The 282,921-nt window shown below is 49.7% G+C and overlaps 7 protein-coding genes across 20 annotated transcripts; 5 read left to right on the forward strand and 2 right to left on the reverse strand.

Annotated features, from left to right (window-relative positions):
• Positions 1 to 2,773: 2,773 nt before the first annotated feature.
• FHAD1 (forkhead associated phosphopeptide binding domain 1) lies at positions 2,774 to 136,393 on the forward strand. Of its 11 annotated transcripts, XM_047791956.1 has the most exons (34): positions 2,774 to 2,908; positions 6,392 to 6,498; positions 25,164 to 25,370; positions 37,435 to 37,705; positions 47,373 to 47,482; positions 50,926 to 51,162; positions 55,785 to 55,908; positions 58,631 to 58,761; positions 60,956 to 61,045; positions 62,594 to 62,698; positions 66,171 to 66,278; positions 69,790 to 69,873; positions 70,609 to 70,761; positions 71,627 to 71,822; positions 84,017 to 84,087; positions 87,673 to 87,825; positions 92,049 to 92,156; positions 92,380 to 92,487; positions 95,842 to 95,949; positions 99,597 to 99,704; positions 104,910 to 105,083; positions 106,838 to 107,063; positions 108,613 to 108,700; positions 110,920 to 111,026; positions 112,928 to 113,087; positions 114,218 to 114,350; positions 118,330 to 118,459; positions 119,381 to 119,505; positions 122,843 to 122,938; positions 123,374 to 123,594; positions 124,115 to 124,280; positions 129,728 to 129,808; positions 132,448 to 132,501; positions 135,834 to 136,393. In XM_047791956.1, exons 2-34 carry the CDS (start codon positions 6,406 to 6,408, stop codon positions 135,948 to 135,950), a joined length of 4,443 nt encoding a protein of 1,480 aa, XP_047647912.1. In that variant the 5' UTR covers positions 2,774 to 2,908; positions 6,392 to 6,405; the 3' UTR covers positions 135,951 to 136,393. The 11 variants fall into 11 exon arrangements, 10 of the variants coding, with proteins under 10 accessions (XP_047647912.1, XP_047647913.1, XP_047647914.1 ...); XR_007136481.1 differs by lacking the exons at positions 129,728 to 129,808; positions 132,448 to 132,501 and adding an exon at positions 124,747 to 124,960 and having other exon boundaries at positions 135,834 to 135,947; XM_047791957.1 differs by lacking the exon at positions 132,448 to 132,501.
• Positions 136,394 to 146,810: 10,417 nt separating this feature from the next.
• Positions 146,811 to 163,323, forward strand: EFHD2 (EF-hand domain family member D2). The gene is made up of 4 exons (XM_047791976.1): positions 146,811 to 147,179; positions 159,133 to 159,280; positions 160,433 to 160,567; positions 161,695 to 163,323. The coding sequence occupies exons 1-4, from the start codon at positions 146,875 to 146,877 to the stop codon at positions 161,824 to 161,826; spliced, it is 720 nt and encodes a 239-aa protein (XP_047647932.1). The 5' UTR covers positions 146,811 to 146,874; the 3' UTR covers positions 161,827 to 163,323.
• A 6,490-nt stretch (positions 163,324 to 169,813) lies between these two features.
• On the forward strand, positions 169,814 to 176,545 carry CTRC (chymotrypsin C). Its single transcript, XM_047791124.1, has 8 exons — positions 169,814 to 169,870; positions 171,054 to 171,145; positions 171,251 to 171,348; positions 172,208 to 172,333; positions 173,154 to 173,290; positions 174,601 to 174,746; positions 175,600 to 175,752; positions 176,469 to 176,545. The coding sequence occupies exons 1-8, from the start codon at positions 169,831 to 169,833 to the stop codon at positions 176,481 to 176,483; spliced, it is 807 nt and encodes a 268-aa protein (XP_047647080.1). The 5' UTR covers positions 169,814 to 169,830; the 3' UTR covers positions 176,484 to 176,545.
• Positions 176,546 to 186,971: 10,426 nt separating this feature from the next.
• On the forward strand, positions 186,972 to 202,594 carry LOC125133328 (chymotrypsin-like elastase family member 2A). Its single transcript, XM_047791437.1, has 8 exons — positions 186,972 to 187,011; positions 187,538 to 187,626; positions 190,300 to 190,397; positions 191,803 to 191,931; positions 195,337 to 195,473; positions 197,890 to 198,035; positions 199,091 to 199,243; positions 202,491 to 202,594. Exons 1-8 carry the CDS (start codon positions 186,972 to 186,974, stop codon positions 202,506 to 202,508), a joined length of 810 nt encoding a protein of 269 aa, XP_047647393.1. The 3' UTR covers positions 202,509 to 202,594.
• Positions 202,595 to 202,598: 4 nt separating this feature from the next.
• On the reverse strand, positions 202,599 to 225,662 carry CASP9 (caspase 9). Of its 3 annotated transcripts, XM_047791981.1 has the most exons (9): positions 225,463 to 225,662; positions 223,209 to 223,563; positions 216,206 to 216,240; positions 215,122 to 215,298; positions 214,620 to 214,709; positions 213,296 to 213,443; positions 206,629 to 206,808; positions 205,909 to 206,018; positions 202,599 to 203,760 (listed from the first exon to the last, which is right to left on the reverse strand). In XM_047791981.1, the coding sequence occupies exons 1-9, from the start codon at positions 225,592 to 225,594 to the stop codon at positions 203,671 to 203,673; spliced, it is 1,317 nt and encodes a 438-aa protein (XP_047647937.1). In that variant the 5' UTR covers positions 225,595 to 225,662; the 3' UTR covers positions 202,599 to 203,670. The 3 variants fall into 3 exon arrangements, with proteins under 3 accessions (XP_047647937.1, XP_047647938.1, XP_047647939.1); XM_047791982.1 differs by lacking the exon at positions 214,620 to 214,709; XM_047791983.1 differs by lacking the exon at positions 205,909 to 206,018.
• Positions 225,663 to 227,843: 2,181 nt separating this feature from the next.
• Positions 227,844 to 263,233, forward strand: DNAJC16 (DnaJ heat shock protein family (Hsp40) member C16). 2 transcript variants are annotated; one of them, XM_047792061.1, is made up of 15 exons: positions 227,844 to 228,123; positions 230,161 to 230,345; positions 234,712 to 234,778; positions 236,572 to 236,911; positions 246,746 to 246,930; positions 249,486 to 249,590; positions 250,169 to 250,327; positions 256,198 to 256,328; positions 258,231 to 258,414; positions 259,595 to 259,777; positions 259,929 to 260,005; positions 261,120 to 261,200; positions 261,297 to 261,395; positions 261,942 to 262,112; positions 262,604 to 263,233. In XM_047792061.1, exons 2-15 carry the CDS (start codon positions 230,179 to 230,181, stop codon positions 263,001 to 263,003), a joined length of 2,349 nt encoding a protein of 782 aa, XP_047648017.1. In that variant the 5' UTR covers positions 227,844 to 228,123; positions 230,161 to 230,178; the 3' UTR covers positions 263,004 to 263,233. The 2 variants fall into 2 exon arrangements, with proteins under 2 accessions (XP_047648017.1, XP_047648018.1); XM_047792062.1 differs by lacking the exons at positions 227,844 to 228,123; positions 230,161 to 230,345; positions 234,712 to 234,778; positions 246,746 to 246,930 and having other exon boundaries at positions 236,815 to 236,911.
• A 5,962-nt stretch (positions 263,234 to 269,195) lies between these two features.
• Positions 269,196 to 278,944, reverse strand: AGMAT (agmatinase). The gene is made up of 7 exons (XM_047793423.1): positions 278,481 to 278,944; positions 275,838 to 276,040; positions 274,179 to 274,227; positions 272,932 to 273,127; positions 271,313 to 271,492; positions 270,124 to 270,208; positions 269,196 to 269,387 (listed from the first exon to the last, which is right to left on the reverse strand). The coding sequence occupies exons 1-7, from the start codon at positions 278,777 to 278,779 to the stop codon at positions 269,314 to 269,316; spliced, it is 1,086 nt and encodes a 361-aa protein (XP_047649379.1). The 5' UTR covers positions 278,780 to 278,944; the 3' UTR covers positions 269,196 to 269,313.
• Between the last annotated feature and the right edge of the window lie 3,977 nt (positions 278,945 to 282,921).

Raw genomic sequence — 282,921 nt, forward strand, 5'->3', positions numbered from 1 at the left:
GAACCCCGGCCCTTCGGATACCAGTAATCTGATGTTGATGGAGATACAGTGCGGCCTTGGTAGCCGCCCAGAGCTCAACATGATTGACTGATTACAGGCGTCCACCCTGGAGCCCAAATAATCTAGAAATCTCTATTTTTTTTTCTTCAGGGGCAGTAATTTTACTGCAAAATACAGCTCTCACTCAGCCCAGGAAAATGCTATCAGAAAGCTGTAAGTTATTGGGGTGTTTTACTTTCTCTTTTTGAAATTTTAAATGAAATGGAATCGGGTTTTAAGACTTTCACACACCCTTAGCCATGACTGTGGCATCCTATGTGGGAGGGCAATTGAGATTTGGCGATTTCTGCTCCAGTGAGTCTAAATGTCGGCTTTGTGTTTCCTCATGGAGAGGCAGGCTAATGGGAACAGGAGCTCTCTGAAGCCCGTCGGGGGCCATGGGCTGCTCCAGCTTGGCTGGCAGTGAGCAAGTTTGTGTTACACTAAAGCCAAGCAGAGAGATGGGGATGGGGGAGGGGTCCTGGCTTGAGATGCCAAGGTCCGGGGGTAAGTTCAGTTCAGCTCAAACCCTCAAGAGGTAGGACACAAGGCTGGGAGTGGTGGCAAGTCCTGCCCTGGCTCATCCATTCCTTCATTCAACCAAGCCCTGTTCTAGGTATTAGTAACACAGCAGTGACCCAAAGAGAAACAAATCCCTGCCCTCAGGGAGCTTGTGTTCTGGAGGGTGGGGGGATGAGGAGACAGACAATAAATAAGATAAATAAACTAAATAAATGGTATGTGAGATAATAAGTGGTTATATAAAGTGACGAGTGATAGAGGTTTTTATTTTGTTTTGTTGGTCATGTGGACCTCTAAAACATTGCTCTTGTTTACTGGATTGGTTTGTTTTTTAAAACAATTTTAGGAGTTCCCTTTGTGGTGCAGCGGAAACAAAGCCCACTAGGAGCCATGAGGGTGCGGGTTTGATCCCTGGCCTCACACCTTGGGTTAAGGATCTGGTGTTGCCGTGAGCTGTGGTATAGGTCGCAGACATGACTTGGATCCTGTGTTGCTGTGGCTGGGGTGTAGGCTGGCAGCTGTAGCTCCGATTGGACCCCTAGCCTGGGAACCTCCATATGCCATGGGCGAGGGCCTAAAAAGCAAAACAAAACAAAATAAAAAAACCCAATTTTAAATAGGGTGATATTTGAGTAAAAATCTAAAGTTGCTTAAGGAGATCCCTGGGGGAAGTGCCTGGTAGGGAGAGGAAACAGTAAATGCAAAGGTCCTGAGGCAGAAATGTGCCTGGGGGAGTTCCCGCTATGGCACAGTAGGTTAAGAATCCAATTGCAACAGTGTCGCTATGGAGGAATGGGTTTCATCCTGGTGGGCACAGTGGATTAAAGGACCCAGTGTTGCTGCACCTGCGGCTCGGATTCAATTCCTGACCTGGGAACGTCCATATGTCTTGGGTACCACCGAAAAAAAAAATGGGTGCCTGGGGAGTTGACCGACTCTCCCTATTCCTCTGAAGTTATGACTCAGGCCCCCCAGCTTTTGTGGTCACTCACTCCTCATCCTTTCCTAGGATCTTTCTGGTCAAAGGGAACTGACTCAGGCAGAACCTTCCAGAAATTTCTAGGGACAGGTTCTGGGGGAGGTTTCAGCAATCCAACTGAAGGGGTGAATAAATTCTGAGGTTTTGCCATATTTGTAACAAATGCACAAAGAATTCGCATGCTGTGACAAATACATTCCTGGACCATGCTCCAGACCTGCCGAACAGGAGTTTCTGAGGTCTTCGGAGGATCTGCATTTCTAAGAGTCTCTGGGCCTGTCTGAGCCTCTTTACTATACAATCCACCCTGTATTGATTTCCATGATTTTTCTATCTTCCTAACTGACTAGCGTGGACTCTGCCATCTTTCATCTTTCTTAGATAAATGTTCTGAGTTTTTCTTGGGGCACCTTGTCAGTCATTTCCCAGCATGGAAATGCATCCTGCAGGTAGTCAGCAGGGCTGTTCTGCTCCCAGGCAGAAGGGGTTGATGTCAAAAAGGTGACACGGGGCTAAGGGGAGATAGTGGGGATTTACAGGTCTTCTCAACACACTCCATCCCCCCTGTCCTGTGCCCGTGGATGGGGAATTCTTTAGTGACTGATCCAGGTCAGCGCTGGGGCCACCGTCTGACCCTTGTGGGGACTCAGGTGACGTTTGTAGGAGAAAAGAGCAAATCAAAGGATAAACGTCAGTTTTAACGACGGGAAGGACAGGAACAGCAGGGCTGTGGATGTGTAAATTTCCTTTCCCCTGCATGAGGCAGAATCCCTCATTCTTTCAAAATTGTTTCTTTCCCCCTCCCCCACCCCTCGTCTTCCACCCAGAAGTGGCGGTCCCTCTAGCTTACTCTATTTTCTCCTCTGCAGCAACGAGAGCTAGAGATTTGGGTGGGGTACTAGCCTCCAAGCTTCTGGTTCAGCGCCATTACCCTCACCCACCTGCCCACCCCGCTTCAACGCACCCACTCCAGAGCGAAGGTACAACAAGGAAGAATTCTTGAGTCTGCTCCTTCCTCGCTGTAAAACTCTGGGCTACTTCTGTGACCACTGAGCTCGGTTTCCCCGTCCGTGAAATGGGGCTTGGGCCCCCTAGGCTGCAGGTCGGCTGTTCTTCGCCAGGGGATCAACACATCACCGCTCTCGGCCGCCAGCCGCTCAGGCCACGCCCCTCACCAGCTGCGCGGGCCGGGCGGCGTTGCCATAGCGACGTGCGTACACACGCCGGGCGGGCGCGCGGGTCGAGGGCAGCCAGCTGGAGACTCCGCGGGAGCGCGGCCGGGAGGCCTCGCCCGGAGCGGGCTCAGCGCCTCCCGAGCTGCCCCGGCTCTCGGCGGAGGACGAAGCGTGGGCTTCTTCCTCCGGCCAGGTGAGTGCGGCACGGAAGGAGGGCGGATACGTGGGCCTGACGGGGCCCAGCCCCTACAAAGTCAAGGACTTGAGGGGATAGGCGGGGGACCAGGCCCCATCCCAGGCTTGAGCTCTTCTCTGATCCAGGCCCGGGTCGCCAGGAACAGCCCAGAAAAGGCCTCCAACACTATCCCTTCCCTCCTAAGTACAGCTCCCCCCCCCCCCACGTAGCCTGCGCAGGAATTCAGGCCCTTCCTTGGCACCAGCTCCGGGGCGGAGAGGTGGAGGTGGGCGTAGGGGGTACAACTGGGATTAAGAGAGGAATCTCCGTTTCCCGTGATTTATGGACAGCAACCCACGCAGTGGTCAGAGACACGCCCCCCTTGCCTGACCTCTCCTTCTTTAAGGAACTTTGAGGACACTGCAGACTGTGTAGCCCTCAAAAGGAAGTTTGCTCCTGTAGCTCAGTTCTGAACCATCCCAAGTGTCGGGGAATGCAAATGATTGCAGTTTTTTTACTCTTTACTGTGGCTGGTGCACCAAGACACTGAGTAAAAATGAAATCATAGGTAAACATGTTCAGATTACCTCCTTCCGTGTTTTCAGGCAGGGAGGTGAGAGGCACGGGGCAAGATTAGGGTGGAAAAATATTGTCCAACCCCAAAGCTGAAGAGATAGAATTTAAGTTTTCCAAGAAGTCATCTAGGATAGATACCAAAAGGAAAAATGGAAGGTAGTTGCCCTCAGAGGCTCCTGGCCAGCTGGCTGCACTAACTTGCTTTGAGGTGTCATTTGTCATTCACTCAGCACGTGTTTACCAAGCACCTACTATGTGTCAGGCACTGCCCCCAGCGCTGGAAATGGGGTGATGCACAGAACTGTCAGAAACCACAGTGGTTTTACCTTGTTTGAAAGTTAGTTAGCCTGCCCAGCTTGTAGGCACTGGCAGAAGTCAAGGCCAGAAACAAAGAATGTTTTTATTCACAGCATAGCAGACAGAACAGGCAGCCAGAGCTTCATATGCACATTGGTTCCCGTTGCCCTGAAAGTCCCCCCTTGCAGAACAGCCAAGGTGGGTGCTGCGAACACACTGGGTTTATGTCTCAGGTAGAGAAGTCTAAACTTGGGAAACCACAGTCTTTGAAAGGAGCTGTTAGCAAACCTGCCCACCTTTTGCCCCAGAAGGAGCCGGGATCTTTATTATAACATTATCTATATCCTCCCAGGCTGTTTGCCATACAAACATCCTTGAAAAGATAGTGCAGGACAAAATCTGTCAATGCCTTTGCTCTGAACATGGGCACAAATGCAAGATATTCATGCAGAATTGCTTCTTAACAAAGTCAACACCGTTCTGGTTTTCTGGGAATATTTATCTCAGTGCAAGAGAAACAAACAGCAAACACAACCAAATAAAGGAACAAGGACATGTCCGAGAATGTAAGTACAAGGAAGGAAACACAGCAGGGGAAAGTGCTAGCAGGGGAGTAAGGTGCATGAGGGCACCGTTAGCCAGGGCGGTCGGGTGTTTATAGGCGGGGGACAGCTGAGCAGAGAGAAGACACCAGCCTTGGGGACATCTCAGGTGAGAGCTAAAAACCAAATATGCACATGATCCAAGTTATATATTTTAGTCTAGTGACATATCCCAGGTTCCATTCCTGCAGAAGAGACATTTCTCAAAAGTGTACATATTAGATTAATTAGGCTTGACTGTGTTGCTGGATAACGTGGTCCTTGGCCATTGAAGATTACTGATGGCAGCAGAGCACGGTTCTTTGGGAAGAGGAAGTGTCTTTCCCCCTATATTCATGACAGTGAACTTGATAAAATTTATTTCACATTCTATGAAAGCATCAGTATCTATGGGGCATCCACAAGCCTCAGAGTTGACAAGTATAAACTATCTGGCTTGTTTGTATTTCCCTTACTCCCAGGTAGGATCAGTTCTTCTTTCAGAGGATAGAATAATGGTTTGAAGGACTTTCTGTTATTGCATATCCCAAGGGTCAGCTCCCCCACCCCACTTTGCCCCACCAGCAACAGTGGAGGTTTGTGCAGTGGTTACGTGCAAAGGCCCCAGAGTGGGGTCCCTGACACTTTCTCCTGTGTCACCTTAACCTCTCGGAGTCTGTTTCCTCATCTGTAGGATGGGGCCATTCTGACACCACCTCGCAGGGTTGTTCTAAGGATGAGAAGAGGCAGCATGGGTCAGAGGGTAGCACAGAGCCAGGCCCTTGGTAGGGAGTCAGTACGTGATGATGGAGATGTTAGGGACGGCAGAGCCAGACCTGAGACCGTCTACAGCCGCGCCTGATGACTTTTGTTTTTATCCACAAGTTTGACAGCTTCACATTTCAGTGACGTTTCAGTTGAAAGGAGACTTGCTTCGACACGGCGTTGAAGTGGAAGACGTCACGCTGTGTGGTCGGACATCTCTCAAATCAGAATTCAGAGAGCACATGAAATATCAACATTTTGGAACCTATGAAAGGTCCTTGAAATTTTTATGTTGAAAAACCTGTATAGGACTTACTTCAAAATGCATTAAAATAGCAAATGGATGGATGGCTAGATAGATGGATAGAGGTATGATAAAGCAAATACAGCAACATTATCAACTGTAGAATCTGGGTGGTGAGTTATATAGGATTTCTCCATCCACCTCTTTCCACGTTTCTGTGTGTTTGACATTTTCATAATAAAATGCCAGGAAAAAAAAGATGTGCAGAGTCCTGACCCTACAGCCAAGCTGTAATCTTGATACTCTGTCTTTGGAAATCATTTTTTTCTACCTAAATATATGAAGAAATGCAGTCACTCAAGAAGAGAATATCTTCTAATGCCTGTTTCCTTGATGACTGACTCTCTCTCGGCACTTGAAGAAGCTCTAGAGAGCGGTAGGATTCCTTGAATCAAAGTTTGAGAAGCCTGAGGTTAATGACAGTGATAATCACAGCAGGACAAATGTGTATAGTGTAGCCGGCAGCATTCTAGATGCTTCACATTTACTCCTCACAAAACTCTTTGGGATACAGAGCAGTATTAACCCCATTTTACAGAAGAGGAAACAGAGGCCTAGAGAATACCTAAGTCATCCAGGGTCACCAAGCTAATAAGGGGTGGGTCCGTCATACTCAGTACTTGATTATGTCCAATAACTAAGCCCAAACTAAGCTTAATGGAGATGGAGAGCAGTTATCCGTGGAATTCCGATTTGTTGCTGGGTTGTTTTCATGACTCTGTGTGTTCTGAGTTACATAAAACATGTCTTCTGATGATCTGATCCAGGCTCCTCTATGCCAGATACCACTGTTTAAAAGACAGTCTTTAAAATGTGCAGAATTACAGCTGTGATCATTGTTGAATCCATCTATCCTACCTCTGCTGATTTCTCCTTTGGATGTTGCAATCTGTTTCATTCATTCCAAGTGTGATGTTGAATAATTAGAAGATTGTATTTTTTGCCAACAATTTTTTTTTTTCTGAAAACCTTTTATAGGGAAAGCAGAGAGTATGAAAGCCTATCTAAAGAGCGCAGAAGGCTTTTTTGTCCTGAATAAAAGTACTACGATTGGAAGGCATCAAGACTCAGACCTTGTTTTAGAGGTAAGACCTCCTTGTGCCCATTCCGACCCTCAGCCCCTCCAGACGTCCCTGCTGTTCTGTGGACTCCAGTCTCTTCTAAAGTACAATCTCTGATATCAACCACATCCTTCCTCGAGGTGCCGTCAACAACCAGCTGCTGAATGTGCTGGATTTTCCTGGTACATGCTATGAGAATGAGCGATGGGCCCTCAGCCCTTTGCTGACCATGGCTGCGAGCTCCCACCCAGCATCCCCTCCCCAGCAGCCTGATGAGGCGGTTTGGAAGGTGGGCAGAGAGCTAGTTCCTGACCTTTACCTGCTCCAGGTCTGGGAGCCAGGGCCACCTGAAGTGCCCAGCTTGGGTAATGGCCTCTCATCCTTTCCAGAGCTTCTGGAGATTGTGGTGGGCGCCTTGGAGCCCCTAACCTCCAAGTACTAAGTCAGGGTGAGCCCCAGGCATAGTCTCAGCATTCTCTCATTTCATTTCACCCCCTGAATTAGCTGTGGTTTGGGCCACAGGCCCAGCTCATTGACAGCCAAGGAAGTTGGAAGGAAGTAAGGAATGATAAAAACGATGGCTTGGAGCCTTTTAAAATATTGAGGAGGGTTAAAATATTTTTTCTTTTTTTTAATTGAAGTCTAGTTGATTTATAAGGTTGTTTTAGTTTCAGGTGAATACCAAAGTGATATATATATATCTTTTTCAGATTCTTTTCCCTTAGAGGTTATTATAAAATATGGAATATAACTGCCTGTGCTATACAGTTGGTCTTTGATGGTTATCTGTTTTATGTGTAGTAGTGTTTATATGTTAATCCAAAATTCCTAATTGATCCCTCTCCCCCCTTTCCCCTTTGGTAACCATAGGTTTGTTTTTTGTGTCTATGGCTCTATTTCTGTTTCATATGTAAGTTCATTTGTATCTTTTTTAAGATTCCGCATGTAACTGATATCATATGATATTTGTCTTTCTCTCTGTGTCTTCATTTAGTATGATAATCCCTAGGTCCACCCTTGTTGCTGCAAATAGCATCATTTTGTTCTTTTTTATGGCTGAGTAGTAGTCTATCGCATATATATACCACATCTTTTTTATCCATTTGTCTGTCAGTGGACATTTAGGTTGCTTCCATGCCTCGGCTATTGTGAATTGTGTTGCAGTGAACATTGAGGTGCCGTGTATTTTTTTGAATTATGTTTTTATCTGGATACATGCCTAGAAGTGGGATTATAGGATCATATGGTAGCTCTATTTTTCAGTTTTTTAAGGAACCTTCATACTCTTCTCCATAGTGGTTGCACCAATTTACATTCCCACCAATAGTGGAAGAGGGCTCCCTTTTCTCCTAAGAGGAGTTAAAATACTGAAGCAGGAAGAGAAATGTGATGAAATCTCTGTGAAAAGCAGGACTTTCTCAGACCTCATTCAACAAGTTTTTTTAACTTTTTATTTTGAAATAATTATGGATTCACAAACAGTGGCGTGAGAAGGGCCTGTGCCCTTTTATCACCTGTGTGGATCTGTGTGTAGCCATCAAGATACAAAACTATTCCATCACCGAAGATCTTCCTTGCAATTCCTTCTGTGGTGCAGTGGGTTAAGGGTCTGGTAGGTCACAGCTATGGCTCAGATTTGCTCCCTAGCCTGGGAACTTCTATATGTTGCAGGTGCAGCCAAAAAAAAATCCTCCTTGTCATATTCCTTTATGGTCACGATACCTCTTCCACCACCATCCCCAACCCCAACAGCCACTAACCTGTTTTCCATCTCTGTAATTCCCATCATTTTGAGGAGGTTACATAAATGGAATCATATAATCTGTGACCTTTGAGATTGATTTCTTTCTTTCTTTCTTTCTTTTTTTTTTTGTTTTACTCAGTGTAATGTCCTTGAGATCCATGTAGGTTGTTAGCTTGTTCTCTTATTGTTGAATTAGATAACAGCCTATGGTATGGATGTACCACCACATGAATAACCCCTCACTTACCAAAGGGCATTCTTATCCCAATTTGGGGCTATTACAACCTTATTACAACCTTAACTGAACTTTCATTGCAAGGGTTTTTGTAGATTTTTTGGGATTTTGTACATACACAATCATGTTGTCTACAAATAAGAACAGTGTTATTTCTCCTTTCAGAAAAGGAGATCTGAATGCCTTTAATTTCCTTTTCCTTGCTTTATTGCACTGGCTGGGATTTCCAGCACTCTGTGGAAGAGAGCCGTATACCTCTTTATGTTTGCTTATTCCTCATCTGGAGAGAAAGCATTCAGTCTTCCACCATTAAGTATAAGGTTAGCTGTAGGGGTTTTGTAGATGTTCTTACGAAGTGAGAAAATCCCCCCTTGATACCTGGTTTTCTGAGAATGTTTATTGTAAACTCAACAGGTGGAAAAATAACTCCACGGGAGTTCCCTGGTGGCATAGTGGTTAAGGATCCGGTGTTGTCACTGCTGTGGTGCAGGTTTGATCCCTGGTCTGGGAACCTCCACATGCTGCGGGTGCAGCCACAAAAATTAAAAAGGAAAAAACTCCATGAGCCCTCCCTACCCTCCGCCCAAGCTTCTCCTCTGTGATGTGGACTCCCTTCAAGGCTGCAGAAAATCTGTGCCGTGTGCACAGTGGGGACGGGGTGGGGGAGAAAAAGAATTGCAGTTTCTTCTTTATCATAACAAGAGGTAGATTTGCAGTCGTTTTATTTCCCGTCTGGCCAAAGTCCAGACAGAGATCTCTGCTTTGAACCTGCCTATGATATTGGAAAACCATAATTCTTTTTAGAAGCACAGGCTTTAGCAGTTCCCGTCGTGACTCAATGGTTAAGGAACCTGACTAGGAACCATGAGGACACAGGTTCCATCCCTGGCCTCGTTCAGCTGGTTAAGGATCCAGCGTTGCTGTGAGCTGTGGTGTAGGTCAAGACGTGGCTTGGATCTGGTGTGGCTGTGGCTGTGGTGTAGGCTGGCAGCTGTAGTTCCGATTGGACCCCTAGCCTGGGAACCTCCACGTGCCGCGAGTACGGTCCTAAAAAGCAAAAGTAATAAAATAAATAATAAATAAAAGCACAGGCTTTGGAGATGGACAGACTTGGGTTTGACTCTCCTCAGGCTACTTTGTGGCTGTGTGACTTCCTGCCAATTACTTAATCACCCTGGGCTCCTGGTCGCCGTCTTTAAGCCTCTGACCTCACGGGGTTGTTGTGAGGATTACGTCGGAAATGCACAAGAAGAGCCTGGCACAGGGTACTAAGTAAATGACACCGGGGTGATTGTCGTGGCCTCATAAAATAGAGGCTGGGAGGGATCCTCAGAGGTGCACTGGGTTGAGCTGAGGATCCACCGGTATTAACACGCCACTGGGAAAAGGGAACCAAGGAAGACAGTTATTAAATGGACAGAAATTGGGCTGCATTCATTGCATGAAAATAATTGACTGCTTGCCGCTCCTCGGACTTAGTTTAAGGAGTCAGTCACCACCCCCAGCAGTGGTCACATTGATTTATGAAGGAGTCAGTTGCATTTCCAGAAGCGAGAGTTTGTTTTGGCTCCGGGAGAACAGAAGATCCGTGAGTTGCCAAGTGTTTCGTGAACAGACTGTTAATGGGCACTTCTGTCTTACACGCATCATCTTTCCAGTGCTTACACGGCTTCGGGAAAGGAGATTTGCTCTAAAAAGGGGTGTGGGGACACAGGTCCATTCTGAAGAATTGAAACACGCAGACATATCAACACTTTAGAGTTTTATGAAACAGGACAAGGTAAAAATTGCCCCTCCGCTGACTCCACTGGGCTTTTCTGATCAGAAGAATCGCCCTTGTTCAGCTGTGAGCCGTCCTGAGGAATAATTTCTTTCTTTCTTTTTTTTTTTTTTTTTTTGGTCTTTTAAAGGGCCACACCCGAGGCATATGGAGGTTCCCAGGCTAGGGGTCACATCGGAGCTGTAGCTCCCGGCCTATACCATGGCCACAGCAATGCATGATCTGAGCCACATCTGTGACCTATACCACAGCTCACGGCAACTCTGGATCCTTAACCCACTATGCGAGGCCAGGGATCAAACCCGCATCCTCATGGACACTAGTCGGGTTCATTAACCACTGAGGCATGACGGGAACTCCTGAGGAATAATTTCAACAGTAGATTTAGAGTTTATGTTATTTCTGCCACTACAAGTCACGCCACTAAGTAAAATTCAGAAATACATATTACTAAAAAGGCATCCTTGAAATTACCCAAAGGTTACATCTAGCAAATAAAAAAGATATTTATTTACCTGGATCAATGCTAAAGAATAGGCCGTTGTGCTTCTAAAGATTTATACTCATTGGCAAGGCCAACATAGTGTATTCATCGCTGGTATCGTAATATTTTGACATCATTTACTTTTTCCGATAATGGAAGGTGGTTACATGCTTCCTGCTTTTAAAAATTAGGAGAAAGCAAAGTATAAGGAAGAAAAATAAAAGTCACTTGTAATCATTTGGCTCAGGGGAAATCAATATTGGTATTTGCAGGTTTTTGTTTTTGTTTTTTTTTTAAATGAAAATACATCCTGTAAGGAGTTTGGCTTCCTAATGGCAGTGAAGCCTGTTTAGGGCCAGCCTAGGTTTTACTGATGTCATCACTCATTCATTCCATAATATTTACCCAGAGCCTCAGCACCGAGGCAAGCCTAGGGATACAATAATGCCCAAACTGGGCATGGTCCCTGCAGTCAGGAGGCCGCCAGGAGAGAGACATAAGTCAAAGGATCCCGCAAAGGTGTGTATTGTTCCATTGCAACATTGGAGCTCTAAGGGAATGAATATGGAAGACAAGGGGGACTTTACTAGACAGAGGGGGAAGGGAACAGCATGTGCAAAGGCCCTGGGGTGGAAGAACATACTGTGAGAGCAGGGGACTGGGAAAAAAAAAAAGACAAAAAAAACTGTGCATCCTTCTAGAAGTCAGAGTGGGAAGAAGGAGGGCCAAAGGACAAGTCGGCCTTCAGTCACCATAAGGATTTTGATCTTTATCTGAGGAGTAATGGGAAGAAGGCCCCAAAGGACGGTGAGCAAGGGGAAGACCTGCCCTGGCTGCTGGGTACCCACAGTCAGGAGCTCAGAGATTCACACTCAGAAGCCTCAGCCTTGCTCATTTTGCAGCTGAACCTTGCAAATTATCATTTCCATGATGTGGCCTGTGTGCTGTAATTTTTAGAGCTCTCTGTGGCTGTTACTTAAACTCTGTTGAGAAAAGGGTGTGGTTCTTCCAGAATGAAGAACTACTGCAAGCCAATGGTTGGTGGAATTTCCATATGCATAAGAGTGCCTATTAAATACGAATGCCAGACTTTCCAGTGGGGTTGGGGCAGGGCTCAGCAATCTTCACACTTAAAATGCTCCCCAGGTTCAGGTGCAGGGAGTGGGGTTCCCTGGAGTCGGTTCCAGGACCAACCCCACCATCGTGCTCCCTCCTGCTCCCTTCTGGTCAGTGGGGCTTCTTCCCCTGTGATATTCTGGGAGCTCCCGTTGAAAGAGAGAGGGAGAGAGAGAGTTATTGCAGTAAGCTTTGTTTTGAGGAAAAGAGAAGTCTCAACAGTAGGGGGCTGACTGACCCTACCCCCTCCCCACGAACTCATCCAGACCCCCCCCCCCACACACACCCCGGGAGGTTTCAGGATCCCCTAGAGAAAAAATAAGGACCGAAATGAGTGGGAGATGAAATGCTTGTGCCCCCACCTTCGCCCTGGGCAAACAGCGTTCTGCCAGCGGCTGCCTTCTCACTGGTAGAGCAGCCTCTCCAGCATGTGTCAGCCCTTCTCACGTGGGGTCTGAGAGTCCTAGAGCCAGGCTGATCTCGCACACACCCCAGAACCCGTACAGCCAGCTGACCGTCATCCCTTTGCCTGGCACCTGCCAGTTCTGGGCTGCCTCTTAGAAAACATCAGGAGCCTACATCGTAATCTTATTATTATTAGACAAGGCTGCTGCGGAGTTACCATTGTGGCACAGCAGAAACGAATCCGACTGGGAACCATGAGGTTGGGGGTTCGATCCCTGGCCTCGCTCAGTTAAGGATCTGGCGTTGCTGAGAGCTATGGTGTAGGTCACAGATGCGGCTCGGACCTGCTGTGGCTGTGGCTGTGGCCCGTAGCTGTAGCTCTGATTAGACCCCTAGCCTGGGAACCTCCATATGCTGCGGGTGCGGCCCTAAAAAGCAAAACAACAACGACAACAACAACAACAAAACCCAGACAGAAAAAAACAAACAAGGCTGCTGTGATCATCCTGTTATCTGCATCACTTCGCAGACAAGTGGGTATGTCTGCTGTACCAAAGGACAGGTACATCTGTGACTCTGATTGTCATGGCCCAGTTGCCCACCAGAAGTCTCCAGATGTGATGGCCACCAGCAGTGGATGCGTTTGCCTCTCTCTCCCCAGCAAGGGTGCTGTCCACTCATTGGGTCCTCCCTGATCTACGCGGTGAAATACGATACCTATGTCATTTTAATTCACGTGTTTCTTAATCTGAGCGAACACCTATGTTTGGAGATGTGAGGTGAAGTCCCTATGGGGAGATCCACAGAATGAAACAGGCCTGGAGGTGCACCTGCCGGCTCCCCTATCTTCACCACACCCCCACCTGTCGTTCTTCCTGGGTCGTGCTCCCCACCACCACCCAAGCCCTCCTCACTCTGGGGGTTCACCTATCTCATCTCCCCAGTCCTCAGGGAACTTTGTCCCCTGCTCAGGCAGCTGAAACTCAGGGCTGATTTCATTGGTCATTTCCCACCATGGCAATTTCTCTCCAGCATGTGGAGGGGCTTCTAAGAGGAAAGGGTTCAGGGGAAAGGGCTAGATCGTAATGCCATTTGTAAAAAATAGTGATAAAATACACATAACATAAAATTTACCATGGAGTTCTTATTGTGGCTCAGCAGGTTAAGGACCTGACCAGTATTTATGAGGACTTGGGTTCGATCCCTGGCCTTGCTCAGTGAGTTAAGGATCCAGCATTGTCAAAAGCTGTGATATAGATCACAGATGTGGCTCAGATCTGGCTTACTCTGGCTATGGTGTAGGCCAGCAGCTACATCTCTGATTTGACCCCCCAGCCCATAAACTTCCATATGCCACAGGTGTGGCCATAAAAAAGAAAAAAAATTACCATCTTAAACCCCCCCCCCCCTTTTTCTGCTGCACCCATGGCACCTGCTCAGCAACCCGAGCCACTGCAGTCGGACCCTCACCTGCTGCGCCACATCAGGAACTTCCCGTTTTAACCACTTTTAAGCGTACAGTTCAGTGGCGTTAAATATATTCACATTGTTGTGCAACCATCACCCCCATCCATCCCCAGAACTGTTTTCATCTTGCAAAACTGAAACCCTGTATCCATGAAACAACTCCCCATCCCCCCTCCTCCCAGCCCCTGGCAGCCACCATTCTCCTTTCTGTTTCCATGAACTTGACCACTCTGGGTACTTCATGTAAGTAGAATCATACAGTATTGTCTTTTCGTGCCTAGTTATTTTACAGAGCATCATGCCCTCAGGGTTCACCCACATTATAGCATGTTTCCGAATTTCCTCCGGTTTCAAGGCTGAATAGGATTCCGTTGTACGGCTCTGCCACACTCTGTTTATCCATATTCACAGGCCGATGGACACTTGGGTTGTTTCCACCTTTTTGGCTGTTGCAGATACTGCTGTGAATATGAGCGTATAAATATCTCTTCAAGCCCCTGCTGTCAGTTCTTTGGGATATGTACCCAAAAGGGGACTTGCTGGGTCAGGTGATAATTTTATTTTTAATTGCTTGAGGCACTGCCTTGCTGTTTTCCATAGCAGGTGCACCAATTTACATTCTTGCCCACAGTGCACAGGGGATGCATCTTCCCCCCATCCTCACCAACACTTGCTATTGGTTGTTTCTTTTTATAGTAGCCATTCTGATGGACGCAAAGTGAAAGAAAGATGATAATCTTTTGAAGAGCGTAAATAATACAGATAGCAACTGACTGCGCTTATAGATGACTTACTGCAGTCGTGGGAGAGGTGTGTGTGTGTGTGTGTATATATATATATATATACATATATATATATATATATATATGTAGTCTGTGTTTGTTCTGTATGTATATTTATGAAATTATAGCCTCAAAACAAATCCCATGGGGCAGGGGCTACGATTATCATCATTATCCTCATTGGAAGCTGTGGAAATGGGACTCAGAGAGGTTAAGGAACTCGCCCAAACCACACAGGTAGTCCGGGGAGGTAGGGCTGAGTTTCAGACTCTGGGCGACCTGACTCAAAGCTTCTAAAGAAAGAAGCTTCATTTTTTGAGTGTAACTTTAGCTGTGGGAACATCTACTGTCTAAATATTGGAAGTTCCTTGTAAGTCAACGGAGATAACAAGGTGATTGACTAAGCTAGGGAAATTCCACTGTGTGGAATCCTGAGGGGGGTTGACAGCGAAGCGTGCAATGGTCTTGTGATCCTCCTCCTTGCCGCAGGCTGATGTGGCGCCAACCTAGGAGGGTGGTTTGGGTAAAGAGGAAATTTTGACCCCATCCTTCCCCAGGAAGAGGAGCCTTGGGGCTGTGACGCGAAGACCCAGCAAGAACCCCATCTCACCCCTCTCGTCCAGCCAGAGTAAGCTCTCTGCGTATACGGGCAGGTGGGATTCGATTAGTCTCACCTGGATGACCCAGGCTAGTCTCCCTCTCTTAAGATCGCTGGTCAGTAACCTTTCCATCTGCAGCGTCCCTTTTGCCACGTAATGGCGCACATTCCGGGGTTCCAGGGATGGGGTCACGGGCATCTTTGGGAGGCCATTCTGCCCACCACAGTGAGTACCATCTCCTGCCTGGACTCTTGCCATGGGGAGGGGGTGGTGCTGTGGGACTGGTTTGAGAGCTTTTTGGAAGAATCCGTAGGGTCCATACCAGGGGCCATGGAGAGAGATGGCTGGATGAGCCAGGGAAATAATGCCATCACCGAGAGGGGAGAGGCAGGATTGCTTAGCGAGCACCTCAGGAAGCAGCGGGGCAGTTTGAGGCCTGGAGATGAACCAGGGGTCGGAAATGCACATCTGAGAATGGAGGGGGTGGTACAGCGGAAGTGGACACAACCTGGAGCGCATCCACAGGGCAGGTGAGGGGAGAGGTGCCCAGCAGGGAGACCTGCAAATAGTCAGAAAGGTAGGGGAGCCAAAGGGCTGCTGCCAGGCAGGGGAGTTAATAGCAGAAACAGCTGACAGCTGCTGAATTCGCCTTGTGCCAGGCACCGTGCTTTGCAGTGTCCTGTGTGTTAACTCAATTTCATCCTTACGAGGTCAGCTGTCACCAGTGCCAGTTTCCAGATGAGGCTGTTGGGGCACAGACAGGCTGAGCACCCTGCCTGAGGTCACACAGGGAGGCTGGAACCACACTTGGGCGCTCCGACCTCACGGCCAGCCTTCCTGAACCCTGGCCCAGCTGCAGGAGGAAGGATGCAGCTGACGGGGAATCGGAGAGGCTTCCTCTTTCCTTCCAGCCCAGACTCTCGTCTCACCAGCGCTTGGCCATTTCCTCATATTCTTTTGAAAACCCCATTTTTTGCTATTTCTGCCCTATATCTCTTTCCTGAGGCAGTAGGGGGCTGGGGCTGCGGGATGGAGTAGCCAAGTACCGAAAGGTTAAAAGAAATCGATCAAATCCACACACACACCAGTTAATTTCAAAAATGTTATCCTACTACTTTAAACACTTCACCAAACAGTACCTTCTGTCAGTGCTACGAAGCACAGCTCATCAGACTTATTTTTGCAGCTCAGGTAGCAACCTGCAGAGAAGCAAAGAAACAGGCCCCAGGCTGCAGAGCTGGAAAGTGGCAGAGGGGGCACTTGAACCCAAGACTTCCTAACTCCAGAACCCATCCTCTTGCTCCTCACGGAGCACGTGTTGCTTTTCTAGTCACCAGTCACTGGCCACTTTCTTCCACCTTTTTTGGCTGTTGTTAATCATGCTGCGATAAACATGAGTGTGCAAATATTTTGTCAAGTTCCTGCTTTTAGTACGTTTAGGTACATACCCAGAAGTGGGCTTGCTGGATCATATGATAAATCTATTTTAAATCTTTTGAGGACCCACCGTGCAGTTTTTCTCATCAGCTGCACCAGTTTACATTCCCAGGAGTGCTAAGTGTTCCACTTTCTCCACGTCCACACCAATCCTTGTAATTTTCTGTTGTTATTTGCTTTTGATAGTAGCCATCCTTATGGGTATGAGGCAATATCTCATTGCAGCTTTGATTTGCAGTTTCCTAATGATTAGTGATATTGAGCACCTTTTGGGGGGGGAGGCACACCCACAGCATGTGGAAGTTCCCAGGGCAGGGATTGAATCTGTGCCACAGTTGCAACCTGCACCGCGAAGGATTGTCCTTGAGCATCTTTTTATATTCTTCTTGGCAATTTTTGTGCATCTTCTTTGGGGAAATGTCTCTTACAGTTCTTTGCCCACATTTAGCCAGACTAGTTGGTGGGGAGGATAGTTGTTGAGTTATAGGAGCTCTTTATACGTTCCTGATATTAACCCTTTTTCAGCTACATGATTTGCTGCTATTTTCTCCCATTCTTTCGATGGCCTTTCACCCTGTTCATTGTGTCCTTTGATTCACCGGAAGTTTTAGATTTTGATATAGTTGACGTTCTCTGTTTTTACTTTTGTAACCTATGCTTTTGGTATCATATCCAAAAAAGTATTGCCAAATCCAATGTTGTAAAGCTTTTCCCCGTTTTCCTCTAAAAGCTGTATGGTTTCAGACTACATTTAAGTCTTTGATCCATTGTGCGTTAATTTTTGTATATGATTTAAGGTAAGAGTCCAACTTAACTCTTTTGTAGTTTTTTCCCAGCATCATTTGTTGAAAATATTGTTCTTTCACCCATTAAATGGTCGTGGCACCTTTGTTGAAAACCATTTGACCATACAGGTGAGGGTTTATATCTATGCTCTCTGTTCTATTGCATTGGTCTGCATGCCTGACCTCATGCCGACATCACACTGTTTTGATCACTGTGGCTTTGTATGTAGTAAGTTTTGAGATCTGGAAGTGTGAGCCCTCCAACTTTGGTTTTCTTTTTCAAGAGTCCCGTGAGATTCCATATGAGTTTCAGGATGAATTTTTCTACTTCTGCAAAAAATGTGAGTGGGTTTTTGACAGGCATTGCATTGGCTCTGTAGATCCTGCTGAATAGTGATGACACCTTAACAATATTAAGTCTTACGATCCAAAAACAGCGGGTGTCTTTCCATTTATTTGTGTCTTCCTTATTTATTTATTTATCTTGCTTTTTTAGGGCCACACCTGTGGCATATGGGAGTTCCCAGGCTAGGGGTCGAATCAGAACTGCAGCTGCCGGCCTGCCCCACAGCCACAGCCATGCCAGGTCCTAGCCACGTCTGCAACCTGCACTGCAGCTCATGGCAGTGCTGGATCCTTAACCCACTGACTAAGGCCAGGGATCGAACAGTCATCCTCATGGATACTAGTCAGGTTCATCACCACTGAGCCATGACGGGAACTCCTACTTGTGTCTTCTTTCATTTCTTTCAGCAACACTTTGTAGTTTTCAATGTACACATATTTTACCACCTTGGTTAAGTTTATGCCTGAATATGTCATTCTTTTTCATGCTATCGTAAATGAAATTATTTTCTTAACTTTTCAGATTGTTCATTGTGCGTATATAGATACACAACTGGTATTTGCGTGTTGGTTTTGTATCCTACAACTTTGCTACTGAACTTTGTTTACTAGTTCTCACGGGGTTATGTTTTTTTGTGGACTCTTGAGGATTTGTACACATAAGATCATGTTGTCTATGAAGAGAGATAATTTTACTTCTTCCTTTCCAATTTGGATACCTTTATTTCTTTTTCTTGCCTAACTGCTCTGGCTAGGACTTCTAGTACTTTGTTTAATAGAAGCAGCAGAAGTGGGTATCCTTATCTTTTTGGGGGCCATGCCCACACCGCGCGGAATTCCCAGAGTCAGGCATCAAATTCTCATCACAGCTGTAATGAGAGCCATAGCAGTGATGCCAGGTCCTTAACCCACTGAGCCAGCAGGGAACTATTCCTTATCTTGTTCTTGATCTTAGAGGAAAAGCTTTCAGTCTTTCACCATTGAATACAGTGCAGCCCACGGGTTGCATTGTTCATATTTGGCCTTTGTTAGGTTGAGGTAATTTCCTTTTTATTTCCTGTTTGTTGAGAGCTTTCATCATGAGTGTTGCATTTTGTCAAATGCTTTTTCTACATCAATTGAAACAATCCTTTTTTCCTTCTTTCTGTTAATGTGATATGCTACTTGGATTGATTTTCGTATGTTGAACCATCAACTCTGCATTCCAGGAATAAATCCCACTTGGTCATAGCATGTAATCCTTTTAATGTGCTGTTGAACTCAATTTGCTCATATTTTGTTGAGGATTTTTGTATCAGTGTTCATAAGACATATCGATCTGTAGTTTTCTTGTAGTGCCTTTGTCTGGTTTTGGTATCAAGGAAATGCTGTCCTCTCACTTCACCTTTTGAGTCAGTGTCTTCATCTAGAAGATGAAGATAATAATAGAATCACTGTATAGAGCTGTCATGCAGATTAAATGAGAGAATGCACACAAAATGCTCCAGCAGGGCCTAGTTCACAGGAGGCCCTCAACATTTGTTATGCAGTAATAATAATAACAGTTTATCTCATAGTGGGACAGCTCAGCAAGATGGAGCTGGTACAGTCAAACCGTATCATCAGCAGGGCTCCTGTCCAACAATCGTATTTAGCAATTTCCAAGTAAAGGGAGGGAATAGAATTAAAGGGCAGAACTAGGAAGCTCTCTCCTGGGCTGACATATGGTAGAGACTTGCCCAATTTTGTGGACTCATTTAAAACTTCCTGCTTTGCTTTAATTTCTTAATAATGGTTTGGCAGCTTTTGAGGAACTGAAAGTAATGAAGCCTGGGAAGAGAAAAACAAAATGCAACACACAGAATTTGTCTCATTCATGGGTTATCAAGGGTTCACAGAACACGGAGTTCAGCGGGGACGGTGATGAAGATGACGGGGGTGGCATTTTTCAAAGAACTCCTGTGTTTTAATCGTTTTTAAAATACCTTATCGTGGGGGAACCGTTTTAAGTTTACGGGAAATTGAGCAGATGAGTTTCCATATATCCACCCCTGCAACACACGCAGTCTCCCATTTATTAACATCTTGCATTAGTGTCGTACTTGTTATAATTGATGAACCAGTGTTGATATGTTATTATGAACTAAGTCCCTGGTTTATATTAGGGTTTGCTCTTTGTGTTGTACATTCTTGGGTTTTGACGAAAGCATAGTGACAAATATCCACCATGATGGCATCATAAAGAACAGTTTCACTGCCCTAAATTTCCCTGTTCTCCACTTATTCATCCAGAGCCCCTGAGCACTGGCACGCACTGATCTTTTTGCTGTCCCTATAGCTTTAAGCTTTCCAGAATTTCTTACAGTTGAAATCATACAGTAGGTAACCTTTTCAGACGAGGTTCTTTCACTGAGCAATATGTATTTAAGATTCCTCCACGTCTTTTTTGTGATTTGATAATTCATTATTTTTATTATTAATATTTCATTATATAGATTACCACAATTTGTTTATCCAGTTACCTTTTAAAGGACACCTTGGTTGCTCCTAGTTTTTGGCAATTTTGAGTAAAGATGCTAACGTAAACAATTATGAATAAAGATACCATAAGCATGTATCCAAAATAAATGAGTCTTAAAGGTCAACAATAATAAACAACCCAAGTAAAAATAGGCAAAAGATCTGAACATAGATACCTCCCCAAAGAAGATACATAGATCACAAATAAGTGCATGAAAAGACATTAAACAAAACATATCATTAAGGAAGTTCAAATAAACATGGAATATCTCTTCATTTATTTAGACTACGTTGATTTCTTTCATCAACATTTTATAGCTTTCTTCATATAGCTTCACGTAGCTGCATATTTTGTTAGATTTATTCCTCCTACTTCATTTCTATGGTGCTAATATAAATGGTGGTGTATTCAATTTCAAATTTCAGTTGTTCATTTCTGGTACATAGGAAAGCAATTGACTTTTGTGTATTAATCTTACTTCCTGTAACCTTACTGTAACTCTTTATTAGTTCCTGGAGGGTTTTTTGTTTTTTGGGCTTTTTTGGGTCAGTTCTTTGGGATTTTCTGCATAGATAAGCATGCCATCTGCAAAGAGAGACACTTTTTTTACTTCCCAATCTCTGTATCTCTTATTCTCTTTTCATAACTATTGCATTAGCTCAGTGTTGAACATGAGTGGTAAAAGGGGACATCTTTGCCTTATTCCTGTTTTTGTTTGTTTGTTTGTTTTGTCCTTTTAGGGCCACATTCACAGCATATGGAGTTCCCAGGCTAGGGGTCGAATTGGAGCTGTAGCCACTGGCCTAGGCCAGAGCCACAGCAATGCGGGATCCGAGCTGCGTCTGCGGCCTACACCACAGCTCACGGCAACGCCAGATCCTTAACCCACTGAGGAAGGCCAGGGATCAAACCTGCAACCTGCAATCATGGTTCCTAGTCAGATTCGTTAACCACTGAGCCACGACGGGAACTCTTATTCCTGGTCTTAATTGGAAGGTTTCTAGTTTCTCACCATTAAATGTGATGATAGGTTTGGGGTTCTGTCACTTTGTAGGTGATCTGTATCACGCTGAGGAAATGCTCTTCCATTTCTAAGTTGCCAAGAGTTGTTGTGGTTTGTTGGTTTATCATGAGTGGATACTAAGCTTCGTCAAATGCTCTTTTTCCATCTACTGATGTGATCATGTGCTTTCTCGTCTTTATACGGTTGGTGTGATGAATAACATTGATTGACTTCCAGATGCTGAACCAGCTTTGCGTACTTGGAATAAATCCCACTCGATGGTGGTATATAATTCTTTTTATACATCGTTGGATTCAATTTGCTAATATTTTGTTGAGCATTTTGCCTCTATGTTCATGAGAGATACTGGTCTGCAGTTTTCCTGTCTTGTAATATCTTTATTTGGTTTTCATATTAGAGTAAGGTTGGCCTCATAGAATGAGTTAGGAAGTGTTCCTACTTCTGTTTTCTGCAAGAAATTCTCGAGAACTGGTATCATTCTTTCCTTAATTGTTTGATAGCATTCAATAGTGTCTTTCATTCTGGAAGGTTATTCATTATTGATTTACATTATTTAATCGATATGAGTCTATTCAGAGTATTTATTTCGCCTTCTGTGAGTTTGGCAGATTTTGTCTTTCAAGGAATTGATCCACTTCATTAAGTTATAGAATCTGTGGACATAGAATTATTCATAATATTCCTCTATTATCCTTTCAGTGTCCATGGGATCAGTGGCGATGGCTTCTCTTTCATTTCTGATTTTAGTAATACGCATCTCTTCTTTTTTTCTTGTTTATCCTTCTAGAGGTTTAAATTTTATTGATCTTTTTTAAAAAAACAGCTTTTTGTCGACTTTTCTCTGTTGCTTTCCTGTTTTTTACTTCATTGTTTCTTCTGCATGTGATAGACTTATATTGTTCTTTATCTAGTTTTATAAGGTGGAGGCTTAAATTATTGATTTTAGATCTTTCCTCTTTTTTTTTTCTTTTTTTGGCCACACCCTCAGCATATGGAAGTTCCTGGGCTCAGGACTGAATCCAAACCACAGCTGCAACCTATGCCACACCTGTGGCAATGCTAGATACATAACCCATCGCACCACGGCAGGAGCTCCGACCCTTTCTCTTTTTTAATGTTTGCCTTCAATGCCATTAATTTCCCTCCAAGCCTCACTTTTACTGCACCCCACCAACTTTCATAAGTTGTATCTTCAGTTTCATTTAGTTCAAGGTAATTTTTTATTTCTCATGAGACTTCTTTCTTGACCCACCTGTTATTTAGAAGCGTGTTGTTTAATCTCCAGATATTTGAGGACTTTCCAGCTATCTTTCTGGTATTTTTAGTTTAATTTAATTTAGCTTATTTTTAGTTTAGTTTAGCCTAAGCCTGAAGGTGTAACTTGCACAATTTATATTCTTTTAAACCTGTTGAGGTATATTTTGCAGCCTGGAATGTGGTCTGTTTGGTGAATGTTCCATGTGAGCTCGAGAAGGATGAGTGTTTTGTTTTTGTTGGAGGAAGTTTTATGGTTACCAGTTAGGATCCAGATGATCGATGGCACCATTGAGTTCAGCTTTATTCTTACTCGTTTTCTGCCTGCCGGATCTGCCCTTTCCTTGGTGGACGGATGTTGAAGTCCCCCACCATCGCAATGGATTCATCCATTTCTCCTCGAAGCTCTGTCAGTTTGTGCCTCCTGTGTTGCGTTGCTCTATTGTGATGCATGTACAATTAAGGATTGTTATGTCTTCTTGGAGAAAGGACCCCTTTATTGTTACCTCCCACCTCTCTTTATCCCTGGTAACTTTCCTTGCTCTGAAGTCAGCTCTATCTGAAGTTGATAGAGCTACTCCCACTTTCTTCTTATGTTTCAATATTTTAAGTGCTAAAGTGTTTGGTAAGATTCGCAAAGTGAGTAACAGCATAGACATTCGAATCAGGCGAACTTGGGTACAAGCCAGGCAAGTCAAGCTGAGTGCCTATGGGCATGATTAATCATTCTAAAAACCAAGGACCTATCAGGCCTCCTGTATAGTACAAGGACCTATATTCAATATTTTATAACTTACAATGGAAAAGAAATATCTATCTGAAAAATGATAGATATTATGTATAGTATAATGGAATCTTCCTGCTGTTTACCTGAAACCAACAAAACACAGTAAATCAACTATATTTCGATAAAAAATAAAAAATTAGAAAACTTTAAAATGAGGCAGTATCCCTTTGGATTATTGTGACAATGAAGTGGGATAATGCAATAAAATGCTTAGCAAATTTCCTGACACGTAACGTGAGATTAATATATTTTACTGTTATAAGCAATTATATCATATAATCATATAATATAGGCTATATAACATAAGCTATTATATTATTAATACAAGCTGTTGGTTATAATTATATTATGGGACTTTAGTATAGATTTCTAAGTTCAAATACTTTTTTGGGGGGAGCCATGCCTACAGCATGTGGAAGTTCCCAGGCCAGGAATCAAACCTGTGCTACAGCAGCAACCTGAGCTGCTGCAGTGACAATGCTGGATCCGTAACCCACCACAGATGACTTCCAAATAGTCTCTTTTTTTTTCTTTGCTTTTTAGGGCTGCATATATGGCATATGGAAGTTCCCAGGCTAGGGGTTAAATCAGAGCTACAGCTGCCAGGCAACGCTACAGCCATAGCAACACAGGATCCAAGCTGCGTCTTCGGCCTACACCACAGCTGACGACAATGCCAGATCCTTAACCCACTGAGCGCGGCCAGGGATGGAACCCGCATCTTCATGGATATTAGTCGGATTTGTTTCCACTGTGCCGCAATGAGAACTCCCTCCAAATATTCTTTATGAAGGTTGGATGTAGCACTCTGAGAATAACTTAGAAAGTAATTGCAAAATCTCGGTCTGGAGCCGATGTCTCATAGGCAGTGTCCTGAAAAGACAGACGACATCACACATGCCCTGCAGCCCACAGAGCAGGGTGCCAGGGCCGGGGGGTGGTGGTGGGGGGAACGTGGTATTTCCTCCTTAGTGCTGAGGTTTGCTCACCCTTCTTATTAAGTGAAATCACACGGGCGCCTTCTGCCACCCACTGCCAATTCGCTCACTGTCTGGGTTCTCTTTCTTTTGGGAGAAATGTGGTCACACGAGGGCCCCTATTGAAAAATAGATCATCTTTGGTGAGATAACTTCTGACTAGCTTTTAAGAAGCAGCAGAAGAAAGTAATTGCATGGGAAAAGCTTCATTGTACACCAAGGCTTTTAAAAGGTAGTTATAAAACTGCTTTGTGTGGTATGAGCTCAAGTTTGTTTAAACTTTTTAAAAAAGATTGAAAGCCTAGAAAAAAGGCTGGAAGGATGTGAATCTCCGTGTTCAGTGTCTGCCTCTGGGGGCCGGGAGTCTGAGTGATTTAAATGTCTTCTTTGTGCTTCTCTCTAGTTCTCATTTTCTCAGTATTAAGAAAAACATGTGCTTTTTGAAACAAAAACAAAAATGAATAGAACCAACAAATGAGAACAACAATCCTTACAAAACCTCCCCTTAACTATAACTCTTGGAGTCAATGGACAGTTGTCACTTGCCAACCAACTGACCTTTCTGGTTTGTGTTTGGGGCCATTTCTACTCTCCGTCTTGCCATTCAGAGCAACCAAAAGGGTGGGGTCAGAGAAATATAAAGTGGCCAGTTCCTGGCAGGTTTCTCATGAGTTCCCTCTTGTCTCTGTGTTGCCTGATTCCCTACCCATCAACTCGGGCACCTATTCTGGGTCTGGTATCAGAGCCCATAGCCCAGCCCTGCTGCTCACTAGCTTTGTGGCCTTAGGCAAGTCACTGAACCTCTCTGATCCTCAGCATCCTTCTTTAAAATGAGGATTGCAGTGACCGTCCAGCCGGGTGAAGCAGGGAGCCCCTTGGGGCACCAGTGTCAGCGGCACTAGTAAATGTAAGGGGCCCCCTACTAGTCCTGCTTTCCTGGCTCTGACCGTTCGGCTCCTGCATTGCAGTCTGCAGACATCGACAACCACCACGCGCTCATCGAATTCAATGAGGCCGAGGGCAGCTTTGTTCTCCAGGACTTCAATTCCCGCAGCGGCACCTTCGTCAACGGGTGCCACATTCAGAACGTGGCCGTCAAGCTCTTACCCGGAGACATCCTGAGGTTTGGGTCTGCAGGGCTGACCTACGAGCTGGTCATCGAAAACCCATCCTCGGTGAGTCCGGGGCCCCTGCGGGGGTGGGAGTGGGGGATGGGGTGCAGAGGTACCTTGTTTGTCACCTTCCGGGCAGCCCCGGGGTTCGGATACGGTCACAGGTGGAGCTCGTCCCAAGTGCATCACTCTAATTTGACGCTGCTCGCCCAGGGTCAGCCACACCTGGTTCTCTGCTTCTGCGATTCTGCGAAGTTCAATCTTATCCGTTGGAGGAGCGAGTCCTTGTGCCCTCTTCTGGGCATTTCTTGGAATTACACGGAGAGTTGCCTAGAGGCCGCTCCAAACTAGAGCATTTTCCTGAAACGTGAAGCTTGGGGAAGGGAGGTGGAAAGCAGGTGTGTGCTTTTGAAGACTCGGAGTTGGATGCTTCCTTTTTAGGCAGATCAGTGCTCTGCAACCCCTTAGCTTTGTGACCTCAGCCAGGGGTCTTTGCATCCCTGGGTCTGGATCCTTTCAACAGGTGCCAGGCACTGAGAGAGTATCTATGTGTAAAAAAAGTCAAGGTCAGTTTCCAGAGGGAGTAGATGCCCAGCACCTGGCGGCTGTTATGACACCCTGGATCAGAATATTCCCAGGATCAGGGCCTAAGTATGGCCCCAGGTTAAGCAGAAGGTAACCCTAAACTTAGCCATCAAAGCTCAGTCACAAGAATCAGCCAGTTCAGTAGGGAAGCAGGATAGGAGGTAGGTCACAAGCCTGGGTCAGAACCCCAGCTCTGCCACTGACCCCTTACAGGTGCTCTTGCACAAGCCTTTGGACCCCATGGAACATCAGTTTCCTCATCTGCAAAGTGGGGCCAATGGCAGCGGTGACCTCGCGGGCTTATCTCAAGGGCAGAATGAGATGGTTGTAATTGTAGAGCTTCTGGCACAGTGCCCGCTCGTGGTGAGCACACAGTTGATACCTGCCGTGTGTGTCCCAGAGAGACAGTGTGTTCATCTCACCCCACCACCAAGATTGCTGCAGGGACCGAGACCTCTGCACCTTAATATCCTTTCTGGGACGAGGCTGGATATAAATAAATAAGGTTTAGAGAATCTGGACAGAATCCTGGGGTGTGGGAGCCCTAGGCAGCCCTAAATACACACTCCAGGAAAATCAGCAGTATCCCTCAGGCTGCGGGGGCTGTGACGCTCCACCCGTCACGTTTGGTCTTGAAAATCTAGGGCAGTTTTCTCCTGCTGCTGCTCAGCCTCCATATCTCCCGTGGACCAACGTTAAAGTGTGTTCGTTCCCGGGATGCACAGGGGTCTGCTGGCTTCTGACCCAGAAGATCCTGACCTGGTCAGGGCTCCTCAGCACAGGTTCTGAGGGTCCACTTGTCAGAACCACGTGGGGAGCAGACCCATGACACGGCTCCCGGCCTCACCCCAGGGCTGAGGACTCATATTTAGGGCTGCCAGATAAGATACAGGACACCCAGTTAAATCTGAATTTCAGGTAATCACCAAATACATTTTTTGTGTAAGTGTGTCCCAAATATTGCAAGGGACCGCTTGTGCTAAAAGAAATTATTTAGCGTTTATCTGATTCAGACTTAACTGACACCCTATGTTTTATTTGTATATTTATTTGTCTGTTTATTGATTTGTGTGCCATCTGGCAACCGTCCACATCCTTCCTGGAAGCGGGGCTTGGGAGTCTGCATTCTCACAAGCTCCCTGGTGATTCTCTTGCACCCCCAACAGGAGGGAAACTCAAAGTTAGAGTCATTTGTATGGAACACTCACAGAATTTTTCAGGAATCAAAGAAAAAGGGATTTCAAACCCCTAAGTCTAAAAATCCAAGTTTGTGAAGTTTGAGTCAATGTTTCCCTAACATGCCTGACTATAAGAATTTTTCGAAAATGTTCAGTAAAATTACAGGTTCCCGGGCCACCTCCCTGGGAAGTTCTGACTTTATGGCTTTGCCCATGAAGGGGGGGGGAAACAACAAACATTATCTGCATGTTTCATATGAAGATAGTTTCTGAAATTTTATAGATGATAAATTACTTATTATTAAATAATTATGATTTTCTGCAGATATTTTATTATTTTTTTATAACTCAATGAATTTTATTAGCTTTGTAGTTGTACAGCCATCATCACAACCTAATTTTAGAACATTTCCATCCCAACCCTCCCCTCCCCCTGTCCACCTCTCTCTCCCCACCTCCTGTCCCCCTTGGTAACCATAAAACTAGTCTGTGAGTCTGTTTCTGTTCTGCAAATAAGTTCATTTGTATCCTTGTTTTAGATTCCACCTAAGTGATGTGATATGATGTTCGTCTCTCACTATCTGACTTCACTTAGTATCATAATTTCTTGGTCCATCCATGTTGCTACAGATGCCATTATTTCATTCTTTTTTATGGCTAAGTAATATTCCATTGTGTATATGCACTACATCTTCTCTATCCATTCCTCTGTTGATGGACATTTAGGTTGCTTCCCTGTCTTGGCTGTTGTGAATAGCGCTGCAGTGAACATTGGGGTGCATGGATCTCTCCGAGTCATGGTTTTCTCCAGATAGGATGCCCAGGAGTGGGCATAAACCTTGAAACCTAAATTTCCATCAAAAGGGGGCATCGTTTAATAAATTATGAGATGTCTGTTCATATGTAGAATGCAGCACTGCCTTTTAAAACCCAGTGCTTTGTTAGGATATCACTGACATAGAATAAACTGCACATGTTTAAAGTCGATAACTGGATGGGTTTGGACATGCGTCTACACCCGTGACACCATCGCCACCATCAAGGCATGAACAGGACCCTTCGCCTCCCAGAGTTCCCTTAGGATCACAGCTCGTGTTTGCTCACTTGCTCTTAACAGCTTCACGGAAGCGCGGGTCACGTCCCGTGAACGTCGCCCATTGTTTAAGTGTGCAGCGCCGTCGCTTTTCATGCATTGACCGGGTTCTGCAGCCGGCCGACGCGCTGCTTCCAGAACATTTCCATCCGTGTCTGTCACCCAAACCTCGGAAAAACCCCGGAGGTACTGGTTTGTTTTTCGTTTTTCATCTTCACCTTTCCCATCTTAACCATTTTTAAGTGAACAGCTCAGCAGCATTAAACGCAGTCACATGATTGTGCAACCATCACCCCCTGTCTGTCTCCAGAACTTTTTTCATTTTCCCAAACTGAAACTCTGCACCCATTAACCCCCCCCCCCATTCTTTCCATCTCTGTGAATTTGACTCTTCTAGGTGCCTCCTCTGTGTGAAATTTTGATTTTTGTCCTTGTGTGACCATCTTGTTTCACTTGGTATGATGTTCTCAAGGTCCATCCTGGCCGAGTAACGTGTCACTGTGTGGCTTCGGCACAGTGTGTGGGTCCATTCCTCCATCAGCGACCCCTCAGGTTGCCTCCACCTTTTGGCCATTTTGAGCAAGTTGTTACGAACGTGGGTGTGCCAAGTGGAAGGGGGACTTTATTTTATGAGGTGCTGCTTAGATAAGCGTGGGAAACAGCGATCATGCTCTCTAACCTTGACCAGACAAGAAGGAAGAGGCTGCTTTGTAAGAAGAGAAACCAGCGGAGGAGGAACCACCGACGCCGACAGCCCTGTGCTAAGCAATCCACCTGCTTTCCCTTATTTCAGGCCTATGGCAGCCTGTGAGCTGGGCTGTCCCATGATCCCCGTTTTACAGACAGGGAATCCGAAACTCAGAGAGGTTAAGTGATTTCCCCGGGGCCACACAGCCAGTCCCCACACATTAAACACCATCCCCACTTGCGGATAAAGGAGGGGAGAAAACCACGGAGTCTGGTGCCGGCACCGTGTCCTTGACCGGCTTTCACCGAGAGCAGCACATGCTTTCGTGGTCACTCGGACACACATGGGTTTTTTCAGTGCTGATTTCTACATGCACTTGTGCCCTGCTTCATTCCGCAGGGGACTGCGGGCAGCAGCACGTGTCCCCCGGCTTGTGTGCAGGGCACTTTGCAGGCCTCCCTCCCACCCCATCTCCTCAAAGGTGCTGTCAGCTGGGGGCCTCCCCAGGTTGAGAGAAGCTCTTATTCACAGAGGGGTCCTTTGTAGGACCTGAGCCAGGGCGGCCTGTGGACCAAGTAACCCCTTCCCATGAATTCCACCTCCTGATGACCCAGATCTGCGGCCTGTTTGAAAGAAGAGAAGGAAAGATGAGGGAGAAAAGGGAGAAGGATTAAAGAGCATCGCTCATCAAATATTTTGAGACCCAGTTTTTCTAAGAAATTTGTGGCTCTCTTGCTTCCTGCATGTTATCGTTTCTGATTGATTTGGGGTGCCAGGTGAGGGCGCTGTGCTCCCCCCCACCCCGCATAGAGTTTCCCAGGAGGACGGTGCTCATGTCACACAGGTTGGATGAGATCTGAGCTGTTCTTTCTGGAAACATTTATCTCAGGCTCTGTGATGACCGTCACCAACAGAGAGGAATGTGACAGCATTTTATTGGGGGCTCCTGGGGGGGTTGTTAGGAAGCCAGATGTGTTAGCAGATGTCACAGTGGTTAGCAGTGTCCAGAGTGGTCCCAGCCCCGCTGTTGTACTGGACGTGCACTGGTCATTTACCTCTCAAAGCCTCTGTTCCCGTTCCTGTAACAACAGCTCCTACCACATGGAGGGACTGTAGTGGGAGGTGAGCAATGTCTGTGAATTGCTTAGTCCAGTGTCTGGCATATGATATCCCTCAGCTTTAGGATCAAGCAAACCTGGAGTTCCCTGGTGGCTCAGTGGGTTAAGGATCCCGAGTTGTCACTACTGTGGCTCTGCTTACTGCTGTGGCATGGGTTTGATCTCTGGCCCAGGAGCTTCCGTATGCCAAGAGCACAGCCAAAAAAAGAGTCAAATAAACCAGCATGTAGCAGCCAGGATGCTTCCTTTGTGAGTGTGCCTTTGGAGGGGAGAGCTCCCAAGACCTACCCCCACTGGCAGATAGATACGTTTGCAGATAAATCACCTGTAGAATAAGATGAAAAAAATATAAAGGAAAAGCTCTTATTTGACAAGGTGCATTGGCAGCCAGGATGTGCCCACGAGTAAATCATAGCTCTTTGGCCAAAGTATTACCTCGGGCTGCCCTGTTGCACAGCTCCAGGGTCACCATTCACATCGCTGTCCAGGTGGCGACCCCTGGCATTGTGCAGGACATAACCTGCAGGGCCTCATGCAGTGCCCTGAGGCCATGGTTCAGTAATACCATAGAGTCTCTGCCCTGGCACCAAGCGAGGGATATTGAAGTCACAAGTCGGCTCTGCCTGCCACACTGTGGGGTTTATTGTCGCTTTTATTTGTGCTTTCGGAATTCTCAGAAAGGAGGTGTAGACACAAGTCATCCTAGTCACAGTGGTGGTGATTTTATAAAGCAGCCCCAAGTGGATAAATGGTGTTGTGGCTCAGCAAGTTAAGAACCCGACGTAGTGTCCGTGAGGATGTGGGTTTGATCCCAGCCCCACTCAGTGGGTTAAGGATCCAACATTGTCACAAGCTGTGGTGCAGGTCGCAGTTGTGGCTTGGATCTGGTGTTGCTGTGGCTGTGGTGTAGGCCAGCAGCTGCAGCTCTGGTTCAACTTCTAGCCCAGGAACTTCCATATGCTGCAGGTATGGCCATAAAAAGGCAAAAAACAAAACAAAAGAAAAGAAACTTCTCTTTCTCTCTGAAATATGCAAAACTTGTGGAGATGGCCAGAAAGAAGAAAGGAAGCCAGACACCACAACTGAAGCGTCAATTTGTTTCGTGAAGGGGTTGACAGCTCCTTGGCAGCGGCCCCCACCCCCATAATTGCTTGTGTCTGGCCTTCCCTTTAGCCTGCTCTGCCCTGTTCCCAGTCCACCTTCTGGATACTATCCTTGGTCCTTCTCGAAAGGTCACAAGGTCCTGCCCAGGGAGGAGAGCGCCCTCTGTCGGCCCGCGTTCCTTGCTGCTCACTGCTTCGATGGGGAGGCTCTGCAGAACACAGTGGAGACAGCAAGGGTTTTGGAGTTTGATGGACCCCCATTCAAATGCCAACTGCAACCGACTTTACCTCTCTGAGCTTCAGTTTCCAGCCTCTGCACAGGTCCCCTTTCCCGCTTCAGCTTTTTTTAGAGAGGTCCCTCCCTGGGACCACGCCTGTCATTTTAAACTGATGCCCAAGAGTTTCAGCGATTTCTGCAGGGTGATATACATCAGTCACATAGAGCCAGAGCCAGGATTAAAAAACAGCTCTCCCAAGTCCCTGAGAGGCTTTTCCTAGCAGTGCAAAGCATGTTCTATGCTACGCATGATGTAATGGCTGAGACGTGAGATGCTTTTTTTTTGTATAATATGCCTCACTAACAGTTTCTCCATCACCTTCTTCAGTGTCAGCAATCAACCACAAAATCAAGCTCCATATGAACACCTCTTATTAAGCTTATTTATAAGAGGTTCTAAAAATCAGGCTCTGACTGATGGCATTTCCTGATTTCTCCATGGTCAGTTTCAAGCTCCCAGTGCACACCACCGAATACAGAGATGGCAAAAGATGCCTGGTGGCATTTCCAATAGACACACACACACACAGTACAGTGAAACAACCTCAAGAACATAGGTAATCATAAAATGCAATAAAATAATTAGGAAGAGGTGAGTTTTGAGTTATAACCCTTTGTTTCTGGTATATAAGTTAACTGTAAGTTTCTGTAAGGTAATTTTTATTAATGGCTGTGTTGACCAACCAGTGAGCAGAATTCCCAGACATTTAACAATCGGCTCTCACAGGCAGGGGCCCACTGGCCCAGCGCTCCTCTGGGACCGCAGTGAACATCCCACAGGCCTTCTTGGATGGAGGCTGGGGACCTCTGAGCTGCTTCCAGAACATGGCATGTGCCGTGTGAATAACGGTTCCACAAGACAGTCATCGGTGTTCCTAGAAAATCCCGTTTCTAAGGAGCCCATGCGACACCTTACCGGTTTTCACACCACCTAACGCTCCTTTTCCTTATTTAACTCGGAAAATCTCCTACTGTTCATTCACCAGTCATCTAAGATCCTTTCGTGAGTATGGAAAGCAGGTATAAACCATGACATCAGATAACCTAGCAGCCCTAAGAGTACAGGTATTGGAGTCAAACAGCGTCACCGCTTCCTGGCTTTGAGACCTTGGGCAAGTCACCTAAACCTCTCTGAGCTTTGGGCTCTTAATCCACAAAGCAAGGGGTAAAAATGCCTCCCTGAGGTCATCCTGGCGATTAGATGAACCCACATACATTGAGTGCCCGGCACAGTCTCTGGCACATCTGTGCTTTCTCTACGTGGTGGCTCATAACTGTGGTATTGTCAGTAATTATGTACAAATGGCAGAGCAGGTGACAAGTTCTCCAAGGGCAAGGTCTGCTTCGCCACTTCGTCCACAGGCTCCACGGCTTCCTGGCAGAATCCATGTGTCCTACAGACACTCTATGCACAAGCTACCTAATTTTTTTTTTTTTTTTTGGTCTTTTTAGGGCCGTACCTGTAGCATATGGAGGTTCCCAGGCTAGGGGTCCAATCAGAGCTGTAGCCACCGGCTACACCAGAGACACATCAACACGGGATCTGAGCCACATCTGCAACCTACACCACAGCTCATGGCAACGCCAGATCCTTAACCCACTGAGCGAGGCCAGGGATCAAACCCGCAACCTCATGGATGCTACTTGGGTTCGTTAACCTCTCAGCCATGACGGGAACTCCACTACCTTGATTTTTTTAACATGTAGCCACACCCATGGCATATGAAAGTTCCAGGGCTAGGGATCGAACCAGAGTTGGTGGAGAGACAAGGCCAGGTAGTTATGCTATAGGCCACGAGGGAAGTCCTTGATTTTGTTTGTTTGTTTGTTTGTTTAGGGCCTCCCATTTAACCTGTACTCTTTACAGGGATAGAAGCAGATATTCAAGAGAACACAAAGAACAAGTAGGTAATCCAAAAAAAAAAAGGGTAGTGATTTCTTGAGTAAATCATTGACTGGTGTTTGTTCAAGCTGATACAGATTCCGCAGCGGGTGTGGTTGTGGTTAATCCAGGTGGTTGACAACCTGATATTTTAAAGGCGGTGCGGAAGAAATCAGGAATATAACATATGGTCCCTCAAAAGCAACCATGCAACATACCATATGGTCAGCAAACAGAAAGAAAGAAAAAGGCATTCGCATGTATTTTTAAACTGAAGTTTCTAGAAACAGATTTGTTGATAACCGACCTTGACCCCACACTCCCTGTACAGCCCAGAGCTGGCTTTTAATGGCTTTTCTTTTTCTTAGTTTGCTTTTCCCCCCCTGCCTGTTTCCTTATAGTTACCAGCAGCAATTTCTGAGAAAACTTTGACCTTGCCTGTAATAGAGCAAGCCTGCAAACTAGAGAAAAGCAGCATTAACCCTCCAACTAAAGCCACCCTCTAATCAACAACTTTAGATTTAAAAACCCCTAAAACATTATTTTTAAATGTTTAAACCCAAAGAGCAGATTGGAATCTCTGCTGAGGTTACAAATCTTTGGCACCTTGCCCCAGAGGTGCCATCGTCAGGGCTTTGTGTGCTGCGAGCAACAGAAACCAGCTCTAGCTGGCCTCTAGGACAGAGCACTTCAGGGGCCACCGGAGCCAGGGCTCAATACCATCTTCTCTATTTCCATGTCCATGTTCATGGCAGTGTAGTCCCTGTAGCCAAGAAGCAGAAACAACCTAAGTGTCCATGATGCAGAATGGATAAAATGCAGTCTGTACATACAATGGAATATTATTTAGCCTTAAAAAAGAAGGGTATTCTTTGGGATTGGCATGTGTACACTGTGGTATATGGTATGATTGACCAACAGGGCCTTGCTGTATAGCACAGGGAACTCTACCCAATATCCTACCAAAAAGAATGGATGTATGTATACGTACAACTGAGTCACTCTGTTGTGCAGCAGAAATGATCACAACCTTGTAAATCAGCTGTACATCAGTAAGACTTTAATTTTTTTTAAAAAAAGAAGGGAATTCTGACATGTTACAGAATGGATATGAGGACATTATACTAAGTGAAATACACTAGCCATAGAAAGACAAGTACTTGTGTGATGATTCTCTTATTTGAGGTACTTGGTACTTAGAGTGGTCAAAGTCATAGACATAGGACATTGGTCACCAGGGCTGGGGGAGAGGGGATGTGGGGAGTTGTGGTTTAATGGGACTAGAGTTTCAGTTTTGCAAGACAAAGAAGCTCTGGAGATCATCACCGAGCTATGTGAATATACTTAACACTATATACCTAAAAACGGCTAAGATATGTTGTGTTTATGTTGCATGTTATTTACCACAACTTTAGAAATAAATAAACAGCTTCCCTCTTTCCAGGTCTGGGCTCCACTCCTTCATGCTGGCTGCATTCTCAAGTCCCACCAGGTCCCTCCAGATCTGGGTGTCCAGCCAAGGCTTCTTGGGTCTCCTTGGCTCTGATTGGATCATACGCCCCAGGCTGAACCAATCGTTATGACCAGAGAATGTGATTGGCTGATTGTTCAGCCCCATCCACCACAATGGGCTGGCCGACTAGGAAGGAGATTCCTAGAATTTCTAAAGTGCTGAGTGGGTTTTGGCCTGTCCACTACAGCAGTGGAGCACTCGAGGCAGGAGATATGACCACTCCCTTTAGTGGGGGGAAGTTAGTGGGCAATGAGGCATGTTTACCTGAGGGTCCCAGCACTAAAAGGAATCCCTCCACCACTCTTCATGGTCTCTAGATTTGTTTTCTACCAGGCTGGGGTAAAACACATTCTAATTTTACCCCTTCCCACCTTCAGCCCATTCATTCAATAAATCTTTATTAAATTGATGGGGAAAGGTTATAGGAACGATCGAGGCAAGACAGCCCCAGAGGAGGGGAAGGGAAGGGATGGGATGGTTGGAAAAGTTAGCATAAGGCAGGAGCAGGAAGGAAAGAAAGGAGGAGAGATTAGGTGGAGACTGAGACATCAACAGTGGTGAGAAACCTACACAGAAGAGGACAGATTTCTGGAACTCTGCCAAGTCTGTTCTTGGAACAGATTTATTTATTTATTTATTTATTTATTGATTTATTTATTGATTGATTGATTGTCTTTTGTCTTTTTTGTTGTTGTTGTTGTTGCTATTTCTTGGGCCGCTCCCGCGGCATATGGAGGTTCCCAGGCTAGGGGTCCAATCGGAGCTGTAGCCACCAGCCTATGCCAGAGCCACAGCAACACGGGATCCAAGCCGTGTCTGCAACCTACACCACAGCTCACGGCAACGCCGGATCGTTAACCCACTGAGCAAGGGCAGGGACCGAACCCGCAACCTCATGGTTCCTAGTCGGATTCGTTAACCACTGCGCCACGACGGGAACTCCTGTTCTTGGAACAGATTTAAACTGAGCCAGTGTCATGATAAATGCTGGGCTGGGTGTCCCCAGGCAATTGGAGTTTGAGTTTCCTAAACCATTCTCACCGACTCCAAAAAAAGAGTCTTTGGGGGAATGCACCAGATTCTTGACTTGGCTGGGAAAGACTGTAGCTAAAAGACTGGTTCGGGAGCCTAAGTGAGTGGAGAGCTTTCCTCTTGAATAAAAAAATCCAACTGGGGAGTTCCCGTCATGGCGCAGCAGAAACAAATCCGACTAGGAACCCTGAGGTTGCGGGTTTGATCCCTGGCCTTGCTCAGTGGGTTCAGGATCCGGCGTTGCTGTGAGCTGTGGTGTAGGTTGCAGACTCGGCTCGGATCTGGCGTTGCTGTGGCTGTAAGTGCAGGCCGGCAGCTACAGCTCCAATTCGACCCCTAACCTGGGAATCTCCATGTGCCGTGGGTGCAGCCCTGAAAGGACAAAAGACAAAAAAAAAAAAAAAAAATCCTGCTGGAGTTATAGGAAGTTCTTTCTGCCAGTGCTCCTGTTTTGGAAGTGTTCTGCCCTGTTCCTCATTCTGCGTCTCCAATCTGCAGAAAGAGTTACGTGACCTCACACAGGTTGCACATCTTTGAACTTAGCCTCTTTCTTGAGAAGTATGTCTTTTCTACCAAGACACTGAGGGAAGAGGGGAGAGAGAGGCCGAGAGAGGAGAGAGGAGGGAGGCTGAGACAGAGGGAGGGAAGGCGCGCATCATGCCCCATCCCACCACCCTCTCCACCACCACCTGAGGTTGCTGAATTCCTTAACCTCTCCAAGTCTCCTTTGGAAACCAGCCATAAGGAGGGCTCTCCCCTGCAGGGCTGTTGGGAATAGATGAGTAAAATACACGAAACAGTAGCACGTAGGACGTCATGGTTTAACCGCAAGCCGCGGGGAGAAACCACCACCACGGCAGCGTTAAGCCAAGACAGAGCCAGGCGTCAGCACCTCCCGGTTTAGGTGGATTCCCATGTCCTCCATTGAAAGTAGCTACAAGCATCTTCCACGGGGTCAGATGGTGACGGGTTCCCTCCAGAGATATTGATGGAAGATCTGCCAGGAATCAGGTGTGGCGGATGTTGAGGGTCACAGGTCAGTGGGCCACTCGGGGCTGCCTGCTATCCCAGAGCTCTTGGCTCCGGGGGACAGTGGAGTAACGGTGCCGGAGACACTCAGCGTGGATGGAAAGAAAGCAGGCCTCAGGGTCCTGGAGAGCTGGGCTCAGATCTGAGATTTGTTCATTCATTCGTTCAACCAGTATTTGGGGGCCTCCTCTCTGTGTGCCAGGGGTTTATTCTAGATGCTGAGGATACAGTGGTGAGCCAGATAGACAAAAAGCTCTTATTTTCCTAGAGATCACATTCTACCAGCTCAGCAGCTCACTTCCAAATCTGCAATCTGGGTGAAGTCACTGGGTCTTGCTAGCCTCAGCCTCTTCTTGGAGTGTCAGGTGTCTTAAATGAAGTAATACCGGCAAATCTCCTGGCAAGGTGCCTGGCATGAAGGCTGCAGCTGACAGATAGTGGTCTGATGGTGTGCAATGCAACCCATAGTGGGGACCGCCATCCCATCCTTGGGGGTAGTCTAGGAGCGCTTCCTGGAGGAAGTGACTTCTCCACTTAACCTAGGGCAGCAATTGTGTCACAGAGACAGAAGGGTAGAGACCACCCCAGCACCCTGTAACCTCCCCTGACCCTCTTGTCTGTCCCTGCAGGTTTCCTTCCCATGGGTGAGGGGCCCAGCACCCTGGTCAAGGCCACAGCCACCTCGGGCCACACAGCAGCCGAACCAGTCACCCCTGCCATCACAGATTCCTTTCCACCCGGGCATCCGGCCAGCGCCAGTGCAGAGGAGCTGGTCCCAGGGGTTCCCCAGGCCCACCATGGTCCCACCTGCCTCCCACAAGCGGCCCGTGAGCGCCGGCGGGAAGATGTTCTCCTTCGTGATGGATGGCCCCGCCCACGGGGTTCCCATCATCAACCAAGGTATTTGTGGGCGCATCCCCAGTGGCTGGGGGATGGGCTTTAACCCTGAGGATGGATCTCGGGTCTTGCTTGTTTTCTCCATTCTGAAGTAGAACGTGGAGTTCCCGTTGTGGCTTGGTGGTTAATGAACCCTGCTAGCATCCATGAGGATGCGAGTTTGATCCCTGGCCTTGCTCAGTGGGTTGAGGATCTGGCGTTGCTGTAGCTGTGGTGTAGGCCGGCGGCTACAGCTTGGATTCAACCCTTAGCCTGGGAACCTCCATATGCCGAGGGTGCAGCCCTAGAAAAAGGCAAAAAAAAAAAGTAGAACATGATCAGTTGTGAAAACTTGGGGCTTAGCAGGAAGTAAGAAAACAGTAAAAGACCAACTGTCACCCTCGTCACCCTCCAGACTTTGTGCTCTGCCCGTCTGCACACGTCAGGGCCGCTGGGGTGGGTGAGTGTGTGTGTGTCTGTGTGTGTGTGTACGTACATGCATATGAATGTGTATCAGAAGCTAAATTTATATACTTTGACTCAGATGTACAGAAATGTTGGTAACTAAAATCTCTCTTGCCTTAGGAGGTTTTTAAATATTTTATTACCACTCGATAGGTTGGGGGAGGCAGAGGCTTATGGAGAAAATTACTTCTCCAGAGGTGAGATGTTCCATCTAATCTAATCTAATCTAGTGCTTTGCTGTCAAATTTAAGGCTGGTTATCTTGGTGACTGGTCACCTTGGGGTCACACAGCTGTGAGGGTTCCCCCCCACTCCTCCCCTGGAAGCCCTCCTGGCACTTGGGGAGCAGACTTCCTGCCTGTCACCATGCCCTCAGCCTCACCGGCAGAATGGCTGCATCGACTTAGTCCCCGGCACGATTCCAAGGTTCCATCTGTGGCCTCTGGTGTGAAGATCCCATGCTCTGTCCTCTGAGTCCCAGCCACAGACCCGTGTGCGTCCCCAGGTCTCTCAGTGGCTCCATACCCTCCCCTGGTCTCGCTCAAGGCCATTCACCTAGCCACCCACCTCCCTCGGCCTTTCCAGTAAGTCATTATTCTGAAATATACAAACTAAGGAGCAAACAAGTCGGGTTTCTACAGTTTACATCCTCCTCCTCCTCCTCTCGGGAACGCTCATGTTCCTGCCACCCACGGTAAGAAATGACCCAGCCATTTTCCCCCAATACTTTAATATGAAAACTTTCAAACATACAGCAACGTAAAAAGAATTTTACAGAAAACAGCCCCCCAGCCAGTTCTACCATTATCATTCTGTTGGAGTTCCCGTTGTAGCTCAGTGGAAATGAATCTAACCAGTATCCATGAGGATGCAGGTTGGATCCCTGGCCTTGCTCAGTGGGTTAAGGATCTGGCGTTGCCATGAGCTGTGGTGTAGGTCACAGATGCAGCTCGCATCCCCCGTTGCTATGGCTGTGGCGTAGGCCAGCAGCTGCAGCTCTGATTTGACCCCTAGCCTAGGGGCCTCCATATGCCATGGGTGCAGCCCCAAAAAGACAAAAGAAAAAAATTGCTACACTCTTTTATTACATATCTATCTGTCCACCCGTCCACCTGGTCCTTCATCAATCCACCTTATTTTTTGACACATTTCAAAATAAATTGCGTATGTCTGTAGTCTTCCCCTAAATGTTTTAGCATATACCCTTAACTAGAATTCAGCAGTTTTTGTCTCATGTAACATTAAGGTGCAATGTGTATTAGTTATTGTCGTCGCATAATGGATTTTGCCCAAACTTAGCCTAAAGCAAAAACCAAACAAGTGTTATCATATACAGTTTCTGTGGGTCAGGAACTTGGGATCAGCTTAGCAGGATGGCTGTGGCTCTGGAAGATGGTGGTTACCTGAAGGCTTGACTGGGGCTTGAGGATCTGCTTCCAAGGTGACGCACTCACATAGCTGTCCGCAGGAGACCACAGGGACCTCTCCAAAGAGATGCTCGAGTGTTCTCGTGACACGGCAGCTGGCTTCTCCTGAGCCAGTCGTCCAGGAAAGCAAGATGGAAACTGCAACCTCTCTTATGACCAAGCCTCTCTTAATGACTAACTCTGTTGTTGCTGCAGTACCCTGTTGTTACACAGAGCAGCCCTCTCCACTGTGGGAGAAGACTACACCCTGGCCTAAAGACTAGGAGGCAAGAATTATTGGTAGTCATCTTGGAGGCTGGCTACCACAGTCTGGCTTCTGGTCCTCCATGAGTCACCCCCTCCCACTCTCTCCAAAGGTCTCCCCAAAGTCTCACCCCACTACCGCACCACCTCAAATTCCAGAATCTCATTCTAAATCAAGCCCTGGTACAGATGGGGCTCCTGGGTGTCATTCCTTAAATTCAGCTCATCAAATCCTTTTTTCCAGAAATGAGAAGACCTATGAACTAAGAGACAAGTTGTCCATCCCTCACACACCCAGCATACAGTGGTGAGACAGACATGGCATGGCTGCTGCATCACTCCTCTTATTCAAGCAGGAGAAAAAGAGGAAACATGCAGGAGTCATTGGCCCAAAGCAGTTCTGAAATTCAGCTGGCGAAATCTTGGCAGTTCCTTGATTAGGCTTCATCCCAGCTCTTGCCCAGAAATGACTTTCCATGGCTTCTGGCTCTGCCCTCTGGAACCTAAATTCCACCCTCCGAGTCATTCTGCCTTTCTAATGAAAGGTATCACATGTTTGCAGCTGCATTATTTTATAGTCTGCTTCCTACCTGTAGAAGCTTGGGGGTCCAGAAGCTGCTTTTACTTTTGTGGGTCTCTGTCAGTCTGAGTTGGCAGTGCTGGTCATCCTATTAGGCAAAACCCATGCCCACAGATTTTATTAACACAGCCTTTCTACCTTGGGCTTCTGCTGAGACTGCCAAGGAACAGACTCAGAAGCTTCTTAGAAGCCCAGTTGACCTAATGGTTCTCTGGGACACTGCCCTGGACCTGTGTTCTTAACAAAGGATTTTACAGTCACACACTCAGCTGCTGCTTTAGACCGTGTTTTCCTGAACTCGCCCTTGATCTTTGCCCAGAACTGGTGTCTTGCATTTCATTTGCTACCTGAAGAGGCAGGGAATTTTCAAGCTCAGGCATCATCTCCTGGTTTAACAGGCCTTCCATTAACTGCCTCTCACCCTTACATTTCACTGCAAAGGGGAAGAAGGAACCAGGCAGCACCTTCCAGCACTTTGCCTGGGTGACTCTTTAGCCTGGTCCCTCTGTTCATTAGGGACATTTTCAACTTTTCCTTGTGACCACAGGCAACATGTTAGGAAACCTTCTGCCACCACTTAACAAGGATCCCGTAACCCCAGCAACATTGTCCTCACTTTCCTAGAAACCTTCCCTCGCCACGTCCTCAAGGCCACTGGGCTTCTACTAACAGCCTCTCCAGGCTTTCTCCAAGGCTCTTGGCAAAAGTCCTCCAGCTTCTGGCCGCTGTTCCATCCCAAACCAGTTCACATTTTAGAATTTTTTAAATTTGGCACCATTCTTGGAGTAACAGATTACTCCTGGATGGGAGGGTCTAAAACAACCATAAACACTTATTATTTCAGGGTTTTTCTGGGTCAGGAATTTGGGAGTGGCCTAGCTGGGTGGTTCTGGCTCGGGGTTTTGCGTGAGGGGATGATCCTAGTGTTGACTGGGGTTGTTGTGGTCCTCTGGATGCTTGCCTGGGGCCGGAGAACCCATCTCCAGTGTGGCTCATCCACACAGCTTTGAATGGGAAGCCTCAGTTTTTCACCAGATGCACCTCTGCAAAGGCTGCTTGAGTGTCCTCATGACGTGGCTGCTGGCTCTTCCAGCCAAGATCAGTCCTAGAGAGCAAGGACCGCTGTGTCCTTTTCGATCTAACCTCAGGCATCACTCTGTCATGCCTGCAGTATCCTTGGTTACATAGGTAAGCTTTATTATGGCCTGAATTGTGTTCCCCCCCAGATTCATATGTTGAAGCCCAAACCTTAGTGCCACAGAATGTGATGATATTTGGAGATGGTGTATTTAAATAGATAATTAAGTTAAAATTATCTACCATTTGGGTGGGTGCTAATCCAGTCTGACTGGTGTCCTTGTAAGAAGAGAGAAGAGAGACCAGGGTTTCACATGCACAGAGAAAAGGCCACGTGCGGACAAGCAAGGAGGCAGCCGTCTGCCCACCAAGGACAGAGGCCTCAGGAGAAACTAACCCTGCTGGCACCTCCATCGTGGACTTCCATGCTCCAGAGCTGTGAGAAAATACTTTTTGCTGTTGTCATTAAAACCTCCTCTGGCATTTTGAGATGGCAGCCCAAGCTGACTCATGTCAAGTCCGTCCAGTGTTGGAGGGACTGTGAGAACCACGGGGCCACCGTGGAGACTGGCTGCCACACGGCGAGAGGTGTGGATCTTGAGCGGGTTTGTTGAATTTGGACAGTGGCACCCACCTGTGAAACCCAAGTTCCTCTCAAGACACAGGACATCCCCATCGCCCCGGAAGGTTCCCTCACGTCCCTTCCCAGTCAGCTCCCAGCCCTGGCCCCCGCCTCCCAGAGACAACCTCTCTTCTGAGTTCTTTCCCCGCCGCGGTTTAGATACTCCCGCCCTAGAATCTCAAGTCAGCAGAATCACACAGTATATGCTCTTTGGGGGAGGCTCTTTTCACTCAGCATAATATTTCTCAGATTCATCCGTTTCGGTGCGTGGATCATGAGTCTGTTCTGTCTTATGAGTATATACAGAGTTATTTAAACATCCATTCTTTGGTACACGGGCTCTCTCTTTTTGACGCCACCATTTTAATTTTTCCACTGAAATCGGTGGGGTTCCCCACTCGTCTCTCTGGCGCCCTGTGGAACCTGGGGCTTCTCTCAGGGAGAAGTGAAGGAGGGTCTGGCCCAGGGGGACTCACGTCTACCTGGGCTTTGTCAGGTAGACGTGGAAACAGCCAGGCCACAGCTGTTTCCACGCTTCCACCTGCTTCCCCTGACTCTGTCCCCAGAGAAGGGCCTTCATCTTCCCAGGTGGTGGGGCGTCCCTTCCTGGCCGACTCTGGGCCTCTCTACCTCTTGCTTTGGAGCAAACTCTGTGCCCCAGTCGTCCAGGCTGGCTCCTGATAGAAAACACCTCTCTCTCTGAGGGTTCTGAGAAAACCCTTCCCTCTCTTATTAGCAAAGCTGGGCTCTTCAAACACAATTAGTTTACTGTTAGACTGTCGCCTTACTTGAGACTTGAAAAAGTCTTGGCTGTCTGGAAACCCAAAGCCAAGGACCTATTTATTTCAGGTCGGTGTTTTTCATTCTTGGCAGGAGGACATTAGGGGCCAGATAGGTCTTCGGTGTGGTACCTGTCCTGCCCACTATAGAATGTTTAGCAGCATCCCTGCCGCCTCCCCACCAGAGGCCAGTAGCAAAGCACCACCACCCGTTAACTGTGACACTCAAAAATGTCTCCAGACGTCGCCCAAACTCAAAAATATCATTTTGCCTGGGGGTAAAATCAGCCTGAGCCAGCGAATACTCACCCTTCCTTTTCCACAGGCAATAAAACCTCAGCTCCAAGAATCTTAATGGCAAGAGCTCATGGGAGGTGGGGGAAAAAGAATTACTGAGAACAGAAAATAGGTGGGGTGACTATTTACTTATTTAGATAGTTTTTTGAATGATTTTTATTTTTTCCACTACGGTTGAGTTACAGTGTTCTGTCAGTTTCTACAGCAGAGTGACCCAGTCCTACATAGATGTACACATTCTTTTTCTCACATTTTTCTCCATCATGTTCCATCACAAGTGACTAGATCTAGTTCCCTGTGCTACACAGCAGGATCCCTGGCCCAAGAACTTCCATATGGGTGCAGCCATTAAAAAAAAAAGAAAGAAAGAAAGGCAGAAAAAGAAAAAGACTTCATACCCAGAAGAAAAGGCATGTGGGGAATTCCCTGGTTAGACTCGGCACTTTCCCACGACCTGGGTTCAATTCCTGGTGTGGGAACTGAAATCCCACAGCAAGCTGCTGCATGCTGTGACCCCCCAATTTTTTTTTAATTTTTAGATTTGAAAAAAGAAAAGGAAGGTAAAATATCTTAATGTTGTCGTGATTACATGTCGAAATGATAATTTTTTAATACAGTGGATTAAATAAAAGATATCACTGGAGTTCCCGTCGTGGTGCAGTGGTTAACAAATCCAACCAGGAACCATGAGATTGCGGGTTTGATCCCTGGCCTTGCTCAGTGGGTTAAGGATCCGGCGTTACCATGAGCTGTGGTGTAGGTCGCAGACATGGCTTGGATCCTGCATTGCTGTGGCTCTGGCGTAGGCCGGTGGCTACAGCTCCGATTAGACCCCTAGCCTGGGAACCTCCATATGCCGCGGGAGTGGCCCAAGAAATGGCAAAAAGACCAAAAAAAAAAAAAAAGATATCACTGAAATTAATTTCATGTCTCTTTTTCACCTTTTTAATGTGACAACTGGAAAACTGAAAATCGCGTTCTGTAGCCTCATTACTTTTCTGTCAGGCGCTGCTGCTCTAGTCAGCTAGGGCTCAGCTGCTCAGAATCCAAGAGGGTCTGATGGCAGAAGTGAGTTTCAGATTAAAGTTTTCTAATCACAGACTAGTTGGGGAGGTGGAGGGGGATGGTGGGCAGCTGCTGAAACAGCTCCCGGAATCCCCGGGGAAGCCCTCCGGTTGCCCCTCCTTCTGTTCAGCACTTTCCTCTCCTTCACCCCTGGTGGCAGCTGCCTTCCAGAAGTCAAGGGGGGAGGATGGATGGGAAGGACAGTGAAAGGGAGTCGGTCTTGGTGCTCGGCCAGGGCCCCAGGCCTGCCCTCACGTGGCCCAGAACTCGGAGGGAATATGCAAGCATCTCCCAGCGCTGCTGCGAGCGCTCCTGCTGAGGCCAGAGCACCCACTGCACTCGGCAGGGCCGACTCGACTCCCTGGGTCCTGCTGGCCTGGCGGAGCTGCAGGCCTGTCCCGTGGTGGTAGGAAACCCAGGCGGATGGGCAGGGAGCTGGAGGGTCTCAGCTCTCCCAGGGTGACCAACTTGTCCGCATTTGCCTGGGTCCTCCCATCCTGGGAACCTCTCAGCGGTTGGTCACCTTAACCCTTTCATCAGGTGGCCCCTAAAATTCCATCAAGCACATCCAGCCCTGGACCCACAGGAGAGAGAGAGCCCCTCCCCGCACACAGCCCCCACACACCCTCTTCCTGCTGCTGAGCTTGTCGGGGTGAACCCGGGTCCTGAATCCCTGACTCACAGGTCCACACTGGTGAAAGACTTACTGCCAGGTGGTTGTGTGTCCTGTTCTGGAACCGGATCATCTGGCTCAGACCCTGACTTTGCCTCATACCAGATGTGTGGCCTCAGCCGGTCTGACCTTGGTTCCCAGGGTCTGAACAGGTCTAGAAATAGTGCCAGCCTGGCAGGGCTGGCGTGAGCACTGTGGCTGGCCAGCTGTTCCTGGACACCCTCTGTGAGTAGGGGGCCAGGTGTTGCGCTTCTGTTCTCAGACCCTACCCTGAGCGCCTTTCCCTCTCAGCACAGCGCATAATGAATCGAGATGGGTCGGGGTTCCCCCTGGGCCTTGACCTCCTTTCACGGGTGAGTTTGGGCACAGGTTTTTCTCCCTCTGTGCCTCAGTCTGCACATCTGTACAATGGGATTATTAAACTCATTTTGAGGGACAAAAACTGAGACCTGGTTCCCAATCTCATAGAGCTTACTGACCAGTCAGGGAGACCAACGGGCATAAAACCATCAGAGGAAAACACCCATAAGCTGGTAACCATGACAACACCAGGCAGGGGAGGTACCTGTGCCCCACGAGTGCATAATGGTATGGACTTAGTTGGGGGATTGGGGAGGTATCCACAAGGGAGTGACACTCAAGCTGAGCCCCTGAAAGGCGAGTGACAATTGGTAAGTGCCAAGAGGAGGGAACAGCATTGGGGTAGAAGGGTCAGGAGTGCAGAGGCTGCGTGGTAGGTGGGGGGGTGGGAGTGGGCAGGAGGTGAGTGGGGCTGAAGGCTGTGCTCCAGAGGAAGGTGCCTCGAAGTCATGTAAAAAGAGCACAGGAGGTGATGGCAGGTGTTAGGCAGGGAGGGGGTCCCACTCCAGCAGGAGGTGTCTGCCTTTGGAAACGCCCGCCACCGAAGGGAAAGAGACAGGCGCATCTGCGAAGAGAGTCTTGTTGGAGCGGTTTGTTAAACTGCCTCTAAAGGACAGATAAGAGGGAGCTCCCTGGAGGTCTAGTGGTTAGAATTTGGTGCTTTCCCCACTGCAGCGCAGGGTCAATCCCACGTCCGTGATGAGATCCCACCTCCAGCTGCTGCTGGGCCAAAAAGAAAAAAAGGAGATAAGAAACCCAACCCATTACAAGGCAGAGGCGGGATTTGCCTGTGACCCCAGCATGTCCAGGTGCACAGACAGGGAGGTTGGGAGTCCAGGCCCCTCTGTTCCTAGTGGCCCAGGAAGCACCTCGGCCAGGGCGGCTCATCCACCACGCAAGGCCGTGCGTTCCCCGGGCTCCATGGGCCATTGGCTGTGTCCACTAGAGGATCTGGGGTCCACAAACACGTTTGAGACCTGGGGAGAAAATCATTGGCTCTGAAGTGCACAAATGAATAAATGATGGAATGAATTTCCACAAATGTGACAGCGTGCGCTTCATTCCCTGTTAATACTAACATTAAAGCTTCACCACCTTCGAAAACAGCTGGTTCAGCGGACCACAAGGCTACCATGAAAAAGAACGCAGTAGAGCTGTCAGTGCTGATGCAGGAAACGGTGTTGATATTGTCGGGTGGAAAAGTAAAAGCTGGAGAACCATCTCTGTCCTGTGAATCCACTCGTGCTTTCTCAAAAGCTACGACTGCAGTAAAAATAGCTAACATTTAGTGCTAAATGCTCTGTATCCGGGGCCAGCAAACTTTTCCTGTAAAGAGCCAGACAGTAACTAATTTAGGCTTTGCGGGCCCATATGGTCTCCGTTTCAAAGACTCAACTCTGCCTTCGTAGCTGGGAAGCAGCCATGCATGACGGTGGCTGTGTTGCAATAAAGCTTTATTTACATCAAGAGGCAGGGGGCCAGATGTGGCCAACCCCTGCTCTCCGTCAGTGCACTGTTTAATCCCCCAAAGCTCTTTAGAGCAGAGACCATTCGTGTGTCGCGCCCCCCCCCCCAATTATATATGTGGAAACTAAGGCTGAGAGTAAACAACCTGGCCAAGGTCACCGGTTCTTACTCGGCACAGACCACCGTCTGGCAAGGGACCCCTGGAAGTGAATCAGCCCAGTGAACACTGGGGGAGAGGAACGAGGCGGCTGTTTGCCTCTCTAACACACCTGGAATGCTTTCATTGCAAAGGTTGTGTGAATGAGAAGGTTAATTTGAAAATACTCTTTCAAGAGTCCTGTGACGCAGTGGGTTAAGGATCCAGCATTGCCGCTGCAACAGCTTGAGTCGCTGCTGTGGCGCAAGTTTGATCCCTGGCCCAGGGGACTTCCATGTGCCACAGGTGAGGCCAAAAATATGCCTAGTTGTGCATGTGTGTATATATATATTATTTTATATATTTTTTGTGCATGTATATATATGTGCTTTATTTTGCATATATATATTTTTGCACACACACCAATGTATATAACTACACTTTAAGACTCTGGGGAAACTCACAGTCTCCTCTGTGTTCTCTGCTGACTTTGTGTGTTAGTGTGGACCAATGCCGTGGAATTGTCGGGACAGTCGGTGGCCGAGGAAATTCCCGGGGCAGGATCTTCCAGGGAGATTTTCATGGATGAGGACCTGGGCCAGCAGGATAAGGTGAGGGCCTTGGGGAAGGATGGGGACACTGCCACAAGAGGGACCACCGACGGATGGCAGCTGCCTCTTGTTCTCTGTGTCTCTAGAAGTGCCTTCTTATGCTACTTACAAGAAACCACCTCTTAACTCCCACGACATTCAGCCAAAAGTCTGCTACCTGCTCATTTTATCCTAAATAACAGCATCTACCCCCACGAGGTACTGAGCACCTGCTGTGGACTAGGCTGTGTCCCGTGCACTTGGCATTTATCATTAGCTCATTAATCCACATCATCTTCGAAACAGATTTTTTTTTCTGCTTTTTAGGGCTGCACCCAAGGCATATGGAAGTTCCCAGGCTAGGGGTTGAATCGGAGCTATAGCTGCCGGCTTGCACCACAGCCACAGCAACTCGGGATCCCTAACCCAATCAGTGAGGCCAGGGATGGAACCTGTATCCTCATGGATCCTAGTCGCGATCGTGAACCACTGAGCCATGAAGGACACTCCCTCAAAATAGATTTTTATCCCATTCACTTTGCAGATGGGGAAGCCGAAGCTGAGAGAGGTTAAGTAGCTTCTTCAGGGTTGCCCAGCGGAAAGATCGAGGCTAGGATTCAAACCTAGTTCTGGATAACTTCTAAAATGGGCACTTCTAACTCCCACACAGCAGCTTAGTCCACCTTGATTGATGGAACAATGGTGAGAAAACACGTTTCTTGCAGGGAGATGTGAGCACTGAAGTCCGGGGGGTGGGGGGGGCTGAGCAGAGAAAGAGACTCACTGAAGAGCCAGAGAGGTTTAGAGCATAGCAGGGGTGTGAACAGAACAGGTGAATTCAAGCCCTCCTGGCGAGGGCCCAGACTGATTTCTACCTGCTTAGACACAATCTGAAAGCTGTTCTGAAAGAAGCAGTCCACAGCGTCTTGCTTTCCTTAAGGACCAGGGAGGGCCCAGGGCTGCAGCAATTCTGAGTGTGTAAGGAGCAGAACCACTGGGGGCTCATGTCAGAGGCAGGGGTTCCAACACAGGTGTCCTGGGAGACTCTGAGAAATGCTGCAGGAAGGTAGGAAGCCAGGCTCAGACACTGTATAACATGCCACCCCAAAGCTTAGTGGTTTAAAACAGCAATTCATTATTTCCCAGAATCTATGGGTTGACCTGGAAGGTTCCTTTGCTGGTGTCGCCTGGCCTCACTCATATGACCGTAGTCAGCTGGTGGCTGGGCCAAGCTGGTGGTCTCCCGTGGCCTCCTTCCCATATCTGGGGCCTCAGCCAGGATGCCTGGGCTGGTGGGCCCCTCTCTGCATATGGTTTTTTCGTCACAGCATGGTGGTCTCAGGCTCCCGGAGGGCCAGAACAGAAGCAGCACAGCCTGTAAGGCCTTGCCTGGAGATGATGCAGCATCTTTCTGTTGGTCAGAGCAAGTCATGGGGCCAGCCCAGACTTAAGAGGGTGGGGAAATAGACTCCTCTGCTTGATGGCCAAACTACAAAGTATTTGTAGGCATTTTTCAAACCACCTCAATTTAAAACTGGAAATATAATGCCACCACATTTATAATTTTTCCTATTTATGAGCCATTTATGCCCTGACTTGCCAGGCTCCTTCAGGTGACAGTAAACAAATTACCTTAAGTAGGGAAGCATTTATTGGCTCATCTTATTGGAAAATTTAAAGGGCTTCTAGCTTCAGGCATGGCTGGATCCAGGAGCTCAAATGACATCATCAGAACACGCCCTGCTATCTCTTCCCTCCGTTTTTCAGAGTTTGGCTTTCTACGTAAGGCCAGCTTTGTATGTTGGAAAAGACAGATTCAAGTAAACAGACCTATGCATTTAAAGTCTTTGATCCAAAAGGAGGCAAGATCCTCTCCCTCTGAGAAAACTCTGATTGACCAGCTTGGGTTATGAGGAGGTGGGACAGGAAGAAGCAGGGCACGTGACTGGCAGTCCTACCCAGACTACACGGAAGGGGGAGCACTCCCTCCAGGAAGGTGCAGGGCCCTCACCAGGAAGACAGAGCCCCCAGCTCTACAGGCACCCTCTGCAGACGTCTCATGCCCCAGCACCAGCCCAGGGCCTGCCTGCTGCAGCTGCTCAGTGAACATCTGTTGCAGGAATAATTAATAAGCACCTGGCTGGTCATGACTGGCTGAAACAGGGGAAGCTGCCAGGAGCATGGACTCTGTATGATGCTGTTGCCTGAATTTTTGCCACAGGCATCTGCTGGGACCCAAAGGCAGACCCTTGGCAGCCGTTGGCAATGTCAAACAGGCTTCCCAAGACCCTGTCCTTCCCCAGGTCACGGAGCTGGAGGGTCGTGAGGCCGACTGGGCAGCTCCCCAGGGAAGGAGCTGGCCTAGAAATTGCCCATTTACCTCCTTCCGTGGCTGCATTTGGAAATGAATCTGGGGAAATTTTTTTTCTTCATTTTTTCCTGACATTTTAGTGATGACTTCTGCTGAAAAGTGGGGGGGAATTTTTTTTTCCTTTCTTGGAAAACCTAATGAATTCTTTGGCTGCAAACCCTTTTCTTTGGAGAGCTGGAGGCTGGGGTTAATTATACCTGTAGGTAAAATCTGCTGGCGATTTTGTTTTTCCAGCCCAAAGCTTACATGAGCCCACACAAATACCTCATCATCGCTGTCTCAGTTACTTCCCAGATTCAGTTACCTGGAAAGACTTCTTACGTGAACAGCCAAAGGAGGCAGGAGTTGCTAGAAGAGAAGAAAGGGGGAAATCCATACTTGAGAACGTATTCCATTTTTCAAGTTAAATAATGGCCCTCATTATAGGCAGAATGTTGTTTTCCTAATTACCTCCCTCCTGTGTGCTAGGCCGAATATTACAAATAAAAATGTTATACATAAACTTTCTAGCAATGACAGTTCCCAAGCGGGATGGTTGTTCTCAACATGAAAGGATAATTTGGGGAAAAGGGAAAGTTTCATTACCTTCGAGGTGTTAACAACACCGTTACAGGAATCTCTGTGCAGGTACCTCATTTTAACCAAACTCTTCTCGTCTCCATGAGGTTCTCCGAGGGACAGAGAGAACCTTGAAAGTCCGTCTTTTCCCTCCCTGCCTGCCCTCACCTTCCCCAAAGAATGACTACATCTTTCCTATATACATGTATTTGTTTTTTGCTTTTTAGGGCCACGTCTGAGGCACATGGAGGTTCCCAGGCTAGGAGTCTGATCGGAGCTACAGCTGCCGGCCTACACCACAGCCACAGCAACATTAGATCTGAGCCGCCTCTGCGACCTACAGCACAGCTCACGGCAGCGCCAGATCCTTAACCCACTGAGCTAGGCCAGGGATCGAACCTGCAACCTCATGGTTCCTAGTTGGATTCATTTCCGCTGCACCACGACGGGAACTCCTTTCCTCTGTTTTTTTTAATGGGATCTGCCTTGCACCCGGACCCACACGTAGTAAACTTCCCATCTGGCCTCCACCCAGGATGAAATCATTCTGCTGCTGGGAAAAGAAGTCAGCCGTCTCTCGGATTTTGAACTGGAATCCAAATACAAAGACGCCGTGATAGCAAACCTGCAGAACGAAGTGGCCAACCTGAGTCAGAAGCTGTCGGAAACAGCCACCTCCAGGCAGAACGAGAGGGTGATCCCGCCCAAGCTTCAGGTTCTGGATGAAGACGTCGACGCCAAGGAGCAAGAGATCCAGAGCCTGAAAAGCCAGGTAGGGCTTGGAGACGCACGTGGGTCGGGGCCTCAGCGTTGTGACACAGGGCAGCAGCTCTCAGGCAGAGCCCGGAGAGCATCGAGGGGAGCCCCCAGAGAGTTGGAGATGGGTAATCAGCATAGCACGGTGGAGAGGGGCACAGATCCCGGGAGTTGAGACTTGGCAGGTTCCTGGCCTTGTAAGAACAATACCAACTTTGATGAAGCACCTCCCCTGTGCAGGCCCTGGGGCAGGCACTCGAGATGCATCACTGTATTTATTAATTTTTTTTTTCTGTTTAGGGCCACACCTGCAGCATATGGAGGTTCCCAAGCTAGGGGTGGAATCAGAGCTGTAGCTACCAGCCTACACCACAGGCACAGCAACTCGGGATCTGAGCCGCACCTGCAAAACCTTCACCACAGCTCACAGCAGTACTGGATCCTTAACCCACTGAGCAAGGCCAGGGATGGAACCCGAGTCCTCATGGACACTAGTCAGGCTTTTAACCCCTCTGAGCCACAGCGGGAACCCTGCATCAGCTTATTTAAAGCTCAGTCCTCTGACACATACCATTTGACAGAGGAGGAGACTGAGGCAGGCTCAGAGACACCCAGGAGGTTGTTACATTTGCACAGGAAGTGAGAGGGCGGCAGTGCAATTTGAGTTCAGCTCTACCTCCTTGCAGAGCCTATGCTCTCATGCCCACTTCATATTTTCACCCAATTCTAAGGCTCCAGTAACCACCCCTCACACCCACCCACCCCCAGCCAGAGAGCTGGAGACGGGGAGAAGGACCCCTCAGCGTTCCAAACACCGAGGCCTTTATCACACCCTGAAGGCAGCTGCTGGTACAAAGTTCTCCTCCCAGAATGCCTAGATTTTACCCGTCAAATTCCTTTCTCTTGAAACTAGATCCAAAAATAATAATTTTTTGAAAGAACTACTTTAAAATTGGCCATTGAGCTCATACATAAATTTTATCTCACCAAAGTTGATGAAAAAGAAGTTGGCTGGTGTTCCCATTGTGGCTCAATGGGTTAAGAACCCGGCTAGTATCCATGAGGATGCAGGTTCGATCCCTGGCCTCGCTCAGTGGGTTAAGGATCTGGCGTTGCCGTGAGCTGTGGTGTGGGTCGCAGACAAGGCTTGGATCCCGAGTTGCTGTGGCTGTGGCATAGGCTGGCAGCTGCAGCTCTGGTTTGACCCCTAGTCTGGGAACCAACATATGCTGCAGGTGAGGCCCTAAAAAGCAAAAATAAAATAAAATAAAATAAATTATCTGGAAATAATTACACTGGCATTCCTGTTGTGGCTCAGCAGTTAACAAACCCGACTAGCACCCATGAGGATGCAGGTTCAATCCCTGGCCTCACTCAGTGGGTTAAGGATCCGGCGTTGCTGTAAGCTGCAATGTAGGTTGCAGACTGAGCTCGGATCTGGTGTTGCTGTGGCTGTGGTGTAGGTCGGCAGCTGCAGCTCCGATTCAACCCCTAGCCGAGGAACCTCCATATGCCACAGGTGTGGCCCTAAAAAGCAAATAAATAAATACATAAATGCACTGATTGGCGGCTCTGTTGCCTCCCCTTCCACTGGGTCTTCGCTTACAGCCGATTGGGGATATTTTATAACAAGGCACCTCTGCAGCAGAGGCTGCCTGGGTTTGAACTCAAATACAGTTTTATCCACTAACATTTTGGTTTTTTCTTTCTTCTCCTATTTTCTTCTTTTTTATGGTTGCACCTGCAGCACATGGACATTCCCAGGCTCGGGGTCAAATTGGAGCTGCCCCTGGGGGCCTACACCAGAGTCACAGCAACACTAGATCCTTAACCCACTGAGCGAGGCCCGGGATCGAACCCACATCCTCACAGACACTGTGTCGGGTTCTTAACCCACTGAGCCACACTAGGAACTCAGACAGTTTAGTTTCTGAAATATTCTGCTGCCTCCAGAACATTCAACCAGATGTATGAGCCACCTGGCCGGTTGATTTATTGTTCTGATTACATGTTCTCCCTGGTCCCTGCAAGTGTGTCCATAACGGTTTGCTCTCACAGATCTTCAGTCCACTACAACGTCACTAGAAAAGTCTTACCTCCACATGCTCTTGTACGCCTGTGCTAATTAGAAGCCAAATTATTTATCTTGAAACAATCACTCCTCCTAGCACTACGAACTTTCTTATGATTCAGTGCTCATTTTATCACGCTGCATAACAGACATTTGAACATCTTGGGATGTATGCCGCTTGCAGACAACATGGATATTTATTTTGGCAGCGCAAGTAAGTAAGGTTTGAAGGCTGTTGTTATTCTGGCAATCCAACATCCTAACATGCAACACTTGGAAATATTTTTTAATCTCTCCAGAGCACTGGAGTCTTTAGGAGGAAGAGTAGGTTTTTCCCAGCCCTTCTGGAAGTTTGTCTCTGTGTGTTCTGCCTCTGATATCATGCAAATAAAACCAAGTGCCTTTTGAGGGAAAGTTGTATTTCCCCCACAGAGAACAGTAAGAGCTGAAAGGGTTGTTTTTTTCACTCGAAGTTTCCAAAGGCCAAATATGCAAAAGTATATAGACGTGGGGAAAATAGGGAGCAGAGTGGCCTGTGTTCTCCCCCCCATACCTCCCCCCAAACTTCTAGGATAGTCCACCTCGCCCATGTCTCCGATGCCCCAGGGACAAAAGTGTAACTGCCCCAAAGGCCATAATCTCTGAACCATGATGGTGCATGAAACAAGCCAGAAAAACTTGTGCAACCTTGACGCTTCAGTTCATCCTACCAGTGTCATAGTGACAAGATCGTCAGGAACAGGAGCCAAGACCAAAGGCCGTGAGCGCCATCTGGTGGCAAGGTCCACCTCCCCACCCCCCCCACCCCCCACCCCACCCCGGCACCCTTACCCCGGTTCCGAGCATGCCCGCCCCCTCCCCGAAGTCTTTTTTATGCAATGCCTGCAACCTGGTCTGAGGCGAACAGAGATTCCTGCGTTTCCTCTTTTTCATTATTTTTTTTGTTGAAGATAATGGGTCTCGATTTACTCTTACACCAGTTATTTTTTATTTAATACATGCTTTTAAGTCTAAAAAGTGAGCTGCTTCTAAGAAGAACGCTAAGAAATTACAGTGGGATGAGCAAAGAGACATGGCAAAATTAGTGGAAGCGGTATTTGAATGATCCGATGTTCCAGAACTCTCTTAGGGTAGGGTTGCCAGATAAAACAAGGACACCTAGTTAAATTTGAATTTTAGCTTTTTTTAATCATATATGTTCCCAATACTGCATGGGACACACACTAAAATATTATTCATTATCTGGAATCCTATTTTAAGTGGGCATCCTTTCCCTCCCCCCTAAATCTGGCAGCCTTGTCTTAGGAGAGCAAAGAAATTACATCCTGCTCCTCCTCACTTCCATCTTGATCTAGCGAAACAAGCTAGCTCTTGTCCCGTCTACGGACTGCTTGGCGTTTATGCCTCAATAAACGTGTCCCCATGGGAGTACTGAGGGCTGACATCTGAAAAATCAAAGAGGCAAAGGCAACTTGAGAGAGGAAAGACCCGGCAGCACAGAACAAGCAGTCCAGCCGCAGCAGACTGAGAGGGAGGGGTTCCGGGCTCAGCTCCCTTTCCCAGCCTCAGGCACCTGCCTGCAGAGGCCAAGGCTTGACAGCTGCTTACCAACTTTGCCTTCGATGGAGACACACCCTGGGTGGGTGGGCTCTGAGCCATGGACTTGGAGGGTACTTGCAGCATCCTTAGATAGGGCCGGCCTGTGGTCATCCTACCCACAATTCCTGTATTTCCTCTTTTTTTTTTTTTTTTTTTTTTTTTTTTGGCCATGCCCATAGCATGCAGAAACTCCTGGGCCAGGGATCCAAGCCACTCCATAACAGCGACCAGAGCCACAGCAGTGACAACACTGGATCTTTAACCCACTGAGCCACTAGGGAATTCCAACAGCCTCCAAATTTTAATGCTGGTTCCCAGAACCATCCGGAAAGGTGGAACCGAGCAACTAAAGACTGGATTTGAATCACACTCCACCTCTGACCAGCCATGGGATGCTGAGCATGAGACCTCACCTCTCTGAGTCTCAATTTGCTCCCTTGCAAAACGGGGCCATTACCGGGAACCGCAGGCTTCAGCGATGCTGTGAGGGTATGGATATAGCAGGTGTGCCCAGGCTTTGTAAACTCTGGCGTGTTCCATGAGGTACAAGCTATCTGCTGTTAAATCACTAGAGGGAATTACTTTTATAACCTGCTCCTGTCTCTTGAACTTTGCTCTGCATCCAGTTGGTTCTAGGTGATCTGGAACCGGCAGCTGGTCTATTTATGGCTAAAAATCCACAGGTCATAGGATGGCACATTAAGGGACCCGCGGCAGCCACCCATCCCCAAGCCTCTGTGTGGGCACAAAGATAAGACTTGATTATATCTTTATTATGTATGAAATGGTGGTCACTGAAGGAACGGGCCCCCTCCTGTCCCTTTAATTGGTTATCACCAAAAAGCTCGGTTTCTCCAACACCCTGACCCGAGATCAACCTGACTCTCTTTGTCCAGCCTCGGAAAAGTACAGGTGTGTCCTGCAGACCTGGCTGGCCCCCTCTGACTGTGTGTTGCCTCTTCCCACAGATCAGCGCCCTACAGAAAGGCTACAGCCAGGTGCTGTGCCAAACCCTGTCAGAGAGGAACTCAGAAATCGCATCCCTGAAGAATGAGGGCGAGAACCTAAGGAGGGACCACGCGGTCACAGCAGGTAAGCTCCTTCCAGACTTGGGCCCCAGAGCTGTTGTCCACCCCCTGCAGACATCACCAGTCAACCCAGAGCTGCTGTCCTCCCCCTGCAGACATCACCAATCACCCCAGAGCTGCTGCCCTCCCCCTGCAGACATCACCATCAACCACCACAAGCCGCTGCTCACTGACCTGGGTTCAGTCTCAGGATCTCAGCTGGCTCAGCAACCAGTGTCAGCAAATTCGAGTTCTCCTTCAATAGAAGTTATTGCCACCCAGTTCCTAGACCAGGGCCTGATAAATAGTTGAGAGAATGTTATCTCTTGGCTACCAGGACTGCTGGCTACCAGCCCTGCCAGGGAGAACACAGGGTGCCCTGTGGCTTGGGCGGTTGCGTAAGCCAGCCTGGCTGAGTACAAACTAGAATGTGGACAAATTGGGGTCGCTGCTTTAAGGCACCCGTGGCCCCACCCATCTCACCCGAGTGCACTTGGGCCCAAGTGCAAACATTTTCTAATTGACCAGCAGGGTGGTTCCTGCTAAAGGGCTTGGGCTGAGTGGGGGGCAGCCAACGCCCAGCTGCTGCATCTCAGCCTGGATCCCTTCCTTCAGTGTGTTTTTTGAGCCCCTACTAGGTGTCAGGCCTTGTTCTAGGCTCTGGGGAGAGAGCCCTGAGCACGACAGAACTCGGTACACACAGATCTGGGAGGGGGTGATAGGGAAAGTAAAGGGACGTGTAAACAAGCCCACCCAGAGAGCAGTCGTGCTTGTGAAGAAAATAAACCAAGAGCAAGCTGGGGAGGGGAAGGAGGAACAGCCTCGTGGGTGGGAGGACGAGCTGGGGCCAGTGAGGCCGAGTGGGGTGCACAAGGGCCTGTCGGGCTGGGCGGGGTCCAGGGGTCTGGGTTCTATTCTAAGGGTGACAGGAAGCCAGTGGGATTTTAAGCAGAAAATGACGTGTCTATAGAGACCTGAAGAGGATGGGAGCCCTCGCAAACAGGGGAGGGAGAGAAGCTGGTGACAGGGAGAAGGCAGGGAGCCCAGGAGTCGATATGACCCTTAAAGTCCCGGATGCAGCAGGAAATGTGCCCACAGCAGTCAAAGCCAGCATAGCCTTGAGCCACAGGTGAATCACTGTGTCTACAGGAACCCGTGCGCTGGCTTTTCCTCTGCCTGACTCTGCAACTTACCACCCCATCCCCCTGCCACCCCCAGGGCTCTGCTTATGCTCCTCCCTAACTTGGAGTGTCCTCAGATAGTTGCTGAGCACCCCCTACGGGCCAGGCGCTGTCGGGGGGACCCGGAGTAGAAGGATGAACTCGCTGGTCCTTGCCTTCCTCCCGTATGTCCTCTGTCCACCCATCCAGCCTCGTCCAAGCATCAAGCCGGTCTCAGATCCCACTTCCTCCAATCAAGGAGCTGGACCCCTGGGATAGGATAACACTTGGGATGAGCTGGACCCACTCCAAGTGTGGCAAGGGCCCAGAAGGATTTCCGGGTCACTTAACAGGGTCCAGAGCTCACTTTTAAAATGGAATTCTGGTTCATAGTGATCTTTGTTTCATATGCCTTCTTGGTTGGTACCTATCCTTAAAACGGGGCCTAATATTCCTCCAAGAAAAGAGCTGCGTGCAGCAGTCCCGTGCCACTGCCCTTAGGCAGCCTTTGCCCCACTTTTATTCCCCGTGATAACTCAGCTATTGGGTAGTTACCTGTTGCTTCGTAGCAAGTTATCCCAAAATGCAGTGAAGAAAACAGCAACCAGTATTGCCCATCTCTCACCGCTTCTGTAGTTCAGGAATTGGAGTTGACAGTACTCATCGGGGACAGACAAGATGTTGGCTGGGGCAGCAGTCAGGTCCTCTAAAGCCTTGACAGGAGCTGGAAGGCCCCCTTCCGGAACTACTGCTCATGTGGCTGTTGGCCGGAGGCCCCCGTTCCTCATCACACAGGCTTCTCCCCGCGTGCCTGATCCAAGAGGGGGCCAAGAGGAAGCTGCAGCATCTTTATGACCCAGCCCGGGAGGTCACATCCCGTCATTTCCATGGTATCCTGTTAGTTACACCTGCCAGCCCTATTCAGAGTGAGAGGGGCCACACAAGAGTGAGAATTCTAGAAGGCAGGGATCTTTGGGGCCATTTTGGAAGCTGGCTGCCATGAAGAATAAGAGGTGCCATGAAACAGACCTAAGTTAGTCACCTGCTGTCCTTGGGACGCATCATGTCACTCAACCCCTTTGGTAACTCTGTGGAAGAGAAACAGCAGGAGGCGAGGTGACCTGACCAAGCCCAGCAAGCTGATAAACAGTAAGGACGGGACCTGACTTAGTGTGAATCCAGCTACCCCATCGACAGTGTCCAGCAGTCCCCTCTGCCACAAGCCCCTCTCCTGGCCTCTGGAGAATTCCTGGACCTTCCCTGTCCTGGGCCTTTGTTCCCCAGGCCCATGGTGTGGGCTCGCCTCCCAGTTCTGCCCAACCTGTGCCCACCAGGGTCCCTAACGGCTTCTCCCACTGGTGCCGATCACCTGCCCCTCACCCACAGCGGAGCCTCAAACCGCATTCTGTCTCTTTCTCGTTCTTGCTCTGGGATCCTGGAGAACAGCCTCTCCAGTTCCAGGCGGGCACCGGGAGCGGCCCGGGCTTGGAAGGTCTTGTCCAAAAGTTGGCTGACAGCCCTGGCAATGACCGTAACCCCTCCTGCCTCTCTGACCTCCATGGGTCTTTTGTTTCGTCTTTTTTACAGAGGTGGTGTCATCTTTAAAAAAAGACGTGTTGATAAAGGACGAGCAAGTTCAGCAACTAAAACAGGAGGTGAATCAACTAAAAAGTGAGAACAAAGAAAAGGATCACCAGCTCGAGGCCCTCAGCTCCAGAGTGAGTGTCAGGTGGTCCCCACGGGAACTGCAGCTGGAAGGGCAGGCACATTGGAGTCACATGATACCCTGGGGCCCTCCTCCCTTGCCCCACGGCCAGACGAGGCCAGTGCCCAAGGGCACAGGGAGGATAACTGCTGGGCAGGTGGTCGGCTCCTCTGCATCTTTGCCAAGTACAGCTTGTAGGTGGCACAGAATTAGCATGATATGTATTCAAATCCAGCCAACATTTTCTAACCCCTATTATAAATGAGTTGGTTTAATCGCAACAACAAACACCCCTATGAGCGTGTGTTGCCCTTGCAAAGCTTGGTATGAAATAGACTAGGAGCTCTCTGTGGGCACAGACGCGCCCACCTGCTGCAGCCCGCTCCCGGCACCGCTGGTCCTCACAGTTGCCTTCAAAGCAGAATGCTGAAGGTCCAGGTGCAAACACGCGGACTCTTGCTTTTCCTTAGGCTTTAGTGTGTAGAATTTCTCTATGTAAAATCAACGTGGTAGCCAAGGGACAAGCTTTTTAAAAGTAGCTTTGACTCTTTGCAAATCGTGCCTTCAATGCCGACTGTAGAATCCTGATTCTATAGGATGAGATGTCTCATGATATGTTGATATGTCTGTCTCTGTGAGTCAAGGTAAAAGCTGAAAGCTTTCATCTCAGGTGGCAACTCAGAAGTCCCCAGTGGCTGCCTGTGTGATGGGGTGGTTAGGCCTGCATAGGTGCTTGGGTAGGAATACATCTTGAAGTTCCAAGGAAAAGGCAGAATAAGTACTGCCTGGTGCTTGGTACCATACCCAGCTCGGAGCTGGTGAAAGGCGGTGCATGAACTTTAGGGTCGGAGAGACCAGGTCCAATCCCAGAGCTTTATTTTATTCTTTTATTTTATGTGTCCACAGCATTCCCAGCGTTTTCTTTCATTGTAAATTATTTGGCCTCCATCTCCCCACCCATGAAACAAGGATGATAAAATTCAAACCAGTGGGGGGCTGGTTTGAATTGTGCTCCTCTCCCTCTGCCCCTGGTCAGCTGCCTGCATTCGTTTCTCCCAAGCAGGGCGTCTTCCTAGGCAAGTGTGACCACAGGGGTGTGTGTGCTTGTTGGAGGCAGGGAGGGGTTGTGGAGCCGGTGCTACGTGGAAAGGAATATGCAAAGTCAGCACCGGCTTGGCTCCTCTGCTCCCTGAAGTGCATTTGGGTCATTTCTGTCCCCCTTTCCCCTTCCTTGTTGACCCTGGGATGAAGTCCTTCTCCTCTAGCCTGTGCCAGCCGGTAGCCCGTGGGCCCCTCGCCACCAAGGGTGCTGCCCTTGTGAGCATTTGGGATGCCTGTCTTTTTTTGTTGTTGTTTTTTAATGACGTATGTCCTGTGTGTTCATTTTAGAAAAATAAGTAGATGACATTGAAAAGAAAAATAAAAAGAGAGGAAAGGAAATACTCAAGAAATCAATGTTCATGTGTTCCCATATGTTCTTCCAGTTCTGTTTCTGGAAATCAATCATCAGAGCAGTTATTTTACAGTAAATTTACACTATGCACAATTGAAAAAAAAATGTGCATTCTGTTTTCCCGTGTTAATAAGTCAGTGCTTTTATCATTGGTCAGCGTTGCAAAGTGGTCTCCTGTGTTGGACACCTGGGTGGGTGTTTTCCCTGCAGCAGACAGTCCTGCGAAGAACATCCTTGAAACTACGCATTTGCTAATTTCTCTGGTCATTGTCCTTAGAGTACTTTGCTAAAGTGGGCATTTCTGGATCCAAAGAAGGCACATCCATCCTTGTGCTCTTAATGCCTGTTGCCGAACTGCCCTCTGGAAAGGCAGCTCGGTTTACCCCGCCACAACCAGGACACTGTGTCTTTAAGATGCAACCTGCACAAAAGCACTGAGAGCCCCGGAGTCACTGGGAGCCACCCCCCACCCCCTTGCTAGTCACAGAGTGAAAACATCCCCAAGCAGCCAGACTCTACAAAGCTGGATTTCTCCTGCCGTGCACAGTGCTGGCTCTTGAAGCAGAAAGAGATGCTCTTTTCCTTAGCTCCCGGAGGGGTGATCTAGGAACGACTGCAGGATCCTGTGCCCCCGTCCCACCAACGGTCTCACCTCTCGAATTCAGGGGTATGATTGGATTAAACAGCAGGAGACACTCTGGGGGACGTGGGACCCCCAGGCAAACCCCTGTGGCCTTGTCCTTTTTCTGCACAGTGCTCGGTGCTGAAAGAAGAGTTAAAGAAGGAAGGCGCGCAGAAGGAGCACCGCGAAGCCCAGGAGAAAGAGTTAAAACTCTACAAAACGGTGCGTTGGACCGCCTCCCCCCCCCAGGTGTCCACAGAAAGTCTAGACTTTGACCCTCAGGGTTTGGGGGTTTGGGGTGGGGAGCTTGGCTGCAGAAGGTGGCATGCGGAAGGTCCAGGGCTAGGGATCAACTCCGCACCAGAGCAGTGACCCCAGTGACTGATGCCAGATCTTCCCCCGATGTGTCACCAGGGAACTCCAACCTTCAGGGTTTGGGGAAGGCTCCTTGGCCCCTTTTCCAAGCACAAGCTCTGAGGCTTTATGGGTGTCTGTTGGGATAGTCTCATAATTCTCTGATTTGCCAGCCTCAGGAGGAGGTGGTGAAAAGACCACGAGAAACTCACACTCCCACGATTCTCTGGGCATCTGACTCTAGGCCCCTCACTCGGTTTCCCCGGGGGCTGGTCTGGGGTGGGGATGGGACAGGGGCCAGAGGTGGCCACATGCTTCTAGAAATTCACTGTGATGCCCAGACTTTCATCACAAGTTTGATCGCAGCTGTGGGCACCGTTATGGACACAGAATGCTTCCTTAAGTATTTCACCTTAAATACATTCAATTTTATGCCAATTCATAGAAACGAAATGAAAAGCAAATGTACCGTTGGCCTATGTGGAAAGCGAGTGTAAAAATCAATGCGATGATGGGGGTGACGCTGTGGCTCACTTGTAATGAACCTGACTAGCACCCATGAGGGCTCGGATTCGATCCCTGGCCTCGCTCAGTGGGTTAAGGACCTGGCATTGCCTTGAGCTGTGGTGTAGCTCGCAGACATGGCCCGGATCCAGCATTGCTGTGGCTCTGCCGGAGGCCAGCAGCTGTAGCTCTGATTTGACCCCTAGCCTGGGAACTTATATATGCCAAGGGTGTGGCCCTAAAAAGACAATAATAGTAATAATAATAATAATAATAGTAATACAATGGGGAAGTTCCTCTGTGGCACAGTGAGTTAAGGATCCAGCATTACCACAGCTATGGCTCAGGCCACAACTGCAATACAGGTTCGATCCCTGGGCCAGGAACTTCCACATGCTGCGGGTGCAACAACAACAAATTAATACAATGAAAAGATGAGCAGTAAGTGTATGTGTTCCTCCCCTGCACGTATTCCATCCACTGGGAAGGACGGCGCCTCAGACACAAGGAGGAGACCTGCTCTTCTCCACGCCAGGGGCGCCGCGATTCTCTGCCACCAATGGGAAAGAAATTCTTTTTTCATTGGTCTTTTCTTCCAAACTGTGCCCATTGTGTCTTCCAAACAGCCCTTATTTCGATTGAAATACCCCAAGGAAAGAGGTTCTAATGAGTTGATGGAGACCCTGTACTGTTGAATCCAGAACCCATGCAGGTCTTCAAAAGAGACTCATCACTTTTCCTTCTCCCAGCACCCTCAGTGTATCCGTTGAAATAAAAACCTACCTTGCCTTAAAGATGGAGCGTTTTCCCCCAAGGGAGGGAATTAAGCTAATCCCGGATTCAGTGTCAGCCATCATGCATTGGGTGAAATGAGTTACGAAGTTGACTCGCCTCTTGTTGGAACTCTTTCAGCAAATCCACGACATGGAGAAGGAAGTGAAGAAGCTCAGGGAGGAGCTGAAGAGGAGCAGTACTGAGCAGAGCCTGATCTCGAAGACGCTGCGGGAAAAGAGCAAGGTACCGCAGGGTGGGCCAAGCCCGTCCCACGCATCTTCTCTGGTAACCCCCACAGCGACCCCGTGCGGTCGTACTGGTATTAACCCCGCTTTACGGCTGGGGAAGCTGAGGCTCCCAGAGGTGAGGTTACCCAAGCTCACGCTGATAAAGTAGCTGTAGCAGAACTTGAATCTAGGTCTTCTGAACTCCAAAGCTCCTGTGTGTAAACCCCTAGCCGAGATTGCCTTTAAACCTTCATCGTGAAATCGTCCAGAAGAGAATCGATCTGTTAAATCAAGTTTGCCAATGATGTGGTTCCAACTTAAATGCTCTTATTGATTTTTCTTGTCTTTGTGTTCTGTCACTCACTGAGAGAGGAACTTTAAAAAAAAAAAATCTTATCATGATTGTAAAGTGTGTATTTCTTCTTTTTGTGTTGAAAATTTTTGCTTTATGTATTTTGAGGCTGTCTCACCAGGTGCATATAAATGTAGAATTCCAATACTTCCTGTAGAACAAAACTTTTAATCATCCTACAGTGTCCCTTTTTGTCTCTAGTAGTGTTTATCCCCTCAAGTCTGCTTGGTCGTTAATAGAGTTTCCACACTGGCTTTCTGTTGGTTGGCATTTTCATAGCATGTCTTTTTCATACTTTCTCTGTCCGTGTTTAAGTTTTCCACATACATCTTCCGAATAGCGTATCACTTTTACAGAAGCCAGTTTGGCAATCTTTGTCTTTTCGTCCATTTACATTATGCAATTACTCATATATTGGGGTTTAAATTTACCTTCTTGCTCAGTGCCAGTTGTACCATCTGTGCTGTATTTCCTTTTTCTCTCCTTTCCCGCCTCCTTCTGAATTGATGGTTTTCTGTCATTCCACGTTCCCTCTCTACGAGCTTGGCAATGTTGCACTTTTTTACTATTCTTTCAGTCATAGTAAGATGGTAGCCTTCATCCCCAGCTTTCCCAAATGCCCCCTTAATTAAGTTTCCCACGCCTCTGGTCTCTTGGCGGTCATCCCAAAGACCACAGCATGCATTCTTAACTTACCAGGATGCAGTATTGGTTGATAATTGTGCCCTCCTGCTTGACAGTGCAGTGACTTCAGAACTCCTTAACCTCACTAACCACCCCACCCCACCCCCCGCCATTGTCATTTTCTAAACTTCCCTCTACAGTTAAAACTCCAAAAGAGACTCATGGTATTTTATAGTCAATGTAATGTCCATACATTACCCTTTCTGTTGCTTGTCTTTTCTGCATCTCTGATCACCCATCGGAGTTCCTTTTTCTGTATCTGAAAAACACCCTTTCCACGTAGCTCTGATGATGACACGTTCTCCCAGATGTGTGTCTGTCTATCTGAAAATGTACATTTAACCTTCAATCTTAAAACACATTTTGGGGAGTTCCCATCGTGGCAGAGCAGAAACAAATCCAACTAGGATCCATGAGGATGCGGGTTTGATCCCTGGCCTCGCTCAATGGGCCAGCAATCCGGTGTTGCTGTGAGCTGTGGTGCAGGTCAAGACGTGGCCTGGATCTCCCAATGCTGTGGCTGTGGTGTAGGCAGGCAGCTAGAGCTCCAATTCGACCCCTAGCCTGGACGTGTCCACATGCTGCAGCCCTAAAACAAACGCATTTTGACTATGTATTGATTTCTACATCAGCGATGATTTTCTTTCAGCATAGTAGAAATAGCATTAGGTATGTCACCGTCATCTCTGGGCTTCTGTTGCTTCTACTTAGAAGTCATTTGCGAGCCTAACTTGCATCTACGAATAACTCTTTTCTCTGGCTGCTTTTAAGATTAACTTTTGCCTTGACCTCCAGCAGTTTTATTGTGATTTATCCAGGTGTGGATTTGTTTTTATTTACCTTGTTCGGAGTTCGCAGGGGCTTCTTGAATCTCTAGGGGGTGTTTCGCATTAGTTCAGGCACTCAGGGTCTGTACCGCGCGGGCAGCAAGGAGCTACTGAGGCTTCTCAGCAGGAGACTGGGGTGACTGCATTCATGGCCCATCATAGCCATTGTGAGGACGATGGCCAGGGTCTTATTATTAGGCATTGTGCCAGACATCTCAGCTGTCCGCATCTTCACAACAGCTGGGATCTAAACATCATCCTCTCCGTGTAGCAGATGAGAGAGTCAAGGCTGCTGGTTCCGAGTAACCAGCTCAATCACACCAGCAGTTTTGTCTGGCTCTAGCTTCATCTGCCTCCAGTCCCTGTGGACTCTGCTTTTGCAGCGTATGAAACAGTCCGCTGAGCTAGGGGTCAGAGCATGTTTAGACCTGGAAATTAATGCCCAGAGAAGTCGGATGGCTTTTCCAAGGTAACAGAGCTAGGTAGAGGCTCTCCCACTACACCGTCCAACTCAGAAGGAAGCTCTAGCGAGCTCTTCCCTGTCTTTTATTACATCTCTGTGAGCCCCCTCTTCAGATCTCTGATAAGCAGCTTGTGAAATTGTTTCAGCACAAAATCCTTTCATTTGTATATGAGAGTTTGCCTCATTTCCTAGTAGTGCCAGGGCTCTCGGCTCAGCCAGTGTGTCCTTAGTTTAGCAGCTGCAAGGCCTCTACTGGCCAGCAGAGGGCAGCCTGGAGCACGCCCGGGCTCACTCTGTTACCCAAGCAAGGGGGAATAAATGGGCAGTCTTGTCCGCTTGAAACGCCTTCTTCTGCAGGCTGCTCCTCATAAACGTTGCTTCCCAAACCTCCAGAGAGCTTTCCACGGGTGAGGTGCTAAAAGTTGTGGAGTTCCTGTTGTGGCTCAGTCATAGCGAAACAGACTAGTACCCATAAGGATGCGGGTGTGATCCCTGGCCTCGCTCAGTGAGTGACGGATCTGGTGTTGCCATGAGCTGTGGTGTAGGTCGCAGACACAGCTCAGGTCTGGCGTTGCTGTGGCTGTGGTGTAGACCCGCAGCTGCAGCTCCGATTCGATCCCTAGCCTGGGAACTTCCACATGCCTCAGGTGGGGCCCTAAAAAGCAAGCATTAGTAACGGTAATAAGCCCAGTGATAACATTTTCCAAGTGTCCATCGTGGGTATTAGAACGAGGCTGACCATCCCGTCCACTTTTTGTAGGTTGCAACAGTACTTGGCACACTCACAGAGCCCTTAGGCACTATTGCCAACATTTTGAATCCCTACGATAATTCTAGGCAGTGGTACTGGTATCACCACCCACCTTGGAGTCCCAGAGCAGCGAAATAACTTTCCCAGGGCCGAATGGCTCATTAGGGACCAAGCTGGGATTGGAGACAAACGCAGTTGAGCCCAGGCTGCAGAGCTAGGCCCTTGCCCCTAGGGGGCAACTCCCTGTGAGTTTGCCTCTGCCCTGTGCATGCCTGTGACCCCCACCACTGGGCTGCAGCTGTCCCTGCCCTTCTGGGACTCCCCCACTGCCATTAGCCCTCCTAGAAGCGTTTCCCCAGAGGGCGTGGTGATCACATTAGCAGCAAGTCTGTGCTTTCATCATCCTTCCAGGTTGAAGAGAAGCTTCAGGAAGATTCCAGAAGGAAATTGCTTCAGCTCCAAGAAATGGGGAACAGAGAGAACCTCATTAAAGTCAATTTGGAGAGGGCAGTAGGTCAGGTAGGCGTGCTTCAGAGCCCCCCTCATGGCCCACACTCTTCCCATGGGCTCTGGCACCCATGTGGCTGGTGGGGGTGAGTGAGGAGGAGGACGTCTGGTGTAATTCACCCATTTATCTCAGGGAGAGAGGCTTTGCGTGGCTTCCGCCTCCCAGCAGACAACCCTAAAGAGGGGTTTCCTGCTGGGAAGCCGCCCACTGCAGTGTTTGCCTGAGACCCTGACCAAGCAGCCAGTCCCGGCTCAGGGCCTGGCCCAGTGCACCAGCCACGCCATTCCCTCTTGAGAAGGGTTTGAGCCTCTTGACCCTGGTGGTGTTTCTAGCTCTTGTTCCTTCATATTTTTTTAAGACTTTAATTTTGATCAAGTCCAACTTATTTTTCTTTTCTTCTCCATGCATTTTTTTCTTTCTTTCTTTCTTTCCTTTTTTTTTTTTTTTGTCTTTTTGTCTTTTTGTCTTTTCCAGGGCTGCACCCGCAGCATATGGAAGTTCCCAGGCTAGGGGTCTAATCAGAGCTGTGGCCACCAGCCTACACCACAGCCACAGCAACGCCAGATCCTAGCTGCGTCTGCGACCTACACCACAGCTCACGGCAATGCCAGATCCTTACCCCGAGAGCGAGGCCAGGAATCGAACCTGCAACCTCATGGTTCCTAGTTGGATTCGTTAACCCCCGAGCCACAACGGGAACTCCCTCCATGCATTTTTCTAAGAATCATTTGCCAAACCAAGATCATGAAGGTTTGTCCTTGTGTTTTCTTCTAAGGGTTTTGTAGTTTTAGCTCTGTTTAGGTTTTTATTCCATTAGGAGTTAAGTTTGGTGGTGTTTGTTTGTTGGTTTTTGTCACAGAGTGCAGTGGCTTGATGTGGGATCTCAATTCCCAGACCAGGGATTGAACCTGGGCCGCAGTGGTGAAAGTACCAAATCCTAACCACTAGACCATCAGGGAACTCCCACTCTTTCACATTATCTGTCCTGACATTTACAGCAATCTTTCTTCCTCTGGGATCCCAAACAGATGCTATGGTCTGTGTCCCCAGGGAATTGCCACTTTTCTTAATAAAGTAAAACTCAGAATGTCAAAGCTTATGCCGGATGAAGGTGTTCTTGGCAGGGTGGGGAGCAGGCCCTGACCTGGCAGGTCGGGGTGCCGTCTCCCAGTGTTCTCTCCTGAGACGGCCCAGTGGCCCTTCCAGAATACGGCCCACCAAGGGCAGCCCACCCTGGACTCCTCCACAAGGCGTCCTCTCCTGGCAGCCATGGCTCCAGAGGGTCCAAGAACATTGCATATGTGTGGGAGTGTGTGTATGCATATGTGTGTGTGTGTGTCTTTGTGCTTTTCTTTTTGTGGGATGGGGAGTCCACTTCATTATTCGTTGGATCCTCAGAAGGGTCTGTACACCACCAAAAAAAAGGTTAAGAACCACAATCCTGGAGTTCCTGTCGTGGCTCAGTGGTAACGGACCCAACTAGTATCCATGAGGGTTTGATCCCTGGCCTCGCTCAGTGGGTTAAGGATCTCGCGTTGCTGTCAGCTGCATCTGTAGGTCGAAGACGCAGCTCGGTTCCTGTATTGCTGTGGCTGTGGCTGGAAGCTGCAGCTCCAATTCAATCCCTAGCCTGGGAACTCCCATATGTTGAGAATGAGGCCCTGGAAAAAAAAAAAAAAAAAGAATCACAATCCTTAAGGAGCCCTCCCTCCACCCGGCCCAGCTCCCAGAGCCCTTCCACTTGGTAGCGTCCAAGCCTGAACCAATGTGGCCGGTGCTGTCCCACACACAACCTCAAAGGCACCCACAGGTTAAACGGTGATGCTGCCTCTTGGACAGATTTTAAAGCCCCTTCAACAAACATCCGCCACCTTCACCCCCAGTGGCATTTCTGCTAAATGCCAACCCCTTAGCAAGGGCAGGGCGCCCACCCATCCAGGCTTCCCTCTGTGCGCCTGGGCTATCCCCCACCTTGCCTGCACTGCACCCCCAGAACACACCCGCTTTGAGGGCGTGATCTGTGCCACCTGCCCAAGTGCCAGGGGCCTGGTCATGGCTCCAGCCAGAGGGCATCCAGGAAGACCCTCAGAGACACTGAGAGAGAGGATGAGGCCTCCGTGCTGCCCAGGTCCTCCTGCTCCACCCCCTCATCTCCACAGCCCCCTCCCCGTCCGAGGACCTGCCCTTCTCCAGGCCGGTGACCCCAGGACTGAGCCCATCGTCCAGCAGGACCTGTCCCTCTGCCCTGAGCCGTCCCGTAGGGCGCCTCTGGTGGCAATAGGGGACCATCACCCACAGGACCGCCACTGAAGCTCTCCCCTGAGCAAGCTCAGACCCTCCCCTTGGCCAGGAAATCAGCAGATGGCCCGGAGTCCCTCAAGTCACCCCACGTGGCTTCCGGCAGGCTGACTCCACAGGTGTCCTTGGGGGAGTCAGAATTCCACTGCCTGGTTTTCCAGAACTCCCTGGGGTGCAGCACACTCCTGCCTCTTGGGACTCATTGACTTTCAAGTTGATTCCGTGGCCCTCGTGGTCCCTTTGGGGCTCTGCTTTAGAGTTTTGCATGACCACATTTTGCCAGTGAGCCAAAACCCCAGACCAAGGGCCATCATGCTGGTAAATTTCCAGAGAAAGCTGGGCTTCTTTCCCTCTCAGGTCTCATGAACCTGGGACACCTTGAAACTTGTCATTCTAGAAGCCCTGATTTAATCGGACTGTGCTAGTTCATCAACCGTGATCTGAAAACACCAGGATCAGGGAGGCACTCAGTACAAGCTGACTGAACTGACGTAGAGGGCTTTGCTTATGGCCGCACCTGCCGCATATGGAAGTTCCTGGGCCAGGGATCAAACCTGCACCGAAGCGGCGACCTATGCCACAGCGCCGGGCCTGGGATCGAACCCACCCCTCTGCAGCCACCAGAGCCTCTGCCGTTGGATTCTTAACCCACTGCACCCCATCGGGAACTCCAGAAGGAGAGGACTTTGAACACCTGACGGGACAGATGTTTCAGTCCCAAGCCCTTGATGACTTGACTGTAGCGGGCACTGTCTTCAGGATGCAGAGTGGAAGGCAGAGCACGGCAGCAGGCAGCTCCTCCTCCTCTCCCCGCAGGCGCCCTTGCTGATTACACAGTTTACTCAGGCTGACAGCCTCAATATTTATTTCACAGTCTGGTGCCAGTATAGCAATTATGGAAGAGCGCTCCCGGCCCGGACTTCCCACTGGATAATTGGCAGCCAGGCGCTCTTCTGAGGGCCTGAGACGCGTGCCCGCTGACGGCGGGCATTGGCTGGGTTAGGCGGGCGGGCCTACAACGTCACTAACACCCCGCTGTCCCCTTCTCTTGCGCAGGCCCTGCCCCTTTCCCCGGAGAGGCAAAGGTTTCCATAACCCCTCGTGGCCCTTCAAGACCTGGAGGCCCTCCTAACTGACTTCTCCTGGCCCCCACCCCCCGCCCGCCCGCCTCGGGGGTCCCTCGGCCCCGCACTCTTGGTCACCTTCCCTTTCCTTGTGCCGCAGCTGGAGCACTTCCGAAGTCAAGTCATCAAGGCCACCTACGGGCGAGCGAAGCCGTTCCAGGACAGACCCGTCTCCGATCAACAGGTGCTGTCTCCCTTTCCCACTTTCTTCTTCGGGGACCCAGGACTCCCGACACCGGTAGCATGTGTTTCTGTGTTTTGCTGGTGGCACATATTTTTCACACTGTTGCTACACCATAAAGATTTGTTTTGATGGTACGGGATTTCCTGGCTTTTAAAGCACGAGCCAGTTCAACTCCCTTGAAGCGTTTCTGGGAAAATTAAACAAAACCACCCAGACCTGTGTCTGGCCGCCAGGCTCACGTGGATCACCTGCATTCACGCTGCAAGAAAAGGGGCGGCCCCCCATAGACGCGTCCTCGCCTGTCCCAGGACGGGCCCCTGGCTGCAGTGGTCAGCTTGTGCTCCTGCCGGTTATCCTCTCCAGCCGCGGGGCAGCGACGTCCTGTGGGCCGCTCTCGGAGCACCTGACCTTCCCCTGAGAGGCGCACAGCATCTGGCTCAGTGGCACGAATCCCTCCCAGGATGCAGAAGAACCTAGAACCAACTCGTGCCACCAGGACAGGCCTTTGACTCTCACAACTCATCTCTGTCCCAGTGACAAAGCCAACGTCCCCCTCCAGAGACATCACCACGACACATCAGGGCCTCCCTCACCCTCGGCGGAGACGGGAGCGTAGGCTGAGGTCCCCCCCCCCCCCCCCCCCCCCCGCCACTGCCAGTCCCCGCCCCGGCCCCTCCCCATAGAGCCACCCTGCATTTTAAATCTCTCTCTTTTTTTTCTTCTTCTTCTCACCAGTTAATAGAGAGGATCGCCCAGGTCACTGAGGACAACGTGAACTTGCAGCAGAAAAAGTGGGTCCTGCAGAGAGAGACTCAGCACAGCAGCTCCAGGCAGGAGGAGATGGCAGAGATGGTGGAGAAGCTGCAGACAACCCTGGCCAGCTGCCAGGTGCCCCTCCCCCTCTACTCCCAACTGTCCCCTTCTTCGCCTTTTTTGTGCTCCTCGTTCGGGAAACTGCCCAGCTCTGCTCTTTTGTCCACCTCTTCCCTTTGCCGGAAAATTCTGTTTGAGACCAGATGACCAAGGACCTTCCAAAGATGCCTCCCACGTGGACTTGGTGTGGCCCAGGCCAAGCTGCCCGAGCCGCTCCAAGGCCCCGGACCCTGGGCGGGGGAGGGGGGGGCACAGCCCCGTGTTGTTTCCAGGGAAACCAAAGAAGCATTCTGCTCGTCTATGGATTTTTTTTCTTTTCTGTCCCAGCAGTGCTTGTACCCCTGTGACCTTTGACTCTGGAGGAGACGGGCCCAGAGGGTCCGGCCGACCTCCGGCTATCCCCACCCGGGGAGCCGGCTAATCGGAGCAAGCAGCTGCTTCTGCTTTCTCTGGAAATAAGCAGCTCCTATTCAGTGAGCCTGTGCAAATGTTGGCTTGTCAGCGGTCTTTCAAATCAGGAAACCGCACTTTCTGACCAGCTTGGGTGTTGATCTCAGCAGGAATGCCATGGTCAAAGTCAGTTCTCGTTTCAGCCAGGTTGTCCTTGGCAGTGTGGCTTCAGAGCAGCCTGTGCCTGAACACGGGGTCTCTCTGACCACCCAAAGTCCCAATTAGAATGCACACGAAATAAAAGCTGCTCCCCTCCCCCGCCCCCCCCCCAAAAAAAGGGCAACGAAGACCGGGCTATCCCAGAGCAGCCAACATATGGCACTGCCTGCGTCACAGCCATGTCAGGAACGTCACTCCTCCCAGGTCACCTCTGTCAGGTGCTATTTCTGGCGACAGGGCCTGGGCTCCTCATGACCTCATCTCTTTACAGGCCTGCATGAAAATGTCTTGCTGTAGCAGTGACCTGAAGAAGGAGGTGGCCCTCCTCCAGCACCTGCAGGTGAGCCCCCCGGTCTCCGGGCTCCAGATGGTGGCGCTGGACATCCTGCGGTTGTCACTGTCCTGGCTGGAGGAGACGGAGCAGCTTCTCCGGGACGTCGGGATCCAGCTCTCCAGCTCTGACAAAGGTTACTGAAACTCTTCTCTCACATAGTTGCAGGACTCAAATGTCGCGTTGAGTCTGATCACGATGGGGCATCTGTTGAGGGAGCGTCTTAGGTTTGCGGCCAAGCGTTTCCCTTCTCTAGACTTAACTTGGCTGCGCCACTTGAGAAGTGAGAGTACAGAAGCAAGACATGATTACTGGAAAAAAATGAGACGTGACAGAGGCAGAGGAAAATCTAAATTGTGCTAAACCCTCTCTCTCTCAGAAGTAACCGTGAACATATAATAGACGTTTTGAAGAGCAGTTTTAGGGTCACGACAAAATTGAGAGGATGATAAATTTCCCACATAACCCCTGCCCCCACTCACGCACAGCCTCCCCCATCATCAGCATCAGCTCCAGAGACATGCAGGTGCTACAGCTGAGACCGGTGTTAGAGACATACAGGTATCACAGCTGATGAACCTGCACAGATGCATCGTTATCACCCAGAGTCCGTAGTTTACATGAGGGTCCACTCTTGGTTTTGTATATTCTGTGGGTTTGAGCAAATGTATGATGACATGTATCCACCATTATAATATCATACAGAAGAGTGTCACCAGAGTCCCCTTCATGGCTCGGTGGTTAACGAACCTGACTAGTATCCATGAGGTTGTGAGTTCGATCCCCGGCCTTGCTCAGTGGGTTAATGATCCGGTGTTGCCATGAGCTGTGGTGTAGGTCGCAGACACAGCTCACATCCAGCATTGTTGTGGCTGTGGTGTAAGCCAGCAGCTGTAGCTCCAATTTGACCCCTGACCTGAGAACTTCCATATGCTGTGGGTATGGCCCTAAAAAGTTAAAAAAAAAAAAAGCGTCACTGCCCTAAAAAGTCCTCTGTGCTCCCTCTGTCCACCCCCAGCCCCTGGCAACTGCAGATCTTTTTCCTGTCGCCATAGTTTTTGCCTTTTCCAGAATATCGTATAGTCGGAATCATGCAACTTTTCAGATTAGTTTCTTTCACTTAGTAATATGTATTTAAGTGCCCCCCAAGTCTTTTCATGGCTTGATAGCTCTTTTTTAATGTTAAGTAGTATTTTTTTTTTTTGTCTTTCGTCTTTTCTAGGGCCACACCTACAGCATATAGAGGTTCCCAGGCTAGGGGTTGAATCGGCACTGCTGCTGCCAGCCGACACCACAGACACAGCAATGCCAAATCTGAGCCACATCTGCGACCTACACCACAGCTCACGGCAACTCCAGATCCTTAACCCACGTAGCGAGGCCAGGGATCGAACCCACAACCTCATGGTTCCCAGTCAGATTTGTTAACCACCGAGCCACGACAAACTCCTTAAGTAGTACTCTGTTATCCATCAATCTAAACCTACTGAAGGATATCTTGGTTGCTTCCAAGTTTGGGCGGTTATGAATACAGCTGCCATAAACATCCACATGCACGTTTTGGTGTGGATGTGTTTTCAGCTTCTTTGAGTAAATACCAGGTGCGTGGTTGCTGGATGGTGTGATTAGAGCATGTTTAGTTTTTAAGGAAACCACCAAACTCTCTCCTAGAGTGGCTGTATTTTGCATTCCCCCCAACCAGGAATGAGAGTTGTTGCTGCTTCACATCCTCGCCAGCATTTGCTGTTGTCACTGCTGTTATATTTTGTCTATAACTTCCAAGGCGTTTTCCCATGGAAAGAGCTGTGTGATTCTAGGCAAGTTACTTTCCCTCTCTGTGCCTCAGTTTCCTTACCCATCAGACAGGGATAATAAGGACTGGCCACCCCTTAGGACTCTTGCCTAAGGGGAGGATTGAAAGGCATTGATGTGTATAAAGCACCTGGCATAGAATAGGCACCATTTATAGACGTTTTTTGATTTTTTTAATTTTACAAAAGAATAATGTCATATTCTACCAAATTTTCTTTAGTTTTGTTCCTAATGGTCCAGCAGGAACACCCGTCCATGTCAGTACACACAGGTCTACCTCATTGTTGCCACTGATGGCAAGGGGTCCCATTGTGCAGGCTGTACCATAATTTATTTAGCAAATCCTTTCCCATTGTGCATACTCATTGCAGATGATACTGGAATAAGTATTATTCACACATGTCTACTCACCGTATCTTTATCATCCTAGATGTGGGGATCTAGGCTGTGAACTACTTTCCTTCAACAGAGATTGATTGCATGCCTGCTGGACACTAGGCACCTCGCAGGGCAGTGATGTAATGGGGTCAGGAACAGGTAGGATCTAGGTCATGGGAGAGACAGGTGTTGGCTGTAAAATTCCTCCCACTTTACTGTATATTTGAAATCTTTCATAATAAAATACTGGGAGAAAACGGGTACTATCCCTGCCCTTGTAGATGTTGTGGTGTCAGGGAGGGACAGAGTGGCCCTAACGGAAAAATCACTGCACATCACACCTTAATTGCTTCAAGGGAGACGTGCAGGGCTCTGACCTGGTCAGGGAGGGCAGGGCATCCACAGGATGCGTAGGAGTTTTTGCCCAAGAGGGGAAGGGAGGGCATTCTGGGTGAAGGGGACAGCGTGGTAGGAGGGGGGAGTGCAGAGAACACAAGGGGCTGAAAGAAATGGATTGAGGGAGGGGGCAGGACGGGTGAGGGGGGTTGGCAGAGGCTGTACCTTGGGGAGGGGGGGTCAGGGGCTTGCAGGGCCCCAATAAGAAGCTCTGCTTTACCCGAAGAGCAGAGAGAAGCCCGTGAATGGTTTTAAGTAAGGATCTGATGGAACCGACTTGCATTAGGAGACAGTGAAGGCGGCCAGCACCAACACCGAGAGAGCAATGAGGAGACTCTCATCAAAGATGATGGTGGCCCTCGCTATGGCAGCAGAGGGTAAGGAGAAAGGGCATTTAAGATGTGAATCCGCAGGCCTCAGGGGTAGATGTGACATGGTTAGAAGGGAAGTTATGGAGAGAAAGGGGGCTACAGATCTCCAGGTGTCTGGCTTTTGGAAAGGTACAGGTGTGGTTCCTTCACTAAAATCCAGAGTAAGGGACACTGCAGGGGCTAGGTTGGAGGGGGAAGATGGGTGTGATGTGCCTGTAGACACCCAAGATGAGGTGCCAAGGATGCTGTTGTCACCCTGGATATCTAGCCTAGAAACAGGCTCAGAGGCCAGAAGAACACGTGCGGGAGAAGGGGTGCTTGATAAATAACTGTGGGATGGATGGATGGATGGATGGATGGACGGACGGACGGACGGGCAATGGTGAAAGCCATAGCTGTGGATGGTACCACCAAGGAAGACAGTATTGAGTGAGAAGGGAGAGCTCAGGGTCACACCTGGGCAATGCCAACATTTTGAAGATCGTTGATACTTCTTGTCAAATCGCCCTCCAGAGAGGCTGCATGAATTTGACATTCTTACAGCACTGAATGAGAACAGAGCAGTGATGTCCGACTCTGGTGATTAGACAGCCCCAGCCAGGACATCTCTAAGGTAATCCAGAAAGTGGTGTAAACTTCTTTTAAATGTTTTTTAAAAAGAAAGGCAAAATCAAGATTAATCTTTATAAAAGTGGCTTCCCCTCACAACAGCATAGAAAAGACAGGGGCTGGTTTCCTCCCAGCATCACTGCTGCTGGAATCACGCAGAGTCTTGAGTGTACCCAGGATCGGGTGAGACCTGGCCCACAGTTCTAGGTGTTGTTCAACATCGGAACTCAATCAAGGAAAGACCGAGATCTCTATCCCAGTAATAGTGGGGCCAAGGACAGTGTGAACTGTCCCCTCCCTGCTCCCAAGAGTCACCATAGCCTCTGCCTCTAAATCTAGTGATATTTTACTGTAAAGAAATGTGGGTCGTGAAGTTAAGCTGTCCAGTCTGCAAGTCCAGCAAATCTGAGACTCTTTTCAGGCAGCATTTCTCAGGCCCACCGTCTTTTTCTCTGGACTTCAGAGTCAGGAGACTAAAGCAACACCGAACAGGTCTCTGCAGAATCCCTCCTGTGCTAATATCCTCTGTGGATCTGTAAGGATGGGACAAAGAACACAGTGCTCCCATAATACATTTCTCCTTTCTTGCTGCCCTTTCCCACACTTCACATCTCTTGGACTAATGCTCTGTGGAACACCTGTTGGGGAAACACAGGTTGTATTCTGTGATTATAACTCCCTGGATCTAAGAAGTCAGAGGAGGATGGAGGGTAATACCAGAAAGGTTAGTGAGCGTGGCCATCCTTCAGTCAGTAAGAGAAGGAGTTGATGGTAAAAGGCATTTTATCTTCCAGTGCTAGCAACATCCTGGCAAAGCCCCAAAAGACTGAAAGAATGGGATGAGCCTATATTCTCTGAATTAGGCACCTAATTCCTAGAGTCATCTAGACAAGGATGGCGATGATGGTGATAATGGGGATGATGTTGATGGTGAGGATGATGGTGGTGAGGATGTAGAGAATGGTGAGGATAATGATGATAATGATGATGGTGAGGAAGAGGGTGATGCTGATGATTGTGAAATGGTCAAGTGATGAGAATAACGATTGGCTGGTGGGGATGGTCATGAGGACAGTGATGATGGTGGTCATCACTCACCACTGGGCACTTATATTCTAGATGCAGCTCTAAGTATTTTCCACAGATTACCTGGCTCATCTTCACAGCACCTCTATAAGGCATGTACCATTATCATCATTTTAGAAATGAAGAAACTGGCTCAAAAACTTTTTCTGCGTGTTCCACCCTGATAAGGTGATTCCAGGGACTTCCCGTTACTGAGGCCAGCAGGGGATCCCCAGCTATGCATCCGCATCCACACACCCTCCCAAGAGCCTTCTGTGTCCACAGTTCCTAAGAGAAGTTTAGGAGCCATGGTTTGTTTGACTCCTCCTGGGTGCTTGTCACTGTGTTAGTTGTTCTACAGATCTTGGGTACTTTTATCTTCTAGCAACCCAAAGATCTGGTTACTATTACTGTCCCCTCCCCGCTCCCAAGAGTCACCATAGCCTTTTGCTGGTAAGGAAACTGTCAATAACATTAAGAAACTTGCTCAAAGTCACACATGGTGGGGTCAGGACTCAAACTGAACATCGTTGTGATCCTCATGCCTGTGCTTTTTCTATGACCCCCCCCCCCCCGCCCCACGTGCCCTCTGAAGATCAGAGAGGTACCAGGTACACCCCCAATTTCTAAAGGGCAGGTTCTGTCATTAACTTGAGCAGAGACAAAGCTAAGAGTTTCATCAACAGGTTGAAGGGCATCTGACCCAGGAAAGCCCCATTTGCATTAGAGCGAGTGATTCTGAGTTCGGGCTTTGGAGACCAGCTGCCGAGGTTTGAATCTCAAGTGTGTGCTTACTAGTTGTGTGCCTCTGTTAACTTGGTTATAAAATGGGGGATAAAACCTCCCCAGGTAGCTGAGAGGATTAAAGGATGTGGTACACACCCAAATCGCAGGGTCACACGTCAGCCTTTAGGAAATGGTAGCTGCCATCAGCATCAGCCTCAAATACTTGTTTTTTATTTTGGGGGGTTTTTCTGTGGGTTTTTTTTTTTTTTTTCCTTTTAAGGTCACACCCGCGGCATATGGAAGTCCCCAGGCTAGGGGTTGAATCGAAGCTGTTGTCACTGGCCTATGCCACAGCCACATGCCACAGCCAGCAACACCAGATCCAAGCTGGATCTGTGACCTACAACCACAGCTAATGGCATTGCTGGATCCTTAACCCACAGAGCGAGGCCCAGGATCGAATCCACATCCTCATGGATCCTAATCAAGTTCGTTAACAGCTTAGCCACGAAGGGAACTCCTCAAATACTTGTTGATTTGATGTGACCCTGACAGTCAGATGCGTGTGTACACGGGCAGTGCCACTCGATTTACTCACACGGAGGTGGCTTTATCCCTGCCCCGTCTCTGTCTGACAGCAAGATGGATTTTCTCAGCCACGAACACTCACTCCTCCTCCCCCACCTCGCTAAGGTCATGACAGGTGGGGCTTCATGTCCCAGCTGCCAAGTGGTAAAGCTGGAACTCAATCCAGACCCCTCAGACCTCAAAGCCCCTGCTCTTCACCACCATACCACCTGCCCTTTTAAAATATTGTCCTAAGATCCACGGCAATGGGCAATGCTGGATTCTTAACCTACAAGGCCGCCAATGAATTCCAGCTTTTGCTTTTTGAGGCTCTGTTGTTAGCTGCATATATTTTAGGATTTGTTATGTCTTCTCAGCACATGGACTCTTTTTGTCATGTGAATGGCCACCTTCAGTGCTGTCAATTTTCCTTGTTGTGAAATTTACATTGTCTGATATTAATATAGTCATTCCAATTTTCTTTCAATTAGTTTCTGCATGGAATATCTTTTTCTTTTTACTTTTAATCTATCTGTATCATTATATTAAAGGGTTTAAAAAATTTTTTTTAAATATTGTCCTAAGAGATAAAACACACGTAACAATGAGGTTTGTAAACTCCTGGAAAGAATTTCTCAGGGGAATCCAGGCTGAGTCACGTGGAAGGCAACCCCTTGAAATATTGTTGGATGATGTCATGCAACAATATTTCAAGGGCTGGGGTGGCTACCAAAGATCTGATTGGTTGACATATGACCCCACACCTGTCCAAATGACAGTCATCAAAAAGAACACAAACGAGGTGTTTCCGTTGTGGCTCAGTGAGTCACGAACCCAACATAATGTTCATGAGGGTTTGGGTTTGATCCCTGGCCTCGATCGGTAGGTTAAGGATCCGATGTTGCCACAAGCTGCTGTGTAGGTTGCAGATGCACTTTGGATCCAGTGTTGTCGTGGCTGTGGTATAGGCTGGCAGCTGCAGCTCCAATTCGTTCCCTAGCCAGGGAACCTCCATATGCTGTGGGTGTGGCTGTAAAAAGAAAAAAAACACACACACAAATAGCAGATGTTGGCAAAGATGTGGAGAAAAGGGAACCCTCATACACTGTTGGAGGGAATGTAAATTGGTGCAGCCACTATGAAACACAGTTTGAGGGTTTCTCAAAAAACTAAAAATAGAGGAGTTCCCGTTGTGGCTTAGTGGAAATGAATTTGACTAGTATCCATGAGGGCGCAGGTTTGATAGCTGTCCTCACTCAGTGGGTTAAGGATCCAGGGTTGCCGTGAGCTGTGGTGTAGATCACAGATGTGGCTCGGATCTGGCATTGCTGTATCTGTGGTGTCGGCTGGCAGCAGCAGTGCCGACTCAACCCCTAGCCTGGGAACCTCCATATGCTGCAGGTTCAGCCCTAAAAAGACAAAAAAAAAAAGACCCTAAAAATAGAACTACCATATAATCCAGCAATTCCATTCCTGGTTACTTATCACCCCAAAATAAAAACACTAATTTGAGAAGATACATGCACCCCAGTATTCACAGCAGCATTATTTGCAATAGCCAAGATATGGAAGCAACCTAAGTGCCCATCAGCAGGTGGATGACTAAAGAAGATGTGGTATTTATATACAATGGAATACTACTCCGCCCTAAAAAAAGAGTGAAATTTTTGGAGATCCCTGGTGGCTTGTCAGGGAACAAGTTCAAGATATAGCATTGTCACTGCTATGCTGCCGGTCAGTCCCTAGCCTGGGAACTTCTGCATGCCATGGTGCGGCCAGAAGAAAAAGAATGAATCGCTGTATTGTACAGCAGAAACGTATAATGTTTTATATCAGCTATACCTCAATTTAAAAAAAAATCTATGACTTAAAATAAAAATATCTGGTGAAGTATTTGCCAGGTGGTCCCACTGGGAAGCTCAGAGGTGTAAGGAGAGATTTAAAAGTTAGTTCCTCTCTCCTCTTGCCTAGTTTCTCGGTTTCTTTTGATAAAGGAAACAAAGGACTCTTTACATTTTTCTCTGCAAGCTCAGTTGACTGTGTCTATTTTTGCAAGACTTTGTTAACAAATGAAAACCTTCCCTGCGTACATAGAAATGGCTCTTTCTCTGATAGCCAAGATAAGCAGTATTTTTAAGTGAAAAAAAAAGCAAGTGGTAACACAATATACGCAGTGTTTGCCCACTCTTTTTTTTTTTTTTTTAAGTGTCAGTATCTGACCAAAGGGAAAAATCTGGAGAAAATGACGTGAAAGTGTTGTCAGTATTGTCCCAGCATTGGTGGGACCGGGTGGGCCTTGACCTTCACTAGGTCATTCAGCAACTATTTTTTCTGGGCCTACTATGTTCTGGCCACTGAGGATCCAGTAGGGAACATTTTCCATTGGATTTCCACATTTATAGATTTCCATAGTGTTTGGATTTGTGTAATGGGCCTATGGAACTTTTGTACCAAGAAATTCAATGAAGAATTGTGGGAGTTCCCTGGTGGCTTAGTGGTTTAAGGGTCTGGTGTTGTTAACAGCTGTGACTTGAGTCACTGCTGTGGTGCAGGATTGATCCCTGGCCTGGGAACTTCCACATTCCACAGATATGGCTAGAGAACAAGCAGAAGAATTGCTACTTCTCCCAAAGAGGGAAATTGCTTTTTTTTTTTTTTTTTAACTGCTGCTCCTGTAGCATATGGAAGTTCCCAGGCCAGGGGCTGAATCAGAGCTGCAACTGCTGGCCTACACCACAGCCACAGCAACTTGGGATCCAAGCTGCATCTTCGACCCACATCCCAGCTCACGGCAACGCTGGATCCTTAACCCACTGAGTGAGGCCAGGGATCAAACCCACATCCTCATGGATACCAGTCGGGTTTGTTACCGCTGAGCCATGACAGGAACTCTGGGAAATCGCTTTCTGATTACAGTTCCTTGTCTAATCTGGAACCAAGATCATACACTCCCCCTTCCCCTTCAGCACCTTTAACTTCCCTCTCTCCCTGAGCCTCTTCGGATCCTACCCAGGATTTGACGCTTCCCCTCAGGTTCCTGGGTCACAGGTGGCAGCTGAGCTCAATCCAAGATTCCCCTCAATTTAGCCCCAGAAATCCATCCATTTGCCAGGTTGCCAAGGCCCAAGCCAACATCACCCATCTCTGCCATCTCAGAATCCTTCCACAGCACCTCTCCCAACGCACACTTCACATCCGCCAGCCCAGTCAGCCCTCCCAAGCCTCCAGCCTCTCTCAAAAGAGGATGCCAGACCTAGGTCTGAATTCTGATCCTACTGCTTGCCAGCCCTGCAGCTTAACCTTGCCAAGCGTCTGTGCTCATCTATAAACACAAAGGCATTTCCTTCCTGGGTTGTTTGTGATGATTAGAAAACATCACATGTAGGAGTTCCCGTCATGGTGCAGCGGAAACAAATCTGACTAGGAACCATGAGGTTTTGGGTTCGATCCTTGGCCTTGCTCAGTGGGTTAAGGATCTGGCGTTGCCAGGAGCTGTGGTGTAGGCCAACAGCTAGAGCTCCGGTTCAACCCCTAGCCTGGGAATCTCCATATGCCTCAGGTGCAGCCCTAAACAGCATTAAAAAAAGAAAGAAAAAGAAAGAAACCAAATATCACATGTAAAAGTCCTGGCCTGGTGCCTGGCACACAGCAAGTACTGAATCCTTGATAGCTATTATTGTAAAACTCTTATCCTCACTCTTCCAAGCTGGACCTTCTCGGCACACTGCGTTGTCAGAGGTCAAGGGCCCAGGCTGGAGCCTGTTCAGCTCCCCTCCGTCCTCTCTCCGCACCCATCTTCTCTCCCTTCCCTCTGTCTTCCCCAGACGCAGCTCTTCCCTCCCAGCACCTCCCCTCCTGGCTGCCGCCCGGGTGATCTTGTGCCCAAGGTCCCGAATCACGACTTCCTTCTTCGGCATCTCCAGCCTCTTTCTCTCGCTTTTACTCCTTTGTCATCAAACATTCAAGATGGCACATCTGTAGTTCCTTTTCTGCCGCTGTCACCCCTGTCCCACTGAGATTGTGAAGTGTTTTGCACCCTCTGTCCTCACCGCCAGCTTTGTACTTTGCCTTTTGAGGAACCGACGTGGAGCCTCACCTCCCTCCCCCTCCAGGTTCTCTTCCTCGAAACCCTCTCATTTTTGATTATCACAGCTGGGGTGGGGGGTGCTCCTGGCATCCAGTGGGCAGGGGCCAGGGGCGCTGCTGAACGTCCCGTGGTGCACGGAACAGCCCCCACAGCAGAGACTTGTCCAGCCCAAGAGGTCACAAGTGCTGCAGTTACGAAACCCTGCTGGCTCCTTCCTCTCTAATTCATCACACTTATTTTTCTGGGCGGGGGAGGGGGGAAACATTAAGCCAACTCACTGCTCCATCAGCAGCTGAAATAGCAGTGACTCAGACCCTGGAGTCACACCACCAGGAGCCCAAGCCCTGGCTCAACCATTTGCCAGCTGTATGGCATCCAGCAGCCGCGTGTCTCGGAGTCCGACCACCTCATCTGTAAAATGGGCTGAGAGTCGGATGATACAGTAGGGAGATGCATTGATTGCGTCGAGGAAGGCCAGGCACTCAGGTCACATTCATGACACTTCAGTGATGTTTAAATCAAGTTTACACTCTTGAGGCTACTGTTCCAGGCCGGCCCCAAATTGACCTCAGCCGTCCACCCCAGCTCTTCTCTCTCCTCCTCCCCTCCCCCATCATCCGCTCCAGCCCAGGTAAGCTCTACCCTCTTCCAGAACATGCACTACCTTTCCCTACGTCCCCTCCTGCCTTCACCACTCCCCATATTCATTTCCTATGGCTGTTAGGACAAATTACCACAAACTTAGTGGCTTAACACAACTCATACTCATTCTCGTCCAGCTCTGGAGGCCAGAAGTCCATAGTCACTTTCACAAAGGTAAAGGCAAGAGGCTGGTTCCTTCCAGAGGCTCTAGGAAAGAATCCATGTCCTCACCTTTATCAGGCTCTAGAGCTTTATCCCGTGGCCCCTTCCGCCGTCTTCAAAGCCACAGTGGCGCACCTGCAACTCTCTCTCTGCTTCTGTCACCTCGCTTTCTCCTCTGTCTGTAATCAGATTCCCTCTGCTTCTTATGAGAACCCTGTGACTCTACTGAGTCCACCGAGAGAGGCCAGGGTACTGTCTCCATCACCTCATCACAGCTGCAAAGTTCCTTCTGCCCCGCAAGGTCACGTTCATAGGCGCCATGGATCAGGACATCTTTGGGGGCACCATTTATCCTACCACACCTTCCACTGTGGAATGCCCTCCCCTCCAGCTGTGTTCCCACCAATGCCCATGCCCACTGACTCCTCAGCCAAGCAGTCATCACGGCGGGTGAATGGTCTGTCCTCTGGGATTCTCACATGCCCCCTCCTTCCACGCTACCCGGGTCCCTGTCTGTTTCCCATCAGACACATGGACCCCATCTCTCAGACTGAGCCATAAGTCCCTTAGGGAATGGCTCCCTATCACCCCCCACGATCAGCTCACAATTTTGCACACAGTGGACACTTAGTCAATAGGAGTTCCATTGCTTTTATTATCCACCTGCCAAGAGATATTTGGATTTGAGCCCAAGCAAAGCTGATAAACTTTTTTTTCTTTTTAGGGCCATACCCATGGTTAATGGAGGTTCCCAGGCTAGGAGTTGAATCAGAGCTGCAGCTGCCAGCCCACTCTACAACCATAGCAATGCAGGATCTGAGCTACGTCTGAAACCTACACCACAGCTCATGGCAACACTGGATCCTTAACCCGAAGAGTGGGACCAGGGATGGAACACGTGTCCTCATGGATACTAGTCCGGTTCGTTGCCGCTGAGCCATGATGGGAACTCCTGATCAGCCATTTTATAAACACAAGGTGAGAGTTTCTGTTACAAACCCGAAATAGTATCCGTGAGGATATGGATTCAATCCCTGGCCCGCTCAGTGGGTTAAGGATCTGACGTTGCCATGAGCTGTGGTGCAGGTGGCAGACACAGATCTGGCATGGCTGTGGCTATGGTGTAGGCTGGCAGCTGCAGCTCCGATTCAACCCATAGCCTAGGAACCTCCATATGCCATAGGTGTGGCCCTAAAGAGAGGAAAAACGAAACAAACAAGCCAAAAAACACAAGGTGGACGGCCATTTATGCCTTCTTGACGGGAGGGCACTATTGTCCTCTTCCGCAGTCAGCCAGCTCTGTGAAGACAGCGTTCAAAAAGCAAAGGAGGTGAATTGAATTGGTATTTTACAGACACAGACATTAAAGTTCAGAAGCTAGGAAATGGTTTCAACATCATGCAGCTGGCAGGTGGAAGACTCAAGACAAAAGCTCAGACCCTCTGAGCTCACTGCTCTTTCTCTAACACTCAGCAAATAATAACTAATAGCCTTCCTCTTGCTTCTCTTTTTAAGGATTGTCTTTGTATCTGAAATATCTTCTGGAGCATTATAAAAAAATTGCAAACCAGACCCAGGAACTTCAGGTAATCTTTTAAATTCAAAAGTTTCTTTCAGCTCCTCCTTAGCGTTTACATAGCACTGAGCATTTAGACTCCGTTTTTTCTCTATTAGGTAGTCAGTGCACAGCCTCCCAAAGGTGATATGAGGGCTGCATTTGCACATGAAATGCTTCAGACAGGGTAGCTGAGATCACCCAGAAGGACAAGGAGACTTGTTTTCCTCTGTCAAAAAGCAGAAAAATTGATGGAAGTTCCCTTATGGTGCAGCAGGTTAAGAATCCGGGGTTGTCACTGCAGTAGCTCAGGTTGCTGCTAAGGCAAAGGTTCAATCCCTAGCCCAGGAATTTCCACGTGTTGCAGGTGCAGGGGGAAAAAAAAAAAAAGCGAGGAAGAGAGAGTCGTTTACATGCCATCAGATCCTAAAAAATGTATTCATTAAATGCAGTGGAAGAAGTACAGCTACCACAGTATAGGCAGCAGACTATAAATACCAAAAGTTACATAATGTCAACATTTTAGAGGCAAAATGATCCTTGGGGATTGTATCACTCTGGTAGCTCTTGCCATATTAATACCGTATAATAAACAACCATAAAACTTTAGCTGCAATCTGTCCACTGCTCACATGTCTGGGGCCAGCAGCTAGGTGGATCCACTGGTCTCGGATGGGCTTGCTCATGTGTCTGGGTATTGGCTGGCCCTTGCTTGGTCTACACTGGCCTCAGCGCCACGTGTTTTGCATCCTCCGGTAGCCTAACCTGGGCATGTCCTCACCATTGTCAACTTAAAATAAGCACAACTTAAAAGCTGAGAGCTGTTTTTTGGAGGAGAAAATGAGGACTATAGCCCGGGAGGCAGCATTTTAGATAGCTCTGAAATACCACTCCAAAGAAGTATGGGGGATTTCAGAGTATATGTGATTTTGGTGAAGGGGGAGATACATGCAAGCAGGCACACATTTTTTTTTTAATGGTCATAAATGTATTTTATGAAAGTTTAATTCTCCTTAAGTGACTGAATATTTTGACATTCTGTCCAGCCAGTGGTAGTAATAAGCCTAAAATCCAGGGGGCACAAACATTTTCAAGGCTTTTACCATCCGTAATTTACTAAATAACCCCCACAAAAATAGGTTAGCATTATCCACATGACTAATGAGGAAGCAGAAAAATAAATGACCTGTGTCATCTGGCTGTGGACCAGGAACTGCTCTATTTTTTTTTTTTTTTTTTTTTGGCTGTGCCCACAGCATGTGGAAGTTTCTAGGCCAGGTATCAAACCCAAGCCACAGCAGTGACAACTCTGGGTCCCTAACCACTACACCACCAGGAAATTCCATTCTTCTTTTTTTTTTTTTTTTTTGTCTTTTTGCTATTTCTTGGGCCGCTCCTGCAGCATATGGAGGTTCCCAGGCTAGGGGTCCAATCGGAGCTGTAGCCACCGGCCTACGCCAGAGCCACAGTAACGCAGGATCCGAGCCGTATCTGCAACCTACACCACAGCTCACGGCAACGCCGGATCCTTATCCCACTGAGCAAGGGCAGGGACCGAACCCGCAACCTCATGGTGCCTAGTCAGATTCGTTAACCACTGAGCCACGATGGGAACTCCAGGAACTGCTCTATTAAAAGCCAGAAGCCTTCTCCTTGTTCAGTGGGTGAAGGCCATCGCAGATGGACATGGTTCGGTGGGGATGGTAGAGTACAGAGACAGAATCTATGCTGTTTAGCACATAAATTTCTGTTCCGACTTCAAGTGAAGCTATAGCAAAGGAACGAAAAGCATAAAGACAGTTGAAATGGTGGGAGCAGGAGAACCTGGCAAAGCATTTCTTTTACTACTTTACATATGGGGAACGTTGAAGTGTCTTAGGCCCCAACCATTACTTTACATTAGGGGTTCTTTAGTTAAAAAGTATCATAAATAAGAAATGCAGGCAAGAGGAAAGAACAACATAAAAAATTCGGCAACTGGAGTTCCTGTCGTGGCTCAGCAGTAACAAAGCCGAGGAGTATCCATGAGGGTGCAGGTTCCGTCCCTGGCCTCCCTCAGTGGGTTAAGGATGCAGTGTGGCCGTGAGCTGTGATGTAGACTCGCCTCGGATCCCCCGTCGCTGTGGCTGTGGCGTAGCAGGCACACATTTTACAGAAGGTCACTGCTAGTCTCAAGGAGCAGATGTTAACATGAAGGATTCTAGTGCATTTCTAATCACAAAGAGATGCAAGAATTGGGCCCATAAAATCTTCTCCTGAAAATATCTAACTCTCCTGAAGACCTGTTCTGCCACTTTTCCCAGAGCACAGAGCGCCTCACTCCTGATCTCCACCCCGAGCTGCTTTCGCAGGGCGTTCAGGCAGCAGCTGCAGCAGCTCATGATTCAATCTGTGTGGAGGTAGATGGCAAGTGTCAGTCTCCTGTTCACACGGTGATAGCAAGAGAGCAGAACTCAGAAAGAGAAAGCAGACCGGGTCAGAGCAAGTCACATGACTGAGTTCAGTGTCAGGGGCAGGATACAGGTGTGCACTGCAAGTTACATAGCCAAAGATATGATTCAAGGAAGGGCGAAAATCAGAATCTCCGTTATGACCAACCACAAAGACCATCTAGTCCAGGTCAGCAAACTTTTCCCCTGAAGGGCCAGATGGTAAATAGTCAGGCTTTGCAGCCTCCGTCACATAGATTTGACTCTGCGGAGGTGGAGCAGAGGCAGCCATGGATAGTTTGTACGTGCACGGGCATGACGGGCATAGTTCTATTCCAATAAAACGTTATTTATGGGAGTTCCTTTTGTGGCTCGGTGGTTAACAAACCCAACTAGGATCCATGAGGATGAGGGTTCAATCCCTGGACTCGCTTGGCGGGTTGGGGATCCAGCGTTGCCATGAGCTGTGGTGTAGGTCGCAGATGCAGCTTGGATCCCATGTTGCTGTGGCTATGGTATAGGCCAGCAACTGCAGCTCCAATTCGACTCCTAGCCTGGGAACGTCCATATGGTGCAGGTACAGCCCTAAAAAGCACAAACAAAACCACTTTATTTATAAAAATGGACTGTGGTCCAGATTTGGCCTGCAGACAGTAGTTTGTCCACCCCTGATCTAGCCCATTTCCTTATTTTACAGATATGGACATTGAAATTCAGAGGCTAGGTAACTGTTTCACCATCACACAGCTGGTCGGTGGAAGAATCAGGACAAAAGCTCTGAGCCTCTGACCCCAGCTCACTGCTTTTTCTCTTACACTAGCAAATAATAACTAATCATTCTAACCACCATGTACTGAGCACCTACTATGTGCTAAGCCCCGTGCAGAAAGATTCCTATCATTATCTCTTTTAATCCTTGTACCTCTAAGAGGTAGATACTAGTGTTAACCTCATTTTCTAAATGGAAAAAGTGTCTAGAAACAGAGCTAAGATTCTATCTAGATCCAGAGTCTGAGCCCTTAACCACTATACTCTGCTGCTCCCCTCCTAGTTACTAGGCTAAGCATCTTTTTTCTACTCTTTGAAGAAAGTTTCGTGAAGCTTTGTCCTACCTCATAGGTGGTGGGAATGACTCCTGCGTCAGTCCTCTCCCCCATCGGCTAAGGTTTCCCTTCCTCTCATTTCAGATCAAGATCAGTAGTTCTCAGGAAACTCAGCAGTCTTTGCTGCAGGAAAAGTTGCGGGAGCATCTGGCAGAGAAGGAGCAGCTAAGCGTGGAAAGGCTACAGGAGGAGGAGAGGCTGAAAGCCAGAATCAAGCGGCTGGTGGAAGAGAAAGCGGTAAGGTGGCCCCTGTCATTCTCTTTAGTCCCAGAAACTGATGAAATGGCTTTTCCTATGAGAAACCAACAGCTTGTAAAACTTAGATGGTGGAATCTCAGCAACTCCTTCCTGGGTGCCATGGACTTACATTTATTAAAGAGGGTGGATGATGTTGGAAGAATTAGCACAAAACTTGGGTCCTGAAACTCATAGCAGGCAAGGTTATTGAAATTTCTGGAAATGGTACTTCATTTGTTTATATATTGCAGCTGATTTTACAAATCCGAGTTGTTGCTGCAGGTCCTGGTTTGCACCTGACAAACTGTTTCTAAGTGTGTGCAAGACCAACCAAAATTATTTCAGTCTTTGGCTTTCTCTTTACACTTATCAGGGGAAACAAATGGCCAAAATTGCTACTTCCTTTTCTAGAAATCAGCCAGTTAGAGGATACTTTACTACAGCTCCTCTCAACTCAAAGGTGCCCAGGAATCAGAGTTCCCGTTGTGGCTCAGCAGAAATGAATCTGATTGGTAACCATGAGGTTGCGGGTTTGATCCCTGGCTTCATTGAGTTTAAGGATCCGGCATCACCATGAGCTGTGGTGTAGGTTGCAGACATGGCTCGGATCCCAAGTTGCTGTGGCTGTGGTTGGCAGCTGCATCTCCGATTCGACCCCTAGCCTGGGAACTTCCATATGCCATGGGTGTGGTACAAAAAAAATGCCCAGGAGTCACCTGGGGAGGCTGTTAAAATGCAGATACTGACTGGCAGGGCTGGCCGGGGCCTGGGACTCTGAATTTCTAATAAGCTCCCAGCCTCTGCTGATGGCAGGGCTCTGCAGACCCCATTTTCAGCCACACAGTCTTAGAGGAAGGGTTTTCCCCAAGTTGGTTGCTAAGAACCACCTGGATGCTGATTAAAAACACAGATTCTTGGGCCCCACCCCAGACCCACTGAATCAGAATCTTAGAAGGTCTGGAAACTGCAGTTAAAGGGCTGATTCTCATCCTTGTTTTTTTGTTTTTAATAGGGCTGATTTTGTAACATATGGACGTTTCTGGGCTAGGGGTCAAATCGGAGCCTGTGCCACAGCCACAGCAATGCCAGATCCAAGCTACATCTGTGACCTACACTGCAGCTTGTGGCAATGCTGATCCTTAACCTATGAGCGAGGCCAGGGATCAAACCTGCCTCCTCATGGATACTAGTCGGGCTCTTAACCCACTGAGCCACAATGGGAACTCCTAAGTTGTCCCTTTTTAGTGGTCAGGGACCTGCCATCAAGTTAATTACCTCAATTGCCATCATGCAAAATCAGTGGCTCATGACTTTGGCTGCACTTTTGTCACCTAAGAGATTAAAAAAGATTGGAGTTCCCTCATGGTGCTGTGGGTTAAGGATCCGGCATTGTCATCACAGTGGCTCCAGTTGCTGCTGTGACGTGGATTCAGTCCCTGTCCTGGGAATATCCACATGCCTCAGATGCAGCAAAAAAAAAAAAGACTAATGCCTTGCATCTCTCCCCCCATCCACCCCCACCCCCCAGGTTCTGATTAACCAGAGTGAGAGTGTGGCTCATGCACTGGGGTTTGTAACCTCTCCCTGGCGGTTCAGTGCGCAGGTGGAGAGCCACTGCCATGGGTGGACGCGCAGGGACATTTGCCTGCTGCCCCTCCTCCACCCCCCTCAAGGCAGCAGCACCAGTTCTGCTGGACCCCAACTCTGCCCCAGCACCTCCCTTCTTCCTTTCTTCCCCTGAGGAGGACCAGACCTGATACTGCCTCTGTCTTCACCAGGGGCAGCTTGGTGACTTCTGGCTCAGACCACCCCTCCCTGTCCCACGCCTCTGCTCCCCAGGCCCCTCCAATAGACAGAGCCCTCTGCCCACTTCATTTCATCCTCTCCTTCATGTCCAGCTATCTCATCTCCTCTGCGCCTCTTTCTCTGCCTTTCTGCCTCCTGTGAAATAAAAGATTAAAGAGGAAGAGCCACCTGACCAAAATCACGGGTAAGCCACATAAAAGCAGTGGTAACAACAGCCTGAGATGGAGGCAGACCCCTTTCAGAGGACACTCAGACTTAGAAGAGGCCAGCACCATCCAACAGAGAGGGAAATAAAACCAGAAAGAGGAGTTCCCGTTGCGACTCAGTGGGTTAAGGACCCAGTGTTGTCTCTGTCCGGATGCAGATTTGATCCCTGGCCTAGGCGTAGGTCGCAGGTGTGGCTCAGATCCAGTGTTGCTGAGGCTGTGGCATAGGCCACAGCTGCAGCTCCGATTTGACCCCTGGCCCGGGAATCTCCATATGCTGCAGGTGCAGCTGTAAATAAAATATAAAATGAATAACTAGCAAGAACCTAAAATTCTCCAAAACCTTCACAAAACTCTCCACCTGTTTTCTCCCTCCCCTCTGCTTAACTTCTCTCTTTTTCAAATGTCTTATTTTATTTTTAATTTGGGGTGGACTGTTTCCACTCTGAATGTACAGTATTGCAGCCCCAGTGCATTCGCCGCCGCATTGGGCACCAGCCTGGGCCTCCCAGATGCCCATTTGTAACAGCGAGTCCAACAGATAGGGGGTTCCGAGGGCGGACGTCAACCCACTTTAATCACAGCAAATCTCAGCGTGCACGCCACCCCCTGCAGAGGGGGACACAGTGCCAGGGACCCACTCAGACAGACAGTGCAGCTGTCGTGTCCACCCTTGTCCCATCGAGGGTCAGCCTTCCCCAGACACTTAACCTTGATCCGCCTGACCCTAGGGACTCATCTGGAAGTGCCAGCTGCCCCGATTTTAAGCAGACCTCTCTCACGCCGCATGGCACCGTCACCTGCACCCTTTCTAAAAGCACGTGTGTCAGAATTCATTAATTAAGCTGCTTTTCACAAATCCTAACTTGGTTGAGCACTCTGTTTCAATGGTAAGAAATTCTAGGGTCATTTAAGGAGCTAGCATTCTTTATTTATTATGATCTGTTAACAGCACTCTGCTGGTTTGTGCACATGCCAGTGGTTTAGATCAGGGGTCAGCAGACTTTTCATAAAGGACCAGACATTATATATTTTCAGGTTGTGGTCTCTGTTGTGACTTCTCAACTCTGTTGCTGCCGTGCCAAGGCAGTCGTGCACAACCCACAAACAATAAGCATGGAGGGGTTCCATTAAGCCTTTATTTACAGGAGTTCCCGTTGTGGCTCAGCGGTAACAAACCCGACTAGTATCCGTGAGGATGAAGGTTCAATCCCTGGCCTTGCTCAGTGGGTAAAGGCCCATGTTGCTGTGGCTCTGGTGTAGGTCTCAGCTATAGCTCCGAATTGACCCTAGCCTGGGAATTTCCATACTCCACAGGTGTGGCCCTAAAAAGACAAAAAAGAGCAAAAAGAGAGAGTTTTTGTTTTTTTTTTAATAAAAAGCAGGCAGTGGGCCAGATTTGGCCCGGAGGCCATAGCTTGCCAACCCCTGGCTTTAGAGTCAAGGGGACCAGGGTTCAAATGGCTGGTGATGTGATTTACTAGTAAACTGGATAGATTCCTTTCTTTTTCTTTTTCTTTTTTTTTTTCTTCCCTGTCTTTTTTTTACCTTTTTAGAGCCACACTGTGGCATGTAAAGGTTCCCAGGCTAGGGGTCTAGTTGGAGCTATAGCCGCCAGCCTACGCCACAGCCACAGCAACGCAGGATCCGAGCCGAATCTGCGACCCACACCACAACTTACGGCAACACCGGATCCTTGACCCGCTGAGTGAGGCCAGGGGTTGAACCCGCAACCTAGTGGAATTCATTTCCACTGCGCCACGATGGGAACTCCTGGGCAGGTTCCTTTCTAAGCCTGTTTCCTCCTCTGCAGAGTGGCAACGACAGAAGAAATGACTCACTTTTACTAGTGAAAGGTTCTCACGTGCCGAGCATTTCATGTTCCTCATCTCATCTGCTCCTGCTTCCTCATCTCACCTGCTCCTTCCCAATGCAGAAAGCGCTATTTCTGTCCCCATTGTGCAGATTGGGAAACTGAGGTTTCTCTAGCTTCTCACTTGCCCAAGACTGTACACCTAGGAAGGGTCAACTGGAGGCTCTAATTGGGGCCTGTGGACTCCAGATCCCGTGCTCCTAGCCCCTAGGTGACCTGCCCACAGTTTGCTGTGGGCTCATTGTGAGAAGTCAGAGTTCAGCTGTGCGGCGTCTGGCCCAGAGTCCAGAGCCCCGCCATGGTAACTATGTCTGTTAAACACCAGTCATGACTTGCAGGCTTTGGAGGAGAGCATTACTCAAGAGAAAAACAGAACAAAAGAGGCATTAGAGGAGGAGCAGAAGAGAGTCCAAGAGCTGGAGAATCGCTTGACCCGCCAGAAGAAGGTATGAGCTTGCACTCAAGTCCAGGTCGGGCCTCCAGGACCGACTGACCTGGGGCAGCCCACCCCGGCTCCCCAGCTCTCAGCCTCCCTGGGGGCGGGGCGGGGGGCAGGGGGGAGGGAATGTCAAGGGCAGTGAAGAGCCTTCCCGTGCGGCGCCTGGCAGAGTCCAGGGTCCTGCCCTGGTAACTACGGCTAGTGAACAGTGGTCACCGGTTTTCATTCAGGCTTTGGAGGAGAGCATTTCTCAGGAGAAAAACAGAGCGAAGGAAGCACTAGAAGAGGAACAGACCAAAGTCCAAGAGCTGGAGAATCGCTTAGCCCGCCAGAAGGAGGTATGCAGCTCGGGGAGCTAGTCGGCTCAAGCCCAAATCCGACTTGAGGGCTGGATAGAAATAAGTCCAGACCACAGATGATGGGGGGTAGAGCAGGGCGGGGTTTCCTAGGGTAATTCGTCCATGGGAGGGCTCAGCTCCTCTGGGAAGAAGCAAGGGGGAATCCAGGAGAGAATCCGAGAGTTGTAGCCCTGACCACCAGTTGGAAAAATTGTAGATAGCTTGAAATACAGTCAAAGATAGGGGACAAGTTGAGACTGGTGACATGAGCATCTTCTGCCTGGAGAGGGCATCCCAAAACATAGAGATGGAGAAATTACAGAGTCCTGGGACTTCAGGGCAGCGCGAATCCTCCGGAAACATCCTGAGATCATCCAGCCTTCAGCACCACCACCGAGGCATTTTGACAGCCCAGCACGGTCCGTCCCGGTGTTGATGCCTTGGGCTGGCCAAAAATCCTTCCTTTCGGTTGAGTTGACTCAAACTCTCTCCCAGAAGGGTATCAATCCTCTGCCCACCTCCTGGGCTCCTGCAGGACCTGTCCGCTTTCTCTTCCACAGGATAGCCTTTCAGATGCTTGAAAACAAAGGCGCCTGCTCCACTCTAGACCCACGCACCCTTGTTCCTTCTTATTTGCCTCATGGGACTGGAACCTGGCTTTGGTCCCCTCCTTTGAGCTGCTCTGCTCTCCAGAAGTCACAAATCAGCAGCTCCCTAGCTGAAAAGGGCCTGTGGATATGTTATGTTTGGCCCTAGAGTGTTTTGTCTTGAATTCATAAAATTGACTGAAAAATCCAAATTTCCCTCCTTCTTTGAAAAGTCAAAAAAAAAAAATCTGGCCCTCCTTTCCACTTGGCAAAAATGGACTGGAACTGAACCAAGGTAGCCGACGTTTGCCGCAGTCCTCCCCACTCCCTATTGCATTAATCACAGCCCACTTCATTTGGGGTAACTGTCTAGCCCCTCTAGGCATCTGAGCTTGCAGTTCATTATTTATTTTCTTCCTAAAGTGTTTGTAGCCAAAACTGGATATGGTTCTCTAGCATTTAGGGGCCTAGAGCAGGGCTCTCCCCTCCTTTGTTGAAAATGTTGCACTTCTGTTGATGTGTCCAGACTAGCTTTGGGGAAAGCCCTACTCCATTGTTCACTCATACTTACCTTGTGGTCACCCTCCGATCCCTGAGTCGTTTTTACAAAATGTTTTCATTAGCGCTTCAATCCCAAGACAGCACAGAAGAGTGAAGAGTGCAGGCTTTGCAGCCAGATGGGACACGGGTTCGAATCCTGACTAGGCTATTTACTGGCTCAATGCCTACCTTCCTTAAAGCATGGCTATCTATGAGCATTAGAGATAATGTACCATGAAGCCTTGACCGCCAGTTGGGAAAACTGTAAACAGCGTCCATCGCTCAATGAGTGGTTGCTATTAATATTACTATTAATATGTTCACTTCTGCTTCTCTTAGACCCTCGCTTTTATCAACCCCCTAGCCCATCCCTCCCCCTCAGAGTGAAATCCAGGCTCACCCTCCACCAGGGAGGAAATAAGGAGCCTGCTGGGCAGAGCCTGTGCGGTTTGATCTGCTCCAGAGAGGGAAGGGGTTTCCATGCGGGGTCTCTGTGCCGTTGTGCTCTGCAGGCCTCTGTAAACAGTGTCAGCTCCTGGTCCTGAGCTGTTCCTCCAGGGGCAGTGAGGAGGAGGGGGAGGAGGGGGAGAGGGAGGAGGAGGGGGAGGAGGGTGTCACAGGGGCTCCCTGGGGCCAAATGCCACTGAGGGGTCAACAGCACAAGGATGGGGAAGCCCCTTGAATGTAGGGATTTCGGGGTCACGGGGCACTTCAGGAGAGAGATTTAAGGAAAGCCTGGTGGAGAGCCCCATGGCAGGGAGGGCGCTGCGGCCAGGTCACCCCAGGCCCCCTTCTCCTGACAGGACCTCTCCATGGCTTCTTGTCAGGGGAATCTGAGATGAACATTCCAGACACAGCCTTGGCTCAAACTCCAACCGTCATTTGATTTTTCCTTTTCTTAGACTTTCCTTCACATTGTCAGATGAATCTTTAAGGGCAACAGAATCCCTAGGTCATAAAGCAGGTTGGAGGTGGCGTTAAAGCTGGACTCCCCTCACATGCCCGAGGGGGCCAGCAGCTGAGTGTGCGTCGGGCAGGGACAGCCCTGCCCCGAGTGCCCGTCTCAGCGGCAGCAGAGCTGCCGAGAGCAAAGTCCCAAGGGTAGACCTGAGATCAGGTGCCGTGGAGCCAGCCTCAGCCACTGGTGGGAACGTGTCTGACCCGAAACACGCCTCCAAGGTTCAAAATAAACCGAAACGCCCATGTCACTCTTCTTCGGCTTCGTTGAGGGCTGGTATTCAAAGAGCTGAGTGTTGGGGGTTTTTTAAATGACTTTACACTGCCAAATATATAAAAAATATTGACAGAAAACGGTAAGCCAACTATAATGGAAGAAATAAAAATCATTAAAAAAAGGAAAACATATATAAAGATATGTAGTATTTCATCCATCGTATGAATTAAATATTTTCGCAGGCTAATGTAGGGCCCTGAACCCCGGCTCTCATGGAAACCACGTTCCAAGCTCCAGCCCTCGGTCAGGCCAGCTGGTGTTTAAAACACAGCCCGCTTGCAAGTCGAGGTGTCCTTTCTTCCAGTGACAAGAAACAGGGGCCTTGCTGGAAGCGTATATCCTCCCGTGATTTACATGAGCCATTTCACCAAAGGGCTTATCAGCAGCTCCCTTCCCAGATAAAATTCCTTGATTAGGGGCCCTAAACACTAACCATGTCCCTGCCACCCTCCCAGAGCGTCCCCTGTGAGGTTTGCTGCCACCCCTTCTAGAAACTGCTAGGTGTGACTTTAATTCAAGGCACTGCCCTTTTCTCAAAACCTGATTCTCTTTAAGAGATTTATTTCAATAATGGGAAATTCTATTATTAATGAGATTCTCCTTCTTATCACAGAGGCCTCCTGGCACAGCGATAAGAGCTCAGCCTCTGAAATAAGACAGGCTTGGTCCCTGCTCACTCGCTCCCCGCCAGGGCCTCTGCACAGGGGCAACGGCTTCTCTCCCTGCAGGGTTCAGTCCTGGCCTCAACACTGACAGACCCCAGGGCCCTCACCTACCTGCTGTGCCTCCGTTTCCTCATCTGTAAAATGGAGACGCGTCTCTGGTGAGATTGCCCTGAGCGAAAACTGGGTGAGCAGTGCTGGCCTCGGGCCCTGGCATGTGAGACCAGCCCCCCAACGTTAGAGCCGCTGCCATGATTATCAGTATTGGCATTATTAGCAACGCGCCCCCTAAATGGGCAGGCAACCAAAAAGACTGGTCATTGATTTTCAGGTCTTGGAGAGCAGCATGGCCCGTGAGAAAAGGAAAGCAAAGGAAGCCTTAGAGACAGAGAAGAGGAAAGTGCAGGATCTGGAGAACCACTTAACCCAACAGAAGGAGGTACGAGGAGCAGAGAGAGACAGGGGGCTGTGGCAGCCGAAACCCCTCTGCAGGGAGCTCCAGAAGCAGACGTGAGGCCGTGGGTCGGTGCCCTGATGTAGAGCAGGAGGTGAAGCGGGCGGGTGGGAGCAGCGCCTCCAGCATCACGCGTTGTACCACTCAGCAGCCACATGACCCAGGGCAGATGGCCGAACCCCCTGAGCCTCGTCTCCTCCTCTGTAACACGGGCGTGGTGACAGGCCCTGCATCGCAGGATCAGATGAGTTAGTGCACTTGAGTGCTTCGAACTGCGCCTCGCACATGGAGGACCCTCTCCGTGAGCACACCTGGTCGACTAAATACCTGGGGGAGAGAGATGCAGTCCGGGGAGAACCCTGGGTTGGAGTCTGGGTCAGTCCCTCAGCCAGCGTCCTCCTCCTCCTCAATGAAAGGTACCATGGAGTGCCCTAGTGGCCTAGCAGTTAAGGATCTGGCGTTGTCCCTGCTGTGATGTCGGTTCGATCTCTGGCCCAGGAACCTCCTAACGCCTCGGATGCAGCCAAAAAAAACCAAACAAAAAATGGTGTTTATTATGCAACCCAGCATAAGCATAGTAGAGAAACACCTTCCTGGCTCCAGCCTCCTAGTTTCTTAGACTCCAAAGTAGACCCTCCCTGGACTGATGGGCAGGTGCAAACACTGCAGAGTAGGATGGAGCAGACAGGACCATAAGCAGACCACGCAGTGGTCACGTCAGATAAGCGCTGGGGGTCAGCGCATTCTGGAACCACTAAGTACACTCTCAAGGAGTGGGTGATGGGGGGGTGGTGTCCAAGCACCAGGCCTGGGCAGAGTTGGAGACATTTCCCACCCCCCGCCCCCGCCCCGCAACAGCCTGGGACTGGGCCTACCACCCACAGCTGCCCGGAGCCGCTGCGAGAAGCAGACCCCAAGGCCGAGAGGAGGGGTGTCCCTCGGGTCAGCCGGAGCGCTCAAGTCACCCTGGAAGTCAAAGAAGGCTTCCAGGAGGCCAGGGAGACATGCCCCCTGTGACTTGTTATGGCCCCTACAGGAGCCGGGCTCCAGGGATGGAGGGAGCAGACGCAGACACGTGCCAGCCCTCACGGAACGTCCAGAAACAAAGCTGGTGACTCAGCGAATTATTTAATTCAGTTTTTTCCATCCATCCGCCAATATTTACTAAGCCCCTACTGTGTGCCAGGCCCTACTGAGTGTTGGGGACACTGCAACACACCACACAGACACGGCCAGGCCCTGCCAGACCTTCCACTCTAGAGCGTAGGACAGACGGCCACGTGAACAAGTGGCAGGTGACTCCAGAGCCACAGGCAGCAGGGAAGACAAAACAGGGGCGGGTTGGCAGGGGCCCAGAGACAGAGAAGTGACACTAAGTGAGACCTGGAGGGGAAAGGGAATGCCAGGGGGACATCTGGGGAAAAAGATGCCATTATGCCAGGTGGCCCAAGTGCAAAGGAAGGGGGACCTGAGTTAGCTCAGGGTCCGGGGGCAGGAAAGATGAAGTAAAGCTAGAACAAAATGGAAGCCAAATGAGGGGTCAGGGCAAGAAAGCCTGGTTCAAATTCCAGCTCTGCCCTAACATGCTGTGTGACCCTGGTCAAGCCCCTTGCCCTCTCTGTGCCCTCATCTGTACTGTGGGTATAGTGACAGGTTTGTTGCCAAGAATCAGTGCATTTGTTGTGAAGCCCTTGCTCAGGCGTGGTCCGAGTCCAGGTCGGGTGGGGAGGATGGTGTGCACAGCAGGATGTGGGCACTGGACAGTCAGGCAAAGACCTTGGCAGTGGGACTGTGCCCATGCAGGGAAGTGAGGTCAGAGTCCACATAGGGTGAGGGAGCACCGACACAGGGCAAGCCTTGTTAAGGGGTGGAAGCCAAACTGTGGTCCCTTATGCGGATGGGCCAGGGGTGGGTTTTTGGAGCGTGGGCTGCTGCTGTACGGGATGGCAGACTCTGTGCCAGCCCAAGTATGAATAGTCAAGCATGTCTCCTGCCTCCAGGTAGGGTGGCATGTGAGTCAGGAGGATGGGTCAGGCAAGGTCCAGAAGCCGGGGGCAGAATGGTCAGGTCAGGGCACCGCCATCCCAGCTGGCCTCCTCGTGGTGTGACAGTGGCACATCACTCATCCTTACTGCTCCCTTGCAACCTCCATGTCCCCACCTGCAAAACGGGGGGCTTGCGTTCAGTGCTCAGCGCAGGCGCTCAGGTTGCAGCCTTTAGGGGGTGGGCAGTGTCATCGTTACCATTTTCCTTGGTAATTTGCCAAGCAGCACAAATTAAGAGAAAGGGAAGGAGTCACCTGCCCGAGGGGGAAGGGAAGCGCTTGGTGGCCTCGTTGGACAGGCAGGAGGCAGACTGACAGGGTGGGGGCTGGACAGTCTCAGGCCGGCCTGGCAGAGGGAAAACGCCAGGCCCACGCAGAGAGGAGAGTCAGAGCTCAGGTGGGGCGAGGAGGCCAGGCGCAGCGGGGCTCTGGCAAGACGGTCTTTTCTCCGGAGCCAGCCGTCTCCAAAGTATAGTAATTTTCAATAATTTTTCTTTTTGTCCAATAATGCATGTTCCTTTAAAGAAATTTTAGGATATAGACCAGCGAAAGAAGAAAATATAAATTACTGCACTCTCAGTTGCCTCCCCCCAGGTTGCCACTATTTACATGCTTAGTACATGTCTTTCCAGTCTTTGGTTTATACGTATGTTATTTATTTATTTGAAATGATGTTCATGTGAGTTTAATACTCGTATGGAAGGCATAACTGTAAGAGTTTCAACAGGAGTCCCCACTGTGGCGCAAGAGGATCCGCAGCGTCTCTGGAGCACTGGGCTGCAGGTTTAATCCCCAGCCCCACACAGTGGGTGAAGGATCTGGTGTTGCGACATAACTGCAGCTTAGCTGATCCCTGGTCCGGGAACCCCACATGCCTCGGGGTGGCAAAAAAAAGGGGGAAGAAAAAAAGGTTTCAACAGCTGCAATAAAGTTTCTCGGTCCTTCTCTGGCTGAGAAGGCTTGTGTGGCTGAGGCTTGTGTGGCTGAGGCTGGGCTCCAGTCCCCTCCTCATCCACATCTGTGGGCTCTTACGTTCTCAGTCCCGACCTGTCCTGGATTTCCATTTTCGGACCCAAGCCTTTGTAGGCTGGAGAGAGACCACCAGCGTCCTCTGAAGCCACAGGCATCAGGTCTGCTGGAACAGGAAGTGTCTCCCCACCCCCCGCCTGCCCCCAGCTTTGCCTCTCCTGCCCCACCTCCCCAAAAGCCAGGTACTTCCCAACAAGGAACCACACTGGTGCCAGCACACATCAGTTTGGTAGTTTAGTTAATGGCTCAGCACCAAATGCCTTGACCTGAACACTCACCAGCCTGTCACTTCCTGAACAGCAGCCCAGAAATCCTGAATAACAAATAACTCTCTCTTTTACGGGCATAACTAACCAAGTCGTGACTTCCGGGTTCTCGCCGTGCTGGGCACGCCACGCTTCTCCGCTGTCTCCCTAACAGGCGTCCCGTTCCCTGAGCTCTTCCTCCCAAACCCTGACTCACTGGTGTCAATGATTACTAATCCTGGCTTCCCCCTGTCGTGTCATTTCCCCTCCTTTCTCCTGCACACACCCTCCCATCACTTGTCCTGGACTTCCAGATTGCAGAGAGCAGCATCGCCTACGAGAAACACAAAGCGATGGAGGCCATAGAGAAGGAAAAGAAAAAGGTGCAAGATCTAGAAAACCGCATAACCAAGCAGAAGGAGGTATGAGTCTCAAAGAACAAAGACTGGCAGGGCTAGCAGGGCCGCGGGCGCGGGGCTCCAGCAACAGGTGGGCTGGGTTCAAATCCTACCTCTGCCACCCTCTGGCTGAGGACGTTCGGGAAGGCTTGATAGCTAACGTACACAGAGAAAAGCACCTGGCGCTCGGGGCATGCTGCATGTCTTGGCTGCTTTTAATATTTATCATCCTCATCATCATCATGATTAGCTCACAGCCAGGAAGCAAAAGGGCAGAATCGGTACCCAGGACTGTCTGACTCCAGAACCCCTCATCATCACCCCTTCTGTGTCTGTCCTTGAGCTTGACGTGGGCTCAGCTGCCTGGGGTTCCAGAGGGAGTGTCAGGATATGGTGCCTGAGTGTCTGATCCCCTCAATGCGAGTTCCACTGGAATGTGTCATCATCGTCAAGAGTAACCTCATAATCAAACCACACTTAATTTTTGTTTGTTTGTTTGTTAGGGCCACACTTGAGGCATGTGGAGGTTCCCAGGCTGGTATCTCATCAGAACTACAGCTGCAGGCCTACGCCACAGCCACAGCAACATGGGATCCCAGCCACATCTGCAGTCTACACCACAGCTCATGGCAACGCCAGATCCTTAACCCACTGGGTGAGGCCAGGGATCGAACCTGAAACCTCATGGTTCCTAGCTGGATTCGTTTCCACTTCACCGCAATGGGAACTCCTACATTTACAGTTATTACTGGAAGCAGGAGATGCAGTTGGAACAAAAGCCGTTCAAGGACCCTGTCTTAGGCACTTCCAAGCTGGAGGACTGGATCTACTCCTCCTGGGTCCCAACAGTGCAAGGGACACACAGGTACACAATGGCCACTATCTCAAAAGTCCAGGCAAGTGAAAAAGAATCTGAGAAAGAATGGCTATGTGTATGTGTATAACTGAATCACTTTGTTGTACAGCAGAAATTATCACAACACTGTAAATCAATTATGCTTCAGTAAAACGTTAAAAAATGGAAAAACAACAAAAAGTCAAGGCAGATGATAAACACACAGCCTAGCAATAGTGGGTTAAATTTAAATATAGGTAAATACAATGTCAAAGGCGTTTCAAGACCAGATGGAGCTAAACAGGTCTTTTAAGTCTCTTCACAGCAAAATCTTAGATCATTTTCTTGGAAGAAAGTTTTCCCAACACCAACATGCAGGGAGTCACTAGGGAAGGGGGAGGGGCGGTGGGTATTTTAAAGGCCAGATTCCTGGGCTTGGCTCCCAGAGATTCTGACTCACTGTCTGTAGGGTGGACTCTGAGATCTGCCTTTTTAACAAACAATCCCGGAGGTGCACAAGAGAGACCAGTGCCCAGAAACCGCGTCTGGATTACGCATCAGGCACCACTTTTTAAGAGAGCCCTCGTCCAGCTGGAGTGTGTCCAGAGGAAGCAGACCAGAGCTGGGCAAAGTGATACAAGATTTGTCAGCCCCGGGGCTAACACACCTGTGCAGGATTCCCCTTGTGCAGGTGGATGCTGCAGGCTGGGAGAGAGGCCAGGAGCCACCTTGACACACAGCCTTGTTTTCCCGAATGGTTCACCATGGTTCTTCTACACAGTGCTTCAGTTAGGGGTAGGAGAAAAGGGGGAGTTCCCACTTTATTTATTTATTTATCTTTTTTTTTTTTAGGACTCCCCCAGAGGCATATTGATATTCCCAGACTAGGGGACGAGTGGGAGCTGCAGATACCAGCCAATGCCACAGCCACAGCCACACCAAATCCGAGCCGCATCTGTGACCTACACTGCAGCTCATGACAATGTCAGATCCTTAACACACCGAGCGAGGCCAGGGATCGAACCCACATCCTCATGGATACTAGTCGGGTTCTTAACCCGCTGAGCCACAATGGGAACTCCCAAGGAGTTCCAATTTTTTGTTTGTTTGTTTTCTGTCCTTTTAGAGGCGCACTTGCGGCATAGGGAGGTTCCCAAGCTAAGGGTCCAATCGGAGGTGCAGCTGCCGGCCTACATCACAGCCACAGCAACACCAGATCCAAGCCGAGTCTGCAACCTACACCCCAGCTCACGGCAACGCCAGATCCTTAACCCACTGAGAGAGGCCAGGGATCCAACCTGAAACCTCATGGTTCCCAGTCGGATTCATTTCCACTGCACTGCGATGAGTTCCAATTTTAAAATAGATTACTCAGGAGAGAAAATGGATGAGTGAGACTAATGCAAAAAAAAAAAAAAAAAGTTTGTATCATGAAATCAATGAATGGGTCCAGTTTTCACTCCAGCATTCACAGTGAAGCGGAACACCCAGTGGCTGTGCAGTTCACTAGACAAAAATGGCCCAGGGGCTCCTGGAAAATAGACCACTCTGGATCCTCGACCCAGAGAGCATCTCTCCTCAGGATCGTCATGGAGGGGACTCTGTAAAACGCAACCAACAGCCTCCTCGGTGACAGTGGCGACACCAGAGGGCAAGGTCTTGTGACAACCCTCAAGGCAGGCTGGGGACATCACAGCAGACAGGGAGAAACTGCCCCACGGGCTCCCCTTTACCAGGAAAGACCGAGGAAGTACTCGGATGCAGAGTGGCTTATTTGCATGCTGTTTTACTTGTATGCACAGAAGGGCAGTCGAAAGATGGATTTCACCTATGCAAAAAAAAAATAAGATTTATGTGGGAAGAAGAGGAGAGGGGGAGGAAAGAAGTAAATCCAGACCCACCGGAACAGTGAACTTGAGTAGCCGCCCAGGAGCAAAGATGCCAGGCAGCACGTCCTGCCCTTAGGCAGCTTCACGGCCCATCCAAGAAACCAGCTCGGCTTGGTGTGGATTCTCCAGGAAGCTGGAGTGTCGTGCTATGGCATGCCAGACTGTGTCCCCAGGCCTACACCCTGTCCTCACTGGGATTTTTCAACCCTCGTGACCCCATCAAGACCGCAAATAAGAACAAACTGAACCCAGCAACGGTACTGAAAAAAATGAAGTGACTGCCGAACAAGGCTTGCAGGCCTCGTGTGATGAAAATCACGTTTTGTTTTGTTTCCCCCCAAAACCTGTTTCCTTTCCCAATTATAAAAGGAGCACGCATTTGCTCTAGAATTTTTGAAATGTATGGAAAATCACTCAGAAGACAAGAAAAACTGCTGGTGATTCCGCCGAGTGGAGTCCCCACGAGTGACATTTTTTTCTCTTTTTAGGGCCGCACCTGCAGCATATGGAAGTTCCCAGGCTAGGAGTCAAATCGGATCTGCAGCTGCCAGTCTGCACCACAGCCACATCTGTAACCTATGCCACAGCTTGCGGCAACCCTGGATCCTAAACCCACCGAGCGAGGCCAGGGATCGAACCCACATCCTCATGGATATGAGTTGGGTTCTTAAGCCACTGAGCCACAGTGGGACCTCCACGAGTGACATTTTGATGTGGTTCCTGGCAGGTCACCTTTATGTCAATCATTATCACGGACATCAGTTTGTCGCAAAGTGATGTGCGCTGGTCCACTGTGCACGCGGATTTGGACGCCGTGCTTCGGCTTGATATTTACAAACACGGCCACACATCTCTGAACATTTCCCCACAACCTGCCGATGAAGGATGACCTGGGTTTGCACTGTGTTGAGTGAACCCTGATGCATTCACTCTCGGGCACTGGGCTGTTTCTCGCTTTTCACTAGAGTGAAAAATGCTTGGCTGAGCAGCCCTGTGCTATCCTTAGGGTACACCGCCAAGAGTGGAATCCCGGAGTCATGGGCTAGGAACATTTGTAGGCTCATGGTACACGTTCCCACATGACACCCCAGAAAGTTCCTACCGGTTTTCACTGCCATCAGCAGAGTCTAAGGATGCCCAGCGCAGCGCCTCAAGAATGTATTTGATAATGAATTAAATAATGAAATTTGTGAGAAGGCGACATCCAGTATGATTCCAACTATATGACATCCTGGGAAAGGCAAAACTATGGAGATAGTGAAAAGATCAGATTAGTAAGTGGGGGGGTGAAGAGATGGAGCACAGAGGATCCAGGGGACAGTGAAACTCTTCTGTATGATATAGAACGACGTGGATACATGTCCTTATACATTTGTCCAAACCTATAGAATGTACAACACCAAGAGTGACCCCTCATGTAAACTATGGACTCTGGGTCATAATGATACAGTCAGAGAGTAGGTTTATCAATTATAACAAATGTGGAGTTCCCGTTGTGGCTCAGCAGGTTAAGAACCCAGCTAGTAGCCATGGGGAACGCGGGTTCAATCCCTTGCCCTGCTGAGTGGGTTAAGGATCCGGCGTGGCCGTGAGTGTGGTGAGGGTCACAGATGGGGCTCAGGTCTGGCTTTGCTGTGGCCGTGGTGCAGGCCAGCAGCTGCAGCTCCAGTTCAACCCCTAGCCTGGAATGGTATGCTGCAGGTGCAGCCCTAAAAAAAAAATATATATATATATATATATATATATAAAACAAACGTACCAATCCACTGGGGGATGTTGAGAGTGGGGAGGGGTGTGCGGGTGGTGGGGGCACAAGGGAGATGAAAGCTCTCTGTACTTTCTGCTCAGTTTTGCAGTGAACCTAAAACAGCTCTAAAAAATGAAGTTGAATAAAGTCCATCCAGCCCCAGCAGAGGGCCTGTCACAAAGCCCGCATTCCACCATGGTTGAGGGTGAACCCATGGAGGAGCGTAGAATTTGGACAGATGGGAAGAACGGGTTCCAGGAGGAGGGGGAGATGTTGAGGACATGGCACCCGGAGTCGAGTCTTGCCGGGGCCCCAGGGGAGAAGTGGAGGTCACCCCGGGGCCGAAGCCACGGAGGACGATGGGGGAGCGTCCTCAAGGCAGGCTCTGTGACAAAGCGGTGAAGGAACTCGGCACATTTATCCTGGAAAATAGATTTAGGGAGAGACATGACAGCCGTCCTCAAATATTTAAAGGGCTGCCTCATAAAAGAGAAATAAAACATTTTCAATGAGCTCCAGGTGACAGAACTGAGCTCAGAGACCAAAAATCTCAAGGAGACAGCTCTCAGCTGAATATAAAAGAGAGTTCCCTGGTAATTGGAGCCTTCCAGAGAAAGCATGGACCTTGGACTTAAAAAAGGATCAACAGAACAATAACAGAGCAGAGGTCACCTCCTCTCTGAAAACAGGGGAGGGGGAGGCTAGGGTGAGTAGTTATTCCCGAATTGCAGGTAATTTGGTGTTTGCTATTTGTCTAGGAAATAGATTTACAAGTGCAAAAAGAAGACATCTTAAATAATAAATTAAATGACGCACTGGCCATGGTAGAAAAGACCCAGAAATCAAAGACAGCTGAGTGTCTAAAGGCAGAGAGCCTCACCATGCAATTAAAGGAAACAGTAGCTGAACTGGAAACTGCCAAGACAAAGATGGTGAGTTGATGCCTCTGGGGATGGGAGAAGTTTCCCCTCCGTTGAAGATCTCAGTTCTAGGAGGATGCGTGGTTTAGACCAGGGCTTCTTGGCCTCCACTGTCCGTGTTCGGGGCTGGCTAACTTTCTTGTTGTGGGGGGGGGGGGGGCTGTCCCACGCTTTATAGGATATGTGACAGCAACCCTGGCCTCTACCCATGAGATGCCAGCAGCACCTCCTCCAGCTGTGACCACCAAAATCACCCTCTATTGAGAAGTATTCATTTAGCATAAAAAGTAAACAGAAGCTGTGCCACCCTCTCTCGAGGGCCTTCTAAGATGCTGTCATTCCAGGTCTTCATGGGTTGGGGCTGAAGGATGGAGCAGCCCCGGAATTTAGGGATCAGTAACTATTCCCCAGCCTTCAGGATAAAGTTTTTCAAAGTTAGCTCGGCATTCAAGGCCCTCCGCCAGCAGGGCTCCATACCACACTCACCTGTCATTCATACATTGAACAGACAGGTGTGTAGACAAGGATGAGGATGGGATCTGGCAGAAGTGTACCAGGTGAATCTGAGATGGACCAGAGCTGGAGACACCGGCTTGGTGTGTGGCATGTGGTGGCCAGCGATGTAGGCCAGAATCACAGGACAGAGGAGGGGAAGCAGGGAGTCGCTGTCGAGAGAGTTACAGGAGAAGTGGCGGGACTTGATAACCGATTGACAGGACAGGCATAGAGGGGAGGGAAGAGCCAAGGGCAGGGGGTGGGGGCGGTGGAGCTTGATGGCACGTGGAAGTAGTGGACATAGAGAGGTGGGGTGGGGGTCTCTTGCAGGAGAGGGACTCTCTTCTAGAGATGATGAAGAATTCAGATGGAGGCGAGGGTAAGGGTATCAAGGTTCAAAAATCGCCAAACTTTCAGGGCACAATAGATTGGGGGGAGGAGGCAAGACAGGAAGACTAAATGTGAAAGACAGAGCCCCGTGGGGCGTGGGGTGATTGTTGAAAAGAGTGGGCGTGTGTGAGCGTCTCAGGCAAAGAATCTTCACATCTGAAAGAGGTCAGAGGCCCAACGTGTTAACTAGGAATTGGGGGGCAAGAGGGTGACGTCATCCAAAGATCAGAGGAGGCTGGGAGGGGGGTGGGGGGGAGAAGTGGGAGGGAAGCCGGTGAGACACTGAGACCCAGGGTGGGAGAACACTTGCAGGCAGAGAGCACTGTCGAGGGAAGGGCGGTGGGGGGGGGGGGACCACTGGCAATTTCTGTTTTCAAGAAATCCAAATTCATTGCTTTTTTCTTGTAAGACTGTCCTCATTAATTGAACAAATACTGAGCATCTAGGTCTCAGTGCTGAGGCAGGGATCTAGGCACTGACGCTGAGGGCACATCGGTCTATCAGAAAGAGCACATGGGTCTATCAGAAAGGGCACGTTTCTGCTCTCACGGAGCTTACCTTGTGGTGGGAGTGAGAAATCAGAAATGAGATCATTCAGATGGTGGTAGGTGCCTCGGGGAAGATAAGACAGGATGACGTCCCCTTTAGATAGGCAGTCGGAGAGGGCCTCTCCGATGAAGTGACATTGGAGCTGAGGCCTGACACACTAGGAGTCCGCTGTGCAAGGAGCTGGAGGAATGTACCATGCAGAGGGAACCGCACATGCAAAGGTCCTGGGGTGGGGCCGAGTGGGTGCCGGCGGATGCAGAGGGGAATGTTGCTATTGTTGTTATCATCGTGTCTGGCTCCGAAGCTCTCACTGACCGTGTCTGTTTTCCCAGATCATGATGGAGGAGCGGATACAGCGGCAACAGCACACAGTGAGGGCCCTCCAGGAAGACCACGAATCCCAGAAGCACGGATTTGAAAACGAAATCATGGAGTACAAGGAGCAGATCAAACAGCACTCCCAGACGATCGTGAGTCTGGAAGAAAGACTCCAGAAAGTGACCGAGCATCATAAAAAAATAGAAGGAGAGATTGCAACGCTGAAGGACAACGAGCCAGGTTGGTCCAGAGAGACGCCGAGGACATCTGAGCGTTCAGGGCAGGTTCTGATGACCCTGGGGGTCCCCGTGGGCTGATGGACAAGAAGGATCTGCTGCGCCTGGTGTAAAAGCCCCTTTATTGTCTGGAGGCCTCTTTTCTTCTTGTCATACAGCAAGGTTAGGCGCCCTCAAGGCCAGGTTCACTCAAGTAACGGCAATGAGCGGGGACAGCCTTTGTGCCGAGCCGGTCAGCCAGCGAGAGACACAGGCTGCCGGGGCTGCTCGGGCGTCGGAGCAGCTCCCTGGGAATCCGTTTCCACATGGAAACATCCCATGCAGGGGCCTTTCCAGGGCGTCTCTCTGCCATCAGCAATTTGCGACTTTGTCTAATGTACTTTCGTAACCAGCTGGGGTTTATCTCTTGAGGAAAAAAAAAAAGGCTGAAAAAAAGAACTTGGAGTTGTGAGCCCTTGATTTGCCCTGAATGACCGAGGTGATGCATAAAACTAAACAGCGAGCTTGTTAGAAAAGAGTTCTGGAAGCCGAGGCCTCAGGCCAGGGTTTCTCATCCTCACACTAGTACCGCCTTTGGGCTGGACAAGTCTTGGTCAGGGGCTGTCCTGTGCCCTCTAGGGTGTTGAGTGGCACCCCTGGCCTCTGCCCACTGGATGCAATAGCCCCCATCCCCACCCCAGTGTAACAAGCAAAAATGTCTCCAGAGAGGCCACGTGTCCCCTTGGGGTAAACTCAGCCCCGGTTGAGAACCCTGGTCCTAGTCTCAAGCCGGTTGACAAGCTGTCAGGGCGCGCTTCATGCATTCCTTCATTCAACACACTTAACTGAGCATCTCTTCTGTCCTAAGCTCATTCTGGGCCCCAGGGGTTCCGTGATGGCCTGGCCAGGCAGGTCCCTGCAGTCAGCCAAATCACTGCCCTGGCCGGGGACCCGGGATGAACAGGGCACCATGGCAAGGGTGGGGCAGGACTCAGTTTCCCAGCCCAGGTCCACCCAGAGGGAGGGTGTTTACAAAGGGACCCAAGAGTGACTACATCTTTGTCACCCCACCCTTAGGTCCCTGCCAGCCACAGACACCTGTCAAATGAATAAATGAGTCGCGGAGGGTGGCGGGGGCTGGGGGGGACCAGAAGGCAGTGGGCTGAGGAGTAAGAGGGAGCTGAGGACAGGACGAGAGTCTTGCCTGAGCAGAGAAGAGGAAATAGGGCAGGAGGTGAGACCCAGAGGTTAGGCTCCTTCTCTCACCGCTTAGCTGAGTGGTCACCGGTCTGGTCCACCACTCCTGCACTCATCTCCGTATTTGTCAGTGGAGTCAGCAACCCCTGCCTTAGTGAGTAGCTGGAAAGACTTGAGGCCAGGCGCTCATCTGTGGAGGGGGAGGGGAGGGGCAGCCTGGGGCACTGACCCCCCATGGTTCTCATTAGACGGAGAGGGCTGGGGGCATAGGGAAGGTTTATAAGTTGAGAAAGACACAGGTGCGTTGATAAGCAAAGGGGAAGGAAACGTCCATTGCACAAGGGCTGTGATGACGCTCGCCTGTCCCTCTGACTCAGCCCAGGAGGGGGACGTGCAGCAGCGGGACCCTGCAGCAGTGCCTCCGTTGGAGAACAGTGGCAAAGACGCAGTGTGCGACCATCTGATGTGAGTACCTGGCCGAACCCCTGCCCTGGCCCCATCGTCAGAATATGAGAAGGGTTAAGTCTGGACTCTTCTTGCTGCTCTTTGAGTTTCTTGATTCCTTCAGCAAGTCAGGTGTCAATCTATGGAAAGATCTGGGTCCATCTGTGTTCAGACCCAACTCAGCACTCTCCAGGCACGTGGCCCTGGGCAGGTCACGTCACCTCCTGTGCTTGGCTTCCCTGATTGTGAGATCAGGAGGTACAGGAATGCCAGCTAATGCTGTGATTACCTGTCCCCACCACCCCCCACCACCACCCCCGACACATACCTGCTCAAAGCCAGCCTGTATCATTAGCAGGTTTCACTCCTCTGAGACTTCTGGATGGAGTCAGGGTCCTGGAGAGGTTCCAAGTTAAAGCTTGGGCCAAATGACCTTGAAGCTCCCTCCCAACCCAAAGTCCATACCTCGCACCTCAAGGAACTGACAGTTTGTAGAAAAACAGAACCCGCAGAGGGGAGAGATCCTGAGAGCTACGCCAAGCGGTGGACGAACAAGAAGGCAGGAAGGTGATGTGGAGAAAGGGTTCAGAAGGGTCTCAAAGAAGACAAACCACCGGCCTGAGCCCTGCACCAAGTATGAGCTACTGAAGTCTCATGTCACAGGGGTTTTACCCCAGAAGACAAAGATGCTCCGAAGCCCAGCCTCTGTGTTCTGAGAAGTTCCTAACTGACTCCTCCTGGTGGAAAACACTCTCTCTAAAGACAGCAGGAGGAGTTCCCATCTTGGCTCAGTGGTTAATGAATCCGACTAGGATGCAGGTTCGATCCCTGGCCTCGCTCAGTGGGTTAAGGATCCAGCGTTGCCATGAGCTGTGGTGTAGGTCACAGATGCTTGGATCTGGCATTGCTGTGGCATAGGCCAGCAGCTACAGCTCTGATTAGACCCCTAGCCTGGGAACCTCCATATGCCTGTGGGTGAGGCCCTAGAAAAGACAAAAAAAAAAAAAGTTAAAGACAGCGGGAGCCACGACCTGGAGAAGAATCAGCGTCACGTCACTCTCCTCTGGTCCATGTCATTAGCTGTGTACACCCTTGAGTCTTAGAGTTTCATCCCTGAGTTGGAAGAATTATAAGCCAAGGAGATTAGACAGACACACAGACACACACACACACACGCACGCATGCACGCACGCACGCACGCACGTACATGTATAGTTATATCCTTCCCAGTGACCACCAATCTTTCTTTCTTTATTCTGGTATGCAGCCAGCCAGTATTTTGCTTTATTCCATACACACTCTACCTTCAAAAGTCTGTACAAGAGGAGCCTGGATTTCAGAAGCCTGTGGACTCAAGTGACATCAATACCTGCCCAGAGACTAAGGCTCTTAACCCCCTTTGGAATGTGCAAGACTGCAGCTCTTCCTCCTGCCCTGTACACACACACACACACACACACACACACACACACACACACACACCCATGCCTTCCTCGGGGCTGAAGTGTCTTCACACCTGCTTAGAGCACATCCTGTGTCCTCCCCACAACCCCCATCGGGGCGCCTCGCCCACCATCACTCTGTGCCCGTTCCCATGGAAACCGTCCTTCCTGTCAAGCACCCTGAGCCTCATGGTACCAGAGATATCCTGCCCTCTGGGGTGGCATGGGCACAAGGAGCAGCCCTCAACCCACTGTCTTTTGGTTTTCTGGATCCTACAGCCCACTCTTCCACAAAGGGTCCCATGAACACCACTCACTCACGTGGCGCCACCTCCTTCCACCAGGAATTAAAAGAAGCTGGTGAGAGGACAGATGCCATACTGTCCTCCTCCTCTCTCCTTCCTCGTCTTCACAGAACCCCTGAACCCACAAAAAAAAATAGTCTTCCTTCTTCTTTCCATCAAAGAGCAAAAGCCCACTAGAGCATTGGTTCAGGCTGATAGAGGCTTGAGCAGGAACAGGTGTCACCCTCATAGGAGTTGTCTTTCAACCTCAGAGCAAAGCCAGTGCACCCTTTGTTCTGTCTCCTTGTGTTTGTCATTAATGAATACGCATCAAAATGGATTTTCGTTTTGAGAATTTTTAAAGAGTGTGCTTATAGCTCTTGCTCGGATCTTGGTATCACCTGGACCACCGTTGATTGAGGTTCACTTTGCCATTGTACTTGACCCCTTCTGGGCACTCGAGACACCACGGAGACTGAGTTGAACTGACTTGGTCTGTTTTTGTGAATTTCAGAGAGGATTTATTGACTGCTCAGAAGGAAATCCTGTCTCAGCAGGAGGTCATCATGAAGTTAAGGAAAAACCTTACCGAAGCCCACAGCCGAATGTCAGACCTGAGAGGTTGGTGCAGTCGCCTGTGTCTCGTGATTTCCTGACCCACTTTGAGAAAGAAAAGAAGTGGGTCTGAAGGGTTGGAGAGCTGGCCATGAAAAATCCCTCTCAACCCACTTCCCTGGGCTGTCACAGGACTTGAAACCCAGGGTCTGCGAAAGCTCTATCCTGGGTGTGACATTCATTCCACTTGATACGGGGCCACAGGGAGCGTTCTCAGATGGCTCTGGGCAGAAATGTAACTTTCTTTTTCAAGGAGAATCTCTTTTTACCCCAGAGGCTTCACTGGGAGCAGAGGCTTTGCTGGGAGCAGAGCCTTGGAGGTCAATCATGAGCCCCCTGGGCGGCCCAGCCTGCACAAGCCCTGACACTCACCAGCTCAGTGTCTTACAGTAAAGTGTTCTCCTGGGCCTCCCCTTCCTCTGATGCAAAAACGCCTGCAGCACACCTGCCCTGCAGGGTTGACATGAGCTTCAGGGAGAAATAGCTCTGGCGTCCGCTCTCTTCTGGCTGGACACGAGTCTGGCTGGTAGGCCTACCTGGCGCCTCTTCTCTTGTCCCCCAACATTAATTTCCGCCTCCCTTCTTCTTGCTTCTTAGAGCTGACCTCTCTTCCCCATCCCTAGCTTCCATCAAGCCAAAAGGCTTCGGCAGACAGGAGGAGCTGGGAGATACAGCGAGGTTTGGGGAAGCGGCAGGAGGATGGGGAACTCGTGTCTTGTCCTCATCTCGAACCCTGTGCAGCCCTGAGCCTTCAGTGGTATCTGCTCCCCATGTCTGGACCTGTTAGTACCCTAGGGCGTTTATGGCAGAAATTTTCTTTTCTTTTTTATGGCTGCACCCACGGCACATGGAAGTTCCTGGGGCCAAGGATTGCCTTCGAGCAACCTGTTCCACAGCTGTGGCCACACCCCGATCTTTCACCCACTGTGCCGGGCCAGGGATCCAACCCACACCTCCACAGCAACCTGAGCAGCTGCAGTCAGATTCTTAACCCACTGCGCCACAGTGGGAATTCCAGAAATTTTCAAAGAGTGATTTTTTTCCATACTAAAGTGTAAGGACACGTGGCAGAGAGGCTGCCATTCCCAGTGCTAGAATCAGGAGGCGCTGGCCCCAGTTCTGGATCTGCTGTTTATTAACTGGGTGACTTTAGGCAAGTCACTGACCTCAGAACCTCAGTGTCTACACCTGTGACATGGGGGTGTTACCGGCTGCTGCCCTGCAGGGTTGCTATGAAGATTCGAGGCAATGTAGTTATCTTAGTTTGGAAGCAGACCCCAGCAGAATTCCGCTGGTTTATTTGAGAAATGTCCCCAAGAAATAATAGCGGTGGAGGTGAGTGAGGCAGGAAAGAGAAGAAAGCAGGTAAGGGCTGTGTGGTCAGCCAGTGGGCACGGTGGGCGACTGCAGCTTAACTCCCCAGGGGCTCCTGGGGGGCAGCCTGGTCACGTGCCTCTGGGTGCCCCCCTGAGATGGGAGGGAGCCAGGCTGTGTCCTTGTCTCCACCTGTCCTTGGTTGGAGCCCTGTTTCCCGACAGACACAGGAGCAGAGCAGTCTCCAAAGGCCTTAGAACGCCTTGGGCAAACAGATGCAGAAACAGGCAGCTGACAGTCGGGTCGCCAGGGTGCCATAAAATGCCAGAGGCACACAGGCCCAGACAGCTGGGGTCAGGCAGGAGCCCAGGCTGCCTCACGGAGCCAGAACTCACTAAAAAATACTGCTGCAGTGCTAGGTTGCTGGTTTTTGCAAAGCCACAAACAGGCCTCTTGGTTATTACGAAAGCCCCCCCAAGGACTCCTGGAGGGTGGACCGCCTCATGGTTCTTGGAGGCCTGGCAGATCTGCTGCGGCCCCAGTGGAGCCCCAAGTCAGGAGACCCCTCTCATTAGCTTTCACGTGGCTCCCAGGGGAACTTAGCGAGAAGCAGAAGATGGAACTGGAGAGGAACGTGGCCCTGGTCCAGCAACAGAGCAGCGAGCTGAGTGTGCTCAAGGAAAAGATGGCGCAGATGAGCAGCCTGGTGGAGAAGAAGGACAAGGAGCTAGAGGTCCTCAAGCAGGCGCTCAGGTGTGTTGGAAGGTCTGCCTGTCACAGACGGGGGGGCTTAGTCAGAGCTGGTCGAAGGGTTGAATAAGTGAGTAGATGACTGAATGGATGACACGCATCTCGTTGCTTCACAACCTCATCATTCAAAACAAAGCTTTGCTGAGTTCTGTGCATCTCAGACATTCCAGCCCAATATTCCAGATAAGTCTCAGCTTGCAGGCCTCTTCCTCCAGGAAGCCCTCCAGCACTCACCCTCGCCCCACAGTAGCCAAGAGCTCCTGTTCTGCCTGAAGTCGCTCAGCACCTGCACTCTCCCGACCTAACCCGTCTCACACAGCCAGGCTGCCGCTGCCTGTTGAATTGTCTGCCTCCCCCGCAAAGGCCCCTGTGTAGACCTTGCCTGCTCCTGATCTCCCGGCATTCACCCAGTGCCTGGCATGTCTCAGAACTTCATACACATTGACTGAACAAGTGTACAAACTGGAGGTGTCAGGTCAGCTCAAAGCAAATATATTGCTCTTGTCCCACGGAGTCGTCTGAAAAATACACACGAGTTTGCATTTTTATCAAAAGCTTATCCATATTTTGATATAAGATTAATGTCCTTCCCAAAAAAAGTTTGAATAAAATTCATATCTCATGTGCCTCGGGGCTCATGGCCAAGGCAGATTTACCCAGTGGTTAAAAGAAAAGGCTTCAGACCCAGGCCACTTGGGCTCAAGGCCAGGAGCCTTTACCTACAAGCTCCATGACCACAGGCGGTTGCTGCGTGTCTCTTTCCTTGTCTGTAAAATGGGGCAAGGAGAGTTCCCAGCTTATAAGAAATAAAAGGGTTGACACATACAAAGTGTAGAAACAGCAGACACTGAGTAAATACCCCATAAATGCCGCAGCAGGTGCCCCGCAGACCCAGTGCAGGGAGCAGGGATGGGAGGGTGCCTACCTGCCTGGTCCCTAGCCTGTGAGTCCCCGGAAACTCAGTCCTCCAGAAAGCTTCGTGCAGGAGGCTTGATGGTTCCAAGACTTCAGTGACCTGTAAAAATGCAGTCCCTTTTCCTGTTCTGCTGGCGGACACCAAGGTAAGTCCTGGTTCCCGGAACCTCATGCTGCCAGCCACTCTGCTGCCCAGCGACTCATCTTCTCTGCCCCAGGGCCTCTCAAGAGAAACACAAACTCCAGCTGCACAAGGAGAAGGAGCACAAGCCACGGAACGCGACCCAGACGTGTGACATCTCGGTGCAGATAGAACCAATCCACACAGATATTTTCCTGAGCAGCCAAGAGGTGAGTACCTGCCCCATCCTGGGACCCTACAAGGACAAGTTAAGAAAGAACCCAGGAGTTCCCACTGTGGCACAGTGGGGTCAGTGGTATCTCTGGCGCACTGGGATGCAAGTTCGATCCCCCACCCAGCACAGGAGTTAAGGATCCAGCATTGCTGTGGCTGTGGTGTAGGTTGCACCTGTGGCTCAGATCTGATCTCTGGCCTGGAAACTCCATAGGCTGTGGAGCAGCCAAAAAAGAAAAACAAAAGAAAGACCCCAGTGGTGGCGTTCTTTGCTTTTGAATACATCTTCATTCTAAGTTCTAAAAATATTGCTTGCTCACATGAAATGTTTAAAGGTAAAAAGTAGAAGTCCCGGAGTTCCCATCGTGGCGCAGTGGTTAACGAATCTGACTAGGAACAATGAGGTTGCAGGTTCGATCCCTGCCCTTGCTCAGTGGGTTAGCGATCCGGCGTTGCCATGAGCTGTGGTGTAGGTCGCAGACGCGGCTCGGATCCCATGTTGCTGTGGCTCTGGCGTAGGCTGGCAGCTACAGCTCCGATTCAACCCCTAGCCTGGGAACCTCCATGTGCCGCGGGAGCGGCCCAAGAAATGGCAAAAAGACAAAAAAAAAAAAAAGTAGAAGTCCCATGTCCAGACTCACAGAGGCTTTGGCTATTGACAGCTTGGCGTGTCACGTGCCATCAGCCCCTCTCGTCCCAGAAACGGCCACATCCTCATACAGTCGGACTGTGCAGTGGTTCAAGCAGGCTTAGATCCTGTCTGCCCGGGTTCCAGTCCTGACTCCTCCACTCAGAAACCCCCATGACCTTGGGGACGCACCTGGGTGCCAGTTCCCTGGTCTGGAAAGTGGGAGTGACACCCGTCACCACCTCATGGGGTCGTTGAGAAATAAATTTTATTTATCCACAAAACTCGCACAAACTTATACATACATGTATTTATTTAACAGAGGTTTTGTGGGGGTTTTTTTGTTGTTGTTTTTTTTTTTTGCAAACTGTGGTATCAAGCCATATGTATTCGGCAACTTTTTTTCCCCACATCACACTATTTAATGGGTCTGTTTTCAAGGAAGCGGGTGAACATCTCCCTCCTTCTTTTAAACAGCAGCAGGGACTTCCACCCTTTATCCAACCCATCACGATGGACCTTTAAGTTGTTTCTCCTTCCGCACGCTGCCGCAGTCGATAATCTTTGTAGGTGTGTAGAACAGAGTCCGAGATGCCCAGAGGACATCCTAAATTGTGCTCATTGGGGCACATGGCCTTCCCAGAGAGCCGTGCCCTTAATGCCCCGCGGCTGACTCTTGCCAACCTCTGCGCAGAAGCCTTTGCGGGCCTGGAAGTCCCAGCTGCGCAGCACGGGGGTCACGTCTTTGAGCGAGAAGAGCCTCCAGCGCGACATCCCGCATGGTGGCACTCACACCTGTGCCCGTGACCGGGGCCGTGGTGCTCGCCGTTGTCCTTGACCGCCCGACGTGGGCAGGGTGCTTCCTCGAGGGCCCAAGCTTCCTGCCCCTTCCCCTTCGCCTTTTGAAACTCGAGAGCGGTTTCAGTAATGGGCTTTGGACTGTCCCTCGGAAGCAGGGCCAAATGTGTCAGCTCGCCTTCCTGCTTTCTCAACGATGCCTTTCCCCTGCCAACAGCATGAGCCAGGGCCGCACGCAGCGGGAAGCAAAGGGCTCGGCGGCCCAGCCGGCTGTCCCTGGCACCGATTGCCATCCAGAGAACCTTAGCAGAAGTGGCTCCTCGGGGAGGACCGCCCGGTTCCGGGGGCCGCAGCGGGTTCACGCAGCCCTGAGCTCCGTGGGGCCGGAAGCAGGTCCCGCTCCTGTCAGAAGCTAAACTCTCAGCATTGGCCCCGGCCCATGTTATTCATACGTTCACCAGCTGCTGAGCACCTGCTGTATACCAGGCCCTGTGCTGGGCACAGCGGAGGCTGCCCAGGGTCCCTGCCCACGCCAGACCCCTTCCGACTCTGCACGTGTTTACTGGATGCCTATGACTTTTAGATTCTATTATAAGGCAGGATTAGTTGAGGAAGGGGGAGGGAGGCTGCAAGATAAAAGGAAAAAAAGGATTTGTTCTTTCTCAGAATGGCTTTCCACTCGGGCTGCTTCCTGCTTTCTAAACCAGAGTGGGTCAGAGGGCTTAAGAGTTGCATGAGAAAGAATCTCCATCTTCTCTAAATAAACAAATTCCCAGAAGAGCCATGAGTAAGGGTCACATCGGGCTCAGGCGAGCTCTGCAGGCGGAGGAAGACTGCCACCAAGCCTCGCTGCTGTGGCTGCCCCCCCAAGGCCAGTGGCCCCTGCCCTCCTCTCCATGCTCCAGCACGTGTGTGCACACACACTCACACTCATGCACACAATGAACACACACAACATTCCTGACAGTTACTCCCAGGGCAAACATACACCCCCCCAAAAGAGGGAGGCCAAGTGTAGAAACGGCCCAGTAAGTGGACCAGCCATGCAGCCTGTAAGCAGACTGGAGCCAGGGTCGGGAGCCAGAGAGGTCCTACTAAGTGCAGCCAGGGGTGGAGCGCCCCCTTCTCTCAGGGGCTGAGCCCTGGTCCCTTCTGGCCCCATATTTACCAAGCCCCTACTATGCTCAGCACAGCCTACACCAGCGACAGCCTTTGCTCTCACAGCGCCCACATTCTGGAAAGGGAGAGAGACAGGCAATAAACAAGTTAACATCAAATGAAATGTCTGGGGTGGGGGAGCGCTTTGAGGCAAGAGACAGCAGGATTCAGGGCAGAGCAGCATCGTGGAGGGACCCTTTGGGACAAGGTGGCAGGGAGGCTTCTCCGGGGGAGACGGGAACAGAGCCTGAATGAAATGAAGGAATGAGTGATGGGGACGCAAGGGGAGGAGCAGACCCAGGAGGACCTCAGATGACACTGCTGGGCTCCTCGAGGGAGGCTGTGGGCCTTGTGCCCCTCCCTGGCCAGCATGGGGCCTAGCACGTGTCATGTGGGCCTTTAATTGGCATTTGATGACTCAAGGAAAGAATAGCATGTAATTGTCTCTCTCCCTTTTCTCTGCCCTGTTTTCCTGGTAGCATTTATCAATTTCTGGAATGATTTACACATCTGTCTGTTTGTTTGCTGTGTCCCCCATCACCAGGACACAGAGTCTATGACAGCAGAGATTTTGCCAGTTTCATTCACTGTTGAGTCCCCCGAGCCTAGAACAAGGCATGGCACATAGACATGCTCAGTAAAGCCTTGGTGATGTGAATGAATGAATGAGTGAACGAATGAATGAATGACTCACCCTACAGAAGCGTCCTTTAATTTGGAGTCTGTGACTGGGCTTGGGGGAGCAGTCCCGGAAGTTGTATGCAAATTTGTGTGTGAATTTTTCTGGAGGAAGGAACCTGCCCTCTTCCTAATCTCAAAAGGATGTGCGTGACCCTTAAAAGATGAAGACGACCTTCCCTTGTCTGTGCCCTTCGTAAACCCAGCTCTAGCTGCCATGTTGGAGAACATTCCCATCACTGCAGGAAGTTCTGCTCCACCATACGGTTCCAGAGGCTCCAGAAGTCTCGGAGGAGTGTTTTCCTTTCTCTAGACCTGCGGCCCTAAAAAACCAAAAAAAAAAAAAAAAAAAGTGCCCTTCCAGGCATGGAATTTGATACGGTGGTTCAGAGATGAGACCAGAGGGACCACAAGTGGAAACCCAAGCTTAAAGGAATACTAGAAGAAAAAAATAAAGCACGGGGAGGGAACACAGAGCAGATCTCTTATTTATAGTGACGCTAAGTAGGGAGGGAAGTGGGAAATCTTCCCAAAGGTGACTCTGTACTTGCCATGAAGTTTTTAAATTCCTTCTCTGCTGAAGCCCCTTCCTGATATTTTCCAAGGTACCAAGTGACAGGGTTTCTGCTATCCACAAACTGTTCTTGTTGCTTCAAGTGTAAGAGAGATTCTGACCCCTAATAAAGCTGCCGTCTGCACCTTTCTGGCCACAGGAGCAGTCCTTCAGTGATCTGGGAGCCAAGTGCAAAGGATCCCGACACGAGGAAGTCATTCAGCGTCAGAAAAAGGCCTTATCTGAGCTTCGTGCTCGAATTAAAGAGCTGGAGCAGGCCAGCTCGTCAAGTAAGTTTTCTCCTTCCCACTGGTTCCCTCTGTGCTCAGAGCGATGGGCCCCAGACTCGAGGGTTCACTTTGGGGACGGATCCATTTGCCAAGAGCACCATCTTCTACCCCCCTCATTTCCTAAGTGAAAGGGCATTAGTAACACAAAAATGAGGGCAGACACGATGTCAGAGTCAAGGGCAGGCCTTGATATTAAATAAACACAGTTTCGTGAAAAACTTACTACGCTGTCCTTCTTTATCTTATTTCACGGTGGCCCAGTGGAAACTTTGTCATGGACCAACACCGTGCAAGGATGGACCTTGGGGAACTTCCTGGAATAAATAGCCTGTTTAGAAGGATAGGACTCTCGAGTTCCCTTCGTGGCTCAGCAGTTAACGAACCCAACTAGCATCCATGAGGACGCAGGTTCAATCCCTGGCCTTGCTCAGTGGGTTAAGGATCCAGCAGTGCGGTGAGCTCTGGCATAGGTCGCAGACTCGGCTTGGATCCCACGTTGCTGTGGCTCTGGCATAGGCCAGTGGCTAATAGCCCGGATTAGACCCCCAGGCTGGGAACCTCCACATGCCGAGGGTGCTGCCCTAAAAAGACAAAAGATGAAAAGAAGGATCAGGCTCTCAAGAAAGTGAGCTTGCTGCTGGATGGAGCCCTGGGCTAGGACCCAGAAGCCTGGGTTCAAGTTCTGTCCTACAGCTGATGGTTCACCCTCAGCGCCTTGGCCCTGTGTGGCTGCAGCTGCATATTAGCTGTGTAGCCTCAATTATTTCTCCTCTCTGGCCTCAGATTCCTCACCTGCCGAGGGAGGATGGCGGGGTTTAGTCCTGGCCTGTGCCATGTGTCCAGTAAATAGCAGCTCTGATTATTACAGGCATCCACTTCTTCCTGAGCCTTCCTTTTGAGTCTCCAAAATTTCTTTTCTAGATCACGAGGAACACATGGATGAATCATTTCTAGATTTAAAGACTCTCAGGATGGAAAAAAATGCCCAGAAAATACTGGATGTAAAACCTGATTTACCAACTCTTTCGAGAATAGAGATCCAAATGGTAAGCAGAGCAGACTATCTCTGCAGCGACTGACCCATGGAGAGGGTGGGCACGAGGGCAGACCCCAGCCTGGGCCCTGGCCCTGCGGCGCACATCAGTGGTCCGGGGCCAGGTCCTCCCGGACGGGCTAGTTCCCGTATGAGCTGGTTGGAGCCTGGCTCTCCCAGCCGTCTGAAGTTGCAATAGAAAGACAACCTCGCTTCATGCACAGGATGCTAGAGCGTTGCACTGATGTTGGCCAGGTCCATCTCAGGCCCTCCTTTTTCACATCATGTGTTGTATTCTGCAGAAAATACTCAACAGGCTACATTAGGGCCATGAGGTTGCCCAAAGTTTGCTCTTTGCTGTAAACTGAAAAACATGAACACATAAGAGTAGCGGAAAGGAGCCACGATTAAGAGGACACAAGTTCTGGAGTCGGAGACGTGGGCCCTGATCCCAGCTCTGCAAGCAGAGTGACCTTGGGTGGGCTCTTAACCTTGCTGGGACTCCGTCTCCCCACTGTAAAATGATAATGGAAAAATGAAAGGCACTAAGTATGAAGAGTGCTTATCCCAGTGCTTAGCTTGTGGTGAACACTTAATAAATGGTAACTGTTATTATAATTAAATAGAATTTAAACAGCTTTAGTCAAGAAAACTTCCCATTCTTAGGGGACATAGTTCAATATGCCAGCTGTTAGGTTGAAGATGCCCTGTAATACCCTAAATGGATGCTTGATTGGGCATTTGATTGACACATGACGGTGGACAGCCCAGGTCAGCATTCATCACAGGATCTGTCGGTTTGCTGTTGCAGCTGGATCTAAACCATCCAAGGGCTTTTGGAAAAAATAGAAAGTTATCCTAGGGAGTTCCCCCTTGTGGCTCAGCAGTTTATGAACCCGACTAGTATCCATGAGGATGTGGGTTCTATCCCTGGCCTCGCTCAGTGGGTGAAGGACCTGGCGTTCCTGCAAGCTATGGCGTAGGTCACAGACGCGGCTTGGATCCTGCGTAGCTGTAGCTGTGGCTTGGGCTGGCAGCTGCAGCTCCATTCCACCCCCTAGCCCAGGAAAAAGTCATCCTATCTGTACCAGCATTCTCTCCAACAACCCTCCTGGACATTTGCTAGAGATGTGAGTCCTCAGAAACATGTTGATTTTCTTGATAAAAATCAAACCCTCTTTTTCCAGGGTTGGAAGTGGAGGGACCCTCTCCAGGCGGGGAGCTCAGCTGGGTCTTATATCCTGAGCTGCTTCCAAGATTTACCTTCTCCTTGGCGACAACCCCTCATCCCACCACTGACACCATAGAGCAGGAAACCTCCCAACTCTCAGTCCTCCAAGGCTGGCAGTAATTAAAAGGAGAGAAGGAGCTGGAGGAAGAGTAATGATACCTATTAAGTGCTTACGGGAGTTCCCTTGTGAAGCAGCAGGTTAAGGATCCTGCATCGTCACTGTAGCAGCTCAGGTCACTGCTGTGGCACTGGTTCAGTCCCTGGCCTGGGAACTTCCACATGCTGAGGGCATGGCCAGAGAGGAAAAAAAAAAAAAAAAGGTTAAGGGCTTCCTGGGTACCAGGCATTGAGCTTAGCCCTCTATACGCATAGTCTCAATCCTCTAGGCTGCCTTGTGTTGTCCCCATTTTATAGATAAGAAAGTTAAGGCTTCAGAAGGCCAAGTACTTCATCCAAGTTCACAGGGTAATGAATGTGGAAGCCAGGACTGCGTCCCTGGTGGCCTCTCTGCTAGCCTGCGGAGACAGGGTGGGGACTGCGTGAGTGAATCCTGTAGCCCAGGCTCTTCCTTAGTGACCCTCCCTCAGGAAGAGGGGGCCGCAGGAGAGGAGCAGAGGAACAGCTCAGGGGGGCAGGAAACACCCAGAGGCATCTCAGGTTCTTTTTGGAGCAGACCTGCCCAGTTTATTGCCATCTGCAACTACCCTCTTTTTTTTTTTTCTTTTCACTTTTTAAAGTTTTATTGAAGTGCAGTTGATTTACAAAGTTGTGATATTTTTCTGCTGTATTTCACTATCCTCTTCTAGTCTGATATCTATAGATATATAGACAAATATGTCCACTTTTATCCTTCACAGTCACTTTGGGAGCCTTTATATTTTTGTAGTTGTTTTTTTTTTTAATCTCAAAGATTTGCAGTATAGTGCCAATAAATGCTATGCGCTAAGAAGTGCTCATGGCAAGCACTTAAAATCCTATTTGTTTATTTATTTATTTATTTATTTATTTATTTTTTGATGGCCACTCTCTCAGCATATGGAGGTTCCCAGGCTAGGAGTCAAATCGGAGCTGTGGCTGCTGGCCTTCACCACAGCCACAGCAACACAGGATCTGAGCCGTGACCTACACCACAGCTCACGGCAACACCCACTGAGTGAGGCCAGGGATCGAACCTTTGTCCTCATGGATGCTAGTCAGATTTGTTTCTGCTGAGCCACAGTGGGAACTCCCACCTTATTTTTTAAGAAGATATATTATGATAGCATTTGTTCAGATCACATCCCCTGTTGAGTCCAGTGGCCTTTCCACGCAGTCAGTTGGGCTTTCAGCAGCCAGCTGGCTGGTTGGGGTCTTAGCACACAGTTGCAAACACAACCTGCAATGTCTCTGGATAGGGTCTGAAGTGATGCCCACCCACCAGGATCCAGCTGGGAGAAAGTTTGGCCAGATTTTGTGGCAGTATCATTTCGACTGCATAGAAATTAGATTCCTTTGATAAGAGAAGGGAGGCTGTTTTCTATTTAAACTTCATTCATTCATTCAACAAACATGCCCACCATATGGCCTCGGCACCAGCTGCCATGCTAGGCACAAGGAAGGGGATCGTGAGCAAAAGCAACATGGTCCCCATTTTTTCTGGCACTTGTCATCTAGACCAGGGTTTCTCAACCTTGGCACTACTGATGTTTTGAGCCGGGGAACTCTTTGTTTGGGGTGTAATGTGGGTGTTTAGCAGCATCCTTGTCCTCCACCCACTAGATGCCAGTGGCTATTATGACAACCCCAGATGTGTCCAGGCATTGCTAAATGTCCCCGCAGGAGGGAGGAGGGACAAAGTCAGCACCGGTTGAGAACCGCAGGTCCAGAGGGAAGACGAACCATGACCAAAGAACAGGACAGGTGATGTGTCATCTCAAAAGACAGTCATGCTCTGAAGCGATAGGAGCACAGTTATAAGACAGCAGTTGACCAAGGAATCAGAGTGGATTTAAAACCAACTCTCGCGAGTTACTCTCTAGTAACTTTTCAGTTCTTCGGTTATTCTTTGGGTTAGTCTCCTAGATGTGGAAAATCATAATGGAATGCCAAGAGAGAGTTTTTATTTCTTTTTCTATTTCAGCCTCAAAATGGCCTTTCCAGCCCAGGGTCCATCCCGGCCACTGAGAAGTTAGGGAAAACAGATGTGACTGAGGCTTTAGATCTCAGTGAAAAGCTGGTAGGTCCAACCCGCATCAGTTCCCCTGCTGTCCAAACCCACCTTCCCTGCAGCAGTGTTAGCTAAACATCAAACCTACATCATATTTAGTTATTGTTACAACAGCTCCTCCAGACTCCTCTCCTATCCCAGCATGGGTTGGAAACGGCACAGCTGAATTTCTCGGAAGACTGGGTAGTAAAAATGAATGTTTCTATCCGTGGTCATCCCCCCACCCCAGTTCTCAAGAAGGCAGAGCATAAGTGGATGCGGGGGGAGGGGTGGGAGGGGGAAGGCGTCTTGCTAAAGCCCCAGTTGCCCTCATTTCCAAAGCAACATGTGTCTGTTCTCTGCAATTGCAGAAAATGAATGAAACAGAATTAGACGTTTGCCTCCTTAAAGCAGCCACCAGCCGTCTTGGGCCAGGCCTCTTACCTGCGACCCGCTTTCTCCTAGTACATGGATATGAGCAAAACCCTCGGGAGTCTGATGAACATCAAAGACATGTCAGGTCACGTGTCCATGAAGCACCTCTCCCCCAAAGAGAGGGAGAGAGTCAACCAGCTTCGACAAAGAGACCTCGACCTGGTGTTCGATAAGATCACCCAACTCAAGAACCGGCTGGAGAGGAAAGAGGAGCTTTTGAGAGGATATGAAAAAGACATTGAACAGCTCAGGTAGGGCCCGTGTCCCCGCGGGAAGGCCCAGGCCCCCCTTCACTGGGCTACACCTCAGGGCGGCAGCAGACCCCTGGGACCAGGATGGGAGGACGGAGGCCTGGGTGTGCCCGGGGGCTGGCGACTGGGGCCTGACAGAGGCAAGTCTCTGGGGGAGAAAGAAGCAAAGTGCCCTGCTCTCTCTTAAGGGATGAGGCGCACATTTTATGCATTTGTCTGTTTCACCATATGTGCATTTGTCATAAATCCATCGTGTTCTCAGTGGTGGCAGCTCCCTTGCCCTCTCTGGGGAGTTGGGAGGGGCTGGTAGCATAAGCTCTGCCCCCTTCGTGCTACAGTTACGCAGCCGATGAGCTGCTTATTCTGCCTCTGCTCCCACTTCTCCACCATCCCCTCCCGCCTGTAAGGAAACCACCACGTCAGGCAGATACGGAAGTGTTTAGAGAATCTCCCAGGTCGGGGACGTTGGTGTGAGAGAGAAAGACGAGGGGAAGGGTCTTTGTCTCCTCTGTGGGCTCAGGCAGAGCAAAGTGTCCGTTCAGATGTACCAGTCACAGGTGGCAAAGCTGGAGGACGACGTCTACAAACAGGCGGAAGAAAAGGCACTGCTGAAGGAGGCCCTGCAGCGCATGGAGCACCAGCTGCACCAGGAGAAGAGGGTCAACAGGGCGATCAGGCAGCAGAAGGTGAGAGGTCCCTGTTTGGAGCAGAGCCTCTGAGGCTGCCCCTCAGCTCCCTTTAGAAACGGCCAACTGAGGTCCCGAGGGATCCAGACAGCACAGACTCATTTACTGATGCAAAGGAAGGTGGCAGCATAGCTTTAGCCTCAGGCAGACCTAAGTTTAGATTCTAACTCTACCATTTACTGTGTGACTTCATGCAGGTTTCTTAACCTCTCTGAGACTCATCGTCAAGCTTATCTTTATTTTTTCTTAATTTTGATAATTCATGTGTTTTTATCGTATTCTTTCTATTCAGATAAGTGTCTTTTCAGCCAGTTTTACTGGTCATACAGCACTTTATTAAGTTTAAGGTGTAGAGTATGATAATTTGACTTACATACCTCATGAAATGATTATCCCAGTAAGTGTGCTGAACATCCTGAATTCTTTTAAATGGAGGCTATTGTTCTTATTTTTATTGTTCTGCCAGGTGCTAGGGATACATAGATGAATAAGTTCTCTGAGAATAAAGATTTGAGTTGGCTATTCTGAGTACCCAGAATATACTAGACACCTGATAAATATTTGGTGGATGGATGGATGAACACTGGATCAGTGGGTAGACAGGTAGATGGATGAACAGGACGACGGAGATGGATGTGTGATGTCCTCGAAGAGCATATTCATCAGCGCAGGACATACAGGTGAAGAGCTGACTTGAGGCTGATCTAATGGAAAAAGGGTTCAGTCCAGATCCAGAGGAGGGCACTCAGCCTGGAGCATTCAGGGAGCGCTTTCCACGTGGTTATCCCCGCTTCGTGTGGCAGAGGAGGGTTGGAGGTTTTCCACCAAAGGGATGGACAGGTGTGCACTCCAGGCTCTAGGAGCCACAGAGGAAAGGCGTGAGGATGGGGATCTGCCTCCTGGCGTCGATATGGTGGGAGCATTGGCTTGAGAAACCAAGATTGAGGTTCAGACTGGTGATCCAGCCAAAAGAGAACACCTCCTCCCCTCACGCTGGTATCTGTCACACGGCCCAGGACTCAGTCCTGGGTTCAAATCCCCTTGCTTTTTTTTTTTTTTTTAATGGCTGCACCCATGGCACATGGAAGTTCCCGGGGCCAGGGATTGAATCCCAGTTGCAGCTGTGACTTCCGCCACAGCAACACCGGATCCTTTAACCCACTGCACCAGGCCAGGGATCAAACCTGCACCTCCCCAGCAACCTGAGCCACTGCAGTTGGATTCTTTACCTACTATGCCACAACGAGAATGCCTCCCCTGCTTATTAACCATGTGACCTTGTGCAAACCCATCCCCTCTCTGAGCCTTGCTTTCCTCATCTAACAGCACCTGCCCTGCAGGGTTGTTCTGAGGGTCATATACAATGCAGGTTACCCTGCCTCTCCAAGCTCTCTCAGTGTCTAAACTCAGGAACCATGTAGTTTCTCGGATGCTGCAGGATGCTTGCCCTGCCTCTCAAGTGCCCAGCCCAGGGCCTGGTACTCAGCAGGTGGATGCTCCCCTCCTCCCTGGGGCCAGCACCTGCACAGAGGTCTCTGTGATGAGTGCTACCTCGGACCCAGTAGGGTCTACTGTTGAAAGTTTCCCCACAGCGAGGCAGGTGTGAGTGGCACCTGAACAAACCCCTTCAGAAGCTCGCTGCAACCCTGTGCCTGCACGGTGGTCAGTAGAGGGGTCTTCTTTGCAGTTTACACCCATGACCTTGCATGCCTGTGGTCAGCAGCATGTCTCTAGGTCTGCCAGGCACTGGAACAGTGACTCCTAAGTAGATCAGACCCTCCCTTGTCCTCAGCTCTTGCCTAAGTTAAAGCAGATCTCAGGGTGGGTGTCAGGCGAACAGGGAAAGTCACCACAGCCCCCCCCATGCCATCTGTGGGCACCAGACTGTGATAGCCCTGCCTGGTGGTTATGATCCACTTTACAGATGAGGAAACTGAGCCTCATAGAACTTGCCCAAGTTGACAGAGTAGCTGGTAAGTAGAGCCTAGACCAGACCCCAGGTCTCTCTGACTCAAGTTCCTGGGCTCTCTGCTGGCCTAGACCCCAGGCTCCTTCTTAAAACCGCGAGTCTTTCTGACTTGGGGCTGTGTATCTGTACATGCGTGCGTGTGTGTGTATACATGTGTGTAAGTGCCGTGTGTGCCTGCATTTGTATATATTTGTGTTTAGGTGTCGCTTGCATGCGCCATAGGGGGTCACAGAAGGGGGCCCCTGCTCCTCAGTCAGGAGGTGATGGTCAGACATGTTCCTTGCAGAAGCCTGCCCTCCATCCTGCAAACCTTCCAGGCAGCAGGTTCCCAGCCAGCACACTCTCTGGCTTGTAGCCTCAGAAACAAAGTGGCTGTCCTGCTCTGAGGGAGCCCAGATGTGGCATTTCTAGCACTCACTGCTCTGAATTAAACATCACAGGCCTCAGTCTGCACGTGTCATGGGGCTGTCTCAGGCAGGGGACAGTTTCCTTTCACTCCAGGCAATGCCAGGGAGAGCTGGGCCGGCGACAGAGTTCTGACTTTGCCTTTGATGTGCCCTCTGGAGAGCTCACCCCTCCCCAAAGACACCCCTCCCCCCAGCTCAGGGCTTGGCAGGCTGGGCCCCAAAGCAGAGACACCAGACCACAGAATGGGGCAGCAAAGGGCCCAAAAAAGGCCATTGTCATGTACTGAAAACCTGAGGATTTACATAATCAGGCTTCCCATGCATTATTCATGGGCTGCCTCATTCATACACAATATGCAGGAGCCGTGCCAGCCTCTTAGGCGAAAGACATCCTTCAGCGAATACGGATCTGAAATGGCCAAGTTGAACCTATGTCGGGGTCCCCAGCAGAGCTAGAGCTAGGCATTTTCAAATTAGTGGAATTGACGGTTTGGGGAAAGATTTCTATGAACTGGGGCCACAAGCCTGGCCTCGTCGATGGCATCACGTCCTGAGCACTCCGCACTGCGCATGCTCCGCTCTCCCATCAGGGCCGCGAGGGATGCTGGCGAAGGGGAACGCTGAGTTGACAGAGGGTACCGTTCCCTGCCTGTTCAGCCCTTCCCAGGCCAAGCGAACTTTTCCCCACTCCTTCCTCCCCGCCTCTCCCTCACCACAGGGTGCCCCTTGAGCTCCTCTCACCACTGCTCCTAGGGTTTCCAAGCCAGGACTCGGGTTTACATTTAAGGCTTGTTCTTAATATGCGGTCAGAAAATCCTGCGTGTCAGGAAGCAAAAATAATAAATTTTAAAGTTGTGCTGGTTTCCGAAGGCCACTTGTATACGTCTGTCTTGGCATCGCATCCTTCCAGGGAATATATCATCGTTTAAAATGGAAATTAGCAGAAAGTAGAGTTCCTCTTTTCTGAGTTTTACACCTAGTATTTTCACAAGGAGGCATAATTTTTTTTAGTCTCCTGCATAAAACTTTGAAACTGTTCACCTGTTCATAGAGGTGGCATGGTTGAAGCAGTGGGAGATGAGATTATTCATCTTAAGCTTCAGGATCCTGGCCCCCCCCCCCCCAAAAATGTAGTTTGTAGTTCTAGTATTTGACCATCTCTTGACCAAGCAGAACATTCCAGAATCAAAAGTCATACTTCCACATTACTACCTTTGGCTGTGAAACTGAGACTTGATATAAAATGCTGGGAAAACCTCAGTGCTGGGCATTCCCAGAGAACCTCGTGGCCAGGGCACGGGGACCCCGGAACGCCGGGGGCTGTGGCTCTCTCCCTGTGGCAGAGGCACAGTGACCGTGGCCCAGGCGGTGTTCTAGCCCATGCTCACCATCCCCCGAGAAGGCAGCAGTGACTCAGAGTTCAGAGGCCAGCTTTGCAGTCAGACAAATAGAGTTCAAGCCTCACCTCTGCCCAGAGAGACCCTGAGTAGGCGGCTTGACCTTTCTATCTCCGGTTCCTCCCCCAAAGCAACCAAAAACGGTAACAAGGGGCCTACTTCCTGGGGCAGCTGGAGGGTTAAATGCCAAAATGCCTGCGGTGCCTGGCACACGCAAGCCCGGTCACTAAGGGGGAGAGAATAGGCCGCTCAGGGATGGGTGGGGATTCCTGTCTTTCATTCGGAGAGCTTCCTGCCAGCTGACACGGTGCACAACCCCCAGACACTTTCCTGGGCCTCCCAAAGCCAGCAGCTCTCGTGTGCCGCTGTTTTCTCTTTGGTGAATGCAGCCAAGGCTACAGCCAAGACCAGACCTCGATCCTTTTTTTTCGTGAACGGGTTTGTCAATAGGAAAATTGTAAATGCACAGAAGTTGCCATTTAAGAAGCACGCCAGCCCTTTAATAGGGCTTGAAGTGTGAGAAAGGCTGAAGCACCCGGCTGCTTCTGGGCGAAGGCCAGTGGGCTCTCCTGCCAATCACCTCTCCAGCCAATCAAGTCCTGGATGAGGGGCTTGGCCACAACTTAACCTGTGGGCTCAGCCAGGCAGCAGCCCCCAACCTTCCCTTTGCTTAGCTCAGATCCCGCATCTTTTTTTTTTTTTTTTAATCTTTTTAGGTCCACGCCCACAGCATGTGGAAGTTCCCAGGCTAGGGGTCACAGCCACAGCAACGCCAGATCTGAGCCAAGTTTGCAGTCTACACCGCAGCTCACGGCAACGCTGAATGCTTAATCCACTGAGCGAGGCCAGGGATCCAACCCGTGGCCTCATGGATACTAGTCAGGTTCATTACCGCTGAGCCACAACAGGAACTCAACTCCAAGATCCCTCACCTTAAAATGATAATAAAAATGGTACCCAAGTCATAGCCTTCCATTCAGTGAGAGCATGTATGCAAAACTCTCGGCGCGCAGGGCCACACAGGATACAGGCTCACCTGCTATTATTGTTGTCCTCACTGTTTTCTTTAACTCACATTTTCTAAGATTTCCTTGGGCTCAGGTATTCTCAGGATCCTGATTTCCTCAGTGCCACTTGTGTGTTTTTGACCAAGAAGTAGAAATGTTGTTTGGGGATTTCCCGTCGTGGCTCGGCGGCAGTGAATCTGCCTAGAGGACACAGGTTCGATCCCTGGCCTCCCTCAGTGGATTAAGGATCTGGCGTTGACAGTGAGCTGTGGTGTAGGTCGAAGATGTGGCTTGGATCCCGCTTTGCTGTGCCTCTGGCGTAGGCCGGCGGCTACAGCTCCGATTGGACCCCTAGCCTGGGAATCTCCATATGCCGCAAGTGCGGCCCTCAAGAGGCAAAAAAAAAAAGAAAAAAGAAAAAAGAAATGTGAGGGGGGAGGGGCTTGGAGTGGTTCTCTCCCAATCACAATGACCAAGTAGTAGACTGTGGCCAGGGTGCTTCAGTAGGGGGCTAGAAGCTAAAGAAAAAGACCCTCCCCTGACCCCTTCCTCTGCCCACCAATCCCAGTGAGTCCCAGTGTCTCCTAGAAACCTCAGAGGTGTGTCCCCAATGGAACAGGTGGGGACGCACTAAACGCTGTCTTGCTCACCTGGTATTTTCACTCAGGAACGGTTAGAGGATCTCGAACAAAGAAATGCCAAAGAATCAGCACCTTGCAACTGTTCCTTCAAAGAGAAAGAGAGGCAGGTATGGAGAGGCTTTCTGATCCTGCAGCCACACACAAAGCTGCAGTATTTTCAAAGCAAAAGAGCTTATGGTGGGTAAATGCCACTCCTCTCCCCTCCCCCACCCCGGCCCCCGGCCCCTGTCCCCTCCCCTGCCTCCAACCTGAACAGATGATCCAAGGGAGTAGCAAGCACCGCCCCCCTCCCCCGAAATGCGAGAAGGCAGGGGGCAATGGGGGTCATCCTGGGCGCTGAATGATTTGGAGACCTAGAGACAAAATCATAAGAAAAGAAGAAAGGAGGCGTAGGGACCCCCAGGAGCCCCCGCCCTAAGAATGAAGTAAGTGAGTCAAAGACCGGGGAGAGCAGTGCCCAGTGGAGCCAGGATAGAAACTGCCGATTAGAATGACCTCCTCACCTGCGAGAGGGGAGCCCCATTGGACGGTGGGCTTTCTGGCAGCCAATAGGAAATGGCAAACCAGTGTGGTCCAGAGTTCACAGCATCCTTGAGATACAATGGATGTGATGGTCCGAAGTGTTCACAGAACAAAGACAATACTGGACTTTTCCCGGAGGGGACTTTGTGTGATAGAAGGAAGAACACCCCTAACAACAGCACCGCAGGGTCGGCCGGGCCGTGTCTGAGAACAGCTCTTAAGACAGATTGATGGCCCCACATCACAGTGAGTTCAGTAAAGTATGGGAAAAGCAGGTGTGCAGGAGCCACCCTCTGCCCTTCAGTGCCCAGCTGTCCACTGTTTGGACTTAATCCAGGAAGATACTCTGGAGCAATGTTCAAACTGGAGTTCCCTGGAGGCTTTGGGTGCCATGGAAGGATGTGAGCTCAACACACACACACACCTTTCTCCCATTAGAGAAGCTCTCCGTTATTTTCTTTATACGCCAAGCTCCTAATGGGATTTCGCTTGGACAAAGGTATCTGCTGGAAAAAAGGGCGGGGGGGGAAGGAGGTTGTTGGTTGAAAACCACTTCTTTAGAGCATCTGGGAATTTGGATGGTGACTGTCTCGACTGAGTTTGTGGCACCTACTGAGTGGCTGCAGGCTCAGGGCCTTCTCCATGGAAGATGCCTGGAGGGCAACTGTCAGTTCAATAGAGGCCCAGACGCCCTCAAAGTCAGCCCTCTGAAAGGAGAATTCCCATCCTTCTGTGGGGACAGAAGAGACTTAGAAGCCCCTGTGTCATGTCCCCAAAGACAGCCTCACTTCCTCCATGAGTTTTGTGAATGCCCAATGGCATTGCCAGGTTTAGGGGAAAACAAACCAAAAAAGAACAGGATATCCAGTTAAATGTTAATTTCAGGTAAACAACAAATAGTTGTTTAGTATAAATATGTCCTAAACATTGCATGGAGCATATGCACACTAAAAAATTATTTGGGGAGTTCCTCTGTGGCCTAGTAATTAAGGATCTGGCTAAGGTCACTGCTGTGACACAGGTTTGATCCCGAGCCTGGGAACTTCCACGTGCTGGGGGCATGGCCAGAAAAAAGAGAAAAGAAAAAGTTATTTGCTTTCATTCTGAAATTCAAATTTAATTGGCCACCCTACACTGTTACATGGCAACCCAGCAACAGACTTTTACTGAACATCAGCTAGACACCAAGGCCAGGGGGGCGGGGTCAGGGGTGGTTCTGAGACAGGTGGTACAAGATAGCAGCTTACAGGTGTATTTCGTGTGGTTTACGGGATTTTTTTTTTTAAGTTACATTTCAAAATAGGGCACTTTCACAGAATAGTCTGGATTTCTAGCCTCTCTGGGATGATCTGGTGACACTAGGCCCACAGTCCCACAAGCCACCATCTTCCAGACTCCTTAGAATGGCTCTGGGCTTGTGGGTTTGCTAGGTCATCCCCACCTAGCCCACCTCATCCACTTCTTTTACTTCCCTGGCCCCCGTAGGCATCAGGTTGGTGATCCCTGATGGCCCCAGTGGATGCTCGGGGGCTCTCTAAGGAGGTCCCCTTCCTGACACCCCTGCACAGTCACCTGCTGAATGTCCATCTGCAAGGGAGACCCCAGCTCCCTCTCACTTTTGTGTCTCTGCTGCCTGTGGGATGCTCCTTCAGTGAACTGCCCCTGAGGTCCAGGGTCTTGAGCAGCTCAGGGTCAGCAGTAGTTATCCAACCGCAGGGGAGAAGCAAACTCCAGATACACAGTGATGCTGGCTTCTGAATAGACCCCTGCCACCCCTCCCGGGAAGGTTAGCTGCTGGGGCTTTCGTTGTGCCTGGGCCACTGGGTGGAAACCCACTGGACACCTACAGCCTATTGCACTGATCTGGGAGGCTCTGCTTCCAGCTGAAGCAGATCCGTCCTCCAAGAGGAACATAGGGTCCCTCCCTGCCTCCTTGATCGACCACCTCCTTCTCTTCTGGAATCTGGAACAGAGGTTCCCTAAGAGGTCCAGCAGGACAGTGTAGCATTGCCCAAAACCTATGCCCCCTTCTGCAGAGTCCCCCAATCCTCACGCCTCCCCTTCTGCAGACCCACATCCTCACGCCCTCACCTCCTTCCCTGGGAAGGCTCAGGGTCCATCCACGTGGGTAGCATCTGAAAGTTGAGACACATCCATCCTTCTCTGATAAAAAGGCAAGGAAGAACATGAGCTAAATTGTGTCAATATTCTTTCTGTGTTAAAGAGACAAATGTTTGTAGAGGCGGTGAAGAACAAGATGCAGAACTCAAATTTCCAGGTGAGCCAGAAGAGAGAAAACCGTAGGAGGTCAGCAGGGAAGCCCAGCTGACAGTGGTACCACATCCGTGATGCTGTGAGCACTTCACACACGCCAGGCACAGAGCTCAGTATCTCATTTAAGCATCACACTCACCCTGTAAGGGAGGTGTTGTCATTGTCCCCAGTTTACCGATGAGGTGTCCGAGGCTCAGAGACTGTTTGTCAAGAGCCACACAACTACTAGGAGGAACTCAGTGCAGAGCTCAAGCCAGGTGAGGTGCTGGCTTGCCCTCCTTTAGGTCATAAATCGGATACATTTCCAGGTTTGGCATTTCTCTTGAATATCAAGGAAGCATCCTCTAGAATTCTCTTGAAAGTTGAGAATTAAGACTATGAAATCTTGAACATGTTGAAACATTGCCATTCACAGATCAGCCCTGGAAGTGGAATTAAGCCAATCCACATTCCCACTTTGCAGAAAGTAGAGGCGAGCTCTCAGGAAGTTTGAAAGCTGAACACATTTTGGTTGAATGAGAGAGAGGAGACGTTCAAGTTCGGTCTTTTTGAGGCACCCGAACTATCATGGGAAAGAACAGAGAGATTCTAGGTGAGGGATGTGTTTGGGAGATGGGACCAGCATCCTTGTCCTGAGACCAGAAGGCGGTTACTACCCAAAGAAGGATGTTAAGAGGACAGAGAGCGTCCTGAGGGTCCCTCTCGAGCCACCCTGCAAAGTGGAAATGAATGGATGTTTGTCACTTATTCACTCATACATGTGGCTGAGCCAGGAGGAAGCAGAAACCGCCCTGCAGTTTTGTCTGTAGATCACCTGGGGGTGTCAAATGAAGAGGAGGTCCTGGGATGGGCCCCAGATGCGGATGCGGTGGGAACATTGTGCTCCTCTGAGATGTGGGGCCCCCTGGGATTTCACGCTCCTCTGGGTTTAACAGAATGGGGGCAGATGGTACTTGAGCTAAGAGCGAAGAGCCAGCTCCCCACTCTCCCTGCCCTCTTGCCAGAGCTTAGAGGGTTGGAATCTGGGATCTCCTAGGCACAGAAAACTCTCCTCCTGGTTCCTTGCCAAGTGTAGCTTGGATGTCTCCTTCCTGCAGAGTATGTCTGGAGCCCTTCAGGGAAACGAGTCACCATGCCTACCTTAAAAAAGATGGGACTTGGAGGAGTTCCCATTGTGGCTCAGTGGGTTAAGAACCTGACTAGGGCGTTCCCGTTGTGGCTCAGCGGAACCTAATCTGACCAGTATCCATGAGGACATAGATTCGATCCCTGGCCTCACTTGGTGAGTTGAGGATCCAGCATTGCCATGAGCTGTGGTGTCTGTAGGTCATAGACATGGCTAGGATCTGGCATTGCTGTGGTGTAGGCCAGGGGCTATAGCCTGGGAACTTCCATATGCTGCAGGTATGCCCCCGCCCCCCCAAAATAGATGGGCCATGGAAAACCTGTGTTTTCAGTCTCCATCTCTAGTGAGCTTCAGAACTAGCAGCGGAGCTTCCCTTGTGGCACAGAGGGTTAAGGATCTGGCATCGTCACTGCAGGGGCTCAGGTTGCTCCCGCACTTGGGGTTCGAATACTGGCCTGGAAACTTCCACATGCCATGGGTGTGGCAAAAACAACAAAAAACTGGCACCTTCTTCTTTTTTAAGGCCCTATGGGGTTTTGGTTTTCTGTCTTCCAAAATGCCATTCGTCGATTTTATTTTCTTTTTTCCCATTGCAGCTAGCAGACTTCTATAATTTTCAGTCATATACTATAGGGGAAACTTTTCTAGTTGACCAATGTTTATTGAATGCCTAGTCTAGGCCACACACTGTGCTAGGCCCAGGGGATAGAAGAATGAACAAGAGATGCAACCCCAGCCCTCATTCATTCAGTGAATATTTGTCGATAGCCTACGATGTGGCAGGTGCCATCCAGGTGTGAGTTCAACGCCATTCTCAGTGGGCACAGCATCACCCCCGAGAGGGCAGAATTCTATTTTTTAAGGTAGAAAGCACAGACATACACACAGCACTCTCTGTGACATTCAGACTTCATGCAGATGAGAACAGTTGGAACGAAATGTCTAAAAAGGCTCCTTAGGGGAAAGATAGTGATGAAAAAAAGAGAAATACTGCATTAGATCAATGAAGAAACACATAAAACTCCCTGCCTTTATGGCTTTTATTCTGGGGCCAGTAAATAAATAAGATGATTAAAGAATTACTTTGTACAAAATGTTTCAGGACAAAGGCCAGTGCTCTGAGCTGAGGCTCATATTTCACAGGGACCGCCCCACCCCACCCCCTCCAGTCCAGGGGCCAGGAGAGGCCTCCCTGAAGTGTGGATGTTTAAAACCAAGGCCTGGAGTTCCCGTCGTGGCTCAGTGGTAACGAACCTGACTAGTATCCACAAGGACACAGGTTCAATCCCTGGCCTTGCTCAGTGGGTTAAGGATCTGGCATTGCCATGAGCTGTGGTGTAGGTCACAGGCGCAGCTCAGATCTGGCTTTGCTATGGCTGTGGTGTAGGCCAGCGGCTGCAGCTCCCATTTGACCCCTAGCCTGGGAACTTCCACAAGCTGCAGGTGAGGCCCTAAAAAGACACAAACGAACAAACAAAAAACCAAGACCAAGACCTGAGGTGGTGTGGGAATGAACTAGATCTTTCTAGAACCAATGCTTGCAGTTGACCAAAGCAGCCCCTCCAGGACACCCTGAATTAATTTCCAAGTTTCCCATCTGGATGTCATTATTTCAATGATGGGCTTTTGTCCCTGCCTTGTCCTTCTAAGGGCAGGGCACATGGTTCCAAACACAGAGGCTGAATACATGTGGGCGCTGGTTCAGGATGGACCCCGACAGGGGTCCTCCACCCTTCCGGGCCCCCACTTGCAAGTTTACATTTCCCATTCTCCAGCTCTGCCTTCTGCTGCCCTCACCCTCATCACTCGAAAAAATGGACCAAAGCTTGCTCTGTGCTGCTTCCCACCCCAAGTTCATGGCAGACTGGGGCTCAGGGGACCCTGAGACCAAGAATCTTTATTTTTGGAGCTCCCGCTGTGATGCAACAGCATCAGCGGTGTCTTGGGGTTCGATCTCTGGTCTTACTCAGTGGGTTAATTATCCAGCATTGCTGTGAGCTGTGGTGAAGTTCGCAGTCTTGGCTCCGATCCTGAGTTTCTGTGACTGTGGTGTAGGCCAGCAGCTGCAGCTCCGATTCGACCCCTAGCCTGGGAACTTCCATATGCTACATGTGTAGGCTTAAAAAAAAAAAAAAAAAAATTTGAGTGAAATATTTGGGGGTCTCCCTGTAATTATGGAGTTTGTGAATTGTTGCTCTTGCTTATTGAAGGTTGGAGCCAGAAAAGCCAGCCCAAAGATTGACCAGGAAAGACAGATGCTGAAGCGAGAAGTATCCAGCAAGTCCAGCCAGAGCCTTCTCTCTTCTAAGCCGGGTGGAAGGAGCTAGAAATGTCGTCCCACTGGGCCTCATGTGATCCTCCGTGAGTCAGCCTGACTCTCCCATGTCCAAACACTGAGACACATTTTTAGGACTTCAAAGGTTGTTACCCTGGTGTGTTCCTTCTCAGGCCGGCATTTTGCACAATGCTGTATCTTGGAGTGTATGGGGAGGGGCTTCTTTTTATAGATACCTACGTGTGTAAACATACTCGAGCATCTGAAGAATAAGTTTGAAGTTCAGACTTCTAGGCCTGGTAGATACAATTCCATGCTGGAGTCACAAAGTACCCAAACATCCCACCTCCAAGGAGCTCTAAGAAACCAGACAACCCAAGGCATGTACTGGGGCCACAGGACAGAATGGTAACCTCAGGGCTGTTGGGATAGTGCATTTACAGCTGAGTTTCTTATAATAAATTTGAACACCAACCTGTTTTATCACTTCCAGAACAATGACTCGCATTTGGGAGTTCCCGTCGTGGCTCAGTGGTTAATGAACTCGACTAGTAATCCTGAGGTTGTGGGTTTGATCCCTGGCCTCGCTCAGTGGGTTAAGGATCCGGCGTTGCCGTGAGCTGTGGTGTAGTTCACAGATGCGGCTTGGATCCTGCGTTGCTATGGCTGTGCTGTAGGCCGGCAGCAGTTATCTCCAATTTGACCCCTAGCCTGGGAACCTCCATATGCCAAGGGTGCGGCCCTAAAAAAACGAAAGACAGAAAAAAAAAAAAGAAAGGACTCCCATTTATATGGCATGCTGCAATTTGCAAGCCACTTATCATCTAATCCTCCCCCAAGCCCTGGGAGGTAAATAGTATTATGTTCCCCATTTTACAGATGAGGAAGCTGAGGCCCAAAGAGGTTAAATGGCCTAAAAATCACACAGCTGGTAAATTCAAGAGGTGGGTCTGGAACCCAGGTTCCTAACTCCATCTCACACTGCCCATTCTGCCACACACCAGATAGCCAGTAGTTCAAGTACCAGCCCATGAGGACACACCAAGTGCCCAGTCACCAAAGAGCACACAGTGGCCAGGTGGACACGCCCCTTTTCCCTGGCATCCAGAGAGACCATCGTTTTTGCCCTCCCTCCAGCCATGTGTCCTTTCCCTTTGTTTCCCATGTGGCCAAGAGCAGCAAACAAAATGGGAAGAAGAGCCGGAAGGCATGAATACCATTTATTTTTTATTTTTAAAAAGCCACAGTAAAAATATTTTGATATTTTAAAACCAAATGCATTCTTTATGCTGATTAAACCCAGAAGGAAATAGGAAAAATTGATTGCATGATATTCCACTGCAGGTTCATCTTACACAGGGTTAGGATCTAAAGTCAGAGAGAAGGGTGAGCATCCTTTGACCTTCAAAATACTCTGAAAAATCCTGGATGAATGTGACATTACTTCCTACTGCACCACCTCCCTGAAGTCCAAGCCAGTGATCTCCAGCCCCAGAAAGATCCTTTGGTCAGACAGTAAAGTAGCTTGCTCATGTTTAGAAACCAAATTGTGCGTGTTGTACCAGGGGTGGGGAAACAACTTTGTCTGGTTGAACACAAAGATTTGAATTTGCACAAGTTACACATAAAGCCTCTCTGCCTTCACTGCCTTTCCAAGGACACGTTCATGTTTATCCTATCAACATTGCAACCCACGATAGCAGCTTCCTTCCTTCGCTCCTTGAACTAGATCGTTTTGGGGGCGTCTCCTCAGCCACACACCCCTTTCCCCGAGAATGCACCCCACCGTCAGGTTTACCCAACCTAACGCTGCTCTCTCTGCCACAGCTGTTGGCTGAGTGATAGATACCCTGGCCCAGGCCACACCAATCAGGTTTCTCTCCTAACCCAAGCTGGGCCAGTTAGCACCTCTACCATTGGTATTTGGAAGTGGGACATGGGGTCCCCCCACAGGTCATTCACGGTGCCAGAGATGAGGGTCTCGATGCAGTTCCAAGGTAGGGTGGCCCATTTTCCCCACTGTGTTTGGAGAAACAAAGCCAGTCTTAGAAAGAGATGGCTGGGAGAGATGAAGCAGGAAACCAAGGCCCCCAGAGAGACAGTGAAGCAGAGGCTACAAGCCCCTTCACCATCACCTCCCTGTACTCTCTAAGCCTCAGGCTAAACACCTGCATTTCCCAGCTGCCCTTGCAGCTGGACCTGGCCACGTTGTTCAGGTCTGGCCAATGACATGCACCCGAAGGCCCTAGGCAGGGCTTCCCTTCTAGAATAAAAGGCAGGGCCGTGCTGGGAGTTCCCATTGTGGCGCAGTGGTTAACGAATCCGACTAGGAACCATGAGGTTGCAGGTTCAATCCCTGGCCTTGCTCAGTGGGTTAAAGATCTGGTGTTGCTGTGAGCTGTGGTGTAGGTCGCAGATGAGGCTCAGATCTGGCGTGGCTGTGGCTCTGGTGCAGGCCGGCAGCTGTATCTCCGATTCGACCCCTAGCCTGGGAACCTCCATATGCCGAGGGTGCAGCCCTAAACAAGCCAAAAAACTTAGTGACTTTTCCCATGATTCCAAGCTAGACACCTGTACTGTCCTGGGTTGGCTGGGCTGGGGCTGGATGCTTTAGGACGGCTTCATGTAGATGCCTGGTCATTGGCAGGCAAGCTGGGTTAGGGCAGTGGGGTGGGGGTGCCACGATCATCTAGGGGTAGAAACCAGGGATGCTGCTAAACATCCTGGGGTGCCCAGAACAGCCCCCACTACGAAGACCTGTTGGATCCCAAAGATCAGGCGTACTGAGAGTGAGAACCCCTGGGCTAGAAAGGCCTCAGCTGCAGTGTCTGTTCCTGCCTGGTGTGGTCTCTCCTCACCCAGCAGGCTAGACCAGGCCGTGCGGCATGGGTACGGGTTCCCAAGAGCAGCCGGTGAGAGCAAGCCCCAAAGCACAAACACGTGTCAAGTCTCCACCTGCCTTGTGTTTGCTAAGATTTCATCAGACAGAGCAAGCCCCGTGGCCAGAGCTCTCTGGGAGGGGCTCCAACTTTTTACAATCTACCCACGTCCAGGTTTCTGTTATTTGAAGCTGAAGGCACTCCAACCGATGCAGCATGTTACCCGGGGTTCCTGATGACCGACCTGCTGGTTTCCAGTTTCTTTCCTTGGAAAGGCCCGTTCCAGTGCCCAGACTTGGGTTCCACTAGGACGCTTTGTATCACTGGAGACGCGCTGATTGCAAACGACAGAAACCTCCGGTGGCTGATGTTAAGCAGAAAGGGAGTTTATTGAAAAGAAATGAGGAAGGTTAGAGAATCAGAGGGCAAGCGGGACAGCCGGGAGCCGGCTTCGAGTCCCCACAGAGAGCCTCTTCTTGCTTCAGCTGGTCTGTGTTTTGTTATTCAGCTGATTTGAGACACTCCGCAGCCCCCACTGCTAGCTGCCAGCGACCTCTCCCTGCGGTTGTACCAAGGGACGAGGTACCTTGTACCAAGGAACCTGTAGTTCCCCCCCCCTCCACAAACTCCCAATCTTCTGATTCCCCAAGAAGTTAAGCCAAACAACTTCCTTCCACCCTTACTCGTGGTAGCCCATTTGGATTCGTGACTTTGCAGATGAGGTGCCCTTATCTAACAATTTGGCAGAGCCAGCAACGCCTGCTGGTGTGGAAACTGCAGTCGTGAAGTGTCTGCGGGAAAAACCAGCTTCCGCCCAATCTGCATTCCAAAGTGTGTTCTGGTAAGTGGAGGGGTTCCCAATTTTTTTAGGGTCTTAGGAACGAAAGCTGTACACGAATGATGAGAGGGAACCCCAAACTCTAGCACTGTGGTGCCCCTCTTTTCTGTGCCCAGGCGTTAGGGCGCCCAGCAAAGGTAGACTATTTCGGCTTATCAGCTTGGCCTCATTTCCATCAAGATGTGCTGCCTGCATCCGTCTGCTCAATGTCCTGAGTTATTTTGGGCCCATTCATGACCTTATGTGCCTGCTTTTGTTTTTAAACATTTTTCTTGGTCCATCTGTTCCCCAGGAATTCAGCCCAATGCCTCTGTCCTGAGGTGAGAAGTGTTAGCAGGCTCCTTGGTTTGAGTTTGCCCTCATCTCTAGCATATTGCTTTCACCTCCAAGCCCCTAAGATATTGGAGGCAAAAACTCCATCTCCTGGCTCACTGTGGTCTTTGCGTCACAGAGACCAGAGGTGCACATGGACTGATAAATCACTTTTATGGTTAAACGACCAGCTTTCATTCATTCAGGCAACGAATCCTGGGTCCCTACTATGTGCCCTATACTAATGATGTTCTGCTAGACCTCTCGGCCTTGACCTTTGCTCCCCTATCTTTTCATGCCCTGATCTGCTGCTCTCCTGGAAAGGAGTTGGAATGGTTCATTCACTGGGTGTGGTGCCTGGGAGAGCTCACCTGCCGTGTTCCCAGTCTCATTTCTGGCTCTTTCTCTGGGATTAATTGCTGGGCATTCTCTAGAGAGAGCCGCATGCAGCAGTGACCCTCTTCTGGGAGTTTCTTTGTGCCTTTCCACAGTTGACGTTTCATAGCTAATAATAGCAAACTTTTTATAGCATCTTTGCCAGCCATCCGACTCTGCCCTAAACGCGGTCCAGGCATTATCCCCCTCGGTCCTCACAGTGTGTATCATTGCTTCTCTTGCGAAAACGATGAAGAGTAAGTAACTTGGACGCCCCGTCTCGGTGCAGTGGAAACAAATCTGACTAGTATCCATGAGGCTGTCGGTTCGATCCCTGGCTTCGCTCAGTGAATTAAGGGTCCAACATTGTGGTGAGCTGTGCTGTAGATCACAGATGCAGCTCTGCTTTGACCCCTAGCCTGGGAACCTTCACATGCCGTGAGTGCGGCCCTAAACAAAAAAAGAGAGAGAGAGAGAAATAGTAAGTGACTGGCCCAAGAATGTCAGAGCCCAGACTTCAGGCTCAACTTCTCCAGAACATCGTTTTTCTCAGGGACGTCCAGGAACCAGCTTGCTGTCGCTAAGCATCGGTTGGGCAAATGTTTTATGTCAGGGCCATTTCGCTGTGCAAACCATGAGGTCACCACCATCACTACTCACCTCTGCTTCTGCAGCACGACACCTGAACAAATGAGCATGTTCCAATAAAAAAAGTTTATTTATAAAGATAGGCAGAGAGCCAGATACGCCAACCCCCGTGTTAAACTCTCGCCCAGGCTAGCTTGTTAATGTCTGCATGGCTCTTGTCTGCTGCCTGACCACCAGGAGGCCGGCTTAGCATCATCTCCATCCCTGAGCGCGTGTCGAGCTTTTACTCTGTGCCACACACTGTACTGAACGCTTGGCATAGATTTTCTCGTTTAATCCTCTCAAGTGCTCCAGGGGGACAGGACTTTTACCGTGTGCAGACAATGCGAGTGAAGCCTCTAGAAAGGTAAGCTAACCTGCCCGAGGCCCCCCCAAAGGGATTTTTTTTAGTCCAGCTCCTAACCATGACACCAGGCTGCTTTTACCATCAGCCCTGCATCCAGACAATGGGAAGCTTTGCCTGTGAGTCTGGACAGCTGCCTTCCACTTGGCCTAGCCTGAAAGAATCAAGACTTCATGACACACCCCTTCCTCAAGGCATCCTGGTTGACTAGCCCCTTCTCAGGATCCCTGCGTTCTTCGGTCACCACCTGAGGTCAGGTGTCCCTGACCTAGGTACCGTGCTCTCTTTCTAGTGGCTTTGCCTGACTGCATTGTGCTAATTTGACACTCTCTTCCAGTCTCCCAAATCCTTACGTACCCCTGCAGCCACATGCGGTGTTTACCTCTGCCCTCCAGGTGTCCAGGTAAGTGCTGAGCAGAGCTCTAAATGACCTCCACACCACCCTGATGCCCAAGGACCAGCAGGTCACCAGGCCCCGATCCCTAGCTGATGCGCTGTCCTCAGAGAGGCAGGGGACAGACACTTGAGAGGCTTGTTGTTCAAGGGATCCTGTTAACTTTTGTGTTGAGTCATGTGGGTGCATTGAGGTGTCACTTTAGCAGCTTCTCTTTCTTGGCAGTGACCTTGAGACCTGAAAACGGGCCACCGGATGCTCTGGAAGGAACACTGAAAAAATACCCCATCCAGCCCTAGCTCTCAGGCAAAGCAGGCCATTAGGCATTCTCTCAACCTTGACTTCTCCAGCAAGGACCTTGGGCCAGACACCATGCTGGGCCCTGAGGAGCCAAAGTTGAGCCAGATAAACAGGTCCCTTCCTCCAGGAAGTTGTGCTGGGCGGGGTAGGAGGTGTCAGATATTTTATTAACAGTTTCACTGTGGGTTGTAGCAAGTGCCAAGTCCCAGCCAGAGGAGGGTTTAGCAAGAACAGATACAGCTCCCAGAGTCTCAGTCCCCCAGACTCTGGGGGCACCAACAAGTCTCCATCTTCAGACTGGCTGGTCCTGCTCCCCCCTCCCCCACTCCCATCTTGCCCACAACCAGAAGAATTCCAGGACCAGGGCCCAGGGACCCACACACTTTGGTGGTAGGTGCATCCTGCTTTCACAGAGCATAAAAATCGAAATCAGCTGCCCATATAAGTACCATCTTTGGAAAGGGTTCAGGAAGACACCACAGATGCAACATTGCTAGGTTTTAAACCACAAGATGCACACACACACACACACACACAGTTATTCTTTGAGATCTTAAAGACTCAGCCCTGTCAGGTGTTAAACTTGAACATGGAATTGCCTGGGATCTAACAGAAGCAGAAAACACACTCAGCATTTTTTTTTCCCAGCCTGCCCAGCTGGGCATAGGCAACTCATTTGAAAGAAAACCTTGGTTTTCAAGTAGCTTCAGTGCATCCAAGATAAACCACAAAAAAGGAGCTTGCTAGAAAGATAGGCTGGCTTCCAGTAACCTGCAACCACCTGCAGCTCTTGGCCCCATCGTGCCCTTTCCCTCCTCCCGTGCTCAGCATCCCAGAGCACCGGCCTGACCCAGCTACCCACCCCCCACTCCCCATCCGCACCCGCCACCCTCCATCCCCGCCAACCCCTTTGCCTCCAGGCTTTGCCGAAGGTGAGAGAGCCTCTGAGACCAACTAGGCTGTGACCACATTCCATGCTCTCCCCCAGCTGCTCCAAATGAGCATCTGGGCTGTCCCTGCACTTTGACCTCTGTGCACCTTCCTCCATCCATCACAGGTTTCCTGGTGACCACGGAAGGTTTGTGATGATTAATTAGTAAACTGGTATTTATAAAGTGCCAAGTGAGTGCTGGAGTTTATGAGCTGACTTTATCTCTGATGGCCTCCCTAATCCCCTCTTGTTTTCCCAGCATCTCAGGCTGGAGGGACCACCCAGTTCTGTCAGGCTCTGGAATGCACCTCGCAGTTCTCTCCATCTGCCCCCATCCCCCAAGAACTCTTCCCAGCCCCTCCCTGTGTCTCCCTCGTCTTCCAAGTGCTGTTGTTTTTCTTAATATTACTTTACAACCCCCTCCCAAGATAGTTACACAAGTAGGTGTGGGAGGAAGAAAAGAAAGATAAGTCAATGATGACTAAGTCCGCCTAGCTCCCTTATCCCTGGAATATTGTCAGAACTGGCTCTCGTTCACCCCTGCCTCTGTAAAAATCCTTTGCCGAGGGTGTGATTTTTTCCTGAAGATCATTCTTTCCGAATGACCAAATGCTCTACTGCATAACCAGTCCAGATCGCTTTCTTTCTGCTCAAATGCATGCTTGGGGCACAGTGCTCAGGGTCACTTAGAAAAGATTTTCCCCAACAAACAGGCAACGGCTGGTTCCTGGCAGTTCCACCAGCAATCACGGATGCTCAGTTATCCCTGCGTTTCCTTCCTCCACGGCTTCTCTGGTTTCTGAATAAGTGCTTTTCCTGAAATCTAGTGACCTCAGAGGGAAAGAGTTTAAATAAAATGCAGCTCCCAGCATGCATCTCTGGCTTTAGAGCCAATCAACAAGGCCTCCAAGGAGATCCCATTCTGGCTCAGCAGGTCAAGAACCCGACATAGTGTCTGTGAGGATGTGTGTTCGATCCTGGGCCTCGCTCAGTGGGTTAAGGATCCAGCGTTGCTGTAGCTGTGGCATAGGCTGACAGCTGCAGCTCCAATTTGACCCCTAGCCCAGGAACTTCCATATGCCACAAGTGCGGCCCCTAAAAAGAAGAAAAAAACAAAGACAAGTCCTCCAAAATGAGGCAGAGCACAGTGCAGCATGAGCTCCCAGCCTGTAGTCACAGAGTCTCAGAGCTCTCAACCCCTGAGAACCTGTGAGAAAATCAGCCCAAGAGATGTTAAAAGGGCTCACCCATCGGGCAGCATTTCCTGAGCTCTGCCTGAGTGTAATAGCGGCAAGACCCGGGCCTCTGGCTCCCCCTTTACAAGAAGCAATAGGTAATGAATAGGAATTCCCCCAAAGGTGCATCATGGAGCCTGTCCTGCTTCCAGAGGGGTGTGTCCACACCAGCCAAGCCGGTAATTGACCAGACATTTCATACATACGGCCCATGTCAATATTCAAACTAAAACCCCAGGTTTTTCACATACATGTATGTTTTTCAAGAAGGCAAACCCTCATTTAACCTCCTCACTGTTAGAAGTTTGCTCCCAAATGCAAAAACATTTCATAATAAAGGCAGCCCTATTTGATGCAGGCCCATTATAAGTCATAGACTGGGACAAGTTGCGGTTCACCGGATTTTTAAAAATAATTAACTGCTTTGAAAAGAAAGCAAAGAGGAGTTGCTGTCGTGGCACAGCAGGAACAAATCTGCCTAGGAACCATGAGGTTGTGGGTTTGATCCCTGGCCTCGTTCAGTGGGTTAAGGATCCAGTGTTGCCGTGTGCTGTGGCGTAGGTTGCAGACGTGGCTCGGATCCAGCATTGCTGTGGCTCTGGCGTAGGCCAGTGGCTACAGCTCCAATTGGACCCCTAGCCTGGGAACCTCCATATACCGCGGGTTCAGCCCTAAAGAGACAAAAAGACCCAAAAAAGAAAAAAAGAAAAGAAAAGAAAGCAAAGACTTTGCAAATCCAAGCATTTGCAGGTATAAACTTTAAAGTTTTGATCTATATCATCTGTCCCTAGTCTTTTGCATTCCATAAAAAAACCAACTTTTTTCTACTTTTGGGTCTTTGAAGGACATATATGAAGATATGGAAACTCACCTTTTGCAAGAAGCTGGACCAAATTGTCCAAGACCAACAGAAACTTAATACCAAGCTTTTAAAGAAACAAAATCATGTCATTGAAGCCGAACATCTTTATTGGACTCAAATAGTCTCAAAAATACATTAATGAGGAGTTCCCATCATGGAGCAGCAGAAATGAACCTGACTAGGAACTGTAAGGTTGCGAGTTCAATCCCTGGCCTTGGCTCAGTGGGTTAAGGATCCCATGCTGCCATGAGCTGTGGTGTAGGTCGCAGACGAAGTCAGATCTGGCATTGCTGTGGCTCTGTTGTAGGCCGGCGGCAACAGCTCCAATTAGATCCCTAGCCTGGGAACCTCTATATGCCACAAGTGCAGCCCTAAAAAAAAAAAAAAGGACAAAAGATAAAAAAATTAATTAATGAAAATTTTGTATTATCTGGATTTTGACTTTTTTTTCAATTTTATCCTTTTTAAAAATTGATTTTTAAATGAATTTAGCAATACTCATACTATGGCAAATCAATACATATCAATTGAGGATCTGTTTTGTACAAACCAGTCTGTAACACCTGACAGTTTCTACATTCTCAAGTGCTCTCTGCCTGAAGAGCACTGTTTTTTGGGGTTGCTTTTTTTTTAATTTTTTTTTTTAAGCCCTGACCCCATCTTTTCTCTGCATGTTGGCTGGTGGGAGCCATTTCTGCAAAATGATCTTGAGCATCGTCCTAACATCCTAGAGAATAAGCACAAAGCATAGTTGTGGTTCTCAAACTTCGAGCAGCCAGACTCCCCTGAGTGTCTGTTGAAATGCAGATTTCTGGGCCTCATTCCAAAGATCAGTTTTGTCTGTCTGGACAGGAGCCTGGGAATCTGTTTTATTAGCCAGCCCCACCCCTTTCGTTCTTCCGATGCTGGAGGTCCACAGCTTTGCCATTTTAAGGTGACAGACCAGAGCCCAGAGAGAAATCCTCTCTGGCTTCTTCCTGACTCCCCATCCCATGGGCCCTTGGAGGGGACATCTCTCCTCTGGGATCCCCACTAAAACGGCAACATCAAGATCTCCCTGCTAGTTCCCCTAAAATAAAGTCACAGGCGACCCGCGTGGCCCAGTAGCTGTTCTGCCAAGTCATTCATGTGATGTGCTGGCCCAGGGGGAGAGGACCAGCCCCGTCTCCCTTTCTCTCTTCCGCGGTCTCCAAGAACCTCTCAGGGCTGAGGCCCAGCGCCATCTCCCTCGCAGCTGCTGGTCCATCCCCTTCCAAAAGATGCAGCGGCTCCAGCTGCGGTAACATCTAAACGGGGGTTCCTGCTCCCTGGGTCCACCTTGTTCATTACCCTTGCAACCCTCATTGAGAACGCCAGTGTGTAACATCGAGTCGTCTCCATGGCAACCGACAGGGTGTCACGCCGCACAGGATTACGACTCCACCGCGAGGGGATTCCAGAGAAGGGGTTGGGGGCGGCGCCCCTCGGCGCCCCAGACCCTCACCTAAACTGCAGGACCCCCTCTTCCTTCCCGCCTCAGTCCCCGGCCCCCAGCCGACCTCTCGCGCTCGGCGGGCCCAGTGAGGAAGGAGGGGAGGGTGGCTTTCTCCGGGGACCCCCAGCCTTACGGGGGGGCGGGATGGTGGCGGACCCCGCGCCCCCGGCACACTCGAGCCGCCGCGCTCCAGACCCAGCCCGCGCCGGCTGCGCAGGACCGGGAGCGGGGGCGGGAGCAGGCGGGCCCGGCTGGGGAGTAAGTCCCACCTTCGGGGGCGGTGCCTGGCGCCGGGGAGTGTCAGGAAGAGGAAGAGCGCGGCCAGAGGCGGTGCGGGCGCGCGGTTAGCAGGGGCCGGGCCGAGGCGAGCGCCGCGCGGGCCACCATGGCCACGGACGAGCTGGCCAGCAAGCTGAGCCGCCGGCTGCAGATGGAGGGCGAGGGCGGCGGCGAGGCCCCGGAGCAGCCCGGGCTGAACGGGGCGGCGGCGGCGGCAGGGGCGCCCGACGAGGCGGCCGAGGCGCTGGGCAGCGCGGACGACGAGCTGAGCGCCAAGCTGCTGCGGCGCGCCGACCTCAACCAGGGCATCGGCGAGCCCCAGTCGCCCAGCCGCCGCGTCTTCAACCCCTACACCGAGTTCAAGGAGTTCTCCAGGAAGCAGATCAAGGACATGGAGAAGATGTTCAAGCAGTGAGTGCCCGCCCGACTCGGTCCCCCACCCACCTACCCCGCAAGCCGGCCTCGGCTCCCGAGCCCCCAAGCCCGGACCCCGCGCCGTCCCGAGACCCGGGCGGCCAGTCGAGCTCCCCGACCCAGCAGGGCTGGGGACCCCCCGGCCCCTTCCACATAATCGCGAGGCTGGCTTCGGGACCTCCTTCCCACCACGCATATAGCTCTGAGGACCCGCGGCCCCTGGCACGCGACCCCTCCTCACAGTGACGCCTGCCCCCGGCCCCCCGCACGCGCGCACACACAGTGGGGGACCCCGCGGCTCCTTTTAGATAAGTCCCCGCGAGCCCCCGCTAGCACCACACACACGGGTCTGGAGACTCCGGATCTCTGGCCTAGGATCCCTGCCTTGTTAGCGATGCTTCTCCACACCTGCAAAACATCGTGCTTGAGGACCCCGAGGCCTCCCTTTCCCTTTCCAAGCCCACCCCCAAACGCGGGTCCGAAACACCCCACCCCACCTCCAGCGCCTCAACAAAGGTGACCATGTCTTTCGCTTGGGGTCCTTTGCTTTCCTCTGCTTATCTCAGATCCCCCACAACGTGGGTTCTGAGCCGAGACCCTTCCCCCACGCCCCCTCTAGTTATTCGGCATCTGCCAGCAAACTGTGGTCTAAGCCCCTTCAGGTCCTCCCACCTCTACCCCCATCCAGCCCGATGGCCAGGACCCCAATCCTTGACGCTGGGGAGGGACCCCTTCTCTGCAGGCATGTACCCCCCGCCATAGTCCCTCCTCCCTCCCCAGGCTTTCCTTCTCTCCTCTTGCCCTGGCCAGCCCTCCCCCGCCTTTGCAGTCACTGCCCCCTGCTTTCCGTGGGAACGCCCCACCTCTCCTTGCCCCACTCCCCCGCTGCGGGCCCCCTTCCCTCCGCACACACGGTCCCAGACACCCCACACCTTCCAGTCTGACTTGGCCAGTTGCTCTCACCCCTGGCTTTACCTTTTAACCCAGCAGGTTGAACAGGTACTTCCAGGCCTGTGGGCTTACCCCTCCCCCAATAACAGCAACAAAACTTTAAATGTCTGTGAAGTGACTAGGGAGAAAGGCTTCCGGTCCCCGTCTGGTCCATCCCTGGGTTCACCCAGTTGGGATTGAGGGGGTCAGCCACACTGCACCCCCCACCCCAGCCACATTTGGGCCTGGGGGTGGGGCAGAGGAGAAGGCGCTCAGCACCCCCGCCCTTAGGTAGGTACTCTTCCCCTCCGCCGTCTTGTTGCCCATCCCCCTGCCCCTGACCCCTGATGAAGCAGTCCCAGGGTGTGGTCTGGAGTGGATCTGGAGGTGGATCCGAAAGGTAGAAGCGTCCTCCAGCCAAGTCTTGGGAGCAGGAGGTCTCCTCCCCACTGCCCCGGAACAGGCAGTCCAGAGAGAGGGGCGCTGGCCCTTCCTTGGCCCCGGGCGGGGGGGGGGGGGGGGGGGGTGTCAGTGTAGGCCGTACTGTGTGCCCAGGTACAGCAGGAAGCCCAGGAAGGGGCTGTTTTGCAACCCCGAAGCTTGAGAAAGGCTCTTCCCCGCTTCTCACTGCTCTCTGCAGCTGCTGCTTCTGCATTTGATCCCAATGCGGCGGAAGAGGGTTTGGGTTCTCAGAACTGGACCGGCTGGGACCATGCTTTTCTGAGCATCAGCCTGAGGGGAAACTGAGTCCTTAACCCTCCTCGGGGCCTCTGTGTGGAGGCCCCTGGGCCCTGAGGAGCCTCCTTCTTTGACTCTGGGGTCTGGGCTGCAAGTTCTTCTCAAGTTGCTTCCTGACCACAAACAGGCAGTATCAGGAAAGCAGAAGGTCCAGGACTCCAGCCCTGATAGAAGAGCTGTTGGGAACTTCCTGGTAGAGCCTGCCCCCCCGACCCCACCCCCCGCCATGCAAGGGAGATTATTCCAATGCGCCACGATCCCTGCATTAATAGTGTCTGGGGACCAAGAAGCTCTTCCATTCATTCCTCCCGGCAGCCCCATGACACAGAACTGTCATTCTCACCGTGGCGCAGTGGCCCAGACTGGGCACAGAGAGATTTGACTAACTTGCCAAGGCCACCCAGCTAGCAAATGATGGAGTCAGGATCTGAACCTGGGTTTCCCATCACAGTTTTCTGCTTCCACCTGGGGAAACACCCTCCTGCAACCCTCTTCCGTGTCCATGGCTGATTTTCTGCCTCATGGACCCACCACCAGAGTCCTCTTCCTCTTGGGCTCGGTGACATCCCCTCCCCAGCCGAAAAAAAGATGGAGCTGTTCAGAGAACCCGGACATGCCAAACACACCCGGACTTAAGAGTCTGCAGCTTGGTTGGAAGGGGGCACGTGACCAGGGGACTGGTGTTGAAGGTGCATTTGCAGAGCAAGCTCACTTTCCAAAGAGACCGGTTTTGGTGTTAGTTGGACGAAGGGTACTTTGGTGAAAACCGAGTGGAGTGGAACACCACCACCACCCCACCCCACCCCCTCCGCCACCGTTGCAAGCTTGCCCTTTGGCACCTCTACTGCCTGCTGGGGTATTGGGGGGGGCAGGAAGGCCCAGAGAGCTGGACTTCTAGGGAAGGAAGTGCCACCCTCCGGGGGCCCCTGGCGAGCATTGAAGGCTGCAGATTTTGTATTCAAGGAAACAAGGCTTCACTGTGCCAGCGGAGCCCAGCCCAGCGGAGTCCCGGCTGTGAACAGCCAACAGACAGGCTCTCAGGCTGGACAAAACCCTCGTTCTGCTTCTGCTGTCCAAGCGGGGCTGCAGCCTCCTGGGGCCAAGCCAGGCCCAAGGATCCCAGCCAGGGCTCTGCTGAGAGACTTCCACCCTGATCTGCAGCTCCCAAGGCAGGGGGTGGGGAACCCGGCCCTGCTGGGAAGCCACCCCCAGAGCCGCAGAGTGCAGGAGGGGGAGAGGTCGGAGGGAACTGGGAGCTGGACCGGCCTTAGGGGCCAGGAGCTAGGAAGTGGGCTTTGCAGGGCCTCTGAATGACCCAGTGTGCAGCCTGCCTGGGCTTCAGTCTTCCCACCTGTAAAAGGAGCAGACTGTTGCTGATGGTTCCCGAAGGTGATTCAGCAGTGACCTTATTTCTGAGCAGTCCCGAACCCTTCTGAATGGCAGAACTGCCCTCCGGGGTCTTCCAGGGCACCCATTCAGGGCTCAGCAGCAGACACTTCCTGAGGACGGAGACGGAGGGTGAAGAGAAGGGACACAGGGAAGACAGACAGGCTCTGCCATCACTGACCTCACGCCGCGACTGTGTGGTTTCTAGTTGGAACAGGCCTCAGGGGTTGTCACCATCCCTTCTGCCCATTTTACAGAAGAGGAAACCGAGGCCAAGGAAGGTGTCGTGACTCTCTTGGGGTCACGGGGAGGTTTTCTGCAGCTGAACCAGAGCATCCTTCTCTGTACAATGGGAATGGGGGTCCCCGCTTCTCAGGCTGGGGCTGGGGGGAGCAGATGCACGCAAACAGATCTCTGGCCCTGGAGGCCCCTGAATTCTCAGACCTTCGCCCCCTTTTGGCTTCAGGCTGCACCTGCTACCTCTAATCCCACCCTCGCCCCCACCTCTGTCTGCCCATCCATCCAGGGCTATCTATGGACCACCCCCCCCCCAGGCAAGGGGCAATGGTGTGGCCCCAGAGGGCCTCGAGGGGGCCGCCTTTGAGCTGGCCACAGCCTGCGTGGGACTCTGCAGGGTTTTGTAAGCCGAAACCTGCCCTAAGGGAAGACGGCCCGTGTAATTCTGAACCTGCCATGGAATCCGAGGAAGATGTCCCCAGCCTTATCCCCAGCCACATCATTTCATGACCCCTTGCGTCAGAGCGGCAGCTTCCCTGTCTTCTCCCAGCCCGCCCTCCCCTCCTCTCCACCTGCTCCACCTCCCTGTTTCCCCTCAGACTCTTGCTCGCCCTCCAGGAAGGCTGTCTGGTGCGGTGGTTAAAGGCAGGGCCTTTGGAGTCTGCCGCCCTGGGTTGGAATCCCAGCTATGGGCCCTGGAGCAAGACACAGAAACCCTGCGAGCCTCAATTCCTGATCCTAGAAGGGGGAGAGTAATAGCACCCACCTCACAGGGTTGTTGCGAAGTGCTTAACCCAGTAGTTGGCACAAAATAAGTACTTATTAAGTTCTACCACCATCCCCAGCCCCGGTGGTGGCAGCTGGCGCAGAGATTGCTTCACAAGAGCCACTGGCTGCCTCCACTTACCCCAGGCTGGCAACAAGCCTCTTGCTTTGGGCCCGAGTGACAGGGACCCAGCACGAGAACCTTCCTTGCCTCCAGCTGGGCCACCGCTCTGATTGACAGCTACATATGGCTTTGATAAATAACAAAAGGGGGGAACCGAATTCATTATCACTTCATTACGTGGAAGGCAGGTGGCAGGAAAAAAGGGAAGAGCAAACGGCAGCCCCAGAGTGACACAAAACTAGGACCCAGCGCCACCGCCACCTGGGTGACTCTGGGGAGGGGCCGCTGCTTCTCAGAGCCTCCCCCCGGGGCTAAAGAACCTGCCTGCTAAAAAGGTCTGAGGATTAGTTTAAAACGTCCTGAGCTTGGGTAGAGTCTGCCATCGCGTCTGGTCTGTGGGCTGTTCAAAAGCAAAGATGATGTTTTCAAAACTCATAAAAGCTGCTCTTTCAATCATTCACCAACAGACCATTTGTTGCAGTTTCTTGTGGGCAAGTTCCAGAGACTTCAGGGACACAAACAGTTTCTGGCCTCAAGAAGCTTCAAGTCCCCAGGAGAGCAGTGGCGTCGAGGGGACTGCGGGGGTGGGGAAGCTGGGCCCACAGGGCTGGAGATGGAAGGTTCCATGTCTTTAGGACGTGGACAGAAAGTTCTCCAGAAAGATGGCCTGAGGACAGCTGTCCACAGCCAGCCCCCTCCTTCCATGCGCTCTCCTTGTCAAATGGAGCCACCAGGCCCAGTGTGTTATTTCAGTGTGTTAATCTTCACCGCAGCCCAGGGCAGGGGTGGGGGGAGGGGGTGGCTGTCATCATCCCCACTTGCCAGATGAGGAAGTCAAGGTTCAAGGAGGCGGTCACTCGGCCAAGGTTATAGGAAGCGGCAGGCGCAGGCTTAGAACCAGGACTGCCTGTGGGGAGCTCCCAAGGCCAAGTGAGGGCTGTGTTCATGGTTGGGGGCAGGGAGGCTCTTGGAGCTGGGGGTGGGGGGTGGGTGTTGGAGGGGGAGGAACCCTCTAGGGGTTCAGAGGTTAGGTCCTTACCCTTGGAGCGACTAGCTTTCTGGGGAAGGAGGAGTTCCTGGACTGAGGCCTTGTCCTCTGCTCTTCCTACTTCCCTTCTGACTCTGAGTCACCCTCCCCTCCTTCCACCCCCAAGGGACTTTTGGTTCCCTTTGGGTTTGTACCTTTCCGCCTTTTCCCTGTGCCTCTGGGTGGAGGCCTGGCTTCAGCCCTGGGAGACCCGGCTCTGCTGTCCGGGCTCCTTTCTGCAGGACCAGCCCAGCCCCCAGGGGAGGCAGAGTGACCCTGAGGCCTCAGCAGGGACAGTCCCCCCACCCCCTGCAACAGCTGAGTTCCTTCTGACTGCCCAGCAGCCTTCTCCTTGGCTGACTTCTGCTTTTCAAGGACTCCAGAGAAGTGAGGGTTCCGTGCCAGAAAGGTGCTGCTGGATGGAGCCAGGCCCGGGGACTCCTGAGCTCTGCGGAGGGAGAGGCGGGGACCCTCTCGTTTAATCCTTTCTCAACCTCCTGTCAGATTATCATCACCCATTTCCTGGATAAGAAAACTGGATCTCGGGAGTTCCCGTTGTGGCCAACGAGTATCCACGAGGATGTGGGTTCGATCCCCAGCCTCGCTCAGTGAGTTAAGGATCCGGCGTTGCTGTGAGCTGTGGTGTAGGCCAGTAGCTGTAGCTCCGATGCGATCCCTCGCCTGGGAGCGTCCATGTGCTGCAGGAGGTGTGGCCCTAAAAAGAAAAGAAAAAAAAAAGACTGGTTCTCAGAGAGGTTTACACAACTTGAGGCGCGGAGGCAGGATTGGAACTGGAGTCCTTCTGATTCCAAGGACGCGAGGAGAGCAACATCAGCATCACCCGGGAGCTTGGTAGAAATGCAGATGCCCAGGCTCCACCCCAGACCTGGATCAGAGTCTGCATTGTAACTGGACTCCCCACACGTGCGCATTAAGATTTAAGAAGAACTGGGCCACCCTACGGCTGGGGTCATTCAGTCTGGGCAGTGAGGGAAGAACAGGATGAGCAGAGGGGAGATTAGGTTAAATAACAAACTCTGGTTCTCTGCCATCACTAGTATAAGCATTTTTTTTTTATGGCCGCACCTGCAGCAAATGAAAGTCCTCAGGCCAGGGACTGAGTCGGAGCCACGGCTGCGACCTACGCCTTCTGAGTGGGGGCTCAGTGTGAAGTGCTTGAACCCAAAGTTAGGAGGTCCCCAAGCCCTGACAGCCCCCAAGAGATTGCCATCAGCCTAGGGGGACTCCACTTGATCCTGGGACTCACTGGAAGGCTGTGGGGGTGGGCGGCGTGAGCAGCCCTTGAGCAACAGATGAGTGTCAGACCTGCCCCCCCACAAGGAGGACTGGAGGAAGTGGTGGGCGGCCGGGCTTTCCCCGCATGAGTCAGGCAGTCTGGGGTGGGGGCGCAGGGGCGGGCCCTGCTGGGCTGTCATCACCGAGCCCTTGGGCGTCCACCTGCACAGGGAGGTGGCCAGGGCCAAGCTGGCTATCACAGCGAGCGAGGCCAGACGTGCCTTCTGTGGTCCAGAACTTTCCTGCCCAGAGGGACGTTCCCATGTTGCAGGACAAAGAATAGAGGCCTAGAGGCCCGTGGGGCCTCCCCAGACAGGATGGGGAAGACCAGGCCCACGAATGCAGAGAACAAAGCCAGGTGGGCCTGGGGGCCCGGTGATTCATAAACCCCCCTCTCCAAATGTCTGTCCTCCCGGGGGTCCTCCATGATGTCAGAGGGGCCATCAGCCAAGGCCTGGGAAGCAGAAGGGAGAGAATCGGGGTCCCCACGCTCCCAAATGAGCTGTTCCCACCCTTCCCCTGTGCAGGGGGCTATGATGACCCCTCCTCACTCTGCCATCCAGAGGTACTGCCCGGCTGGCGGGCGGGGGAGAGGGTCGTGGGTGAGGTGCAACTTCTAGGGAACAGTTTCGAAACCAAAGTGGGCCGCTGTAGGGAAGCAGTGAGGTTCCCATCCTCAGAGGTATTCAAGACACCGAGTAGGAAAACTGCATTAGGAATCCGACCCTCACGAATGGCTAAAGGACATGGCCCTGTTCAACCTGAGGTTCTTTGGTACAGGGTCTGTGGCATCAGGACATGGCATAGTAGTACTTTTAGTAACGTGTTTTTCATCAAGCCGGAGTTCTGATCCCAAGTGTGTCCTTGTCAGCCAAGTCACTTTCTCCCTGAGCTTCAGTCTCCTTGTCTGTCATATGGGGATATTTCTGCCTGCTGCACAGAGTTCTTGTGAGGATTGGATGTGAAACGCTTAGTACGGTACCTGGCACATAGCAAGTGCTTGGCCAAGAGTAGCCACTAGTGATAATATTGTTAGGAAACGGGTGAGCCTGGCACGCCGTTGGAGCCAGCCACTGCTCACCCCGTGACTCCTGGTTATCAGAACCGGAGGAGTAACAGTCAGCAGGATGGGACCTGCAGCCCCAAGGGGCAAAGTCTGCCTGGGTGGTGGCCGCTGCCCCACTTTCAAGGGCAGATGGGAGGGGATTTTGTCACCAGCATCCAGGACAGCTGCTGAGTGCTCCCTGTTGAGAACTACTTGGGGGGTGGGGGGAGGCGGGTAGGAATGTGGGCCCAGTGCCAGGCGCAGCAGCCTCCCTCCAGGGCTGGAAAAAAGTGCTGAGCTCCCAGCCCGGGAGCTTTGTTGTCAGCTCTGCCGGCTGGAATTGGCCCTCCCAGGCCTCTCTGCTCAGCCCAGTCTCCCCCAGCCCTGCAGGCTTGAGAATCCAGGACCCTTCATGGGACCAAGAAGGAGGCGGGAGACAGGCAGGGAGGAAAGCTTACAACTTTTGGAATCCTGCCGCTGTGTGACCCTGAGCTGCTGGCTACCCACTCTGGGCCCCAGTGTCACTATGTATCATGAAGTCGGGGAAGTGAGTGGACCAGGCATCCAGACAGATCCTGGGTGTGGACTCTCTTTTCCTGGATCCTCTGAGCCACCTGCATCCTCAGCTCCAGCTCAGGAGGAGGGCTGATGGAAGAGAGGGTCTCCCCAGCCAGGGACAGGCCTGCTTCCAGGCGTCTTAGAACTTCGCTCTCTCCTGGGTTGCCATTCTTCCTTCTGCTGGTGGCACAGTGACAGTCTCCCCCTTTGTCACCTCCCTCTCTGTCAGCGGAGAAACAGGAGGATAATCCAGGACTGAGGCCCAGCGAGAGAGCAAAAGATTCTATGCTGTCTCATCACCTCCCCAAGTAACAGGGTCCTTTGAGTCAGGCCTCATGGGGTGGGGGGGCAGCGGGACCTCCAGAGGAGGGGGAGATGCTGGAGGGACCTCTGGGGGGGTCTCATCCACCCCAGGCCTCCAGGCCAGGGTGCAACAAACATTCCGTCCCAGCCACGCACCCTCAAAACTGGTGCCTAAGGGTGAAAATCGTATTTTTCAATCATTCTCACCATCATCACCACTTTTATAATATATGCGCAAAGTACTTAACTAGTATTTGGCACATTAAAAAGTTCTCAGCAGCTGCTATTAAGATGACGTATAATAGGCATGTCCTGTGTACGAGGCATTTTATATCCCTAATCTCCTTTAATCCCTAATCCTAAAGGTAAATGTTAACAAAAATAATTTAGTGGTAGTCGTACTGCCGTCGGTGTGTATATACGAAATAGTTCTCGTGGGCCAGCCTCTGAGCTCAGAATCTGCTTGGATCATCTCTTAACTCTTGTCACCATCCCGAGAAGGGTCTGATCTCCGTGAGGCCAGTGGGGAAATCGGGGTTCACAGGTCATGTGACTTGAGCAGGGTCCCTAGCCAGCAGGAGGCTGAGCTGGGATTTGGACTCAGATCCATCTTAGCGGAGCTGCTGTGAGCACAAGGCTCCAGGGTTTACCCGGGAACCCGGCTGATCCGATGACCCAGAGCCCACCCACATCAGAGTCCAGGGCACGGAGTGGGTGTCCACTCTCCAGGGGTCTCTTGGGAACAGTCCCCTCCAGTGTCATCACTCCCAGCCCAGCACCTGGCCTCTCCCCACCCTCTGTCACCTCCCCTTTGGTGATGGATCCTCTGGCACTGCAGCCAGCCCCGCCACTGTCCCCCTGGGGGACCAGGGATAGAGCCCAGGCCCAGTAATTGATTGATGCTTGATGGATGCAGGCAGCGGTTCAGGCCGTGGTTTGAGCTGCAGCCCAGGCAGGCCTGGGAGCTGCCAGAGCCCACGTTTCTGTCCAAGTTTGGACACTTTATCTGCGCTTCCTCTGCAACTGAGCCACCCCAGGCTGCGGGAGAAACTCTTGAGCAGTAAATCAAGCTGAGGCTCAGGAGAGGCAGGTGGGGCAGTGGAGAGAGTTGGGGGTGGGAGTCATAGGGACGGGGATCCAAACCCCTGGGCTGCTGGGTATCGGGCCAGTGCCCACACCTCCGTAATCAGTAAGTGGGGACATGGGACTTCCCAGGACTGCTGAGCACAGAGGTGGTAAAGTGAAAATGCCTGGCATGTAGTAGGTGTTTAACAAAGGGATCGAAGTCTCATGATAGAAGTGGTAGCTGCCATTTCTGGAGCCACCAAGTCCTTGCAGTGACCCTATGAAAGAGTCACCATCATACTAAGGGTTTGTCTCCTGGAACCCAGGCCCTCTGCTGCAGCCCGATGTGTCATTGCCGACCCTCACTGGAGCCCAAGTTCAGGAAGAGGCAGGGGCTTTGTCTTCCTCAGGGGCACCGAGGAGTGGGGCGGAGGGGGTGAGGGGTCCATGTGACTTGCCTGGGGGAAGACTTCCTCACCCACTACCCTCCTGGGTGGCTCAGGGTGGCTCCGGAACTGATCACTAAGGCTTTGCAGCAGCCGCCCAGCCCCTTGCCAACAGGCAGACAGGCTCCAAAGATGGAAGGGGAGGCAGGGGGGCTCCATCCAGCACAGGGTCCCTCCAGCTCTAAGAGGAACCTGGGCCACAGGTCCGTTGGCCTGCCTGAGCCTCCCAAGTCCCACAGCCCTCTACCACATCCTCTCGCTCTGCTTCCGCCTCGGCTGTGGCCACTGCTCATGTGGCCCACCTGCCCTCACTCCAGCCCTCACCCCACAATGGGGGACAAGGCCCCAGGACCCTGTGTTCCCTGCCGAGTTCCCAGAGACCTGTCTTCCCCATGCTGCGTCACTCCCAGCCACTGACTCACTTGCTCGTGAACTATTTATACCCCTCGCACAAATGCTCGGCTCAGCACTCCAGGCAGACGTCTCTGTTCTGCTGGCAGCCCCAGGACGCGTGGAGGGGGCTGGGCACAGCAAATGTGAGGGGTTTTGAGCCCAAAAGAGGAAGCCCAGCTTCTTCCTTTACTGCTGTGTGACCTTGGGCCGGTCACTTAACCTCTCTGAGCCTCTATTATAAAGTTTCCAGCACAGAGACGGATTTCAAAAAGTGGCTGCTATTAAACGTCCATAGTCTTTTGAAGTTTATTTATAACTGGAGTGGGAGGGAGGGGAACTGAGGAAGGCATAGGAATGACATGTGTGATAATGTTGGAACTGCAGGTCTCCAGGAAATTTCTGGAACTCAGCCCCTCTATGTCACGTTACTGTCACCAACACTGTCACCCAGCTAGCTTGAGGCCTTGGGGCTGCACCAGGTTCTTTAGGCTCAGAAGGCCTGTTTGGCAAGCCTGAGACAAGTCTCCCCAGCCCACCCGGAGACGGCGCGGTTGTTTGGTCAGCCTGATAAGAGGGCCAGGCTGGGCTGTGGGAACAGCACCCACATCCGCCACGCTGTGTGCTCCGGGCACCAGTGGCACCAGTCAGGGGATGGCCCTGGAGGCCAGCTGTCACCCAAGCTTTTGCCACAAGGAAGCCAGTTGAGAGAGATGTTTAGACTCTGCCCCTCACCCTGTCACTATCTCTGCCAGGCTGCTGGTGGTAGAAAAAAAGGGACCTGAAATGTGCAGGGCAGAGGCACTTTTTTTTTTTTTTTTCCACTTTTTAGGGCCAAACCCGCACATATGGAGGTTCCCAGGCTAGGGGTCAAGTCGGAGCTACAGCCGCTGGCCTACACCACAGCCCACAGCAACTCCGGATCCTTAGCCCACTGCATGAGTCCAGGGATTGAACCTGCACCCTCATGGTTCCTAGCCGGATTCATTTCCTCTGTGCCACAATGGGAACTCCCGCTTTTATCACCTAATCACTGTTCTAGGCCTTTGTTCCAGGTGCCCAACCAAATCCCTATACTCACTGCAAGCACTTTGTGTAACTTGTTCCCTGGACACACCCTGAGCCTCCTCCTGGAAAACTAGCAATGCCCCTGCCTCCTGTGGCCTTGAGACATGTGGTATCGTCTGCCTCCTTCCTAGGTGGGGACAGGGAGTGGGGGAGAGATGGAGCCAAGGGTCCCTCGAGTGCCTCTGGAGGTGCCTGGAGATAGTTCAACCACCAGAACCCCCCAAACCCGTACCCCCATAGTGTTGTGAATGCTCCCTCCCTACTTGGTCACATCACAGTCAGAGGGACTCTGGTTTCTGCTTCCTTATGCAGCGGGTTTGGCCCAGAGTTGGCACTGTTCAACATGCCAGGCCACATAGTGAGCTCCCCATCATCAGAGGTAACCAAGCAATAGCTAGGCCATGAATCGGGACTCCACCTGGGCCAAGGTCCCCTCCAGCCATGATGAGATGACACAGAGGTGGGAGGAGCCCTTTGAGCCCCCAGGCTCCCTGCCCTCCAGCTGGTGACCCCCTGACTGGTCAGGTACGAGGTATCCGGATGTCCTTAGGCCTTTCTCTCTATACCCACAGGTATGATGCCGGCCGGGATGGCTTCATTGACCTGATGGAGCTCAAGCTCATGATGGAGAAACTGGGAGCTCCTCAGACCCACCTGGGCCTGAAAAACATGATCAAGGAGGTGGACGAGGACTTTGACAGCAAGCTCAGCTTCCGGGAGGTGAGCCCCGCTCCGCCACTGGGGGGCGACACCGGGTCAGGGGGTGGCTTGGTGGTGAGGAGCCAATCCCCCTTTGTCATTGAGCAACATTATTCTTGAAAGGCTGCTGTTGAGTGGCTGACAGTTGGCTGTTGAGTGGTGGGGTTTCAGCAGATCCTGGAGCTGGTACCCAGGGAGATTGAGATGCTTATGTGAGAAGGAGGCACAGCCATTCCCTCATGCAGTGAGCATGTATTGAGTGACTTTGGTAGACTGACACTGTGTGGGCTCCAGGGGTACAGAGAAAGGTCCTGTGCTCCAGAGGTCCTGGCGTGTAGAGGGAGAGATGCACAGAGAGTGAAATGACAGGAGGCCACGACTGGGGAGAAGCAGGGACATGGACTGGGGATCCAAGAGGAGCCGGGCGCTGGGCTGGTGACTTCACATTCGGGCCCCACTATGAGACAGGAGCTGGGAGCAAGCCTGTTTGATGGAAGAGGAAGCAGAGGCTCAGAGCCATATGGCAGCGGCACAGATCCCAGGGCCAGAGGGTGGCCTCAAGTGTCAGGGCTCAGGCTGGGCCTGGGAGAACTAATGGGACGCAAGGAGGAGGCAGGGGCAAGAGAAAGGTGGCGGAGCCCCCAGGGAAGCCGCGTCCTGGGGAGGAAGGTGCAGGCAGCACAGATTAATAGTTAAGAGTCAGGACCTGGGCTCAGATTCTTCCTCCGTCACTCTCTGGTGCTGCAATTTGGGGCGGGTTTTTTCTTGTTTCTGAGCCTTCCTCATTCTGTAAAATGAGCACGGTCCTTTACCTTTAGGATTTTAAATGGATTTTAGAGCAGATTGGCTTGGGGGAACAGTGGACGCAAAGGTAAGAAGTAGGTTGAGGCTTTTGATGGGAGCTGAGCCTGGGCGGAGCAGCCTGCAGTAGCCCCATTCCTGGGTGGTGGGGGCGGGGGGCACAGAAGACAGGTCACATAGCCACCCATTGTACAGATGGGCAAATGGAGGCTCAGGGCACGGGGGGCCTGGTGGGGACTCGAAGTGCGCAGAGGCTTGTAAGCGCCTCTTTTCCTGGGCAAGGCCTCCGGCTGGGCCCGGGTGTGGGCAGGCTCTGGCCTCTTTCCCTCTCTCCTTGACACCGTTTGGGTCGTTCTGTTCTCCCTGCCCCAGTTCCTCCTGATTTTCCGCAAGGCAGCAGCCGGGGAGCTGCAGGAGGACAGCGGGCTGCATGTGCTGGCCCGCCTCTCCGAGATCGATGTGTCCACCGAGGGTGTCAAGGGAGCGAAGAGCTTCTTCGAGGCCAAGGTAAGGAACGGGGCAGGGGGAAGGCCCCAGCTCGAGGACGGGGTGGCCGGGGTCCACCAGGAGGGTTCGCGCTTCCCCTTCCTGTCCCTGCCGAGGCCACAGACAGCTGATGAGGAGCTGACACCTGAGCTGGGCTGGTCAGGGCCCACGTGACCCTTTCCAGCTTCCCCTTTCTCTCCCTGCCCTTGGAGTGAGCGACGGGTATGTACACTTCAAGAAGGAACAGCGAACCACTTTGAGCTGTCCTCTCCCTGGCACACGGAGCCACTTCCCCAAAGGACGGGGCCTTAAAGGGTGGGCCCAGGAGAAAGGAGAGCAGCCCTGGCTCTCGGGGCCTCAGCCTGCCCCAGCCTGGATGGAGGATGATGGGCCCCGGAGGCCACCTCCGTGCACAGCCTGCTGCCCTTTCGGCACATGCTGAGATGGAGGGGACAGTGCGGCTCCTGGATCCTGCCCTCCTGGGCCCCAGGGCACCTGCCTTTTCTTGTTTCTCCCCCTCCCCATGTTAGCTAAGGTCGCCCCCCACCTTCCTCTGGGCCTCTGGGGTTGATGGGATGTTTCAGCAGCGTTCATCAGTGGGACCAGGGGTGCAGCCAGGCTTCCCAGGACAGGGGACAAGCTAAGAAGAGGGGACGGATGCTCCCACTTGGAGTTCCTGCTGCACAGCAGGTTGGGGTTCCAGCCTTGTCTCTGTGGTGGCACAGGTTCAATCCCCAGACTGGCAAAGGGGGTTAAGGCTCCTGCATTGCCGCAGCTGTGGTATAGGTCACAGATGCTGTTTGAATTCGATCCCTGGCCTGGGAACTTCCAGATGCCACAGGTGTGGCCAGAAAAAAAAAAAAAAAGCAGCAGCTCCCACTTACAGGACCCAGGCTCTGCTGCAGCCACTATCACCTTCTCTCTTTTAATCCTCCCAACATATCGGTGAGGTCAGAGTTACAGAGCACCAGGCTCTAAATGGAAGAACTGAGGTTCAGGGAGGTGGCTTGGATGCCTGGTCACCACCAGGCTAGCGAGGCAGAGCTGTGTGTGTTGGTGGTGGGGAGCAGGGGCGCAGCACAACCAGGAGAGACCCCAGAGAGAGCCTCCCCCAGCCCTGATGCACCTCACCTCTGCCCCCACGCCAGGTCCAGGCCATCAACGTGTCCAGCCGCTTCGAGGAGGAGATCAAGGCAGAGCAGGAGGAGAGGAAGAAGCAGGCGGAGGAGATGAAGCAGCGGAAAGCGGCCTTCAAGGAGCTGCAGTCCACCTTCAAGTAGCAAGGGATGCGCCCCACCGTCTGGCCCTGGCCCCAGCACCCGGTCCCCGGTCCGGCTGGCAAGGGTGGGCAGACCGGAGACCAAGCCTGATCCTTGGCTTGGTCTGAAGGGACCAGGCTAATAAAGCCACACATATCTGTGAACGAGCCAGTGGAGGGGTCTCCCCAGCCGCCTGGCCTCTCCCGCTCCCTTCCGCTGTTCCCGAGGCCGTGACACCAGCCGCCTCCGTGCCTGGCCCAGCCCTCCCTGGCCCTTCCTGCACCTCTGGCATCCCGGCTGCCTGCCGCCTGCTCCAGCTGCTCCTGCTCCGAGCCCAGCGCCCGGCTCCAGAGCGCCCCCTGCCGGTGCACCACCCTCCACTCTCTCGCCTGTCCTCCCGTCCTCCTCCCTGACCCTCAGAAGCCCTTCACCCCCAGGCTGCGCTGCCCTGGGGGCCCCCGGAGCCCCTCCCTAGACTGGGGGAGCAGCAGATGGCAAGAATCATGGCCAGCTCCCTAGAGCTGGTCAGTGGCACCAGGGCTGCCCATTCCTCCGGCCCTGCCTCCTCTCTCCGCTGGTATAAGGGGGGTTGCTTCTGTCTTAGAGAAGGGACCCAGGGCCCTGGCACCCCACGCTGATATGGAGACCCCAGCTCTCGGGAGCCCAGCCAGGCCGGGTGAGCAGGCAGCTGTGCCAAACTACCTCACGGGCCCACACTCTGCCTGCCACGCCATGGATCATGGGCAGGAAAGGCTCTGGGGGCAGAAACGCCACTCCCTGGTCACCCCCCACACACCTCCCCCTCACCCAGAACAGCCTGAGGGTCCCTGGGGCTCTGGAGAGAGCAGAATCGGGGAGGAGGGACTGGACCCTCATAGGAAAGGAAACCAGCACATCTCCGTTATCCTGGAGGCGTGCAAAAAGTGCTTTAAGTGGTTGGCATGGGACTAGGGGGTGGAGAGCAGGGCCCCCCACCCCTCAGCTCTCTCACACCCTCCTTCCCCAAGTGATGTTTGCCGCCTTGTCACCAGCGATGGGACCCGTCCTGTCACACCCTCCCCTGAGAAAGCATGGGGACCCCAGGCCTCCCTGTGCCCATCCACAGACGGGCTGTGGCCCAGCCTATGCCACCGGCCCGGCCCCACGCAGCTCCCGATGTGCTCGCTCACGCGTGTGCGTGTCGGTGTGTGTGCGCGTCTGTGTCCGTTGCTGTGTCGTAAAGCTGTGCCGGTCCCCCCGTCCCAACAAGCGAATGGCCGCCAAGGCCGCAGTTATGCAACTTTCAGTGTGTGTTGTGACAGCGTCACTGCTTTTTAAACTCGATAACTCTTTATTTTAGTAAAATGCTCCCAAGAGTCCACAAAACTCCTGCTGGACTTGCAGAGGTTTTATTTTTTTGGCCTTAGAATCTGCAGGAATTAGAGGTACTGACCCCAGTGCGGCAGCCTTGGCCCTGGATTGCGTTTGCCTTAGCGAATATGTTTATACAGATGAATATAAAAAGTTCTTTTTCTTTGGGCTCATTTGCTTTTTTTTTTTTCTTTCCTCCCTTCTCACCAAAAAAGAAAAAAAAAAAAACTACTTCTTCATTCAGTGGTACGATTATTTTTTTTAACTAAAATAAGATAAAATTCTATATTCTTATGTGCGTGTGATTCTTGTTGGGGTGGGGGAGGGGAGGGGCTGGGAAAGGAGTGGACAGGGGTGGCCCTCATGTCACATCAAGCCAGGGAAAAGAGGGGACTCTTCCTGATGGGAGAGGACATACATCACCTTCATGTCTTTTTAGGGCCACATCTATGGCATATAGAAATTCCCAGGCTGGGGTGGAATCGGAGCTGTAGCCACTGGCCTACGCCACAGCAACACAGTGATCTGAGAGCTGAGTCTGCCACCTATACCACAGCTCATGGCAATGCCACATCCTTAACCCACTGAGCAAGGCCAGGGATCAAACCTGTGTCCTCATGGGTCCTTGTCAGATTCGTTTCCGCTGAGCCATGAGGGAAAATCCAATTTATTTTTAAATCAACTTATTGAATCCTCAGAGCCAGCCCATGATCGGGGGTGCATTTTTATTCCCAGGTAAGAGCAGAGAGACCCAGAAAGTCTCCTAGAGGCACATGGGCAAGCAGGACAGCGGGATGAAGCCCCAGGCCACTTGGCCCACAGCCCGGTCTCCTACCCATCCAGCAGCCCTGCCTGGCAAGTTCATTCAGAGGAGGCACCAAGGCCACAGGGATTCTGGATTGATGCACCCTGGAGGCCCCAAGACTTTCCCACTCACACAGAGACACCCCAAGCCTTCCTTGTCACACACAGGCTAGGGTGATGAGCAAAGAGCTGGAGTGCTCCCTCTGTGGCTTTGGAAAGGCCAGGCTCCCACTGGGTCTGTCACCCCGTCTCTTCAGTGCGAGAGTGGGCTAGGGTCTCAAGCTCTTCCCAGGCTTTTGGTTTCCAGGTTGGGCACCCCTCTCAATCAGATGCAACCTGAGTGGGGTGTGCAAGAGTTTGGGATTAGTTAGACTGGGCATCACTGCCCCCAGGTGGACGTGGGTGGTACTACAGCAACAGGGAGGCCCTCTGCCTCTGGCTTCCTCCCAGGTCCTGCTTAGGGAAGGCCGTATCCTAAAAGGGTATTTCCCAGGGAAGGCCACACCCACATGCCACCTGTCACCTGAGATGCCACCATCACGAACACCGCATGTTAGGTTAAGCGCTCCCTTTCAATTGCCCTCCCAGGGGTAGAATATCAGAACCCCTGACATCCTAGCAAAAGGGTCTCAGAACCGAGGGACAGAGGATACTGACAGAGAAGGGCTAAAATTCAAGCTCCAGAGCCCCCCGCCCAGCTGGCCCAACAGTGGATGTGAGAGATACCAGCAGGCAGCCCCATGCCAGTCCCTCCGCCAAAGGTCCAGCTGGGAGGGGAGCCCCAGCCTCAGCCTGCCTGAGACTCCCCACTCCTGGCCCAGGCAAAGGGCACAAGTAAAGGAATGAAGAGGCCTGAAGTGGATCAGGGACCAAGAATGAGAAAAGAAGATGCTTCTTGGGAATTCCTGTTGTGGCTCAGTTGCAACAAACCTGACAAGTATCTGTGGGGATGCAGTTCGATCCCTGGCTCTGCTCAGTGGGTCCTGGATCTGGTGGTGTCATGAGCTGTGGTGTAGGTCAGATGCAGCTCAGATCTGGTGTTGCTGTGGCTGTGGTATAGGCCAGCAGCTGCAGCTCCAATTCAATCCCTAGCTTGGGAACTTCCATATGTAGAAGGTGGGGCCCTAAAAAGACAAAAAAAAAAAAAAATGCCTCTTAAAACTCTGCCCAGTCCCATGGTCTCAGTAAGCCTTCCCAAGGCTGAATCCTGCCCCCTCCCCTTTCCCAATCACCAAATGCCAAACCCCTCACTCAGTCTCCAGACCCTCACTGAATGCCCAGTACTTTCATCTGGTTTCAAGGAAAGGCCCTGCCAGCCCTCAGGCCTGCCTCCTTAGTGGGCCCTTGCCAACATGTAACAGCTGTCACCTCAGAGTCCTGTCCCAGCAAGTAAAAATTATGGGCCCCAGTCAGTGTCACCTGCCCTGTTTCTCAGGTTCTCACCACTGGCCCCTTTGACTCCTAACCTTGGCATTGCTTCTCCTGATGTTCCCCTGCCCTGAGCCCAGCCTCTGCCAAGCCACCCACCATTATTTTTCCAGCACAATCTGGCCCTGAATGGCTGGGGAACACTAAGTGCCCAGATCCTGGAAGGCCCCACTCCAGGCCCTGGAATACACGAGGTCCAGCAGGATGGAGGTGGGGATTCCAGCATCCTCCCATCCTCACGTCCTCAACTTCATTTCAGACAAGGAAGCTGCAGAGAAGTAACCCTTGCCCACAAGTATTCCATCAAACTCCCACCCAGAATGAACCTCATCCAGGGTTCCTGGCCCTTGGTCTGGATCATGCCAAGAGCTCTTATCACCCTGCCTGGCAGGGAGCTCTGGTGGTGCCGAACAGGGTCTTAACACATCTCTGTGGCCCCAGCCCTAGCACAGTGCCCCTGCACAGAAGCTGCTGAGCGAATGTTTGAGGAATGAATGCATGAAAAGCTTCTGTGCACCTGGTAAGTCAGTGCCACCCTATCTGGGCAGACAAAAGACACATCTTCCAGTTCAAGTTAATCCAACACCAAGCCCCCTGCCCTCCAATCATAGGCAATCCACTCCCCCAGGGCTCTCCTCTGCAGATACTCTCAAGCCCTCCTGGGACGGCTGCCTTATTTTTTATTTTTAACAGCTGCACCTGTAACATATGGAAGTTCCCAGACTAGGGGTGGAATCAGAGCTGCAGCTGCCAGCCTACACCCCAGCCACAGCAGCACAGGATCCGAGCCACATCTGCAACCTACACCACAGCTCACAGCAACGCCGGATCCTTAACCCACTGAGTGAGGCCAGGGATGGAACCCGCATCCTCATGGATATTAGTCGGGCTCTTAATCCTCTCAGCCACAATAGGAACTCCTTGGGGAGTCTTCAGTCTTGGTTACCCTCGCCAGAAGATCAGGTCACTCAAGGGACCTAAGTCACCCGAGGCAGTTTGAGCCCCTGAAGTAATGGTGTCTTCTGATCGATGGCTCCCTGCACCAGGGCTGGGTCAGGAGTGGTGAAGCTGGCACGTGCCCAGAGGCAGCTCCTGGTGAGAACACACTTCTCTCCCTGGCTGCCCCAGGGGCACAGCCAAAGGCATCTCCAGGGCTCATAGAAGGTGCTCACAACGACCCACAGAACATCCCCCAAAGTCTGCCTCAGCCACTTATTCACACACAACCTGACACAGAGAGGGGCCACAGCCAGGACCAAGTTGTCCAGCAGTATGGTGGGCACCATGCCTGGAGCCCACAATATTTTTTTTTTTTTAGGGCCGCACTCGTGGCATATGGAGGTTCCCAATCTAGGGGTCGAACCAGAGCTGTAGCTGCCAGCCTACACCACAGCTATAGCAACACGGGATCTGAGCCACACTGCAACGCACACCACAGCTCTTGGCAATGCCAGATCCTTAACCCATTGAGCGAGGCTAGGGTCCTCATGGATACTAGTCAGATTCATTTCCGCTGAGCCATGACGGGACCTCCCACAAAACCTTTAAGACCCACAAAAATGTTTTGGTTTCTCTTAAAATAAGCAGGGGAAAAAATGAATATAATCCAAACTGGATTATATTAGTCTTTATACCCAGGCAGTCATAACACATAATTTTTAGTATTTTTTTGATGAAGGAAGGGGCTCACAAAGGCAAAAGGAGCGCTGCCACTCAAGCTTGCTTGTGAGAACTGGGTGACCACCACCAACAAGAGCGACCAATAACACGCTAACAGCCACACATACCGTGCTTGCCATATGCCAGGCACACCTCACCAAGAGCGCTACGAGGCAGGTACCATTTGTTTACCTTCACATTGTAGATGAGGCTGTGTAAGCACAGAGATGTTGAGTCACTAACAACAGGTCACACAGTGAGGAAGAGATGGCTCCAGGTTTTCCCTCCTTCAGGAACACGGTCCGGCAATAGGCAGAGCTCTCAGCACCCTGTCTTCAGCATCTGAAGCAGATTAAGGCAACCTCGGTTTTCTCCAAGTAATTGTTGGAGAAAACACACATAAATGATTAAGGGGCCCAAACTGGTAAATGTCTCAAGACAAAGAAGTTCCCCTAAAAGCTGATGCTGTCTGTACCTTCCAGAAGGGCTAGCAACCTCCCTCTCCAAAAAAGTTCGGTTTCTGGGAATTCCCATTATGGCTCAGCGGTCATGAGCCTAACTAGTACCCATGAGGATGCAGGTTTGACCCCTGGCCTTGCTCAGTGGGTCAGGGATCTGACGCTGCTGTGAGCTGCAGTGGAGGTAGCAGACTGGCTTGGATCTGGCATTGCTGTAGCGGTGGTGTAGGCCAGCAGCTGTAGCTCCGATTCGACCCCTGGGCCTGGGAACCTCCATATGCCACAAGAATAGCCCTAAAAAATAAGAAAAAAGGAAAAAAGTTCCGTTTCTCTGTGAACATTCCAAAAAAGACAAGACAAACAAATGACTCTCTGATACCTCATTACCTACGTGCCTGTGCTTCTGTGGCTCTTTCTATATCTGGGGACTCTTTGCAGAGTCTGGTGACCAACAGCTCTGAGTCTGAGATGCAGCAGGCAGTTTCCATTGATCAGCTTCTAGAACGCAACAGAAAGTTTCCACAGCCTGAGGTCCCTCAGATGCCCCAGTCCTGAGGCCTGAGTTCATCACAGCAGGATAGACCCCTACACACTCCCTCCTGCTCCCTGTCTGTTTTGTTTTTTTGTTTGAGGGGGTTGTCTTTAGGGCCACACCTGTGGCACATCGAAGTTCCCAGGCTAGCGGTCAAATTGGAGCTATCGCTGCTGGCCTATGTCACAGCCACAGCAACACCAACACCAGATCTGAGCCAAGTCTGCAACCCACACCACAGCTCATGGCAATGCCAGATTTTTAACCCACTGAGTGAGGCCAGGGATCGAACCTGCATCCTCATGGATACTAGTCAGATTCGTTTCCACTGAGCCCCGACGGGACCTCCTCTCTGTTGTTTTTTTAACCAAAACTGATTGTTTTGTTCTTTTTAATCACCAAAGTAACATAGGCATGTTTTTAAAAATGATTGAAGCCTAAACATGTGTAAGTTAAATTCCTCCTCCACCCCCCACAGCAACACCACAACCAGCAGGCGCATAGCCTTCTGAAGTTCTTTACTGGGAAATAATTCCTAAGGTGACCAATGGGCCCAGCTCAGAAAACAACTTCCAAAGAGCATATGGATGAGTCAAAAGGGGACAGAAGACGAGAACTCAGGCCTCAGGGCAAATGAGTTAAACCAGCTGCTCCAAGGAACAGGTGGCTGAGCTCAAGCTGCCAGGCTCTCCGTGGTTTTCTAGGCAAACACCACAAACCCAGATCTGTGCTTGACCTTGACATCCAAGTCATGGAATCTTAGGACTGAAAGGAGCCTGAGATTCCAGCTGGCTCTATCCGCCCATTTTACAGATGGAGAGACCGAGGGGCTGGCAGGGAGACCACTGAGCTGGCTTCACATAGGAATTTGGCCAACCATGCACCTGCCAGGGTTCTCCCAGGCCTCAGCCTCCATCTGCAGCCTGGGGAGGAGGTGCTGGAGAGCAGAGGGTTGAACGAGCAGGAAAGAAAAAGACAAGAAGCAAACAAAGAGCTATAAAGACAGAGAGGAAAGCAGTTTGCAGCCCTAGACTGATGTCAGGAGTTTCTGCCTTCTGTTGTTGCCCAGCTGTGTGACCCTGATGGTCACTGACCCTGAGTCTCAGCTTTATCACCTTGTTAAGTGGACAAGCGTGTCTATTGCATGTTGTTGGGAGAATTAAGTGAATGCAAGAAGTATTGAGCACAGTGCCTGGCACATAGCAGGTACCCAGTAAATAAAAAGTCAGAAGAATGAGTCAGGAGTTCCTGCTGAGGCTCAGCTGAAATGAATCCAACTAGAAACCATGAGGATTTGGGTTTGATCCCTGGCCTCGCTCAGTGGGCTAAGGATCCAGCATTGCCTTGAGCTCTGGTGTAGGTCACAGATGTAGCTCAGATCTGGCATTGCTGTGGCTGTAGCATATGCCGGCAGACGTAGCTCCGATTCGACCCCTAGCTTGGGAACTTCCATATCCCATGGGTGTGGCCCTAAAAAGCAAAAGCAAAAAAAAAAAAAAGAGAGAGAGAGAGAGAGAAAAGAATAAGTCAGAACAAACAGCGTAGTGGGGCCCTCAAATCCTGCAAAGTCAGGATTTGCTCTGTCTCGGGATGTTTGAGAAATCCATGCATCCAAGCCAGCTCCATCTCCTGCCCAAATTAAACAGTAACCACCCAAGGTCAGGGAAAGGGCCTTGGCAGAACAGCTTTCTTCCAAGGGGTGACTCAGCCTTGACCAGGTGTGCCTACCCCGCTCCTGGCTATAAGTACGGCCCTGGCCACCTTACCCGCCACTTGGTCCTGAGCACCCACGACATGCTGGGCATCACGGTCCTTGCCGCGCTCCTGGCCTACGGTAAGCTGTGGGCTGGGGACCAGCTGCAACCAGCAGCTTGGGAGCTCCCGTGGTCCCCTAGGAACAAGGCTAGGGGCAGGGGCCCTCTGCTCTCCAGGGCTTCAGGAAAGGAGCTTTGGGGTCCAATGCAGGTTTAGATGCTACTGAGCTGCTGTGCAGTAGATGAGCCACTGGTCTGCATGGCAACTCTGCATCCTTATTTGCAAAGTAGGGCTGGTGATCTGACCTTCCCAGAGTGAGGATTAGCGATGAGGCGGGGAAGGCAAGGAGCATGAGCCTGGGGCCACAGCAGATGCTGGGGCCAATGGGGCCTCCCTTTCTCTCCTTTGGGGGTTCTCTGCTCCCCCATGATGGTGACCTTCTCCCAGATTGGGAATCAAGGAACTTAGTTTGAATGCCACCCACTCTCCGCCGGGCCTGGACAAGCCACTTCACCTCTCTAAAACACACTGGCCCTTTTGGCAAATGAGAGCACTTGATTAAGAGTCCTCCAATTAACATCAATAATAATAACAGCCACTCCCGTCTGTTGCGTGTTTACCATGTGCCAGGCACTGTGCTAAGCCCTTGACATTAAGGTGCTTATTTGATCCTATGATGACCTTGAGAGGCACGTCTATTAATATCTCCATGGTACAGACAAGGACCCGAGGCTCAGTACCTTCCCCAAGATCACACGGCTGGTTAGTGGTAGAGCCAGAATTTGAGCACAGGCTCTCAGACACCTCCACACAGCTCCCCGGCTCTGACAGTCTGCAACTCTGTGGATTCTTTGCTCACACACACACTCACTCACACACACCCCCACTGTGCTGTGGCTTTAAAAGGTGGCAGCCGGGTAAGGATGGACACAGGTGTCCCTGGGCACTCACAAACAAGCTGGCCACCTCTGTGTTTCCTTCACTGGGTCAAACCTTCACTCTCTACCAGGTCTTTGGCCCACGTCTTCACATGCATCACCTAATTTAGTTCTCAGGACAAACTTACCCAGTCAGTGCTATTCTTCCCATTTCACAGAAAAGGAAGTTGAGGCCCAGCAAATTAGGTGGCTTCCCCAAAGTCACGGTGTAAAATTCAGACCCATGTCTGCCCTGCCTCCAATGTGTGCTCTTTCACCTCCTGCTTCCCCAATGCGACGCCGGCCCCCACTCACCTGTGCTCCCCCCTCTCCTGTCTCCCCCAGCCTCCAGCTGCGGGGTCCCCAGCTTCCTGCCCAACCTATCGGCCCGGGTGGTGGGAGGAGAAAACGCTGTTCCCCACAGCTGGCCCTGGCAGGTAAGCGCACCCGCGCCGCTGCAGGGGTTGGGGGGTGGGGGGAGAGGGGAGGGGGGGTGTCCCTGGGGGCTGACACGTGGTCCTCCCTCCTACACCCTCCCCCAGATCTCCCTCCAGTACCTCAGCGGTGACACATGGAAGCACACCTGTGGCGGCACCTTGATCACCTCTACTCACGTCCTCACGGCTGCCCACTGCATCAGGTGACTGGGATGACACCCAGACCCCCCGCCATCACCCAGAAGCGGGAACCCGACAAGCTGTTTTCATCAAGCACACGTGCCAGAGACTAGGCTAAATTAGCCACTTCCATCCAGTAACTCAGCTGTACATTTAGTCATCCAATGAGTATTTCTTATGCACCTACTCTGTGCCAGGGAACCCAGCAGTGAGGACACAGTCTGTGTTCTCGGGGAGCTTATATTCTAATGGAAGACAGAGCGATGGGCCATTAAACAAGTAACCGCATAACACAGCAAGGGACAATGGAGAAAAAGACAGCAGGAAGAGGATAAAAACGTCTGAAGGGTTCTCTTTTAAATGATGTGATCTCTTTGTAAAGGGGATGTTTGAACAAAGCCTTGAAGGAAACAAGGGAAGAAATCATTGGTCGGGGAGGAAGGGTGTTGCAGGGGGAGGGAACAGCCAGTGCAAAGGCCACAGGAGGGGGCCCACTGGGTATGTTGGAAAAATGATGTGGAAGCCGGTGTGGCAGGAGCAGACTGCGAGGGGAGGAGGGGCTCAGAGAGGAATTTGGGGCGATCATGCAGGCCAGAAGCCATGTGGACTAGTTCATTTGCTCAGCAGCCCTGGGGGGTAAGTTCCAAAATAAGGGCCACCTGACAGATGAGGGAATGGAGGCCCGAGGCTCCTACCCAGGAGTCCACGGGGACTGTGACTCCAAGTCCGTGTCCCCACCGTGTGCCCTGGGAAGGTTCAATGGGTGAACACACCTTTCCCCCAAATGAGTCCCATGGTGGCCCCAGAGCTGGGTCACCAATGCCCTGGCTTTCCTCCCTCTGCCGGAGGCCAGCCTGACCCCAGTGCCCTTGCTCTGCTCAGCAAATCCCGGACTTACCGCGTGGCCCTGGGGAAGAACAACCTGGAGGTGGAAGACGAGGAAGGCTCCCTGGTCGTGGGTGTGGATAGCATCTTTGTCCATGAGAAGTGGAACTCCTTGCTGATTCGGTGAGTGCCCAGCCCCTTGGGGCAGCTCAGAACGAGGGGTCCCTGGACCCCGTTCTTACCCTGAACAGCCAGCAAGTGCCAACATTATGCAAAATGGCGAAATGCTAAGTGGAGACTGACCTCCCCTCCCACCCCATCACCCGCCAAGGGTCTCCGGAAAGTATACAGGGAATAAGGACCCCAAGGCCCCCTCACAGTATATCGCCTGGAGTCCCTCAGCCAGGGGACAAGCCAGCACTCACCTTATTAACGACTGCATGCCTACATTGCAATAAGCAATTTACATGCCATGTCTTATTTAATCTTTGCAACAGCCCTAGACAAGGAACCGAGGATCAGAGAGGTTAAGGCATATGTCCAGGTCACACAGCCCAGTATGCGGCAGAACTAGGAATCAAACCAGAATCTGTCTAGGGTTGTCAGCTTTCATTCTGTAACACAAACACATTTAAAAATGCATCCATAAGTATCTTTGTCATTATTATTTCCAGTTTGCTTTAGCTTAATTTCTACTGAAATGTACAACCTTACAGTGGTTCGCATACTTCTGTTCGTCTCCCTTGTTAAGTTTTTCATGATGTGAAGACACAGGTGGTAAAAGCTACATCTGCCGGGGGGATGGGGGTGTTGATGGTGCTAGAAGGCACATCACTTGTCCTCTGGCATCTCAGTTTGCCAGTAAGAACCTGCAGTCCAGGATGTTTATCAAGGACCCCTGATCACCCTTGACCTGACTCCCAGCTCATTGCGCAGGCTTCTTAGCCTTGCCTTGGGGGACCAGGCCCTTCTGCCCATTCACCACCTCCACTTTGGATTCCAGCAATGACATTGCCCTTATCAAGCTGGCCGAGCCCGTGGAACTGAGTGACACTATCCAGGTGTCATGCCTGCCGGAGGAGGGCTCCTTGCTGCCTCAGGACTACCCCTGCTATGTCACTGGCTGGGGCCGCCTCTGGAGTGAGTACAGCCTCTGGCAAATCATGAGAGCCTTCCTGGAGGAGGCGGCTCCCACAGTAAGCACCCCACTCCCATTTGTCCACCACTTCTCCTTTTCGGCAAAACACCTTCATGTCTTTTTAAACTTTGTAATGATAGCTAACACTTATTGAGCACATACCATGTGACAGACACTCTACCAAGTGTGTACAAGGGTTGTTACGAGGATTAAACGGACTAGAATTTATCAATGGCTCAGAACAGACCTAGGCACATACTAAGCACCATGCAAGTGACTATGAGACAAATGAAACTAACCATTTTGAGGCGGGGATTAGATCTTACAGGCCTGCAGCCCGTGGTGGATCATGCCCAAATAAATTCCAGCTGAATTAAAAAGATAAAGGCGGAGTTGCCGTCATGGCGCAGTGGTTGTGGAATCCGACTAGGAACCATGAGGTTGCGGGTTCGGTCCCTGGCCTTGCTCAGTGGGTTGACGATCCGGCGTTGCCATGAGCTGTGGTGTAGGTCGCAGACGCGGCTCGGATCCCATGTTGCTGTGGCTCTGGCGTAGGCCAGAGGCTACAGCTCCGATTCGACCCCTAGCCTGGGAACCTCCATATGCCGTGGGAGCGGCCCTAGAAATGGCAAAGAGACAAAAAAAAAAAAAAAAAAGATAAAGGCAGGAGTTCCCTTCATAGCTGAGCGGTAATGAGCCCAACTAATATCCATGAGGACACAGGTTCAATCCCTAGCCCTGTTCAGTGGGTTAGGGATCTAGTATTGCTGCAGCTGTGCTGTAGGCAGGCAGCTGTAGCTCCTATTTGACCCCTAGCCTGGGAACCTCCATATGCCGCAGGTGCCGCCCTAGAAAGACAATCAATCGAGAGCTATTAAAAAATAAAAGAGTAAATGCAAATAAATGAAACTACGGAAGAATTAAGAAGAACATGCAGATCAATACTTGGAAATTTTGAGGGTGAGAAAGTCTTTTTAAAGCATGACACCAAAGGCAGGAAACTAGAAGGAAACCATTGAAAAAACTCCAGAAACCAAATTAAAGATAATTCACCTGGGGGTTCTGCCCTGAGGGTTTTCCTGGGTGGTTCTGCCTCCGGCCCGCTCTCCCTTCCCCATCCTTAGAGGAGTCTCTAACCCAATTTGGGGCCATTGGCTCCAAGTCTCGCCTCTCAATTAAGGGTGTGTGTGGGGGGGTCCCACCAAGTCCGGCCAGAACTCCCCCGGTCCTCACCCAGCCCAGTCCAGCCCTCTGTTCCCGAAGGCCTGGGGCTGGGCTGAGGCCATCTGGTCACTGCCTGTTCTCTCTCCAGCCAACGGCCCCATTGCCGCCGAGCTGCAGCAGGGCCTGCAGCCCGTGGTAGATCATGCCACCTGCTCCCAGAGAGACTGGTGGGGCAGCACAGTGAGGGACACCATGGTGTGTGCCGGGGGGGACGGCGTCATCTCAGCCTGCAACGTGAGTGTCCGGGCGCTGTGCCCCATCCCTGCTGCAGGTGTCAGTGAAGGGGGCAGTGAGGAGGGCAAAGGACTGAGAACTGGGGAGACCCCCCGAGGAACCCTCTCCCTGGCGGAGGGGAGACGGAGCCCCTGGTGGGCCCAGGAGGCTTGGGAAAAACTTGTCCCCATACCCCCTCCCCCGCCAGCACCGTGGTAAAATCATAACCATTGAACGTACGTCTCTGAGTCCGAGTCCCAGTCCCACCACTCAGTAGCTTTGTAACCCTGGGAAGACTGTCTGACCTCTCTGAACCTCAGTTTTCCTGCCTATAAAATGGAGCTAGAGTAAGCACATGGCTGCCATGAGGACTAAAGGAGTCTAACACATGTAGAAGAGACTTCCTTGAAGTCTGGGCACATGTGCCCTCAGGCCATCAGCTCCATTGGTCCAGGGAGACAGAGGACTCAGAGTGTCTGACATAGGACAAAGAAACTTCTAGATAATCATGGACTGTCCTGCTTGTCAACACCCAAGCCTCTCCCCACTCCCGCTTTCCTCACTCTCCCAGCATCCTCACCTCTCTAGGCAGCTCAGTCTTAGTCATGGTGACCTGAATAGCTAGGAAAACCAAAGCACAGAGAGGGTGCTCATCACCCCAAGATCACACAGCAAACTAAGAGCTCATCCGACACCCCAGGGCCTTCCGGAATAAGGCCAAGTCATCCCCAAACTACATCTTCTCTGCCTCCCTCATGAGGGGACTGCTGAGGCTAAGACAGGGGGTCCCAGGCTGAAAGGCCAATCCACATGCCCCACCCAGACCCGCCTGGCTTTCCCATCCTCCCGCTGACACCCACCTGGTCTGGTGCAGGGGGACTCAGGCGGCCCGCTGAACTGCCAGGCCGAGAACGGCTCCTGGGAGGTGCGGGGCATCGTCAGCTTCGGCTCCGGGTTGGGCTGCAACACCCGCAAGAAGCCCACAGTCTTCACCCGAGTGTCCGCCTACATCGACTGGATCGACCAGGTGGGTGCACCTCCCCGCCCCCAGCCTCAATCGCCCTCCCCTGCTCGCTGCTTCATTCACTCACTCACTCAGCCACAAAGTATTGATTGAGGGAGTTCCCGCCGCAGCTCAGCAGGTCACAAACCCAACTAGTATCCATGAGGATGTGGGTTCAATGCGTCAAGGATCCGGTGTTGCCGTGAGCTGTGCTGTGAGTCGAAGATGCAGCTCAGATCTCTCGTTGTTGTGGCTGTAGGGTAGGCCGGCAGCTGAAGCTCCTATTTAACCCCTAGCCTGGGAACTTCCATATGCTACAGGTGTGGCCCTAAAAAGCAAAATAAAATAAAAAAAAAAGAGGTATTGATTAAGTGCTTAGGCTTAGAGTCAGGTGCAGCAGAAGGAATGGTTGTTAACTGCCCCAGCCACTCACCCAGTGGCTTCAGCAAATACTGGGTCCCCAGGCTCCCCATCAGTGCTCCAAAAAGTCACCCCAGTTCAGCACGATGGCCATGTCTGTCTTGAGGGTGGAGGGACAGAGGGTCACCCGGGGCTGGGGGCTGTCACCCTGGGAGTGGGAGGTGTCCTGAGCCTCACTTGCAAGATGGCCTGAAATGCAAAGTGGGCCGGATCCCTCCGGCAGAGGTAAGCCTGGCTTGTCAAGGCCTGGGGCTCCCTACTCTGACCCCTGTTCCCACCCACCCCTCCAGAGTCCCTCACTCTCTTCTCTGCTCCTCCAGAAAATCCAGCTGTGATTCAGCCTTGGAAGTCAAGACCAAAAATCCCATCAGCTGCAATAAATCTTCTTTCCCCTCAAGCCACCTGCGTCCCTGATTAGCGTGTCCCCTGTGGGGACCTTTCTAGGGGTTGCCGGGGGTGCTGGTGGAGGGGGGATCCCAGGAGGCCACCTCGTGCCTGAGCAGATATAAGTTAAGGACACACCAGGCACCTGCCCCCCAACATCTCATAAGCTGCGAAGCACCAGGCCCTGATCAAATCACAGCGGTTTTGGCACAGAGTCACAGCAGGTCAGGGGTGGGAAAGCTTACACGGCCCTGGACAGGCAGGGGAACTGAGGTCCTGAAAAGAAAGAGCTGTGCCAGGTGCCAGAGACAGATAATGCCTGAGCAAGAGGCTCAGGGAAGGGCCCTCTGGCCCTGAGGCCAACTGGAGGGCAAGTAGGGCCAAAAAAGAGAGGGACCCAGTGTCCAGGGAGGTGCATCTAAGCGGGGAGCCCCATCCCTGACCTTAGGGCTCCTGAGAATGTGCTGAGCTACAGAGAGAGGGGCCCCCACCCGGGGCCTCTGAACCCCTCCTAGGAAAGCTATCGACTATAGCTGCCTCTGGTTGGTCCATGAGTTGTCCAGTTTCCTCATCAGACTTTGGTTCCTGGAGGAAGGGACCTCTCACACTTCAGGATGCCAAGCCCATTCTCAAAGCTTTATTTATTCGACAAGCAATGGTGCCTACAAGGAGCCCCAGCACCAACTCAGCTCTGGGAATCCAGAGGTGGTCCAGACAAGAGCCCTACTCTGCTGGAGGCAAACTCGTTAAAAAATCATTGAGGAGTTCCCGTCGTGGCGCAGTGGTTAACGAATCCGACTAGGAACCATGAGGTTGCGGGTTCGGTCCCTGCCCTTGTTCAGTGGGTTAATGATCCGGCGTTGCCGTGAGCTGTGGTGTAGGTCGCAGACGCGGCTCGGATCCCACGTTGCTGTGGCTCTGGCGTAGGCTGGTGTCAACAGCTCTGATTAGACCCCTAGCCTGGGAATCTCCATATGCCTCGGGAGTGGCCCAACAAATGGCAAAAGACAAAAAAAAAAAAAAAAAAGAATTGGACAAAGCGTACCTGAGGATGCAGGTTCAATCCCTGGCCTTCAGTCAGTGGGTTAAAGATCCAGCATTGCCACAAGCTGCTGCATAGGTCACAGACACTGCTCAGATCCAGCGTGGCTGTGGCTGTGGTGTAGGCTGGCGCCTGCAGCTTCAATTCATGCCCTAGCCCGGGAACTTCCCTATGCCATAGCAGCGGCCATAAAAAAAAAAAGAAGAAGAAGACGCTGTGGGTTGCTTGACCCAAATTTCATTCCCAGCCATCTCCTTTTGTAATTGTGGCTATATCAGAGGCTGGAAATGCTACATAGTTGTCCCCAGAGTCCTTGCAGTTATAATAGCAAAATAATATCTAACATTTATTGAACACTTACTATGTGCCAGGCACCGTTCTACAGGTTTTACATGTCCTACCTCACTGAATCCCCAAACAATCCAAAGAGGTAGGTTGTCATTAACAGCATCCCCATTCCACAGATGAGAAAACTCAGGCTAGAGAGGGTTAGTGACTTCCCAAGCTGGTTTAACTGGGAGATGATGGAGCCGGGATCCAGACTTTGGTAACCTGGCTCCAGAGCCCATGCTCTTGACCACCATGCTCTAGTACCCTGCGATGAATGTGGATAGAGACATGATACCTGGAGCGAAAGCAGCCTCCTTATAGCCAAGAGAATTCCAGAGATATGCATTCTGATATCACCAAGCAGCAGATCTGATGCCAGCAACCATTCTCTGAACGTCTAGTTATGTGAAAAAATAGAACTATAGGAATGTCTTGGTGGCTCAGCAGGCTAAGGATCAAGCATTTTCACCGTTGTGGTTTGGGTCGCTGCTGTGGGGCGGGTTCAATCTCTGCCCTGAATGAGGCAAAAAAATAAAAAATAAAAAATAATAATAAAACTGCCTTTTTTTAAACCACTGGAGTCAGGTGTTCAATTACTTGCAGCTCAGCACCCTCCTAACTGATACCCTGGGGAATAACATAAGGGCTTGCATTCCTGGCCAAGGAGGGGCATGGCAACTCCTTGGAAGAATCGTCAAGCAGCTGGCATTGCTAGAGCATAAAGCACGGGACAGGGACAAGGTGACCGATGGTCCTGGTACTGAGTAATTTTCCAGGATGTGGTACATTCGGCACTAAAACTGGGATGGTCCCAGGAAAACTGGGAGTGCTGGTCACCCAAGCAGGGGTGAGTAAGAGATGTGGCTGGAGAGTGAGGAAAGTCCTTCCTGGAAGGACTCGTAGCCATGAGAGGGGGTTTGTGGGACTTTATTCTGAGGGCAGTAGGGAGCCGTAGAATGGGTTTAGACAGGGAAGTGATCACTGTGGTAGATTTACACACTAAAACATTCATCTGACAATTATACCAGGGCTGATTGGGAGCAGGCAAGGAGGCCAGGTCTAGGTATTAACATGTTCTGGGCATTAACAGTGCCCCAAACATCAAGCTGCAAATGGAAAGGAGAGATGCACTCAGCAATTCAGTAATAATTTAGCAATTTTTTTTTTTTTAGAGCCATACCCATGGCATATGGAAGTTCCCAGGCTAGGGTTGAATCGGAGCTGCAGCTGCCGGCCTATACCACAGCCACAGCAACACGGGATCCAAGTCGCATCTGCAACCTACACCACAGCTCACAGCAATGCTGGATCTTGAACCCACTGATCTAGGCCAGGGATCGAACCTGCGTCCTCATGGATACTAGTCAGATTCATTTCCGCTGAGCCACAACGGGAACTCCAATTTAGTAATCATTTAAGAGCCATATGTGTAGTGTTAACAGCACCCCCCTGGTGCCAAATCTATATAAACTTTTGGGAATGTGGTTGAATTACCAAAACTACATTTTTATTATCTAATACATGGTAAAGCAAAGCCTCGGTTCTGCTTGTTCAACAGTAGTGTAAAATTCTCAAGATTCCAGGACAAGATGCACTGTTACGTGCAAGCGTCAATGCCGTCTGCGGTAGACAGAGTAACAGCCCTGCAAAGACGTCCTTGTTCTAACCCCTAGAACCGGGCAAGGCCTTACCTGATGTGGCAGATGAGATAGCACAGGTGTGATTAAGTTAAGGACCTTGGGATGTAATTAGCCTGGATTATCCACGTGGGCTCAACATAATGGGGAGGCAGGGGGATTAGTCAGAAGGAGATGTGAGGACCCAATCAGGAGGTCAGAGTCAGAAGAGGATCTGAAGATGCTATCCTGCTGAATTCGAAGATGGAGGAAGGGTGCACAAGCCAGGGATGCAGGCAGCCTCCAGAAGCTGGAAAGGGTGAGGGAAGGGACTCTTCCCTAGAGTCTCCAGAGGAACCAGCCCTGCTTTAGCCCAGTGACACTGACTGACTGTGGCCTTCTAACCTCCAGAACTATAAGAAAATAAATGTCTTTTTTTTTTTTTTTTGGCCATGCCTATGGCCTGTAGAAGTTCCTGGGCCAGGAATCGACCCTTTGCAAGCAGCAATACAAGCCACTGCAGTGACAATGCTGGATCCTTAAACTGTTGTGCCACAAGGGAACTCCTAAATGTCTGGGTCTTTTTTTTCCATTCCCAATTAAAGTACAGTTGATTTGCAGTACTATTATTAGTTTCAGGTATACAGCAAAATCACCTGACTCAAATATAGAAAAATAGATATATCTGAATATCTGAACATAATTTTTTCAGATTTTTTTCCATTGTAGGTTATTAGAAGATCTTGAATACAGGGTTCAATACACAGGAAGTCCTTGTTGTTTATTTTATTCATAGCATTTTGTATCTGTTAATCCCAAACTCATTTATCCCTCTGCTTCCTTTCCTCTTCCATCACCCTGTTTGTGTCTGTAAATCTATCTAGCTTTGTAAGTTCACATGTATCAGTTTTTTTGATCCCACATATAAATGATATCCTCCAGTATTTGTCTTTCTCTGACTTCACTTAGTGTGGGAATCTCTAGGTGCATCCACGTTGCTGCAAAGGGTACACTTCTATGTTTTAAGCCCTGTGGTTGTGGTAATGTGTTAAAGCAGCAACAGGAAGTAAAGGCAACATTCCTCTTCCCTTCCGGCAAAATCTAAAGTACACGGGGTGGAGGGGGGAGGGGGGACGGCAGGGAGAGGCAAGGGAGGGGTCAGGAAGGACTCCTTGTGATGTGGCTGGGATGACAGCAAAGATTTGTGGACTTTGTTCAAGAGGTCACAAACCAGCGGCTGGAAGCCGGGCAGAGTGGGCACGTGGGCACTGACCCTCCACTTCCACCTTATGCCTCTTCAAGGCAACCCCTGGCCTGAGGGAGCTGACGGCCCGCCTGCTAGTGACACACTAGAGTGCCCCTGTGTGCAGGCACCATGGCCAGTGTGTACTGAGCACTTGGTAAACTGTGTGCCACCGGGGCTTCACATACTCCATCTCATTCAATCATCACGACAGCCCTGATTACCAACCCCCTTAACAGATGGGGAAACTGAGGCTCATAGGGGTTTAAAAACTTGCCTGAGGAGTTGCCATGGTGGTTCGGTGGGTTAAGAACCCAACATAGTCTCCATGAGCATGCAGGTTTGATTCCCAGCCTCACTTAGTGGGTTAAGCATCCGGCGTTGCTGCAAGCTGCGGCTTCGGTCACAGATGCGGCTTGGATCCAGTGTTGCCATGGCTGTGGCGTGGGCCTTCAGCTGCACCTCTGATTCAACCCCTAGCCCGGGAATTTCCATGTGCTGCAGGTGTGGCGGTAAAAAAGAAGAAGAGAAAAAACAAACTCACCTGAAATCACACAGCTGGTAACGGAGCCCCAGGACTTAAATCCAGGTAGCCTGACCCCAGAGTCTGTGTGACTAACAATTAGACACTCTGCCATTAATCCCCAAATCTCAAGGACCCCCTTCACACTGATTTCTCCAGTGGCCCTGCCGGGGAGGGGCAGGAGCTGTGGGTGTGCTGACAAGCCTGAGCCAAGCTAGCAGGGAGCCCACATCGACAGAAACCCAAGAGGAGAATTATTGTTCACAGACATGCCCAAAGGCCTTCACCCACTGTATCAACTATTTCCTGCATAATTAATAATGCAGCATAACAACCAACCACAAACCTTGAGTGTCATCCAATGACAGGTGTTTATTGCTCACACACCTGGAGTCAATTGGGTGTCAGTTAGGTGGCCCTGCCAATTTTGGCTGGAATTACTCAGACATCTAGGGGTCAAGTCTGGGTCTGGCTGGGGCAGCTCAGCTCCGCATGGCTCCCATCCTCCCCCCCGGGGAGGCCTCTGCCAAGTTACATGGCAAAAGATGTGGGTACAGGGAGGCGGGAAGAATCAGAGCCATCTACCACCCCCCCTCATGTTATCTCAGACCCAAATTTATAGCATAATCTATGGCAGGGCAGAAGGGAGGGCACTGACTGGGTTGGGGCTCTTACCGTGGCCGACTTAACCTCGCCAAGCCTCAGTTTCCCCATCTGTAAAATGGGCACCTGCCCTCCCTCCTTTTCAGAGCCAACAAAATAACAGAAGCATCTGATGGGAGCCATCATTACTGCTTCTGACCTATTAGCAAATCTTCCCTCTCCCTTTTATTTCTTAGGAGAAGGAGCTTCATTCCCAGCGGGCCAGTTTCCTTGAAACTCACGCTTATCAGGTAGAGGCACGTGTCTGCAAAGCTTCACTTGGTGATGGGCCAGGGCCATGTAATGGCAGAGAATAAACAGAGAGCATCTTCCCAAAGCACCGGTTTTCTATGAAGATTGTGTGAGAAGAAAAAAAAAAAAGGATATTAAAATAAGCCTGGCTGTGCTTTGAAATAAGCTGCAAAATTCAGGTCAAGTTTTCCAGGTGAAGAATGAGACTTCCTGAACATTTTGCTCTTGTCATGACGGCTACATGTCAGACCCCAGCTGTTTACCACAAACCAGAGCCTACAAAACCAAATCTCTTTTATAAATAAAGTTTTATTGGAACACAGCTCTACCCATATGGCTGCTTTTGCACTGCAACTGCAGAGTTGAAGGGTTGCAACAGAGACTGTATGGCCCACAAGCCATATTTACTCTCTGGCCCTTCATAGAAACAGTTTGCCAACCCTTGATAGCCTGGGAGTCTTTGATGGAAAAATTTGAAGAATTCTGCACTGTTCTGTTATCTGAGGCCTGCAGGTCTAAGGATTTCAGAGCAAACATTTTATTGCACAGAATACAATTCTCAGTGTTTCAAGACAATAAACTGTTGTATAATCCTAACAACATCCCTGAGAGTTAGATGGGATGGTTATTTTTTGATTTGATAGGTGAAGAAATTGAGGAAAGGAGAGGTGAAAACTCGCCCTAGCCCAGCTCTTCTCAGATTCTAACATGTAAAAGAATCACATGGGTTTCTTGCTAAATGGAGATGCTGAATTGGTAGGTCTGGGTGGGAGAGTCAGCATCTCTAACCAGATCTTAAGCTATGCTGGTCCAGACCACACAGTGAGTAACAAGGATCCAAACTACAGAGTCACTACCCAGAAGAGCAGGGGTGTAAACCCAAGCCTCTAACCACGGAGCACAGGGCTTCTTAGAGGAATACTTTTGAATGAGTCATAACCCCCAGGAGAAGCCTGTATCTGCCTCTCTCTGCCCCCACTGAGACCTCAAGGACCCTGCCCAGTTTAGAACTCTACAGACTGCCTTGTTGTCCCACAACATATAAATGGGGAGCTAAGCCCACTGGAGGAAATGGGCTCTAGAGGCTCTTGGCTCTCTCTGCCTCTATCCCCTCTCCAGAAGCCTGGATTTTTGTTTTGGCGCTGTCCCGCCTGGAGCCTCCCACCCTGATCTGGGGGTGGGACTTGTGCTCCAGGCCTGGCCAATCCATGCTTGCCTCCCCTCCACCACAATTGGTTCAGAGATGGGCATGTGACCTAAGGCAGGTCCAATCAAAGAGGGTTGCAGGATATCTGTGGGAGCTCTCATTCTCTCTGATGGGTTTGAGGATGAGGGATGTGATGCTACAACAGCAAAATGGGGGAAATGGGAAGAAGGGATTGTTTTGCTCTCCCCGGGTACATTCAGCCATGTAGAGAGACCCTTCTGGTTGTCACAACTTGGGAGAGGAGGGGAGAGACTACTGGCATTTAGCAGGTGGGAACTAGGATTGCTGCTAAACATCCTGCAAGGAACAGGACAGCTCTCACAAAAACCACCACCAAAAATGTCAGTAGTACCTCAGCTGAGAAATTCTGGGCCAGACATTCTATCCCTGTGAGACAACCTTGAGCTTTTACAGGCCACTTACTGGAGCTTAAGAGTGGACTCTCACAGTAGAAAGCAGAGCCAAAAGATGGAAAGAAGTGGAGTCCTGGGCGGGGGGGGGGGGGGGGGCAATCACCAGAGTGCTGGATCCAGCTATACCTGAAGCCAGTCCTGCTCCTGGACTTTTCCATCTTTGTCCGAATGAATGACTCCTTGACTGAAGCCTGTTTGATGAAGTTTTCTGTCACTTTCAAACTCTCCAACAATATATTGAAACAGATTGAGTATATATCCCTCTGTGTTTCATTCATAGGCAGTCCCAAGCTAGAGGACCTGTGTGACTTGCTCAAGGTCACATGGCAAGCCCATGACCTGCACCAAACTGGTATTTGTTCAGTGACATCATACAGGAAAAATCTTTTTATTTTTATTTTTATTTTATTTTATTTTATTTTTGCTTTTTAGGACTGAGCCCACGGCATATATAGGTTCCCGGGCTAGGGGTCAAATTGGAGCTACAGCTGCCAGTCTATACCACAGCTCACGGCAATGCCAGATCCTTAACCCACTGAGCAAGGCCAGGGATTGAATCCCCAACCTCATGGTCCCTAGCTGGATTCGTTTCCGCTGCGCCACGATGGGAACTCCAGGAAACATCTTATTTTTATAGTAAAACAAACACAAATACATAGAGCAGAATGGCATATTCAGGAGCTCTCATTGTGGCTCAGCAGTAATGAACCCAACTAGAAACCATGAGGATTCGGGTTTAATCCATGGCCTCTCTCAGTGGGTTAAGGATCCAGCATTATCATGAGCTGTGGTGTAGGTCACAGACTCGGGTCTGATCTGGCACTGCTGTGGCTGTGGCGTAGGTCTGCAGCTCCAGCTTTGATTCGACCCCTAGCCTGGGAACTTCCATATGCCGCACGCACAGCCCTAAAAAGCAAAAAAAAAAAAAAAAAAAAAAAAGCATATTCACATTAATTTAAGATAAAATAGGAGACTTTGGATATAGTTTGTTGTTATAGTGACTGCTACAGACTGTAAACAAGAGTCCAAACTGTTGCAAGGAGCTAAGGTTGGAGTTGGGACTAGAACCCAGGTGTTCTGACATCTAAGTGCAAAGGGGTTCTGCACCCCAGCCCCCTTCACCTTAGCCCCATCTGTAGGCGATTACAGAATTCTTTCAGGAGTTTCCGCTGTGGCGCAGTGGAAATGAATCCCACTAATATCCATGAGAATGTGGGTTCTATCCCCGGTCTCTCTTGGTGGATTAAGGATCCGGTGTTGCCATGAGCTTTGATGTAGGTTGCAGATGTGGCTTGGATCTGGCATTGCTGTGGTGTAGGCCTGCAGCTGTAGCTCCAATTCGAGCCCCTAGCCTGGGAACTTCCACATGCTGCATGTGCAGCCTTAACAGCAAAAGCAAAAAAAAAAAAAAAACCCAGAATTCTTTCACATCTATTTTCTTGCCTGAATGACAATTAAATCCAAGCCTAGATTGTTATCTAGGAAAATCAAGCCCAGGAGAGAAGTGACTTGGCCAAGCTATAATGCTCAGGTCTGACTCAGTAAGGACTTGAACCCTGGTCTTAACAGTTGAAATCTGCTTTCTCCTCTGCTTTTCTGTCTGGCCAAAAGTTAGACTCTGTGGTCACAGAGCAGGGCTGTCTCACCAGAGCTTGGCCAGCCTGGCACTGTGCTCTGACCACAAGCTATGAGACTAAAAGTTCAAGGAAAAGTGAGGATGTCCCTTGCTCCTTTTTGCCAGCCTTTCCCCTGCCAAGAACAAGGGGCTTATGGCAGTTCTAAGAGGACGTTCAGAACGCCATCCCCAGTGCCATCAAGTAAAGGGGCTTGGAAATCAGACCAACCTACGCTGGGATCCACATTCTGCCACTTAGAGACTGTGCGATCTTTGGCAAGTCACTTTACCTCTCTGAGCCTCAGCTTCTTTGTTTGAAATAGGGAACCCTTTGTGAGGTTTCGTGAGGTTTAGTTTAGGTAAGGCATGTGAGTGCATCTGACGTGTATGTTGGGTAAGTGTCGGCCTCCCTTTTTAGAAATTCCTGCTTTGACCCCACTTGGAAGAAGAAATTACTGGAGGAGTTCAAACTACTATTGTCTTAAGATGCATAAATACATCTTGATCCATGCAAAGCCCCCCTCCACCAGCATCTCTCCGTCTCCCCACTACTGGGTCTGTTTTGTGCTTCTGTGATTTTCAAATCCTCACTACATTGTTGCAAAACAGACTGGGCATGGAGTTCCATTGTGTGGCAGCAGAAACAAATCCGACCAGTAACCATGAGGTTGTGGTTTCTATCCCTGGCCTCGCTCAGTGAATTAAGGATCTCTCATTGCCATGAGCTGCACCTGCAGGTCCAAGACTCAACTCGGATCCTGCATTGCTGGGGTTGTGGTGTAGCCCGGGAGCTGTGGCTCTGATTTGACCCTCAACCTGGGAACTTCCATATGCCACCAGTGTGGGCCCCCCCCCCAAAAAAAAAAACCAAAACAAAACAGACTGTGCATGCATTTCTCTCCCTGTTTCACATATGGGCAGGCCCCAGGCCTAGAGACTTCCTTGGTCCATGTCCAAGGTCACACAGCAAGCCATGGCATAGCCTAGAACCGGCTTCCTCAACCTCAGCACCACGGACACATGGGGTGGGATAGTTCTTTGCTGTGACAGGCTGTCCTGGGCCTTATAGGATGTTTAGCAGCATCTCTAGTCTCTACCTACTAGATGCCAGTAGTACCCCATCCCCAGCCACGACCACCATGATCACCAATAATGTCTCCAGACACTGCCCATGTCCCCTTGGTGCCCAACACCAGTCTCATTGAGAACCGCTGGCTTAGAATGCTGTTTGTTCAGCATGTCAACCTAATCTTTTCTATGAAAACACAACTCCAAGGACCAACAATCAGCATTTCTCTTCCTACCCCAACATATAATCTCTCTAAAGAAGATAGGACCCATGTCTCAATATCCGCCTTTGGCATCTTTTGCAAAGGATTTCCAACATAGCAGGTGGAGGAAATGGAAAAAAAATATTTGGACACAGGCCCTTTTTCCACTGGGCTTTGAGAAAATCCCCATCTTGCATATTCCTGGTATATCTCTGGCCGATAAGCCCACTCATAAAATCAGGGCCTTAGTCAAGGCTGCACATATAGGACTCCAACAGACACACCATGATCAGGGCCCTACTGCTGTCTACACTGGTGGCTGGAGGTAAGCCCTGTCACCCAGAGGCACTTTTTCAGACCCCTGGTGGAACTGGAGACAGGCCCTCCCTGCACCCTTGGACTCAGTTTTGTGGTTATTAAGAAAGCTGAGAGTTTCTGTCATGGCTCAGCGGTTAATGAACCTGACTAGGATCCATGAAATGAGGGTTCGATCCCTGGCCTCGCTCAGTGGGTTAAGGATCCGGCCTTGCTGTGAGCTGTGATATAGGTCACAGACGCTCCTCAGATCCTGAACTGCTGCAGCTGTGGTGTAGGCCAGCAGCTGTAGCTCTGATTCGACCCCTAGCCTGGGAACCTCCATATGCCACAGGTGTGGCCCTAAAAAGAAAAGAAAAAAAAAAAGAAAGCTGGAGTGGCGTTCCAAAGAAATGGAGTAAAGGGCAGGGCTCTACGACCTCTTGGGACCCTTCCAGAACAGGGATTCTCTATCTGGGGCTTGGGAATTCAGCAAGTATAGGTTATGATTTTAAGGTCATTGCTTCCTGGGCTCACAACGCTTTCTCTTTTTACAGCTCTCAGCTGTGGGCTCCCTGCTAACCTGCCCCAACTGCCCAGGGTGGTTGGAGGTGAAGATGCGAGGCCCAACAGCTGGCCCTGGCAGGTGAGTCCCCATCACTCCACTTCCTGCCTCCCTGCCCTGACCTACCTCACATCACCCCTCTGCCCTCCACCACGCGGTCTGTTGCACAGGCAAAGATGAGGATTGGGGCAAGATGGGAAATTTCACCAATAGAAAATATATTTCTGGGCCCTCCGTCAACCTTAGGGGTGGAGGCAGAGGTGCCATTTCCAGCCTCAATAAGGAGCTGTCCCACCCAACGACCCATACACACAAATTCACAAACACATTCTTACCCCGTGAACAACAGATGATTGCTTACAAATGTATTGTTATCCTATGAACCATTCATCACCACCTATGTACATATTCCTCGCTTTAGGAACCAATCAGTGCTTTTATGCAAATTAATTCTTAACTACAGACAAATAGATGTTACTAATGAAAGCAAATGTTTCCTTACCTTGAAATAATCTTAGTGATATGGAGAATAAAAATGCTGGGTGGGAAGTTCCCATCGTGGCGCAGCAGAAACGAATCCAACTAGGAACCATATGGTTTGCAGGTTTGATTCCTGGCCTTGCAGTGGGTTAGGGATCCAGCATTGCCGTGAGCTGTGGTGTAGGTTGCAGACATGGCTCAAATTCTGTGTTGATGTGGCTGTGGTGTAGGCCAGCAGCTATAGCTCTAATTCAACCTCTATATGCCACAGGGGCAGCCCTAAAGAGAAAAAAAAAAAAATGCTGGGTGGGGCAAAGACACAAATTACTAGGACCTGTTAGTGCACTAGTAAGACTCCCAGAGGAAATAAGTGAGGCTTATAGAGACATAAATAAATATAGTAAAATCTCTCTTATCTGAGGTGATTGAGACTGAGTAATTGAAAGTTTGGTTATAGAGAAGTTATTAGAAACCACACATACATTTGTAAGTTTTGTTTTGTGTTTTTTGTTTGTTTGTTTGTTTGTTTGTTTTGCTTTTAAGGGCCACACTCACGGCACATGGAAGTTCCCAGGATAGGGGTCGAATTGGAGCTGCAGCTGCCAGCCTACACCATAGCCACAGCAATACAGGATCCAAGCCAAGTCTGCAACCACAGTGGAATCCTTAACCCACTGAGCGAGGCCAGGGATTGAACTTGCAACCTCATGGTTCCTAGTTAGATTCATTTCTGCTGTGCACAACAGGAACTCCCTTGTTAAGCATTTTAATTTTTTTTTTTTTTTGTCGTTTTGTCTTTTCTAGGGCCGCACCCACGGCATATGGAGGTTCCCAGGCTAGGGGTCTAATCAGAGCTGTAGACGCCGGCCTACACCACAGCCACAGCAATGCCAGATCCCAGCCACGTCTGCGACCTACACCACAGCTCATGGCAACGTTGGATCCTTAACCCACTGAGCAAGGCCAGGGATCGAACCCGGAACCTCATGGTTCCTAGTCGGATTCATTAACCACTGCACCACGACGGGAACTCCCAGCATTTTAATTTAAACCTTACAAATACACATTTGTTCACCAATCTGTCTTGTATAAACCACCTCCCATAATATATCATCTGTAATTCCATTTTTTAAATGTAGAGCAGTGGAAACACTCAGGAGCAATCTGAAGGAGCCCTTCCAGATTTTTGTAAATTTTTGTCTCGATTTTTCGGTTTTCTCGTTGATTCCACCGTGATTTTTTAAAAGTCCTGGTTATCCCATTTCTTTCAAGCATTTGATTTTGTTTCCAATTATATCACAACTCTCTTTCTGAACCCCTATGTCATTGGGTACATGTTTAATCAGTTTACAGGATTACAAACTAAGCACAACAGGCATAAACAGGTTTGGGAGAAAAAAAAGTTTGAATGGGGTTGAGTTGACAACATCAGGGGTATAGCCGGGCGTGTTTGGGGCGCCCTCGGAGGGGAGGGTAACACCCATTCCCTCAATTAAGAGAGCTTCAGCCGTGCATGGTGATTGCTAGTTCAGAACGTCTATATCTGGCAAATGTCCTTTCGTCGGTTCTTTTACTTTTCTTACACTCCCACTCTTATCTTTTTTCTGGGAAGTTGGAAGAGAAGCCCTAAACCTCCCCCATCAGCAGAGGTCACCCTTTTGCTGAGAACCAACCAGTGGTGCCTACTGAAATATTCCCTCACCCTCTCAGGACATTGCCTGTACAAATGCACCCTTGCCTTGGGAACTTTTTATTTTATTTTATTTTGGTCTTTTAGGGCCACACCCATGGCATTAGGAGGTTCCCAGGCTAGGGGTCGAATTGGGGCCGTAGCCACTGGCCTACACAACGGCCACGGAAAAATTGACAGAACATTATAAACCAACTATAATAGAAAAAAATAAAATCTTTTTTAAAAAAAATTTTAGGAGTTCCCCATTAAAACCAACTAGTATCCATGAGGACTTGGGTTTGATCCCTGGCCTCTCTCAGTGGATTAAGGATCCAGCATTGCCACAAGCCACAGCATAGGCCGCAGATACAGCTTGGATCTAGCATTGCTGTGGCTGTGGTATAGGCTGGCAGCTGCAGCACCGATTCAATCCCTAGCCTGGGGCCATATGCTGCAGGTACGGTCCAAAAAAGGAAAAAAAAAAATTAAAATGCTATTTATCCTGATTACTGAGTTTCTTGGCTCGGCTCCCAGGGCTGGGATGCTGCAGAGCAGAGGGGCCGGGCCCTTTCAGTGACTGGAGCACCTGCGCTTCTTCCCAGGTCTCCCTGCAGTACGACTCCAGTGGCCAGTGGCGTCACACCTGCGGAGGGACTCTGGTGGACCAGAGCTGGGTCCTGACAGCTGCCCACTGCATCAGGTAAGTGCTATTCCCCAGTCTCCCAGCCCGCTCACCCCACTGGCCAGCACTCATCTCTGATGGCCTGAACCACCCTGTATAAAGGAGCCTGGCACCCAACCACTTCCTCAGCCAAGAAACAAGCTTTTGTCAATCTGTATTCAGTCCGTTGGTCAGTTGATGGACCCATACGTGACATGGAAGGAGTGTCCTCGGCAGGGTGTGTGTGTGGGGGGGGGGCTGTAGGGAAGGAGGAGGCCCACTTCCTGCCCTCTTGGGGGAACTAGATGTGGCCTCTGGATCTGGAACTGGGATCCCCCAGGTTACTTGAATGATTTCTCCAAGCCTCAATACCATCACCTGCGAAGAAGCAGAGAACAGAATTTAGTGTGGATTCCATGAGATTTCACATGAAAGGGGCTGGCACATAGTAAGTGCTCAATAAAAATGAACCATCAGTGTTATAAAGGCCCGCAAGGGAAAGGAAAGGCCCTGTGACATTCACTGTTCACCTCTCCCCTTTCCCCCCTACGACCTCTGCTTATCTCAGAGAAGCTGGAGTTTCCTCCGGGTCCCTCTGCCAGGAGTGGTCTCTTCTCGCCACCTGCTGCACAAGTTCCACGAGCTGGTGGAGAAAACAGCAGAGACTAGGGAGTCAGGAATCCTCGTTCTAGCTCCGCAGTGTCACTAACTAGTTCTAAGTGACAGTTACTGGACCCGTTACTCCTCCCTGAGCCTCAGGTACCCCATCTAAGAATGAAAGCTGAGGGGTTAAACTTCAAAAATGCCCTTGAGGAGTTCCCGTCGTGGCGCAGTGGTTAACGAATCCGACTAGGAACCATGAGGTTGCGGGTTCGGTCCCTGCCCTTGCTCAGTGGGTTAACGATCCGGCGTTGCCGTGAGCTGTGGTGTAGGTCGCAGACGTGGCTCGGATCCCGCGTTGCTGTGGCTCTGGTGTAGGCCAGTGGCTACAGCTCCGATTTGACCCCTAGCCTGGGAACCTCCATATGCTGCGGAAGCGGCCCAAAGAAATAGCAAAAAGACAAAAAAAAAAAAATGCCCTTGAGCGCAAATGACTGCTGTTTTCTTTGTATCCACCTCACTCCCCCCAGAGTAACAGAGAGTTGACATTATTATAATTTTTATTGTATATTATAGTTTATAGTTGGTATAATATAGTTATAATTACTATTTGGTGGTAGTCATTATGTTATGTTACAACTAACCGATTGTCCCGAGAGAAGAAAAATTCCCAATCGCCCGCTCTTGGCTTTCTGAGCAGGAGCTGACCTGGGCCCATCCCAGCATGGTCGGAAACCAGGCCTCCAGGGGGCGTATCACCTGGGGTGTCCCTGCTCGGAGGGACCCAGAGAGAGTACAGGACTGCCCAGAGCTGACCTCCCCCACTCGATCCCATTTCTCCCAGCTCCTCCAGGACCTACCGCGTGGTGCTGGGCCGGCACAGCCTCTCCACCAATGAACCCGGTTCACTGGCCGTCAAGGTCTCCAAGCTCGTGGTGCACAAGAACTGGAACTCCAACCAGCTCTCCAACGGGTACCGTGCACTTGGGGTGGTTGGCAGGGGTGCAGACGGGGGTGGGGTGTCTCACAGAAGGTGGTGGATGCATCCCCCCTAGCCTGTGCTCTTTCCAGGCCGGGGGGAGGGGGAGTTCTGATCCCTTCCAAGTAGTACTGGCCCCAAAGATGCCTGGGCTGGGATGTGACTGGGGCAGGGAAAGGCAGAGACTCAGAGTGACCTGGGTCTCCTGTCAGTTAAGCCTGCAGGTTCCCTGTGCACACCAGGCACTCGCTGTGCATGTATTTATTCCATGCCATGCCCTGGGGACACAGGGAGGGGTCTGCAAGCCCTATGACTATGCCTGGATTAGGACACATCCCTCCTGCCTTCCCCCACCCTGTGCCCCCTCCCAACAAGGCCTCTGAAGCCCAGCAAAGCCTCCCTGACACCCTGCAGGGACAGTCTGGGGTAAGATACACGGGAAGCTGACCAGGGGCTCAGAGCTCTGCAGAGCCCCCAGTGGCTCTTCCCCGCCCTGCAGGGAAATGGCCACTCTGCTCCCCCCGCCCCTTAGAGGAACACATCCCATTCTCCGTTCACCCTCAGCCTTTGGTGACCACCCGACATATCCCATGTGCCATGCTGGGTGCTGGATGCACAGGTCACCCTGCCAACTCTCAGGGGACCCATGGACAGAAGTGTGGCTGGGAGGCAGCGCCTGGGCACAGGGGTGGTTAGGCATCGAGCTTCTGGAGCCTGATGGCTTAGACATGAATAATGACCCTAGGGCCCTATGGGAGTTCCTTAGCTTTTGAGTGCCTCAGTTTTCCCTTTGGCAACAGGCTAGGGTTGTTGGGAGGATGAAATGAGATACTGTAGGTGTTCCCACTGTGGCTCAGTGGAAACAAACCCAATTAGTATCCATGAGGACGTGGGTTCGATCCCTGGCCTCTCTCAGTGGGTTAAGGATCCAGAACTGCCGTGAGCTGTGGTGTGCTGTAGGTCACAGATGAAGCTCAGATCCAGAGTTGCTGTGGCTGTGGCGCAGGCCAGCAGCTATAGCTCCAGTTTGACCCCTAGCTTGGGAACTTCTGTATGCCGCAGTGTGGCCTCCCCCCCCAAAAAAAAAGAAAAGAAAAGAAAAAAAAAACCACAATCATGCCAACTAACACTTAGGGCTTCCATTGTGCCAGGCACTATACTAGATGTTTCCTGAGTGTTATATTTATTCCTCATGACAGCCCCAGGCAGGAAGTACTATGGTTATCCTCATTTCACAGATGAGAAACCATGACCTAGAGAAGTTAGGGAACTTGGCTGAAGTTGCAGATTCAGAAAGTAGCATTAGATCAGGCGTAAGTTACACAGCAGAGGCCTGATCTGAGCACACCTTCAATGTACTTTCATCATCACTGTCGTCATCTCCCCACTGGGGACAGAAGGTTATCTTCCCTTTTCCTGCCTCCCCATCACCTTCCCAGAACCCAGGGGAGAGGTCATCCTCTCCCACCCGAAAGAGCAGGTCTCAGCTCAGAAGGGCCTCTAGTGAGAAGAATCAGCCACCACTTCAAACTTGCATAATTTATCCACATGCACAGCCTCTTCTGCAGCCCAAGATGCCACTCTTACATGGCTGCCCAGAGAGCTCACTCTGCCGAATCTTCGAGAAGGTTTGACCTCACAGCCCTGGGGAGAGCAAGAGGAGGCCCAGTGGCCAAGATGCTCCACCATCCTTCATCCAGGCAGCCTGCTGTGGTCCAGTGCTGATGATGGCTCACGAAGGATCCTGGGGTCCATGAGTTGGTCTCTGCCCCCAATGGGACTTAACAACTGGAAGAAACACAGACAGACAAGACACTGGAAAGCCACAAAATGACACAGGATGTGTCCAGGAAAGCCCTAGGAAACAGGGAGGAAATAGGCGGGCAGAGAGTGGAGAGGGGGCTTTTCAAGTCAGGAGAGCAGCCAGGACAGGGACTGGTCCCAGGATGGCCAGGTGGTGCTGAGCAGTGCCCGGAGCAGTCCAGTGGGGATGGAAGAGAAGAGAAACTATTGGAGAGATGGCTGGCAAGGCGTGTTAGAACTGAGGCCGTCAGCCCTAAGAGGCTTTACTGTCTGTCCTATCAATGGTGTCACTCTCCTGGCTGTTGCCGCACAACAAATCACTCAGAAACGTAATGACTTCAGACCGCAACAATCATTTATCATAATTGCTTTCACAGTCTGACTGGGCTTAGCGGGGCAGTTCTCACTCAGGGTCTCTCTTGAGGCCAGTGGTAGCTGGGCTGCATTATCTCAAAGGCTTCCTCCCTCACCTGGGGGTGGGGGAGTGGTCGAGGCCGGCCATCCCCTGGGACCATTGTCCCAACCACACACACGTGGCCTCTCCAAGTGGCCTGGGCTTATTCACAGCCCAAGGGTTAGGTTCCAAGAACAGGAATCCTGAAGGACCAGACAGAAGCTGCATCTCTTCCATGACTTTGTCTCAGAAGTCACGTGGTGTCACTTCCTCCGCATCACAGGCTCCCCCCTCCACCAGGGGAAAAGACTCCCCCTCTCAAAGGACAGAGGATTGACATCACATCGCAGCAAGGGCCCATGGGATGGGATCTCTCATTACAGCCCTTGTGGGAGACAGACTCTGCCAAATCACTAAAGGTTTCCTGACAAGAGCACGAGATTAGAGGATAAATCTAGCGGCAGAGCTCAGGGCAGAAGAGAGGTAAAGAGTACGGGCAATACAGGCAAAAAGGCCTTTCAGCCTGAACATCTGCCATTTTCTAAAACAAACATGGGAAGTATATGGCCAGGACAGGTGTCACCAAGTAACTATGGACTTATTTCCTTGCTGACCCTGGACAGAGCCTCAGAATCCTTGTCAACACAGCCCACCAGGCATCTCCGAATAAATCAGAGAGGACACTGCCAGACAGATCTACTTGCCCTCCGTGTTCTAAACAGTGCCCTGAGGAGTTCCCGTTGTGGCCCAGTGGGTTAAAGACCCAACATTGTCTCCCTGAGGCCATGGATTCAATCCCTGGCACCAGGTTAAGGATCGGGTGTTGCCCCAAGTTGCAACGCAGGTCACCAGTATGGCTCAGATCTGGCATGGCTGTGGCTATGGTATAGGCCCCAGCTGCAGCTCTGATTCGATCTCTGGCCTGGGAACTTTCATATGCCACACCTGCAACCCTCAAAAAAATAAATAAGTAAAAATTACACATTCCCCTGAAAGGGCTTAGGGAGACTTAGGGCTCCAAGCTCCACCAGGGACACGATGCAATCCTGGGGTTTAACCACAGCTGCTCTCCAATCCCTCATAGCCCCAACCAAAGGAAGATGCACCCCCTTCAGTGGTCCCAGCTGGGGCTAGACTGAGAAATAAAACAGGGACAAGACCAATTATCCCTCTCTTTATGCTCTGCCTCTTTACCAACCCAGGAACGACATTGCCCTGCTCAAACTGGCCAGCCCCGTCTCCCTGACCAACAAGATCCAGCTGGGCTGCCTGCCCGCCGCTGGCACCATTCTACCCAACAACTACATCTGCTACGTCACGGGCTGGGGAAGGCTGCAGAGTAAGTGGGTGCTGGGAGCCCCAATCTCCCAAGGGGGCGGGGAAGGGAGGCGATGTCACCCCTGTCCAGTCAGGGTCTCTCTCCCCATTGGAGTCTGGAAGAAATGGTTGCTGCCTTGGAGAAGCAGAATAGCGTAGATGGATAAGAACTCAGATTGCCTGGGTTCAAATCCCAGCTCCTCCACTTGTTAGCTGTGTGACCATGGGCACATCACCTAACCTCTGCATACTGAAGTTTCTTCATGTGCAAAACAGGGATAATAATAGCACCTGCATCACAGGGTTCTCGATAATCCTTTATGAGCACTTAGAGCAGTGCCTGGCACATAGTAGGTGCTGTGTGTTAGTTGTTGTCACTGTCACTATGACAGAATGATGGTTATAGACACTACATGACATCTGGTACAGAAGCTCTATATGACCCAAGGCCAGAGTCCAAAATAGCATTCACTCCGTGACCTCAGGATTCTGGAACTCCACAAAGGTCCCTGAGGCTCTCCTCAGATTCCTGCTCCCCGTCTCAAAATCCACCTGTCCCACATGCCACCTGACTTTGCTGCTCAGAACCTGGCTACATGCAGGTCTCCTTTGACATCAGCCCTAAGGGTCAAAAATCCAATAACAGTAGGCCAATAGGAAGGAACAGAGGAACTGCCCTTCCCCTTATAAAATCACCGGAGGTTTGGAAACTTCTAGAAAGGCTCATGCAGATAGGTGGTTGGGGTTTTTTTTCATAATGCCATAAAATTATAAGTCTAAGTGATACATTTTTTACAGAGGTACATCGACACACATACACTCAAATTAATATCACCCTCTGCAAAAACAAGGACACATGGAGTTCCCATTGTGGCTCAGAGGTTAAGAACCCAACATAGTGTCCATGAGGATGCAGGTTTGATCCCTGGCCTCACTCAGTGGGTTAAGGATCCAGCATTGCTGTGGCTATGGTGCAGGCCTACAGCTGCAGCTCCAGTTTGACCTCCAGCCCCAGGAACTTCCATATGCCACAGGTGCAACCATAAAAATAAAAAAACATTTATAAAAAAATTTTTTAAAACAAGGACACGTGACATTTCAGCAGAAGTGAGAAGTGAGAGATGTATCTTATGCTTATTGAGATACAAGCACAGCCACTGATTCATTTACCAGAAAACACCCAGGCAAAAAGTATTTCATCAGTGGCAGCGAGAGCCAGGGAAGGGTCAAATGGTCACTAGCTGTGTGATACATTTGGCGAAGATTAGAAGGCATGATGAAAAGAGATGTGAAAATGCCTATACTGGAGTTCCTATCATGGTTCAGTGGTTAATGAATCTGACTAGGAACCATGAGGTTGCGGGTTCGATCCCTGGCCTCACTCAGTGGGTTAAGGATCTGGCGTTGCTGTGAGCTGTGGTGTGGGTCACAGATGAAGCTTCGATCTGGCATTGCTGTGGCTCTGGCGTAGGCCAGCCGCTACAGCTCTGATTAGACCCCTAGCCTGGGAATCTACATATGCCAGAGGTGTGGTCCTGGAAAAGACAAAAAAAGAAAATGCCTGTACACTTGCAAAATATAATACAAGTTAGAGTTAATTAATTAGAGTGGTCTTGGCTAAGCTGCTTAATATCTCTTGGCTTCTATGCCCCATCTGTCAAAATAGGAATAAAATATTTACTGTGAAGATAGCACAGCATTTTGAAAAGCCTAATAAAATGCAAGTGAAGGATTATACTACTACTACTAATCCTTGCCATTAGTAGCAGTGGTGATAGTAATGAAAATGATGCTGGCAGTGTCATTGGAAGCCACTAGAAAAGCTCTACTTTCAACACATTCAAATATTTTCCCAACCTGAAGCTCTGAATGCCAGCAGGCTCGCTGTCATATCCAAGGTAAGTAATAGAAACCCAGGGAACCAGCTCAGCAAAAAAGGGAGTTTGTTATAAGGATTCAAGAGGCTCAGCCAAAGGCAGAGACACAGCCAGCATTTAGAAACAAGGAGAGAATCAGGGGCTGGAAGACTGTTAGAAACTCAGGAAACCCTCTCTCAAAATTCCTCGGCAGACTTACTTCATCCTTCTTCTCTCCCGCAAAGAAATCGCCAGCCACTACCAGCAGCTCCCACATTTACAGCCTCTCTAGCTGGGCTGTCGTAGTCCCAACCTCAAATTCCCAGAAGGAGCTCATTGGCTTAACTGGGGTCAGGTGTTCACCCCTGAACCAATCAGCAGTGGCCAGGACATTACCCAATCAACTGTGAGGACACAGTAGAGCCAAACATGGCTGCTCCCACTGCAACCCTAAGGTGGGGGCGGGAAGTAAGAGGAACCGGAAGGAAAGGGGCTGGGTGGAGAAGCCAGTAGGCAGCCGCTGCTCCCTCTTTCTCAGGAGTCCCTTTGTCCCTGTAACGCCTTCTTTCTGGTCTCATGCAGCCAATGGGGCTTCTCCTGACATCCTGCAGCAGGGCCAGCTGCTGGTTGTGGACTATGCCACGTGCTCCAAGCCTGGTTGGTGGGGCAGCACTGTGAAGACCAACATGATCTGTGCAGGTGGCGATGGCATCATCTCCAGCTGCAATGTAAGTGCAGGAAGGCAGGTGCCCCCCCCTCCCCCGCCCACCACACACACACACACACAACACCACCAACAATAACAACAACAACAATAACAACAACAAGGGTGGCTGAGGGTGAGGAGACTCTCCCAGTTGCCTAGAATCCATCCTCCTTGCCTGTGGGCAGAAGCACTGGGAGACAGCTTCACACATGTGAGACCCTGACCTTTGTCCTTGCAGTCTCCAGAAAAGATGTTTTGAGATTCTCCATGCATTAGTGTCCATGCCCTCACCACTGGGAAGTCCCTCCTTGAGGCTCATCAAGGTCTCTCATTACTGTCATCTCTCTTATTCTTTCCTCTGTGTAGGAAGGGAGCCAAGGGATCATATTTGCTGGGTTAGGACCTTTCTAAGGTGACTTCAAGTTTATCTGTTGAATTAATCCCATCCATGGCCCTGTGTATCCCTTCATGGTCACTGCCACAGATCCTTTCTGGAGACAGTGGCTGAATCAAAAGAAGCTGCTATGTGGTAGACTTTGCAGCCAAGTGAGGACAGAGCAGGAAGGAGCTTCATATATCCTTCAGGTCACATTGGGCCCCTACACTCTCTGCCCATGCAGAGCGGCCCCCAGGAAACTCAGTTAATAGGAGGCAATGGCCAGGGTAGGTGAATGCCTGGCATTCTAACTCTGGGATACGTCCCAGCTCCTTCATGTACTGCCTGTACAACCTCAGGCAAGTCACAATCTCTGAGGGCTTCTGTTTTCCTCTTTGATGAAATGAAGATACTCATAATACTTACCTCAGAGGTCCTTGTGAAAATTAAGCTAGAGAAGGCCTATAAAGTGCTTAGCTCCATTCCAGGCACACAGGAAGAATAAATGCTGGCTCCTGGTGGTATTATGGTGCCATCTTGAGCTGTGACCACAAGGGCTGGCCTCAGAGAACGTGGCGACCTGCCATGGAACCATATAAATGCACTGCAAACATGGGGCTCTGTGGGCAGTCCCTTCCCTCCTCTTGCCCCCCCTCCCCAAGCTCCCAGGCCCCTCCTGACAGAACTCTGGCCTTCCCCAGGGGGACTCCGGTGGGCCTCTGAACTGCCAGGGGGCTAATGGCCAGTGGCAAGTGCACGGCATAGTCAGCTTCGGGTCCTCCCTTGGTTGCAACTACTACCACAAGCCCTCTGTCTTCACACGGGTCTCCAACTACATCGACTGGATCAAATCGGTAAGAACCAGAGAAATCCTCATCCCCACAGCCTGCCCTGACCTTGGCCCCATGAGAGCCATGCCCACTTAAGTTCTGAGAACTCCCTCCCTGCTCTTGAGAGCGAGGGGGGAGCTGCCTGGAGGAGGCTGCTGACCTGGGCAACCCCTGAAGGGCCCCCCTCCATGGGCCTCTGCAATTTCTGGCCTTGTCCAGAAGGATTGAGGCTACTCCTGCAGCGTCTAGAGCAAACTCCCAGGATTCATGGGGTATTTTATTTTTGCTTATCTATGAGTAAACCCAGACCCCCTGTGCAATGCTGTGTTCATCTGCAAAGCCCCAAACCTGGTTGTTTGAGACCCCGTCAAGCCTTAATGATTGGGAAATTTGTCCTTCAAATGGTCCCCTGGCTATTCTGTAGGGTGACCCATCATCTCGGTTTGCCCTGGGCTGGGAGGTTTCCTGGGATGCAGGACTCTGTGTTTCAGACAGGGACAGGCCAGGGACATGAGACTGAATTGGTCCCATCGTGACCGTGAATGTGTCCCCAGAGAGCTGTGTTCTGTGAGTTCAAAACTAGTGCCTCTTAAACTTCCACACCAGCTCAATTCCTATTTCTTTAAAAACGATGACTAAAATCCTTTTTTTTTTTTTTGTCTTTTTAGGGCCGCCCCCACGGCACATGGAGGTTCCCAGGCTAGGGGTCGAATCAGAGCTGCAACCACCAGCCTACACCACAGACACAGCCACATCAGATCCAAGCCATGTCTGCGACCTACACCGCAGCTTACAGCAACACCAGATCTTTAACCCATTGAGTGAGGCCAGGGATCAAACCTGCATCCTCATGGATGCTAGTCAAATTCATTTCTGCTAAGCCACGACGGGAACTCCTAAATATCCATTTATAATTTTTTTAAAAAAAGGAAAAAATTTATTTTTAAAAAAATGGCACTGGAAAAAGAAAAAAAAAAAAAGACACAGTCCTGGGAACAGCCATGGATACAATTAGCAGTAAGTGGAAGCAGCCCGAACAGGGAGAGTCATTACAAGAAGGACAGGCCCAAGGGGGACCCTGGGGGAAGAGGGAGAAGGCATCAAGCTTGGTGATGGATGCTGGGGGTGGGGAACACTGTGCTGATTGGGGGTACTTTTTTACCCACCTCCTCGAATGGCCATCACCTTGGTTTGCTCTTCGGTAAAATGGGACTTGACCTCAACCAGGACTTGTCCACTTTAGGAGCCAGAGCAATTGGGAGTTGTGGTATTTGTGACAGAGCCCCCAAAGAAGGGAAAGCTGGCCTCTGACTTCATTATTTTAATTTACAGAAAACTGTTTCATTAAGTCAAGCCCACATTCCATTATAAAATCAAATATGACACCACAGCCGTGAGCATGTGGTCCCAGGAGGAAAAAGACACTGTCAAAATAAGCAGGTGGCTGCCTCCAAGCTGTCCCATTAGTTTGTGCTGGCTCCTTGCTCATTTATCTGTCTGCTGGCATTTCTATGCCAACAAGTAATCACAGGCTCTTCCAGAAAAGTTTGTTGGAGACAAATGTAAAACAAAGAAGAGAGTGGCCATCAATTTACAAGGTTTTTTCGGTGCTGGGAGGGAAGCTATGATCCCAGTTTGGCAGAGGAAAACCCAAGTCCAGCTTTGGAAGTGCCACCAGCATTTCAAAGGAGCCTGGCCAACGATGGATTGGATGGAAAGATGCTTAGGGCCTTTTCCCAGCCAAATCCGAGATCTTTTCCAGCACCAGCTGCTCCATGAGTCACCATGCAGCTGGTCCTGGCAGAACCTTGGGGGACCCCGAGCAGGGGCCAGGAGCAATTGTCCTGTCTTTTGGTCCCAGCGTCAGCTGTTCCCAGCCACAGACACAGGGACAACAGAGCAGGCTTCAACCGAAAGCCTGGTCAGATGTCAGAGAGGATCAATGGGGAAAGCAAGCCTTGCAAGGCAGCTGGGCAGAGGTCCCGTGTTCCCGGAACAGCAGCCAAGGCAGGCACATGTGCCCTTGACAGGTTCCAGGAACAGCAGAGCCCAGCAGCCAGCTGTCCTCTAATGGAGGCCATCCTGGCAACTGCAGAGGAGCCAGTGGAACCTTGCACTGGTCCCAGCCCAGGGGCACACCGTGCAGCTCGGAGTATCACACAGGTGCTGCAGAGCACCTGCCCAGACAAACCCAGACAGGTGACGAGCCAAGGTCAGGAAGTTGCCAACCAAAGGCAAGAGCTGGGGGGCGGCGACAGGAGATGGGTGGCCAAGGACGTTGATCCTTTCAACAGATGTTTGCTGAATGACAGTGACACATGAATCTTTAGCATTCACCAGCCTGATTTTTATTTTTATTTTAAAAAGTAATACATACAGTTGGTAAAAAAAAAAAAAAAGAAAAAAAAAGTAGACAGAACAATGAATAAACTCTCCCCCAACCCCGTCTTACATCCCCCAATTCTACCCCCAGAGATAATCACTGTCAATGGCTTGGTGTATGGCCTTCTGGATTTATTTATGTGCATCTATGTAAGTACATATAAACACACCATAACCAAAAATAGGATTTGATTCTTCATACTGTTCTGCAATCTAGTCTTCTCACTTAACACCCTCTCGCGTTTTACATGTGAGCCTATATATCCAAGTCGTTCCTTTGAACAGCTAAATAATAGTCCGTAGTATGGATATAATTGATGACGCTTTCATCTGTTTCCCATTTTCTACTCTCACATAGCTGCAATGAACATACATACATCTGAACATACATCCTTGCACACCGATCAAAGTATTTATGCTACAGAGATCCAGCGGCATCACTGATCATGGAATTGACATGTTAGAATGTTTAGTGGATATTAACAGTCTCTGAAAACAGGTTACACCATGCCCCCCAAGAGCATAACGGTGCCTTGCAAACAGCAGCAGTTGTTAACGATTTCGGGGTTTTCAAACCTTTTGAAAAACAAATGAAATCTGCAAACATGCCCATCCATACATTTGGCACATAGAATTTTTAAGAGTTTTCAGGCTTCCCCACTACCCTGAAGCCTAAACTACACTCCAGGCTAAGACCTCTCTCTACAGGAAGCCCCAACAAGTCAGTGAAAAGCTGTGACAACATCTTTTCTTCAGAGCATCATTAGAGCCCCTGGGGGAAGCTGCTTCACCGCAGGCCACCTGACTTACACCAGCAGCATGGAGCCGGGAACTTGTAAGCAAGGCTCTGTCGGGTTAACCTGATTATTTTCTTGTGTGTGTCCCGCAGGTGATTGCAAATAACTAATCGCCAGAAGTCCCGGGGACTGATTCAGACTTGGAAAGGTCACAGGAGGAAAATAATAATCACAATAAAATGACAACCACATGAAACACATCTTGTTGAGAGTCTTATTAACAAACCGTCCTCCCATCCAGGGCCTGGAAAGCAACAGACACGCGGGAGTGAGGACAGGTTAAAGGCCTCAGGGAGGGGCCTTCTCTGGGGATGCCTGACATCTGGGTCACACGGCACAGTCACCCTGGAGTCAGGAAGGCACCTGGCGGCACAGGCTGCATCAGAGGATCCGAGTCCGGTCGTCTCTCTCCACTGGTTAACTGTGTTCCCTGCACAAGTGACTTAACCTCCTTGAGCATGTGGCTCCCACCCCAGTCATCGTCCTGGGATGGGGTGCGGATCAAAATAAAAGAGCTGGGAAGTGTCTCCCCAAAAGCTAAAATCTCCTTTATAGGGAAGAATAAAGAGTTGGAGCAAATGAGGGGGGAAGGAGATGCAAGAAAGTCAGTGTTCGCCTAGACTGTTTTTACGAATACTGCAATTTAGGAAAACATGAATAATTTTTAAATCTGCATCGAGGAGTCACAGATTCTAGTTGTTCAGACTCTACTAGCTCCAAACTGCTGATCTAAGAGATGCTGCTTTGTCGCCAGAATTTCCTATAGATCCCCAGGGGGGGTCAGCAGGGAAATTTGGTCACGTCTGAAGCACCTTTGGTTGTCACCACTCAGGGAGGGGATAGGGGTGTCACTAGCATCCAGTGGGCTGAGGCCAGGGATGCTGCTCAACATCCTTGCAGGGCACAGGACAGTCCCACAACCAAGGATTGTCTGGTCCCAAGTGTTAATCGTGCCAAGGTGGAGAAGCCCTGCTCTAGAGTAAACACAAGGGTCAAAGGCCACAGCCAGTCGCTGGGGAACAGCGGGCCGCTGGCAAAGAGCCCCGTGGTGTGCATGGCCTTCTGCTCCTCTTTCTCCATCGCTGGTCTTCGGTCATCTGGCTCCAATGAGGAGCCTGCCTGCCGCCCCGGGGGGAAGAGCAGACCCTCTACAGGCTGCCGCATCCTTCAACACGCATCAGCTACAGTTGCAGGAAAGTCCAGGCCTCAGCCAGGCCTGAAGCGGAAGGTTTGGGGGTGGAAGGTAAGGCAGGGTAAGGGGTCCCAGCCTCATTATGTTTTGAAGAAAAGCTTTTTCCGGAGGAAATTAAAACAGCCAGGAATCTGCTTGTAAATCCCTTTCACTGAGACAGCATTGGAGACCTGTGAAAATATAACCACAGGGAGGCCTGTGAGTTCTTCTTGACTGAAGGAAGAGTTCCCTGGTGGCTCTGTGGGTTAAGGATCTGGCATTGTCACTACTGTGGCTTAGGTTCACTCCCCAGCCTAGGAACTTCCACATGCCACAGGCCTGGACAGAAAAATTTAAAAAGAAAATAAAAACAGTTCTGGGAGTTCCTGTTGTGGCTTGGCAGTAACGAACCCGACTAGTATCCATGAGGATGAGGGTTTGATCCCAGGCCTCACTCAGTGGGTTAAGGATCCAGTGTTGCCGTGAGCTGTGGTGTAGGTCATGTGACAGATGCAGCTCGGATCCCATGTTGCTATGGCTGTGGCGCAGGCCAGCAGCTGCAGCTCCAATTTGAACCCTAGCCCGGGAACTTCCGTATGCCACAGGTGTGGCCCTAAAAAAAGCAAAACCAAAAAACAAACAAAAAAACAGTTCTAGCTGCAGCCTCCCTAAGTGTGTGTGTGTTGGGTGGGGAGGGGTGTCAGGAGAGGGGTTAGAGCATAAGCATCTCAACTATAAGTTTATTTATTTATTGTTTTTGTCTTTTTAAAGCCGGCATATGGAGGTTCCCAGGCTAGGGGTTGAATTGGAGCCGTAGCTGCCAGCCTACACCACACCCATAGCAACGCCAAGTCCAAGCCGCATCAGCGACCTACACCACAGCTCATGGCAACACAGGATCCACAACCCACTGAGCAACACCAAGGATCGAACCTGCATCCTCATGGATACTAGTCAGATTCGTTTCCACTGAGCCATGATGGGAACTCACTCAACTGTAAGTTTAGAAAACCCAAATTTCAAAATTCAAAAATTCGCAAAGTTCAAATAAGATTGAAAGGTTTGCCTGCAGAAAAGTTGAGAGAAGAGATGGAGTCCGGAGTTCCCGTCGTGGCGCAGTGGTTAATGAATCCGACTAGGAACCATGAGGTTGCGGGTTCGATCCCTTCCCTTGCTCAGCGGGTTAAGGATCCGGCGTTGCCCTGAGCTGTGGTGTAGGTCACAGACGCGGCTCGGATCCCGCGTTGCTGTGGCTCTGGCGTAGGCCGGTGGCTACAGTTCCGATTAGACCCTTAGCCTGGGAACCTCCATGTGCCGCGGGAGCGGCCCAAGAAATGGCAAAAAGACAAAAAAAAAAAAAGAGAGAGAGAGAAAGATGGAGTCCGGGAGCCGAGTGCACGGCTCAGCCCTGATGGGCCCCTGGCTGCCTCTGAGGCTCTCGCCCCAGGCCACAGCTCATGGCACCCCTTGGAGTTGTGCTGGGTAGTGGGCCTGCACCTGTTTTTCTCCTCTCCTCTCTCTGCTCAGCAAGGCTGGAGGAGGAAGGAGTGGTTCCGCCCTCACCGCCCTTCTCCTGACACAAAATACCTGAGCGGAGCAAGAGGGCCCACGTGTGCTCTGAGACCCTTGGAGGAAGCAAGCGATCTGAGTGGGGCCCTGTCCTTCCCTGTTGGCACCGGGGCCTCCTGAGAAGGGGCAGCACTAAAGGGACTCGTGATTATTCAGCATCAAGAGAAGACTATTCGGGAGTTCGAAACAAGAAGAGAGGAAACAAATCCGACTAGGAACCATGAGGATGCGGGTTTGATCCCTGGCCTCACTCAGTAGGTTAAGGATCTGGCGTTGCCGTGAGCGGTGGTGCAGGTTGCAGACTCGGATCAGATCCTGCGATGCTGTGGCTATGGTGTAGGCCAGCAGCTGTAGCTCCAATTTGACCCCTAGCCTGGGAACCTCCATATGCCGGAGGCGCAGCCCTAAAAAGCAAAAAAAAAAAAAGAAGACTATGCAGAAGGCACTACGTGCAGGCCCCATGACCTGCCTTCAGAGGCCACGCTTGGACCGCTGAGCCATCCCACCTGGACACTGAGGACTGGCTCCATCAGTGGGGACCTGGGAGCTATCAGCCTGGGACCTCAGCGGCTGGGAAAGGCAACCCTCTGCATCATGGGGAAAGGTCACCGCAGGTAGTAACTTCTCGATTTAGGAGAAGGAAAAACACCGACTCTCAGGGCAAGCCTGGGTGCAGAAGAAACCTTTGGTTTGGGCTTGGGGTCCTGCTCAGCACGCCCCCAAACCACCTTGGAAGGATTCGCGCCCCCCCGCCCTGCCAGCAGCCTCACCCTGAGCAGGAGGGTCAGCAGGTCCTCACAGTGGGCCCACTGCTCCAGAACGCCATCCAGGGTCTCAATGTACCAGGAGCCGCTCGTGGTATCCCTCCAGGAGACAAACCCTGCACGCGGGGAAAGGCTGAGTTTGGGGGGAGCCGCCCCCGCCATGCACACAGCAGGCCCACCCCCAGACCCCAACTGATGCACAGCAGCCCACATCGCTGGGCTCCGACCCATCATGTCTTACTTCATCCTTGCCACCACCCTGTGGCTTTGGTCATGGTTCCCATTTTCCCAACCTGGCACCCAACACTCGGAGAAGTCAAGTGAGACAGGGAGGAAAGCCACACTTGTCATCCCCGCTATGTGCCAGGCCTGTGCTCAGCAGCGGGCCAACCAGCCTGTTCATCACCAGTGATGATCCCTGAGGAACGATTACCACTCCCACTTTAAAGATGAGAAGACTGAGGCCTGGGCAGGGCAAGGGCAAGGCGTGTGAGGCACACCAAGGCAAGGGTGTGTGCCTTCTGAAATTGTGCATTCTAGGCGCCTCGCCTCCCGCCCTGAGCTGAGGCTCAGAGAGGTGAAGTAACTCCCTCAGGGTCACACAGGCAGCAAGAGGCAGAACCAAGACGCACACCCAGCTCTTTTCTTTACAACGCAGCTGCTTCTAGGGCAGCTGGGGGCAGGGGGGGCGCTGGCTGGAAGGAGAAGCTCTCCTGGTCTGCTTACCGGGGAAGGTGGAGTAGGACACCAAGATGTCACTAGGTGTGGGCAGACTGGACACGGCGTCCGGCTGGTCAACGGCGCCCGGGCCTTCCTGGAACGGGGCAGCGTCTGGCTCAGGGTTACTGTCAGCGGTCCTGTCTTCAGGGGACGGGGAGGCCACCTCAAACCCATGGTCTTTCTGTTCTGCAGGAAACAGACACCGCTTGTCAGGGAAACACCCAGACCAGAGCTCCCGCTTCTTGGTGCCACCAGCCAGGGAGGCCTGATGCCCTCTGGAGCCAAGGCTCTGGTGCCGGCCAGACACGAGCAGGAAACTGAGACAGAAGCTTTTACTACAACAAAAGTTGTCCACATTCATTAAGTAAAATGGGCCGGGATGGTGGGGTGGGGAGGACAAGAATGCAGAAATTTTAAAAACAGCTATAGAGGAGTTCCCATGGTGGCACAGTGGAAAAGAGTCTGACTAGGAACCATGAGATTGCGGGTTCGGCTCCTGGCCTCACTCAGTGGGTTAAGGAGCTGGCGTTGCCCTGAGCTGTGGTGTGGGTCGCAGATGCGGCTCAGATCCTGTGTGGCTGTGGCTGTGGTGTAGGCCAGTAGCTGTAGCTCTGATTGAACCTCTAGCCTGGGAACCTCCATATGCCTCAGGTGCCACCCTAAAAAGATAAAAAAAAAAATTTTAATTAAAAATAAAAACAGCTATAGAAACAAGTTCCAAGGTATACACCCAAAAGAATTGGAAACAGGTATTCAAAGAACTTGTGCCAGAATGTTCATCACACTATTCACAACAGGCAAAAAGGAGAAGCCACCCAAGTGTCCAGTGACAGATGTATGGATAAATAAAATGTGGTCCAAACTTCCAATGGACTATTATTCAGGATTAAAAAGGAATGAAGGTATTGATACGTAATAATGCAGATGGGCCTTGAAAACACACTAAGTGAAAGAAGCCAGATATGCAAGGCCACATAATATGATCCTATTTATATGAAATATCCAACAGAGGCAAACCCAGAGAGAAGAGAGCAGATTAGTTGCTGCCAGGGGCTGGGAGGGGAGTGACTGCTAAAGGGGACGGAGTCTCTTGGGGGGGAGGACAAAACGTTCTAGAATTAGATGGTGGTGATGGTTGCACAATACTGTGAATGTATTTCATATCACTGAATTGTACGCTTTTAAATGGTTAAAATGCTAAATTGTATGTCATTAAAAAACAAGTCACGTTATTCAGCCTTAAAAAGGAAGGGGATTCTAGAGTTCCCACTGTGGCTCAGCCAGTTAAGAACTCAACATAGTGTCCGTGAGGATTCCCCATCAGGGCACCACAAGGATCCGCCTTGGGTTATTGCACAGCCTTCTTTAAAACCATGGTTTATGACACACATGGGAGACACACACCGACAGGTGGGGTAGCCCTGGCATACATAGGACCTCACAGGATGCATTTCTAGATGCCAGACTTACTGTTCTTCTTTCCTTGTATTTCTGTTTCTGCTCTCTTCGTTCTACTATATCGCTTGTAGTTTTTTGGGTTTTTTTTTTTGGGGGGGGGTCAACCTGCTGCCGTTGAAACCTACACCACAGCTGTGACAACACCAGATCCTTAACCCATTGCGCCAGGCCGGAGATCCAACCTGTGCCCTGATGCTGTAGAGATGCTGACAATCCCATTGATCCACAGTGGGAACTCTTATCACTTATACTTCTTCAGCTATCTCAAACCCTTTATGGAAGCCAAAGAAGGCACCAAGTCATAGGTAACGAGATCATGGAGATGTCCACATCTCTGACCCAGTAATCGCCTGAGGAAATAATTCAAGCGAAGCCAAAAGCCCTCGGTAGAGACATGTGTGTTCATGTGAGCCAAAAATTGGCGATCACCTATAGGGCCAACATTAGGGACAGGGTTTAGTGAGTACATATCACTAAAATGCAAGATGATAAGCCATTTGAACCAGCGATAATGAAGACAGATGTAGGGAAATGCTTCAGGGATAATGTCTGATGAGAAAACAGACCAGGCCCTTCAACCAAGAGCCAAAGGTAAGAGGCAAATGAGGAGTTCCCATTGTGGCTCCGCAGTGAGAACCCAACATAGTGTCCATGAGGATTCAGGTTCAATCCCTGGCCTCGCTCAGTGAACTAAGGATGCAGCATTGCCCCAAGCTGCGGTGCAGGTCACAGATATGGCTCAGATCCAGCATTGCCATGGCTGTGGCATAGGCCACAGGTGCAGCTCTGATTCGACCCCTAGCCCAGGAACTTCCATATGCCTCAGGTGCAGCCGTGAAAAAGAAAAAGAAAAAAAAAAAAAAAAAGAGGCAAAATGACAGTCATGTCAGGCTCACAGAAGTCAGGATTTTTTTTCTTTTTTTTTCTTCTTTTTAGGGCCGCACTTGCAGTATATGGAAGTTCCCAGGCTAGGGGTTGAATCGCAGAGCTGCAGCTGCCAGCTTATACCACAGCCACAGCAACGTGGGATCCGAGCTGCATCTACAACCAGGGATCGAACCCGCATTGAAACACAAGAGTTACCAAAATCCTGGGCAGATGTTCAGAGACATGTAAACAGCAGGACACCCCAGGGGACATGGACAGAAATCCCAGACATTTGGATATTTTGGATCTTAGCTGATGGTGGCGCCTCCATGTGGCAAGAGTGTTAAACACATGATCCTGCAGCCTGCAGGGTGCTAAGCAGGGACCTGAATTCCAGGCATCCAATCACTGCATTCCATCTCTGGGGTCTTGCTGCTCTCAGTGAATTGTTGGGGTTTCTTTTTGTGTGTGTTTTGCTTTTGTTTTTTGTCTTTTGTCTTTTTAGGGCCACACCTGTGGCACATGGAGGTTCTCAGGCTAGCGGTGTAATTGGAGCTGTAGCTGTTGACCTACACCACAGCCACAGCAGCACCGGACCTGAGCCACATCCGCAACCTACACCACAGCTCACATCAACGCCGGATCCTTAACCCACTGAGCAAGGTCAGGGATCAAACCTGCGTCCTCAGTCGGGTTTGTTAATCACTGACTCAGGATGGGAACTCCAGATTTTTTTTTTTTTTTTTGTCTTTTTGCCTTTTCTAGGGCTGCTTCCTGCAGCATATAGAGGTTCCCAGGCTAGGCGTATAATCAGAGCTGTAGCCACCAGCCTATACCAGAGCCACAGCAACGAGGGATCTGAGCCTCATCTGTGGCCTACACCACAGCTCACAGCAATGCCAGATCCTTAACCCACTGAGCAAGGCCAGGGATTGAACCCGCAACTTCATGGTTCCTAGTCAGATTTGTTAACCACTACACCATGATGGGAACTCCTCCAGATTTTATTTTTAATGGTAAGAGTCTACATTACTTCAAATTGTGCTCACAGGTATTTTTATATGGTTCTATTCCAAAGTCAACCAATTAGAATCCACATAAGATAATAAGCATACCACGAGCTTTGTGCAAGGCTGGGAGCCCAGCTGTAGGGCAGATGGGACTGGCCCTACCTTCAAAGAGCTGACCAGGGTATGAGGCCACCCCAATACAAGGAGAAGGTGCTAAGACAAGGGAAGAACAGGGGCTGCAGGAGCACAAGGTCCAGCGAAGCCTGAAGCTGTGCAAGGAAGGTGGTATTTAGGGAAGACTTCCTGGAGGCAGTGACAATAAGTTGTAATGAGAAGGACAGATGATTAAGAGTTGGCCAGGAGACAAGGCAGAAGAACGGCACATTAGAAAGGCTGAGGAGTCAGCCAGAGCTTGTGATGTCCTGGGGAGGTTGACAGTGCTGGAGCGGGCACAGCGTGCCAGGCTGGGAGGCCAAGAGGCTAGAGTCAGTGCCAGGGCCTTATGGCCCCGCTAGGGAGTCCAAAGAGTAACACCATAAAGATCTTCCTCATTGCTGAGAATGGACGGTGGGGCGGGTACTGACCCAGAAGACCGGCTAACTTTCTAGAAAGTTGGCACCTCAGCCCACCCTTCACTCTGGTTTTCATTTGATTCACAGGAGGGAGACGGACTACACACTTCAGAGTAAAAGCGTCACTGGACCACACATTCTGGATCATAAGAAGAAAGACAGATTAGAAAGGATTTTAACCCAAGAACAGCAGCCTTTCCACCTTCCAATGCGCATCACTCTGAGGTAACTCATTGATGACAGCAGCTCTTATGTGACACTGAGTGCTCTGGGGGCTGGGAGGAGGGGAGGCCAGGTTTCCAGTTAGGAAAATGAACCGGGCAACAGTAAGTGTGGTAAGAGACTCACTAATTAGTGCACTAGATATTATCGTAGCAACTAAGAGCTAGGCTCTCTTACTCTCCTTACTTGCCAAGATTTCAAGAGATTAACTGGAAAAAATAATTTTTTAAGCAAAAAAAAAAAGAGTTCTAATCGTGGCACAGCAGAAACAAATCCGACTAGGAACCATGAGGTTTCAGGTTTGATCCCTGGCCTCGCTCAGTGATTAAGGATCCAGCGTTGTCGTGAGCTGTGGTGTAGGTTGCAGACACAGCTCAGTTCCCAAGTTGTTATGGCTGTGGTATAGGCCAGTAGCTACAGCTCCGATTTGATCCCTAGCCTGGGAACCTCCATATGCCTCAGGTGTGGCCCTAAAAAGCAAAAAAAAAAAAAAAAAAAAAAAAAAAAAAGATCAACTGGCCCTGGTTGTTCAGGGAGTAAGTAGCCAGGTATGGGTCATGACTGTGACTTAATACAGTTCCAGGCAAATTATAAATTACAGGGGACAGAGGGCCCATCTGTCCTGTATCGCTAGGACCTAACACACAGCCTGGTATATACAGCAGGTGGCCAATACACTTATTGGATGGATCATATGACCAGAGCCTGGCCTCCTCAACAGCCCCCAACCCCATCCCTGTCACCATGGAATAGTATGGGACAGATAAATGTGTGAAGGAGAAAATGCCACAGTGCCCGTGTTACGGGTCGTTGGCATGCACGGTCCCCTCCTGGGCAAGCAGGACAGCTCTGTGGCATAACAATGCCCGCTTCTCTGGCAGACCAGACCAAGGCACAAGGGATACACCATCCCTGGGACAGAATTCCCAGTTTTCCCCACCTCTGCCATCACGTCCCATAAGGCAGGACATACAATGTTCTTTTCTCGTCCCTCCTCTTTTTTTTTATTTTATAAGAAAACTAAGTTATGGTGAAAATAGGGCTTTGGTTTAAAATCAGGATATATAAGAGCTCCCTGATGGCCTAGCACTTAAAGAATCCAGGGAGTTCCTGTCATGGCACAGCAGAAACGAATTTGACTAGGAACCATGAGGTTTTGGGTTCGATCCCTGGCCTCACTCAGTAGGTTAAGGATCCAGCATTGCCATGAGCTATGGTGTAGGTCGCAGATGTGGCTCAGATCTGGTTTGCTGTGGCTGTGGTGTAGGCCAGTGGCTGTAGCTCCAGTTAGACTCCTAGCCTGGGAACCTCCATGTGCCACAGATGCGGCCCTGAAAAGCAAAAAAAAAAAATAATTCTAATAAAAAAAATAGGAGTTCCCGTCATGGCTCAGTGGTTAATGATTCCAACTAGGAACCATGAGGTTTCAGGTTTGATCCCCAGCCTCGCTCAGTGGGTTAAGGATCCGGCGTTGCCGTGAGCTGTGGTGTAGGTCACAGACGAGGCTCGGATCCCTCATTGCTATGGCTCTGGCCTAGGCCAGCAGCTACAGCTCCAGTTAGACCCCTAGCCTGCGAACCTCCATATGCCGCAGGAGTGGCCCCAGAAAAAAGCAAAAAGACAAAAATAAATAAATTTAAATTTAAATTTAAATTTAAAAAAAATTAAAAAATAAAGGATCCAGCATTGTCACTACTGCAGCTTGGTTCACTGCTATGGCCCAGGTTCAATCCCTACCCTGGGAAATTTTGTATGCAGCGTCCCAAAAAAATAAATTAAAAATAAAAATAAAATAAAAAAGAAATAAAATCAGGACATACAGCAAAACTACAAATAATCTAAATAATGCTTCAAAGTTACTGAATCCTGGAGTTCTCATTGTGGCTTAGTGGTTAATGAACCTGACTAGTATCCACAACGATGCGGGTTCAATCCCTGGCCTCGCTCAGTGGTTTAAGGATCTGGTTTTGCCATGAGCTGTGGTGTAGGTCACAAATGCAGCTTGGATCCCATGTTGCTGTGGCTGTGGTGTAGGCCAGTGGTGTAGGCAGTTCCGATTCAACCCCTAGCCTGGGAACTTCCATATGCCGTGGGTATGGCCCCCAAAATACAAAAGACAAAAAAAAAAAGTTACTGAATCCTCAGTACCTGAGCCCTTGGGAATTCCTTTAGGTAATTCCTATAGTTAATTCCTTTCTCTGGGACAGTGGTTGATGGAGACTGGGAAAATAATAAAGAAAGTGAAAGACATTTTTTCTCTCCTCTGCTTTGTTTGCTTTTGCCAAGTCTCTGGGGTTGAAGTGGCCAAACCTGAATGATCCCCTGATGCTACTGCGCCATGAGACGGAAGACATGAAACTCAAAGGCAGGACAGAGCCGAGGTGACTGCAGCTACGTGGAGGTGCCCCCTTTGGGCAGCAGTGACCATGTCCAGGACTTGCCTGGATCAACCCCTGGGACACTGTGAGGAGTGATGGAGAAGGAAGCAGGTGGTGACTCCTTCCCCACGAGACACTGGGGCAGGGAGGCCGAGGACCCGCTTACCCCCGCCACAGGCCTGGATGAAGAAGAGCTTGGGCTTCCCTCCCAGGCTGGGGCAGCTGGTTCCGTTGAAGATGTTCACAATTTTCTCCACGGACACAGGACATCCATCTGTGCCATAAACAGCCCCTGGGAACTGGAGATGGCTGGCCTAGAAGATCAAGAATCCTGGTTTCCAACCCAAGAAGTGAGAGTAGGAACCCAACAGCCTGTTCAAACAGAGGCTCTGTGGGGGCCAAGCATTTAGAAGGTCCTAGCCAGGGAACAAGGCTGAGTTAGACAAAGCAGGTTGGTGCTGGGTGGCCCCGGGCACTCTCTTCCAGGGTGCTCAAACTCACATGACTAGAGGCACCAGCCCGCCTGACTGGAGAGTGCTGGCCAGCTCCCTCTAGATCAGGGGTCCTCCAAGCGTGGTCCCTGGACCAACAGCATCACCGGGGAACCTAAAGACATGCAAATTCCCAGGCCCCACCCAGACCTCCTAAATCAGAAACCCTCTTATTCTGAGGATGAGCAATCTGGTCCTTCAGGCACCTCTGCTGCAGCACAACACTGAGAACTACTAGTCCAGACCCAGTTCTTCTCAAACTCTCCGTGCGTGGCCTCTCATTAAGGTACAGGCTCTAAGAGTCTGTATCCCCATGAGCCCCCAGGTGACATGTGCTGCCAATCTAAGGGCCACACTGTGGATGGAAGGACCAAAGGGGCAGCCCAGCCACAGGCTGGAGCTTTACTCCATGAGGATGCTGGCCTGATAAGGTCAGACCTTTACAGCTTCTCAAAAGAAGATGGAAATCCTGATTCTTGTGCTAAAGTTGCCAGTTTTGAAGACACTATGCAACACAAGGGGGGGGGGGGGCTCCAGGTCCCAGCTTGTTACGTCTGCTCTGTCCCATCCTTCAACTAGAAAGATGAGAAAACTGAGGCCCAGGAAGGGGGAGGGGCTTGGCCACAGTGACCCCGCACCTTAGCAGCCAAAGCCAGGGTGAGTCCCAGGGCCCTGACTCCCAGCCAGCGGCAAAGGGCCCCAAACAGTGCCCGGAAGGGCCGAGCAGGAAAGCAGGAACCAGGAGCGCTTACGAGCTGTGCCTGGCTCTGAACAAAGCCCCGGGGTAGGAGCTTATGAGCAGAACCTGGCTCTCCCAGACAGCTCCTCCCAGGACACCACCCCACCCAGGAGGAGCACCCAGCTCTTCAGAGGACCAACTGGTTCCCAAGGAAATGATGGGAGATGGATAGGGCCCTACGGCTCTTCCCACAAAGGCCAGGGTGTCTTGGACACAGGAAGGGTCAGACTCCCGCATGACCTCTCCGCGCAGCCTCCTACCTGACAGCCGTGAGAGAGCACGACCACCACGCAGCAGTCCAGAGCGCCGTGGTCCCGCCGCGCCAGCTCCACCAAAGCCTGGACCATTTGCTACAAGAACACTGACGGGTCAGGTCCCCGCCCTGGGCCTGCCCACCCCTGCTCCCAGGCTCCATAATGAAGTAATGACAGCAATCTCAACAGCCACCACCCTCGGGAGGAGAGGCTGTGCCGGGCGCTCCTCATCTACTCGTACAACGAACCCCAGGAGGTGAGCGCTGCCCTTGCTGTCTCAACAGGGAAGCCCAGGCCCAGGCATCACACGGGAGATGGGACAGCTGCTTCCCAACCCTGCTTCCCAACCCTGCTCTCTGAGTCTGACATTTGCACAGGTAGCCACTGAGCCGCGCCACCTCCCGTGGTCCTACAGACCAGACGGCTTGTCTTGGGGAGCTGCGTGCTTTCATCGTCCTCGCAGAGCACCGCCCACCCTCCAGCTCTCTCCACGGACAGGAAACCGCACCTTGGCAGTCAGGTTGCACTTCACGTCCACCACGAAACGCAGCAAGTGGAAGCGCCGCTGCATCCTCTCACAGTCGATATTGGAGCCAGTGCGCGTCCTGAGCCCCGACTCATGGCAGAAATTCACGTTGTTGATGATGAGGCAGTGGCCACAGGGGTCCGCATTCAGGACGTACGCCTGCCCACGCATAGGGACCATGTTAACCAGGAACGAAGGCAACCCTCTGGGTTTCACTCACAGGGTGGACCATCAGGACAGATGGGATGGAGGGCGGAGCCTGCCTCCCTCTGAAGGAAGAACGGGGTCCACACCCAGCATTCCGGACGGCGAAGCAAACGGGGGGGTGGTGGGGGAGCACTAGCTGTGTGACGGATGGACAGACAGACAGCTAAACTTGGAAGGAAGATCCGCTCCCATCACAGTGTTCAGGGATGGGAGATGGAGATGCTCACTGAAAAATCCAACCTCCCTAGACATTCAACCCCAACCAACCTACAGATCGCCCAGTCCAGGGAGCATCTGAGAGTCGTGGGGTCAGTTCTGCCAGCAGGCACTCGCCTGGGCTACCCCCAGAGACTCTGAGGCCACTTCCTCCAGAGACTCAACATTTCCCTAGTGACGCTTTGTCACAGCAGCCTGTGCTTTTTGCTTACGATACTTAACAGTATTTATATTTACACATCTCTTTGCGTGACTAACCTCCGCTAGGCTGACAGCTCCGTGAGGGCTAGAAACTCAACTGGTCTGTTCCCAGGTGCCCCCGCCCAGAGCCCAGGGCTAATACACACGAGGCATACAATCAATGTTGTAACTGAGACAGGGAGTGACTTGGTCTGTGGTGGGTGCCACAGCGGATTCTGATGCCCACACCCCTCACAGATAAGGAAAGAGCAGAGCTGGACGATTTGCTCCAGGAAGAGCTGTGCCGGGGTCAGGGCGCGGTAGGGAGCTTGAGACTGGCACCCTCTCTACAGCTGGGCTGGGTTCCCTGAGCTCCCGACACAGCTACGGAAAGGATTTGGGAAGTGGAGAGCAGAAGAGCCCAAAGCCAATGCAACTGACCCCACATCCCATGAAGACTCACCAAATCGGCATTTCCCTTGGCTCTGTCTGGACCACCTGGAGAGAAGAGAGCAAAAGAAGGAAAACATGAATGCCAGGGGCCAACAGAGGAGGGGCAAGGGACACTGTGAGGGCAACTCCCACCAAAACACAGACATCCCTCAGGAACCCTGAGGCACAGCTGGTAGGAGTCAAGCAGCACAGCCACCTTGGGGAACTGTTTAGAAGTTTCCAACAAAGTTAAACACACACCTCCCCTCTGACCAGCAATTCCACTCCCAGGTATATACCCAAGAAAAATGAGCACGATGAGCAAAAAAAGACCTAGCTGGAGTTCCTGTCATGGCGCAGTGGTTAACAAATCCGACTAAGAACCCTGAGATTGCGGGTTCGATCCCTGGCCTTGCTCAGTGGGTTAAGGATCCGGCGTTGCCATGAGCTGTGGTGTGGGTCGCAGATGCGGCTCGGATCCCGCGTTGCTGTGGCTCTGGTGTAGGCCAGTAGCTACAGCTTCGATTAGACCCCTAGCCTGGAACCTCCATATGCCATGGGCGCGGCTCAAGAAAAGGCAAAAAGACAAAAGACAAAAGACAAAAAAAAAAAAGACCTAGCTACAAATGATCACTGAAGCTTATTCATAATCCCCAAACTAGAAACAACCCAAACATCCATCAACAAGTTGATGAGTGAGCAAACTGTGATTCACAGGGACATACAAAGGGATACCACACAGCCTAAAAAAGCAATGAGCTACTGATACCATTAAAAATACTATGCCAGGAGTTTCCTTTGTGGCTCAGCGGTTAATGAACCCGACTAGGATTCATGAGGATGCGGGTTCAATCCCTGGCCTTGCTCAGTGGGTTAAGGATCTGGCATTGCCCTGAGCTGTGGTGTAGGTCACAGACATGGCTTGGATCCCACGTGGCTGTGGCTGTGGCATAGGACAGCAGCTCTAGCTCCAATTTGACCCCTAGCCTGGGAACTTCCACATGCTGTGGGTGCAGCCCTAAAAAGCCAAAAAAAAAAAAAAAAAAGTCCAGAAGAGTATAGATGGTATGATTCTGTTTATGTGACATTCTAGAACAAAAAGGCATAAGGGAGACTCCAGGTCTACTCCCTCTCTGTGGAATCCATGAAGCCCAGCACACAGTGGGTCCTCAGGAAATAGATGAAGAATGAAAAAATGAGTAAACATGGTTGTTTTTCATTCAGTGTCAGAGTTTTCATTAGTAGTTCTCAATTAGTAAGAAGTCAACTGGGGAATTCCCATCGTGGCTCCGTGGTTAACAAATCCATTTAGTGTGGGAGGATATGGGTTCGATCCCTGGCCTCGCTCAGTGGGTTAAAGATCCAGTGTTGCTATAAGCTGTGGTGTAAATCACAGATGTGGCTCAAATCCTGCGTTGCAGTGGTTGTGGTGTAGGCCAGCAGCTCCAGTGCCAATTCAACCCCTAGCCTGGGAAACTCCATCTGCCATGGGTGCGGCCCTAAGGATCCAGTGTTGCCATGAGGATCCAGTGCGGCCCTAAGCATCCAGTGGTGTAGATCACAGATGTGGCTCAGATCCTGCACTGCTGTGGCTGTGCCATAGGCCAGCAGCTACAGCTCCAGTTTGACCCCTAGACTGGGAACCTCCATATGCCACAGGTGGCATGCCCCCAAAAAGACAAAAAAAGAAAAAGAAAAAAGAAAGAAAGAGTGGCTGAGAACTTCCAAATCTGGGGAGATACTTGAACATCCAAGTTCAGGAAGCTCATAGGTCCCCAAACAATTTTAATTCAAAGGATCTTCTCCAAGACACAATACAATTGTTTAAAATCAAAGACAGCAAGAAATTTAAAAGCAGCAAGAGAAGAAAATTCCTCACATGTAAAGGAATTGTCCTACAGCTGTTAATGGACTTCTTGGCAAAAACCTTGTAGGCCAGAAGAAAATGGGAAGATATATTCAATGTGCTCAAAGGAAAAAAACTGGAGTTCCCACTGTGATTCAGAGGGTTAAGAACCCAACATAGTGTCCGTGAGGATGAGGGTTGCTGCAAGCTGGGCATCAGTTGCAGATTCGGCTCAGATCCAGCATTGCTATGGCTGCGGCATAGACTGGCAGCTGCAGGTCAGATTCCAGCCCTAGCCTGGGAACTTCCCTATGTCACAGGTGGGACCATAAAAAGAAAAGAAAAAAAAAAGAAGGAAGAAAAAAAACTGCTGGCCAAGAATATTTTACCCAGCAAAGCTGTCCTTCAGAAATGAAGAAGAGACAAAGACTTTTCCAAACAAAAAATGAGGGAGTTGATCACTGCTAGACCTGACTTACAAGAACAGTGGAAAGAAACTCTTTTTCTTCCCCCACCAGGGCCCACACATGCAGCATATGTTAGTTCCCAGGCTAGGGGTTGAGTCAGAGCTGTAGCTATGGGCCTATGCCACAGTCACAGCCACAGCCACACCAAACCCAAGCTTCATCTGCAACCTACACCACAGCTCATGGCAACACCAAATCCTTAACCCAGTAAATGAGGCCAGGGATTGAACCCTAATCCTCATGGATGGTAGTTGGGCTCATAACCCACTGGGCCACAACAGGAACTACAAGAAGCTCTTCAAGCTGAAATGAAAGGATGCTAATTAGTAACATGGAAACCTGTGAAACTATAAAACTCACTGGTAAGGGGAAACAGTCAAAATCAGATACCCTAATACTGTGATGTGGTGGATTTTAATCACTTAACTCTAGTATAAAGGTTAAAGGACAAAAGTATCAAGTATAACTATTGCTATATACACAATATAAGAAGATGTAAATTGTGATGTCAAAAACATAAAATTAGAGGAATTCCCACCGTGGCTCAGTGGGTTAAGAAACTGACATACTATCCATGAGGATGTGGATTTGATCCCTGGCCTCGCTCAGTGGGTTAAGGATCTGACATTGACATAGGCTTGCAATGTAGGCCTGCAGCTCCAACTCAGATCTGGCATGGCTGTGGCTATGGTGTAGGCCTGCAGCTGCAGCTCCAATTCAACCCCTAGCAGGGGAACTTGCATGCTGAAATGTGGCTGTAAAAAGATAAATAAATAAATAAATTTTTAAAATATATACAATTGGAACCAATAGATTCAATGCAACCCCGATCAAAATCCCAACAATATGTTTCACAGAAATAGAAAAAAATCCTAAAATTTATATGAAACCACAAAAGACCCTGAATAGCTAACACAATCTGAGAAAAAAGAACAAAAGCTGGAGGTTTCATACTCCCCAATTTTAAATCATACTACAAAGCTGTAGTAAGCAAAACAGCATGCTACTGACAGAAAAATACAGATCAATGGAACAGAAATGAGAGCCAGAAATAAACCCACACATGCATGGACAATTAATTTATGGCAAAGGAGTAAAGAACATGAAATTGAGAAAAGAGAGTCTCTTCAATAAATGGTGTTGGGAAAACTGGATAGTCATATGCAAAGGAAAAAAATTGGACACCTATCTTACCCTATTCACAAAAATTAATTCAAAATAGATTAAAGAGGGAGTTCCCATCGTGGCGCAGTGGTTAACGAATCCGACTAGGAACCATGAGGTTGCGGGTTCGATCCCTGCCCTTGCTCAGTGGGTTAACGATCCGGCATTGCCGTGAGCTATGATGTAGGTTGCAGATGCAGCTCGGATCCCGCATTGCTGTGGCCCTGGCGTAGGCCAGTGGCTACAGCTCCAATTCGACCCCTAGCCTGGGAACCTCCATATGCCGAGGAAGCGGCCCAAGAAATAGCAAAAAGACAAAAAAAAAAAATAGATTAAAGACCTAAATGTAAGACCTGAAACTATAAAACTTAAAAGAAAACACAATATCTTAACACTGGTCCTGGCAATGATTTTTTTTTTTTGTATATGACACCAAAAGCACAAGAAACAAAAGCAAAAATCAGCAAGTGGAACAAGAGCAAACTAAAAAGTTTCTATATAGCATAAGAAAAAAGCCAACAGAATGAAAAGGCAATTACAAAAGGGGAGAAATATTTGCAAACAATATTGATATCCAAAACATATTAAACATATTAAAACATATTAAAAACATATTAAAAACTCATACCACTCAATAGCAAAAAAAACCCACAAACAATACCGTTTTTAAAAGGGCAGGGGTTCCCGTTGTGGCGCAGTGGTTGACGAATCCGACTAGGAACCATGAGGTTGCGGGTTCGATCCCTGCCCTTGCTCAGTGGGTTAACGATCCGGTGTTGCCGTGAGCTGTGGTGTAGGTTGCAGACGCAGCTCAGATCCCGCGTTGCTGTGGCTCTGGCGTAGGCCGGTGGCTACAGCTCCGGTTCAGCCCCTGGCCTGGGAACCTCCATGTGCCTCGGGTGCAGCCCAAGAAATAGGAACAACAACAACGACAAAAAAAAAAAAATTAAAAAAAAATAAAATAAAAAATAAAAAACGGGCAGAAGGGAGTTCCTCTTGTGGCTCAGCAGGTTAAGGGCCCGACATTGTCTCTGTGAGGATGTGGGTTCAATCCCTGGCCTCACTCATTGGGTTAAGGATTGGGCATTGTCACGGGCTAGGGCATGGGTTGCAGCTGCAGCTCCAATTTGACCACTGGCCCAGGGACTTCCATAGGCCACGGGTGTGGCTATAAAAGGAAAAAAAAAAAACAACAACAACAGGCAGAGGAACTGAATAACTGAATAGACATTTTTCCAAAGAAGACATACAAATAGCCAACAGTACATGAAAAAAAATGCTCAACATTGCTAACCAGAGAAAAGCAAATCAAAACCACAATGAGGTATTGCCTTATACCTGTTAGAATGGCTATTATTAAAAAGGCAAGATAACAAATGTTGGCAAAGGTGTGAAGAAAAGGGGACCCTCCTTCACTGCTGATGAGAATGTAATTTGGTGCAACCAATGAAAAGAGTATAGAGGTTCTTCAAAAAATTAAAAATAGAACTACCATATGGTCCAACAATCCCACTTCTGGGTACAAAGCCAATAAATGAAATCAGAATCTCAAAGAGATATTTGCACCCCCATGATCACTGGAGCATTATTCCAGGCAAGACCTGGAAACAACCAAAGTGTCCATCAAAGGATGACTGGATAAAGAAAATATGGCATTGGGAGTTCCCGTCGTGGCTCAGTGGTCAAGGAATCCGACTAGGAACCATGAGGCCTGATCCCTGGCCTTACTCAGTAGGTTAAGGATCTGGTGTTGCCGTGAGCTGTGGTGTAGGTCGCAGATGAGGCTCAGATCCCGAGTTGCTGTGGCTCTGGCATAGGCTGGTGGCTACAGCTCCAACTGGACCCCTAGCCTGGGAACCTCCATATGCCACAGGAGCGGCCCAAGAAAATGGCAAAAAGACAAAAAAAAAAAAAAGAAAGAAAGAAAAGAAAGAAAGAAAATATGGTATACATCCAGTGGAATATTATTCAGCCTTGGGGAAAAAAGGAAATTCTGCCTCTTGCGATAACAGAATGGACACTGAGGGTATTGTACCAAATGAAACATGTCAGACAGAGAAACACAAATAACTATATGATCTCACTTAGATGTGGATCTAAAAAAACCAAACTCCTAGAAACAGAGAGTAGAACGGTGGTTGCTAGGAGCTGGGAAATGGGGAGATGTTGGTCAAAGGATGAACGACGAGGTGAATACGTTCTGAGAAGCTCAGGGACAGCATAGTGTCTGAATTTACCAGCACTGGGTTATATACTTAAAAGCTGCTGAGAGTAAATCTTAAATGTTCTCACTACGCATACAGAAAAAAGTGCTAATTATGTGAGTTGATGGATGTGCTAACTAACCTTATTGTGGCAATCATTTCATAACACATACATGTATCAAGTCATCACCTTAAACTTACACAAGGTTCTACGTCAATTATATCTCAGTTCCCATTGTGGCTCAGCAGGTTAAGAACACGACTGGTATCCAAGAGGTTGTCGGTTCGATCCCTGGCCTGACTCAGTGGGTTAAGGAGCCAGTGTTGTCACATGTTATAGGTTGCAGATGTGTGTTGGATCCCAAGTTGCTGTAGCTGTGGCATAGGCTGTGGCCTAGGTCAGCGGCTCCAATTCGACCCCTAGCCTTGGACCCCTAGTCTAGGAATCTTCACATGCCGAGGGTGCAGCCCTAAAAAAAAAAAAAATAGTCTATTATATGGGAGTTCCCATTGTGGTGGCTCAGTGGTAATGAATCTGCCTGGTATCAGTAAGAACACAGGATTCGATCCCTGGCCTTATTCAGCAGTGGGTAAAGGATCCAATGTTGCCGTGAGCTGTGCTGTAGGTCATAGACATGGCTCAGATCCTGCATTGCTGGGACTGTGGCATAGGCCCACAGCTGCAGCTCCAATGAGACCCCTAGTCTGGGAACTTCCATATGCCACACCACCATGGGTGTGGCCCTAAAAAGACCAAAAAAAAAAAAAAAGGTCCAGGAGTTCCTTCGTTGTGGTACAAGAGTCTTATAGGACACCAGAATGTTCTATGTCTTGATGATCTGGGGTTTGGTCATCTGTGTATATCCATTCATCCACCTGTACTCGTTAGATTTATACATTTTACTGCATGTAGCTTGGTGACTTTAGGTGATTATTTAACCTCCCTGAGTGTCAGGTTCCTCATTGACAAGAATGGGTCTAATGATGCCCTGCCTTGCAGGGTTGTTGTAAGGGAAGGCGTAAGGGCATGTACATTGCAAACAGGGCAGACTCTTAACAGGCAGAGGGCTCCCTCCTGCCCCCAGGCCTGGGCCAATCCCCACTACCCACCTGGACCCACAGGCAATAGCTTGATCTGGAAACACTGATCAAAGCCTGGGACATCCAAAACAGACTTCCACACAAGCTTTGCAGAGGAGGGGCTCTCCTGAAGACGTGCCAGAATATTCCACCTATCCCCTAGGGACACTCAGCAAGACAGCACCAACATTAAATTCTGAACCTTAGGCCCCCACTGGTCACTCCTCAATGATCACTCATCACGTCCACCTGCCAAGCAATCTTGGTACTCACAGACATCACTGAATCCTCCAGAACCAATGTCCACTGGCCTGGGTGCCTCTGGTCTGGCTGGCCAAAGGTCCTTAGACCCCAGCACCACTGGAGCAAGTTTTCCTTGGAGAGGCTTCCATGGCTCCTCTGGCTTGAGTTCCACTGGTTTGATCACCACAGGATGGAGGACCAGGGGTCTGATGGCCCCCAGATCCTGCTTTGCTGCTTGTCTACTGGTTCTCAGTAATGAAGCCAGAGTTTCCTGGCCTGTGTCTTCTAAGCAGGAGATGAACATAGGAAGGGCCTGACTCCCTCGAGTCTCTAGATCTGTGATCAGCTGCCTGGCCTGATCTCTGCGAGACCCGGAGCCTGCCCGCTGTTTGGAAAGAAAGACACAGAGCCATAAGCCACATGCTTTCGTGTGAATCTCAGCCTGTCCTCCCATTTCCCATCTCTGTAAGTCAAACAATCAGGCACGTGGGCAAAAATTGAGCCTACGGTTACACCGAAATTATGCCACCTGCCAGTCTTTGCCAATCTATTCAGTATTTTGGAGGTGTCTACTATGTGTGCAGCACCATGCCCAGTGCTGAAAATGCAGTAGCCAACACCTTCGGTCCTCACCAAGCAAATATCCAGTTGGAAATGCAAACAAATTTACGGACAACAGAGCAAAGAAAGAAGCATCAAAAGGGACAGCATGTGGGGCTGGAAGGGTACAGGGGCATCGGCTCAGGCTTGGGGGGACAGGGAAGCCTCCAGGAGGGGACATCTTAGCTGACACCCCAGGGAACACTAGGAAGTGAATGGTGAGTTCAGAGAAATGATATGTAAGCAGCAGTGAGGAACAAAGTGAAAGAAGACCTTTGCACAGTCATGCCAAGAGAACTGTGAGAGCCAGTGAAGGGTTTTAAGAAGGGAGTGACAGAGTCAGATCTGTCTTTTTTTTTTTTTTTGTCTTTTCTAGGGCCGCTTCTGCGGCATATGGAGGTTCCCAGGCTAGGGGTCCAATTGGAGCTGCAGCCACCGGCCTGTCCCACAGCCACAGCAATGAGGGATCCGAGCCTCGACTGAGACCTACACCACAGCTGACAGCAACACCAGATCCTTAACCCACTGAGCAAGGCCAAGGATCGAACCTGCAACCTCATGGTTCCTAGTCGGATTCGTTAACCACTGCACCATGACAGAAACTCCAGATCTGTCTTTTAGAGAAAATCATCCTGGGGGCAGCGTGGACAGTGGCAGGGAGTGGGCCACAGCAAAGGCAGGTGGTGGCAGAGACATTGCAGCTGGAATAGAGAGAAGTAAGAGGAGAGATCAGAGAAATAAGGAGAGAAGGAGTTCCCGTCGTGGTTCAGTGGAAACAAATCCAACTAGGAAGCATGAAGTTGTGGGTTTGATCCCTGGCGTCACTCAGTGGGTTAAGGATCCAGCATTGCCGTAAGCGGTGGTGTAGGTCGCAGACGCAGCTCAGATTTGGCATTGCTGTGGCTGTGGCATAGGCCAGCAGCTGTAGCTCCGATCAGACCCCTAGCCTGGGAACCTCCATATCCCATGGGTGCAGCCCTAAAAGGACAAAAGACCAAAAAAAAAAAAAAGTGTTTTTAAAGAGAACTTCAAATGTTTGACTTTATTGTTCTCTTCAATACCCTCATCTCCAAAAACCCTTACAAAACATAAACTTAACACATGAGGGTCTGGCCAAGGAGGACAGGACACAGCCAGCTACCATAGGATGTGTCTTCACTCTGTGCCTGACATTTCATTGTTTCACCCCCATTATCTCCTTTAGCCTGAACGGCAATATTACTGTTGTTCCCATTTCACAGCCCAGGAAACTGAGGCTCAAGGAGGAGACAGCGACAGGCAGTCTGACCTCCCAAGTGGATGTCCAGAACTTCCATCCTAGTAGCATGCCTCCTGGCAAGCAGCATAACGCTGCAGCAGCTAACAGTGTACTCTGATGGTGCAGGCGTGGAACCGCTTCAGCAAAACTCTCGAAAAGGTCTTTGGGGTTGTTTGGTCCCTATGGGCGATGAGTGGGCTCAACACCCTGGAGGAAAATGGGGTTCCCTCACAATGGTTCCCCAAAGAGAGCCAATACAGGATGGCACAAACAGCGGGGTGCGGGTGGGGGAAGGGCGAGAGCTCGACCATTAAGTCACGATGTGGCTTCAGCAACCCTCTCCGCGCAGCCTCGCTGTCCCTATCTGTGACCTGAAGTCAGTGCGGCGCCGAAGCTTGGGATGGGAGTAGGGTTGGGGGGGCGCACCTGGATGTCCTCGATCATGTCAGGGGTGAAAAGCTCACGGTTCAGCAGAGCATCCCAGAGCGAGGCCACCTGCAGCTCGCGGACCAGCCTCACCCGGCACTGCCGCAGGACCTGCCGGTCAGCCTTGTCCATGGTGGTCAGACCGTGGTGGTGGACACCCAGGCCGTCTCCGTCCGCTTCCGGGCTTCGGCCGTCGCGCCCCGCCCTCTCCCCAGGACCCGCCTTTGGGGCGGCCACCAGATTGCGCCCCGCCCCCCCCCAATCGCCGCACAGCCCGGGAATCTCGCCCCCAGGCACCGCCGCGGAAGCCACTAACCCCGAAACCACCTCTAGGTCACCGCTCCGCCCCCAGTCCTCATCCTCGCGTCAAGGTCCACTTCAGACCAGAATTCACTACCACTTCGCTTTCACAGAGACTCGGAGGGGGCTCACAGGATTGGCCTGGAGCCATGGTCTGTCCCGCCCCGTTCAACACTCTCCCAGGCACAGCTCCCCTCTAGCCCCCTCCCCTGCCCCAAAGAAACCGTAAGTCCCCACCGCCGTGCCTCTTCCGACCTTGACTCATCCAACCAAGTCCACCTTACAAGGTCTTCCATTTCCCTCTTCTCTCCCACCCCAGCACCTCCCACAAAGAGAAAAACTGGTAGGAATCTAGTCCTCTGAACATCTAGTTCATTTCCTCATTTCAAAAACTGCTCTGGAGTTCTTGTTGTGGCTTAGCGGGTTAAGAAACTAACTAGTATCCATGAGGATGCAGGTTCCATCTCTGGCCTCGCTCAGCGAGTTAAGAATCTGACGTGGCTGTGGCTGTGGTGTAGGCCTACAGCTGCAGCTCTGAATCAACCCCTAGCCCAGGAACTTCCATATGCTGTGGTTGCAGATCTTAAAAAAAAAAAAAAAAAAAAAAAAAAAAAAAAAAAAAAAAAAAAACTGCTCCTATGTCAACTATATTTAATTTCACAAAAAGAAAAACTTCTCACAGAAAAAACAAAAATACCTCCCAAATTGCTCCTGTTTGTTAAGCATTTGCTAAGCCTCAGCCATTGTGCTAGCCATTTTACATAGCATTATCTCATTTCTCCCTGACTCCAATCCACCAAGGAGATAGTCCTTTCCCCTCATTTTCTAGATCTGGACGTTGGGGCTCAAAGAAGTGAAGATCACAGAAGTAGTAAGTGGCAGAGGCGAGGAGGATTTAAACCCGAACTCGACCAAAAGTCCTCAGCAACTGGGAATCCTCTTTAGGATGTATTCTCTGGAGCAGCTAAACCTCATCCCCACTCAATGATTTATGCCACAAATATTCATTGAGATCCTTTCTGTGCCAAGGTCTGTGCAGGCACCAAGAATACAGAGGGTGAACAAAACAGACAAAAAGCCCTGCTTTTAGATGCTTCCATCCCCTTAGGAGGAGACAGGCGATAAACAATATAAATAAAAGATGTAGTAATGTTGGATAGTGATAAATGCAAAGGAGGCAAAGAGTCAATAAAAGCAGAGCGGGGAATATGAAACCTCTTTCCTTATATCCCCAAGGAACCTACGTCACTGGTTCAATGAAAGTTTACCTCATTTGTAAGCGAGCAATAGTAGTGAGAGACCTTTAGTGGTCCTGTTCGGCCATTGGTCAGCATTGTAGTGAGTCCTCTCCCCCAAGCAAGTATGATGGTTGGCCCCGCCCCCTGCCCTTTCTCAGCATAGAAGGAGCCTTAGTTCGGACTGAAGCAAGACAGTTTTTTTGAGACACTTGTCCGCCACCTTCAGCGTCTGCTAGCTTTCTGGCTAAAAACTAGTATCCATGAGGATGCAGGTTCCATCTCTGACCTCGCTCGTTATTCCTTGCCGCAACAACTTGTCTCCGAATTTATTGGCCCGATTTGCTTGGAGCAGAGCAAACTTGAGTTCGGTAGCACATTCGTTTGTGCCTCTCCCCCACCGCCCCCACCGGCATCACCACACACATATCCGTTTCCCGTGCTTAGGACAGGATCTGGCACCTTCTAGATTGGAGCTCCCTTTTTGGTAAATGGGATTAGGAGTCCTGGATACTAAACCTTGGGCAAGTCCTTGCCGGTCTCTGGGCCTCAGTCCACCACCACCAACACCATCAGCATACGGAGGAGCTGGACTAGAAAGGATCCCTAAGGTCCCTTCCAACTCTGACGTTGTAGGATTCTATGAATAGGGTTAAAGAGATCTGGGACCAGCGGTTGCTTCCCCACCCTAGCAACTGTTGCTAGACGAGGGCCATCTCCTGGTACAAGTGGAAACTCCTCCCTGCATCGGGGAGGTCTTTTGGCATCCCATCAGGCATCGCGACTTCGCCTCTCTAGGAAGCACGTTTTGGACTCTTTGGTCCACGACCATCCCTTTGGATCCAGTCGAAGAGCGCGCCTCGTTCCTATGGCAACCGCGCCAGGTCCATGCGCAGACGGCGGGTGACAAGGGTCAAAACAGACTCGCAAAATAGACGCCTTGGACCGGTTCAGTCCGCGCCCTCGGTGCGCCGGGCCTTTAAGCGTCACGTGACTACCCTCCAACTCGTCGCCCCTCTTTCCCTCCCCAGGTCCCGGCAAGCGCTGGTTTGGACCGGAGGTTCCCGGCCCGGCGGACTAACTGGAGCGTGGACGCTGCAGCCGGTTAGGCTGGTGCCCTTTTCCGGTAACTCCTTCTCCGCGTGAAGCGCTGAGCCGCGGACGCGGCGGGGCCGGGCAGACTCAGGGATTTCCTATTAGTTCCTCTTCGTTCCCGGTCCCCGATGGGCCTAGCGGGGGGAACCGGAGCCAATAGGGCCCGGCCCTGGGCTCTCGGAGGCAGCGGGGGAGGCGGCCGTCTCCTATAGGTTTGCGACCTTTGGTGGGAGCTCGAGGCTGGGCTCAGACCTAAGCATGCCTCTGGGATCACCTGCTTGATCCAGGTGATACTGCCCGAGGGCGGTAGCCTACCTGTTGGGCAGGTTGTTTCCTGCCCAGAGGTCGGCGTGGTCGAGCTGTCAGCAAAGGAACACAGCCCACTGGCACTTGAGCCTTCTAACTGGAGGCAACTGACACAGTTGAATAAGGCACTGGTTGCACTGCATAGTAGAAGTTAATGGTAATAAGTATCAGTTACAGGCTGCTGACCCTGTGCTCAGTAAATATATTACGTACATTTAACTCCCATTTAGATCTTTCAGGGTGGTATTGTTCAACCTCATTTTATGGAGGAGTTAACAAGTTTTAAATAACTTGTCCAAGGTCATAAAGTGATGGAGGACAGATCCCAATGTTAGTCTGATTCCAGAGTCCATGTGCTACATAACTTTCTCCATTTTTAGCGTGCCACATAAGTTTTGTAGGATGGAATAGGTTATAGGTTGCCTTTACAAAGAAAATAATGGTTTGTTTTAGATTTTCATTCAGCATGTTTGCAGTCCTAAACATTGACCATCAGATTAGTCAATTTTGTGAGGACTCCAGGCAGCATTTAGAATTCCTACTTGTCTAACTCCACACTCTTAGAGTTTACCTCTCTTTCGATAGTGTCACATTAGATACATGATCCATAAAACTCTAGTGATTTCTAAGAAATCAGGATATCACATGGCGTTCCCATTATGGCTCAGTGGTAACAAACCAGACTAGTATCCATGAGGATGCAGGTTCAATCCCTGGCCTCGCTCAGTGGGTTAAGGATCCGATGTTTCTGTGACCTGCAGTGTAGGTCACGGACACAGATGGGATCTGGCATTGCTGTGGCTGTGGTGTAGGCTGGCAGTTGCAGCTCTAGGTTGACCCTTAGCCTGGGAACGTCCATATCCCATGGGTGCGGCCCTAAAAAAGAAAAGAAAAAAAAAAAGATATCACAAAGATCATCCAAGCAATACAACACCACCTTGTTCATTAACTAGCCAGGATTATTTCCAAAGTCCACAGTGAATTCAGTCACTACACTCACCAGAGATGGAGCTTTAACATTTGAAGACCATGCGTGGTCTACAGGCTTTGCCATTAATCACCCCTAATGTGGGAAGTGAGGTTTTTTCCTCATCCGAGACCTCCACTTATAATGCCAGTATTGCTAGTGATTAAAGAACAACTTCCTTTTTTTCTTCTTTGAATGAGCATGGTGAGAAAGAATAGAATTGGGGCATACTAAGTCATAACCTCAGGGGATTTTTTTTAGAGTATTTCACTTTCATAGCTTGTACTTATTTATAACTCCCAAGAACATCACTACTATCTTGTTTTGTAGGTTTGCGCATAGTAAATCTTTATGATTCATGAATTTATTTAGGGTGTGCTCAGTGAGGTAGTCTATAACCACATGTTTTAAGTTTAAACTGTTATTGTCAGACTGAGTGAAGTAGTGTGTTTGAGATGTAGTTGTTTGGATTTCCCTATGTATGTTTTCCCACATTTGCTTATTTTCTTCATCTCATTCATTTTCAGTCGTTTCTAAAGGTTTTCTAATCCAAGGATTTTAGAGAGTTGCTATTAATTCTTACTGCTTATCTCATCTGATAACAGTCCTTTTTGCGATATTCAAAAACAATAGCAAGATTGTTCATTTAAAAAGATGTCATCAAACAGCTTGGCACTTTTCCTGCAAGATATCTTTCGTTTTATTTTTCATCTATATATCTTATACTTTTACCTAAAAAAAGGAAAACTGTCTAGATTTCCACCACTAAAACTATTGCCTCTTCAATCATTTCAGCTCTGGGAAGGAAGAGAAATGGAAGTGAAAAAATTGAGCATTTCCTGGCATTTCTTGATAGTTCTGGTTCTGATCCTGCAAATTCTGTCTGCGTTGGATTTTGACCCATACAGAGTCCTAGGGGTCAGCCGAACAGCCAGTCAGGCTGATATTAAAAAGGCTTATAAGAAGCTCGCCCGGGAATGGTAGGTGAAACAAAGAAATAGCAGTTTAAAATAAGCTAAGCAGTTTTAGCAAGAGAACGAACCCTAAGTCATGGTTAGCTTTTATTTGTCTCTGTTGCTATGTTCATTAAATATCTATGTCTAGCATATTTTATGTAGGAGAACTTATATTCACGTTATTTTATAATTTTTAGTGATGAGATCCGAAGGCTGTATTACTATGAAACTCCCTTTTAGGAATTCTTTGGCTTAAATAATTACCTTGATACTGTTCACTTATTTAATGTTAAAGTAAGTAGGCGGGAACTTTAATTAATTAATATTTCTATTTTATATATATATGATCAACAATGGATAAGCTACCCTTACGATGACATGTTATTCATAAGGTAACTCTTTATGAGTGTCGTTGCTAAAGGGAACACTGTCCTGTCCTGTTGTCTAGAATAATAATTTTTAAGCTTTCAAAAATTTTTGAGAGTAAGAGCTTTGCTCTTTTAGACTAAGAGCTTTTTATGGTGAACCAACCATAAGTTGGTTGAAAGTTTGGGATGGGATCCATCTTTGAGCCCCTCCTGCATGCTGGGCACCGGGTTCTATGCTGTGTATCTCATGTAAACTTTATAAGTATCCTGTGGGGATGGACATTGCTGTCCCTGTTTTTCGAGTGAAGAACTAAGCTCAGAGTTGTTAAGTCTGTGTTATCTCTAGCTTCCACGAGCTGACCTTCAGCACCAGCAGACAGTTTATGCCTGTTTTATTTGTTAATCTGTTACCAGTCTGGGCAGAAGTGAGAGTGAGTGGGATAGTGTTGGAATGGCTAGGAAGTTTTGCAGGAGCAAAGCGGCCACGTGCAGCTGACACCGCAGGCTGTGTGTGACTGCCTGACACCATTGTTCATTCTTCAGTGAGAGACGCATCTTAGTATTCAGTCGGTGGCAATAAAGGTGAAAGATAGTTTTAAAATCTGCTTTTGAATGTTTTGAATAAAGAACTATTTTAGACCATATTCATAGCACGAGGATCCCAGGATTGGGTACTAAGAAACAGTCTCTGATTACGCATGGCCTCTTCCCAGGTTGCTTTCTACATCCTTTCAGACTCTTGTGTCTTTGTATTTAAAGCAAAAATACATAAATCTGTACTGAATTCATAAGGTAGCAACATTCTTTTGGGCAGGGTATGGCCTTCGACAGCATTTTAAAAGCAGAAATGATAGGTTAGTTATGTGGGACCTATTCAAATAATGGCTTTGACTTTTCTATCTTCCAGAGCTGAAAAGGGTGTTTTGATATTAATTAAATGAATCACATGCCTCTCTTCCTTAATTAGATTCCCTCTAGGAGTAACTCATCACCGTAGGAAACTAGAGACTGTCATCCAGTGAAAGTCTACAATTTTACTTTACCTCTGTATTTTCACGGTGCTATTATTTTCTGCTGTTTTGGCTTTGACAGTGTTTTCTCAGTGAAACTGTTTCATTTCATAATGGTTTTATATGGTGTCATATCCAGTTAGCCCTTGAACTCTGCGGGTCCACTTGAATGCAGATCTTGTTCAGTAAATAGCACTGTAGTACTTCACGGCCTGAGGTCGGCGGAGTCCTTGAATGTGGATCCACGTGTATGGAGGGCTGACTGTAAAGTTACATGCGGGTTTTTGAGTGGGCCCCTGAGTTGTTCAGGGGTCAGCTGTGCACTGAAAATTGCAATGTTTCCCAGTCTGACTTCAGAATGAGCTATCACGGGGGAAATGGTTAAGTATTAAATTGGATTTGTAGTCTATTTTTCTTTTTTTTTTCTTTTGGCCATACCCACACGGCCAGATCCTTAATTCACTGTGTCACAGAAGGACTTCTTTTGTTTGTTTGTTTTTAAACCATAATTTTTTTTTAATCTCAGAAAAACTCTTTCCTAATAATGACGTTTGATCATAGGCACTGTTACATCATCTACATTAGCAAAATAACTCCTCCCCACCCCAAGAAAAATGGCCCCATAAAATTTGGCTTGAATCCACCAGGCCTGATGTGGTCAGTGACCCAAACTGTCAATGGGTTTGTCTGATACTTTATTGACTTTTTTTCTACCTTCATTTTTATTCCTTTAAAGGTAGCGCTAGACAGGCAGTAGGTGCCAATAATAGTGTTTTCTTCACTTTGAAATTTTAAAAATGTGCATAATACTCCAGTCCGTGCAGTGTTTCACATACATTGAAAATAGCATTGAAAGGTGCTTTCCAAGAGCGGAGTTTATTCTTTTTTATATGTTCGCAACTTTGAGACATCTTCCCACAGTTAGGAAAATACTCCTTAGAAGCTCGCACTGTCTTGGGTTTCCTCCCTGGTCTTGGGCCTTGGCTTCCTCTGTCTCGGGAGCTGTGGTGGTAGCCCAGCTGTCTTTGGTACTCTCTCTTTGACTCAGTCTCCTTACAAGCCCCTTCCTACCCCTTCCTCCTCCCTCTGCAGAGCTCTGTATGTCAGACCTTCTTGTGTGCAGTCGCATAATTTATTGCCTCAGCCTTTGGCCTAAGTTTGAATATTGAAAACACTTTTTTTGTTTCATCATCCAGAAACATACTATTTTCATATTTTCATTACATTTAGCTCAGGTTTTCTTCCCCACTATTATTCATAACAGGATTAAATATTTCAGGGAAGAAGGATGTCTAAATTCAACAGGCAACAATTTGAAGTTTATTTTTAGAGGAGTCCAAGTATTAGTATAATTCATTCTGACATGTTCCTGCTAGAATAAAGTGGTCAGGTTGGAAAATTTTTTTAATTCTGATGTACTCAGTGCTGATTTTAGTTGTCATTTGCTTCCCAGTGGATTGTTTCTCTTTCCAGAACCTTTGCTAGAGGAAATTTACTGAAAGTTAGCAGAAGTGCTTACAAAAACAATAACCTCTGTCATAAAATCTCTTGATAAAATGGCATTGAAATATTAATTAATATAAAACACTGGTTTATATTTTAGGGGGTTCTCAGGAAGTAAAACCCAGCCCTGAGGAGTTCCCACTGTGGCTGAGTGGATTAAGGACCCAACATAGTCTCTCTGAGGATGCAGGTTCAATCCCTGGCCTCACTCAGTGGGTTCAGGATCCAGTGTTGCCAAAAGCTATAGCATAGGTCACAGCTGCACCTCGGAGCTGGCGCTGCTGTGGTGCAGGCCGCAGTTGCAGCTTCAGTTCAGCCCCTAGCCGGGAACTTCCATAAGCCATAGGTGTGGCTGAAAAAAGAAAAAGAAAAAACACCCATCCAGCCTCATCTGTCCAAGATTTTAAAGTCACCAAAGCTGAAATTGGTATAAACACAAAAAGATAACAGAATAATGTATGGCGGCAAGATTGCATTCAATTAATTGCCAGCTGTGTATAATGGCAAATATTAGTTCCACTCTAGTTGAAGTCACTTGTACAAACTGTAGACTTTTCTCCCATTTTAAAATATGTGGCATTGGAAGAGTTGCTGTGTTGGCACAGCCAGTGCAACAAACCTGAGTAGTATCCATGAGGATGCAGGTTTGATCCCTGGTCTTGTTCAGCGGGTTAATGATCTGGTGTTGCCATGAGCTATGGTGTCGTGTAGGTCCAGTGTTGCCACATGCTGCAGCATAGGTCACAAATGTGGCTTGGATCTGGCGTTGCTGTGGCTATGGTAGGCCGGCAGCTGTAGCTCCGATTCAACCCCTAGCCCGGGAACTTCCATGTGCCGCAGATGTGGCCCTAAAAAAAAAAAAAAAAAGACAAAAAAATTTTTTTAACCAAAAAAATAAAATAGGTCACCTTGAAATCATGCATTTGTAAGTAAAAGGCAGCCAGACAGACTGGGATAATCAAGGCTATAATGAAAACTCTGCTGTTCTAATTTGAATGTCAGTAGCCAAATACCATTTGGGACATGGTTGTTACAAAACACAGTCACGGAGGTTCCTAGAAGCTGTTTCCTGTGTCTCCCTGAGTTGTCGGAAGAAATACCTACGTTGACGCTCTAATGTTGGGATGAAATGGTGGACACAACTGCTGTCCTGGGTTAAGAAGGTGGTTCTCATGAGTGCCTTTAGCCTTGAGCCAGCTCCAGCAGTGTTTGGGAGCAATGGAGAGACATGCATTTCCCACCCTTCCTCAGTGAAAGGCTACAGCACTATCGGAGCTTTGAAAATGTGCCCCACTGAAGCACTTTGGGAAGAAATTGACTGTTTCACAGTCTCATTTACTGTCGTCATACAACGGAGCCAATGGCCTCTCCCATTTATTTTTAAGAAACCGTCGTAACAAAATGCCTTTCCAGTTGCCTCTGGTGTAGTGAACTGTGTGTACAAGGATGTTAACTGACCACGTGGAGACCATTAAATCCATTCTCACTGCCTGCGGCTTTGTGTTTCAGGCATCCTGACAAAAACAAAGACCCTGGGGCAGAAGACAAGTTCATTCAAATCAGCAAGGCTTATGAGGTATCGTGTCAAATTTTGTGATACATCTGCTCGCTCTTATAAAATATATCTTGGGGTTCCCTGGTTTAGGGGATTAAGGATCAGCGTTGTTGTCACTGCTGTGGCCTGGGTTTAATCCCTGGCCTGGGAACTTCTGCATGTCATGGATAAAGGCAAAAAGTGAAATGAAGTATATCTTATGTGATCAGTTTTGTAAAGTCCTCTCAGAAAAGGCTGTTTCCCACGTCCCTGACCAGTTTCTAGATGATGGTAAGGACAATGTATTTAGCCACATTCAATATGTTGATACTAGTGCCCGAACACTCAGCTCTTAGAAAAACTGGCCTGTTTTGAAGGCTTTAATTGAAATTTTAGAGTCCCCCTGAACATATGTCTCTGTTTCCTTATATTACACAGTCATGTTGGCAGCACATACACTAGAAACTGATTTATATTAAAGAATCACAGACCAGAGTTCCCATTGTGGCGCAGCGGAAACGAATCTAAAAACCATAAGGTTGCAGGTTCGATCCCTCACCTCGCTTAGTGGATTAAGGCTCCAGTGTTGCCATGACCTGTGGTGTAGGTCAAAGGCTTGGCTCAAATCCAGCATTGCTGTGGCTGTGGCATAGGCCGGCAGCTGTAGCTTCAATTGGACCCTTAGCCTGGGAACCTCCATATGCCGCTGCTGCAGCCCTAAAAGGCCAAAAAAAAAAAAAGGAATCACAGACCAATTTGCCTATACTTATTCAAGTGCTGCAGGATTTTCAACACATCACCATAAGTAAGTTGGTCTGGAATATTCATGAAAGATAAGTCCATGGCTTCCTGATTTGCATAAGGTAATATTCTTTAGCAGACAGTGCTTAACTCATAGAATGATACTTCATCCTAAAACAAATTCTCCAATTCCTTATTCAAAGTTATTTCTGGGAGCTCCCGTCATGGCACAGCAGAAACGAATCTGACTAGGAACCATGAGGTTTTGGGTTCGATCCCTGGCCTCACTCAGTGGGTTAAGGATCCGGTGTTGTCATGAGATGTGGTGTAGGTCACAGACACGGCTTGGATCTGGCGTTGCTGTGGCTCTGGCATAGGCCGGCAGCAACAGCTCTAATGAGATCCCTAGCCTGGGAACCTCCATATGCCGCAGGTGCAGCCCTGAGAAGACAAAAAGAAAAAACCAAAGTTATTTCTAAGTAAAACAAAGTCGGAGAGTTCCTGCTGTGGCGCAGTGGGTCAACAATCTGGCATTGCCATAGCCATGGCGTATGTCACAGCTATAGCTCGAATTCCAACCCTGACTCGGGAACTTCCATAGGCCGTGGGTACAGCCAGAAAAAAACCCCAAAAATAAACGAAAACAAAGTTAGCTAACGTACAATCATAGAATTCAGTTCTCTGGTAATTTTTTGGTGTTCACAGCTTTCCATACCTTTGTTTGAATAATTCTAATTTACATGGTATAACCAAGTCAATTTTCTTGTGGTTGAACCTTAGTGATCAATGTTATGTTAAGTTTTATTTGTTTTATTGATGTGCTTATGAGTATTATGATAGCTCAAAATCTAAATTTAAAGTCAAGATGAGCATGAGCAAATCTCAGCTGAAGTGTTTTGGTCTTGAAACACTTAATGTTTGTTTTGAGAGAAGGGTTTCAGGTATGTTGAGTGACGATGTTTGAAATATCTAATTGTATCATAGCTTTTCCTTTGTCCCTTCCTGTCTTGCAAGCTGCTTACAGGGTAGTCCTTTGGGTGATCCTTTTTTCGTTTGTTGTCTGGATTTCTTTTTGTTTTCTCTTTTTCTAATAGATTCTTTCCAATGAAGAAAAAAGATCACATTATGACCACTATGGTGATGCCGGCGAGAACCAGGGCTACCAGAAGCAGCAGCAGCAGCGGGAGTATCACTTCCGCCATTTCCATGAGAATTTTTATTTCGATGAGTCTTTTTTCCACTTCCCTTTTAATTCTGAACGGCGGGACTCGATTGATGAAAAGTACTTACTGCACTTTTCACACTATGTGAATGAGGTCGTCCCAGATAGCTTCAAGAAACCCTACCTCATTAAGATCACCTCGGACTGGTGCTTCAGCTGCATCCATATTGAGCCTGTTTGGAAAGAAGTCGTTCAAGAGCTGGAAGGATTGGGTAAGATCATGTTATCCTTTGGAAGGTATTTTTCTAGCAGGAAGTGACTTTTACATCTCTTGAATTTCATGGGCTGCTGGGGAGAAGGAGCAGTTAACGTGATTTCTCTTGACAAATTCATGATGACTAGCATTTTCCAGGGACACGTTTTCAGAGAGGGGAAATGTGTAAGCCACCTTCAGTGTTACTAACATGAAGCTTTACCTATAACCTCCTACCGTCTAGTTGAGGGCCTAATACAGAGGAGAAACTTAAAGATTATTAGCTGAAGAAAGCACCAAGCACCAGTTTTAATGCTGATAAAATTTGCAGGTTATCCTTGTGGTATTTGTGATTCCACTCCGTGTATTAATTTGCTAGAGCTGCCATAGCGAAACACCAGACTAGGTGGCTTAAGCAACAGAAATTTATTTTCTCATAGTTCTTGAGGTTAGAAGTCCAAAAACAAGGTGTCGACAGTTTGGGTTTCTTGTGAAACCTCTCTCCTTTGCTTTCAGGCTTCTCCCTGCATCTTCGGTTTTTTTTTTCTTGGCCGAATTTCATGTGGAAGTTCCCAGGCTAGGGGTCGAATCAGAGCTGCAGCTGCCAGCAGCAACACCACAGCCACAGCAACACCAATGTCAGATCTGAGCCACATCTGAGACCTACACTGCAGCTTGTGGCAATGCCAGATCCTTAACCTACTGAGCAAGGCCGGGGATCAAACCTGCGTCATCACATACACTATTCAGGTTCTTAACCCTCTGAGTCACAATGGGAACTCCTCCCAATGAGAGCCCGGGTCCACTGTCTCACTCTCTCTCTCTGTGACCTAATCTTTTTTTTTTTTTTTTTTGTGACCTAATCTCTTCTTAAAAGGCACCAGTTACACTGGACTAGGGCCCACCCTAAGAATCCCATTTTAATGTAATTATCTCTTTAAAGGCTGTATTTCCAAACACAGTCATACTCTGAAGTACTGGCGGTTAGAGTTTCAACATATGCCTTTTGGGGGCACGCAGTTCAGCCCATAACCCATGATATTCTAAGGTTCATGGGTTACCACTCCCCATCACAGATGAGCCTTCCCTTTGTTCATAGTTGTATCACTTAGCACTAGGAAAATTTTAGTGATCCAGAGAGGATATTTATTTTAATAACTTCTGAAAGTTGGAATTACTGGATTGTGTGTGTGTGTGTGATTTATAGTCAGACTTATTCTTGGGTCACTAAAAAGGGACAAGCTCAACCATAGGGGCTGAAAAACCTGGACTTCTCTGGAGAGAGTGCACTGTTGAAAAGCATGTTTTTTTGTTTTGATTTGGTTTTAAGGTTTGTTTTTGTTTTGTTTTTTTTTTCCGCCTTTTTTAGGGCCAAACCTGCGGTATATGGAAGTTCCCAGGTTAGGCGTCGAATCCAAGCTTCAGCTGCCAGCCTACGCCACAGCCACAGCAACTTGGGATCCAAGCCTCATCTGTGACCTACACCACAGCTCATGGCAACGCCAGATCCTTAACCCACCAAGCAAGGCCAGGGATTGAAACTGTGTCCTCATGGATACTAGTTGGGTTCATTAACCACTGAGCCATGACAGGAACCTCCAAAGCATCAGTTCATTTATTCTAAAACAGAAATTTTCAATCTGCTGTCCAGAGATGCCCAGGTACTCAGATTTGCCGAAATGCTTTCAGGATAAAGGATTTCCCAGGTGAAGGTGGAAGTTTAGCCCATTGTCTTCTCTCTGGTGGGAGGTCAGCAGTGCTTACTGTAGTGTCTGATGAATGAATGAGAGGCCAAGGTCAGGTGGAAGCCCCTGGATTGATCAGCTTCTTCATCACACAGCATGGCTGCATTTTGTGCCATGCTGGGTGCTGTGCTAAAAACAATTTAACCTGTTCAGACGTTAAGACTCCATAGTGGGGAGAGGTAGGGGTTCCCATTGTAGCTCAGTGGTAATGAACCTGACTAGTATCCATGAGGATGTGGGTTCAATCCCTGGCCTTGCTCAGTAGGTTAAGGATCCAGCATTGCCGTGAACTGTAGTGTAGGTCGCAGATGAAGCTTGGGTCCCAAGTTGCTGTGGTTGTGGCTGGCAGCTGCAACTGATTGGAGCCCTAGCCTGGGAACTGCCATATGCTGCAGGTGCAGCCCTAGAAAGCAAAAAAAAAAAAAAAAAAAAAAGGCTCTATAGCAGGATATAAGCATTGACCTGTTAACATAAGTTAGGATGGTAATTCATTTACCCCCAGGTCAGATCAGAGCCATCAGGCAGACACAGACAACATGAGGTAGCCTGTGGCACAGGGGTCACTGTGAGCAGCACATGCCTCAGAATCAGGTAGACCCGTTTTCAGATCTCAGCTATGTCATTTACTGCTTTGTGTCCTTGGACGAATTACTTAGCCCAAGTTTCTTCAACTCTAAAATGGGGTTACAGGAGTTCCCATTGTGGCTCAGTGGGTTAAGAGCCCACCATAGTGTCTGTGAGGATGTGGGTTTGATCCCTGGCCTCACTCGGTGGGTTAAGGATCCAGTGCTGCCACATGCTGCAGTGTAGGTCACAGATGTGGCTTGGATCCGGCATTGCTGTGGCTACAGTGGAGGCCGGCAGCTGCAGCTCCAATTTGACCCTATCCTGGGAACTTCCATGTGCTGCAGGTGTGGCCATAAAAAGAAAAATTAATAATAATAAAAATAAATGAAGTGGGGTTATAATGTCAAACCAACAGAATTATTATGAATAGTAAATGAGAAAAATATATATTAAGTGCTTGATATATTAAGTGCTTAACAAGTGACCATTAGAGAATTTCTGGTTAACTGAGTTTTCTGGTCCACCAAAGTAAAGTTTTTTAAAGTACCTATTTTATAAATTCATTTTAAAAGTCTTTCTCTTTTTTTGTTTTTGTGTTTTAGTGCCTAATCCACGGCATGTGGAAGTTCCCAGGCTAGGGGTGGAATCAGAGATACAACTGCCGGTCTACACCACAGCCACAGCAATGCAGGATCTGAGCTGCATCTGCGACCTACACCACAGCTCATGGCAATGCTGGATCCTTAATCTACTGAGCGAGGCCAGGGTTCAAACCTGCATCCTCATGGATACTAGTTGGATTAGTTTCCTCTGAGCCTTAAAAATCTTTCTTAAGGGAGTTCCCTGTTGGTCTAGTGGTTAGAACTCAGTGTGTTACTGCTGCAGCCCTGGTTTGACCCCTCGTTTGGGAACTGAGATCCCACGTTAGATGCTGCCCATTGAAGCCAAATTTTAAAAATCTTTCTTAAATTTTAATCTGTTTTCTTCAGCTCACAGACTATCAAGCACTGACTTTTGCCTTATTTTCAGCTAAGTCTTGAAAGGTGATTAAAAGTTGGCTGGGGAGTTCCCATCGTGGCGCAGTGGTTAACAAATCCGACTAGGAACCATGAGGTTGTGGGTTCGATCCCTGCCCTTGCTCAGTGGGTTAACGATCCGGCGTTGCCGTGGGCTGTGGTGTAGGTTGCAGACGCGGCTCGGATCCCACATTGCTGTGGCTCTGGCGTAGGCCGGCGGCTACAGCTCCGATTCGACCCCTAGCCTGGGAACCTCCATATGCCGCAGAAGCGGCACAAAGAAATGGCAAAAAGACAAAAAAAATAAAAAATAAAATAAATAAATAAATAAATAAATAAAAGTTGGCTGGGCAGGAAACGGAGGAGTAACATTCAGGCAGGAGGGACCATGCAGGCAGGGAAACGGCACATCCACAGAAGACCCCGCAGCTTGTGAGTTGGGAGGAGGCAGGACGAGCATTCTGGGGCCAGGTAGGCAGGAGCCTGAGAGTCCAGGCCGAGGGGCCAGGACCTTATTTTGGGGTGTGTAAAAAAAGCCAAGGTTGATCTAATCAGAGCTGTGCTTGAGAAAGCTAACTGTTAATGCTGCATGAAGGACAAAGTAAAGAAGGTGAGAATAGGAGTTCCTGTGGTGGCACAGTGAAAACTAATCCGACTAGTATCCATGAGGATGCAGGTTCAGTCCCTGGCCTCGATCAGTGGGTCAGGGATCCAGCGTTGCCATGAGCTGCGGTGTAGGTCACGACATAGCTCAGATTCCGAGTTGCTGTGGCTGTGGTGCAGGCTGGCAACTGTAGCTTGGATTCGACCCATAGCCTAGGAAGTTCCATATTGCATGGGTGTGGCCCTAAAAACCACGAGAGATGCATAGATACATAGATAGATGAAGTGAGCATGGAAGCAGGGAGGCTACCAGTCTGGGCAGGACAGCCCCCACTGGCCTGAGCTCGGGCAGCGGGAACAGAGAGAGGACAAGTGTCAGATATTCCAAGGGTGGGATCCTGGAGGGACCTGGCACCCGGGGACCATTTGAATGTGAGAAATGTGGAAAAGACAGAGTCTCAAGATTGACTCAGGATCCTGACTTGAGCTCCTGGATGGTCAGGGAATCCAGGGAAGAGCCAAGTTTGGGGAGGAGTGGTTCTAAGTAATGACTACAGTTTGGACATAGCAAGTGTGATGACGTGACAGTAATAATGTGAGCATAATCAGAATAGCTTGTATTTATTGAGAGTTTACTGTGCCAACACTAACGTAAGTGGAATGCATGTTATAAACAACGACTGTGAGGCAGGCGCTCTTGTCTTCCCTCTTTGATAGAGACTTGGCTCATTTGGTCCTTTGTTTGAAGGTGGTACTTAGCAGAGGTGGGGTTCCGATTCGGGTTCATAACCACTGAGCCACAAGGGGGACTCCTTTTCTCTCTCTCTTTTTTTTTTCCCCCTTTTTTTTGTGTGTGTGCATGACTTCTTATTTTATTTTTATTTTTATTTTTTGTCTTTTTGCCTTTTCTAGAGCCGCTCCCACGGCATATGGAGGTTCCCAGGCTAGGGGTCTAATCAGAGGTGTAGCCGCTGGCCTACACCAGAGCCATAGCAACTTGGGTTCCGAGCCACGTCTGCAGCCTACACCACAGGTCACAGCAACACCGGATCCTTAACCCACTGAGCAAGGGCAGGGATCGAACCCAAAACCTCATGATCCTAGTCAGATTCATTAACCACTGAGCCACAACGGGAACTCCATGACTTCTTATTTCAAAAGAAAGATTAACTCTTCTCTTTTAATAGTTCTCTTTTTATCCTAAAAATAACAAAGTGTCTATAACAAGTTCATTCTGTCTAGGAAAAGGGTCTGCCTGTATTAAAGTTGGCTTTGTTTTGTTTTGTTTCTCCTTAAGCTCTGTGTTTGTTTTTTTTGGTGCTTTTTTTTGTGTTTGCTTTCGTTTAGTTGCACCAGTGGCATGCGGAAGATCCTAGGCCAGGGATCAGACCTGCACCACAGCTGTGGCAATGCCAGATCTTTAACCCGCTGCGCCCCAGGGAACTTCCTAAACTGTGTATATTTGATTTTGTGTTATTTCACATCATTTTGCATCTTAAGAGTTTGTTTATGAACATGTTTGTATTTAGCCATTCTTGACCGTGGCATGTTCTTCCAGTTGGCTCTGTAACATCCCTCCAGGTGTATGGAAAAGCTGAAAAACAGATGAGTGTGTGTGTGTGTGTGCAAGACAGAGGGGGAAACAAAAGAATTTCCCTAAAAGACGTGTCACACTTTTAAGATTGCGTAAGGAAAGCAAATGTAATTTGACACCTCAAAATAGAGATCTTCAGTACTATACAGAAAGAACACCCTCTTACAAACTCGGAAAGAGGAGAAAATAATTTGAATTTTTTATTTATTTATTTTTGGTCTTTTTAGGGCCACATGCGCAGCATATGGAGGTTCCGAGTGTAGAGAGGTCGATTGGAGCTGCAGCTGCTGGCCGACACCACAGCCTCGGCAATGCCTGATCTTTAACCCACTGATTAAGGCCAGGGATCAAACCTGCATCCTCATGGTTACTAGTCGGATTTGTTTCTGCTGAGCCACGACGGGAACTCCTAATTTGTATTTTTAATTTCCAAGGATCTGTAAATTACCTTGAAACATTGATGTATATAAAAATCAAATATTTCTGGAGTCCCCTGGTGGCTCAGAGGTTAAGGATTTGGTGTTTTTATGCCATGGCACTGGTCACCGCTGTGGTACACGTTCCATCTCTGGCCTGGGAACTTTCGCATGCTATGGGTGTGACCAAAAAAAAATCTTTTCAAAAGAGATCATATACACTTTGCCCTTCTTTTAAATTTGCTGCTCAAGTTTGCTTGGATTCTGATATGTCCTTGTCAGCCAGCCAGGTTATGCTAATCAAGATAAGAATAGGAGCATAGCTGTACTTGCTGTTGGCCCAGCTGAGCTTGCTTTATGAAACCTGAACTTGGGAGTGTAGAGAGTTTAAAGGCAGAGGAGGAGACAAGAGAAACTGCACTGTTCACTGTGGCTCAGCAACTGCAAGTCACCACGTGTCGTCATGGTCATTTCCCAACCTGAGTCTCAGGGAGAAAAGAGTGCTGGTGAGTTTTCTGACTCTTCCTTCCCAGCTTGGATGGGATACGAGGAAGAGATTAGATCTGGACTTAAAAGAATTTTGGATTTCTTGTTATACTCTTGTTATATTCTTAAATATCTTTACAGGAGGAAAAAAGACCATAAATTTAAACACCAAATATGTATCATTCTTTATTCTATTCTAATCTGTATGATAGTTAATCTATAAGTAAAATTCCTCCAGAATTTAGAAATGGATTATAATATTAAGAGTCAAAGGCTTATAGAAATGATCTAAGAAAATAACCTTTATAGATTTGTAAATGCTTACATTTAATGAAAATGGTGCATGTAATTCCAAGGACTCAATGGTAATTTTAAGTAGAAGAAATGAAATCTGGAGTTCCCATTGTGACTTAGTGGGTTAAGAACCAGATGTTGTCTCTGTGAGGATGCAGGTTCAATCCTTGGCCTCACTCAGTGGGTTAAGAATCCAGCCAGCATTGCTATAAGCTGCAGCATAAATCACAGATGTGGCTCTGCCATATCATAAGCCGGCAGCTACAGCTCCGATTTTGACCCCTACCCTGGAAACTTCCACATGTGTCAGGTGCAGCCATAAAAAGAAAAAAAAGAGTGATCTTGACATAGCTTATTCCACTCAGCAGGGAGAAGAGAGTTTCATGGAGATTAAAATTCCACTCAAAAAAGACGTAATCTCTAGGTCAGAATTCACATGGTCTGGATGAAATAATACTTAATAGTGGTTGTAATTAATTAGGTGCCTACTATATTTTGGGCTCTGGGCTAGGCTCTTTTTTATATTATATCATGCAATCCTTACGACAATTTATCTCTGTTTTGTGAATAAGGAAACTAAGGCTCAGAGAGGTTAAATGACTTGCCTACGGTTGCACAGCTAAGGAGTAGCAGAACTGGGATTTGCGTCTGTATCTGACTTTGAATACTTTAATCATTTACTTGTTTTAACAAAAAGTTGAGTGCCTAATAAATGCCAGGGACTCTTCTAGATATTAGGGATACAGCAGTAGACAAAATAGCCCCAAATCCCTATGCTCATAGAGCTTATATCCTAGAGAAGGGAGGCAAGCAAACCAAACATACAACCTGTCAAATGGTGACAGAGCGTGATAACAAAGGCCGAGTTGGAGTTCCCTTGTGGTGCAGTGGGTTAAGGAACCTGCGTTGTCACTGCAGTGGGCCCGGTCGCTGCTGTGGCGTGGGTTGGATTCCCGGCCCAGGAACTTCCACATGTCAAGGTCTCTGCCAAAAAAAAAAAAAAAAAGGCTGAGTGCTAGGGACTGCTGAGTGAGAAGCTCCCAGTCTCAATTGGGCAGATGAGGAAGGTCTCACTGCAAAGGTGGCCTGCAGAGGGCGAGAGAACGAGCTTCAGGAATATCTGGGGGAAGAGCAGCATGGACAGCAAGCATGAAAGTTGTCTTCATTGTCCTCTGCTCTCCCAGAGCTGCTTGTGATTTCAGGCCCACCAGCCACCATTCTGATTACTGATTCTGGTCCCGGAGGCTGGTTGGGGGCCCCGCGAATGATGCTGTTACTGGAATTGGTGAAATAAGGTGGTTTCTGGTCTGGGTAGCAATCACCGGTAAGGTCGTTTACAGTGAGTGGGTCTCTAAGAACTCAATCCCTCAGAGTTTAGGTGGAGGAGGATACTAGAGACAGAAAGGAGCTAGGCTTTGCAGTCACCTGGACCTGGGTTCAAATCTAGGTCCTACTGCACACTAACTGGTGCCAGGTGGCTTTCCTCAGCCTCTCCAGGCACCAGTTTCCTCGTCCATGAAAATAACAATACTTACCACTTGGGGTTTGTGAGTGTGAAAAGTGACTTAAAGCTCTTGGCATGCTGCCTAACTTACAAAGGGCTCAGAACACACCACTTCCGCCCTTGAGCCTTTGTTGCATGGCCCTTGACCTCCCTAGGTAATGTCACTTCTTACTTTACGTGAGACCAGATCACTCAAGTGCATGCCTGCTGTGTTCGTGTTCTTTCTCCTGCTTACATAATTCTTATGGGCACTTTCACTTACTGACACTGTCCCTTGGTCATTTTTAATGCCTCTAGTGTGATAGAATCGTGTCCTGGACTTGGCTCTGGAACATCCAGTTGGGATTCTTACCCTTCAGATTTATCAGCTCTGCAAACTGGGCTAAGTCATTTCACCTCTCTGAATCTCTTTATCTATAAAATGAGGGGAGTAGACTATGTGATGTCTAAGGTGCCTCCTTTCCTGCCCTTGAGACACTCAGGTAGCCAGCAGATTTGTTGAGTCTACTTAGCAGGTTTTTAGTTGGTTTTTTGTTGTTGTTGTTGTCTTTTTAGGGCCAAACCCATAGCATATGGAAGTTCCCAGTCTAGGGGTCAGATGGGAGCTATGGCTCCAGACCTAAGTCACAGCCACAGCAACACAGGATCCGAGCCACGTCTGCAATGCATACTATAGCTCATGGCAAAGCTGGATCCTTAACCCACTGAGCAAGGCCAGGCATCGAATTCGTGTCCTCATGGATACTAGTTGGGTTCATTACCACTAAGCCATGATGGGAACTCCAACTTAGCAGTTTCAAAGTATTAAGTTTGCAGTCCCGTCATGGTGCAGCAGAAACAAATCCCACTAAGAACCATGATTCAATCCCTGGCCTCACTCCGTGGGTTAAGAATCCAGCGTTGTGGTGAGCTGTGGTGTAGGTCACAGACGCGGCTCAGATCTGGCGTTGCTGTGGCTCTGGCATAGGCCGGCAGCTACACCTCTGAGTAGACCCCTAGCCTGGGAATCTCTGTATGCCACAGGTGTAGCCCTGAAAAGACAAAAGATTAAAAAAAAGAAAGAAAGAAATGGTACAAATAGATAGATACCAAAATATTAACAGTAGTTATATGGGATATGGCCTAATGGTTTTAACTTAATCTCTTTCTCTTTTTGAGAATCTGTGTAATGTCTTTATAAAATACTTTGTACAAAGGGGAGATGTGCTCTGAAGGGTGAGAAGACTGTGATCCCAGCCTATTGACAAATCCTGGGTTTTTTTCCAGCCGTTGCTGAGCTGATGAACCCTGCGTTGTTCACAGGTGGTCTCTCTATGAGCAGGAACACGGTGAACAGATTGTTCTCTTCCTCTGAAGTGTTTCCTCACGATCTATCCCAAAATTAGAAACAATAGACCAAAGATAAAAAGATTTGTGGCTCCTCTTAAACATGGCCAGGTTGCTCTGCGGAAGAACTGAACCAATTTAGAATTCCAGCAGTGAAGGAATGCTAGACAGTCTTATCAGGAATGCTCTCCCCTCCTCCTGAGTTGGGATTTCAGTTTCAAACCAGAAAATTACTTAGCAGCATTTCTTCACCTGCCGTCGGGGCGTAAAAAGTCTTCATGGCAGTCTTCCATGCTTTCCAGGCGTAGGAATCGGTGTGGTCCATGCCGGGTACGAGAGGCGCCTGGCCCATCACCTGGGAGCACACAGCACACCCTCTATCCTAGGAATCATAAACGGGAAGATCTCCTTCTTCCATAACGCAGTGGTCCGTGAGAACCTACGGCAGTTTGTAGAGAGTCTTCTTCCTGGGAACTTGGTGGAGAAAGTAAGTACCTGGCTGAGACTTAGTCTAAGAGGCGCCTGGGACCCCTGGCTGCCCTGACCTCTGCCTGTGGTCATCCTCAGACCTGAGTTTTCATTTTGAGCAGGCAAGAAGCGTGCTCATTTAAGATTACTCCAACTGAACCATTTAAATGAAGCCTGTCCTCAGAGACTGAAAATAGAGACTCCAAGACTCATCCCTGTTACAGCCACTGGGAAGACGTACCCTGTCATAGGGATCTGAGCCTTAAATGAGAGTGGCTCTTATTTTCTCAACAAAAAAGTAGATCCCATCGTAGAATGCAGGGTTTCTCTCCAACTCATGCATTTGTTCATTTGAAGATACTTTTCTCATGAGAATGTTCAGTTGTTATATTTGATTATATATTTAGTAACCATCTCTATTGAAAACCAGATTCCATGAAGTCAGATTTTATCTTTCACACTTTCTAAACGTAGAGTGATGCACCAATATGAATAAATTTGACAAATAAAAACAAGAGTTCCCACTGTGGTGCACTGGGATCAGGGGCGTCTCTGGAGCACTGGGATGCAGATTCGATCCCCGCCCAGCACAGTGGGTTAGAGATCTGGCATTGCTGCCGCTGTGGTGTAGGTCACAACTGCAGCTCGGATCTGATCCCTGGCCCAGAAATTCCATGTGCCACGGGGCGGCCAAAAAAAAGAAAAATAAGTGAATAAATAAATTTCTCGAACAAAACGTTGAGCTAAAGAAGCTAGGCACAAAGAGTTCATACAGACTATAAACTATGATTTTTTATGTTTGAGAAGCATTTTTCTCCCAGCATCTTAGGGTAGGGATGAAAGGAGCTAGAGCAGGATTCTTACTTACTGCTTTAAATGAGTTCTTTTCGTGGCTTGGTGGGTTAAGAGCAGGATTGGTATCTGTGAGGATATGGGTTCGATCCCTGGCCTTGCTCAGAGGATTAAGGGTCCGGCATTGCCACAAGCTGCAGCGTAGGTTGCAGATACGGGTTGGATCTGGCCTTGCTGTGGCTGTGGCATAGGCTGGCAGCTGCAGCTCTGATTCAACCCCTAACCTGGGAACTTTCATGTGCTGCAGGTATGGCCCTAAAAAGGGAAAAAAAAAAACAAAAAACAAAAATGATTCATTCCTTTAACAATAATACCAAGGACGGTGAACATAGAGATATTTCTGTCGTATTTCTACAGTCACTGTTCGTAGGCTGTCCCACTAGGGTCATTACCCACAGAAGAAACATTTGTTGGAGTTAGCTTGAGAGGAAGTTGTCAGAGAGCATGGTAGCCTCCTAAAATAATGATACATTGTCCTCATAAGTCCCCAGACCTTTGTAAGATACGCCAGGCACTGTGCACCAGTGCCTCTTGGACGCCAGACATTCTGTCAAGTGCTGAGGTCACAGTTCAAGGAGCTCTCATCCAGTGGGTGATTGTTGCCATCCGGTATGTGCAGCAGCCATCCTAGAGAGTAGAGAAAGCCTTCCTGAAGGAAATGACCCCTGTACTGAGTTCACAGGTGAGGGGAGAGAAGTAGGGGGTGAACTGCAGGCAGGCAGAGGACCGGGACACGAGCTAGCCTGCTTTGTGTGAAGTCGACATGCGTGAGTGCGAGAGGACGAGACTGAGGGGGTTGAAGGGAAGCTCCCTGTAAGGGTCTCCGTTAGGGAACTTGTATTTGGCCTGCAGGTGACAGAGCCGTTGAAAGGGGTCAAGCAGTGGGGTGAAATGATTAGGTATCATTCTGGAAGCAAAGTAGAAAGATAAACTTTTTTGAACAACTGAAAAATTTCTATGTAGACATTTAACTTATTCATGTTTTTAGTTTGTTCTCAGGATTATTTTAAGGCATAAACAGGAAAACAAATGGCAAAAGTAGCAATTCATACAGCAGAAACTGGCACATTGTAAATCAACTATTCTTTCATTTTTTTAATGTAAAAAAATTATGATGGCAGTAAATGAAATTATTTAACATATAAACAGAGTGGGTCTGCTTACTCTCATTTAAGCAATTTTTTTTTAAGCAATTTTAAAAGAGTAGTTGTTACGTTATCATCTGCAGGTTAATAGAGCAAAAAGTAGTTGATAATTGAGCAAGAAACAATTTCAAAACTCAGTTTTTTTAATAATATGGTTAGTAATTGTTTCAGAAAAGATTATGATTTTAGTCTGTAAGAGTTGGAACACATGAAAATAGAGAATCTGCATCTCCATTCTTTTAATTTAGCTAAATGAGGACAAATTAAGAATGAAATCTTGAGGGAGTTCCTGTTGTGGCGCAGTGGGTAATGAACATGACTAGGAACCATGAGGTTGCGGGTTTGATCCCTGGCCTCGCTCAGTGGGTTAAGGATCTGGCATTGCTGTGAGCCGTGGTGTAGGTCGCAGACGCAGCTCAGATCCTACATTGCTGTGGCTGTGCTGTAGGCCAGTGGCTACAGCTCCGATTCGACCCCTAGCCTGGGAACCTCCATATGCCGAGGCTGCAAGACAAAAGACAAAAAAAAAAAAAAAAAGAATTAAATCTTGAAACTAACATCCTCTTTTCAATTTAAGGTTACAAATAAAAACTATGTCCGATTCCTCTCTGGCTGGCAGCAGGAGAATAAACCACATGTCCTTCTGTTTGACCAAATGCCCGCTGTCCCGCTGCTATACAAGGTACTTTAGGTGGCTGGGCTAATGTTTTGTCATTTCGGTGATGGTCCTTTTTGTGAGTAATAGCTCATCCCCTGAGAAGTATTTGAAGACCAAAAATTTGCCTTATTTGACATTGAGTACGTACTGATGCTATTACTGAGTCAGGGCTTCCCACACACATAAAAGCATTTAATCTTCAAAAGACCCCAGTGATACTGATTTTTATCCCTATTTCACAGAGCAAAATACTGAAGCTTAGAGTGGTTGTCTAACCTAGCCAGGGTCTCTCTACAGCGTGGTGGAAATTGCTTCCCCTGAAGCCTGATTCCAGACCTGCTCTCTGAATGATATTCTCAACTATGCTTCTAACTAGTGCACCTCTGATTATCCCTGTGACATGAGGCAGGAGAGGAAAGCGCTCCAGCGTTGGCCTGGTCACTGCCATCTTACACAGTCGGGGTGCATCTAGTCCTCAGACCTCCCACCCACACGGAACTCAGCAAGAGGGATATTTTGCTGTAACTGAAAGAAAGAATTGATTTGTCATTTAGATGCTCTGGTATCTGTTTCATGTCTTCCCTTCTGTTATGCCCTAACAGTTGACTGCTTTTGCCTACAAAGACTACTTGTCATTCGGCTATGTGTACGTCGGCTTGAGGGGGGCGGAAGAGATGGCGCGGCAGTACAATGTCAATGTCTACACCCCCACCATCCTGATCTTTAAAGAACACATACACAAGCCTGCAGATGTTATCCAGGTATGTGAGTATGACCTTGTTTCATGACGGCCCTCTCATTCTATCTCAGGTCTGCATAGAAAGAAACAGCACAATTGAACAAAGCAGGCGAGGAGAAGAAAGGAGCTTTACTGTCTTCATTCAGAGGCATAGAATTTGTAAATGTGTTTGTTTAAGGAGTTGCCCTCGTGGCTCACCCGTAACAAACCTGACTAGTTTCCATGAGGTTGCGGGTTCGATCCCTGGCCTCACTCAGTGGGTTGAGGATCCAGGGTTGCCGTGAGCTGTGGTGTAGGTCCCAGACACGGCTCAGATCCCGTGTTGCTGTGGCTCTGGCGTAGGCCGGGGGCTACAGCTCCAGGTAGACCCCTAGCTTAGGAACTTCCATATGCCATGGGTATGGCCCTAAAAAGACCAGGGGGAAAAAAAAAGTTTAAAATATGATTTGGTACTATTTTGCTTAAATAATAATCTTTGACCAAAAGTAGAATTGTGGGAATTCTCTGGTGGCGCAGTGAGTTAAGGATCCAACATTGTCGCTAAAGCAGCTCGGGTCTGGAAATTTCCATGTGCCATGTGCCCAGCCAAAAAAAAAGAAAGTGGAATGGTGGTTGCCAGTGGCTGGGGAGGAAGAAATATGGAGTTAGTGTTTTTTTGTGTAGGGCCGCACCCGTGGCATATGGAGGTTCCCCAGGATAGGAATCCAATCAGAACTGTAGCCACCGGCCTATGCCACAGCCATAGCAACTCAGGATCTGAACAGTGTCTGCGGCCTACACCACAGCTCACGGCAACGCTGGATCCTTAACCCACTAAGCAAGGCCAGGGATCAAACCTGCAACCTCATGACTCCTAGTCGGATTCGTTTCCGCTGTGCCACATCAGGAACTTCCTGGAGTTAATGGTTAACGGGTACAGTTTCAATTTGGAAAGGTGAAAAGTTCTGGAGATGAATGGCAATGATGGTTGCAGAAGAATGTGAATGATTAATGCCATAGAATCATGCACTTGAAAATGGTTAAAATGGCAAATTTTATGTTCTCTATATTTTACCACAAAATTAAAATAATAAATAATAATTATCTTTGACCTCAAAAGAACTCCTGTTTTAAAAAATCAATGATTTTATTCTAAAATAAGTTACAAAATCAAATGTAAGAGTTAGATATAAAACAGTAATAAAAAAGAATAAGGGGGAATTCCCGTTGTGGCTCAGCAGTTTAAGAACCCAACTAGTGTCCATGAGGACGCCAGTTCGATCCCTGGCCTCACTCAGTAGGTTAAGGATCTGGCGTTGTCGTAGGTTGTGGCATCATTCACAGATAACGCTCAGGTCCGGAGTGGCCGTGGTTCTGGCTTAGGCCGGCAGCTACAGCTCTGATTCAACCCCTAGCCTGGGAATTTCATATGCCACAGGTGCAGCACTAAAAAGAAAAGAAAAGAAAAAACCCATACACTAGCTTTGATTTCATCCTGTTAATCCTTTGGAAGTTTTTAGTTTTCATAATTTGATATTCAAAAGTGCATGGGTTCTGAATCACAATAAAAGCATTTAACTGGCCTTTCACTGTATTGAGATCTTGTAGGTGAATAAAAGTTATTTGATCTTGCTCTTAAAATAAAAATAAATGTCATTAAAATTACTGGGGAAAAGAGAAAAACCCATAAACTAACTCAGAGAACATACAGTGAATATTTATCTCATCTTAAGATAGGGAAGAGCTAAAAGGAGTGAGGAAAATCTTGTTGGAAAATCTTAATAACTTGATTATAAGTTTTAAATTTTTATATAAATACTTAAAAATTGGGGGTTCTCATCGTGACGCAGCGGAAACAAATATGACTAGGAACCATGAGGTTGTGGGTTCGATCCCTGGCCTTGCTCAGTGGGTTAAGGATCCGGCGTTGCCTTGAGCTGTGGTGTAGGTTGCAGACATGGCTCGGATCTGGCGTTGCTGTGGCTGTGGTGTAGGCTGGCAGCTAAAACTCCTACTGGACCCCTAGCCTGAGAACCTCCATATGCCGTGGGTGTGGCCCTAAAGGACAAAAGACAAAAATAAATAAATAAATACTTAAAATTTTTAAATTAAACAATAAGGGAAGTATTTGTAACCAACATAAGAGGAATTGTTATCTTTAATTTCTAATGAGCTGCTTCTAATCAAGGAGATCAGTGCAAAACTTCCCAAGAGTGATCACTTAATGAGTCAGATTTTCTTTTGAGGTGATGAATGTTTTGGAACTAGATAGAGGTAAAGGTTACAAACACTGTGAATGTACTAATTGCCACTGGATTATACATTAAAATGTTTAATTTTCTGTTATATGAATTGTTTCTCAATTTAAAAAAAAAAATTTTAGGAGTTTCCCAGTGGCTCAACAGATTAAGGATCCAGCATTGTCGCTGTGGCTCAGGTTCCATCCCTGGCCCAAGAAGTTCCACATGCCATAGGCACACCAGATAAATAAATAAATAAATAAACTGGCAATTCAAGAATACTTGAGGAATTCCCGTCGTGGTGCAGTGGTTAATGAATCCGACTAGGAACCATGAGGTTTCGGGTTCAGTCCCTGCCCTTGCTCAGTGGGTTAACGATCCGGCGTTGCCGTGAGCTGTGGTTGCAGACACGGCTCAGATCCCACGTTGCTGTGGCTCTGGCGTAGGCCGGCGGCTACAGCTCCGATTGGACCCCTAGCCTGGGAACCTCCATATGCCGAGGGAGTGGCCCAAGAAATAGCAAAAAAAAGACAATAAATAAATAAATAAATAAATAAAAGAATACTTGATAATAGGGCTAATTTTCAGAACATAATGTTAAAAAGTAAGGATATAGAATCGTGTATGCAGTTTATACACTCGTCTTAATTTTGTAACGTGTACAAATAGAAAACTAGAAATAAATGCATCAAAACATCAGTGGTTATCTCTTGATGGCTAAATTATATATTATTTCAATATTTGGGTTTTCAAAAATTTCTGTAACGAACTTTTTTTTTTTTTCTTTTTAGAACCACACCCACAGAATATGGAGGTGGTTCCCAGGCTAGGCGTCAGAGCTGTGCCGTTCTTCACCACAGCTACAGCAATGCCAGATCTGAGCTGCGTCTGCAACCTACACCACAGCTCATGGCAGTGCCATATCCTTAACGCGCTGAGCGAGACCAGGGATCGAACCTGCGTCCTCATAGATACTGGTCAGATTTGTTTCCGATGAGCTATGATGGGAACTCCTATAATGAACATTTTTGAATATTTTTGATGTTATTTTTTAAAAAACAACAAGGATGCTTTGATACTTTCTCTTATAGGCGGCTAAAATGAGAAGATAAATTCTGCAAAATCCTTTATTCTGTTCATTCACCAAATTCATTGCCTGCCTGCTGAGCACTAAATACAAAACAGCTTTGACATCCGGAGTATTTGACTCACAGTCAGGGCGGGAGAAAGGCTGGCAGGCAGTTGTCACCTAGTGCAGTAGCTGTCTCCTTGGATGTAGGGTAAGCTCTGGGTGCCACGTGAACGTAGAAGGGTTCCTGAGACTGACTAAGGCAAGGACGGTGTGTGTAGCAGAACCAGACAGGGAAAGAGGATAGGAAGGAAGGAAGCAGGTTTAAGAAGAAGGTAATGAGTTCAGTTGAGGCATGTGACTTAGAACGACCTCGAGGAAAGCTCCGGGGACGTGGCCCTTAGGCAGGGGTTCGGGGTCTTAGGAAAGCTGAAGGATCTGGGCTGGACAACTGTGGGTCATCAGTGAATGGTTAGAGGCATCGTATGTAACGCAAGGAGAGAAGGGAGCCCAAGACAAAGCACTTGACAGTTTACCAGCAAATAAAAAGAGGGGTGCCTGATAGCAACTAAGAAGGAGCCGAGAGGTGTTCCCATCATGGCGCAGAGGAAATGAATCCGACTAGGATCCATGAGGTTGCGGGTTGGATCCCTGGCCTCCCTCAGTGGGTTAAGGATCTGGCGTTGCCGTGAGCTATGGTGTAGGTCGCAGATGTGGCTCGGATCCTGCATTGCTGCAGCTCTGGGTGTAGGCCGGCTGCTACAGCTCCAATTCGACTCCTAGGCCAGGAACCTCCACATGCCACAGGTGCGGCCCTGAAAAAAAAAGGAGCCGAGAGACAGGAAGCAAACAAAGGCCAGTTGTGGAAGAGGAAAGACGATCATCCCTGTCCAAAAGTGATCTGTGGAGATTTCCTAAATTGCTTTTTAGTGATGGCTTGTACTCTGGAGAGTTGTTATTTATTTATCCCCTGGGGAAAATTGTATATCAAATACAGTAACAAAATTACTGGTAAATGGATGCTTTACAAGCTTGAATGAAGATAAAATTCATAAATATAAAAATGAATTCTGAGCGTAAACCAAGTCCTCCCAGTGGCGAGGGACTTAGTGTAACGCCCGTGGTTTCTAGTTCATGTGTTTTCATTTGCTGTACAGTGTTTATGGCCACATGATAATATGTTTATTCATTCTTCCCTTAAGGGACATTTCGGGGCTTTAGGACCAGTGGTGCCATGGACATCACATGTATCCCATTGTACCCAGTCACAAATTTCTCTTTTTTCGGCCACGCCTGCAGCATATGGAAGTTCCCAGGCCAGAGTTCGAACCCATGTCCCAGCAGCACCAATGTGTCTATTCAGCGCCATAAGGGAACTCCCCCGAGTTTCTGTAGGACAGAGGTTTTCAGAATGTGGTTCATAAACCCTCTACTTTATCTGTATCCCGAAGTTTTGATAAATAGTATCTTCATGAGTCACTTCAAATTCAAAATATTTTGTTACAGCTGATAAAACGTTTCTCAGCTCAATAAGTTATTCAGTTTCTTAATTTCTAAACATAAGGGGATTTTCTGGTTTACACCTCATATTGATTTCTAGATTAATTATGGTCAGAGAACTTGTTATATATGTATGTATAATTTCACTCCTTTGAAACATATGAAAGTTAGTAATAAGAAAGTAGTTATCATATAATTTTGTAGTCTGCCTTTTATACTTAGTAACATTGTTACTTTGGAGTTGTTTTGTTTTGCTTCTAGGGTTGCACCCGAGGCATATGGAAGTTCCTAGGCTAGGGATGGAATCAGAGCTACAGCTGCCCGCCACGGCCACAGCCAGGCAGTATCCAAGCCACGTCTGCGGCCTGCACCACAGCTCACAACAACACTGGGTCCTTAACCCACTGAGCAAGGCCAGGGATTGAACTCGTATCCTCATGGATACTAGTCGGGTTTGTTTCCACTGGACCACAATAGGAACACCTGGAGTTTACTTTTAATTATTCAGTTTGCTACAAATCTTGAATGGAAGTAAATTTGTGTAAAAATTAACAATTATTGGGAGTTCCCGTCGTGGCGCAGTGGATAACGAATCCGACTAGGAACCATGAGGTTGCGGGTTCGGTCCCTGCCCTTGCTCAGTGGGTTAACGATCCGGCGTTGCCGTGAGCTGTGGTGTAGGTTGCAGATGCGGCTCGGATCCCGCGTTGCTGTGGCTCTGGCGTAGGCTGGTGGCCACAGCTCCGATTAGACCCCTAGCCTGGGAACCTCCATATGCCGCAGGAGCGGCCCAAGAAATAGCAAAAAAAAAAAAAAAAATTAACAATTATTGACTCTTTAAATCTGCCAGCATAAAAAAGTATACAAAAATTCTCCTATGGAACGGGCACTTGATTTTTTTCTTTGACCAGAAACAGCTGCATTCTTGCTTTTAGCCTATATTGTTGAAATAGATCACCCATGCTTATTTGCTCAGACAAGTCTGACTTACTTGGTTGTATTACTGTAGCCAGGGTCAGCCACCTTTTTATTAAGGTCTAAGTAAAGCCCTTTTTTCAATGAGAATACTGAGTAAGAGTCAACTGTCTCCTGGTTTTTCTCCAGGCCCGAGGTGTGAAGAAACAGGTCATTGACGACTTTATCTCCCAAAACAAGTATCTGTTGGCAGCCAGGCTCACCAGCCAGAAGGTGTTCCACGAACTCTGCCCTGTGAAGCGGTCTCACCGGCAGAGGAAGTAAGGACTGAAGGCTTTGCCCTGCTTGTCATTGCAGCCGAGAGGCAGGTCGCCCTTTACTGCAAGGCAACTTGAAGAGTTTACTCTTCAAGCCACAGATGTCAGTGAACCACTATGATGGTAGTGGGCAGATCAGCCCGGGGGCCAGGTTATTGGGTGTCCCAGAGAAGATCCCCTATGACGTAACCCTTTAGCTGAGCCCTGAAGGATGAGTAGATTTTGCCAGGGGTCAGGGAGAGCCCGAGTCGCTCATGGAGTGAGTATCACTGTTCCTGCCAGTGTGTTCCACCCAGGGTGAGCCTTTGGAGGCCTCGGAGAAGAGCCAGGCTAATGACGAAACAGCAGCGGAGTGAGGACCCTGAGAAAATGGTAAAATCAGTAGCCGGGAAAGGCAAGGCTGAGGCATCCTCGTTCATACAGAGTCTCTTAAAAAGTCTGGAAATCCAGGGGAAGTGCGTTACCTCTTTCAGGTTAATGCATCAGTGCCTTTAAATTTAGGGTGATTTCATCTGTGAAAGGTGCCTGCCTGATATGAAAGGAAAACATTTTGATCACATTATTTGAAAGTAGTTGGGGGTGGGGGGAGTTCTCTGGTGGCCTTATGGGTTAGGGATCCAGCATTGTCATTGTAGTGGTTCGGGTCACTGCTGTGGCAAAGGTTAGATCCCTGACCCAAGACATGTTGCATGCCATGGGCACAGCCAAAAAGAAGAAAAACTAAAATATTGTTTAAAATAAGAAAATTTCCCTGTGTTTTCAGAGTTTTCAGATTCCTTTGTAGACTAAGAGAAAAAAGGCTTTGATTAAATATAAAGCAACTGATCCCCGGACCTTTTTTTTTTTTCAATGGCCACACCTAAAGCATTTGGAAGTTCCCAGGCCAGGAGCCAAACCCTCTGCACAGCAGCGACCCAAGCTGCTGCAGTGACAGCCGTGGATCCTTCATCAGCTGAGCCACAAGAGAACACCCAGTCCTAAAGCCTTAAGGGTTGTTATGTACACAGCTTTCAAAAAAGATCCCCCATCCATGCATTTGTCACCTTTGTTACCACTGCCACCCTAGCCAGGCCACGGCCCCCTCTCGTCAGGTCCACCACGTTAGCCTTCTGAGCGCCTCTGCTCCCACTCCACTCTCACCCCCTCAGCGGTTCCCCAGCAGCCAGTGATTCCCCTGAAGCTGTGAGTTGGGTCAGGCCCCTCTCCATCGCTGGCCTTTGCGCCTGTGGCGCTCCCTGCCTGGAATGCTCTGACCCCACTTCCTCCTGTGGCATCGCGTTCAGGTTTTGCTCGAGCGTCACCCTCCCAGGTGACGTTTACCTGATTGGATGGAGCATGACTCCCAGCCCACTCTGGACTCTCTCCTTTTTTTTTTTTTTTTCATGACCCTTGTCCCCACTTGCCATGATTTATCTATTTGTGGTCTGCCTCTGCCATGAGAATGTAAGCTCCACGAGGGCAGGAACGTTGTCCCCCTTACCTGGTATATAGTGAGTGCTCGGTGGTGCAGGGAGAACGCGTGCTTGCGTGAGGAACTGTACGAACTTTCCATTGGAACCACTGCAGAGGAAGCCGTGCAGAGTGGGGCCCAGTGGCCCGGGTCAGAGACAGGCTCAGCCAGCCCTTCCTGCGGTGGAAGAACTAGGACAGATGCCTCTGAAAAGGTCTTCTGCATCAGGGCTTCAGTGACTGTCGCCTCCAAAGACATTTCTATTGTGGAAAGTGGCTGGGAGAATGCATCACAGTCTAGAAAGAGGCAGGTCTTTGGAGCTCTTCTCTCACCAGAGACACCCCAGCACCTTTCACACTGAAATGTTTCATTCGCTCGGTCACCTTCCCTTGCCAGCACGGGTTCTCGCCGTGGCCTTGGGGTGAGTTACAAGGTCTTCTCTTGTTGACGTGCAGGTACTGTGTGGTTTTACTGACCGCCGAGGCTACCAAGCTGAGTCAGCCCTTCGAGGCCTTCCTGTCCTTTGCCCTCGCAAACACGCAGGACACAGTGAGGTTTGTGCACGTCTACAGCAATCGGCAGCAGGAGTTTGCCGACACCCTGCTACCAGACAGCGACGCGTTTCGAGGAAAATCAGCGGTGAGTCTTGGGTTTTCACCCCATCTGAGCTCTTCACAAGCACAGGGCACTCAATTCTGTGTCCTCCTCCTCAGGAGCTTTGAACATAGATTCCAGGAAATCCAGAAATCTCTGAAGCCTGTTTGGAGAGCACCCTTTTTTTTTTTGTTTTGGATGGGGTTTTTTGGCTGCACCTGCAGCACACAGAAGTTCCCAGGCCCAGAATCAAACAGGCACCAAAGCAGTGACCTGAGCCACAGCAGTGATGACACCAGATCCTTAACTTCTAGGCCACCAGGGGACTTCGTTGCAACTACTCTTTTTTTTTTCTTTTTGCCTTTTCTAGGGCCGCTTCCTGCAGCATATGGAGGTTCCCAGGCTAGGAGTCTAATCGGAGCTGTAGCCACCAGCCTATACCAGGGTCACAGCAACTCAGGATCCGAGCCACATCTGCAACCTACACCAGAGCTCACAGCAACGCCAGATCCTTAACCCACTGAGCAAGGCCAGGGATCGAACCCGCAACCTCATGGTTCATTAGTCAGATACGTTAACCACTGCGCCATGACGGGAACTCCCGAAACCACTCTCAAACTAGTCTTTTACCCTGGTGACCTCATCTCCTAGATAGCCTTGGACCTTCACAAAAAACATCTTTCCTCTGGGTAAAGAAAAGAGCATCAGTTTCCTTTTCACTGGTGTCCTTAAGCTACCAGTAATAGTTTCCCTCCTGTACTTCTGCCTCTTTGACTTCATCCTGATTGATCTCACCTGCCATGGAGGTTCCCAGGCTAGGGGTCGAATGGGAGCTCAGCTGCCAGCCTACACCACAGCCACAGCCACTTGGGATCCGAGCCACATCTGCGACCTACACCACAGCTCACGGCAACACCAGATCCTCAACCTACTGATGGAGACCAGGGATCGAACCCACATCCTCTTGGATACTAGTCGGATCCATTTCCACTGTGCCACAATAGCAACTCCCAGAACTTTTAACAAAAACTTTTAAACGTCATCGTAAAGTTAATTGTTTTGTCAGAGAAGTTTCACTCTCTTGCAGACACTGGGTGCTCGCCCACATCTGTCCTTGAGCTTATTGCCAACTTCACTAGACTCTTTTTGGCATCCTCCCTGAAAAAAACAACAGCTTACCATTCTTTCGCGAACTCTAATGGTTTTTCCTCTCTTTTCCTCCCAGGTGTCTATTTTAGAAAGGCGCAACACAGCAGGGAGGGTAGTATATAAAACCCTGGAGGATCCATGGACCGGGAGCGAGAGTGATAAGTTCATCCTTTTGGGTTATCTTGACCAGCTGCGCAAAGACCCAGCTCTTCTGTCTTCGGAAGCTGTGCTCCCCGACCTGACCGATGAACTTGCCCCCGTAAGCATGTGGCCCGGAACAGCAGGCACCAGGCAGGGCTCCTCAGCCCCCAGAGCCCAAGCAGGGGTTCCGCCACCAGGGCCGTGTTGGGGACGGGGACCTCTCCCTCCAGGGTCCAGCCTTGACCGCCATCCATTTTCCTCCTCAACAGATTTTTCTCCTTCGGTGGCTCTACTCTGCTTCTGACTACATCTCAGACTGCTGGGACAGCATCTTCCACAACAACTGGTACGAGTGCTGCCAGGTTCAACTGCCTTTTCTCTGTCACTGCCAGGACCGCTGTTTTTCTTTGGGAGAGTCCTTTCTTCTTTGACTCGAGCGTAGATTCCATCGAGGCAAAGGAAAGAGGGCTCACGTACTTCCAACAACTGTTCCCCTTTTTCTTTCTTTCAGTAACTTCCCGTTTTTTATATGATGAGTTAATACGGGAAGGGAGGGGCCTACCACTCCCACCCCGTTAAGACCATGAGCTCCCGAAATACAACCATGTCTCCCGAGTGTTTGTGCTTCCTGGCCCCCAGCACAGCTCCTGAAAAACAGTAGGCCTTTGATGGGTGTCCGTGGGTGAATATGAATTCAGAGCATCAGTCCTAGGGAAGGCCTTGAGAGGTCCACTTCCCCTCCCTACTCCACCCCCTCTGGGCCACATCTGAATTATCCTGGCCAGAAAATAAATGAATAAAAGGAAAGAACATAATTCCACAAACTTTGTCAACTGATACTACCCTTAACTTCGGAACATTCCTCCATGTTCACAGCTTAAATCCTTTGTTCCCCTTCTTAGTGTTTCCTTCTGCAGAATTCAGCACAGACTATTGTACTGAGACACAAAACAAACTTTTTTAATACATTATTTGTGAATTAGAACAATGAGGGAAAAAAATCTCTGCTTTCACCCACCACCCCAGAAAACCTCTTTTGTATGAAATTAGAAAGTGTTTATTGATACGAAAGCTTTTTGGGTTTTTTGGTTTGTTTTAAGGGCTCAGGCTGCAGCATATGGAAGTTCCCAGGCTAGGGGTCAAATTGGAGCTGCAGTTGCTGGCCTACACCACAGCTGCAGCAACTCGGGATCTGAGCTGCATCTGTGACCTGCACCACAGCCCATGGCAATGCCGGATCCTTAACCCACTGAGCAAGGCCAGGGACCAAACCTGCATCCTCATGGATACTAGTTGGGTTTGTTACTGCTGAGCCACAATGGGAACTCCTTGGAAGCTTTTTTGTTTGGGGTTGGTTAGAGGGGTTTTTTTTTGAGCCAGAGAGAAGAAACCTAAAACCATTCATTGACATGTCACAGCTACCCTGTAGAGCTGACCAGAGCTTGTGAACTTCCTTCTAGGCGGGAAATGATGCCCCTTCTGTCCCTGGTCTTCTCCGCGCTCTTCATCCTCTTTGGCACCGTCATCATCCAGGCCTTCAGGTAAGAGCCTCTGTGTGGCTCCTGAGGGCCTCGTCTGAAGGGTGCGCCCCAACCTCCTCGGGTGCTTTTCTGTAAAACTCCTTTTTCTCACTTTAGTGACTCGAACGATGAGCGAGAGTCAAACCCTCCAGATAAAGAGGAAGCCCACGCTAAGACAGGGAAGACGGAGCCCAGCTTCACCAAGGAACCCAGCAGGTTGCTATAACCAGACGCCAGGCCCCTCCCCCTCGGCACAGACCAGCAGGCCAAGCAGCGTCCAGGGTCCAGTCATCCGGGTGCTCTGGTTCCCCTCCTTGCGTGAGAGGCGGGTTTAGGGACGTCTAGTCAGACGATGAGCCTTGACTGAGGCCATCTGGGCGTTTGGACCTGGGCTGGGTGTCTCCTCAGTATCCTCAGATTCTCAGTCTCAGACTGAAGATCGACGGCAGGAAGCGTGGAAGCAGGTCAGGGAGATGCTAGATGAGCCTAAGCAGAGACCCGTGCGTCACCATAACCGTGTGGACAGCCTTCCTGCTGTCCTCAAGCTGCTCCCACACCGACGGATGGCAGCACCGCCCTGCTCTTTGCAGGCCCAGGGTGACTGAATTGGGGCCGCTCCCATCCCGCCCATGCGACAGGCTCAGGAGTATCAAATAACCAGCCTAGCCCAGTTAGAACACCGCGTTTTCTTCTGCCGTTCCCTCTGAAAGTAATGCGTCCCCTTATCCTGCAAGATCCTAATTCCTTCCTCTTGCTCCACAGCAAGATTCCTAAAAAAGGCTTTGTGGAGGTAACAGAGCTCACGGACGTCACGTACACCAGCAACTTGGTGCGCCTGCGGCCGGGCCACATGAACGTGGTCCTCATCCTGTCCAGCTCCACCAAGACCAGCCTGCTGCAGAAATTCGCCTTGGAGGTCTACACGTTCACTGGGTGAGCTCGCCGTGCCCGGGGGGGCGGAGGGGAGGAGGAGGAGACAGGAGGGACATGTCCGCTTCGTCTGTGGGGGCCTTCTCCACGCAGCGAGATGTTGGCTGTGCCCTTTCCAGGCCAGACATCTAAGCCGACACGCAGGGACCTTTCTTCCCCTTGGCTGTTGGTTCTGAACGGAAGAGCCTGAACTCAGTCTGCTTCCGAGCCCTTTCAGGAAACTCTTCTCTAGCTCGTGTGTGTTTTCCCAAACTCCCAGACACAGGGAGTGACATGAGTGACACCCGGCAAGGGTCAGGGAAATGGATGAGTGGCCGTCGCCGCGGTTGTAGAAGTCCTTGGGCTCCCGCAGAAATCCTTCATTTTTTTCTGTACTCGGGCCCCGTCCATCCAAAGCCTTCTCCTATCCTTGGAAACGTGATTGAGGAACTTAGGCTCCCTGTGATTAAATGTGTCGGGAAAGGCCCTAAATCCTCCTTCTGCCCTTCCTACAGGAGCAGCTGCCTACACTTTTCCTTCCTGAGTCTAGACAAACACAGAGAATGGCTAGAGTACTTATTAGAATTTGCTCAAGACGCGGCCCCGATCCCAAACCAGTACGACAAGCATTTCATGGAACGTGACTACACTGGCTACGTGCTGGCTCTGAATGGCCACAAGAAATACTTCTGCCTCTTCAAGCCCCAAAAGACAGTCGAAGAGGAGGAGGCCATGGGGTCGTGCAGCGACCTTGACGCCTCCCTCCATCTGGGTGAATCTCGAGGGAAATCTTCCAGTGGCCTTGGATCCAAGCCCATCAAAGGAAAACTGAGCAAATTGTCCTTATGGATGGAACGGCTGCTGGAAGGCTCCTTACAGAGGTTTTATATCCCATCGTGGCCTGACCTAGACTGAGAGGACCTCGCAGAGAGACTCGAACTCTTCCAACTTTTTAAACAGGCCTCTGTGAACAGGTATTTGCAGGACTCAAACGATCACAACTGACAGAGTATAGATTTTAGATTATTCTTCCAGAACAATGGCTAGAAGAATCTCTCCTTTGTCCTCTTCTGACCGAGGAGTGAAAACACCCCTCGTTGAATTCCCTAGATCAAAATATCTTCCTTTGGGTTTTTCTTTCCCCATTTGAATGCCGCACTTCTTTAAAATAGACTGCTCTTTCCCTCTCCTCTGTGGTCCCCGCCACATGCTCCCCGCCATCCCCCGCATCCTGTCTCCATGCTGTGGGAGAAGCACAGGGCTCAGCCCTGCCACAGAACCTGGAGGGAACCTAGAGAGCCTGGTGTGCCGGTCAGGTCATTTGTCCCCTCCCTCCACCCCCCGCCACCACCTGGCCGCCTCGGTCCCTCTGCCACGGTGCATGCTGTAACAGCAGAACTCCACACAGCAGCTTCCGGACCCTGCGTCTTGAAAGAGGCCTGGTTCCAAGCAATCAGACATTCATGGTGTTTCTGGTAGTAAATGGCCACACGTCCTTTTGGGGGGCATCTCCCTCCAGTAGCTTGTCAGCCACGGTTTTCAGAGGGTAGGGATGAGCGGCAGTTCTCCACCTAAGTTTGCTTTTCTTCCCAAGATGAGAGAAGGGAGGGCTGGGCAACGCCTGAAGCGCTGCCTTGGTGAGCGTCCTGTCCGCCGCCTCCCGAGCACTCAGTGTCCCGGGGAGGGAGGGGTTCCACCAGGGAGGGCTCCGCACAGGGAGAAGTACTGTAATGACCTCGAGCCATTCTCATGTATGTTTGCAGATGCCTTTCTCCTCTGTCAGTTTTAGGGGATGGATATCAGGAGCCATAACCCATAGTCTTGTTCTCTGAACCTAGAGATCAGCTGCTCTAAAGCCAGTAGATGTTAAACCGAAGACACATTATTCCTGCCATGAGTCCGGCTCACGGAACCTCTTCCCTCCAGGGATGTCTCTTTAGTAAAATACCAGACATGTCTTTGTATCATGGAACTTAAAATTTCTCAGCAGGTGTATTTTGAACACTGTTACCCCCAAAGTGCTGTATCTTGAAGTCCTCTTTTGTGACAAAAGAACCAAGGCACATTCTAGACTCCTTTTTGCTCACTTCGAGCTTCTGGCCTATGTTTTGATGTCTCATTGTAATTGTTTTCACTTTTTTTTTTTTTTTTTTTTTTTGTCTTTTCAGGCCCACACCAGCAACATAAGGAAGCTCCCAGGCTAGGGGTTGAATCGGAGCTGAGCTGCTGGCCTATGCCACTGCAACGCCGGATCCTTAACCTGCTCAGTGAAGCCAGGGATCGACCCTGCATCCTCCTGCATACTGGTCAGGTTTGTTAACCGCTGAGCCACAGCAGGAACTCCTTAATTGTTTTCATAGCAACTGCTTGACCAGTAACAGGGTCAGACTTGTCATCGGGACCCCAGTTCATGGAGCTGCAGTGACCAGTGGACTCCATGCCATTTCATACCAGCCAGTTAGAGAATTGACCTTTTCTTTTTAGAGCAAACTACCAGTGGAATTTGGAAAACCTCAGAGAGTTCAGATGTCAAAACAGATTGCCCTTTTATGAAGTGAAGGGTCAAAATCAGTGATGGGACCAAATAGGTTAGTATTCTCTTTAATCATAATTGCTTTAAACTAAGCCGCTTGGATTGAGCTACAGTAGCAAGTCATAAATTATTTGAGCCCAGAAATTCCTAGTCTTCTATCATGATACAGCTTTATTTTAAAAAATAAAGAAATGTAGTTCCCGTCGTGCCTCAGTGGTTAACGAACCCAGCTAGTATCCATGAGGACTTGGGTTTGGTCCCTGACCTCGCTCAGTGGATTTAAGGATCTGGCATTGCCGTGAGCTATGGTGGAGGTTGCAGACGCAGCTCGGATATGGCGTGGCTGTGGCGTAGGCTGGCAGCTACAGCTCTGATTCGACCCCTGGCTTGGGAACCTCCATATGCCTCAGGCGCAACCCTGAAAAAACAATAAAAACAAAAAAAGAATAAATCACTGCCAGGCTTTATTTTTCCACATGATCCTCTAAAAATGGATGTTTATTTTGATTGTGATAGCTCATGGCACCTGGCCTAGGTAGGATTGGCTCCGTGATGCACCAAACCCTCAGAATTATTTTCTGCATCTTTTGTGGCCAAGTTGCTTATATGAGTAGTATTTTGATTCAGTGGTAGGCTTTTATATTTTTTAATTTCTGGTACTAATGGGATTCCTGACCTTGATTTCTAAAAACCAAAACTCCTCAAGTTTGTTTTTTGTTTTTTTTTGGTTTTTGGTTTTTGTGGTTTTTTGGTATTTTAGGGATGCACCTGTGGTATATGGAGGTTCCCAGGCCAGGGGGTCTAATCGGAGGTGTAGCTGCCGGCCACAGCCACAGCCACAGCAATGCCAGATTCGAGCTGCATCTGCGACCTACACCACAGCTCACGGCAATGCCAGATCCTTAACCCACTGAGCGAGGCCAGGGATTGAACCTGCATCCTGGATACTAGTCAGATTCGTTTCCACTGAGCCAAGACAATGGGAACTCCAGGCAGGATACAGTGCAAATAGCTTTTTTAAATTTTCAATTGATTGATTAATTTTTGCTTTTTAGGGCTGCACGCGTGGCACATAGATGTTCCCAGGTTAGCGGGTGGAATCAGCTACAGCCGTCACTGGCACCGCCAGATCCCCAACCTACTGAGCGAGGCCAGAGATTGAACCCACACCCTCATGGATACTAGTCGGATTTGTTTTGGTTTTGCCACAACTGGAACTCCAGGTTTGTTCATTTTAAAAAATTGTCCCACCATGGTGCGAAGTGGGTTTAGAGCCTGACTGCAGCAGCTCAGATTGCTGCGGAGGTGCAGGTTCAAGCCCCAACCCAGCGAAGTGGGTTAAAGGATCCAGCGTTACTGCAGCTGCACGGGTCACAGTTGTGACTTGGATTCAGTCCCTGGCCCGGGAACTTCCATGTGCCACGAGTGCAGCCATAAAACTTCTATTTTTTAAGTGTATTATTAAAATAAAAGTCACCTTCCATAGCTGCACCTTTCCTTTGTACTAAGAAAGGCAAGTAATAATGGTAAAAACGTCGTTGGCAGATATTTCAGTCTCAAAAGATCCACAGATCTCTTTGGGGACCGGCAGATATGTTCCCCAAGAGGACACTAGGAAGCTTTTGTTTTAAACTGACCTTTATCCTTGACCAGCCAAGCCTTTCCTTCTAAATGTTGTTTCCATGAATTTGTTTACTTTTGTGTTGAATGTATGAGCCACTGCCTTGCAAAGCGAAGGCTACCATTTCTCTTACTCATATGTGTGACCACACAGACCCAATTTTGGCGTGAGGTTAACTTCCTTGTCTTCGAATATCTTGAAACTGATGACATTGATGTTTTTAGAGGTAGGTATTTCTGGTTGATACAGACTCTGCGTCACGGTTAGCAGATGGGGACAAAAACTGGCCTAAAAACAAGGATTCGTGGATACACGAGCCCATTTTAAAAATGTTTTCTTACTGCCCTGGTGTCAGCACAGTTCGTCTACCATAGAGTTCATCAGCTCCAGAGAAGCAGCACTCCAGTGAGCGAGCCTGTCCCGACTTTAGCACCACGGTCTCGCCGCCATCACTGACCATGAAAATCTGGCTGCGGTTTTCAAATAACAGGTTGAGGAGTTCCCGTCGTGGCTCAGTGGTTAACAAATCCGACTAGAAACCATGAGGTTTCGAGTTTGATCCTTGGCCTTGCTCAGTGGGTTAAGGATCCAGCGTTGCCGTGAGCCGTGGTGTAGGTCAGAAACAGAGCTCGGATCCCGCATTGCTGTGGCTCTGGGGTAGGCTGGCGGCTACAGCTCCGATGAGACCCCTAGCCTGGGAACCTCCATATGCCACGGGAGTGGCCCTAGAAAAGACAAAACAAAAACAAATAATAGGTTGATTTCCTCCTCATTCAATACATAAATGTTTTCCTGATATAAAAGAAATGGGATCTGAGTGTGTTTCAAGTGACTTGCATTGTTTGGGAAAAGGGATTAGGAGCAAACACTCAAAATATTTTTTCTAAGCAAAATTCTTGAAAAGCTGATGCACAGCATCTTCACAGATGAAACATTGCTCACATCCAACTACCTGATGTTGTCCCTTGAAAACAAACAGCGTGGCAGCAGCTGAATCTGTCTGTTCAGTTTGTCAAGAAGGATGATCGTACTTTCAAGACTTAAAAGAAGGTGAATATTTTGCACTTTTGATACTCTTAGGAACAAATAACTTATTTGGCAAATGGTGTCTTTTTTATGTTGTTTTTGTTTTGTATCGTGAATAGGCACTGAAGCTGATGTTATTTTGTTTTAAGGATGTTACAGACTGGAAACAGAAATAAACTATTTTAATGTGTGATGATTATGGATAGTTCTTATATCATGAGGTGATGATTTGACCATGGACACATTGTAAACAATTGAATTTACATGTAACTCAATGTATGTTTAAGCTGCAGGTGCAGCTGGAAAAAAGAAAAGAAAAAAAAAAGGTATGTTTAAGATCAGCGCGCAGGGAGTTCCTGTCCTGGCTCGGTGGAAACAAATCCGACTAGGAACCACGAGGTTGTGGGTTCGATCCCTGGCCTCGCTCAGTGGGTTGATCTGGCATTGCCATGAGCTGTAGTTTAGGATGCAGACATGGCTCAGATCCCACGTTGCCGTGGCTGTGGTGTAGGCCGGCAGCCGTAGCTCCGATTTGACCCCTAGCCTGGGAATCTCCATATGCCGCAGGTGTGGCACTAAAAAAAAAAAATTAAGAAGATCAGCATGGCTTAACTGCAGATTTTAGGAACTATTGTCATAGAGGGTGGGTCAGCTTGAAGAGAAGATAATGCAAAACCAAGGAAGTGTCATTAAGAGCTCTTTGGGAGTTCCCTGCTGGCTCAGCAGGTTAAGAATCCAATGTGGTCACTGCAGTGCCTCTCGTTACTGCAGTGATGTGGGTTCTGTCCCTGTCCCTGCAACTTCCACTTGCTGCAGGTGCAGCCAAAAAAAAAAAAAAGAGCTCTTTGGAGGTCAGCCGATCTCAACTGGTTTAGAAGAAATTCATGCATCCTTCTAGGCTTTTGAGTGAGAAGGTTTTTTGGTTGTTGTTGTTTTCTGTTTCGGCTGCAGGTGTGGCCTTATGGAAGTTTCCAGGCCAGGGATCAAATCTGAGCTGCAGCTGCAACCTCTGCTGCAGCTGCAGCAACACTGGATCCCTAACCCTAACCCACTGCACCACAGCAGCAACTCCAGAAGTTTCTTCATTAGGATCTGCATGTTATTTTCTTTCAGACTTTTTTAATGTTCACAGTGATGCTGAAGCCCAGATGCAGCTCTAAGCTACTCAGAGGAGCAGTTTTATATATATATACACATATACATATATATACACATATATATACCTATATACACAATATATACATATACATATATACACACATATATATACATACACACACACACACACACACATATATATTTTTAGAGCTGCACCTGCAGCGGATGGAAGTTCCCAGGCTAGGGATCAAATCAGAGCTACAGGTGCCGGCCACAGCCACAGCCACACCAGATCCAGGTTGCATCCATGACCTACACCACAGCTCACAGCAACGCTGAATCCTTAACCCACTGAGCAAGGCCAGGGATCAAACTCACAACCTCATGGTTCCTAGTCAGATTCATTTCTGCAGTGCCACAGCAGGAACTCCAAGGAGCTGCACCCACGGCATATGGAAGTTCCCAGGCTAGGCCTCAAATCAGAGCTACAGCTGCCAGCCACAGCCACAGCAACATGGAATCCAAGCCACGCCTGCAACCTACACCATAGCTCACGGCAATGCTGGATCCCCAACACACTGTGCGAGGCCAGGGATCAAACCTGCGTGCTCATGGATACTAGTCGGGAGTCGTTTCCGCTGTGTCACAGTGGGAACTCCCCAAATAATCTTAAACTAAATTCTCTATCCCTTTCGCCTTTATCCTCCATCACTGTTCATCAAAGGAAAAATAATCAAAGAAGCACAAGTGCTTTTTTTTTTTTTAAACAAATGCCTTAGAAATAGTAGTTGTTCAGTTCTACTAAAGGCTCTGATTTTATAGCCACCAGTGACTCTTTAACAAAGTTTTATTGGCATAAACTCTCCAGCACACAGACGGCTTGCACATAAATTCTTCTGGAGAATTTGGTGGCTGTGCAATCTGTTTTATCTTGAAAAGCACAAGGTTCAGACGACTGTCACTTTGGGGAGAACACACAGCATCTCAAACAGCAAGTTAGCCGCCAGGAGGGCCGTGTTTCCTACAAAGAAGTGAAACCCAAACATGAACACTGCCCAGACCACTGCCCGGGGCCCCACCTCTCAGGACTCCACCCTCTTCTCTGACTTTCTTTTTCAGAGTCCCACTTTCCCCCTCGCCCCTGTGTGCCCAGCCGCCTGGTGGATGTGCTTTCCCAGGCAGTCTCTCCATCTAGCTTCATTCAGAAACAGTATTTTAAAATTCAGAAGTTTCTGCTTACTCTGAAAACAGCCTTCCCCCAAAGGAGAACCTATAAAATGGTGTATATTGTATTTATTATCTGTCCTCAGAGACAAACAACCCTAACTCTGTAAGCTTTTCTAAATGATAAAGATTATTGGCATGGAATCTGCTTTCAATCTCTCCCCTAAACCAGCTAACTCCTCCACTTTATTAATATTCATTAATATTATTTAGGCCTTGAGAATTTACTTTTCAACGAAACACCTAAGGCAGATGGATCTGTGCCGCCCTGTCACCAAACTGCCGGCTTCTTTCTCCCTCTCCTGCTGACAGTGGGCAAAGCTAATAATCCTTACCAGCCTCCCAGGGGTTTTGTTAGGGTTCATTAGCTCAGGTCTGTATGCTGTGCAATAACAGGTTTATTTCTTCGCTGTAGGACATACTCAGCAGGTTCCTGAGTTATGTAAAAGGACCTGGCAATCTACTCAATTAACTAGATTAATACAAATTAAACTAGCAGCTGCCTACAGAGCACATTTGTCTCCCTTACTCACCAAAAGGATCGTATGGCGGCGAAACTTCCACAAGATCACAACCCACCACGTTCAGGCCTTGACAACCTCGGATGATCTCCAGAGCCTGCCCAAGATCAAGCTTGGGTTGTCCACAGAGGTCATCATCGACAATGGAAAGCAACCAGTAGAAGCCTCCATGGAGTCTCCCAACACAGGCCCACCCTCTGCCTTGAAACTGCTGCTTTTGCTCGATAAACAGTCATTGACCATCAGGCATATACAGGTGGGCTCACTGAGACCATCAAAGCAGTCACTTCGATGCCATGCATTAAGGGCTTCAAGAGAAACAAGCTGAGAATGCAGTATAAACGCATCTAATAGCCCGAAGAGGTGGGGGAAGGTTCCCCGAAGGTGGAGGCTCTTAGCTCAAGGCATTGACTAAGCAGATGAGCAGGGAGGGAGGGCGGCCCAGGCAGAGGGAAAGTCACAGGCAAAGGTGCCAAGATGGAAGAAGGATGGGTAGTTAGACATGGTCGGAAGACAGGATCAGAGGGGCGTGAGGAGGGTAGGAAGAGCATCACTTAGCTTCCACTCTGCGGGTGAAAAGCCGGAAGGAGGAGAAGTGAGGCATGAGGAGTGTTTTAGAAAACTGATGAGAATTGAGACAGGCAGTTACCACCCAGCCTCCCTTCTGAGAGCGCCTAAGATAATTGATTAGGTTCAGGCAGTCTTCATTCATCTACTCCAGTATCTTTTTTTTTCTTTTTCTTTTTCTTGCTCTTTAAGGGCCACACTCACAGCATATGGAGGTTCCCAGGCTAGGGGTCGGATAGGAGCTACAGCTGCCGGCCTACACCACAGCCACAGGGCGCAGTGGTTAACAAATCTGACTAGGAACCATGAGGTTGCGGGTTCCATCCCTGGCCTTGCTCAGTGTGTTGAGGATCCAGCATTGCTATGAGCTGTGGTGTGGGTTGCAGACACGGCTCAGATCCTGCGTTGCTGTGGCTGTGGCATAGGCTGGCGTCTACAGCTCCAATTAGACCCCTAGCCTGGGAACCTCCATATGCCGCAGGAGTGGCCCTAGAAAAGGCAAAAAGACAAAAAATAAAATAAAATAAAATAATAAAATCCCAACCTGATTCCGGAAGACTCAGTTCAAGTCCCAGGAAAGTGAGGAGCTAAGACTCCTCACCCCCAGGAATGGCCACGAGCAGTGCCTTCCTACCTGACTCGGGGTCAGGCCAGCAATTTCGGGTGTCCCCGTCCCTGGGGCATAGGCGGGATCCAAGCTGTCAATATCAAAGCTGATATAAATGGGTTTGCCTCCCATCTGCTGCCTCACTTCCCCCATCAGAGGAACCAGTGACTTCAGCCAGCAGTCTTCAGCCAGGACCACCCGGAAGCCCTGCAAAGGGAGAAATGAAGAGTGGAAGGCAGACATTTGGGCACGGCAGCCTTTACTGGGCATCTCCTATGGGCCTACCCCATGCTCAGCACATGTGCACCTCTATCCCCATGAGGAGGGAGCCTCATCCTCATTTCACCTCATTTCACAGGTGAGAGGGAGGGATGATGACTGCTAAAGAATTGGGAGAATGGAGCTCCCTTGTGGCTCAGTGGGTTAAGGATCCACTGAAACACAACTATGGCCCAGGTTCGATCCCTGTCCTGGAAACTTGCACATGCCACAGGAACCGCGCCCCACCCCCCCAAAGAAGTTGGGAGTAAGTCAAAGCTGACCTATGGAGGTGGGATAAGACAGAATCTTGGCTAGGGCAAGAGTGAGAAACTCTGGATGGCTCATGGTAGCAGCTCCTAAACAGCTGTGTCCAGAAGATTGGCCTTTGCCATGCGTTAAAAGCGAGGAACTTGGCTCTTTCCTGTTGGGGTCTGTCATTTGTGTTTACCTGACTGTCTAGTGGGAGTTTCTTGGTGGCTCAGTGGATTAAGGATTTGGTGTTGTCACTGCTGTGGCTAGGGTTCAGTCCCTAGCCCCAGGAATTTCCACATGCCACAGGCACAACCAAAGAAAGAAAGAAAGAAAGAAAGGAAGAAAGAAAAGAAAGAAAGAGAAGCGGGAGTTCCCACTCAGGCCCAGTGCGTTAAGAATCCAACTGCAGCCTCTCAGGTCACTGTGGAGGCACAGGTTCAATCCCCAGCCTGGCATGGTGGGTTAAAGGATCCAGCAATGCCACAGCTGCAGCACAGGTCACAGCTGTGGCTTGAATGTAATCCCTGGCCCCAGAACTTCTATATGCCTCAGGTGCAGCCATTAAAAAGAAGAAGGAGCTCCCATCGTGGTGCAGTGGTTAACGAATCCGACTAGGAGCCATGAAGTTGTGGGTTCAATCCCTGGCACTGCTCAGTGGGTTAAGGATCTGGCATTGCCGTGAGCTGTGATGCATGTTGGGGATGTGGCTCGGATCCCATGTTGCTGTGGCTCTAGCGTAGGCCGGTGGCTACAGCTCCAATTAGACCCCTAGACTGAGACCCTCCATATGCCACGGGAGCGGCCCTAGAAAAAGGGAAAAAGACCAAAAAAAAAAGAAGAAGAAGAAGGCAGCCACTCATCTTGGATCTGGACCTCCTCACCTCTTTTCCAAGCCAGTGACATCCAAGGGCTTGGCTAGTTTCTGCTTCCCTCCCCAGCAAGAAGCCTCCTCTGCCCCACCCACTAACATCCTTGCTGCTCTCTGCTCCCAGTGATGCAAATTCAGCTTCTCTTCCCCGTTTTTGAACTCAATTAGCAAAGCCCCTTTGAAAGCAGAGCTGCAACTGAGTGAGCAGTGAGATTCAGAAGGCACCCTGGGGGCTGGGGACAGAGGGAGGGTTTCGGTCTGTCACCTGGCTCCGGCTATAGCTGTAGGTGTCCAAGGTCAGGGAAGAGCCCCGGATGCCAATCTGCACGACCCGCTTACAGTCCAAGAGTCCCTCCTCCACGCATCGGCGAAAGGGCGACCCGTGGTAGAGCTTCTCCCCCAGGGCCTTGTCCGCCGTGTCCATGTGCGCGTCCACGTGCACCAGCCCCACGGGGCCGTGCCTGATGACAACAGGGCAGCTCAGAGGCCAAGCCACTCAGTGGGACCCAAGCACAGCCACCCTCCAGGCCCCCAAAACTTGATGATAATTGATAGCCATGGAGGGGGTACCTGGCATCAATTACCAGCCTTGCAACTGGTTTCTGTCTTCCAACCAGTTAGCATCTCAGAAGAACAGTCAGTACAGAGGAGCCAGGCAGAAAAGAGTCATGACTCTCCCCACCTATTACCCAGAATTCTCTTCACTGAGCGACAGAGAGGGCCCGGAAGATGAGCATAAAGGGTGGTGGCTCAGGTGAGCTCAAGGCTCAACTAATCAGCGCCACCATTTCTCCAGCTTTAGTACCAAGACGCTGTTTCCATCCAGCTCTCTCTCCATAGTCTCCACCAACCCTGCCAGCCACCCAAAATAAACAGACAGTCCAGATCAATGCCAAGGCAAACAAAGCTTCAAGAAAAGACTTGTACCCAGCCACCCACCCCCAACCAAGAATGCTTCCCACATGTCTTTCCTATATATGAATTCTGGAGCCGCACCACCTTGGCCCATCTGTCTTTCTCAAACTAATGAACCAAAATTAGTCAATCCCTGGAGAGACTTGCACTACTGGAAAAATCCATCTTCTCATCCTCTGGGAATGGGGCCCTTTCGGGGAAAAGCAGGGCCTCTCCTCAGCAAGCAACACCATTGTGCCTGTTAGTATTTGCATTTGGCCTTTGAAGCAAAACAGAAACTGAAGTTAGCTGGGATTGTGGGATTCACTAGGAGCTCATCTTCCAAAAACAGAGGCAAATGCTGAGCGTGCATACCAGAGCAGATCTAGGGCAAGGGAGGGTAAGAATAAATTGTCTTGGCTTCCAGCCGGTGACTGACAGACACACCTGGAGCTTGACCTTAATTTTGATCCGTAAGAGCAACTCAGTCGGGAACTTCCCATCACCCGCAATAACTCAAGCTAGCAGTGGTCATCGGATGCCATCTAGCAGGAAACCACTCATTCCCCAGCTCCCGGATTTTGAAACTTTGCTTGGGCCCAGTTTTGGGGAACTTACTTTTCTGACATCGCCTGCAATATGGGATATGTGATGGTGTGATCTCCACCTTCGAAGAGGAAAAAAGAAGAAACATGGATGAGATTGGAGGAACATGGATGAGATTCGAGGACCAGCTATCACCTAGAACAATCTTCAATCTGCCCAATTCTGCCACCCCCTTTTTTTTTTTTGGTCTTTTTAGGGCCGCACCAGTGGCATATGGAAGTTCCCAGGCTAAGGGGTCAAATCAAAGCTGAAGCTGCCGGCCTACACCACAGCCACAGCCACGCCAGATCCAAGCCATGTCTGAGACCTACACCACAGCTCATGGCAACGCCAGATGCTTAACCCACTGAGCAAGGCCAGGGATCAAACCTTCGTCCTCACGGATGCTAGTCAGATTCGTTTCCTCTGAGCCACAACAGGAACTCCCACCCTTTCGATTAGACGGAAGAACTATATAACCCCATCTAAAGTAAGATCTTGTTCAGTGGTGGGAAAATGGCCTCTAAGTGTTTGACAGCACATCATTATTTAAAAGAGTTGTTCACATTGTGCTTCAGTGGTAACGAACCAGCTCGTCCTCATGAGGACTCGGGTTCTATCCCTGACCTTGCTCAGTGGGTTGAGGATCCGGGGTGGCCAATGAGCTGTGGTGTAAGTCACACACCTGGTTCGGATCCCACGTTGCTGTGGCTGTGGGGTAGCCCGGCAGCTGCAGCTCTGATTTGACCCCTAGCCTGGGAACCTCCATATGCTGCGGGAGTGGCCCAAGAAATGGCAAAAAGACAAAAAAAATAAAAAATAAAAAAAACTAAAGGGCCACACCCATGGCATATGGAAGTTCCCAGGCTAGGGGTTGAATCAGAGCTGCAGCCGCCGGCCTACCCCACAGCAACTCAGGATCCCAGCCAATTCTGTGACCTACACCACAGTTCATCAGAACACCAGATCCCCAACCCACTGAGCGAGGCCAGGGATCAAACCCACATCCTCATGGATACTAGTTGGGTTTGTTTCCTCTTCGCCACGGCAGGAACTCCCATGATAAATTTTAAAGAAAGGATCAGGGGAGTTCCCGTCGTGGCTGGGTGGTTAACAAACCCAACTAGCATCCATGAGATTGTGGGTTTGATCCCTGGCCTCGCTCAGTGGGTTAAGGGTCCAGCATTGCCGTGAGCTGTGGTGTAGGTCGCAGATGTGGCTTGGATCCTGGCTGGGGTGTAGGCCGGTGGCTACAGCTCTGATTAGACCCCTAGCCTGGGAACCTCCATATGCTGTGGGTGCGGCCCTAAAGAGACAAAAAGACTGAAAAAAAAAAAAAGAAAGAAAGAAAAAAGAATCAGGAGCTGTGCTGTTCTGAGCCAGAGTGAAGCCTGAGGCAAAAAGGGAAAATCAGGGAAATGCGAAGGCGAAGGCTTCGTTTCTGGCCCCTTACATCCCACACCGAGGTGAATGCCTTGCTTGCTTCACCCTGGTCCATCCCTGTCGGTCAGACTAGCCCAGAAATTTAAATATCCTCTTCTCCGAGGTTAAAATAAATGAACTGAAAATGTTCCCTTCCCTACTGTCTCCACATTCGCCGCGCCTCGCCCTGGAGGAGTAACTGCAGTCCATGCTCAGGATAAATAAACACTGAGCTCAGAGAATGGCACTCGCCCTGGCAGGTGCCATTACCCAAGGTCAGAGGGATACAGCCAGCTGCCACGATTTTCTGATAGGCCTCTCGAATGAGGCGGCAGCTGTCCTGAAGGTTGTAAAGGTTGACATTCACATCTCCTAGGTCTGCGACCATGAGGGACTGGAAGGGGAGGGCTCCCGTGCTGGGGTTGGCCGGGCGAAGCAGCACTGATTCTTCCCGGATCCGTCGGGGTCCGTATCTGGAGGAGGAAGAATCATTCTGTGAGCCATGCCTAAAGGTCGAAGTCCTCCCTAGGCCTGGGCTCCCCAGCCTCTGCACTGGGCCTGGATGAAACTTTGGGGAAAGGGGGCATTCTGTTCACTGTAGCAAGTTTAGTGGCATCCCTGGTCTTCACCTACTAGATGCCAGTAGCACCCCTCCCCTCACAATGTTATAAGCAAAACTGCCTCCAGACTCTGGCAAATGTCCCCAGAGACAAAATCAACCCCTACTGAGAACCACTGATCTAAACTACATAGTGAAGAGATTAAAGGCACAGAAGGCCACCCATCACCAGTTTACTAAATGGCCTTAGAGTATTTCTTAATCTCCCTAAGCCTCAATTTCCTAATCTGTTAAAAAATAATGATACTTACCTTACCCTATTGTTTAAGAGTTAAATGAGGTCACCTAGAGTTCCCGTTGTGGTTCAGTGGAAACGAATCTGGCCAGTAACCATGAGGACGCAGGTTCAATCCCTGGCCGTACTCAGAGCGTTAAGGATCCTGCGTTGCCTTGAGCTGTGGTGTAGGTCAAAGACGCGGCTCAGATCCCAAGATGCTGTGGCTCTGGCATAGGCCAGCAGCTATGGCTCCGATTCAACCCCTAACCTAGGAACCTCCATGTGCCATGGGTGCGGCCCTAAAAAAGACCAAAAAATAAATAAGCAAATGAGGTCACCTATGCAAAGCACCTTGAGCTTAGAAGACTTTTTTTTTTTTTTGTCTTTTTGCTATTTCTTGGGCCGCTCCCGCGGCATATGGAAGTTCCCAGGCTAGGGGTCTAATCGGAGCTGCAGCCACCCGCCTATGGCAGAGCCACAGCAACGCGGGATCCGAGCCGCGTCTGCAACCTACACCACAGCTCACGGCAACGCCGTGATCGTTAACCCACTGAGCAAGGGCAGGGACCGAACCTGCAACCTCATGGTTCCTAGTCGGATTCGTTAACCACTGCGCCACGACGGGAACTCCCAGAAGACTTTTAATAAAATGTGGCATTTATAACTCAGACCAGTAGTCAGATGTAATGTTGCTGAGCTGAGTCAGAAATAGCTGATGGGGAGTTCCTGCTGTGGCTCAGTGGTAATGAACCCAACCAGTATCCACGAGGGCATGTGTTCAATCTCTGGCCTCACTCAGTGGGCTAAGGATCCAGTGTTGCTGTGAGCTTCGGTGTAAGTCACAGATCGGCTCAAATCTGGCATTGCTGTGGTTGTGGCTGTGGCAGAGGCTGGCAGCTGCAGCTCTGATTCAACCCCTAACCTGGGAACTTCCATATGCTGAAGGTGCAGCCATCAAAAAAGAAAGAAAAAATGAAGTAGCTGGTGTCGGAGTTCCCATGTGGCTTAGTGGGATAAGGAATTGGAATAAGGATCTGGCATTGTCACTGCAGTGTCTTGTTGCAGTGGTACAGGTTCGATCCCTGGCACCCGGGAACTTCCATGTGGTGAGGGCATGGCAAAAAACAAGAAAAAAGAAAAAGAAGAGAAACATCTGATGTTCAATCATTAGGAAAATCAATTTAACTCTCTCTGACTTGATCTTACAAAAATTGCCTTAATTTGAGCAATTCTTTTGTTTTTTTTGTCTTGTCTTTTCTAGGGCTGCACCTGCAGCATATGGAGGTTTCCAGGCTAGGGGTCTAATCAGAGCTGTAGCCACCGGCCTTCGCCAGAGCCTCAGCAATGCCAGATCCGAGCCACATCTGCAACCTACACCACAGCTCGGCAATGCCAGATCCCTAACCCACTGAGCGAGGCCAGGAGTCAAACCTGAAACCTCGTGGTTCCTAGTCGGATTTGTAAACCACTGAGCCACAATGGGAAATGCTTGAGCAATTCTTGAGTCAGGTTTTGGGAAGAGGCAAAAACCTTCTGTCCTCAATCAAACTTAATGTCCCCTGCTTTGTAAACCTGGGGTACCCCCAGCCACTATCCCAACAAGGCCAGGGAATGGGGCGTGGAGAAGCCTCGGTCCTGGAACCCACTTTCTTTCTTTCTTTTTTTTATGGCCACACCTGCTGCCATATGGAAGTTCCCAGACTAGAGGTGGAATTGGAGCTGCAGCTTCAAATGCAGCAGCCAGCCTACACCGCAGCTGCAGCAACTTGGGACCCCAGAGGCATGAGCGAGGCCAGAGATGGAACCCACATTCTCACAGACACTAACCCTCTGAGCCACAACTGGAACCCCTGAACCCCCTTTCATTACATATAGATGACACACATGGTGAGCTCTGGGGGTTTCTTGATGAGGGAGGTGGGAAAGCAATGGTTTCTCAAAGGTTTAGGGGCACTTTGGAGCCAGGCACCACCTTCCAGTCCAACCTTGGGTGAGCAAAGAGGCCTCTCTGTTAGTTTGGTGGGTGCGTGGCCGCCAGGCTTTCCTGACACACGTCCCCAAGTCCTTCAGGCCTTACCTTGCCCCGGGCCGGTTGGAGGTCCCAATGTCCAGGGGCACCCCTATGAAAGCAGCATCCAGTCCCTCGGGGGAGGCCTGCACGGGCAGCCGCATCATGGAACAGATGCCCACTGACCGGGCCACGAAATCAGCTTTGGGAGGCTGGTTCCGGGGAGTGTCGGAGGCTTGGCGGCTCGGGCTGAGGCCTGGGTTGCCAAGCCCTGTAGCAGGACTCGCTGGGTGCAGGGGAAGCAGCCCCCGCACGCCCACGCCGGCCCTTAGGCCTCGGGCACAGCCAGAAACCAGCAGCTGCAGCATCCTGCCCCCGTGCCGGCCCTGCTGTTCCCCACCGTAGCCCAGGAGAGTGTGCCAGCTCCCGGGCCACCCAGGGTTCAAAGGGCAGAGTTGCCCTGAGGATCTCAGGCAGGGGGGAGGGGCCCCAGGGACTGGGCTGCTCTCCCCCCTGCACCCTTTTCTGGACTTCAGCCTCTAGCTCCTTTGGTAAATAAAGCCCAGGCTCACCACTCACCTCCACCCGCACTGCCCCAGGTGTGTCTGTGCCTCCCTCCCCCCAAAGCCAGGCCTTTATCAGTTTATTCTCCTAGGGTTTTGTTTTTTTGGTTTTTTTTTTGGCTATTTAAACATTTTCTTAAATTTTTTTATCAAAGTATAGTTGATTTACAATGTTGTACTGATTTCTACTGTACATCAGAATGACTCAGTCATATACACATATACATCCTTTTTAAAAATATTCCTTTCCAGAGTTCCCGTCATGGCACAGTGAAAAGGAAAGTGACTAGGAACTATGAGGTTTTGGGTTTGATCCCTGGCCTCACTCACTTGCTCAGTGGGTTAAGGATCTCTCGTTGCTGTGAGATGTGGTGTAGGTCACAGACACAGCTCAGATCTGGCATTGCTGTGGCTGTGACTTGGGCCAGTGGCTGTAGTTCTGATTAGGCCCCTAGCCTGGGAAACTCCATATGCCATGCGGCCATAAAAAGAAAAAAAAAAAAAAGAATCCTTTCCATTATGGGTTATCCAAAGACCTTGGATATAGTTCCCTCTGCTATATAATAAGACCTCACTCTCTATCCGTTTGGCAACCACAGGTCTATTTTCTACATCTCCCACAGTAATATTTTTAAAACCTGAAAGATTTCAAGGGGAAAGACCTTTCTCTAAGCAAGAGAAATTGGAGCTTTCTTTTTTCTTTTTTCTTTTTTTTTTTTTTTTTTTGGCTGAGCCCTGGACATGTGGAAGTTCCCAGGCCAGGCATCAAACCTGAGCCACAGTAATGACAACTGCTGGATCCTTAACCTGTTGAGCCATGAGGGAACTCCCGGAGCATTTTTTTAAAATAGTGTACTAAGAAATGTCTGGGTAGGAGTCTCAGGAAGCAGTCTTTCTAAATAACCTTTTTAAAAAAGGCGTTAGAGGCGAGCCCACGAACCTGTAGTCCTCCTTACCTTTCAGGGGAGAAAAAGGTGATTTGTAATGAAGTTATGTGAGCAGCTTAGGTTGAGACTGCAGCTCAGATCTGATCCTTAGCCTGGGAACTCCATATGCCTCAGGGCAGCTAAAAAAAAAAAAAAGTATAAAATGCTCAATGTTCCCTGATAGCTCAGCGGGTTAAAATCCGGTGTTGTCACTGCATCAGCTCAGGTGCACTCCATCTCTGACCAAAGATGCAAAGAACTTCCATATGCAGCAGTCTTGGCCAAAGAAATTAAACAATAGGGAATTCCCTTTGTGGCTCAGCAATAACGAACCTGACTAGTATCCATGAGGATGCAGGCTCAATCTCAGGCCTCACTCAGTGGGTTAAGGATCTGGTGTTGCCATGAGCTGCAGTATAGGTCAGATCTGGCATTGCTGTGGCTGTGGTGTGAGCTGGCAGCTGTAGCTCCAATTCAACCTAAGGCTGGGTGGCTAAGCCCTGCAGCAGGATTCTCTGGGTGCAGGGGAAGTACGCCCTTGCTGCACGCCCATGCTGGCCCTTAGGCCTCGGACACAGCCAGAAACCAGCAGCTGAAGCATCCTGCCCCCATGCCAGCTCTGCTGTTCCCCACTGTAGCCCAGGAGAGTGTGCCAGCTCCCAGACCACCCAGGGTTCAAAGGGCAGAGTTGCCCTGCAGATCTCAGGCAGGGGATTCAATCCCTGGCCTCCCTCAGTGGGTTAAGGATCCGGTATTGCTGTGAGCTGTGGTGTAGGCTGGCAGCTACAGCTCTGATTCAGCTCCTAGCCTGGGAACTTCCATATGCCACGAGTTCGGCCCTAAAAAGCAAAAAATAAAAAATAAAAATTAACAAATAAAATGCTTGACATGAAAGAGTTTGATTGGATTCAAAATCCATGAATAGGGGACTCTTCTTTCCCCTCTCAGCCTGTCCTGAGAGCTCTTTGTTTTCCTGTAATAAAGATTTTGCTTGCTTGCTGCCTGTGTGTTCACGAAGTTCATTCTTCAGCTCCACAAACTAGAACCCGGATTCCAGTAACATCTTTCTGGCATCGTCTTTTGCAGACTCGTCTGGGATCCGATCCAATCCACCAGCGCTCACAAGAAGGTGTCTGATTCCCTGCAAGATCGCCAGCAGCAGATTCACAACATGTCGCATCCAGCTCCAGCGTTTGGAGCTGCCCTCTGGAACTGGTTGACCTCCTCCTCCTGATGGAAACATTTGCTCACCAGTCACCACTGTGATCTTGATCCTTTTTTTCAGACTCTGTGTAATTAATTGTATTTCTCGCTTCATGACATCCCGATTAAAAGCTATCAACCTTCACTGGGAACGATGTCTAGTCACTTATGATGGAGCACAATAATGTGAGAAAAAAGAATATATGCATGTATGTGTAACTGGGTCACCATGCTGTACAGTAGGAAAAAAAAAAAAGTTAAAAGCTATCAACCTTCAAATGGTGATAGACGAGGTACCCAATGTAATGTATGGAAGCCCACTTGACCATCCCATGAGTGGAGAGACCTAACTGCTTTCCTCTAATGATGCCCCTTGTCAGCAGGAAGCAGTCAGAGCAGTCTGCGCCCCTCCCCCCCCACCCCACTGCCACCCCCGCCCCTGCAGTTAGAGTCTCTAACTCCAGAGGGGGGATCGAGGCAGAATAATAACTCAGGTAGTCAGTGTAGGAGTATAGGCTTTGATGCATTCTTTGATATGGCTATATATATACATTTTTGGCTTTTTAGGGCACACCTGCAGCATATGGAGGTTCCCAGGCTAGGGGTCTAACTGGAAATACAGCTGCCAGCCTATGCCACAGCCACTGCAATGCCAGATCCGAGCTGTATCTGCGAACAACAACACAGCTCAGAGCAACGCAGGATCCTTAACCCACTGAGCGAGGCCAGGGATCAAACCAGCAACCTCAGGGTTCCTAGTCGGATTTGTTAACCACTGTGCCCCAACGGGAAATCCCATAATTTTTTTTGATGTTAAAATTTCTTTCTTTTTTTTTTTGTCACAGTGTGTTGCTACTTGATGTGGAATCTTAGTTTCCAAACCAGGGATTGAACCAGGGCTGCAGTGGTAAAAGGGACGAGTCCTAATCACTACATCACCAGGCAACTCTCTAAAATTTCTTGTCAAATTTGTATTACCTAGGAGTTCCCTGTGGTTCAGCGGGTTAAGGATCCAGCATGGTTGCTGCTGTTGCTTGGGCTGCAGCTGAGGCACTGGTTCTATCCCTGGCCAGACAACTTCTGTATGCTGCAGGCACGGTGGGAAAAAAAATTCTTTTTCAAAAAAACTATCTATTACCTATCTGAGTTTCTTTCTTTGCCTTTTTAGAGCCGTACCTGTGGCATATGGAGGTTCCCAGGCTAGGGGTCAAATTGGAGCTGTAGCTGCCAGCTTACACCAGAGCCACAGCAATGTAGGATCCAAGCTCAGTGGGTTAAGGATCCAGCATTGTCATGAGCTGTGGTGTAGGCTGCAGAGGCAGCTTAGATCTGGTGTTGCTGTGGCTGGGGTGTAGGCCTGCAGCTGTAGCTCTGATTCGACCCCTAGCCTGGGAACTTCCATATGCTGTGGGTGTGGCCCTAAAAAGCAAAAAAGCAAAAAAGAAAAGAGAACATTTAAAAATAAAAGAAAAAAAATAGTTACATTCACAGAAGAAAGCAAAAATGTGGAAAATATTTGATCTGGAAGTTTTATAAGCTTAATGTTTAATGCTGTCCCTAATACTTCCATTTTATTTTTCACATTATAATTAAGAACATGTGGAAAATAGAACTCATTTTATTTTACCAAACCCCATAAAGATGCCCTTAAGTCCCTTCCCCCACCACATACCTCAGTGGAACATAAAATTATATAATTTTCTATGGGTTCTATGACAGGAAAAATATTCTGAAGCACTGTTCTGGTACCTCACCAGTTCCAGTATCTATTTTGCCTTTCTGGCTGACTGCCCAGGGCAGGGTTTTGTGAAAACAAGT

The sequence above is a fragment of the Phacochoerus africanus genome, chromosome 8, assembly GCF_016906955.1.
Source record: "Phacochoerus africanus isolate WHEZ1 chromosome 8, ROS_Pafr_v1, whole genome shotgun sequence".
Lineage (NCBI taxonomy): Eukaryota > Metazoa > Chordata > Mammalia > Artiodactyla > Suidae > Phacochoerus > Phacochoerus africanus.

Coding starts and splice junctions, on each gene's coding strand:
- FHAD1 (XM_047791956.1), top strand. CDS start 6,406: ATGAAAGCCTATCTAAAGAGCGCAGAAGGCTTTTTTGTCCTGAATAAA. Junction 37,706..47,372: donor GGTTCCCATCATCAACCAAG/GTATTTGTGGGC, acceptor TTTGTGTGTTAG/TGTGGACCAATGCCGTGGAA. Junction 69,874..70,608: donor GACCCGTCTCCGATCAACAG/GTGCTGTCTCCC, acceptor TCTTCTCACCAG/TTAATAGAGAGGATCGCCCA.
- EFHD2 (XM_047791976.1), top strand. CDS start 146,875: ATGGCCACGGACGAGCTGGCCAGCAAGCTGAGCCGCCGGCTGCAGATG. Junction 147,180..159,132: donor ATGGAGAAGATGTTCAAGCA/GTGAGTGCCCGC, acceptor CTATACCCACAG/GTATGATGCCGGCCGGGATG. Junction 160,568..161,694: donor AGAGCTTCTTCGAGGCCAAG/GTAAGGAACGGG, acceptor CCCCCACGCCAG/GTCCAGGCCATCAACGTGTC.
- CTRC (XM_047791124.1), top strand. CDS start 169,831: ATGCTGGGCATCACGGTCCTTGCCGCGCTCCTGGCCTACG. Junction 171,349..172,207: donor ACGGCTGCCCACTGCATCAG/GTGACTGGGATG, acceptor TGCTCTGCTCAG/CAAATCCCGGACTTACCGCG. Junction 174,747..175,599: donor GCGTCATCTCAGCCTGCAAC/GTGAGTGTCCGG, acceptor GGTCTGGTGCAG/GGGGACTCAGGCGGCCCGCT.
- LOC125133328 (XM_047791437.1), top strand. CDS start 186,972: ATGATCAGGGCCCTACTGCTGTCTACACTGGTGGCTGGAG. Junction 187,012..187,537: donor GTCTACACTGGTGGCTGGAG/GTAAGCCCTGTC, acceptor CTCTTTTTACAG/CTCTCAGCTGTGGGCTCCCT. Junction 195,474..197,889: donor GGGCTGGGGAAGGCTGCAGA/GTAAGTGGGTGC, acceptor GGTCTCATGCAG/CCAATGGGGCTTCTCCTGAC.
- CASP9 (XM_047791981.1), bottom strand. CDS start 225,594: ATGGACAAGGCTGACCGGCAGGTCCTGCGGCAGTGCCGGGTGAGGCTG. Junction 213,444..214,619: donor TGCTCTCTCACGGCTGTCAG/GTAGGAGGCTGC, acceptor TTGATCTTCTAG/GCCAGCCATCTCCAGTTCCC. Junction 203,761..205,908: donor TGCTGACCCTCCTGCTCAGG/GTGAGGCTGCTG, acceptor ATATTTTCACAG/GTCTCCAATGCTGTCTCAGT.
- DNAJC16 (XM_047792061.1), top strand. CDS start 230,179: ATGGAAGTGAAAAAATTGAGCATTTCCTGGCATTTCTTGATAGTTCTG. Junction 246,931..249,485: donor CTGGGAACTTGGTGGAGAAA/GTAAGTACCTGG, acceptor TTTCAATTTAAG/GTTACAAATAAAAACTATGT. Junction 260,006..261,119: donor AGCATCTTCCACAACAACTG/GTACGAGTGCTG, acceptor ACTTCCTTCTAG/GCGGGAAATGATGCCCCTTC.
- AGMAT (XM_047793423.1), bottom strand. CDS start 278,779: ATGCTGCAGCTGCTGGTTTCTGGCTGTGCCCGAGGCCTAAGGGCCGGC. Junction 274,228..275,837: donor CTGTATCCCTCTGACCTTGG/GTAATGGCACCT, acceptor TCCTCTTCGAAG/GTGGAGATCACACCATCACA. Junction 271,493..272,931: donor ACAGCTATAGCCGGAGCCAG/GTGACAGACCGA, acceptor CTCCCTTTGCAG/GGCTTCCGGGTGGTCCTGGC.